This window comes from Cryptomeria japonica, chromosome 7 (genome assembly GCF_030272615.1).
Source record: "Cryptomeria japonica chromosome 7, Sugi_1.0, whole genome shotgun sequence".
NCBI classification, from domain to species: Eukaryota; Viridiplantae; Streptophyta; class Pinopsida; order Cupressales; family Cupressaceae; genus Cryptomeria; species Cryptomeria japonica.
In genome coordinates this window covers 117,784,831-118,073,188 of record NC_081411.1, presented here as the reverse complement: position 1 = coordinate 118,073,188, position 288,358 = coordinate 117,784,831, and the positions used below count along the sequence as shown (strand labels likewise).

Genomic DNA, 288,358 nt, shown 5'->3' with positions numbered 1-288,358 from the left:
AGAGATGTATAAATTTGGATAAAAGAGAGGGAGGAGGAAACAAATAGGTGGAGTGATAGGTTCACATCTTAGGAGAGAGAGGTATAGAAGGGTTAAAGAGAAATAACATGGTTTGCCAAAATTTATTAAACTCGATAAGATTCCTAAATTTTATATTATTAATTAATTATTTAGTGTTTCAAGTATTGTGAGATGATTGTTACAAAAAAATCATGAAATAGGGAGTTCATATGAAAACGTCGTGAGCTTTTGATGTTTTAAAAATGAAGGATAATTTAAATTAATTATTATTATTTAAAAAAAAATAGAAAAACTACCTAATCCATATTGTAGAGCTATGAATCACCTTTCCAACACCTATTAAAAATCAAAATTTCAATATGAAATACAAAAGTTATGCCAAATTTACTAAAATATATATATTTTTAATTTTTTTTCATAACTAATATCCGATTTAAATGGATATTAGATTTGAACGGATATCAGATTTAAAAAAAAAAAAAAAAATTCCCTTCATTTTTCATTTAGGATTGCTTTGTGGTTTGGCTAGGACATGCCAAGCTTGGAAAGTCAACACAAAAAATGTGTTTTTGAGTTTTTCTTGTTTTCCCAGACTTTGCCTTAGTCACTGAGGACTTTTTTTAAGCTGAAATTGATAAAATGAAAAGGTTTTCTAAGGGCATTCTCATCTTTCCAACAATATAAATCTTTCCTTATTTTGACTTTAATAAATAATTATTATTTATTTTCTAGTTGAATTTTGACTAAAGTCCTGATTGATAGGCTCATTGAAAAACATTTATATAACTTTCAAATGGTATCACATTTATTGAATCCGAAAGATGTGTCACATTCTAGTCTTTGCATACTATAGGATTTAAAAATAAATAAAATCATAAAGTTTTGACCAAGTTAACATGGTTAGACACATGGATTTTTTATATTTCCAAAAAGTTGTATTAAAAAAATCATAATTAATTATTTACTTTAAAAAAAAGTACCAAAAAATTTGTATCACATCTGCACATTAGTTTAATACATATATTTAAAATCTTATAAAAAAATATTATGATTTGATTATGGTTAGGTTGGTCAGACATACACCTACTTCTTATCTTTTTCCTGAAATTTTAGTACTACTACATTGAAATTTTAAATTTTCATCAAATATATATATTTTTTTTCAAAAAACAACTAGTAGCTTAGAAACTGCATTCGGGTTTCTACAAATTATGTTCTTACATGTTTTTCAAAAAATGTTCATAAGATATTCAAATTTTCACTTCAAGTTGTATAACTGTATTTTTCTGAAATTTCATTGCCACTTAAGGGCCTATTTTGGCCCACCATGATCCTACACATACCCTCTTGTTTATCATTTTTTTAGCATCTACCATTGGTATAGAACCTATTTTGAGGGGGACTCCATGGTCTCTCTTCTTCTCTCTTGTAGATTGATTCTTTTTCTTACATGGGTTTTTTTCGGTCTCATCTTCTAGAGAAAATAATTCTTGTCCTTTCTCTCTTTTAGGGAGAAGTTTTGTTCATTGGGTCTTTTTATTTACCTACCTTGTGATATATTCTATTTGCGCATGAGTTCCTAAAATGGTCTAGATGTCAGCAACCATCTTAGCATCTTTTCATTTATTCATCATTCTCCCTAAGTTGCATTTAAGGGGTTGTTGGTGTGGACAAAGGTATTTCTTATCTAGTTCCCCCTTTCTAGTGTGAACAAGGTACATTACCTAACTAGTTTCTAGTTAGGACCTATTCACACATGTTCACAAGCTAAGCCTAATTAACAAGTTATGAATCTTTCTAGAAGTCTCTTGTAGAAATGTGATCTTATCCCATGTTATCACATGACATGGGATTAAGATACTAGTCATCATCCTAGTTGGTCCTATATTCATCCTTGTATGTATAAGTAAGGTCTCATATGTATATTTTGGTATTGCATAGGCTAATTCACTGGTCATATTGATCTAATATATTTGCATCCATCACTAAAAATATAAACTTTCTTTTATCTTTTGTAGAAGGTTATTTTGGTTTTGTAGGCAATCTTGGGAGCTTGATTCCTTGAATGACTAGCATCCTCATATAGCGATTCTATTGGGTTTTATTTAACATTTATTAGGGATAATTCATTGTATATTATAATTATTTATTTGTAAATTTAATAAAATAATTAGTATTTGATAGCATATTATTTTCTTTTTTTCTCTTATGTGATGCAATGTTTTGGTTGTACATGATACTTGGGAGTTGAGGGATTCAATCATCAACTACAACTTGATATTGTTGTTAATTGACAATCATTGGATTCATATCTTGTCATTGATGGAAACAAGATTATATTGAAGGCATATACCAACATTTGGAGGAATACACCGGTGGATATCGGCTTTGGAGTATTCAGGGTCATCACTGGCACTAGCATTAACATCCAACACTTCAATGAAGCCGACATCAGTTTGGGATCCGAAAGGTTTTATTTGTAAAAACATTTTGTAATTATTGTACAGGGCCAACATTGAATATACTTTTGTATTGTAAGCCGACATAAGGCATATTGTTTGTAAAGGGTATATAAGTCAAGACTGTTAGTTCATTTTGTAACATGACAAAGTAGTAGAACAAGGTGATGCGAAGGATATGTATGTAGGTCATTTTTATTGAAATGTAATATCATGCTATGATCAGTAGATGGTTTGTAAGGCATTCTTGGAGGAAAGGTGATACCGATAGAAGGGTTCAAGGTTTATGAACCGATATAGAATAGAGTTTTAACCAAAACTCTTTTTGGCATTGCAGATGCATTTTGTGAGTTCAACAGTTTTGTTTTATCTGAGTAGAAGATTTTAGTCAGTGAGACTCTTTTGTGTTGAGAAGTGTGCTCTAGGAAGTGTGCCTTCCTACATGTGTAGGCCCCCATGCTATGCAATATCTTTCATATGCCCAGTGAATTGATATTGTGGGTCACAAATCCCACCATGGTTTTTCCTCTTTGAGGTTTTTCACATATAAATTTAGTGTGTTATGATGTTCATTCATGTGGCTGGTTTATTTACTTCATATTATATGTTTCTTCATTTATCGGTTTATATGTGTATGTTATAAAAGGTTAAAATCTTGATTTACTAGAAAAACACCGATTCACCCCCCCCCCCCCCCCGCCCCTCTCTATGTTCTTGGATTCATTGTATTCTGGCAATTGGTATTAGAGCCTGGTACCTCAAAGGAAGTTTAATAGCTTGAGGAAGATCCTGAAACCAGAATCATTGAATATGGCTGTGGAGAAGAAACTTTAGATGGCACTTGAGGATTATGATACTGAAAGGATGAAGAATCTAAAACTGCAAGATGAATTGAATTTTGCTAAAGAATTCAATCTTGTTCTGCAAGAAAGGTTATCATCTGCTCAAGCTAAGAGAAAGGAACTTTTGCAAAACCAGGATGATGAAGAGAAAAATGCACTTAAGGAACAATGTCAGAAATTGAGTCAAGCTAACATGCTTATGAAGAATGAAATGCAAGACCTGACTATGAGGTTATCAAAAGATATTGAGGACAAAAAGAAGAAGGAAGAAAATCTTGCTATATCTCTGAAGAAGAAATTTGAAAAATGTGGTAGATTGACTCATGAGAATAATTTGTTGAGAACTAATTTGGTACGATCCTAGAATAATGAACAAGAGCTTGAAAGACAAATAATGACTCTAAGAGATGATCTAACTATTGCAAGTGAGTATAAAGAAAAATTCAGGATTAGTGCTGCACAGTTGGATGATTGATTGAAAAGACTAAGGCAGAGTGAAGATTTTAGAGGACTTGGATTTGTACAAGGCAAAAGCTCTAGTACTGCAAATGAAGATCATACAATCGATATGCAGAACTCATCAAACCAGAGGAAACTAGTAAGGTAATCTAATGCTTACAAATTTAATGGTAGATGCTTTATCTATAATAAATTTGGGCACATGGGTAGACAATGTAGAAATAGAGAAAATCAAAACTACAATTCAGTTCCCAGTCAATATACAAATTGCAAGAAATATGGTCATAAGTCAGAAGATTGTAGAATGAATGTTAAATGTCATGCATGTGGAAATTTTGGACATTTGGCTAATCAATGTAGGTCAAGGAATGACACCAGATATGTCAAAGCAATTCAAAAGAACAATGTTACATGTTATGCATGCAACAAAATAGGTCATATTACTAAGTACTACAAAGCAAGACTACATCGGTTAGCAATGATAAAGAAAATGAGAAAGGAAATAAGAAGGTAGATGAAATACAACAAGATCACACCAAGAGACTGGTTATAAAATTTGAAGAACCAAGTGGAGATGCAACTACACTGGTAACTGCACCTATAACTCCACCAGTAGAATAAAGCATTCCTACACCGGCTAGAAATTCAACTGGCAACTGAGGCATGTGCCTTAAGGGTTGGCAAGTTCATTGAAAATATTGCATATTCCCCATAAGAGATCTAGAAAGAGATTTGGAGAGTGGTATTGTTCATTGATGGAGTTTTATTTGGCATAAAACTGTGAAACCGACATTCGGTAGGGTACATCACTAAGCATTTATGGCAATGATGAATCAAGGTTTAGTCACTGATAAAAAGGGAAAATGGACTCATTTTCACTCACCCGGCACTTGAGAAAACCAGAGAAAAGAGAAGGCGAATCATAGGCTATCAAGAGCGAGAAAAGGCATTCCAAAGAATTTCCAATAGTTATCTAAGAAGTAATCAAAATCTTTCAACCAACGACTGTTATCCAAGTATTTCTTTGAAATAGCATCTATATCATCATCTACTCATACTTTCATCATGAATCCCATTGTTGTTGAGGTTAAGGATAGGCTTAGACCTATTTTCAAGGAAGTTCCCCAAATTGCTACGAAGGAAGACTCTACTGGCGCATTTCTAAAGGTTCCCAATGGCGTGGTTTATGTGGAAGATGTTAGGGCCTATATATTTACTGCATCTTGGAGGATTTAGGCACTGAGGAAATCAAGGGAATGCATCAATCTATGATACTAGGTAGCTCCGGTACAATCAAGCCATAATATCAAATTATTGAGGATCTAGGGTTAATTAGAATCCTCTATATACTGGAATTCAAGGATGAAGTGATCAGATATGTTCTAAGCAAGGTCCATAATGAATTTATTTGGTTGGGCCAGCCTCACATGATCACCAAAGAAGCTATTCAGGCGGTTATCGACTTACCTAAAGTTGGACAGGAACCAGGTAAGAAGATCTCCAACACTGTGGTTGAGAAGCTCACCAACACAACCCATGATGGAAGATCAATGAGGGCCAACACCATCAAAGACAGATGTAAAATTTGCCAGCATGATCATTGGCTACAAGGCAACTCAATCAAGTCGATTGAACTCTGTTGCCAGTTTCTATATCCATGTTGCACATTGAATGTGTAGACACATAAAAATAATTATTTTAATTATTTTTAATTCCTCGCATAATTAATTAATTAATTATGTTAATTCAAATTCCTCTCAATATTAATTAAATATAATTAATATTGTCACTATAGCATATGATTGTTTTATTTAATAAATCAATCCCTTTCTTTATTCTTCTAAAAAAAATCAAATCTTGACAAATCTTCCTCTTAGCTAATTAATTTCAATTAATTAGTTAACCTACATGATTCCTACAAATCATCTTCTTAATTCATTCTTCTAGAAACTCCCTAAACTCACTTAACATAATTTTTTATTCCCTCCACTCATTCTCTCTCCTAGTCAAATTCTCCTACAAATATTAATCCCACCTAACATTTCCTCTAATCGCCCTCCTAATGAGTCGTTAATGGTTAATCATCATGATTAGCCACAAAGTCAAGTCTTTGTCCTTTTCATCCAACCACTAGCTTTAAATGCTCTTTTCCTAGGTGAATGTAAGATTTTCGAAATCACACATTCCTCTAGGCATCCCCTCTCCCAAGGATTTTTTAATTCTTTTTTATTCCTCCAATCCCCATGATATCCTTTTTTGGAGAATTTTTAATTCCTCCAATGCATCTTGTGGAGTGTGGAGATACGAAATGCCTTTAAGGCATATTTCTTGGTCTCCACACCCTCTCTTAGACCTTGCGTGAGCTCACAAGTAAATCTTAGCCCTTCATCTCAAATTCATCTTAGCCATCCATTTTCCTCTCCCCTTCCTATAAAATAGGGCTCCATCCCTTCATTCAAAACATCTTGAAATTCAGTAAGTTTATGCTGCCCTTTTGAGCCCAGGAAATCATCTTGACAACTTGATCATCTCATCCTTATCATTTTTCAAATCCATTCCATTTGTGCACAACATTGGAGAGCCATCCACATCCAACAATCAAAGGAGCACATCAAGTGGAGCATTATCAAGGGGCACCTTCACTTCATCAAGCTCAATCCGAAGGAGAAGGTAAAATAGCAAGGTGAAATGGTCTTTTAGCATTCTGCATGTTTATTTCATTATGTTTTGATCATTTGACCTTCAAATCTATTTTCCCCTCTTCATTTTGGCACGCCCAGTGGGACCCACATCCCTAAGAACTAATGTTTTTTTTTTTAGGTTTTTGTGAGTTGTGAGACATAGGTTCCAGAATAGCACGACTACAGAAAAAAAACAAACTTTTTTGCAGGTTCCAGAATAGCAGCTTTGTAATTCTGCACAATAGCTTCTTTTCTGTTTCTGTTTCATTTTTGTTTCTGCTCTTTTTTGTTTTTGTTTTTGTTTTTGTTTCTGTTTCTCTTTCCACACGATAGCTCTGCGATTAGCGCGAGTGTTTTTGTGGGAATTTGAATTCCTGTTATCCAATATGTTATTTGCTCTATTATTTGCTTTGTTTAATTATAATCTGTGTGAAGGTAGGAGAGTATGCTCTTGTCTATATAGACAATCAGAAATCCAGACCTTTCACTTTTCTATTTTGTTTAGCATGATTGTATGCTCTGACCGCAGGAAAGTGTGAAAATAGGAGAGTATGCTCTTGTCTATCTAGACAATCAAAAATCCGGACTTTTGACACTTTTCTGTCTGTTTAGTGCTACTGTTTGCTCTGTTAATCTATTTGAAATTTTTAGGTGCTAACTGTAGTCTGCATTTCTTTTTTTCATTTCCTATTATCTGCTCTATTTAAATATAATCTGTCTGACCATAGGAAAGTGTGAAAGTAAGAGATTATGCTCTTGTCTATCTAGACAATCAAAAATTCGGACCTTTGACATTTTTTTTTTATTCTGTTAAATTTAGGGTTTCTGCTCTGTTAAATCTAGGGTGTCTGCTCTGCAAAAAAATTTCTGTTTTTTCACCATATCTTATTTATCTCGACTCCATTTTTCTCCAAACTTCACCAGATTCTCTGCATTTCTAGTTTTTGCATTTCCTTCCTTGGGGGCCTTATCTCAAAAATCCACTTTTTGAAGCCCAAAATCTCACATTTCTCTATTTTTAGGGTTTGTCATAACTCCTTCCCCTTTTATCCAATCACCTCCAAATTTTTCTCATATTATCCATCTCCAACTTTTGCTTCTTTGTCCCTCTTGGACAAATCTTCCCATTCCTTCATCTCTCCTCCAAAATCCTCATTTTTCGCTTGCCTATCCCTTGGAAAGTGGCAAAAACCTAGTCAAACCCCATTTACCCATCAAAGCTTTCTTCAAATCCACATTTGTCATTAGTAAAAAAGTTTTTATTCATATTTTTCTATTTATTCCCAAAATATAAAAAAAAATTAATATTTTTGTCATTTTGTTGTTTTTTGCAGTACGCTTGTTGAAGACTATTTTTCCAAACTACTAATCAAGTTGTTTTGCAGGATGCTTTTTGAAGACTCCATTTTTCAAACTACTAATCAAGTGGTTTTGCAGGTTGCCTAGCTCATTCGACCAAATATTGTGCATTTATTTAAATTAGGCACCTAGATATTAATTAAAATGGAATGAACCATTGTCTTATGTGTCTTTAAGAAAAGCGTAAAGTAGGAAAGTATGCTTTCGTCTTACTAGATGATCAGAAATCTAGACCCTCCAACCTTTTCTTGTTTGATTATGTGTTTACCTCTAGCGGGCCTACCCTCCCAACTTGCTCTTTGAGAAGGTAAGAGGGGAACAACCCAAGTGAGTACACCCGGACCTGGGGTTCCCAACTCACTATAATAAATAGGCCATTGACTACGAAAGGGTTAATGGTTGGGGCTATATGAGAGTTCACTCTCACATTGGGTGCTTAGTAGGATCCTAGAGATCTCAATCATGCTTGCAGGACTACTAAGTTCTTGGTGCTTCGTTGGGCTATAGGCCTCAATTGCGCTTGCGCAACTTCGAAGGGTAGCTCCTAACGGGAAGACTTACTAAACACCTTGTTCATAGTGGCCAAAAATCTTTTAGTCATTGGTGCAGAAGGTCAGACCTCTGAAGTGGCCCATATTCTTATGGCCCTTAGTAGAGACACAAAGTTTTCCATGAGGAGTTTTCATGGGAATTGATGCTTGGCTGCCCCAAGAAGTGAGTGCCATGGAGGGGAGCCAGTGGGGTCAAGCATCTAAGTGTTCACTCTGGGTAAGCGTAGATGGGAAACCAATTGGGATTCAATGACTATTGTCCTTGCCAGCCTTAAGAATGTTGTATATGAGCATGAGTGTCTTTGATATACTATGCATTTGATCACTGTGTTTGCTTTGTTTGATACATACTTGCCAAGAGTGGACTAAAAACACATCACTATCCCCAAACACTTTGCAAAAATATTTGTCAAGACACAAACAATTGTCCAAGTCATTACCTACACAAAGTCCAAAATTGCATCAAAACTCTGTCCATCCCATTTTTCATAAGCCTAAGAGAGAAGCTAAGAGTCCATCATCTCCATCAACATTCAAGTTTGTCCTTTGAAACATCAACTATCATCCAAATCAGGGTGGTCATATCCCTTCATACAACTTGCCATCCAAATCAATACTCCGTTAAGTCGCATTCATGTCAAAGACAACCTAGTTATCAAGTTTCTTCTAAACCATCACTACCATACCTTCTTCATCAATCATCCTCAACTTTCTTAAATCCTTTCATCCTCAAATTTCTTAAATCCTTTCATCACAAATTTCTCAAATCCTCTCATCCTCAATTTTCTTAAATCCTTTCATCAGAAACTTCTTAAATCCTTTCATCCTCAATTTTCTTAAATCCTTTCATCACAAATTTCTCAAATCCTTTCATCCTTAATTTTCTTAAATCCTTTCATCACAAATTTCTCAAGTTTTTTCATCCTAAAATTTCTCAAATCCTTTCATCACAAATTTCTCAAGTCTTTTCATCCTCAAAATTCTTAAATCCTTTCATCACAAGTTTCTTAAGTCCTTTCATCCTCAAATTTCTTAAATCCTTTCATCACAAATTTCTCAAGTCTTTTCATCCTCAAATTTCTTAAATCCTTTCATCACAAATTTCTTAAGTCCTTTCATCCTCAAATTTCTTAAATCCTTTCATCACAAATTTCTTAAATCCTTTCATCACAAATTTCTTAAGTTCTTTCATCACATTTTTCCTAAGTCTTTTAATCACAAATATCGTGTATGGTCACAACTCAATCCCAAAAGAAAAAGATGGCTGAACAACAATATGGCATGCCGGACATTGATGTCCTATATGAAAATCCCATGAAAAATCATACACAAAGTGGGCAACCTAGTGATCAAGATCAAAGTCAAAATCTTGACATGGTTAACCAAGATGAACTTTGTCTAGAAGTGCAAACTTTCCTAGTGGATTCTTATAACCAAGAGATGATGGAAAAGTTTATTAAACACAATCCTACTGCACTACTGAAAACTCTCCTTAAACATGGAGCTCAACTTCCACCTAAATTTAATAGATCCACTCTCACCCAACAACCACAAGGAGACCTCACTCCCACACAAAATGCTGCACCTACTATTCAAACTCAATCAAATGCAGCCCCATCAATCATCCAAGCTCAATCAATGCCACCCACGGTACCTCCCACCTTCTTCCTCCTTACCATCTATACCACTATCAAATCCAATCTCATCCATTCTCCAACAAACTTCTATACCACCTCCTTCTATTCAACCACAAATTTCTATTCCACAAACTTCCCTTCCTCCCAACAATGTCGCAAATTTTATCTAGGCTGTATTCAATCCTGTCACAACCATTTACAGACCACAACCAACTATCACTCAAACCCTAGTGACATCAGTCATCACATCCCATGTTCCCACCTCCTCATCATATCAATATATTGGTGGTGGTGCACCTTCTTTGGTTCATCCAATTCTTGGGGCAAATACAATTCATCAATATCAAAGTCCACAACAAGACCTCATCAAGGAAATTCAAGACATGAAGAATATCATCAAGGACATGAAACAAAGGACTAATAAAAGGAAAACTTACTCGTTCGAAGAGTTTTCCCTTGTCCTTATGATCCATGTATATCAGTTGCACCATATCCCCCGAGATTTGAGATTCCTAAATTCACCAAGTATGAAGGCAAAGGAGACCCCCACGATCATGTTTGAGAATTCCACATCTTATTTCAGGAAGTCTCCTATAGTGACCTTTATCTTTGCAGACTCTTTCCCAAGAGTCTCATGGGAGATGTCTTGGCATGGTTCTCATCTTTACCATGAGGTTCCATTATCTCTTTTCCAGACTTGGCAGAAAAATTTCTGGCCCACTATGCATACAACATGGGTAATGATGTTTCTATGATGGACCTATGTAATACAAAAAAAAGGCCCAAAGAAACCTTCACCAATTTCCTACAAAGATGGTGACATCTTATCAAAAAATTTCAGTGGGACATGCCAGAATAACATCAAATTGAATTATTCCAAAAGAACTTGGTGCCTGAACTTTCATGACCTTTAATATCTCAATGTATCAAATCCTTCCAAAAATTGATAGATAAGTGTCTCGCCCTCGAATGTGTCTTGTTGGAGGAAGGAATCTTGAAACATTACCAGAAATCAACACAAAGTTCTTCCTCTTATTATAACGACAAGCCAAAATTCTGGTCCAAAAACAAAAATGTGGTCAATGATGGTATAACTGATGCAAAGCAGGTCCAAACTGTGGCCGCTCCCCCAAAATCCACCACCAATAATCATCAATTCAATAATCGAGACAATCCAAATCAATCCAAAAAACCTCACAACAATGTCTCAATCCAGGGACGACCACCCCAATCAAATAATAGGACTCCAAGAGATTTCACTCCTCTGGCTGAGCCTATTGAAGTGGTGTTTCAAAAACTTTTCCAAGCAGGTGTAGTGGTTTTTCCAATCACTCGCCCATTTGACCCCAATCAACCTAAACCGAGATGGTATAATGAAAATGAGTATTGTGAATACCATCGTATCAAGGGACATGATACACAAAAGTGTATGAAACTAAAGATCTACATACAAGATCTCATTGATAGAGGTGAGATTGAAGTAGCAAATGCAAAACCTAGTAATAACAATGACAAACTCAAAATATACTAGGAACCCTTCCCGAATCATGATAAAAGAAAAGGCTCATCATGTAACACAATGGGTTATGACTATGCTAATCACATAACCAGTTTAGATTTTTTAGTAGGTTGCATTGAACCTGCAGACAATCATGTCAATGTCATAACCATCCAAGGAGTCAATTCTCCTTCTTCCCAAAGCAGACCAAATCTTGCTAGGATAGTCATTCAAGGTGCCACGCCTTCCACCTCCCATTTCCAAAATGACTACAATGCAACTACACGTCGAGGAAGGGTCACCATCCAAGGAGTCCCTCCCCCACCAAACCCCCCACCCATGTCTTCCACCTGTCGATATGACCTCCTTGATCAACTTGGGAAGACACCCACGTAGATCTCCATTTTGGAACTTCTCAAGACTTCCCCAGTCCATAAAGATATTTTGGAGCAAGCCCTTCTCCAATCACACGTTCCAAATAACATCAACGCCACCCAATTCCAAGCCCTCATTGGAAACCTTGCTGCCCAACAGTACATTGTATTTAACTCCAAAGATGCTCCCGTAGATGAAGACCATAACAAACCTTTGCACATCAAAGCTCTCATCCACAAGGTCAAACATATCTTGATAGACAGTGGATCCGGGCTTAATCTGTGTACATAGAAATTAATAAAACAATTGGGACTTTCTGAGGATTTGATAGACACATCAAGAAGGATCACAATAAAGGCATATGATGATGCAAAAAGAATTTCAAAGGGCATAGTCACCTTACCTCTTCAAGTGGGCCCCATTACAATTGAAACCCCTTGCCAAGTACTAGATTTTGATCTCCCCTACAACATTCCTTGGGAGGCCATGGATTCATTCCTTGTAGGCCATACCCTCCACCTATCACCAATGTATCAAATTCCCCTATAATGGAAGAGTGATCACTATCAAAGGTGATCCCCAACCATTTCAATATTGCAAACTATTAGAGGGGAAGCATCTGTATCATTGCCCACTAAATAGACCCTTGCCAACGCCTCCATCTGACACATCAAATATTGCCTCGACATCATCCCAACCAGATAATCAAATCAAGATCTTGGACAATGGCTGTGGATAATACAAATTGGAGGATGTCTTATTAATAAGCAACCTCCCTCTCTCTCCTAAGTCATTTGGCAAACCAAAAGAGATTAAAAAAGGACCCAAAACCAGTCATGTAATGCCAAAACACCACCTTCCAGCAATGGGGCCCACTTGATAATGAGAGCCTCGAAGTAGATATCTCTTCATGGTTGTACTAGGAAGAAGATGAAGATCCAACAAGAATATCCAAAGAAATGTACCCAAAAGCATCTGCCATAGTTGAAAAAATGGGTTACAAAGGACATAGCCTAGGACCAAAGGAGAAAGGAAGAAAAACACCCATAAATCCTATCTCCTATAGATACAACAGAGGCTTGGGATACACCTTGGTGCCTAAGATTACTATTGTTGGTGCCCCTTCTAGTCCTTCTTCGGATATCAAAAGCACAGACGAAGAGGAATTCCACAAAATGCCTTATGAATATGAGAAAGATATCTTCTTAGATGCTTACATCAATAACATCACCCTCATAACCCCTCCCACTTCACATGAGCTACATCTTTTCCATCCTGAACTCATTGACTGGGGCCAATGAGACAAATCCACTTTAGATATCTGCACCGACAATAATGCTCTCATTGCTCTCCTAACAAAGAAAAATATGGAAGATTGTAGAAGAATCGAGGGTATTCAACTACACGAAAAGGGATACTTTGGTAGTCAAGTTAATGCCCTTAGCCACAAAAAAGATAATAAAATAAAAAGATATGATTCCCTAGGTGAAAACCTCCCTGATGCGCCTTTGGATGAACAAGAAATAAAAACAAATGGCATATCTGAAAGTGAAAACCTGGAAAAGGCACTTGACGATGAGGGATTTGACCTCCCTACCATTGGTTACCTTCCACAGGACAAATCAAATTTGTTGATAGAAGAAATAGACAGCATCAACATGGGCACCGAGGTCATTCCAAAAAATATGCTTATTACCAAATCCCTCACAGAAATTGAGAAACAAGACTTTATCAACTTCCTTACAGAGGTAAAAATCAATTTTGCATGGTCCTATTCCGATATGCCAGGGTTGGACCCTGCCTTGGTGGTTCACAATCTCGCCATCCACCCAGATGCAAAACTTGTAAAACAAAAATTGCACAAAATGCACCCACATATTGCACTCCTGGTCAAGACGGAACTCCAAAAGTTGTTAGACGCAGAATTTATCAAAGCAATAGATTATGCTGAATGGGTCTCCAACATTGTACCTGTCGGCAAACCTACTAGGGGCATCCGCATCTGCATAGATTTCTGAGATCTAAATATAGCTTGTCCTAAAGATGATTTTCCACTCCCCAATATAGACATGATTGTGGACCTTACAGTAGGACACGAAATTTTATCGCTAATGGATGGGTTTTCTGGATACAACCAAATTAGGATAGCAGATGAGGATCAACATAACACTACATTCACAACACCATGGGGTACCTTCTGTTACTGGGTCAAGCCTTTTGGCCTTAAAAATGCTGGAGCTACATATCAACGGGCAATGACAACAATTTTTCATGACCTCTTGCACAAAATTATGGAGGACTACTTGGATGATCTGCTAGGAAAATCCAAGACAAGACAAGAATGCATCCCCATTCTAAAATAGATCTTCGAAAGATTAGAAAAATACAAGCTGGGCCTAAATCCCAAAAAGTGTGTGTTTGGCATCACATCGGGAAAACTACTAGGATTCATTGTTTCCCGTAGAGACATCGAGGTTGATCTTACAAAGGTAAAAGCTATTATGGAAATGCCTCCACCAAAAACTCTTAGACAACTGTGCAGTCTCCAAGGAAAACTCTAGTCTGTCAGGTGTTTCATTTCATAGCTAGTAGACAAGTGCCATCCATTTGCACACCTGTTGTGTAAAGACACAAAATTTAAATGGGATTGCCTATGTCAAAAGGCCTTTGAGAAATTAAAAGAATATCTAGCATCACCTCCCATATTAATGCCTCGTACTCCTGGAAAACCCCTTATTTTGTATATATGTGCTACTGCAGTGGCATTGGGGGCATTATTGGCACAAATAGATGATCAAGGGAAGGAACACGCCATTTACTACATCAGTCGAATGTTGGTAGGGTATGAACTCAATTACACCCCCATTGAAAGAGCATGTTTGGCATTAGTGTTTAGCACACAGAAACTACGACACTATATGCTAAATAATAAGACAAAATTAATTGCTAAAATTGATCCACTTAAATATCTCTTGTCCAAAGCTGCTCTCACTGGAAGAACCACCAAATGGGTCATGCTCTTAAGTGAGTTTGACATTGAATATGTGGATAGAAAGGCAATCAAGGGACAAGTCATTACAGATCAGTTGGCTCAAGCTCCACTTCCAGATGAGTTCATTATGACTGTTACCACATCCTCCACATGGAAATTGTATTTTGATGGCTCCTACACTCAAAATGGATCGGGGGTAGGAATATTATTGGTCACACCTCAAGGAGATGGCATCCCCAAACCATACAAGATAGGCTTTGCATGTACCAATAACATAGCAGAATACGAGGCCCTCATCACAGGTTTAAGCTTGGCTATCCACTGGAAAATAAAGGAATTACAAGTCTATGGAGATTCCCAACTCATCATAAAACAAGTCAATGATGAATACCAAACAAAAGATGATAAACTCCTTCCCTACTATACCATGGTTGAAGATCTTAAGCAACATTTCATGACAATCAAGTTTGACCAAATCCCATGAACAAACAATAGGGCTACAGATGCAATGGCCACCATTGGCTCCCTCCTTCAAATGCCAACACACAGTCAAAAGTGCAATTTCTTGGTCAAGCAATTGTTTATACAGACATATGACCTACCAGAGTCTGAAATGGTGTGTGTTCTCACTGGTCTCGAGTCCCCTTGGTACCAAGAAACCTTCACTTTCCTCAAAGACAACACCATTCCCCCACACCTCACCAAAACCCAACAGCAAACCTTCATCTACCGATGTGCCCGTTACACCATGCTGGTAGACACCTTGTTCAGAAGGCATTTTGATGGTTCCCTCCTAAGGTGTTTAGATAAACAAGAAGCAGAATGGGCATTACGTGAAGTACATGAGGATATTTGTGGGGCACACTCAAGTGGACTCACGTTGGCTAAATTTTTTTTGAGAACAGGATACTATTGGCCTAAAATGGAAGAAGATGCATACAATTATGTGAAGAAATGCATCCCTTGCTAGCAGCATGGCGACAAGATTCATGCATCGTCACAAGAATTGCAGCCATTCATTACACCATGGCCCTTCTCGCAGTGGGGGCTCGATCTCATTGGGAAAATCCACCCTTCATCTTCCAACGGACATAAATTCATTATCACCACCACCGAATACTTCACCAAGTGGGTAGAGGCTATCCCTCTTACTTTCACCACTGGCAAGCAAATATCCAAATTCATCCTGAACTACCTAATCTACCGATATGGCATCCCAAAAGTTATCATCACAGATAATGGTAAAAAATTTAAGAACCAAGATGTCAAAGAACTCTACTAAAAATTCAACATCCAACACCACCTCTCCACTCCATATTACCCCCAAGGCAATGGCCAAGTTGAGGCTTCTAATAAAACCCTAATAAAAATCCTCAAAAAGATAGTCAATGAAGCGAGCCGTGATTGGCACCTCCAAATCCATCCTGCATTGTGGGCCTATCGCACCTCCATCTTCACCCCCATAGGTGCCACTCCTTATTCCCTAGTATTTGGTTCTGAAGCCATCCTTCCCCTTGAGATCAAGATCCCCTCTCTAAGGGTATCACTGCAAAACATCCTACCAGAGGAAGAATATAGAATTGCCCACTTACAAGAGCTAGAATTGTTAGATGAAATGTACCTCAAGGCCTTGAATCATCTCTGGGTATATCAAAATCGTCTACGCATGAGTTATCATAAAAAAGTCAGAACCTGAGAATTCCAAGTTGGTGATCTTGTCCTCATGGAAAATCAAAAAAATCTACAAGAAAGAGAAAAGAAAGGCAAGTTCGAGCCTAATTGGCTTGGACCATATGTAATCACAATGAAATATGGAATAGGAGCTTATCAGTTGTCTACTCTTGAAGGCAATCCTTTGGATGATCCAATTAATATCATGCACCTCAAAATATTTTATGCTTAGTCCTCAAAAAGTCTTAAATTGTCAAAAAAAAAAATCAGAAAAAGAAAGAAAAACAATTCATCCATTAGTGAAAACCACTTGGTGGCACTATGGACAAGTACCTTGGTGAAAACCTCTGTGCAGATGCCAAGGTAAATAATCAGATCCACTATCTATCATGTCGATACTACAAATCATCTGCCATCCAACACACCCATGCATAACATTCCTTCTTTTCCACCTCCCAATAAAACATGTGTATGATGATGTGGCTTCACCTGAGTCATGAACAAGGAATGTCCCATTGAAACTGAGATTTTATGAAGAAGTCTTAAGAAACAATCCCAAGTCCATCCTAGTTCTACTCTTGACAAGAGGTATCATGTGGTCGCAAGGAAGAGACTTGTTAGATTTTGTTAGATCTTTTCATATAGGCTTGCATCTTTTGCCCTATGACTACCACTATTTACGACTGCCTGGGTTCTTCCATATCCAGGTACATTATGATAGGTGCATACTGGGGCATATTTCATAGTATGGCATGTTTTGGATCCTTCTTGTATAAACTGGTGACCTGGTACTAGTGTTTATCAACACTTACCTTCTCATGTACAAGAGGTATCAGTGTGTTTGAGGGTTTCCTTGCACGAACCCACAATTTTGCATTAGTGTTTCTTAACACTTGCATTGTTGTGTGCAAGAAATTCTTGTTTGTCTACAAAGTTAGTCCACGCCCTGGGTTTCTCATGGCATCCTAATTTCTATAATTAGTGGTGCAAGTCACTCAGGGCAACATCAAACTAGGTTGGCTCTCCACATTTGTTGTGCACAAAATCTCACCATCATTCCATCAAATCCTAAACTCAATAATCCCATGGATTTCTCAATTGCCCCCATTTTCCTCTGCGGTCTTGCATCTCTTATTCTTCTTTCCAAATACCTCACAACTACTTCATGTATCTTCCTCATTTATCCCTTCCACCCAAATTTTTCTTCCTCTATTTTTTTTTCCTCACATAATCAATTTTGATTTTGATTTATGTCTTATATAGGATGTATCCTTCCTGAAACCAGACACTCTGATCATGTCTTATACAGGATGAATTCTTCCTGAAACTAGACGTTGTGATCTGATCATGTCTTATACAAGATGAATCCTTCCTGAAACCAGACGTTGTGATCAGTCATGTCTTATAAAAGATGTATCCTTCCTGAAACCAGACACTCTGATCATGTCTTATATAGTATGAATCCTTCCTGAAACTGGACGTTGTGATCAATCATGTCTTATACAAGATGAATCCTTCCTAAAACCAGACATTGTGATCTGATCATGTCTTATACAGGATGAATCCTTCCTGAAACCAGACGTTGTGATCGATCATGTCTTATACAGGATGAATCCTTCCTGAAACCAGACGTTGTGATCTAATAATGTCTTATATAGGATGAATCCTTCCTAAAACCAAACATTGTGATCAGTCATGTCTTATACAGGATGTATCCTTCCTGAAACCAGACACTCCGATCATGTCTTATACAGGATGAATCCTTCCTAAAACTAGATATTGTGATCAATCATGTCTTATACAGGATGAATCCTTCCTAAAACCAGACACTTTGATCATCTTTGTCTTATACAGGATGAATTCTTCTTGAAATCAAGCTAAATCTAGATCTTATCAATCGAATCAAATCAAATCTATCGGGATATCAATTTCGCAAAAATCCAAAGATCAAATACCTCAATTGATCTCTCGAGGGGGCATCACCATACCATAATCTATAAATCAAGAGCTAGGGCATCCCATCAAACCAATATCAGCATCAAAACAAGATTATTCTTTGAATCAATGTGTCATCACACCTCGCTTCAAAGAGGGGCAAAATGTAGACACTTAAAAATAATTATTTTAATTATTTTTAATTCCTCACATAATTAATTAATTAATTATGTTAATTCAAATTCCTCTCAATATTAATTAAATATAATTAATATTGTCACTATACCATATGAATGATTTATTTAATAAATCATTCCCTTTCTTTATTCTTCTAAAAAAAATCAAATCCTCACAAATCTTCCTCTTAGCTAATTAATTTCAATTAATTAGTTAACCTACATGATTCCTACAAATCATCTTCTTAATTCATTCTTCTAGAAACTCCCTAAACTCACTTAACATTATTCTTCTAATTTTTTATTCCCTCCACTCATTCTCTCTCCTAGTCAAATTCTCCTACAAATATTAATCCCACCTAACATTTCCTCTAATCCCCCTCCTAATGAGTTGTTAATGGTTAATCATCATGATTAGCCACAAAGTCAACTCTTTGTCCTTTTCATCCAGCCACTAGCTTTAAATGCTCTTTTCCTAGGTGAATGTAAGATTTTTGAAATCACACATTCCTTTAGGCATCCCGTCTCCCAAGGAATTTTTAATTCTTTTTTATTCCTCCAATCCCCATGATATCCTTTTTTGGAGAATTTTTAATTCCTCCAATGCATCTTGTGGAGTGTGGAGATGCAAAATGCCTTTAAGGGATATTTCTTGGTCTCCACACCCTCTCTTGGACCTTGTGTGAGCTCACAAGTAAATCTTAGCTATCCGTTTTCCTCTCCTCTTCCTATAAAATAGGGCTCCATCCCTTCATTCAAAACATCTTGAAATCCAGTAAGTTTATGCCACCCTTTTGAGCCCAGGAAATCATCTTGGCCACTTGATCATCTCATCCTTATCATTTTTCAAATCCATTCCATTTGTGCACAACATTGAAGAGCCATCCACATCCAGCAATCAAAGGAGCACATCAAGTGGAGCATTATCAAGGGGCACCTTCACTTCATCAAGCTCAATCTGAAGGAGAAGGTAAAATAGCAAGGTGAAATGGTCTTTTAGCATTTTGCATGTTTATTTCATTATGTTTTGATCATTTGACCTTCAAATCTATTTTCCCCTCTTCAAAATGATAAAGAATAATGAAAAGTATGACTTGTGTGAATGGTTAAGGAGTGAATTAATGATTAATCTTGGCAAGATCAAAGGTGTTAAGAAAGGAACTTTTCTATTTGGCAATCTTATTGTCTGTTTGATGTTATACTTCATGAATGAGCTACCAGGTTTGGGAAAGAAATGCTAGGCTCATGGCATACCGGTAGGTATGCAGATCAAAGATGCAATCACTGATCTTTGTAGTAATAGGGATGAGAAGCTTTGGGGCCACTTCAAAACTTTTCAAGAGAACATGAGACTGAGGGAGAGAATCTCCAAACACATTGTGGAGAAATACTCCACTAATATTTTCTTCATGGTAAAAACAGATGAGACACTGATGGAAGCAGTGGAACCTAGAACTATATGGGTCACTGAATTGGGATATAAAGTAGATTAAAATATCTTGGAGCTATATGCTAAAATTTTGATTGATGCTCCTTTGCATGATAAGGCTGAACACTTTGGAATTGCAGAGGAGAAGGCTCTTGAGGTCAAAATTGGCTTCAACAAGAAAAGAAGGGAAAATAAGATAGACAAAATGTCTACATTTGTTTAGAGTAAAATTCATAGGATAGATACAAAACTAGGTTCTGGATCTAAACCAATAGATCAACCAGCAGCAGCTAGTACTCTTGAGGTGAAGAGGCCTGGAACTTTCATTTATTCTATCACTTCTAACTCTGATCTAGAGGATAATCCACCTCTTGCATTTAGAAGGGTACAGAGAAAGAAAGTTGACAAGCCTCCGGTAGAGGAGAAGAAGGCAGAACCAAGGAGGAAGCTAATTAGAAAGGTAACAACTACATCCACACCTTTGGCAAGGAAACCTACTCAGAAGAGGCAGCTTACTCCATCCGCTCCTGCAACCCCCAGAAAGAAGAAAAAGAGTGTGATTGATGAAGCAATTGAATCTAGTAATGTTACCATCATACCCCCAATGACTTGTGCAGAATTGATAGATGAGGTAACTAAAGATGGAATCTTGAAGAATGTATCAAATTTCTATGAAGATTTAGATGATAATGAGCAAAATGAAATAGAAGAAGTAATCTTGCTATATTTATACATGTATAAGAAGGCTTTGGTAGAGATTTTGAAGTAATTTCCTTTATGATTATATAATAAGTTAGATGCAAGGATATTAGATGCAATAAGGAGGGACAAAGAAATTAAAGAAGATGAGCTTTTGAGTATGTGTGGGTCTATAAATAATGAGGAAATGAAAAGGTGTATAGATGTTGCAAATAGAACAATCTTTAGAAACAAAATCCGACAAATAGGACTAATGATGGGTAGAGTCAATGAGACAATAAATGAGACCAGAGATGGTTGGGCCAAATTCTTCCAAAAGAATCCTAATTTTCTCACTTCTCAAGAAGAATTTGCTAAAGCAGCTGCTCCCACCATTTTGGGCAAATCTAAAGGAAAAGGAATTTTGGGAAGTTCAGATCAAATTTTGAATAAACTGGCAGATAGTCCTAAAACTGATGAGAGGGTACAAACTAAACCAATAGAGACTACATTTGTACAGTCTGAGCAAGGTAATATAGATATTATACAGGTTACAGATAATATTGTGGATAATTCTCCACTAGCAGTAACAGATATTGCACCAAGTGGTGAAGCCACCGGTGCAAAAGAGGATGTGAAAAGGGATACACCGGGAGAGGATAAGGAAGATAAGGAAAAGGTGACCGAACCAGTAGTTGATTCCCTAGCAAAAATTTTGGCAATTGACACTTCTCAAGTTGAGAAGAAATCAATCACGGAGATGAGTTCCACATGTTGGGACCTATAAAATTCTGAGGGTTTTGGGTTTTTTCTTTTTCATGAAGGCATTTAGAAAATTAAGCCTCTATAGCACATTATTGTAATTCGCTTTGAACTTGAACCCTTGAACCATTTGGTTCAAGGTTCAACTTTTCCTCTTGCATGAGTCATGGCTTTGTAATGTTTTTTACTAAGAAAGTGACAATGCGTTGTGTCTGTTTTGAACCATTTGCAAATTGGTTCATGGTTCATGTTTCAAAAATGTCCCTTTCTTTTTGTATAAGGTCTTTTCTCATTGCCCTTTTTCCACTTAAGCGGAAGGGTCTATGTTTCGTCAAGAGGGCCCGCCTTTTTATGTCTAGGCCTGGGCGGGTTCTGATATTTTTTATTTCTACCTAAGTTTTATGTCTTCCTATGTCTCTATCAGGCTTCCTAAAAGATTGAGCAGGTTCATGTTGATCTCGTAGTTGTCGCTATACCACAACCCAAAAGTTCTCAATGGTTAACATCCATGACATGGCGACTAAGTGGTGAGACCCGCTGGAAAAGGCTAAGGTGAACCTTTTATCCCACATTGGCCGTAGGGAGGAGCATTTCAGTATTTATGTGCTATTAGGCCCAATATGGAAAGGTAATGTACTGAGAGGGGAGGGGTGAATCAGTACTCCAAAACTTTTCTTCAATAATAACCTTACTGTTATGCATAAATAGAATAGTGCAGTAACATAAAATAAAGTTAAAACAAACAGATAACAATCATACATGATTCACTCCATAACACATATATTTTGGTCATGCAGAAACTCTTGGTTAGAGAGAAAAACTACGGTGGGGATGGCACCCACAACTTCACTACTGCAATAATAAAGATTGCTCAGTTAGAGCTACATTTAGCTATTTCTGATAGCTTACCCTATTAGGAGTATCAAGATCAGATAGATCTACCTTACTAAAGGATTTTACAACATTATATAAATGTTGCACCTAGTTAAAGGATTTACAATTTATAGACTTGGTTAGAATCTTTTACCTTGTTAAAGGTTTCTCTTACAACTTCAAAATTTTATAATAAAATCATTACAAATATCTGCAACTTTACATCTGAAATGCTATAGCAGATTCTATGTGCTCAGAATAAGATTACCTAGCTTGTAGCATACCTCGGTAACCCATAATGTAACTCGATAAACCCTCTTGTTTACTCTGTTCTTCAACTGTTCACTGATAACCTTCTCGATGACCTCTCTGTGTCTTTGTAACAATCTTCCTTCATGCATACACACACATATCTCACATCTCTTGTTTCTAACCCTAAAATCATGCTGTATAAATAGATCTCTTACAGCAGTGATCTAATTCATTGCTTTGATCTTACAAAAAGATTCTTCGAATGAATAACTAAACAAAATATTTCATTGGTTAGATTGACCTTGAAATCATACACAATCTCCTAGTGCAATTTTAAATGTAAAAATGGTTAGATGTGCCTCGATCTTGTAACACATTTTTATGTGCATGTCTAGGTTCAATGTATCTGGTAAAATGTTTCACTCGGTGAATAACAACTCGGTGAGTTAACTTTACTACTTGGTAGTCATGAAACATTACTCGGTAAACAGCTCGGTGAATACTGCATTCTATGATTGCTTTCTTCTATAACTGACTAGAATATTCATACCGACTTCTCTGTGTGTACTGACTACATGATTCGGTAATACTAACCGACTAGAATATATAGTATGAATTTGGATATAAAACTAATGGCAATTTGATAAGTAGTAAAATGTGCAAGGCCGCATATATCCTAAGCATCAAAGCTTACAGGCTTTTGGCAAGTGGCAGATCAAGGAAGTGGTGGCCCCCCCACATGCACGTGCATCTCAGAGCGGCCTAATTTTGCATAAAAAGGGGAAATTAAATAGTGAGCAGGTTTTAGAAGATTGGCAATGGTCTCTATACAACAAGATGAAAGTGCTTGACTGTTAAAAGCTGTCAGTTGGTGATTGATGAGCTAGCAGGCCAGGTGGCGCCAAGGTAAGTTTTGAGTAAGTCATGAGATGCCAAGTGGTGGAAGGTTCAGTGATGGCATGATAGAACAGATGGCAGATGAATGTTGAGCTGACCTTGGTTTCAATGGATATCAGGGTGGACTCACCCAAGCCATCAATTTCATCGACATGAAAGGTGTCGATGAAACTAAGATTTCAATAAGATGAGAAAATAGTTCACCAAGTGCTCGGATCCATCGACAAAGGGTACATCGAGGAGATTTCAATTGGTTTCATAAAAAAGGTGAAGGCATCGATGAAAATGGGGTTTCGATGAGATAAAAAAATGGTTAGCCGAAGAGGAAGTTTCATCAAAGGGTTGAGGCCGAACAAGCCAAAGGAGACAATGGGTCCACTAGAGATGACTTGGTAGTCCAAATGTATCAAGTGGTGAATCAAAGGTTGACATGTGGCAGGCCCAACTAGATAGGTGGAGTCCAGGTAAATCAAAGAGCGAATGAGGAGATGCCATGTGTTGATACCGTGGCACAGGCGAGATCCATTCAAAGAAGATAAAGGCCAAGTAGGTGAAGGAAGATCTACACCTGGGTGAGATGATCCAATGGTTTTCGTCATGTCATGTTGTTAAGGTGCTCACCAAATATTCCATGTGACTTGGGGAAAAAGAACTATGCTAAAAGGAAAGTGGCCTAGGCGTTAAGGATTGAGTAGCTTGAGGGAAGATCTACGACCATCGCTATACCACCATGTGATAGTGCCTGATGGTTATCACATGCGACATAGCAACTGACTAGGTGGTAGGTACAGTGGTGTCTAGATGGATGCAAGGGAAAGTCAAGTTGTGACACATGTCAGGCCCACCAGAAGAGAAAGTAATAGAGGGGCAGTCTGAAGGAAATAAAGAAAGAAGAGCCAAGGAAGAAATAAAGGGTTTCATTCTGGCGGTGGACCCAGGCGGTGCTGAGGTGCCAGGATAGGGACCCCGGTAATGAATCAGATGGGGCCATGTGGTAGAGAATGCATGATAGATGCCTGCATGGAAAAATCCAAAGATTTAAATATGAATTTAGAATGTGGTAGCAGATAGAAAATTAAAACGACCGACCTATAGAGGGATTAATGACTAAAGGACTAGTTTTTGCCTGATATATAAGTGTTATATATCATTGGAAAGCTCTTGATCCAAGGAATCTGATTCTATAGTCAAGTGTAACCCACAAAAAATATATCTAGGGAAGTTACCTCAGGATCTCAGATTGTATTTTCAGTTAGAGAGATTGGATGTTCTGCAGGCCATGTTGTGTGAAGCAGTTATTCCTAAAGGATAGGATGGTTGTTGTTGTCAGAGGATGAGATCTAATTTTTTCCTCCCCTGCCTTCTTATTTGAGAGTTTTCTCATTTTGTAAGTGTACATTAGGAAATAGGGAATCATCACAAACATAGAAAAAATTTCATTATTAGCTCAATCACAAATGCATAATTGCAATGAATCTATCCTAATTAACACTCAATAGAGACATGAAATGAAAGCATTCAAAAATGAAAGATTATGCAAACCATAGATATGATTTGAATGTTTCTTCATGCGGCTCCATTGTTCTTCTCTCCTCTTCAAATGGTTGGATTGTGGATCTCACCTACAAGTGCACACACATAATTGAAAGCAAGATTGACATTGATTATTGATCAAGAGTACTAGAAGCGTAAATTCGATAGTCTGATTAGGGATTACCAATTAGCCTTGATTGATGAAGATCATCCAATTTATAGAAGAATTGGAGAGATGACAAGATTAGCATGATGCAATTCAAATGGAAATTGCAAATCAATATGACAAATTATGACAAATTATGCACTTTCTATGCACAATTTGTTGATTGATAATTTATGATAAATTATGACACATTCTATGTCAAAATTGATTGATTGTCAATTATGACAAATTTATGACAAATTGACATGTCATTTCCATGAATTTAGGAGAGAAATAGGAGGAAATTAAAATTAGGAATTAAGAAATTAGAAAATTGAGGAAATTAGGAATTTAGGAATTTAGAAATTAGAAATTAGTGATTTAATCAATAATTTTTCATTTATTAATTAATTCACAAAGAGGAATAATTAGCCAATTAAATGAATATTTAATTGTAATGAGAAAACTTAGGATAAATAAGTAATTTATTAATCCTAAAGGAAGAAAATGATAAGCAAGGTTAAATGACTAAATCATGAAACCCTAGAAGGTGAATTAGCAATGCGAGGATGACAATTAGGTTCTGATTGAAGATAATTAATGTCGATCATGATTTTGATTTAACAAAGGACCAATATGATAAATGATTTGATTGATAGATGCACCAATTGATGAGGAACAATGACAAATTGATCCAAATTGACATGATTGAAAAGGACAAGGATCGATGACAAATCGATCGCAATATGACAAGATTGACAAGGACAAAGATAGACCAAAATCATGATTGAAGATTGTTGTCGACAAGATCAAATTCGAAAGCGAGATGAATTAAGAATGTAGAAGAATGACTCAATGCTCGCAAATGATAAAAACCAAGTGCGTGACATAGGAGAAATGTTAATGTGACGCAAAAACCTAAAATGAGGCAATGCGCAAATGTTAAAGTATGACTCCGCAAGCGCTGACCATTTTTAGGTGTCTACATTTTGCCCCTCTTTGAGACAATGCGATTTTAAGCGTTGTTTCAAAGAACAGTAATGAAAATGCCCCAGACAATGATAATGACATGTGCATGCCCCCTCGAGGAATTGGCCGGAAACATGCGGAAAAGAGGCCAATTGATCAATAAAAATGATAGGATTGAATGGACTGATAATCGGAGATCGGATGCAAGAAGGAAAAGCAATTTAAGGTGCACAAGACCGTGAACAACATAAGATGGAGAGGACGCACGTCCATCTATGCAATGACAAAGAGCTATAAATGAAACCAAGAGGTTGAAAATGGCTCATTTGTACTAGCCAAAGAGGAGAATTTGTTGCTCTGGACAAAGACACTTGCAGACAGATGGTGAACATTCCAAGGATAGATCACCTCAGAGAATGTGTACACACATTCAGATGACCAGACGACGCAGGAGCAGCGGTATGGATCTCAAAAACCCATGTTTGCAATTTCATGAATTTTGATTGCTTGCGGGACATTGCGGGGCCCACAGGGGATGCAAAAGAGGACTTCTGCGCTTGTGTAGTCTAATTCTATGCTTGTGTAGGGTGTTCTACACTTGTGTAGGAAGACATAAGCATAGGTCACCTGACACAGGTGCAGGTTACAAGACACAGGCGCAGGTGTGTACTAAAAACCCTAATTTTGGTCAAAATGACATGCAAATGATCCGAAAAGGGGGGATATGGGTAGGATAGGTCAGATTAGATGAAAAACACTCTGATTGGACATGAAAATGAGGAAATGCAACTCATAGGAGCAAACCCTAAAATTGACAAAATGTGCCCCAATTGTGATGCAGAGTCGACAGTATCCATTGATCACGTGGGAGAACTGACCAGACTGTTTCATGCTACGACATAGACTCAGGAGTACGGACAGAGATACATTAGCAGGACTTGGGATATACTACATCACATTCATGCCCGAGATTAGGGCAAACACAGGACTGTTGACCGCATTGGCAGAGCGATGGCATTCGGAGACCTCCTCATTCCATTTGGTGACCGGTGAGGCGACAGTGACATTAGAGGATGTATGGTGCATCCTCCATATTCTGATACATGGGGAGATGATAGAGTATGACCCAGTGATAGGGAGAGATGCATTATGCAGGCTATTCAAGTGTGACGCAGATGATCTGGACATTGTCGAGAGGGAGATTGGTTGGGAGAGCATGGCTGCCGAGTATGACCGACGATATGTGGTGATAGCAGTTGTGATAGCATGTCTTCTAGCAGGTGATAGACGAGGACATGGATTCCCTATTGGATGGGGAAGAGCGCTAGAGTGGATGGTGACAGAGGGGACAGTGTATACATGGGGACCATGTGTCCTTGCCATGCTATATTTTCAGTTGCATCAGATAGCGTATCAGGGAGTGCAGACTCTGAGCTATGGAGTCACATTGCTTTAGGTATGGGCATTTGAGCACATAGCCATATGTCGACCGATTACAGAGAGATAGGTTATACCACACCAACCATATGTGTATAGCTATGGGGGAGCACTGAGGCAGGGTCTGTTTGGATACATATTGTACTGGCGACATGAGCTAGACAGACTGAGAGAGTTCACATGGAGGCCATATCGAGATTGCCACCGATGGTCAGATGATCATGAGGAGCTACCATATTGCAGATAGGAGAGGTACTTGATTGGGTGACCAGTGAATTGCCAGAGAGTGATTGAGATGTACTTGCCAGAGAGGGTCAGACGACAGTTTGGAGAGACACGAGATGTACCTAGGAGGACTGCATGCTTTGCCCGATCTCACAGAGAGACGAGTCATTGGGGGAGTATGATTCAGCCACACATAGCATATGCCGACTTTGCAAAGCTACAACAGAGATAGTGGGATTGGAGGTCAGATGTGGTAGATGCTGGGACGATAGAGGAGTATGAGATATGGTTTGCATGATGACGACCAGTGCCTTTGACTGATCCTAATATTCCAGTACCGAGGAGACAGGAGGACTTCCCACTCACAAGAGAGGAGGGAGATGATGAGGACAAGGAGGAGGACGAGGGTGATGATGAGGATGAGGGGGATGATGAGGACAAAGATGATGGAGAGGATGGTGGGGAGGATGATGATGAGCCAGAATCAGCTGATCAGGAGGCTTTGCAGGATATTCCCATAGAGCCAGAGATAGCTAGGACAGAGGAGATGGATATGTGCAGGGCTACCATAGCAAGTCAGTAGGATTATATTGCGACATTGGAGAGACAAAATGCCATCTTGAGGACAAAATGAGATACAACAATAGCTCAGGCACAGCGAGAGGGATAGAGAGTCACTGAGTTCATTGGGTCGATTAGGGATGCCAGTGTATGGGAGCTAGGACAGATGCTGATAGAGACCGGAGAGGAGATATGTCATTGGAGGACACTATATGAGAGTGCAGTTCCACCAGAGCAGAGAGCACGATCGAGGACAGAGAGCATGGCACGCTCTCAGAGGTCATTGAGCAGCATGGGGGTGAGTGGACCGATGAGACCACCACAGCCTGGACCAGGAGGGACATCATCCGTGAGACATGGTAGGGATGAGGAGGACAGAGGGAGCACCCAGTGACAGAGGCACGTACTCCTTATGATAGATAGAGGACATATGTAGCGTGATATTATGTAGTCAGCCTGCGGGCCATACTTAGGACAGACAGTCCGATTTTGGACTCCGACATGATTGTGATATGTGATATGATATGCATCGATATGATTGGATGCTATATGTTATGACTTATGTTATTTTCTATGGATGGATGATTGATGCACTATTTATGAACATGTATGGATGTATTTTTATGTATTTTTGATGCATTTATAATATGAAATGGATAAAATGTGTGATGTAATATGTGATGGAATGCAAATGTACTAACCAATGAATGCAGGATGCAACATATGGAGATCGGATATTAGAGCACTAGACCAAACTGACTATCCAGACTGACGAAAGAAATGTTAGTAAGAAATGAGATAGAGGACAGTTAGAGATGACGAAAAACTTGCTTTCAGTAATGCACTTTGTAGGTGAGAACCTTTATTTTTATGTAGCAAAATGGATGTGTAGCATCATGGCATTGAAGGCCAGAGCTGAAATGCAACCCTTTTTGCAAAAGATAGACACATCATAGACAAACGACAATCACAATCAAAAAAGAAAGGGACCATGAGCCATCCCGGTCACTCTCAATCACTCAATGACATCATTGAGCAACATAGGAACATGATCAAAGCCAAAGATAAATCAATAAAAAGATACGATGCACAAATTCAAGCAAATCAGACAAACATCTTGATCTTCATTGTCAAAAGTTGAAAGTGCTGATAGGACAATCATGCTGTCTGGTTTCAGGACATGTGGTACCCCGTCTAAGACAAGACATAGTCTGGTTTCGAGTATACCACACCCTGTATAAGACCCATGATAGTAGGAACAAGGACAAATGATTTTGAGGTTGATTGATATGACAATTTTTGATCAGTTTGAATGTTTGATTTTGATTGAAAAATCTCACCTATTAATGCGTGATTTCATTAAAGAGCAGTGTTGATTTGATTGTGTGTCGTTGGATGAATGCTCGGTGATCTGTCGATGCATAAAGGGAATACTTTATTGCAAAATATTTGTTTTTGTGAGTTTTATAATTTTTTTGTTCATTTTTTCAGGACTTTATTTGACTTTTTAGGGATTTTTTCAGGACATTATTTGATTTTTTAGGGATTATTTCAAGACATTTTAATGTTTTTGGATTTTTTTAGGACATTATTTGATTTCTATGACTTTTTTCAGGACATTATTCAATTTTTTTTGGATTATTTCAGGACATTTTTCAATTTTTATGATTTTTACTTCAGGACATTTTTCAATTTTTATGATTTTTAATTCAAGACATTTTTCAATTTTTATGATTTTTACTTCACGACATTTTTCAATTTTTATGATTTTTACTTCACGACATTTTTCAATTTCTTTTTTTTTTGGTTTTTTTTTGCCCCCAGTGTCTAGCAAGGCAAGGAATATGACAGGTGAATAAATAGGCTTGCTGAAATGATGGTGGATAGAGGGAAAACAAAGGCCTTTTATCATGGAGACAATATGGATGCAATTTTCAAGAGCTATTGCGTGATGGGACAAGAGACTAGATATGACAATGTAAAACAGGAACATGGCATGAGGGACATGTCAAGAGGTTTTTGAATCCATGTTTTGCATTTTGTGTCCTTATGTCAGATCAAGATCAAGGAATGAAAATGAGTGTATGGATAGTGATAAGATATGGATAGGATAAGCAAGACCAAGAATGGGTAAGGGACATGGACTGAAGGTCGGAATAGGCTAAGGGATAGTGGCAGAAAGTTGCAATAAACTAGGGAATATGGATGAAAGGGTATAATAAGCAAATGGATAAATGACCAAAAGCTATGATGGACTAAAAGCTACAAACAAGATGCATGATGCTCATGATGATCCTCATCCTTGTCAAGATCAATGATGGAAAGGGAAAATGGACATGAGGGATGATAGGACAAGGAAGAGTAATAGGACATGATAGGATAATGAAGTGTAATAGGATATGAAGGAGGAAACCTGCCCCCAAGTGTGGTGTACAAGAAGTTCATAAATTACGCATGACACCTGTTTGCCAAGTTTTCATCATGGTACTTGCCCAAAGCGCCTGTTTGCCAGGTTTTCACTAGTGGACGAATTATTTTTCTTTATTTTTTGTCTTTTTTCTTTTTTTTGTATTTTGACTTTTTCAATAGAAGATGGACACATGATAGGGGATGGAAGAAGGACTCAAGCATCTTTTTGTTTGGATAGTAGCCTTGAAAAAAAATGGACCATGACCTTTAAAAGTATGCTCAAAGACGTTGGTAGGATAAGGACATGGAAAATGAGATGAAACTAAGGCAAGGATTTATGTAAAGGATGGGATCAAAGGGATCGAAGGATGGAAAATATGCATTGGATAATGGATAGGGTATTGGAAGAATTGGGCTTCAATGGATGGAAATGAAGGCAAGATCGACATTGGCACACACCTTGAGGGGTGATGGATTGATGGAGGAAAGACGTGTTTTGGATATTAAGATTTTGACAGAGGAAAGGTTTGGGATTTTGGGACATAAGGGCCCAAAATAGATGAAGAAGGTGATGGAGGAATAGACTTGGAAAGTTTGGATGGAGGAATAGGTTGGGATTTTGAGACATAAGGGCCCAAAATGGATGAAGAAGGTGACGGAGGAACAAATTTGAGAGGGTTGGATGGAGGAATAGCAATTTTGGATGCCAAGTTGGATGTTTCTTTTTGTGCTTCAAGGAGCTTCTTAGGGATCCACATGGTTTTTGATTTTTCATGCTTTTGTGGTTCCTTGGAGTGCATTGCTTGCACAAGGGATTTAGGAACCCATATATATTTTGACTTTGCTTTATTTTGCTCAGTGGGCCTTTGTGGCCTTTTGGATATTTCTTTTTCTTTATAGATCATATTGTTCTTTGTTTTGACATGTCGATTGTATTGGACATGTTGATCCTTGAATACATGTGGATTACTAGACTTATGATGCTTATACTTGGCATCCAAATTGCTTGGAAGAGGGAATGAATGTTGGTGTGGATGGGAATGATATGGAGGCATGTGGGATGGATGGAAGGTTCTCCAAGATGTGTGCCTTTGCTGATGTTGCATAGGAGATGGAGGGATATAAGGACCTAGAATGGATGGAAGCGATGATGGGGAAGGTGGACATTTGGATTTTGACTTTGAAGGGATACCAATGCCTTGAGTGTGAGCTCTTTAGCCATGACCATTAGTATACTCTTTGATATGAAGGGGTTCTTGCTTATGAAGGTCTACCCCTTTGCCTTTATCAATATTTTGACTAATAGGATACTCTTTGCTTTGGCAGGAAGATGTGAGCCCATTTTGAGGTGGATATGATATGAGAGAAATAATGAGATCTTGAAGTGGATCGGATTGCACTAAAGTGGAAGAACCCATTATGCATGTTGAGGGTTGATGAAAATCTTGCACTCACATGTTAGAATCATGAGGGGGATTAGGATCATGAGGGGGACTAGGATTGTGTAGTGGACATGGTTCAATGACAGGCTCTTCAAGAGATGGAATGGGAGAAATAATGGGATCATCAAAAGAAATGAGACCTTGGAGTGTATATGGAGCATTAAGACAAGGAGATGGAGGAACAAAAGGATCTTGTGGAGTATCTGAAGGATTGATTTGATCTTGACAAGGAGGAAGATCATTGGAATCCTCTTTAAAGGTGCTTTGCTCTTGACTTTTAATGGGATCATTAGGAATGATAGAGGGGATATCTTGATCTTGCTCAAGGAGTGAGATGTCAACGAGACTTGAAAAGGTGTTGTTCTCTTGGATAGAATGGATAGTGATAGGAGGATCATTATGAATGTGTGAGAAGATGGGGTCTTGGTCAACAATTGGATGGGATGATAAGGTTTCAGGATCTTGATCTTGATCTATTTTAACACGCGTTTCTTCATGCTCTAAATTATCCTCTTGACATGAGGTTGGACTTTGGATATGCATAGAGGATTCTGACAAGGGATCAATGTTTTGGCATGAAGGAAATGCACTTTGAACATTCGTGATAGATTCTGGCAAGGATTCAATGCTTGAACATGAGGAAGAGGGACTTGGAATGGGGTCCTCTAAAATAGGTAATGGCAATAAAGTGCATGGTGGCATTGGGTCTTGTATTTCTAAAACATGACAAGGATGTAAGTCACGAATTGGATTTTCTTGGCAATCAATTATGGATAGCTCTTGGATAATTTCATCCTTGGGTGTATTGTTTAATGAGGACAATATGGAAGGTTCTTGTGAAACTTCTAGAGGTGTAGGGATAGATGCCACTGGAGAGTCAATTTGTTTGCGAGGGGATGAGGCATTGCTAGACATAAGTGTATTATCTTGATCTTATTCAAAGGACTCACTTGGTAATTTCCTTAAGAGCATTGCAATAAAGCCACCTTTCTTTTGAGGTTTTGACATAATTGTATCTGGAATTTGAACTTGTTTGGAAAGGATTTGGTTCAATTGTTCTGACATGTTTGAAACTTGGGTTGGTGTGTGCTGCAACCTTTGTTTTTGAATGTTTGATTGTAGTTGTTGACATTGATATGTTGATTGAACTTGTTGATATTCCACCATTGGTTGAACTATTCGTTGACATTGTATAGTTGGTTGAACATATTGTTGAAATTGGACCATTGGTTGTGATGGTTGAAAATCTGATTGATAGTAAAAACCTTGTTCTTGTTGTGGAGGCACATAATGTTGAAATTGATGTTGTCTCCTTTCTTGTAATTGTTTCATCATCTCTATTTGGGAGAGAAGAGCTGGTATGTTTGATCGTTCAAGAAGAGATCTTACATCAATTGGCTCAATATTTGGATTTCGACCTTGAAATTTTTGAAACATTTTGGACGTTTGTGATCTATTCTTCTGAATGTTTTTCACTCTTTGTTCCAATATCTCCTTTTCTTGAGCTAGTTTCTCCTCTAGTTTTTGTATTTGGAGACTTGTTTCATCATAAAGAGTTTGATCGATATTGCCTTGTTGTTGGGTTGGATATAATTGTGATTGTCTTGGATTAAAATTCAATTGCATTGTCGGTTGATACATCAAACTTTGTTGCATCATTGGTGCTTGGAACCTTGTTTCAATAGACATGTCACTATGCAATGCAATATTTTTGGAATTTTTCAAGGATAATGTATGATATGCAACTAAATGCAAACTAAATAGATGAAAATGCAATCTATGTTTTTGCTTGTTTTTGAAGATTTTGACAAAACTTTTGAATACAAATCTAAAAGAGACCTTTAGGAAATTGAAATGATGTCTAGACCTCAAAGGACAAAAGGACCAAGTGACAAAAGGACAAAATGACAATGTCTCCCCTATATGCTTGGATACTAAGCTAGGTTTGACGAAATGATATTGATGACAAAAGGACAAAAGGTTTGATAAGGTCTAGACTTCCTAACAATGACTTAGGGTTTATCAAAGGTTTGGATTACTCAAGTATGACAAGACCTAGCTTTGAAACTATATGCAAAGAGACAATTGCTATGATATGATAATGACTTAATCTTAATGAAGAGACTTAGGGTATACAAATGCCAATGTATGACAATGATATTACTCTAATGCAAGAGGACATATGCAAATGGATGACCCTTATTGATATGCAAAGGGGTATGACTTAGATGAAACTTAACCTTGATAATGATCTTACAAAATGCAAACCTAGGATGAACCTAAATCTAAGTGACATGAATGTTGAGACAAGATTTTGACAGCCATGTTTGAAAATGTTTTTGAACTTTGTTGGATGAATGTCTCTTTTGTTAAACCTTGTTTTGAATCAATTTGTCTTGTTATGAAATGAGATGCAATTCAACTTTTGACAAGCAAAGAAGACAAGATATTTCAACTTAGACTCAATACAATCATGCTCATGCACAAATTTCTTATGGTAGGCAAGGACATTAGGTACTTGAGAGGTAGACTCATTATGGGATTCAAGGAGAATACATAGATGCTTGACCCCACGGGCTCCCCTCCATGGCACTCACTTCTCAGGGTAGCCAAGCATCAGTCCCCATGGAAATCTCCCCATGGCGAACTTAGTATCTCTTCCAAGTATCTGAATTTGTCCTTCTCAAGCAACTAGAAGGGTTTTTGGCCTCTAAAAACAAGGTGTTTAGTAAGGATTTCTGTTAAGCATTACTCCTTGATGTCATGCAAGCGTGATTGAGACATTAAGCCCATCAAGATACCAAACAAATGTAGTCACGCAAGCATGATTTAGACCAAGAGGCCCTACTTAGATGTTGATATGAGAAAGAGTCCAAGGGTCATCACTTCCCAAGTAACTGCAATTCCCACGTAACACTTCCTTCAAAGCTTTCGCTCATCGGGTATTTTTTTATAGTGAGTTAGAATGCCAAGGAATTCTAGCCGTACTCACTTTGGGTCATTCCCTTCTCATGATTATCACTTGCTTGCAAAAGCAAAGTGGTCGGGAAGGCAGGCCCTCTAAAGGAGACACACAATCAACAATACAAGCATGGTATCGAAGATCTGGATTTCTGATCACCCTAAGAAGGATGAGAGCATACTCTCCTACTCCAATGTCACACTTAACAATCAAAGAAAACAAATGTTTATTCCAGCCTATTTAGAAATCACTAAGTGCCTAATTAAAATCACAAACACAAAAGTTTGGTTGTTTCTCCAAGGCAACCTACAAAACCCGAGTTAGAAGTTTGATTTGTTGTCTTAGACTATCGATTCTGCATAACACATGTTAGTAGTTTGATTCATTGTCTTTTCCATGCATATACCAAGATCTGCACAAATAATTAGTACCAAAATCCAAAGCATAGAAAATAGAATGCAAAAACTAAACAAATTTCAAGTAAACACTGCATTTTTTACCTCTGTTCTGGACTTTACACAAGCGCAGAATGCATGACACAGGCACAAAATGTCTGACACAAGCACAAAATGTCCTCTACACAAGCGCAAAATGCTCAACACAGGCACAGGATGTAGGACACAGGTGCAGAAGTGTCCAGAATACCCTGCACGGCCTATTTTTTTGCCTGCAAATCAACTTGAAAGCACTCAAAAACATAGTAAAAGGGATTAGAAGGTTAGCGTTCACATCGGGTTCACCAATTAATGTATGTTAGGAAATAGGGAATTATCACAAACATAGAAAAAAATTCATTATTAGCTCAATCACAAATGCATAATTGCAATGAATCTATCCTAATTAACACTCAATAGAGACATGAAATGAAAGCATTCAAAAATGAAAGATTATGCAAACCATAGATATGATTTGAATGTTTCTTCATGCAGCTCCATTGTTCTTCTTTCCTCTTCAAATGGTTGGATTGTGGATCTCACCTACAAGTGCACACACACAATTGAAAGCAAGATTGACATTGATTATTGATCAAGAGTACTAGAAGCGTAAATTCGATAGTCTGATTAGGGATTACCAATTAGCCTTGATTGATGAAGATCATCCAATTTATAGAAGAATTGGAGAGATGACAAGATTAGCATGATGCAATTCAAATGGAAATTGCAAATCAATATGACAAATTATGACAAATTATGACAAATTATGCACTTTCTATGCACAATTTGTTGATTGATAATTTATGACAAATTATGACACATTCTATGTCAAAATTGATTGATTGTCAATTATGACAAATTGACATGTCATTTCCATGAATTTAGGAGAGAAATAGGAGGAAATTAAAATTAGGAATTAAGAAATTAGAAAATTGAGGAAATTAGGAATTTAGGAATTTAGAAATTAGAAATTAGTGATTTAATCAATAATTATTTATTTATTAATTAATTCACAAAGAGGAATAATTAGCCAATTAAATGAATATTTAATTGTAATGAGAAAACTTAGGATAAATAAGTAATTTATTAATCCTAAAGGAAGAAAATGATAAGCAAGGTTAAATGACTTAATCATGAAACCCTAGAAGGTGAATTAGCAATGCGAGGATGACAATTAGGTCCTGATTGAAGATAATTAATGTCGATCATGATTTTGATTTAACAAAGGACCAATATGATAAATGATTTGATTGATAGATGTACCAATTGACGAGGAACAATGACAAATTGATCCAAATTGACATGATTGAAAAGGACAAGGATCGATGACAAATCGATCGCAATATGACAAGATTGACAAGGACAAAGATCGACCAAAATCATGATTGAAGATTGTTGTCGACAAGATCAAATTCGAAAGCGAGATGAATTAAGAATGTAGAAGAATGACTCAATGCTCGCAAATGATAAAAACCAAGTGCGTGACATAGGAGAATTGTTAATGTGACGCAAAAACCTAAAATGAGGCAACGCGCAAATGTTAAAGTATGACTCCGCAAGCGCTGACCATTTTTAGGTGTCTATAGTAAGGGTTCCATATTTTTGTGAGCAAGGCTCCTAAATCTCAATTTCCATTTTTTGAGTTTTTTGCCAAATTTGTAATACAATGTCCCTTTTCAAGAAATAGAGTATCTTCTTGTTGTAGATGTTTTTTGTTGCAGGTCACATATAAGTAAGGCATATATACAGTTTATTGGATTGTCTCTCTGCCTTATCTTATTTTCAATAAATCCAGTCTTCAAGGGAGTTTGGGTTTGTCCTCTCAAAGTGGGAGTGTAATGGGTGTTCTTAGGTACTCTTCAAGGAAGGGTTTAAAACCTATGAGCAATCATTTTGAATTCAGGATAATATTTGGATATGTATGATCCTCTGCTTGAGCTTAAAATGTATTAATGTCAGGCATTAATATGGGGATATCTCTCTTAATAAATTGGATTTGTAATAGAAGTCTTCATTTGCAAATTGATGTATGACTCCATGCCCTTGGATAAGTCACTGGTCTTGCAGATTCTGGGGATTCTCAGAGATTTAAAATATCAAATATCCATTTCCTTTTATGTTTGTAGGTTTAGTTTGTTCTACCTATCTCATGCTCCAATCTTATTGAGATATCAATGTAGATCTAGCCCATTTGTAGTAACCTCCTTGTTGTTGAGCCCTATGAGATTAATCTACTTTTATTGATGCCATATATTTGTAATTCATTGTACTTTGTGCATCAAAGGGTGTCCCCCCTAGGTCTTGCAGAACCTAAAGTGTAGGAGGATCATTAGGATCCTATGTTATGTTGTCCAAGTTCTGAAGCATTTCATTGATTGAGATTGGCTTTCGCATAGATAGTTTGCAAGTGAACTTGGGTTTCTCATTTTTGAGAACAACAGAAATGGCGACTCTACTGGGGAGAGAGAAGTAAAATTTTATCAAGTCAAATCTATGAGTCTAGACAAAGTCATTTGGGGAAGAGTCTTAGAAGTTTACAAGTCTGAAAGTTGTTTTGAGATTTGAAGGTATATATCATGGAAGGTTTTGTTGCCGAGAAATTAAAAATATATATATTGTGACTATGTTGTGTGAGACCCAGAAATCTGAAGTTGTTTCAGAGTGAAGATCAGTGGTTGAAATTTTATTCCTCTTCAGGGGGGTGGCGACTCTGTATGAACGAACCTAAGGTTTGGAGGTTTTCTTCAAACTTTCAGCCAGAAGTGAAGTGGATAGCAGCAGCAACTATACCTAGGTATTCCTCAAAAATTCATGAGATAACTTTTGTTCCTTATGAGGTGAAATAGTCATCATAGAAAGGAAAAGAAATATGCACTTCACATACTTCTTGTTTTCAAATTTTCGGTTAGAAATATGGTGAGAAGTATGTCTGGTTGTGAAAATTATGATCGCATGTGTTTTGAAAAGAGAGTAAAATAGTAAGATGCATTGTCACGGTAATGATTCAATAGGTGTTTCAAATTTCATGGATCTAGATGTGGTTCCTAGATCTGAAACTTCTTTGTCAAATTTGAAAGATAGTGATAGGGAGATTGAAATACATCTTCAAAAGATCCAAGATAGGTGCATCTTGTTTTTAAGAAGGAAAGTAGGAAAGAGAAAGGTTGAATCATTATATGTTTTTTATGAAAGATTTATTGCTGCATTAAATGAGCTTCCGGTTGATGTTAAACCCTATGGGTCTGTTTAGATCGAGTTATTCTTAGAGCTTGATGAGCCTACCTTAGTTAGTTGGTCTTTAACCTTGAGGGGAGAAAGTATTGCTAGTATTAAAGAATGGATTGATGAGATTGAAATGACCAAATCTGAAAATTTACATAGTATTGAGTATAATGATGGAGATGAATCCATGAGTGGATATATCTCTTATGATGCTGAAGATGACTCTTACTCTCAACATGATAGTGCAAATGTGTATTCAGAGCAAGAAGAAGATTGTGAAAGTACAAGTTATTGTTCAATTAGTCTTAAGCCTTTTGAGGTTTCAGATTTGAATAATATAGATCACCTTGCTATTAATATCAATCCACAAAGTGTTTGCAACCAAGGTTATGAAACTATGTTGCAACATATGGCAACATTTTATGATTAGCCTGATAAAGGTCATGATGCAGGTGCAAGTTGTTGTAATGACAAAACAAATGTGCATAAAGACATGAGCACTATAGATTAAAAGCATGCATCAGTTTGGGACAATGTTCACAACATAGAAGATGAAGCCAAGGAAAATGAAAATGAAGGAGAAGGTTCACTAAGTAGTGAACAAATCTCAGAACTCTTAGTTGCTGATCTTAAGAGGTATACATCCAGAAATGTCCCTAATCTCTCATACCCAATCAATATATGTTTTGATAGTGATGATATTGTTGAAGGTGTGAGGTATGATACATATAATATTTCTTTCCCTATATTTGATTTGAATAATGGACATGATGAAAATGCATATAAGGTTGATAAATGTGATAATGTGGATTCATATGTTGATATGAACTCAGAATTTGATATGCATTGTGTGGATCTTGATGCTAAAGAGAAAGACAAATCTGAGGTAATCTTTCCATATTTGCAATTGGTAAATGAACCATTGACAGATGATAATTTATTTCTATGTTTGCAAAAGGCTGACATAAAGTGTGATCAACATGCTAGGTTGCTATCATTTTATGAGGAAATGTTCCTCTCTAGTTTGTAAGCCTGTTTATGGATGAGTGTTTTCTATTTTTACAAACTAGAAATCAACATGTACCTGACATTTCCAGATATCAGATTGAGCAGGGTTACTTTTCTTTTCAGTCGGGAAATAATTGTAAACAATATGATAGTTATGTGTCATTTGATGAACAAGATTCAAAGGCTGGTTTTGTTTTTCAAAGATTGATTAATTACCAATGTGGTGATTATCTTTTGTGTGATGAGTTGATGAGAAGTTGTAGAGTTTGTGATCAGTAAAATGTAAATGAAACTTCCAGCTTACCCTTGATTCATGGAAATGAGAATCACGTGTTTGATAGGGTAAGCATCAATTCTAATTTTCATGGCCTGGGGCCATATGTAAATAAGTTCTATTGTACAATCGCTTTGTTTTCAGTTGTGTGGTTTTCAATAAGGAACCCCTATTTTGGAGAGTGAAGCTCATTGAAGAATTTAAAAGAAAAAGAAGTGCCTTATTTTTTGAGTGGTCTACTCTGGCAAATATTTTGAATTCTTGTGTTGGTCTTGCATCCAACCACCCCCAGTCAAAGCCACTGTTGGGACCTATAAAATTCTGAGGCTTTTGGGTTTTTGCTTTTTTATGGAGGCATTTAGAAAATTAATCCTCTATAGTGCATTATTTTAATTCGCTTTGAACTTGAACCCTTGAACCGTTTTGGTTCAAGGTTCAAGGTTCAACCATTCGTCTTGCATGAGTCATGGCTTTGTAATGTTCTTTACTAAGCAAGTGAGAATGCGTTGTGTCTGGTTTGAACCATTTGCAAATCGATTCATGGTTCATGGTTCAAAAATGTCCTTCTTTTTGTCCAAGGTCTTTGTTCGTCACCCTTTTTCCACTTAAGCAGAAGGGTTTGTGTGTCATCAAGAGGGGCCCCCTTTTTATGTCTAGGCCTAGGCAGGTTCTGATATTTTTTATTTCTCCCTTAGTCTTATGTCCTTTCCTATGTCTCTATCGCGCTTCCTAAAAGATCGAGATGGATGATCTTGTAGCTATCGCTATACCACAACCCAAAAGTGCTCGATGGTTAATAGCCACAACAAGACAACTAAGTGGTGGGACCCACTAGAAAAGGCTAAGGAGAACCCTTTATCCCACATTGGCCGCAGGGAGGAGAATTTCAATATTTATGTGCAAGGCCACATATATCCTAAGTGTTAAAGCTTTCAGGCTTTTGGCAAGTGGTAGATCAAGGAAGTGGTGGGCCCCCATGTGCATGTACATCTTAGAGTAGCCTAATTTTGTAGCGAAAGGGGAAATTAAAGAGCCAGTAGGTTGCACAAGATTAGATGACAGTCACTATATTGCAAGATGAAAGTGCTTGACTGTTAAGAGCCACGACTTGGTGACTGATGAGCTGGCAGGCAAGGTGGCACCGAGGTAAGTTCTAAGTAAGTCATGAGATGCCACCTAGTGGAAGGTTCAGTGATGACACGGAAGGACAAATGGTAGATGAATGTCGAGCAGACCTTGGTTTCGATGGATATCAGGGTGGACTCACAGAAGGCATCACTTTCATCGACATGAAAGGTGTTGATGAAACTAAGATTTCAATAAGATGAGAAAATAGTTCACCGAGTGCTCGGATCCATCGACAAAGGGCACATCGAGGAGATTTCAACTAGTTTCATCAAAAAGGTGAAGGCATCGATGAAAATGGGGTTTCAATGAGACACAAAAATGGTTAGCCAAAGAGGAAGTTTCACCGAAGGGATAAGGTTGAATAAGCCAAAGGAGATGGCTCTGGTAGAGATGACTTGGTGGTCCAAATGGATCAAGTGGTGAACCAGATGTTGACATGTGGTAGGCCCGACTAGATAGGTGGAGTCTAGGAAGATCAGAGAGTGAATGAGGAGATGTCATGCGTTGATACCATGGCATGGACGAGAGCCATTCAGAGAAGATAAAGGCCGAGCGGGTGAAGGAAGATCTATGACTGGGCAAGATGATCCAATGGTTGTCACCATGTCACGATGTGAAGGTGCTCACCAAATATCCCATGTGACTTGGTGACAAAGCACTACTCAAAAGGAAAGCAATCTAGGTGTTAAGGATTGAGCAGCTTGAGGGAAGATCTACGACCATCACTATACCGCCATGTGAAAGTGTCTGATGGTTATCACATGCGACATAATGACTGACCAAGTGGCAGGTGTAGTGGTGTCTAGATGGATCTAGGGGCAAGTCAGGTTGTGACACGTGTTGGGCCCACTAGAAGAGAAATTAATAGAAGGGTAGTCTGGAGGAAATAAAGAAAAGAAGAGCCAAGGAATAAATAAAGGGTTTCATTCTGGTGGTGGACCTAGTTGGTGCTAAGGTGGTAGGATAGGGACCCCAGTAATGAATTAGATGGTGCCACATGGTGGATAATGCATGACAGATGTGTGTGTGGCAAAATTCAAAGATTTAAATATGAATTCAAACTGTGGTTGCAAGTAGAAAATTAAAATGACCGACTTGCAGAGGGATTGATGACTAAAGGACTATTTTTTGCCCAATATATAAGTGTTTTATATCATTGGAAAACTCTCGATCCGAGGAATCTAATTTTGCAGTCAAGTGTAACCCACAAAAAATATATTTGGGGCAGTTACTTTGGGATCTCTGATTGGATTTTCAGTCAGAGAGATTGGATGTTCTACAGGCCATATTGTGCGAAGCAGTTATTGCTGAAGGATAGGGTGGTTGCTATTGTTAGAGGACAAGATTTGATTTTTTCCTCCCCTGCCTTCTTATTCGAGAGTCTTGTCATTTTGTAAGGGTTCCATATTTTTATGAGCAAGGCTTCTAAATCTTGGTTTCCATTTTTTGATTTTTTTGCCAAATTTGTAATACAATGTCCCTTTTCAAGAAATAGAGTATCTTCTTGCTATAGATGTTTTCTATTATAGGTCACATATATGTAAGGCATATATACAGTTTATTGGATTGTCACTAGGCCTTCTCTTATTTTCAATAAATCTAGTCTTCAAGGGAGTTTGGGTTTGTCCTCTCAAAGTGGGAGTGTAATGGGTGTTCTTAGGTACTCTTCAAGGAAGGGTTTAAATTCTATGAGCGATCATTTTGAATTCAGGATAATGTCTAGATATGTATGATCCTCTACTTGAGCTTAGAATGTATTAATGTCAGGCATTAATATAGGGATATCTCTCTTAATAAATTGGATTTGTAATAGAAGTCTTCATTTGCAGACTGATGTATGACTCCATTCCCTTGGATAAGGCACTCGTCTTGCAGATTCTGGGGGTTCTCGGAGATTTAAAATATCAAATATCCATTTCCTTTTATGTTTGTAGGTTTAGTTTGTTCCACCTATCTCATGCTCCAATCTTGTTGAGATATCAATGAAGATCTAGCCCATCTACAGTAACCTCCTTGTTGTTGAGCCCTGTGAGATTAATCTGCTTTTAGTGATGCCATATGTTTGTAACTAGTTGTACTTTGTGCATCAAAAGGTGTCCCCCCTAGGTCTTGCAGAACGTAAAGTATAGGAGGATCATTAGGATCTTATGTTATGTTGTCCAAGCCCTGAAGCATTTCATTGATTGAGATTGGCTTTCTCATAGATAGTTTGTAGGTGAACTTGGGTTTCTCATTTTTGAGAACAACACCATAGAGCTAATGATGATGGCTACTCAAAAGCTAATGAAGTAAGGATCTACAGAAAAAGGAATAATAGATCAATCAATAACAGTTTTGCTTGGATTAATTCCTGGTTGTATGATTGAAAATCAAGCAAGCCCTTTCGGAAAGCTTAAGGCATTGACAGAGCACATATCTAAAAAAATTCAATCATTGCAGTAGATTTTCGACAAGAAAGCACTTGAAAGATTTACTCTAGCCAAGAAATCTGCTTTTGACCAGATTATTGAGACAGAGAAGAGGAAGGTTGAAGAGAGACTTGTACTCATTGAAAATTCTTTAAAACAATGTACTAACATTTATAGATTTTGTTGTAATATAGAGATTCTTAGAGAAAATGTAGATAAGAGGTTAAAAGAATTACATGAAAAGATTACTAATATTGCTAATTCTTTTGATGGACTAACTTCACTTACAACTTCCATTGATGGACAAATTTTGACTTTAGAGAATCATTTTTTTTCTTTTGAAAAGGAAAGAGACAAGATCATTCGGAGAGCAAGGAGTCTCAGAGGTTAGGTGAGTCCAAGATTGGATTCACTTGGTGTACATAAGAGGGAACGTATGAATATACTTGTGAAGTGCACACCGACATAAGTCACTGAGAAAGAAATATTAGCATATTTACTGAGTGGACTTGTATCCATATTTGAAACATTCAAAACCGGCTAGGATACCTATGTACAGTTGCTAGATAAAGCTTAGCTGAAATTTTGAGATTGGTCAAGCTTCAGTAAAGTAATCTGTAATTATTCTTTCAATTCTTTCACTAGTCTTTGGCATTGACACTAAGGGGGAGTGTATATTATGTGAAAAATATTTATATAATCCTAGGGGGAGGATATCGACAGAGTATATTGTAGACAGAGTCAATCAGCTTAGGGGGAGCATGTTTCATGTTTCATGTTTCAGTTAAACTGACAGGGAATCAATTTTTCACATGAGTGTTCCCATCAATGCCAAAGGGGGACATTGTTGGAATTTGACAATCATTGGATTCGTATGTTGTCATTTATGGCAACAAGATTCTATTGAAGGCATATACTAACATTTGGAGGCATATGCCAATGGATACTAGCTTTGGAGTATTCAGGGTCATCACCATCACTAGCACCGACATCCAACACTTCAGTGAAATTGACATTAGTTTGGGATCCGAAAGGTTTTATTTGTAAAAAGATTTTGTAATTATTGTATAGGGCCGACATTGAATATCCTTTTGTATTGTAAGATGACATAAGGCATATTGTTTGTAAAGGGTATATAAGTTAGTACTGTTAGTTTATTTTGTAACATGACAAGGTAGTAGAATAAGGTGATGTGAAGGATATGTATGTAGGTCATTTGTATGCAAATGTAATATCATGCTATGATCAGTAGATGGTTTTTAAGGTATTCTTGGAGGAAAGGAGATACCGATAGAAGGGTTCAGGGTTTATGAACTGGTATAGAACAGAGCTTTAACTAGAACTCTTTTTGGCATTGCAAATGTATTTTGTGAGTTCACCAGTACTATTTTATCTCAGCAGAAGCTTGTAGTCAGTGAGACTCTTTTGTGTTGAGTAGTGTGCCTTCCTGCATGTGCAGGCCCCCATGCTATGTAATATCTTTCATATGGCTAGTGAATTGATATTGTGGGTCACAAATCCCACCATGGTTTTTCCTCTTTGAGGTTTTCCACATATAAATTCAATGTGTTATGGTCTTCATTCATGTGGCTAGTTTATTTACTTCATGTTATATGTTTCTTCATTTACTGATTTATATGTGTATGTTATAAAAGGTTAAAATCTTGTATTACCGGCTATAGCTAGGAATTCAGAAATTATCACAAGCAAATCAATACTAATCTAGCTCAATCACAAAAGCTCAAATGCAATGATCAATCCTAAACACACTCAATAAAGACATGAAAAAAAAACATTCAAGATTGAAAACTAAGCAAACCAAATGCAGATCTGAATGTCTCCTTCATGTGGCTCCATTGCCCTTCTTTCTTCTTCAAATAGCCTTTGTTTGTGGATCTCACCTTCAAGTGAATAAACCTAATGTGAAAGCAAGATTGACAAGTAGCGCAAGAATACTCAAAGCGTGATTGATTCGACTAGGTAGTAAGGGGTCTTGATTGAAGGAATTCATCCAATTTATAGACAAATTCGAGAGATGACAAGATTAGCATGAGGAGATTCGAATGGAAATTGCAAATCAAGAATGTCAATTATGACAAATTATGACAATTTTGCACTTTCTATGCAAGATTGATTGATTGATAATTATGACACATTTCTATGTCAAAATTGATTGATTGTCAATTATGACAAATTATAACAAATTGAAATGTCATTCCCATGAAATTAGGAGAAAAATAGGAGAGAATTGAAAATTAGATGAATTAGAAATTGATGAAAATTAGGAAATTAGGTAAATTAATTAATAATTTGTCATTTATTAATTAATTCACAAAAAGAGGAATGATTAGTTAGCCAATTAAATAAACATTTAATTGTGACAAGAAGACTTAGGATAAATAAATAATTTATTAATCCTAGAGGGAGAAATGACAAACAAGGTTAAATGATTAAATCATGAAACCCTAGAAGATGAATTAGCAATGCGAGGATGACAATTAGGTCATGATGAAAGATAATTGATGTTGATTCAATTTGACCATGATTCTGACTTGATAAAGGACCAATGCTGATGAATGATTGAGATTGGTTGACAAACTGACCAAGATTGATAAAGAGACCAAATTGATAGGCACCAATTGACGAGGAACAATGACTAATTGATCCAAATTGACATGATTGAGAAAGACGATGATCGATGACAAATTGATCACAAAATGACAAAATTGACAAGAGGACAAGGATCGATGACAAAATAGATTGCAATATGACAAGATTGAAAATGACCATGATCGATGACCAATCGATCGCAAGATGACAAGATTGAAAATGAGAATGCATGATGACAAGATTGAAAATGACAACAATCGATGACAAATCGATCGCACGATGATAAGATTGAAAATGACAATGATCGATGACAAATTGATTGCATGATGATAAGATTGAAAAGAGGACAAAACCCTAATTAGAATTGACAATGTCCAAAATGATGAAAAATGAGCACGCACATTGATGCGACAGGATAAGATTGACCAAAATCATGACTGAAGATTGTTGTCAACAAGACCGAATTCGAAAGCGAGACAAATGAAGAATGTAAAAGAATGACTTGATGCTCGCAAATGATAAAGACCAAGTGTAAATCATAGAAGAAATGTTAATTCGACGCAAAAACCTAAAATGAGGCAATGCACAAATGTTAAAGTATGACTCCACAAGCATTGACCATTTTTAGGTGTCTACATTTTGCCCCTCTTTGAGACAATGTGATTTTAAGTGTTGTTTCAAAGAACAATAATGAAAAATGCCCCAGACAACTGACAATGACATATGCATGCCTCCTCGAGGAATTGGCCAGAAACATGCAGAAAAGAGGCCAATTGATCGATAAAAATGATAGGATCGAATAGACTGACAATCAGAGATCGGATGCACGAAGGACAAGCAATTGATGGTGCAAAAGACCACAACCAACATGAGATGGAGAGAGTGCACGTCCCTCTATGCACTGACAAAGATCTATAAATGAGACAAAGAGAATGAAAAGAGCTAATTTGCACTAGCCAAAGGGGAGAATTTGTTGCTCTGGAAAAGGACACTTGTAGAGAGATGGCGAACATTCCAATGGTAGATCACCTCAAAGAATGTGTATGCACTTATAGATGACCTAATGGTGTAGGAGCAACGGTATGTGTCTCAAAAACCCATATTGTCAATTTTATGTATTGGACTTACTTGCAGGACATTGTGGGGCCCACAGAAAATGCAGAAACTGACTTCTGCACTTGTGTAGGGTGAATCTTGTGCTTGTGTAGTGTCTTCTACACTTGTGTAGGGTACACAGGTGCAGTTTGTTGCTACACAGGTGCAAGACTTAGCACGCAGGCGTAGTTGTGCTCCGGCAACCCTAATTTGGTCAAAAATGGCATGCGAATGATCCGAAAAGGGGGGATAAGAACAGGATAGGTCAAAATAGAGTAGAAACACTCTGATTTGGACATGAAACAAGGAAATGAATCTCATAGGAGCAAACCCTAAAATTGACAAAATTTGCCCGAATTGTGATGCAGAGTCGACAGTATCCATTGATCATGCAGGAGAACCGACTAGACTGCTTCATGTTACGACATAGACTCAAGAGCACAAACAAAGATACATTAACAAGACTAGGGATATACTATATCACATTCATTCCTAAGATTAGGGCAAACATAGGATTGCTTACTGCATTGGTAGAGCAATGGCATTCAGAGACCTCCTCATTCCATCTGGCGACTGGAGAACACTAGAGGATGTATGGCGTATCCTCCGCATTTTGATTCATGGGGAGATGATAAAGTATGACCCGATGTCAGGGAGAGATGCTTTGTGTAGATTATTTGAGTGCAACACAGATGATTTAGACATTGTCGAGAGGGAGATTGGCTGGGAGACCATGGCATTAGAGTATGATCAGCGATATGTGGTGATAGCAGTGGTGATAGCATACTTACTAGCAGGAGACAGACAAGGACATGGATTCCCTATTGGATGGGGAAGAGTGCTAGAGCGGATGGTGATAGAGGGGATGGTGTATGCATGGGGACCATGTGTACTGGCTATGCTATATTTTCAGTTGCATCAGATAGCATATCAGGGAGTTCAGACTTTGAGCTGTGGAGTCACATTGCTACAAGTATGGGCATTTGAGCACATAGCCATATGTTGACCGATTGCAGAGAGACAGGTATTACCAAACTGACCATATGTGTACTGCTATGGGGGAGCACTGAGATAGGGTCCATTTGGATACATATTGTATTGGCAACACTTGCTAGACAGATTGAGGGAGTTCACATGGAGGCCATATCTTGATTGCCCTGGATGGTCAGATGATAGTGATGAGCTATCGTATTGCAGATAGGAGAGATACCTAATTGGGTGACCAGTGAATTTCCAGAGAGTGATTGAGATGTACTTGCTAGAGAGAGTCAGATGACAGTTTGGAGAGATGCAGGATGTACCTAGAGGGACTGCACACTTTGCCCGATCGCATAGAGAGATGAGTTAGTGGGGGAGAATGATTCAGCCACACATAGCATATGTTAATTTCTCATAGCTACAGTGGAGATAGTGGGATTGGAGATCAGATGTGGTGGACATCAGGATGACAGAGGAGTATGAGTGATGGTTTGCACGACGATGGCCAGTGCCATTGACAGATCCTGATATTCCAGTACCGAGGAGACAGGAGGACTTCCCACTTGTAGGAGAGGAGGGAGATGATGAGGATGGAGATGAGGATGAGGAGGATGAGGGGGGTGATGAGGATGAGGGGGATGATGAGGACGGAGATGATGAGGGGGATGACGATTATGAGCCAGATTCAGGCGATCAGGAGTCATTGCAGGATATACCCATAGAGCCGAAAACAGCTAGGATAGAGGAGATGGAGATGTGCAGGGCTACCATAGCTAGCCAGCATGATCATATTGCGACATTAGAGAGACAGAATGCCATCTTGAGGATAGAGAAAGATCAGTTCAGAGCAGAGATAGCCAGACTTATAGCAGCTCGAGATACAGCAATAGCTCAGGCACAACGAGAAGAACAGAGAGTCACTGAGTACATTGAGTCGATTAGGGATGCCAGTGCATGTGAGATGGTACAGATGTTGGTAGAGACCAGAGAGGAGATATGAAATTGGAGGACACTATATGAGAGTGTAGTTCCACCAAAGCAGAGAGCAGCTTCATATCACGCATGATCGAGGACAAAGAGCAGGGCATGCTCTCGGAGGTCATTGAGCAGCATGGGGGTGAGTGGACCTATGAGACCACCATAGCCAGGACCAGGAGGGACATCATCCTTGAGACATGGCAGGGATGAGGAGGACAGAGGGAGCACCCAGTGATAGAGGCATGTGCTCCTTAGGACAGACAGATGTAGTTTGACATTATGTAGTCAGCCTGCGGGCCATACTTAGGATAGATAGTCCAATTTTGTACTCCAATATTATTGTGATATGATATGCATTGATATGATGGGATGCAATGTGTTATGACTTATAGTTGTTTTCCATGTATGGATGACTTATATGTATGGATATATTTTTTTGATGTGTTTTTGATGCATTTATAATATGAAATGGATAAAATGCTTGATGTGATGCGTGATGTGATGTTTGATATAATGCAAATGTACTAACCAATGAATGCAGGATGCAACATATGTGTTTGGAGATTGGAGCACTAGACCGAACTGACTATCAAAACTGATAGAAGAAATGTTAGTAAGAAGAAATGAGATAGAGGATAGTTAGAGACGAAGAAAAACTTGCTTTCAGTAATGCACTTTGTAGGTGAGAACCTTTATTTTAATGTAGCAAAATGGATGCGTAGCATCATGGCATTGAAGGCCAAAGCTGAAATGCAACCCTTTTTGCAAAAGATAGACACATCACAGACAAACAACAATCACAACAAAAAAAGAAAGGGACCATGAACCATCCCGGTCACTCTAAATCACTCAATGACATCATCGAGCAACATAGGAACATGATCGAAGATAAATCGATAAATGATAAGACTCACTAATTTCAACAAGTCAAACAAACATCTTGATCTTCATTGTCAAAAGTTGAAAGTGTTGATAGGACGATCATGCTATCTGATTTTAGGACATGTGGCACCCCGTCTAAGATAGGACACAATCTGGTTTCGAGTATACCACACCCTGTATAAGACCCATGATAGTAGTGACAAGGACAAACGATATTGATGCTGACGTTTGATTGATATGACAATTGTGATCAGTTTGAATGTCTGGTTTGATTGAAAAAGTTCATCTATTAATGCGTGATTTCATTAAAGCACAATGTGTGATTGCATGTCGTTGGAGGGATGCTCAGTGATCTATCTATGCACAAAGGGGATATTTATTGCAAAATGCTTGTTTTTGCGAGTTTTATAATTTTTTTTGTGTTCATTTTTTCAAGACTTTATTTGACTTTTTAGGGATTATCTCAGGATCATTTTTTCAAAAAAATTTTTGAATTATTTCAAGACATTTTTCAATTTTTTTTGAATTATTTCAGGACATTTTTCAATTTTTTTGAATTATTTCAGGACATTTTAAATTCAAAAGTTCCAGTGATTGATCATGACAAGGGGAACACACCCAATGCATATCAAAGAGACATATATAGAGACTAGGACCAAAACATATGTACAAGAAACCGGAGTATGCAAGACAATGATGTTGACCAATCACGGGCCTAAAACAGAACATTAGGTCATGACAAAGATAGACTGGATAGCATAGCTAGAAGTCATGACAGATGACGGAGCAATGATCTCATTACTCATGGCACCTGATTGCCAGGTTTTTACCATGGTACTTGCCCAAAGCGCCTGCTTGCTAGGTTTTCACTAGAGGGCGAATCATTTTTCTTTACCTTTTTTGCTCTTTTTCTCTTTTGTTTTTGTATATTTTTTTGCTTTTTTTATTTTTTTGTATTTTTGTATTTTTTTGATTTTTTTGTATTTTTTGCTTTTTTTATATTTTTGTATTTTTTGCTTTTTTGATATTTTTGTATTTTTTGCTTTTTTCATTTTTTTGTATTTTTTCAGGATCATACTTGAAGAAATGCTGATAGAAAATTATGCCCAGTACTTGCGAAGATGCATGCTATTAACAGGATCAGACAAAGGTTCTCCTTCTGGAGTGGCAAGCTGATATGCCCCCAAGCCATAGGCTGCAGTCACTATAAAAGGCCCAACCCAATTAGGTTCAAACTTGCCTTTGATGACATCAGTAGATTGTGCATTCTTGGGGTTTCCCTTTAAAACCAGATCTCCCACTTCGAAGTGTTGCCCTTTGACCTTCTTATTATAAGAGCGACAGAGATGGTTTTGATATGCTTGCAAATGTGTCAGGGTTGTTTGACGTTTCTCATCTAACATCTCAAGCTGATGCAACTGAGAGACTCTGTGCATCTCATCATCAATCAGATGTTGCAAGGAAACACGCAAGGAAGGAATCTCCACTTCTAAGGGTAAAATGGCTTCCGCACCGTACACCAAGGAATAAGGTGTTGCGCCAGTAGGTGTGCGGATAGAAGTGCGATAAGCCCATAGTGTTGGATTCAACTGTACATGCCAATCTCAACCAGCGTCATTGACAACCTTTTTCAGAATCTTGATAATGGTTTTATTTGATGCTTCAGCTTGACCATTACCCTATGGATAGTATGGACTGGAGAAACGGTGTTGGATATGAAACTTTTCATAGAGTTCCTTGACATCTTTATTCTTGAAGGGACAACCATTATCTGTGACTATGGCAAGGGGAACCCCATATCTGCATATGATATAATTCAATAAGAATTTTGAAATTTGCACACCAGTGATATAGGTCATGGGGATAGCCTCGATCCATTTTGTAAAATACTCTGTGGCTGTAATGATGAACTTGTGTCCATTTGTAGATGTCGGGTGAATCTTGCCAATAAGATCCAATCCCCATTGATAAAAGGGCCACGGAGATATGATAGAATGAAGCTCTTGGGCTAGTGCATGAATGTAATTTCCATGGATTTGGCATTTGTAGCACTTCTTAAGAAAATCGTGAACATCCTTCTCCAGAGTGGGCCAATAATACCCAGCATGAATCAACTTTTTGGCTAAGCTCAGACCATTGAAATGGCCCCCACATATACCATCGTGAACCTCATGTAAAGCCGTTTGTGCTTCGTCAGAATCCCAACACCTGAGGAGGGTATGGTCAAAGGAACGATGGTAAAGGGTATCGGCAGTGATGACATATTTGGTTGTCTATCGGATGAAGGCTCGGCATTGGTTACCGAAAAGGTTAGGTGGTAAGGTTTGGGATTTCAAATATTGATATACATCATTGTACCACGAGGAGTTAGGACCAACAAGAACGCACATCACATCGGCTTTCAGAATGTCAAAAGAAGGGACAAGCAACTGTTCAACCAAAAATTCACACTTGTCCATATTGTGGGGCATATTTAACATGGAAGCAATCATAGCCATCGCATCTGCCGACTTGTTTTGCATTCTTGGAACTTGACTGAAATGGATAGCCGTGAATTTTGTCTTGAAGAAATCTACCATATGCTTATAGGGAATAAGCTTTTCATCTTTTTTTTTGTAGTCATCATTCACTTGACGGATGACTAACTGAGAATCTCCATAGACTTGTAAATGTGTGATGTTCTAGTGGACCGCTACTCAGAGTCCTGTGACCAGTGCTTCATACTCTGCAATGTTATTGGTACAATGGAAAGTTATTTTGTAGGACTTGGGAATAGCATCACCTTGAGGGGTGACAAACAATATGCCTACTCTGGACCCAAACTTGGTATGGGACCCATCAAAGTATAACTTCCATTCATTAGAAGATGTGAGAGCAAAGACTGATTCATTTGGAAAATCAGTCAACATGGGATGATCATCATAAATAGGAGCCTTTGCAAGTTGATCCGCTATGACTTGTCCTTTTATTGCCTTTCGCTCGATATACTCAATATCAAATTCACTAAGGATCATAACCCACTTTGCTAGGCGACCCGTCAAAGCTGCTCTGCTAACCAAATATTTCAAGGGATCAATTTTTGCAACCAGCAATGTTTGGTGATTTAACATATAGTGTTGGAGTTTTTGTGTTGCAAAGACCACTACTAAGCATGCCTGTTCAATAGTTGAATAATTCAGCTCATAGCCGACTAGTGTCCAGTTGATATAATAAATAGCTTTCTCTTTGTCGTTATCATCCTGTTGGGCCAAGAGAACTCCTAGTGTCGTTTTAGTTGCAGAAATATATAATATAAATGGCTTTCCTTCTATACGAGGCATTAGGATAGGTGGCGACAACAAATAGTCCTTAAGAGCTTGAAAGGATGATTGACATTGCTCAGTCCATTTAAAAGTGACTCCTTTATGCAATAGATGCTGGAATGGATGACATTTGTCTACCAACTAAGCTATAAAGTGGTGGATTGACTGGAGCTTTCCTTGCAGACTTCGTAGTTGACAGAGATTAGAAGGAGGAGGCATGTCCATTATTGCTTTAACCTTGGCCAGGTTGACTTCAATACCTCGGTGAGAAATAATGTACCCTAGTAATTTGCTGGCTGTGACACCAAAGACACACTTCTTTGGATTGAGTCTAAGCTTGTAAGTTTCCAGTTGGTCAAAGATTGGGCCTAGGATGGCTAGATGACTATCTCTTGTGACAGATTTGCATAATAAGTCATCTACATAATCCCCCATCAAGGTATGCGTGAAATCATGGAAAATTGTCGTCATCGCTCGTTGATATGTTGCGCCAGCATTTTTAAGACCAAAGGGCATCACATTCCAATAGTAGGTACCCCAAGCATAGGTGAATGTTGTCTTATGTTGATCTTCAGGAGCAATGCGAATTTGGTTATAGCTGAAAAAACCATCCATCAATGAGAGCATCTCATATCCAGCAGTCATGTCAACTATGATGTCTATATTTGGTAGTGGAAAATCATCTTTAGGGCATGCTTTATTGAGATCCCTAAAATTTGTATAGATTTTGATGCCCCCAGTCACTTTGCTAACTGGTACCAAATTTGAAATCCAGTCTGCATAATCAATGGGTCTAATAAAGCCCACATCTAGTAATTTTTTCAGTTCCACCTTGACCAAAAGAGCCACCTGGGGATGCATCTTTCTAAGTTTCTATTTGATAGGCTTGGCATCTACTTTTAATGGCAAGTGATGAAGGACTAATTCTAGATTGAGGCCAGGCATATCTGCATAGGACCATGCAAAGCTGATCTTCTCAAGAAAGAAATTGACAAAATCTATCTTTTCCTATTTTGATAGAGAAGCAGCAAAATGAATGACCTTAGGGTTGTCAGGTGTACCCAAATTGATTTCCTCGGTCATTTCCACAAGCAATGTTGATTTATCCTGACTTGATAGGGGTATGTCCACTCTTCCACCTTTGGGTGCCTTAGAGAGGTTTTCACCCGTAGGTACGTCTTTTATTTTTACTTTTGTATAATCAGAGAGTGCCTTACTATTTTCACTCGAAGACCTATTCTTTGGATTTTTTTCTTTTTCTTTTCTTTTTTCATTTTGATGACGGGAAGATGGAGTTGACTCCCCAAAATATGCTTTGGAATCTAGATCAATAGCAAATCCTGCCTTATGATCACCTTGTGGTATGCCTTCCCGTAGTCCAAGGAATTCTGCAATTGCTTCGTCATTTTGAAAACAAGCCAATGTGAGTGGTTCTTGTTGGTCATGTTGGATAAGCTGGGGATAGACAAGGGGCATGTCATCATTGGTTTTTAGGAGAGAGAGGACTAAGATGGTAAAGATGTAAACATCTGTGGTATCACTGTCTAAACTGCTCATGTCGGATTTGAAGCTTGGGTCCTAGAATGACTTTATCCAAGCATTAGGACATGTTTTGGGGAGGGGAGTTATTTCATGTTTGTCTTCCATAGGCAAATCATTAGAGTCAAGGAAAACATTGTCAAGGGCATAGGAGCTAGAAGAAAAGGAACTCCACTCCCATTCATTAGAATTAGTTTCAGGTCGGGTATCCTCAAGTGTTATTTCATCATCAGAGTTATGCCCTTTTCCACATGTGGTCACTTTGGTAGATGAGGATCCAATTCGCAATGGTACAAAACCTAACCCTAAAGTTGGAGGTCGCATCTTGGGTATAACAGGTTCTAGCCTTCCCTTCTTGTCCAGGCCTAAGCCACTACAACCATCATATCCTTTCTTCTGCAACATAGTAAATCCTTTGCTGTATCGCTCGACTGGCAACTTGACAGGTGGTGTCTTGGTAGGGTCCTTATAAAGCTAGTCTATGACATTATCATCCAAAGTTTCTTTATCAAGTTCACCCCATCTTGTAAATGTGGTGGGAGGCTGATATTGAATAACTACCTTAGGTTCCTTTTGCAACAAATGTGGTTTGCCATATGATTTTGGAGATATTGGTAAGTTCCTAATGAGGAATGTTTGATCCATTGAATATTCTCCACATCCTTGGTCCTGTATCTTCAATTTTCCTTTGACAGCCTTTAATAATGCATTAGGATCCACATAGCTATGTGAGTGGGCCTCTCTATTGACTGGGACTTGCTGCTGAGGGGAATCCTTTAGACTAGCACAAAATTGAAATGGATTAGGATCTCCTGGAATTGTTATCTCAGTTCCATTGTAAGGATATTTTAAACATTGATGATAGGTGGATGGAACTGCTTTTATTGCGTGGATCCATGGATGACCAAGAATCATATTGTAAGGGAGATCGAGGTCTAAGATCTGCAAGAAAGTGTTTTTTGTCACTAGACCGACTCTGATAGGTAATGTAATTATCCCTTTAGATGGGCGCTCAACATCATCATATGCTTTGATTGTTATTCTTTTGGAAGCATCAATGTCATTTTCTATATAACCAAGGCCAATAACCACTCTCAAGGTACAAATATTAAGACCCGCTCTGCCATCTATCAAGACTCGTCAGATTTTGCAATTATGGACAAAGACTTCAAGGTGTAAAGGATCATTATGAGGGAGCTTATCAGGTGATATATCATTATCAAAAAATGCGACATTTTGGGAAACAACTAGATGTCCAATTCGGGCTTGAAACTGGTCAACATCAATGTCTGTCAGGACAATGGACTCAATTAAAGCTTTATCTAGGACTACACGATGCATGGGGAACATTTTCAACAACTCAAGGATTGATATTTGTGCAGGTGTCTTTCCTAGATGATCAAAGAGATTATACTAACTTGTAGGAGTTGGTTTGGGAGGAGCTGCAGGAGCTCCTTTCAGGACTATTTTGGATCGACGAGTGGTGACTGCGCAAGAAGGATCTTGTCCCTTTATTCTTAGGGTGGCAACATACTCATTTGATGCTCGAAAACAATTGATGACATTATTATAACCAGTGTTTGCATAATTTGCTGTTTGGGTAGAGTTTGAAGAAGATGCTTTACCCTTGTTATGATCAAGCAAAGGAGTTTTGAAAATGGTATGATCAGTGTTAGAGGTCGCGTTGGGTGGATCTACCTCAATTACTCCTTGTTCTAACAAGTCTTGAATTATATGTTTCAATTGAAAACATGACGTGGTTATATGTCCTTTTGACCGATGGTACTCACAATATGCATTATCATTCCACCAATGCGGTTTTACCACTGGTTCTGCCTTGATATCTGGTAACTTGATAAATTTTGTTTGTATTAATTGTTTCATTACTGATTCAATAGGCTCTCCCAATGGCGTAAACTGTTGAGGAGGTCCATCTCTTGATCGGAAAGGTTTGCATTGCGAGTTTTGTTGCTGACCTTGTTGTTGATTATATTGTTGAGTGTATTGTTGAGTATGTTGTTGGTATTGCAGCTGCTGAGTAACATTTCTCATTGATGTTTGATTTTGTTCCATAGTTGACATATTAGGAACACTCAATTTCTTGATTGTGAATGGGGGTTGATTTGCATTCACCACTCTTGCATCAACAACACCATCATTAGTGACATTCTTGTTTTTATACCAAAATCTATTTCTGTCCCCTGAATTGTTTGTGTTGTCACCATCTTTGTTAAGCTTAATGATTCCCTTGGCTACAAGAGTAGTTTCAATGTTCATCCCTTTCTTAATGAGTTTCTCAATAGTACTGGGACTTTTCAATTTTAGTTCATACATCATTTCTGGGACCAAATTTTGGATAAACAGATTCACTTGTTGTTCTTCAGGTATATCTAGGGAAGAACGACTATACAAGCTTCGCCATCATTGCAAGAAAGTCACTAATGGTTCACCTTGCTTTTTCTTGGTGTTGCATAAATCTGACATGGTCACGTCACTGTCGATGTTGAATGCGAAGTGAGATATAAACTTTTGAGGAAGTTCTGACCAAGTCTTTATATTTCCTGGCAGATGCGAATACCAATCCATGGCTTGTCCCATGAGACTTCGTGCAAATAAGCACATTAAATATGTTTCCTCATAACTCACTTTAGTACATGCCACGAAAAATGCTCGAATGTGATCTTTTGGATTGCCATTCCCTTTATATTTCTCAAAATTAGGTGCCTCAAAATGCTTAGGGAATGGAGGCATGTATAAGCTCTTGTCAAATGGATTAGGACATAAATCTTGATCTATATACAGCTTCTTTGTTCCTTTGGTTTCCAATGCATCAACTTGTCATTGCAACTTCTCAAGTTGTTGCTCAATTGTTTTAAATTTTGAAGGTCCATCATTAATCCCGGTGGGTACTCTTTGTCGATACATCGTGTTTCCGATCGGTTGTTGATACTCTGAAATTGCCATCTTTGGTGTCTTCGGCATATAATGTTCTTGGTACACCTCTTGTTGTTGTGGTTGTGCCATGCCTTGATATTAACCTTGTTGTTGTGCTTCTTGTGGTGGCATCATCATATGCAGCCTGGGTTGATATTGCAATTGAGGGTGTTGTTGATATTACATAGGTGTCAATTTTGGTTGTGAAGTATGATAGCTTGTTTGTCTTGGCACATATTGAGGCACATGTTGTTGTTGATGCTGACAAATCAGAATTTGCTGACTTTGTGCCAATTGTTGTCATCGCAGTGTAAATCCCATCATTTGCAAAAAACTTTGTTTGGGTGGTTTTTGTTGTTTCTCCTTAAGATGGGGTATCGTACTTGCATTAACTTGCTATGTTGTTTGTCCAATCCATTGTGGTGGTTGCAAGTTTGCATTAACTTGTAATGGAGTAGAAGGTGCTGCAACTTGTTGTTGTTGTACATTGTTTGTTTGCACATTCGATTGTACCTTTTGTGTGTTACTCAATTGTTGCAACATTTGTTGTTGGTGCAAACCACTATCTGTAGCTCTTTGTGTCGCCATTATTGAAGGATCTATCACAATAGTGTTTGGCAAATATATTGAGCTTAACGGGACATAAGAACTTTGTTGCATTGTGGAATCATTTTGGACATTGGTGATATCAGGCATTCGAGTCATGAAGCTTTCTTGCATCTTAGATTTTGATCCAATTTTATGCATGTAAGGAACCACTTCTTGCTGAGGGATAGTTGTCAATATTTGTGTGGTCTTCATTTGATCTTGTGTTATAGGTGTTGTGTTGAATAATGGATTATTTATTGTCTCAAATGGTGACTTTTGAGGAATAGTCACTGCCAATGCCTTTGAAGCATGTTTACTCATCAAGGTAGGTTGAATTTCTTGTTGCACATTTTCTTCATTTGGATGTGGAGAGAAACTTAATAGCTCACCGCCTTGTTGCTTTTGCACATTAATTTTCTCATTTGAGGAAGCCACATTACTCATCATGTCAAGGTATTTTTGTGGGAACATCTTAAAGACCTTGTTCAGGAATTTATCCATCTTTTTTGTCAACTTTGGATCTTGAAGGAACATATCAACATCATCAGAAGCATTGGAATCTGATGAAGAATCTAGCTGGACATTTGGATTCGTTTCTTGTTGAATGCCTTGATCTAAACCAAATCCTTGTGAAAGGGTTTGTTCCTCATGTAATGTTTGAATTTCATGTTGCAGGTTTTGTTGATTCCAATCGAAAGGTGCATTTCCTCTTGGTGTTGGTGGAACACTCCCATGTCCTGGTTTCATGGGTACAAATACTGGTTCATATAATGGAGGTGGTCCAAGTTGAACCATTCCATATGGTGGTAATGATGTGTTTGATGAACCTTCAATTTGTACTATTTGACTAGTTTGAAACTGCGAATTTGATATGTTGTCAATGGGTTGATACGTTGGTTCGCCCATCTTCTTAGATTTTGACCTTGTTTCAATAGGCATGTCACTATGCAAATGCAATATTTTTGGAATTTTCCAAGGATAATGTGTGATATGAAACTAAATGCAAACTAAATAGATAAAAATGCAATCTATGTTTTTGTTTGTTTTTGAAGATTTTGACAAACTTTTGGAATGCAAATCTAAAAGAGACCCTTAGGAAATTGAAATGATGTCTAGACCTCAAAGGACAAAAGGACCAAGTGACAAAAGGACAAAATGAAAATGTCTCCCCTATATTCTTGGATACTAAGCTACGTTTGACAAAATAATAATAATGACAAAAAGAGAAAAGGTTTGATAAGGTCTAGACTTCCTAACAATGACTTAGGGTTTATCAAAGATTTGGATTACTCAAGTATGACAAAACCTAGTTTGACACTATATGAAAAGGTACAATTACTATGCAAATGACTCTAATATGATACGATAATGACCTAAGCTTAATGAAGAGACCTAGGGTATGCAAATATGAATGTATGACAAAGGTATTACTCTAATGCAAGAGGACACATGCAAATGGATGACCCTTACTGATATGCAAAGGAGTATGACCTAGATGAAACCTAACCTTGGTAGTTGACAATGAACTTTGCAAAATGCAAACCTAGGATAAACCTAAATCTAAGTGACATGAATGTTGAGACAAGATTTTGAAAAATGTTTGACAACCATGTTTGAAGATGTTTTGAACTTTGTTGAATGAAATGTTCTTGTGTTTAACCTTGTTTTGAATCAATTTGTCTTGGTTTTGAAATGAGACACAACTCAACTTTTGACAAGTAAAGAAGACAAGATATTTTAACTTAGACTCAAGACAATCATGCTCATTCACACATTTCTTATGGTAGGCAAGGACATTAGGTACTTGAGAGGTAGACTCGTTATGGGATTCAAGGAGAATACATAGATGCTTGACCCCACGGGCTCCCCTCCATGACACTCACTTCTCAGGGCAGCCAAGCATCAGTCCCCATGGAAATCTCCCCATGGCGAACTTAGTATCTCTTCCAAGTATCTGAACTTGTCCTTCTCAAGCAACTAGAAGGGTTTTTGGCCTCCAAATACAAGGTGTTTAGTATGGATTTCTGTTAAGTGTTACTCCTTGGTGTCACACAAGCGTGATTGAGACATTAAGACCACCAAGATACCAAACAAATGTAGTCACACAAGCATGATTTAGACCATGAGGTCCTACTTAGATGTTGATATGAGAAAGAGTTCAAGGGTCATCACTTCCCAAGTAACTACAATTCCCACGTAACCCTTCCTTCAAAGCTTTCGCTCATCAGGTATTTATTTATAGTGAGTTAGAATGGCAAGGTATTCTAGCTGTACTCACTTTGGGTCATTCCCTTCTCACGATTGTCACTTGCTTGCAAAAGCAAATGGTCGGGAAGGCAAGCCCTCTAAAGGCGACACACAATAAAAAACATGAGCATGGTATCGAAGATCTGGATTTCTGATCACCCTAAGAAGGATGAGAGCATACTCTCCTACTCCGATGTCAAACTCAACAATAAAGCCAAACATACATTCATTCCATCCTATTTAGAAATCATACTAGGTGCCTAAATATTAATTGCAAACATAAAGTTTAGTTGTAGTCCAAGACAACCTGCAAAACCCAAGTCAGAAGTTTGATATGCTTAGTCTTTGACTATCGAACCTGCATAAAATGTGTTAGTAGTTTCATTTGTTTCATTTGTTGTCTTTGTCATGCATAATGCCAAGGTGTTGCATAAAGAATCAGTACCATAAAACCAAAAAGCAGAAACAAAATGTAAAACAAACCAATTTGCAAGTAAAAACACTGCCTTTTTACGTCTGTTTCTGGACTTACACAGGCGCAGAATGCTTGACACAGGCGCAAAATGATGCAACACAGGTGCAGATCTCTTTGAAATAGGCACAAAAGTCTTCAACACAGCCGCATAATGCTTGACACAGGCGCAGATTGCTCCTACACAGGTGCAAAAGTGCCCAAAAAGGCCTGCATTACCCTGTTTCTTGGGTTTTTGACCTGCAAATCATCTGAAAAGCACTCAAAAGCATGGTTAGGGGGTTAGTTCACGCCGATTTCACCAATTAATGTAGCTAGGAGTTCAAAAATCATCACAAGAAAATCAAGACTAATCTAGCTCAATCACAAAAGCTCAAATGCATGATCAATCCTAAACACACTCAATAAAGACATGAAAACAAAACATTCAAGATTTAAAACTAAGCAAACCAAATGTAGATCTAAATGTCTCCTTCATGCGGCTCCATTGTCCTTCTTTCTTCTTCAAATAGCCTTTGTTTGTGGATCTCACCTTCAAGTGCATAAACCTAATGTGAAAGCAAGATTGACAAGTACCGCAAGAATAGCCTTTGTTTGTGGATCTCACCTTCAAGTGCATAAACCTAATGTGAAAGCAAGATTGAAAAGTAGTGCAAGAATAGCCTTTGTTTGTGGATCTCACCTTCAAGTGCATAAACCTAATGTGAAAGCAAGATTGACAAGTAGCACAAGAATACTCAAAGCGTGATTGATTCGACCAAGTAGTAGGGGGTCTTGATTGAAGGAATTCATCCAATTTATAGACAAATTGGAGAGATGACAAGATTAGCATGAGGAGATTCGAATGGAAATTGCAAATCAAGAATGTCAATTATGACAAATTATGAAAATTTTGCACTTTCTATGCAAGATTGATTGATTGATAATTATGACAAAATTATGACACATTTCTATCTCAAAATTGATTGATTGTCAATTATGACAAATTATAACAAATTGAAATGTCATTCCCATGAAATTAGGAGAAAAATAGGAGAGAATTGAAAATTAGATGAATTAGAAATTAGGAAATTAGGAATTAGAAATTGATGAAAATTAGGAAATTAGGTAAATTAATTAATAATTTGTCATTTATTAATTAATTCATAGAAAGAGGAATGATTAGTTAGCCAATTAAATAAACATTTAATTGTGACAAGAAGACTTAGGATAAATAAATAATTTATTAATCCTAGAGGGAGAAATGACAAACAAGGTTAAATGATTAAATCATGAAACCCTAGAAGATGAATTAGCAATGCGAGGATGACAATTAGGTCGTGATGAAAGATAATTGATGTCAATTTGATTTGACCATGATTCTGACTTGATAAAGGACCAATGCCAATGAATGATTGACATTGTTGACAAACTAACCAAGATTGATAAAGAGACCAAATTGATAGGCGCCAATTAACGAGGAACAATGACTAATTGATCCAAATTGACATGATTGAGAAAGACGATGATCGATGACAAATCAATCGCAAAATGACAAAATTGACAAGAGGACAAGGATCGATGACAAAATAGATTGCAATATGACAAGATTGAAAATGACCACGATCGATGACCAATCGATCGCAAGACGACAAGATTGAAAACGAGAATGCATGATGACAAGATTGAAAACGATAACAATCGATGACAAATCGATCGCACGATGATAAGATTGAAAATGAAAAGGATCGATGACAAATCAATCGCCTGATGATAAGATTGAAAAGAGGACAAAACCCTAATTAGGATTGACGATGTCCAAAATGATGACAAATGAGCATGCACATTAATGCGATAGGATAAGATTGACCAAAATCATGACTGAATATTGTTGTCGACAAGACCAAATTTGAAAGCGAGACAAATGAAGGATGTAGAAGAATGACTCGATGCTCGCAAATGAGAAAGACCAAGTGCGAATCATAGAAGAAATGTTAATTCGATGCAAAAACCTAAAATGAGGCAATGCACAAATGTTAAAGTATGACTCCGCAAGCATTGACCATTTTTAGGTGTCTACACCGGCAGAACACTGATTCACCTCCCTCCCTCTCAGTGTTCTTGGATTCATTTTATTCCAACAGATATATCAAAAAAAAATTAGATATTTGACCATCAACATTAAAACAATGCATCTTAGAGTAAGACATACACCATTGCACTCAAAATGCCCAAAACCCTACTTGATTAACCGTCAAAATCAAAGTTTAAATTTTCTGAGGCATTTTTTGTAAGGGCTTCAAATTCAAGAAATAAAAACAAAACTATACTGATGCATATACCTTACAACATCATTTTTTTCACTATTTGTTTATCATATGTATGATGGTCAAATTCTAATATGCTTTGTTTTATGCAATATTTAAAAAAATAGTGCTTGATTTAAAGTTTTTTTGTATAACAAATTATATATAGCATACTATTCATACACCAAATTTTGACAATTGTGTTGTAGACACCTAAAATTGTCCTCTTTAATTAAATACATATTTTAATTTATTTCATTATTTTCCCTGAAGTTTTCTATTAATTAAATAAATCTGTATTTATTTAATTAATTCATTTTAGCCTCTTCTAGCCTTTTTGTAATTTAAATAAATACTTTTATTTATTTAAATAATCTTTCTCCTCAATTAAATAAATATTTTATTTATTTAATCATCCCCTTTCTTCTATTAATTAAATAAATCTTTATTTATTAAATTATTTCATTAGCCTTTTCTACCCATGACACATGTCATTCATCTCTTAATTCCTAAACCTACCCTTTCATTATTTCCTTATTTCCTTTACCTACCCTTTAATCCTTGCCGACCATTTATCTTTACACCTCTTAATCTTATCCTTTCATTTCCTACAATGTTCTATATATAAGAGGATGCCCTCTTCCTTTTCAATCCTAATCAATGCATCTAATCAATCTTATGTAAACAAGCCTTCTTCTAATCTACCTATCAACCACAACCCATTCTTTATTGAGCTCTTGTGTACACATAAAATCTAAGAGGAAATATATCAAACATGATCAAGGGAGATAGGAGACAATGGATAATGAAACCCTACTTGACATGTGAATGGTAATATTGTTTTATTTTATAAATTTGCACGATCTTAGGCATCTCTATTGGTGTACGCTGGATGTTTCATTATAGGACTCAGATTGTTTGTGGTTGGATCTTTATGGTTTTACAATAGGTTTTCATAATCACTTTTCATTGTACACATTTTGGCACACCTCATGGGACTCTTGTCCCTTTTATTTCTAACATTTTATTTGTTGATCTAGCTTTTTTGTGAAGTTGCAAGTCAGATCTACGACGATTATGATTTATTCCATGTTTGTGAGAGGTTTTTTTGTGTCTGCATTCCATTTCCATGTTTGTGCTTTCTATTTTGGTGTTTTGGTGTTTGCAAGTTCTAGATCCTGAAATAGTGTGTGTGAATCATATTTTCCACATTCGCAACCTTAAACCGCGTTTGTGCATAATCTTTTTGCATTTCTATATTTTCTATTGTTGCAGGTGTAGGTTTCAAGAAATCGTGTCTGTGACTTATATTGCCACATTTTTTAAACCAATAATCATGTCTTTGTCGCCTGTTTTTGTGTCTATGTTTTATGTCTATTTTGTCGATTTCATATTTCTGATTTTGCATCTACATTTGAAATTTCCGCATTTCTATTTAGAAATCGCATCTGAGTTCAATAAAATAAGGTCTTTGTTTTTGTTTTTGGCATCTTTTGAATCATTTTTAGGGTTTTTCAATTTGGTTTTGGCCTAAACCCTTGCATTAGACTAATGAAGTGGTATAGTTGTTAAAAAGAGAAAATATTGTTCTGTCAAAGGCCTTCTCACATTTGAATTTGGATTTTTAAAATTTACCTAACTAGTGTGCTTGTAGGTGGGGTTAATCTATCAAAGCTACTAATCATTTGTTGCAGGGGTAATCTAGGTGTGTGTCTTTAGAATTTAGTCTAATTAGGGTCACATCTCTTTTTCATTTGGGTTAAAGAACTTGTTTGAAGTATCATCTCCCTTGCCTTACATTAGATCTTGGGTGTAAGATAAATTGTTATCATCTTCTATTTAGGTAGGAGAGTCTTCCTCCTCAGTAGCCCATAAGGCCAAGTGAGAGAGAACAACCCAAGTGGTAACAAGATAAAGCCAATTTCTTTCGAACCATTATAAATAAAAGTGTTTGTGATGAAATTTGCAAGCAACGAGTGTTACATGCTTCCATAACGGTGTTATGAATCCCTTAGTATCTACGTGACACATAAAACCTTGTGGACCATAACCTCTACAAGACTAGGAGGCCTTCCTTAATGTTGCGCAACACGCTATTGATTATGGCCACTCGAACAGATGCCCTTACTAAAAATCCCTTGTTTTAGAAGCCAAAAACCTTCTAGTTGTTGGTATAGGAGGTCAGACCTCTGATGTCGTCTCACATTCTTACAGTTCTTAGTAGAGATACAAATAGCACCATGGGGATTTTTCATGGGGACTAGTACTTGGCTGCCTTGAAGAGTTGAGTGTCATGGAGTGGAGCCAGTGGGGTCAAGCATCTAACTACCTTCTTTGAGTAAGCATAGTTGGTAAACCAAGTGAGATCCAACAACTATTGTCTTAGCCAACCTTAGGATTTGTGCTTACATGTTTTTATTTCAAATCAGACAAACACCTTCAGACATTGTGTCTTCATTGTTTGTTGTGTTTTTTTGTCACTAAAAAGACAAAACATTGAGATTTGGTCACATTCAACAACTTTACAATTGGACAAAATTGCAAAACATTTTCAAAATTGCATTTGTGTCAGCTTAAAATGCGTCTGTGTCACAAATATGCATGTGTGCAAGGAAAAATCACATCTAGATATCAAAGAATTATACTATCACATTTTATTAGAAAACTATCAAAATTTTGAGAGACTGCGTCTGGGTTATCATAAATCATGTCTTTGTGGGGAAAGCGTGTTTGCGTAGGGTAGAATTGCATTTGTGATTTTCAAACTCAAAATTGTTACTGTTATTAGAAACTGCATCTGTGTTCTTTGTGATTGCATCTTTGATAAAAAATCGAGTCTAGGTTTACTTAAACTACATTTGTGTTTCAGAACAATATTTGCAAAAATTGAAAAGGAGAAAAAAATGGCCTTAAGTTTTCAGATTCAAAAGAGCTTCTAAGGCATTTCCTATAGGGCTTTATCATTTTCAGTCAACCAATCTTGGTCACACATTTGTCTATCATTTTCCATCATTTGCAAACCCTCATACATATTTTCCAAACTAGAGTCAAAAGGTTGCTTTGTTGTCTTCATCATATCTTACAAATTTTCTACAACATATCACTAAGTGGTTCCCGTATCAAATATATCATCTTAGGGTACCATTTGGTCATATTTAGTCAAGGGTTAAGTGCACAAAGATGGTGGTCAGAAAAGTGGACACACTCAAAAATAACATGAAAAACAACAAAATGCGCACAGGGGTATTTCAAATTTAAAGAACCCCATACGCGTTTAGGCTCATTTTATTGAGCCTAACCGAAGCTAAACCATGTGCATGGTTTAAATTATACTAATCGTGTACACGGTTTAAAAACTAAAACCCTATACGTGGTTTAGAGACCTAAAACCCTATACGTGGTTTTAGTTTGTAAACCACGTACACATTTGTTTTCCAATAAAATGCAATTCATTTAGCATTCCATTAGGTTTTTATGGTAGGATATATCTTTCTTATACTTTAAGTTATATTTTATGTATATATTATCAAGATGTTTGAGAGTGGTTCCAGATGTCTAAGAGTTATAATGCAGATTCTACTTTTTTGAGTATTCTTATAAATTTCAGACTTAGTCAAATTTCAATAATCAGCGTGCTCATATCACCATTATCTCTCTTGTCTCTTCCCTACATTCCCTCTCTCTCTTCCTAACCCCTACCTTTTTGTCTCTTAGGCATCTCCCTCTCTACTTTCTTCCCTCTCTCAAGTATCTCTCCCTCTCTACTTTCTTCCCTATCTCGGGTATCTCTCCCTCTCTTTCTAATCTCCTTGACCCTCTTTCTCTCCCTCTCTCAAATATCTCTATCTCTCACTCTCTCCCCCTCTCTTCACTATCTCTCTCTCATTCTCTCCCTCTCCCTCTCCCTCCCTTTCTCTTCCTTTGTCAAGTATTTCTTTCCCTATAACTCTCTTTCTCTATCCCCCTCTCACTCCATTTCTCTTTCTCTCATGTCTCTCTCCTTCTCTCTATCAAGTCTCTAGCTCTCTCTATCTCTCTCTCTCTCTCTCTGAAGTCTCTCCCTCTCATCCTCTTTCTCTCTTTTTCACTCTCTCCTTCTCTCAAGTGTATCTCTCTCTCATTCTCTCCCTCTCTCCTCCCCCTCCCTCTCTCCTTTTCTCATTACCTCTCTTTCTCACTCTCTCCCTCTCTTTGCACCTCTCTCTCTCTAGTCTCTTGTTCTCTCCTTCCATCCCTTCCTCCCTCTCACTCATACTCTCTGTATCTCTCACCCTCTCTTTTTCTCTCTCTCACCTTCCCTCCCTCTACCTCTTCGGTCTCTCTTTTTGTCCCAATCCATCTATCCACCTCTTAGATCTCTCTCTCTCTCTCTCTTGTTGGAAAATGCACACTCCAATGAGAAATTGTAGGTGATTGAAGGTATTGTCATTGATGGAAACCTTACAATCATATGACACTGATAGGCACCGGCATCGACAGACTCTACACCGGCATACAGTTCACCGACACTAAAAAGATTGATTACCAGCACCCTGTCCGACGGGATTTTATTGATTACATAATGCATTTTATTGTAATAAGGCTCATATATAAGTATGAGATCTTATAGAACATTTTTAATAAGGATACATAGATGGATATTATGTGTGAACATTGAGGCAATTTTGTAGTAAGGTTTATGATTATTGTAAGAGATTAAACCGGTACTAGATCTAGCATAGCAGATGCTTTTTGTAGCAGTACATCTTATTGGATTTCTATAATCCATTTTCGTAAGTCAATGAGACTTCTTTTGTAACTGAGTAGTGAGCTCTAGGCACTTGGCCTTCCTGCATGTGCAGGCGCCCATTTTGTAAGTAATATTCACTTATTGGCCAGTGAGCAAATATTGTGGGTCACAAATCCCACCAAGATTTTTCCCACACCAGGTTTCCTCGCCAAAAATATTGTTTTATGGTGTGCTTTCTATGTTGTGTTTACTACTCTTATTTACTGCATTAATTCTGGTTTACCGATATACTATTTTGGAATGCATTTTGTTTAATAAGTTTAGAAAATCCATTTACCTGTTAGATACTGATTCACCCCCCCCCCCTCTTAGTATCTTTGGGAATCCTAACAATTGGTATCAGAGCCTGGTCCTCTATTTTCAAAAGCCTAACAACGTGAGGAAGATTCTGACATCGGTAGAGATGGAAAACCTGAGAAAGCAATTGGAAACAACTCTTTCAGACTATGATGCAGAAAAGTTGAAGAATATCAAACTTGAAGATGATCTAAAGGTTGAACAAGAAATCATTCAAGGACTTCAAGAAAATCTCACTATTGCAAGGAACAAAAGAAGAGAACTTTTTGAGAAGATGCAAAGTGATGATGGCGAGAAAGAAACTCTTAGTGACCTTGTGAACAAACTAAGACAAGAAAACAATACAATGAAGAATGAGATACAAGATATGACTATAAGGATTTGTAAAGACATTGAAGATAGAAAGAAGAATGAAGATGACTTGGTTAGACGACTAAATGATGTTGGAAATGAGAACACAAGACTCAGTCATGAAAATGATATGTTGAAGATAGATTTGATGCATACACAAAATGGCAGAACTGAACTCATGAGACAGAAAGGAATCTTGGAAAATGAATTGGTTGCTACAAATCAACACAAAGAGAAATTCAAGAAAAGATAAGAGGAACTTGATAACATGCTAAAGAATCAGAAACCAGATGGAGATACAAATGGCCTTGGCTTTGAAGTTGGTGAAAGCTCTGGTACTGCAAATAATCATGATCATAGTAAACTGGTAAGACAACCTAATGCTTACAAATTTAATGGGAAATGATTTAACTGTAACAAGTATGGTCATAAAGAAAATTAGTGTAGATCTAGAAACTATCAGAACAAAAATGCACCCACCGATCAATGTTCTAAATGCAACAAAATTGGTCATAACTCAAAAAATTGTACAATGAATGTAAGATGTTATGTTTATGGAAGATTTGGACATCTATCTAATCAATGCAGAACACATATCGACATAGGATATGGAAAAGAAATTTAGAAAAATAATGTAACTTGATATGCTTCTAACAAAATTGGACATATTGCAAAATTTTGTAGAAGTAAGGCATCATCGGCAAATAACAAAGGACCCAGTTTGAAAGGTAAAGAAAAGGTTGAAGAGGTAAAAGAAGAATTCTCAAAACAATGGATTAGAAAGTCATATCAGAATGTTAGTGAAGCTATTCCTTCACCGGTAAAATGGAGTATCACTCCATCGGCAGGAGGTTCTTCATCTAACTAAAGAGAAATCCTTTGGGGGTATGGCAACAAATTGAAAAACATGCTAATTTACCCTTGGTTGATGGTGAGAAGTTGAACTACTTCTTTATCGATAGATGTGTTAAGTTTCACTTAACTGACAAGCATTAAATGTGGTAGTTGAAGTAAATAACACTATAAAGCAAGTGTTTTGGCTCTTTTTTCCATTCATAGAGCATTCAAATTTCCTAAGAGCACAAAAATCCCGAGCGAAGGCATCCATAGAGAGAAGTGAAACAAATCATCCAAGCACTTATACCTGAAGGCATATTAAGGTATTTATAACAATGGCTTCCTCCTCTACACCTGAATTCATTGCAAACCCTACTATGATTGAAGCTATTAAGTGCCCTAGACCTATGTTTAAGATTACTCCCAAAATTGCAAAGAAAGATGATACCCTAGGAGCATTCTCAAAAATTCCTAAAGGAGTAGTATATGCTGAGGATCCTAGAATCTACATACATTGTCATATAGAAGAACTAGGAGATGATGAAATTAAGAACATGTATAGGACCGTTATATATAATGAAAATGGAAATGTTAAACCAGAACATAAGATAGTTGAAACCCTAGGTTTTGTGGACATTCTTAATATTCCTGATTTATCCAAGGATGTTATAAGGATTGTGCTAAGCAAAGTACATGGAGAGTTCTTTTGGTTGGATTAAATTCACAAGATAACCAAAGAGGCAGTTAGGGCAGTGACAAGCTTACCCTCCACCGATAGTAGGCCTGATAAAACTAAAAAGGTTTCAAATGACACTGTGATGACCCTAACCGGTGCAACTTTTGACAAGAGATCCTTGAGAGTCAACAATGTTAAGGATATAAATGTGAAGTTCATTAGTATGATTCTTGGATACAAGGCTACACATGCCAATAGATTAAACTCGATTTCTAGCTTGTGTATTAAAAGTGCATATGACATGGTGAATAACAATGCAAGGATTGATGTATGTGAGTGGCTAAAAGATGAACTGATATACAACTTAAGGAAAATTAAGGGTGATAAGAAAGGGACTTTTAGATTTGGCAACCTGCTTGTGTGTTTAATGTTGTACATTACTAAGAAAGTTCCCAGTATTGGTAGGAACGACTTTGGTTTTGACATACTGGTAGAAAAACAACTACTGGACATTCTAAACAACATGGGAGATGATAGGGAAAATAATATAAATGAACATTTTCAGGCATTGAAGGCTAGAATGAAAATAAGGATAAGGCTATCTCAAGCTATTGTTGATAAATATCAAAAGGAGATATGCTTTGTGATAAAGAAGGATGAAATTTGGATGGAGGTAGTAATCCCAAGGACTGTTTGGGTCACTGAGATGGGATATGAGGCAGATGAGAATATAATTGAGACTTATGAAAAAGCCCTCTTAGTAGCCCCTAAAGAATAGACAGAAAAAGTATTTGGCTATGCAGAAACAATTGAAAGTGGTATTCAATCTCAAAAAAGGATTAAGAAAACTAAATAGATAATTAGGAAAGGAACAAGGTAAGCTAAAGCAATTAAAGAAGATGTGTTAAATAAAACTGGTATTAAGGAAAGTGACTTAGAAGGAGTACAACCAGAAGCACATATTTCACCAGTTGCCACCTCCTCTGATAGTGAAATAACAAAGGAGTTCAAAAGGGTAGAAAGAAAAAGAAAACCCTCACCAACACCCTTACCTACACCCAGAAGGACAAGACAAAAACAATAGGCAGTTAGGCCTCCGGCTAAGAAGTTAACACCAAAGAAGAGAAAAGAAAAATAAGTTATTCCTCCTCTGGACAAAACTTTTGAATGAAATAAATGAAGATGGCACATTGAAAAATATCAGCAAGTTGTATAACACGCTTTCAAATGATGAAAAAGAAAGTATAGAAAATAGTGTTATTTTACATCTTGATATCTATAAGAAATTTTTGATGGAAATTGCTGATGATATACCAAATGACTTGTATAGAAGGATAGAAGCTAGAAGGGTAGCTATTGTTGAATTGGACAAAAAGATAAAGATGGAAAAACTACTTGTAGTTCACCGAGTGAACTCAACTCAAGAGATAGATGACTTAATCAGTGAGGCTAACCAGACAATATTCTCAACCGGTCACCGGCATGTAGCACTGATGGCAGGAAGAGTAAATTAAATATTAGAAGAAACTACAGATAAGTGGGACATATTCTTTGTTGAAAAAGAAAAGCAAGAAGAGCTCAAATGACCAAAAACTATTAGAGTCTATCAAAAGGACAAGGATAAGGGGAAAGGCAAAGTAGGTAGTCATCCAAGCACAAAGATAACTGATAACTTACCCCCACCTCCTTCTGATACTCCACCAACACAAACTACTGACACACCACCGGTAACAAAGAGTATGGAAACACCTCATGAGGACACAAATCCTAACTCTGAAGTGTTATATACAATGAATATTGACACACAGGAAGTCAATATTGTTGTGGATAAGGAATCAACTGAGAAGAGAGATGTGGCAACTAATCCACCAACATAAAATATTTTAGTTGGAAATATTAAAATTGGGGCAAAGCAACAAACTGAAAAATCTAATGATCCCCTAGATATAGGAAAGGAAGACACCATAGGTGTACACACTAATGTATCTACTAAGCAACCAACAACTAATGAGACTGAAAAACCTACCGAGTCACCGATAGTAGACAGTACAGAGGTAAACAAAGAGAAACCAGTAGAAATCCCAGAATCACAATCAGAAAAACTGGCAGTGAAATCATCAGAGGCTCCATCAGAGAAACCATCAGTAGAGAGCATAGAGAAATTGACAGAGAAACAGGTAGAGCAATAGGCTCCTTCACAGGTACATACAGAGACAGTGCCACTGGCTACAACTGAAAAACCTAAATCTTTGGAAGCTGAAATGCAAACTCAAATAGACCCTCCAGAGAAAGAGGAAAGCAAAGCTATTACTACCACCGATGGATTACAAATTATAAAGGTAGTTGGACAATCATCTAGAACCTCCATGACTAAATTTAGGCCAACTAATGTAACAGAGGTACTATTAGACTCAATCAAGAAAATAACAGAATGTAATGCACTAGCTTACAAGGCTATAGATGACACTTTACCAATTTTGAAATTGATAGCTCCTAAGTGTAACATAGAAAATAAAGACTCTTTGAGCCAATTAGACACATTGTCTAAGTACATAACTGACAACCTGTTAAAAATTGATCAAATCAATGAGGAGACCTTTAGAGAGAAAATGAACAAAGAGAAGGAAAAATTCTTTGAGGAGACAATCAAGAAGAATAAGGAACACATAGATACATTATTACCGGTACTGGGCAGGACAATTTTGGACTTCAAGAAATTGTATAGAGATACATGTAAGACTAACATTTTGACAGAGGATATTGATAATGAGATCAGCAAAGCACAGAAGGAAATTAATCATATTGCTGACAATATAATAGGTTCATCAGATTCAATATTGGTAGTAGAGCAAGAAATTGCAGTTTTTGAAGAGAAAATAGAAAAACTTGAAAAAGTTAAGGAAAGGTTAAAGTTTAAGGCAAAGGAACTAAAGTGTGGACTAGGTCCTAAACTAGATATCCTCATCTCTTTGAGAAAAGAGATTTTTTTTTAGGCTCTTGTTCCAGGACTTAAGACACCAAAAGAGCAAATGCACATACTCACTAGTACAATTCAAAGGACTGAAGCAACACTAAAGGATAGTGAAAGATTCTACAATAGTTTGAATGTTGCCTTAGCAGATCTTTACCAGATAGTAACCCATTGGTTACAAGGAACCAGACATGAACTATACTCAATTGACATTGAATGACAACCTTTGTCATTGATGCCATAGGGGGATTAGTAGAGAGGATGAGAAAAAGGATACAACAACAGAGATCATTAGCTCAGGGTGAGCACACATTTTTGAGCAGACAATTTTGGTAACATAGTTTTGATAGTTTTGGTAAGATAGTTTTTGGACAACACTTTTTGGATATACTTTTTGGGTTTTTCTCATGAGTGTTGCCATCAATGCCAAAGGGGGAGATTATTGGAAAATTCACACTCCAATGAGAAATTGTAGGTGATTGAAGTTATTGTCATTTATGGCAACCTTACAATCATATGACACCGGCAGACATCAACACTGATAGACTCTATACCAGCATACAATTCATTGGCACCAAAAAGATTGATTACCGGCACACTGACCAACATGATTTTGTTGATTACATAATGTATTTTATTGTAATATCTTTTTGTAAGCCGACATGGAATATTGTAATAAGGCTCATATATAAGTATGAGATCTTGTAGAACATTTGTAATAAGCATACATAGATGGATATTATGTGTGAACATTAAGGTATATTTGTAGTAAGGTTTATGATTATTGCAAGAGCTTAAATCGGTACTAGATCTGGCATAGCAGATGCTTATTGTAGCAGTACATCTTATTGGATTTCCATAATCCATTTTTGTAAGTCAGTGAGACTTCTTTTGTAACTGAGCAGTGAGCACTAGGCACTTGGCCTTCCTGCATGTGTAGGCCCCCATTTTGTAAGTAATATTCACTTATTGGCCAGTGAGCGAATATTGTGGGTCACAAATCCCACTGAGGTTTTTCCCACACCAGGTTTCCTCACCAAAAATATTGTGTTATGGTGTGCTTTCTATGTTGTGTTTATTTCTCTTATTTACTGCATTAATTTTGGTTTACCGGTATACTATTTTGAAATGCATTTTGTTTAATAAGTTCAAAATATCCATTTAACGGTTAGATACTAATTCACCCCCCCTCTCAGTATCTTTGGGAATCTCTCCATCTCTCTCTCTCTCTCTCTCTCTCTCTCTCTCTCTCTCTCTCTCTCTCTCTCTCTCTCTCTCTCTTGTTTGAGTCCCCTTCGTTGTGTCACTCGCTATCTCTATCTCTCCCTCTATTTCCCTCTATTTCCCTCTCTCCATCTTCTCATCTCTCTCTCTCTCTCCCTCTCTCTCTCTCTCATTCATCTTGTTAGTTAAATGAGAGGGGGGGGGGTGAATAAGATAAACTCACAATTCAATATTTTAATCAAATTCAACCTTGGTAGAACTTACTTGATATGTAACTATGACTGTAAATCATTCAAAATCATAAACAAATAAACTTGAAACATCAAAACACATTAGATACCATATTTAATGTCGAAACCCAAATAGGGAAAAACCACTGTGGGATTTTGGACCCACAAAAAAATATATTGTTCTACAATATGCTCGGTTAAAAGCCAATCCTGTTAAAGATTACATAAACACATTGCTACCCGGTCAAGGGATTTCCCTCAGATCTATTAGAATCTTGCACTTTGTTAGAAGTGACCTTGTCAAAGGATTTCAAAACTTAATTAGAATGTTACCTTGCTAGAGGATTTACAAATAAGACTGTTAGGTCCACTCGGTTAAGAGATTTCCTGTCACTTACAAAAATAAATAACAATAATAAAATATATCTACAACTTCACATCTAAAATGTTATAGCAGACTCTATGTGCTCAAAATAATCTTGTCATAAGACTTATCTTTCTCCTTGTTGGTCTTCTCACTCTGTTCTTCAATCAGATCTTCAATCTTTTGTATTCTGTAATCACTTTTGCAGCATCACTATGCTTCTATTTGCTTGTGCCCTTTGTTCATCAACTTTTCTTTATTTATAAGCAATTCCTAACTTCTTAATCTCCTTAATCACATTTCCCGTGATTAATCTTAGCCATCAGATCTTCAAACTTGACTAGGTTCATTGAATTGTTCCAAATGAAAAACATTTTATCTTGCCTTGAAACTTGTATTCCTTCCTTGGTACTTGTGCTTGGTTATGACCATTCAATCTATGCTGTAGATATAAATCTTGAATTTTCATTGCCATTGATCCTTAACAAACTTCTTGCATGACATTCCAATCTTCTATCAATCTCCAACTCATTGGCATCCTTCATTTAATAATGTATTTACTCATTCAATGCATTTTGTTACTGCTCAGTTGATACTCGGTTAATTCTGAACTTTACTCAGTAGACATTCTCATCTTGGTTGCTTAGCTTGCTGACGATGCTCGGTGACTTCTTCCTTCATTAACCGACATTGATAACCTTGGAGTTTACTAATTGGCTCCTTGCTCGGTAAAATAGAATAGTATCAAACCTTTACTCATTCTGTTGCATGAAATTGTTTCTCCTTCTTATTCAGTCTTCGAATACACAAATATAGGATATCAAAACAATCAAAATATCATAATCTCATCACTGTCTAACTCGGTAATAGTTGGCCATTGAATAACTTATTACTCCCCTTCATTTTCACATTCTTGCAGTATCACTTATCGACATCTTTATACTCATCAAAACATACTCTTTAAGATATGGCAACATCATACTAAATCAGAAAATCAATTGCTTGACATCAATGACAAAATAATATTATTAAGACAATAATCATCCTTTATCAATTATATCTTTAATCTCCAACAACCTTCTCAATATCATCAACCAACAAACTTATTGTAATGCCAACAATATCCCCCTTTAGCATTGATGGCAATACCAACTTGATTTATTCCAATTGATTTGAATGTTGTTAATCTTCTCCTATTATCCTTGAGCTGTAAACTTCTCTTGTAATCTTCTCCTCCTATCATTAGTCTTCTCCCCCTTTGAAAACAATGCCAAAAGTAAAACTAATCCATGATTACTTCCCCTGTGAAGTAATTTCCTTGCTGTTAAAACATATACAAATGTATCTCGGTCAAAGCATCTTGTCTTCATTCACTATTTCCTACACAACTTTAGACAACCTTCTAAAGTGTGTAAATCAACATCAACTCACAATCAGTATTCTGTGGAGTCATAGAATTGATGCTTTCACTGAACTTTGTCAGTGAGTACTAGATAGGGGTAGGACCCCTAACTTACTTTAGAGATAATCAAAAGTGTCCCTTGGTAGTGGCTTTGTGAAGATGTTTGCTATTTGTTCCTTTGTGCTAACATATTCTAGCACAACTTTCTTTTCTTGAACTTCTTCTCTTAGATAATGATACTTTATAGAAATATGCTTTCTCTTAGAGTGCATTACCGGATTCTTTGAAATGTTAATATCACTTGTATTATCACAAAATATAGTTACTAGCTTGGTAACTATCTCATTCATACCTTCCAATAGTTGTTTGATCCATGCTATATTGGTACAATTCAATGCTGCAGTGACATATTCAGCTTCAGCTGTTGACTGTGAAATACATCCTTGTTTCTTGCTAAGCCAACTCACTAGTCTTTCTCCCAAAAAGAAAGCTCCACCGCTTGTGCTTTCCATGTCATTAGTATTTCCTGCCCAATCAGCATCAGTATAGACTTTTAAGCCAAAATCATTCCTCCTTATATATAGTAAACCATAATCTTCAGTGCCTCTCAAGTATCTGAAAATTCTCTTGACTGCTATCATATGGGTTTCTTTGGGATCTGCAGAAAATCTTGCAACTATTCCTACTACATGTGCTATATCAGGCCTATTGTGAACTGCATATAGCCACTTTCCAATCATAGATCGGTAAAGTGTCTCATCAATAGATGCAGATTCATCATTCTTTGATAGTTTACAATTAGTAGTCATAGGAGTACTTACAGGTTTAGAATCCTCCTTTCCAAATTTCTTCAAGATTTCCTTTATATACTTAGATTGAGTAATGAAAATCCCATTTTTCATTTGCAGTATTTGTAAACCTATAAAATACTTTATATCATTGATTAATGACACCTCAAATTCTTTGCACATTTCATTTCCAAAGTTCTTACATAAAGAATCCTTTCCACAAAAAATAATATCATCAACAAATATGGCTAAAATCAGTATTCCATTAGCCTCATCATTCTTCATATACATGTTGTTTTCACTAGTCCTCATAAATCCAATCTTTATTAAGTAAGAGTGCAACCTTTCATACCATGCTCTAGGTGCTTGCTTTAGGCCATATAAAGCTTTGTTCAACTTACATACTTGATCTTTATTCTTCTCTTCAATAAATCCTTCAGGCTATTCAATATAGACTTCTTCTTCTAGTATACCATTCAAAAATGCAGATTTAACATCCATTTGGTATACCTTGAAATTTTTGTAAGCAGCATATGCCAACAATGTTCTCACTCCCTCAAGTCTTGCCACAGGTGCAAAAGTTTCACCATAGTCTATTCCTTCTTCTTGAGCATAACCTTTGCAAACTAGCCTTGCTTTATTCCAAATGACCTCACCTTTTTCATTTAGCTTATTTCTGAAAATCCACTTTGTACCGATTACATTTTTCTCTTTTGGTCTTGGGACCAGTGTCCATGTTTCATTTTTCTTGATTTGTTCAATCTCTTCTATCATAGCATTCACCCAATCTTCATTGCTTAATGCCTCTTTTACTATCCTTGGTTCAAATTTGGATATCAGACATGTGTTGTGTCTCAGTTTGTTCCTTGTCATCACTGGAGCATCCTTACCTCCTATAATCTGACTTGATGCATGATTTCTTCTGACATATTTTGCTAATATAGGCTCGATAGGCTCAGTATGATCTTCTTCATCACTCAATAACTGAGTATTTTCTTCATTGGCTTTCTCGATTAGACTTCTCGATTGTACATATACAAACTCTTCATAACCTTCTGGTTCTTTGGAATTTCCTTCATCACTCCTTTTTGCAAATTCATCAATTTTCACATTTGCACTTTCCACAATTTTGTTAGATGATTTGATTAGACATTTAAATGCTTTACTCCTAGAGGAATAACGAAGAAATGTTCCTTCCTTGCTTTTCTGATCAAATTTTCCATTTCTGTCATCTTTGTGAACATAACATCTACTTCCAAATATTTTAAAATAACTTACATTTGGTTTCTTGTCATACCAGATTTCATATGGTGTCTTCATTGTTCTTTTCTTCAGTTGTACTTGGTTCAAGGTGTAAACTACAGTGCTTATTGCTTCTCTCCAAAATATTTGAGGTACTCTCTTTTCTATCATAAAAGTTCTGGCACAATCTACAATTGATCTATTCCTCCTTTTAGCTATCCCATTTTGTTGTGGTGTCGTCAATGCAGACACTTGTCTCTTTATACCATGATCATTGCAAAATAAGTTAAATTCATCAGAAATGAACTCTCCTCCTCTATTAGATCTTAGACATTTCAACTATCTTTCTATTTCTTTTTCAACTCTTGCCTTATACCATTTGAACATTTGAAAAGATTTTGATTTCTCTTTTAGAAACATAACTGACATCATCCTTGAGTAATCATCCATAAATAATATAAAGTATTTATCACCATAATAACTTTTAACTTTCATAGGACCACAAAGATTAGTGTGCACAAGATCTAAAATTCATTTATAAGTGTAAGACTTACTTGTAAAGCTTGATTTTGTTATCTTACCCATCTAGCATCCTCGACATATTTTGCTTTCTCAAGTTTTTCCAAGCTCGGTAGACCTCTTACATGGTGCTTCTTACTTATTTTGATCATGTTATCAAAATTTACATGACAAAACCTTTTATGCCATAACCAGGTATCTTCTATTTTTGCATACAGACAATTGTTCCGAGTTGATTCAAGGTGAAATGTATTACCTCTTGTTTGAGTCCCAGTAGTAGCCAACTTTCCATGTTTGACATGAACTTTGACAATTCCTTTCTGAAATTCTATTCGGTATCCTGTATTGTTTAGCTTTGCTACAATCAACAAATTGTATTTCAGACCTTCAACCCAATATACATCATCACATTTAGCATTTTCAAGAAGTGTAATAGAACCTTTACCTTTCATAGGACATGGTGCATCATTACCAAATCTTACATAACCTCCATGATAATCTTCTAATTTAACAAACTTGTGTTTATCACCTGTCATGTGATGTGAGCATCCACTATCTATGATCCAAGAATCATTATTATTTATGTGTGATATTAAGGCTTTTTCTTCATACCTTTCTTCATCTGATCCATCTTTGATAGCCACATATACAACTTCCTCTATCTCAATACAATCAGATTTATCATCATTGGAATCCTCATCAGCTACTAGGCATATCTTTCTATCTCTCCTTCTAAAGTCTCAGTGCCCTCTATATTGGTTGTCTTTCTGTCTGTCATCTTGGTATTCTCTCTTTTCATCATCTTTGTCAGGATAGTTAGAAGCCATATGTCCAATTTTATCACAATTAAAACATTTTAAAGGTAACTTCCCTTTATACTTACCTTTGCCTCTCGGTAACCTTCTGGCCAATAATGCTTCAAACTCTTCTTGCTTTCTGATTTCTTCATATAGTTTGTGTACTTCTTCCATGTTTTTGTGAAATCTCTCACTTGCTCCACTGTGATTTCCTTCAACATACTTATACATTCTATCATTGTAATCTTCAGACTCACCAAGATGAAAAGATCTGAAAGCAGATTCAACTTTGTTTACCAAAGACCCACTGTTATCAAAATTACTTAACTCAAAAGCATGTAGCTTACCGATAGTAGCATCCAAAGAGATTGGCATGTTTGGTACAGACCTTAATTCATTAATTGCAGGGACTTGAATGGCATAAGAAGGTAGAAGTATTCTCAACAACTTACTTGTTACATCCTTTTCTTCAATAGCTACTCCTGCTCCTTTGATTTGATTGACAGTTTCCTTTAACCTTGTATTGTATTGGATTATGTTCTCACCTTCATTCATTCTCATGGATTCAAGTTGTCCTCTTAGACTATCTGCTTTTTCTCTTTGAACATGTTCATCACCACCATACATAGATGTGAGTTTATTCCACATAGCTTTGGCATCATTACAACCTTCTAGATCATTAAACTCTGAGTTGGTCAAAGCTGATGTTATCTCAATCATTGCTTGAATATGTTCTTGCTTTGCCTTTATTTATTTTATTGTCATAGGGTAGGTGCTAGGTGCAGTGTAATCATTCTCTAGATAATATGTTGCATATTCTCCAATTCCTGATAAGTGCAACTTCATCCTTTTCTACTACGTGGTGAAACTTGACTTGTTCAACTTTGGTGCATCCCTTTTATACATTTTCGAATCTTGGCTCAAGTTCCTTTAAAATTTTCTTTTGGAGTCCCAACTCTAATACCAATTGTTAGTTAAATGAGAGGTGGGGGGGGGGGGGGTGAATCAGATAAACTAACAATTCAAATTCATAAACAGATAACCTTGAAACATCAAAACACATTAGACACTAGATTTAATGTGGAAACCCAAATAGGGAAAAACCACTGTGGGATTTCGGACCCACAAAAATATATACTCTTCTAAAGTATGCTCAGTTAAAAGCCAATCCTGTTAAAGGTTACATAAACACATTGCTAGATGTGACCCGGTCAAGGTATTTCCCTCAGATCTATCAGAATCTTGCACTTTGTTAGAAGTGACCTTGTCAAAGGATTTCAAACACTCAATTAGAATGTTACCTTGCTAGAGGATTTACAAATAAGACTGTTAGGTCCACTCGGTTAAGAGATTTCCTCTCACTTACAAACTAAATAACAGCAATAAAATATATCTACAACTTCACATTTGAAATGTTATAGCAGACTCTATGTGTTCAAAATAATCTTGTCATAAGACTTATCTTTCTCCTTGTTGGGCTTCTCACTCTGTTCTTCAATCAGATCTTCAATATTTTGTATTTTGTAATCACTTCTGCAGCATCACTGTGCTTCTATTTGCCTGCATCCTTTGTTCATCAACTTCTCTTTATTTATAAGCAATTCCTAACCACTTAATCTCCTTAATCACATTTCCCATGATTAATATTAGCCATTAGATCTTCAAACTTGACTAGGTTCATTGAATCCTTCAAACTGAAAAATGTTTTATCTTGCCTTGAAACTTGTATTCCTTCCATGGTACTTGTGCTTGGTTATGACCATTCAATCTGTGTTGTAGATCTAACTCTTGAATTTTCTTTTCTGTTGATCCTTAACAAACTTCTTGCATGGCATTCCAATCTTCTATCAATCTCTAGTTCATTGGCATCCTTCATTTAATAATGTATTTACTCATTCAATGTGTTCTATTACTGCTCGGTTGATACTCGGTTAATTCTGAACTTTACTCGGTAGACATTCTCGTCTCAGTTGCTTAGCTTGTTGTCGATGCTCGGTGACTTCTTCCTTCATTAATTGACATCGATAACCTTGGAGTTTACCGACTGGCTCCTTGCTTGGTAAAATAGAATAGTATCAAACCTTTACTCATTCTATTGCATGAAATATTTTCTCCTTCTTATTCAGTCTTCAAATACACATATATAGGATTTCAAAACAATCAAAATATCATAATCCCATCATTGTCTAACTTGATAATAGTTACCCATTGAATAACTTATTACTCCCCTTCATTTTCACATTCTTTTAGTGTCACTTACTGACATCTTTATACTCATCAAAACATACTCTTTAAGATATGGTAACATCATACTGAATTAGAAAATCAATTGCTTGACATTAATGACAAAATAATATTATTAAGACAGTAATCATCCTTTATCAATTATATCTTTAATCTCCAACAAACTTATTGTAATGCCAACACATCTCTTGTCTCTCCCTCTCAGTCTCTATCTCTCTATCTTACTCTCCTCCTCTCTTAGGTGTATCTCTCTCCCATTCCCTCCCTCTCCTCCCCCTCTCTACCTCTCTAGGGTCATATGGTACCCTAGGGATCCATGCATATGTCCTAAGGGGTCATAAGACACCATATGACCCATAATGATACATAAGAGGTCATATGGAGTCCTAAGTGGTCATAGGACACTATATGACCCCTTAGCACACCATACAACCCATAATGACACCAAATGGTGTCATAAGGGGTTATAGAACACTATATAACCTCTTAGGACACCATACGACACCATATGGAGTCCTAAGGGGCTGTAGGAGAACCTAAACTTCGAGGACACCATTTTGTGTTTTTGCATGTCATATAGTATTCTTAGGGGTCATATGGTATCCTTTCTATGTTTTTTCATGTCATATGGTATCCTAGGGATCCATGCATGTGTCCTTAGGGGTCATAGGACACCATATGACTCCTTAGGACACCATATGACCCATAACAACACATAAGAGGTCATATGGAGTCCTAAGGGTTCAGAAGACACCATATGAACCCTTAGCACACTATATGACCCATAATAACACCAAATGGTGTCCTAAGGGGTCATAGAACACTATATGACATCTTAGGACATCATACAATACATAAGGATACCATATTGAGTCCTAAGAGATCAAATGGTATCCTAAAGGGTTGTAGGACACCATATGATCCCTTAGAACACCATATGACCCCTAATGACACCATATGGTGTCCTAAGGGGTCATAAGGTGTGCTAGGGATTATGGGACACCATAATAACACATAAAGACACCATATGGTGTCCTAAGTGGTCATAGGACACCATATGACCCTTATAACACAATATGACCCCTAACAACATCTAAGGGAGCATAGGGTGTCTAAGGGGTCATAAGACACTATATGATCCCTTAGCACACCATAGGACCTATAATGACACCAAATAGTGTCCTAAGGGGTCATAGAACACCATATGACCCTTTAGGACACCATACAGCCTATAACGACACCATATGGAGTCCTAAGGGGTCATATGGTGTCCTAAGGGATCATAGAACACCATATGACCCCTTAGGATTGTTAGATGCAATGACAGTCCCAAAGACACTAAGAGGTGAGGTGAATTAGTGTCTTACCAGTTAATGGAATATTTGAACTTATTTATAACTTTCCAACTTGAATTAATGTACCAGTAACAAGTAATAATGCAACAATATAAATAACAGAGACAACATAAATGCACACCATAACACAAGATATTTTGGTGAGGAAACCCGGTAAGGGAAAAACTTCGGTGGGATTTCTGATGCACAATATTTACTCACTGGCCAATATGAATAAATATTACTTACAACAAGGTCCTGCACATGCCGGAAGGCCAACAGCCTAGAGCTCACTACTCAATAGAAGAGTCTCATTGACTACAAAATGGATAATTAAATCCAAGATAATGTATTGCTCAAATTAGCATATGCAATGCTTGATTTAGTATAGGTTTAAGCTCTGTTAGAAACCTTAACCAAAAACCTTGCTGGTGAATGATATTCACTTACACAACCTATCTACCTTATTACAAAATCCTTTCACTATCTTCTACATAATATTCTTCTATTTCATGCTATTACAAAAATGACTTATTAGATCTCATACATATATGTCTTTACAATACATCATGTCAGCTTAAACAATTAATTACATTACAATATAATTCACATAAACAAAACTTTGTCTCATGTCAGCCAGAGTGTCAATATACTTCATTGCCGGTGTAATCTAGATGTTGGTGAATGTGCCTGCTAGTGCTTGTAGATGATGTCTATGTTGTCGGTAAATCTGCAGAAACCTGTTACCGGTTGGTTTCCATGAATGACAACATCAACTATTCTCATTGAGTGTAGAATGCCAACAATATCCCCCTTTGGCATTGATGACAACACTCATGATAAAAATCCAAAACTATTATCCAAATCCAAAAATGAAATCCAAAAGAAGTGTGCTCCCCCTGAGCAAGTGATCTCCTCTATGCATTTCTTTTTCTCCATACTACTCCCCCTTTCACATTAATGGCAAAGGATGTCAAAAAGAGTCAAAGAATACAAAAATTCTACATCATGGCCTGTAACCGGTTGCTTACAATTTGAAAGATGTCTGCCAAAATTAGATTCAAGCTCTGCATGAATTTGTTACTATCAGAAAGAATGGTTTATGTCTGCTGGATCATGCCGATCAGATAGTGCATCTGTTTCTCCGGTGACCGTTCTCCTTGAATTATTGCCTTTGATAGCTCAACCCACTGAGTAATAAGACTGTCCAATCTTGGACCAAGTTTTCTTTTCAGTCTCTGGGCCTTTAACCTTATCCTTGCTTTCTCTTTCTCAAGTTTCTCTAAATTTTCCTCATAAACTGCCATCAATATCTCTCTCCTTTTGTGTCTTCTTAATTCCCCCATCAATATCTTCAGTCAGGTGGTGAGGCTTGCTAACTTCTCTATACAACTCCTTATATTCCAAAATTATTGAGTTAAGTACCAGTAATAATGAATCCATGTGCTCAATATAGTCTTTGATAGTTTTCTCAAATAATTCACTTTTTTCTTTATCTACTCTTTCCTTCATAGTTTCCTCATTTACCTTCTCTATGGTTAGAACATTTTCAGCAATAAATTTGGACAATGTTTCCAATTTACCTAAAGAATCATCAATGTGATCTATCTTATAGGTTGGTGTTGTAGACATCTAAAAATGGTCAATGCTTGCGGAGTCGTACTTTAACATTGACGCATTGACTTATTTTAGGGTTTTTGCGTCACATTAACATTTCTCCTATGTTGCGTACTTGGTCTTTATCATTTGCGAACATTGAGTCCTTCTTTTGCATTCTTCATTTATCTCACTTTTGAATTTGGTCTTGTTGACAACAATCTTTAGTCATGATTGTGGTCAATCTTATCCTATCGCATCAATATGTGTGCTCATTTGTCATCATTTTGGACATCATCAATCCTAATTAGGGTTTTGTCCTCTTTTCAATCTTGTCATTTTGTGATCTATTTTGTCATCAATCATTGTCGTTTCCAATCTTGTCATCTTGCGATTGATTTGTCATTGATCATGGTCATTTCCAATCTTGTCATTTTGCAATCTATTTTGTCATCGATCATTGTCATTTTTGTCATTTTGCGATCGATTTGACATTGATCGTCGTCCTTCTCAATCATGTCAATTTGGATCAATTAGTCATTGTTCCTCGTCAATTGGTGCATTTATCAATCAAATCACTTATCAGCATTGGTCTTTTATCAATTCAAAATCATGATCGAATCAACATCAAATCAATTTTACAACAAGACCTAATTGTCGTCCTTGCATTTCTAATTCATCTCCTAGGGTTTCATGATTTATTCATTTAATCTTGTTTGTCATTTTCCCTCTAGGTTAAATAATTTATTTATTTATCCTAAGTCTTCTTGTCACAATTAAATATTTATTTAATTGGCTAATTAACTCCCTCTCTTTGTGTGAATTAATTGATGAATGAAAAATTGTTAATTAATTCACTTAATTCCTAATTTCTTCATTTTCTAATTTTCCTAATTCCTAATTTCCTCATTTTCTAATTTTCCTAATTCCTAATTTCCTCATTTTCTAATTTCCTAATTTCAATTTCCACCTAATCAATTCCTCTCTAGTCTCTCCCTATTTTTGTGCTTCGGTGGAAGCATGAATTTCTCATGTGTCATACTTTTGGCGTAGCAAGATGCCATAAGCTTCTAGTCCTCTAACTTTTCCATTGGCAATACGTCATAATTCATTACATAGAAAGTGTCATAACCTTCTTCTTTCCACTCAATTGTGCCATTTTTGAAATCAATTGCTTCTAATATCAATTTCATGCTAATCTGATCTTTTCTCCAATTTGTCTATAAATTGGATGAATTTCTTCAATCAAAGCCCTGGCCGAATCAATCACGCTTCTAGTATTCTTGTGCTAACATCTTGTCTACTTGCTTTCACACCATGCTTATGCACTAGTAGGTGAGATCCACAAACAAAGCCATTTGAAGGAGAAAGAAGGACAATGGAGCCACATGAAGGAGACATTCAAGTTTGCAATGGTTTGTGTTTGAATTGATGTCTTATTTTCATGTCTTTATTGAGTGTTTTTAGGATTGTTATCACTGCATTTGAGTTTTCGTGATTGAGCTAGACTAATATTCTTATTTGCTTTGATGATTTCCGAATTCCTATCTACAGGTGCAATCATCTTCAAAATAGGTAATGTGTCATCAATAGCCTTAAATGCTAAGGCATTGGAATCTATTATCCTCTTAATTGAATCCAAAAGAATATCTGTTACATTAGTGGGTTTGAATTCTCTAGTGGATGTTCTTGGTTCTACAATAGATTTTCTTTCAATAGATACTTGTCCAATTGCCTTAACTATTTCTTCCTTATTTCCAACAATTGTTTCCCCTTTATTTACATTTTTTGTCGGTTTCTCACTCTGTGTTATTACTTCTGCTTCTACTGGTTTTTCAGTCTGTGTAAGTACCTCTCAATCTATCAATTTCTCAGTCTCCAGTTTCTTAGCTTCTGTCAGTATCTCAGTGTTCTGAGAGTCAACAGTATGTGTTGGTGACTCAGAGATTTCACTGTTCTTAGCATCGGTTGTCTTAACTTCTTAGGTATCCTTATCCACAAAAATATTAAAATCTTATGTATCAACATTCATAGTGAAAAGAATTTCAGACTCTGGGTTAGCGTCATCATGTGTTAATTCTTCAGTTACCTTATCTAGTTGATTGCCTGTATGTATCGGTGTATCTTAAGTTATTAGCAGAGTATCTTGTGCTAGTGGAGGAATGTTATCTGTGACCTTTATAATAGGTATACTACCAATTTTGCTTATACCTTTGTCCTTTTGGTGTACCTTTGCAAAAGATTTATCCATTTTCTATCTCTCCCTTTTTTCTTTCTTTTCTTTTTCAACAAAAAATATGTCCCATTTGTCTACAGTTTCATGAACAATTTCTTTTACTCTCCCAGCCATTAGGCTAACCTACTAGTGTCCACTCACAAAAACTAACTGATTTGCTTCAGAAATCAGTTCATCAATTTTCTCTTTAGAATTTATAGGGTGCACTGCCAATAATGCTTCAACTTTTAACTTTTTATCTAATTCCATCACTGACATTATTTTAGCCTCTAATATTATATACAAGTCATTAGGTAGATCATCTACAACCTCAATCAAAAATTTCTTATAAATGTCTAGATGCAAAATAATACTAGCCTATATTGTCTCCTTGTTAGAATCTTTGTAAGAATGATACAATTTGCTCACAATAATAAGATTAGCATCTTGTGCTATCTCATTTATTAGTTCCTTCGATGTAAGGGTATCTGGTGCCTTAGGTTGTTTCTTCTTTGGAGTTAGTTTCTTCTTAGGCTCCCTTACAACCTGCTGCTTCTTCCTTAAAGTTCTAGTCCTTTTGGGAGAAGGAGAGGGTACTGGTGGGGTTTTCCTCTTCTTCCTTTCAACTCTCTTGAACTCAGATGCTTTTCCACTATCTGTATTTGAAGAAGTGACAACCGGTGAAACATGAGCTACCAGATCCAATCCTTCCAGTTCACTAGCAGATATACCACTCAAGTTCATTACATTTTCCTTAACCTCCTTAGCCATCTTGGATGCATCTCTGATTAATTTTTCTCTCCTTTTTCTCTGCTTCTACATCAAAACAACACTCTCAATGGTCTCAACACTACCAAAAATGTATTTAGATGGTTCCTTAGGTGCATCAAGAAGTGTCTTAGCATATGCTTCAAGAATATTTAGATCAACCTCATATCCCATTTCTGCTATCCAAATAGTTCTAGGAGTAAAAATATTCATCCATGTTTCATCACGTTTGATTATAAAACATATTTTCTTGTCATATATATCTACAATGATCTGTGGTAACCTTTCTCTAGCCTTCATCTTAGTTTGGAAGTTTCTGAAGTAGTCTGCTATAATATTATCGTTGTTAGAGCCCATACTGATAATAGCTTCCATTATTTGTTTTCCTACCGAGATTTCATATCCAAAGTCCTTATGACCAATGTTGGGTATCTCTTTGGTGAAGTAAAGCATCAAACACATAAGTAGGTTGCCAAAACGGAATGTCCCCTTCTTGTCACCCTTAATCTTTGTCAAGTTATCTATTAGTTCATCCTTAAGCCATTCATAGATATCAATCCTAGCATTGTTCTTAACCATCTCATATGCACTATGAATACATAAGCTAGAAACTAAATTTAATCTGTTTGCATGAGTTACTCTATAGCCAAGTACTATGCTCACATATCTCACATTTGCATCAGTAATGTCATTAACCCTAAGAGATCTATTGTTGGATGTGGCTCTGGTTAGGTCCATAACACCCTTGTTAGGTATCTTCTTTATTTTTTTGGGCCTACTACCAATTGAGGGTAAACCAGTAACAGCCTTGATTTCTTCCTTTGAGATTTTAAAAACAGAGTCTAGCCACATAAACTCCCCATGAACTCTGCTCAGTACAAAATGAACTACCTCCTTCAAAAATTCAGGTATGTTCAGAATTTCAACAAATCCTAGGTCTCCTACAATATTATGCTCCAGTTTAACCAAACCTTGTTCATCAGTAATAACATCATTGTACATGTTCTTTAAGTCATCAGTCCCTAAATTTTCTATGTTGCAGTGAATGTAAATCCTCGGGTCTTCGACAAAAGCAACTCCCTTCCAAATTTTAGAGAAGGTTCCAATGGAATCATCTTGCTTGGCAATTTCAAGGATGATTTTAAATACGGGTCTAGGGTACTTAATGTTCTCTACCACAATAGGGTTTGCAATAAACTCAGGTAAAAAAGATGAAGATGCCATTTTGAAAGATAAATACCTCTTACTTGAAATCTTTGAATGCTTAAAAATACCTTGCTGCTTTGCCTTAGGATGCCTTTTCTCTCTCTTTGCGCTCTTCAAATTCTTGGATGCTTGGTGGTTTGAAATGAGGATTTTTCAGTGCTTTATAACCAAAAAGTTCTTCAAAAAGCGCATTAAATGTTTGCCGATTAAGTGAAATCTTAACACATCTGCCGGTAAAGAAGAAATGTGTCTTCTTACCATCAACCAAGGGTAGAATGCATTATTTTCAACTTGTTGCCATACCCCCTAAGGATTATTCCTTAGTTAGATGAAGAATCTCCTACCGGTGGAGGATTACTTTGTTCAACAGGTGCAGAGACAGATTCATTAACTCTCTGATCTCCCTTCTTAATCCATTGTTTTGAAAATTCTTACTTTATTTCATTTACCTTTTCTTTTCCCTTCTCATTAGATCCTTTATTGTTTGCTAGTATAGTCTTGCTTCTATAAAATTTTGCAATATTCCCAATCTTGTTACATGCATAATAAGTTACGTTATTCCTCTAAATAGCTTTTCCATATCCTTGACTGGCTTGTGTTCTGCATTGATTAGATAAATGTCCAAATCTACCACAAACATAGCATTTCACATTCATTCTATAATTTTTTGAATTGTGACCAACTTTATTGCATTTGGAACATTGATCGGTGGGTAACTTTGTATTCTGATTATTTCTAAATCTACACTGATTTGCTCTATGACCAAATTTGTTGCAATTAAAACATTTCCCATTAAATTTATAAGCATTAGGTTTTCTTACCAGTTTTCTATGATCTTGATTATTTGCAGTCCTGGAACTTTCTCCATGTTCAAGTCCAAGTCCAATTGTATCTCCATCAGGTTTTTGTCTTTTCAGCATGTCATCAAGCTTTTCTAAACTTTTCTTGAATTTTTCTTTGTGTTCATTTGCAGTGATCAACTCATTTTCTAGAATTCCAATTTGTCTCCTAAGCTCCTCTTTATCATGCTGCATGTGAATCAGATATGTCTTTAGCATATCATTCTCATGACAAAGTCTCAGATTTTCATTTACTCCATCATTAAGTCTCCTAGTCAAGTCTTCTTCATTCTTGTTTTTGTCTTCAATATCCTTACATAGCCTCATGGTTAAATCTTGCATTTCATTCCTCATGTTAGTGTTCTCTTGCCTTAACTTCTCTGCAATATCACTAAGAGTTTCCTTTTCATCATCATGTTTCTGCATTTGCTCATGAAGTTCCTTCCTCTTATTTTGTGTTATAATTAGGTTCTTCTGAAGTCCTTTAATGAATTCCTTAGTAGTCCTCAGATCATCTTCAAGTTTGATATTCTTCAATTTTTCTACATCAAAATCTTCAAGAGCTCCTTCCAACTGTTTTCTCAAACTCTCCATTGGTACCAGTTTTAGAATCTTCCTCAAGTTGTTAGGCTTTTGCAAATAGAGGACCAAGCTCTGAGACCAGCTGTTAGATGCAATGATAGTCCCAAAGACACTAAGAGGGGGGGTGAATCAGTGTCTTACCGGTTAATGGAATATTTGAACTTATTTATAACTTTGCAACTCAAATTAATGTACCAATAAACAAGTAATAATGCAGTAAATAAAAATAACAGAGATAACATAAATGCACACCATAACACAAGATATTTTGGCGAGGAAACTCGGTAAGGGAAAAACCTTGGTGGGATTTGTGACCCACAATATTTACTCACTGGCCAATATGAATAAATATTACTTACAACAAGGGCCTGCACATGCAGGAAGGCCAACAGCCTAGAGCTCACTGCTCAATAGAAGAGTCTCATTGACTACAAAATGGATAATTAAATCCAAGATAATGTACTACTCAAATTAGCATTTGCAATGCTTGATTCAGTACCGGTTCAAGCTTGGTTAGAAACCTTAACCAAAAACCTTGCTGGTGAATGATATTCACTTACATAACCTATCTGCCTTATTACAAAATCTTTTCGTTATCTTCTACATAATATTCTTCTATTCCATGCTATTACAAAAATGACTTATTAGATCTCATACATATATGAGTGTGTACAATACATCATGTCGGCTTAAACAATTAATTACATTACAATATAATTCAAATAAAAAAAACTTTGTCTCATGTCGGCCTGAGTGTTGGTTTACTTCATTGCCGGTGTAATCTAGATGCCGGTGAATGTGCCAGCCAGTGCCCATAGATGATGTCTGTGTTGTCAGTGAATATGTAGAAACCTGTTACAGGTTGGTTGCCATCAATGACAACATCAACCATTCTCATTGAGTGTAGAATGCCAACAAGGACACCATATGACCCATAATGACACCTAAGGGGTCATATGGAGTCCTAAGGGTTATAAGACACCATATGACACTTTATATCCTATCTTCTTTAAAAAAACAAAAACCGACCACCTTGTCAATCTTCTTATCACCGCATCTATATGCAAAGAAAAAGAAGATATATTGGAGGAAGAGGAAGGGAGGTAGAGAGAGAGAGAGAGAGAGAGGCTATGGAGGTAGGGAGAAGGGGAGAGAGGGAAACAATACACATACATACACACATATGTGTATATATATACTTAATATATTATATACATATATATAAATATTATATATTATTATATACATCTATATATAAATATTATATATTATATATTAGATGTATATACACATATTATATATACAATATCATATTATGCACACTCCCAAAATTTAAACAAACTTAGCGTGTACGTACTATTTATAGTAAAAATAGCGCGTATGCGCTTTTTATGGTTAAGATAGAGCATATGCACTTATTACACCATAAGTACCTCATACACGCTTTTAATACCATAGGTACCCCATACGCGCTTTTGACTGTTTAGATTTGGAAATAGGTCTGGATGACAAAGCTATGGTTTGGAAGTTTGATTTCCTTCCATTTCCCTCCTTTTTGACATGTTTTATTTTATCAACTTGGTTTCTCAACTTTTTCATCATCAGGTTTACAGTTCATCAAGTGTGTATTTATAAAATCCCCACCATATTTTCACCCATCTTCTGAGATTTCTAACCATATAAGTTTTTTTAAATTTGAACAACAATAACATATTATTATTGAATTTCTTTTACTAGTGTCTCCATAGTTCTCACAGACATACGTGCACCATTTTTTTAATAACATTTGATATACTTATTTAAATTTTAAAAAAATAATATATTATTGTAGTGCACTTGATTCTTTACAATTTAAAAATAAATAAATGTATTTTTGATTTTTTTAGTACAACTTATTCTTCGCGCACGAACAGGTACCTAATTTTCAGGATGTGCTTGATTGGAAAAATCATTAAAAACAAAATACTCAACAAAAAATTACAAAAAAATACACATCTTCTAGTTCTCACTCTTAACTATCTTTCTGCAAAAGGATTTGTCAAAATACTAAATCTAACTATGACTTTTTTGATGCGCATGTTAGACACTATGTTATGTTTTTCTAAGACAATCAGGGTCTATTTTTCGTGTGCGAATGATTTGACCCCCTTAATCTTATCCAATTTTGAAAAAGTTTAGTAGTTTGGAAACTAGATTCAAAGTACTACAATATTATTTCTTTGATTATCTTCATATCTTGAGTGGATGTCTTTCAAATTTTTCCTCCAAGTTCAGCTTCACCTGATTTCAGAAAAAAAAGTGTCCACTTATACCACCCTTTTTTACAACCATCTTTGTCCACTTACCCCAAGGTCAAATTACCTCATCAAGAGATCTATAGTCTAATATAGTCTCTACATTTTCTTTCATTTTAGCCAAGGTCAAGTTCATGGTTAAAAACCATTCCCAAAGGTCTAGAAGAGAAGCCAAAGAAGCTCTAAGTTATCTCAACATGAGTACCTATGAGTTTGATGGAGATGAATTTTACAACCCATTTGACAATCGCAGTAATATACCCAACAATGACAATGAGAACAATAATTCTAATGAAAATGCATCTATCACTTCCGTAGATATTGAATAAAATATCATAGACCCAAGGTTCAATATATTGGTTGAAGAAATCATGAGAAGAGATAGACAATACTTCTTTCAAGTCATGGTACAAAGTGGAATGAAGCTACCTCATGATTTTAATCTGTTACAAATTATAGAAGAGGACCCCAATCAAGGAATTCAAACAAATGCAAATCCTAAAGGACATAATGGTGGTAATAGGAGAGAGCATTTCATTCTTGAGTCAACTTTATCCTTATTTCAAAAACCAGAAGTTCCCAATACCTATGCTCCTACCAGTTTTACTAGGAACTCTCATGAACAACCCCATAGTCATCCTTTCCCATGGAGAAGAAATGCTAATACACATGACCATGATAATACCTAAGAACATACCAATGCATACAATTACACCCAACAAAACATTCAAAATTATGACATGAGGAGACCCTATGTCAGATTTGGGGTCAATACTCAAGATCACTCTTATGATACCTCCTATCCTCATGGTCATGACATGTATTGACCTAGACCTAGTGATCCTCATTACAACACTGTACCAAGTGGTTTGTATCCAAGATATAACTATGTCCCTCCACCATATGAATACATTTATGATCAATAAAATCCATACATGCATCATATCCCTCCTCCTCCACCAGATGGCTCAGGCATGGGACTAGCTCAAAGAGAAAAGACACCACCCAAGAATGACTTCCAACAACAAATGAAGGATTTGAAAAAGAAAATGGCAGACATGAATACACCAAAGCGGCAATATACAATGAAAGACATATGTCCTTACCCATTTGATAGAATCATTCCAATGCCTCCATTCCCTCCACATTTTGTTACACCAAAATTTGATAAATATATAGGCAAAGGGGATCCTAAGGAACACATAAGATAATTTTTCACAGCTTGCATTGAGGTATCAAGAGAAGAAACATACTTGATGAGATTGTTCCCACAAAGGTTAGGGGGCCAAGCTATGGAATGATTCTCCCAACTTCCACTTGGAATCAAATCATGGAGTGATCTAGTATAGGCTTTCATACAACACTTCTCATATAACATTGAAATAGATGTGTCAGTGACCACCTTATGCAACACTAAGTAGAAAAATGGAGAATCTTTTGCTTCATTCTTACAACGATGGAGAGGTCTTGCTAATCGATGCTCTTGTGATATCCCACAAAAAATAAATGGTAGAAATGTTCACTCAAAATGTCAACAAGGATATTGGATATGAACTAAGAAAATCTTGTTTATCTACTTTTAAAGAAGTCATTGAGAAAGGATTCATGATACAAAAAGTCCTTATTGAACAAGGTGTCATAAATCTTTTCAAAGAAAACAAAGAGGAATCAAATGGGAAAGACAAACTCCACTTTTGGAACAAGAATAAGAACATGGTCAATGATGGGGTAGAAGACATGAATGTTGTAAAACCAAAAATGACTTTCCCCAGTGCAAGTTCATCCAATGTGAACAATCAAGTGAACGCTCGAAGGCCATCAAATCCTCAAAGGAAATACACTCCATTGGGAGATCCAATTGAGATAGAATTCAAGAAATTGGTTTCTGTGTGCTGGAAATGTGGGATCAACCTGCAAGAGGAGAAAACAATTCAAACACACATATGAAACATTGTATTGGAGTTGGAAATCAATCAAAACAAGTTAAATGAATCTAAACTCTTTAAAATTATTCCATGTTCCTCTATCTCCAAGGATCTTCAAGATTCAAGGTGGCTCTCAGCTTGGAAGAGCACTTGATTCTTTAAGATGGCAACCTAAAGAATGAGATTTAAATAATTCTAAGATCTAAATGGAATGCAACCAAGATCTTAGTGAATGATAAGATGAGATGATGAAGATAAAATGCAAAACCAGATGATCAAGATTTAGATGAGTTCCGAATTGAAAGCTAAGATGATGCTATATGAGTTAATTAAGCTAAGAAAAGGATATGCATTTAAGCTAAATGAAACTAAAATACTATGATATGAATGCTTGATTCTTTGAACATGACAAATAGAGCTCCTTAACCTACAAAATGATTATGAGTTTGATGGACAAAAGACTTGATTTTTTGAAGAAGGAATGGACTATATTTATAGGAAAAATAGGGCAATGGATGGTTAAGATTGAATAATCTTAACAATGGCTAGGTTTGAAAGTTATCAATCCATGTGAGGGATTTAATCCAATCCCAAGTTGAAAAATGTCACCTTGAGAGGGCTTGAGAGGAGATGTAAGAGGCATTAAATGTTTGAGAAGACATGAAAGTTACCCTAGGAGGTAAGGGTTAAGGTTAGATTAGGGTTATTCATTGGATAAAGCTTTTACCCAAGGGGTAAACTCTTGTGCAAGGGTTAAAGGGATAACCAAGGTTAAAGCCATAAATGCTTGATGAGACCCTTGGGTTAGATGAGGGTTGAGTTAGAGATAAAGTCAAAAAGCATGCAAGAAGGTTGAGTTAACCATTAATGGTTAGGAAGACTTTAAGGGTTAACTTGTTGAGGACATAAAGCCTTTAATGCATTTCAAAGACTTTGGAGGCTTTGAGAAGTGACTTCTCTTTGCTTAGGAATGTGACAATAATTAGGAGATGAATTAGGCTAAACTAGAAGTGATTAGAAGAATCTAGAAGGGGTTTAGGAGGCAAGTGAGAGAAGTAGGAAAATGCAAGTGGGTGAGGGAAAATGGGCTATTTTTGGTAAATAAATGATTTATTTTGGCCAAATAGGGGATGCAACTTGTATCTGTAGGATTTTTCAAGTGGGGGGATTTTTAAATAGATTTAAATTTATTTAAATGCAAAGGAGATTTTAATTAAATGTAGATTTAATTAAAATGGGAATGGGGATAAATTGATATTTTTAATTAAATGTGGATTTAATTAAAATGGCTAGAGGGGGTATTTAATTAAATGGATTAGATAGAAGAAGGGTATATTAATTAAATCTTAATTTAATTAATAGGCGATTAGAAGAATATGGATATTAATTAAATCTTAATTTAATAAATTGAAAGAATTAAGAATAATTAAATGAATAAAATTCACTTAATTCATTGTGCAACTTTTAGGTGTCTACTGTTTCAAATAAACTCATAACACTACCTGATAATCTACCGTATGAACCAAAAGTGGAACCTTGCTAGTGGAATGATGATAAATATTGTGAATATCACAAGAGAAAATGACACAAAACTAGCAATTGTCACATATTAAAGGATTCTATATATGATCTTAATGACAAGGGTGACATAGAAGTTGATTGTCATACCTCCAATGAGAAACATGCGATGTTTAAAGAGCCATTCCCTAAACATGATAAAGGAAAAACCAAAATAGATAATCAAGCCAATTATACTAAGATGTACTATGATTATGACTCGACCATTAACCACATTTCAATGGACAATTATGTTTCTACCATTATCATAAAGGACAAAACTTCCCAAGGTTCTACGGAAAGGAGTAAAGTTGTTTTAAAAGGCACTGGACCATCCTCTTCATCCTCTAAAGATGAAACCTCTGAATGTAATGTCACAACTCAGTTGAGGTAAATTCACCTTGCAAGGTGTTCCATCCAAAACCACAACTTCGTCATCCACCAAGAATGAGTATGATCTAGTAGACCAATTAGTAAAGACACCTACCCTCATTTCCATCCTTGACCTTTTGCATATATCCCCTTCACATTAGGACATTCTTGACAAAGCATTGAGAGAGACCTTCGTACCCATTGATCTGAACATGGACCAATTTCAAGCCATGGTGGGATATCTTTCCACTCCACATTGCCTTACATTCATAGAAGCCAATGATGCATCCATATGCCAACCACACAATGCACCTCTCCACATTGAAGCCTTTCTCCATAGAAACCACATCAAACGAGTCTTGATAGATGAAGGAGCAATTTTGAACATTTGTACATTGAACACTATTAAACAATTGGGATACTCTGAACATGTTGTGGATTTGAGAAATAAAATCACCATCAAAGCATATGACAATGAAGAATGATCATCTAAAGGAACAGTCACCCTACCTTTAAGCATTGGGCTAGTAACCAAGGATGTGGTTTGTCAATTTCTTGATTTAGATCTCACATGCAACATACTTTTGGGATGTTTGTGGATTCATGAAATGGGAGAAGTACAATCAACATATCATCAAAGCATAAAATTTCCACACAATGGAGTTGAAGTGATAGCCAAAGGAGATCTGAATCCATTCATATATTATAATAACCCATGAACAAGGTTAGAGATGATAATTCCAATAAATAGAGAAGCAACTCCATCATCAACATATGTGGATCCAGAATCATTAAATCCTTCAACATCAAAACAAGGTGAGCTTAAAGGAAAACATAAGGACAAAGGTATGGGAGAATATACTTTAAACCAAACCATGTATTTAAGACAAATCATGGATTCTCCTAAAGATTATGGCTGACCACATCCCTCTAAAAAAGAATCCACTATTACTATTAAATGGGATCCCATTACAGTCTTCAGATGGGGTGAGATGGAAGAAGAAGATCTCCACAAAATGCTCTATCAGGAACCTAAAGAGGAATTTACACAAGATCACATCAAGATACCATATGAAAAGTATGAAAAAGGATTCAAGTTCTTACAAAAATTTGGATATGATGGAAAGAGCCCTCTTAGATTACAAAAGAAAGGAATTGTTGAACCATTATAACTAGAGCTAACATTCAAAAAGTAGTACTCCAAAGGACTTGGTTTCATATCCTTCAGATTAGGCACTCACAAATCTAAAAGAGCATTGCAAATCATAGACTCTAATGACCAACAAGAAAAGAAATGTTACTCCACACTCTCTAATGAATGGGAATGAGGTTCAGATAAGTCATCTAGTGATTATGAGTTCACTGAAACATTCAGAGAACTAGGTTAACCTACAAAAGAAGAAGAGTTTAATAGAAAATTTAGAATTGGTCAATCAGCTTTATCATAGTCTACATCACAAGAAAACGGTGATAGTGGAGATCCATCGAGAAAAGCATTTTGGAATCCTGAACCCTCAACATCTCAAGGGTCTAGGTCAAAACCATGAAGAATGAAGACCCCCATTATTGAGTGTCCTTCTAGTGATGTCAATTTGGATTTGTATGTGATTGAGGCTAATGAGGAGAGTTCTAGCGATGATCCCGACGATTGCATTGAGATACCTGAAGACTCTTGTGTCTTTACCCTTACCCCCATTGACTTTGAAAACATTGATGGACTTCCTCTCATTCATCCACAACTCATTGATTGGGACCAACAAGAGCCTCCACAATTAGACACCTTTCAAAATGATGAGGCCTTTATTGACTATCTTGTCATAAGAGATGATCTACCTATCAGGGACCACAAAGAAGGATTTATTATAGAACTTGATAGTGTGGCATATCTTGGAGAGAATGCCAAACCTTCTAGTTGCAAAAATATAAAAATAAAAACAAATCATGGATCTTATGGTGAAAAACACATTATGGCATTGTCTGACTCTAAAAAAGTAAAAATATAGGATGAATCTGAGCGTGAAAACCTCTTTGAGGCTCCCAAGGATGGAAGTTTTGACACTCTCCCTATGACATCATATGAAGAGAAATTATCAATGCTAGTGGAAGAGACTATCAAGACAAACATTGCCACGGAAGAGATCCCACTATGCATCATATTCTTAGCACAATCTCTGACAAAAAAAGGAAGACCGAAGTTTATATGTTTCTTAACAGAATGACAAATCAATTTTGCATGGTCATATGCGGATATGCCTAGATTGGACCCTGATCTAGTAATGCATCATTTGATAGTTACTCCAAGAGCTAAGCCTATAAAACAAAAAATGAGAAAGATGCATCCGCAAGTGGCACTATTAGTAAAGGTAGAGCTAGAGAAATTATTGGATGTGGGATTCATTAGACCAATTGACTATCCCAAATGGATCTCTAACTTAGTACCTATCAGTAAAATAGATCGCAACATCAAAATATGTACAGATTTCAAAGACATCAATAAAGCTTGTCCTAAAAAAATTTTCTTGTTGTCAAACATTGATTTGATAGTGGATCTTATAGTTGGTCATGCAATGTTATCATTGATGGATGGATTCTCTAAGTATAACCTGTTTATGGTGAAAGTGGATAATGGAACAACAATACTGAAAGACTAAATGAATTCAACCAAGAAACCCTAGCCTAACAACAACAAAGATCCACCATAACATATGAAGATTACCTAAGACAATGTAAATCAACAAAATCACAAAGATGATACCATCACATGTCCAATAGGGTTTGAATCTCCGTTGATCTTGCTTGATATAATTTTCTCTCAGATTTTATGTGTGCACAAGAGCTCAACAAAGAACAGAAATGTGGTTGCAAGTAGGCTTGATCGCATATGAAAGTTTGAATGCTAGTCGAGGAGTGCCAGTAGCTGAATATAATGCTTAGGAGGGGATTGATAATGAAGGAAGTATCTCCTTATATAGAAGACACTTTAGGAAATGGAGGGATAAGATTGAGAGGTGTAAAAGATAAATGGTCGGCTAGGATTAGAGGGTAGGTAGAAGAAATAAATAAAAGTATTTATTTAAATGAGAAATAAGGCTAGAAGAGGATAAATGAATTAATTAAATAAATAAAGATTTATTTAATTAATAGAAGAATTAGGCTAAAGTAATTAAATAAATAAATATTTATTTAATTAGACAGGACAATTTTAGGTGTCTACATAACCAAATCAAAATAGTGTAATGCCCCTACCCTAGTAAGACTTGTAAAACCCATTTGACCTTGGTTGACTTCCTATGTGGCATTCTTGAATGGTAGGTTAACCCTGATGCAATGTGTAGTTTAGATAATATAAATAATTGTGCATACTTATTATTGTGCTCTTGCATCGATTCTTGTGTAAATGTAATTGTTTCCTAACTCTTGTGATAAATCTTGAGCTAACGCCGTCATTGAATATGTATATGTATATGTATGCTTGCATGAATTCATGGGTGCAGGAGATTGCAGGTACAACACCGCCTAGGGTGAGGTTCATCTCCTTTGGGATTTGTAGGGTTGAGTATACCTCCTTCATCCTTAGAATTCGGATTTGGTGGTCATAAAACTCTCGTCTTGCCTTAGCCATGGTCAGGTGAGCGTCATGCGTGGTTCGTGGGGCTTGATTTTTATTGGGTTGCATGTCATGAGATTTGGTGAACTTCCTCGGTTTGTGTGCCTTGCGCGAGGTAAGTGAAGTTTGTTATCCTAAGTATTTAGTTCAATTTAATGTGTGGATGTATGCATTTGTAATTTAGAAATTTAAAATAGGTGGTTTTCTTTTATACGATTAATCGTTAATTTAAAGAGATCGCTTTAATTATTATTGTAGCAAGCTTAAAGTATTTAACTTGGATTAATGTGCTCATTTACGCATTTGTAGTTGAGAAAATTAGAATAAATAGATCTCCTTCATGAGAATAGTCATTTATTAAAAAGGTCGCTTTATTATGTTATGGCGAGTCAATTTAATAGTTAATTTTAATAATAACGAATTTAATGAGTTATGCGTTTTAGGAAGGAAAGATTTAAAGTCATTTGGGAAATAGAAATAAATTAATCATATTTGCATTTTGGAAGAGAAAAGGGTAAATTTTATTATTTAAAGAAAATTATTCTTTTTACTTGTAAAGTTGTTTTAGTATAAAAGATTGATTTTTAGAAAATTAAATTAATCAAAACGCCTTACCCTGGTCAATAGTTTCAAAATATAAAGTAGGCCTAAATTAATATTGAGAAATTAAAATTTAAAACTCAATAAGAAATAGAAGCATTTTAATTTTTAATAAGAAAAGCAAATAAGATGTAATGAATAACGGAAAGGAATGACTTCCATTTTCATTTTCATTTATTTTATTTTAAAAATAAATGCTTAAATTCGAAATTGAAAATTAGGTCAAGAATGGGGTTTCTCATTTTAACCTAGTTTTGAAATGTTTTTGGGGGGGTTCTCTTGTTGGGATCTTTTTGGAAATGGAGGTGGAAAAATGTTGGAGAAAATGGAGTTCTCTTGCTTGGAGTTGCAGGTGGAGCTCTTCATCAAAACTCTTCCCGAAATGCGTTTGGAGGTAGGATTCGAATGCACCATTTTTGGTTCCTTTTAAAATTGTGGGTATATCTCTGAAATTTGTCTTGAAGATTTCTTGCTCCAAAACCTCCATGATTATCGTTTAAACGTAGGCTTCAGTTTTGAAAGCATGGGTAGTTCTTGGATCAAATTATTGTTTCTTAATAGATTTTGTGGTTTTAAACTTGATGAGGAAATATTTTTCCCATAATGAAGATTTTGGTAAAATCTGGAAAATGAATGGGTCTGTGAAAAAAATAAAAATAAAAATAAAATGATGGGAGATTTCATTATTTTTTATATATATATATCTTTTTTTTTGAAGATTTTTAATGATTAAATCCGGACTGTAAATCAAATCATATAATTAACTGGAAAAAAAAAATGATTTTGGGGTTTTGGGGGGGGAGCCGAAGCTCAACCCGCCCCTCCCCGCACGCCGCCGCAGTTTCTATTTGGTGCCACACACAGTGGGGAGCCGAACGGCCTGCGACCCCCACGACGGGCGCAGAACCCCCAACTCCACTGTAAGTGGAGGCCGAGGGGCCTGCGTCCTCCGTGGAGGCCGCAGCCTCTTCAGCTAGGGCATAGCCGCCCTAGGGTTTGGCCGCCTAGGGTTTGGCCGCCCTCTATTTTTTTTAAAATGTTTTTTTTATTTTTACTTAGTATTTTAAGTATGGTTAAAACTCGATTTTTGGGGTTTTCATTGTATAAAAAAAAAAGGAGATGCTTATTGATGTAAATTTATTTTAAGTAATATTTGTATTTTAAAAATGAGTTGAGATTTTATTTTAGTAAATAATGTTTAAGAAAAAAAAAGGGATAAATGTATATGTTTAAAATATATGCTAATATAGGTAACATCTATTTAGCATATATTATTAATTATATATATAGATTTTTGGGCTTTGATATAGCAATGACTTTCATTGTATTTTTAAATCGAATGATAATTAATTATATGATAATGAGTAAATCGAATGGAGGTAATGGTCTTTAATTTTTAAATGTATGCAATAGAAGCTTGATTTAGCTCAGTAATGATTTCTCCATTTCTTCATTTACTCTTAATGTAATTTGTTCTTTATAGTAAAAGGGTAATTTTTGTGTCGTTAGAGGAGGGGCTAGACTATTGTTGTAAACCAACTTGTCATTAGTGTTTATCTAAGGATTAATTAATCTATTTAGACGCTTAAGTCAACTTGAGAAAATGTTGTAATTACCCGTCAATGCTAGAGCATGGCCTATTATTTTGGTAATCGATGCATCTGTTATAATAGCACATCTTGATAGGTATGTTGGGACTCTATCGTCTGATTGCTTTTGTCTAACCAACGTTGATCAAGTCTCCATTTAGGGTACCGACATTTAAGAAATCCCTCGTTCTTGCTTTGATGTATTTGGTGGGATCCGCTTCAAAAAGGGGTCATTATGTAACTTTCGACTGAGGTGGCTATTGTATATTGGTTGTGTTCACCTAAGTGGCAAAGATGTAAAAGACTTATAAATTATGTATTCCTAACGATATAATACCAAAGGGGTCTTGCAGTTGAGCAGACCCGGAGATGTAGCCCTTTAGGGGTGAACTCCGAGATCATATCTGTGTTATGCAATGTTTTAGCTTCCTTTATTTCATACCTTAAGTTATCATGTATGATTGTATCTTGTATAAGTGTATGGTGGAAATTTAATGAATTTAAATCTAAGTGCATAAAATTATTCATCTTGATAAATGTAGTAATTAGGTTCATAAAACATTGTAATTATGATTATGGAAAAGTATTTGGTTTATGTTAAATAAAGAAGTAATAGGGAAATGAATCTCATTAGGATGCCTTCATTGTTTTAGCTGATATAAGTTGGTAATTTGAACGAATGTGAAAGGGAAACAAAGTTAGAATTAATGTTATAATTCCTAAATTGAAATCTAAAGGATGAACATCATATAAATATCTACCTTTTTATCTTAGTAAATGAGTAACGCCATGTTAATTATGTTTCACTATATTGGATGAATTCGTTTGGTTAATTCATGTTTTAAATCTCAACAAATAATCCTTACCAAATTAAATTGATGATTGGGTGAACTCAACTATTTATCCATAACCATAACCATAATAAAAGAATCTCTTATGATTGCTAAAATTGAACTAAAAAGGGAAGTATTTGTATATTTGTTTATATCTCAATCTTAGTAAATGTATATTTTCATATTAACCTCATTTAACTAAAAGGAGTGACATGCAATAAGATAGTCATATTCTAATCCTAATGGAAGAACGTCACTATGAACTTATATTTTAATCCTGTAATAATGAATATCATCTTGCTATCTATAATTTAATTTAAAGGATGAACTCATGTGTTCCTAATACATTTTCACCTTAATGGATTCTAGTCCCTCTATTAGCATTATTAAAACTTCAATGAATGAACCGTATGGCTAATTACATTTTATCCCCCATAAAAGAATTACAACTCATTAAATTGTTATGCATGAATTTAAATGAAGGAACCTCACTCTATTAATGGAAGTTTAATCCTTAATGAATGAATCTCATCTTATTAGTCATACTTTTAATATTAAAGGATGGAATCAATTGTGGGTGGTTACCTTAAACCCAAATGAATGAACTTCATTATATTAAATGCTTTGAACCTTAAGGGAGGCCTCTTAAATTAATTAGGTGTTAATGTGCATTGAGTAAATAGCCTCTTGACAGCCTCCTTACCACCCAAAGTAATGAACGCTTCCTAACTATTCTAAGACATCAAATCATTGAACATATATGTAATCATGTCTTATGCATTATCTTGTAATTAAGTCATCTAGTTTATTGGATCAATTGACGCAAGTTGAGTTAGGTGTTAGGTTATGTAATCGCGTTGGGAAACTCCTTAGGTTCGTTTAGCCTTCCGCTGTGCTATCTAAGTTTTCAGATAACTCCAAATTATCTTAACGTTGTGTCTAATTATTAACACTCTTAATATTACTTTAAAAAAAAAAAAATTTACACCCTATTTGAGTGTTTTTAACTAAACCCTTTGGGGTTTCCTGGTGGGGCATTACAAATAGCACCTGAAGACAAACATAAAACAACATTTACTTGTCCTTGGGGTACTTTCTGCTGGAATGTTATGCCATTTAGATTAAAAAATGCAGGTGATACATATCAAAGAGCAATGACGATAATATTTCATGATCTCATGCATGTCACTGTAGAAGATTATGTTGATGATCTCTTAGGAAAGTCAATAACAAGAGAAAAACATCTAGATATCCTATTAGTGGTTTTTGAACGATTAGAAAAATACAAAGTTAGGATAAATCCTAAGAAATGTGTCTTCGGGATAACCTCCCAGAAACTCCTTGGATACATTGTCTCACAAAGAGGAATTGAAAAAGATCCAACCAAAGTCAGAGCTATATTAGAGATTCCACCACCAAATAATATCATTCAATTTCGATCTCTATAGGGAAGACTTCAATCGATATGCAAATTCATCACACAATTAGAAGATAAGTGTCATCCTTTCTAGCATCTCCTTCATAAGAATATGAAATTTAGATGGGATGATAAATGTCAACAGGCCTTTCAAATTCTCAAAGGCTATCTTTTGAATCCACCAGTTTTGATGCCACCTATTCCAAGAAAACCCCTACTACTTTACATATCAGTTGCACAAATAGCACTAGGGGCACTCTTCGAACAATAGGACAATGAAGGCAAAGAAAGAGCAGTATATTATATCAGTCATACATTGGTTGGCTATGAGATTAACTACACATCGATTGAGAATGCATGTCTTGTTGTAGTTTTTACCTCATAGTAATTACAATATTACATGCTAACTTATTAAACAAAGCTCATTGCAAGGATAGATCCACTAAAATATCTTCTTAATAAGACAACACTCACTAGCAGATTAGCAAAATGGGCTATGATTATGAGCAAGTTTGATATTGAATATATAGATAGAAAAGCAATTAAAGGACAAGCTATTATAGATCAACTGGTAGATGCACCCATGATTGATGACACTCATATTGTCTCTGAATTCCCAGTACAATGACAAAGATGAAGCCTTGGCAATTATATTTTAATGGTTCATACACACATCATGGTGTAGGAGCTGGTGTCCTCTTTATCACATGTCAAGGGGACTCCATTCATAAGTCATATCGATTTCCATTCCCTTGTACCAATAACATAGTAGAATATGAAGCATTAATAACAACTCTATGAATCATGGTTCGATGGAAGATCCAAAAAATTCATGTTTTGGGGGACTCTCAACTTGTAATTCATCAAGAAAATGATGATTATCAGACTAAAGATGAAAAGTTAATGCATTAAAAGAAAATAGTGGATGAGTTTAAGAGATCTTTCCAGTAGATAATCTTTGAGCAGATTCCAAGGGATAACAATTGAGTTGTTGATGCCATGGCTGCCATTGCTTCATTGATTGATATGCCTCAAAATGAGACCCGTTATGAGGTCTTGGTGGATAATATTTTGATTCCCTCATATGAAATCACTCTCACCAAGATGATATGTGTTGTTGGTCTTGATTCCCCTTGGTATGGTGCCATTTTCACTTACCTTTGTGACAATATCCTTCCACCTAACCTTTCCAACAATCAATGTCATACCTTCATTCTTCAATCCTCCTGATACGCCATCTTAGTCGATACCCTTTATCGTCAAGGTCTAGATGGTACTCTTCTTAGATGTTTAGAGAGTGACAAAACTAAAATTATGTTGCATGAGGTTCACAAGGTATATGTGGTGCTCATTCTAGTGGTCCAACCTTAGCCAAGAAATTTTTTAGAACTGGATACTAATGGCCTAATATGGAAACAAACTATATCAGTTTGTTAGAAAGTGTAAGAAATGTCAAATTCATGGAGACCTTATTCACACACCAACACAGGAACTTCAACCAATTGCTACTCCATGGCCCTTTTGTCAGTGGGGATTTGACCTCATAGGAGAGATTCACCCTCCTTCTTCCAATTGCCATAAATTCATTATCACAACCACATAATATTTTATAAAATATATTGAAGTTGTTCCTCTCACCCAAGTCACCGGAAAGAAGATTTCATCTTTTATCCTTAATTATATCATTTTCCACTATGGTCTTCCCCTTTCCATTGTCATAGATAATGGGCATCCTTTCAAGAATCAAGATGTTTGTGACCTTTGTGATTGTTTCCATATCCATCATTTATTTTCTACTCCATACTACCCCCAAGGTAATGGTCAAGATGAGGCATCTAATAAAACCATTCTCAAAATCCTTAAAAAGACAACTGATGACGCTAGTCGTAACTAACATATCCCACTTTGGGCCTACCACACAAGCATTCACACACCTACTGGAGCTATAACTTATTCACTTGTCTATGGTGTTGAATCTATCTTTCCTATTGAAGTCAAGTTACCATCTCTAAGAGTTTCTTTGTGCAATCTAATCAATGAGGAAGATTACAGGGTCTCCTGCTTACAAGATCTAGAGTTATTGGATGAGAGTAGACAAACTGCTTTTAATCATCTCAAAGAATATCAACAAAGAATGATTTACAACTACAATCATAGGGTAAAGCCTCACACATTTGAGGTGGGTGACTTAGTTCTCAGAGAAAATCTTAAAAATCAGCAAGACAGAGAAAATAAGGGCAAGTTTGAACCAAATTGGCTTGCTCCTTATGTCATCACAACATTCTATGGATCAGGTGCATATCAAATTTCAACATTAGATGGAGAAACTTTGGAGGGTCTGGCTAATAGCATGCACCTTCACAGGTTTTACACATAGTTTTTCAGAGTATCCCAATATAAAAAATACAAAAATTAAAAAAATTAAAAAATCGTTACTTGGTGAAAACCTAGCAAAAAGGTGCCTTGTGACAGAAAAAATTTAAAAAAATGAAAAAGTAAAGAGAAATAATTCATCGAATGGTGAAAACCATTTCGGTGGTGCCCTAGGCAAGTACCATGGTGAAAAATGGGTTACTGACACCATGTGTAGAGACATTGCTCCTCTCTCCTTTAGGATTCAATCTCATCGTTTCACTTTGCACACACTCACTATTAATGTATAGATAGCTTCGGTAAGATAAATGATTGAATGAGAGATAAATGAAGTCTCTCATTCAATCATTTATCATATCGATTATTAAAATGAATAAAATCAAGCATTCAATTGATAAACATTCTTTTTATATTAATTATTCATTATCATAGTATCCCGATTTGATAATCTATTTGTATTCACCGATTGACAAATCGAGTTAACCTTTGCAAATATGACTTAATGATTATCGATTGATATTGATATTAGTCTATGTTTGCACCAATTAAATATCAGGTGATATATTAAACTCACACCGATTATATCGAGGTGTTAAGGATAGTGTTAGAAGTATTAATATAACCATGCACCGTTTGGCATACACCGATAATTATTGGGTGTTTGAATATGCACCAGTTGGTAAAATAAAACACCATACACCATTATAGTGAGGGGACATGATCAAGTGATGTCTTGATCAGCCATGTCCAAAAGACATGGTCAGTCAAGGCATCGCTTGATCGTACCCAGCCCACTATATATGTCAAATGAAATGTGTGAGACTAGACATTGAAATTTATAAATGCTCCTCCTCTCCTGCCACATAAAAGAAGATAATCAGATTTATATAATAATTTAGTAATAGATAAAACAAGATATTAAAGTAGAATATAACTTGCATATTGAATGTAAATTGAACATCATTTACATGGTATCAAAGCCAGGTTAAATCGAACCTGAGGCTCACTAATACATTTGGACTAGATTTTCGACTGAGGTTTCCAACAGAGAAGGTATATTGTGGCCAAATTTGATTTTTTTTGAAAAAATGCCCGCATTCATCGTAATTTCGATGGAAATTACCCATTTGGTTTCAACGAAGGCATCAGCAAAGAGAATTTTCTTTTTTTTCAAAAAAGTGCTTGAGTTCGTCGTAATTCCAACGACAGCGGCCATTACAAAATAAAAAAAGAGGCAAGGAATTCATTTATGAATTGCAATCCCATGTAGGCATTTGTGGCGACTTCAACCCCCAAGAATATCAAACCCACATCGAAGGCAATCCCATGCGGGAGGTAGATTCAAGTTTCCCTAGTTTTTAATTTCATGTTGCAAAAAATATACATGTGGTGGTTAATTATCCTAGTTTAATCTCGTTAAACCATAGAATTGTGATTGAGGAGTGAGCATTCAATTTTGTATCAGTAATCCCTTCCTCTCGTATATGCACATGTTGATTGTTCACATGAGATCACATCTCTTTGTGGCATCGTATCAAACAATTCACAAGCCTTGTCCATGTTTCCACATTTTGTATTCATGTCAAGTAGGGCATTTGCAAGTACAACACCTAACAAAATTCCTCTATCCGTTATGCTTTGATGGATGTCCATACCCTGTTCCAAATCTCCCATTTTTGCACAGGTAGGGAGGATGCCAGCAAAGGTTGAGGAATTTGGCTTTATGCCTTCCAATTTCATTTGCTTGAAAGTGTCTAAAGCCTTTTCGACAAATACATTTTGTGCATATCCAGCAATCATTGTAGTCCACGAGACAACATTTCTTTCAAGCATTCTATCAAACAGTTCATGTGCCTTGTCTATGCTTCCACATTTTGTATACATGTCTACCAGGGCAGTTACAACTACAACATCTAACAAAATTTCTCTATCCTTTATGCTTCGATGAATGTCCATACCTTGTTCCAAATCTCCCATTTTGTCATAGGCAGGGAGGATAGTAGAAATGGTCATGGAATTTGGCTTTACAATTGCCAATTGCATTTGCTTGAAAGTTTCTAAAGCCTTCTCAACAAATCCATTTTGTGCAGTTACAACTACATCTGACAAAATTCCTCTATCTTTTATGCTTTGATGGATGTCCATACCTTGTTCCAAAGCTCCCATTTTGGCACAAGATGGGAGTAGGCTGGCAAACGTAACTAAAGAAATGCAATGATCAGCTCCAAAGACATCAAACCACTACTAACAAAACTGAGAGTCTAAAATATGATAGGGAATAGTGTGAGCTGTCCTGAAATAAAATATTTTATTTTCAATTTCAACTAAAACATAATTACTCAGCCATTTAATGTTATTAATAAGTGTTTAATTTATGAAAGAGATAAATGGTTGGCCACAAGTACATGAGTTACTAAATGCACACAAATAAGTGAATTTGATATTCAAAACTATCTACAATGAATTCAATTCTTGTCCATTAGTCATTTATGTTTGCAATAAGCATCTTTCTTTTTTTTTCTTAATCTTTATTCATAGTTATGTGCATATTTCACATTCTATAATTAGAATATCAATTGCTATGGGAGAACACTAGCATGATGTTTGTGTTGTGGTATAGATGCATGGAAACATAATTATGGGATTGTTATATTATAGAGATCATAAATCTAGATATCGCATATTAGTTCTAGCTCTTCTTGGATTGAGTCTAAAGTTGGCATACAGTCATAAAGCCATCATTAGCAGATCTATCCATTTCTAGTAAAGACAATTGAGAAAGTCATTTTGATATTGAGAGTTTCTTATCTATTTACCTATTGATCATTATTAAGCCATAATATTTAGGTCTATTTATCTCTCTTGCAAAACCTCTGTAAGTGTCCTAGATTGTCCCTACTACTCACTCTTCAATTCGGAAAAATGGAGTTCTAAAGATTTGTTGCACAAGATGGTGTTGAACGTATCAACAAGGCTAGCATGGAAGGCATGTTCATGCTTCCACTTGTACAACTTACAACAAATGATTTGTTGATAGAAGAAATTCTTGAAATAGGGATAGAATCGAAAGACAAGTAAGTACATACAAACCTCCTCAGTTGAAAGTAAAAGTTGTGTATAAAAAGAGTACATTGAATCCCAATCCATAAACACAATAGAGATACCAATGGAGACTTAATTGGATGTAGCATGTCGCACCAAAGTTGTTAAAGTATGCTAAGCTAGTACATAATGTTTCGTAAAGCCACATTAATATTTTACCCAGATCATTATCTACCAAAACTAACTATAGTAATCCTTTTGAGGATTCATTTCATGGTGCTAGATCTTCATTTTGTTCCACTTCTTTTTGGAGAAAAGAATAGTTATTTCTTGAGGTAGATGAATATCCCATCAACAAAGGACAAGACCCTTTCTAGAATATAACAAATTCTACTCCAACAAAAGATCATGGGGGTTTCACTAGAGATATTGAATAAGAGATAGACTTCTACTGCTACATTAAAAGCATTGGCATGTTCTTCATTTATTGATGTAAACTCTATGTGATGCCACCACAACCAACAAAGGTGTAAAAAGTTGTTTGCAATGCATGGATTTTTAGGATTGTCCTTTGAGAAAACAAAATTAAAGTATGGAAGTAGGATCTACCAGCTCCTGAGGGAAAGACCATGTCAGACAATAATTTCTATTTTCTTGCCTATGAAGAAAGACCATGTTAGACAATATCAACGAACAACAAAATAAGGAGACAATTGCTAGATTGTGGTCTAACTTGAAAAGAAAAGATGATGGAAAATGTTATTGTCTATACAAAATTTGTAAGGGGTTAAAGACTAGAAGACTTCTAATCAAAACAACAAAGAAACATTGTAGGCTGCATGGTCACATTGAAGGTGGACATGATTATCATCCATTGGTAAGTTTTTCATTATATCATTTTGACAATTTATATACATAATAAATCACGTGATGATGAGATCATGATCACAGTTTATTTATGTATATCAATTTTTATAGGTCGAGCACCTCGAAGCACATGGTATGGATCAACACAACCCTAAGAATATGGTTTTTAAATTGGATGAACATGGAGGTGTGAATATAGAAGCTCAAGATAATGATCCCATGGAAGATGATGATTATGAGCCAGAAAACACAATTGAAGATAATGGTACAAATACATTGATCCATGACTCATTTAGTACTCGCGCAGCTGATCATGATGATGAAGATGACCTTGATGTTGTTCATGATGTCCCTCTACTTGAAAAGGCATCTGAGGCCCTTTATGAAGGCTCGCAGGCAACTCTTCTCTCCGTTGTATTGTTGTTGGTGAACTTCAAGGTTATGAATGGTTTATCCAACATAACAATGTCATGTATGTTAAGGCATGTCATATATGTCATAATAAACTGTGAATCATTTTGTACCATTAATATTCTTTATTATAACAAATTATATTTTGTTGCTGTAGATGGATAGGTGAGTTTTTGTTACCACCATCAAATATTCTACCTCGCTCATACCGAGAATTATCTGCCATTATGAAAGATATTAGAATGGAGTATCAAGCAATAGATGCTTGTCCCAATGATCATATTATATATCACAAACAACATGAATTTTGAACTGAATGTGCCCTGAATGTCATATCAGTAGATATCAAACAGATCAAATAACAAAAAGGGTTCCTTGCAAGGTTCTTCTCTATATTCCCATTATTCCATGTATGCAATGATTATTCAAGTGCACTAGCTTGGTACAATTTATGGATTACCATGCACGCAATAGAAGTCGAGATGAAATTATTCAAATGCCTGCAGATGGTTCAACATTTATGGACATAGAGGAAAAGTGGCCACACTTTAAAGAAGAACCTCGTAATCTCAGGCTTTCATTGGCAACAGACGATGTCAATCCATTTGGAGAGATGAGATCTGTTTACTTAGTGTGGCCTATTTTTGTTATCAATAATAACATTCCTCCATGGATGTCAATAAAGAGGGAGCACATAATGTTGGCAATGATTGTTCCAGGTATTTTATCATTTAAATATAGTTGTCTAAATTTAATTATAAATATTGCAGTAAAATGGTCATAATAATTATGTAATGTTTTTGTTCATTTGATTAGGTAAGTACCAAGTTAAAGATATGAATGTATATATTGAGCCTCTTATCGATGAGTTGCTGGAGTTATGGAATGGTGTCACTATGTATGACGTCTCTATACCAATAGGACAAAGACAATTTCAATTCCATGTGATGCTTCTATGGACAATACATGATGCCTCGGGGCTAACACATTTTTGTGGTATGTTATAGTGTTTAAGTTGTGCATGAACATTATAATTCAAAATATTATCATATTTAATCCAATTATACATTATCTTGTAGGTCTTCAAACAAAGGGAAAATTTGCATGTCCTGTTTGTGGTCCAAAGATGAAATCTCATCATTCAAAAAGTTTAGGAAAGCAGGCGTTTGATGAGTATAGGCACTTTCTCCACAAAAATCATAAGTATCAAAATACTGAAAAACATCTTGTCAATGGGAAAGAAGAGAATACATCAAAGCCATGAAGAATGACACCTCACCTGTGGAAGTTGGAATATAATAGAATTAATCATCAAGGTAATGCCATTCAATCTATTGGTTTGTCATAAAACATCTTTTCTATTTTTTTTGTTTACTGATGATGTGATTGATGATCATGAAGGTCGTGAAGGCATAAATGACCACCTTCCTAAGGGAATAAAAAGTTGTCCCCGACAATTTAGTAGGTTTCCCTACTACGAGCGGTTACAAATTGTTCATTTGTTTGATAGTATGCATATTGGAAAGAATATAACAAAGACATTATGGAAAATATTGGATGGAAGGCGTGACAAAGGAAAAATTGTCAAAATATGTAGTGACATTAAGGATTCCAATCATGTAATGATAAATGTCATTCAATCAAATAGCCATGGAGACCAAATTAATATAAGTGAGATTCCTTGGTTATTAACGGACCAACAAAGAAATGCTATAAAAGAAGTCATACGAAAAATTTGATTTCCCACAGGGTTTGCTGCGAACATAAACAATCTCATATCAAAGAAAAGTGAATTTGGGCCAGGGATGAAAATGCATGATTGGCATACCTTCATTAAGGTAATTCATGTTCTTGTGTTTTTAGTATGTATTTAAGTACTGTGCGTACGTGTACTTTTCACTATGTTACAAAAAAATGAAAAGATAATTTTATAATTGTTGCAGTACGTTCTACCTCTATCTCTCCTAGATGACTTCGACAATAATGTCAAGCAAGTCATATATGATCTTGGAAAATACATGAGGTAAGTAGTGATATTTGTTTAGTTCATTGTATAGATATTATATTTGTGATTTGTTTTACTTCTTATCTAATATATTTTTTTGCATCTTGAATACCTTGTAGGTGGTTGTCATGTAAAGAAATCCATAAAGATGATATAAAATATTGGAAGAGAAAAATTCCTCATTTAATGTGTGAAATACAAAAGTGTCTACCTCCAGCTTTTTTCAATGCACAAGAACACTACCTCATACACCAAGTTGAGGAGATTGAATTGTGTGGACCTATACACACTAGGTCAATGTGGATGGTTGAGAGGCACTTGAAATTTTTGAAGGCTTTGGTTCGACAAAGAGCACATCCTGAGGGTTCTATGGTGGAGGGATATATGGTATACCAAACTATGGTGTACATTTCTGAATATCTTCCTAAGTTTGCAGCAAAGATCCACGTGGATCACATTTGGGATCCCAACACCATTAACAAATTTTAAGGGGAGTACTTGATGGGGAAAGGTAGATTGAGGAAAGTGAGAGGTAATTATAAGATGTTATTGTAGTCAATTAATTCTTAATCTTCAAAATAAATCGATTGTTAGACGTCTATTTATTTTTTGTACAGTTGGTCGAGAGTGGGATGCACTACATTTGTATATTGCAAACAATCTTGATTGGATGATGGTATGGATTGAATGTTGTCAACATTCTGGATGCATGTTAACATGGGAAGGTGTGGCTTCATTGGTTAAAGAAGCACATCGTAATGGAGATTCCAATGTTACGCAAAGGGAAATTGATTTAGCATATGGTTTAAGAGATAAACAAGTACGTATAAATTTATTAATCACCCATATGTTTATCAACTCACAATGCAATAAATTTTACATGTTTGACATATTGTAGGTCAAACACCACAACGCTATGTGCTGCAATGGTCATAAATTTCGCATAAAAAAGTTGGATGACATGAAGAAAACTTGTGATTCTGGCATCACTGTAGTCTTTGAGGTGACAAATATTTCATTGAGAAATGACATTCATCCTCAATAGTCTCAAAATCGATACTATGGCATTCTGGATGATATACTTGAGTGTGACTTTAATTCCTTCAAATTAGTTTTGTTTGTCGTCAAATGGTACAGGCTACGATTGAATAAAAATGATCCTGATAGAACTATTATTGAACATGATAATGGTTTTATAATGCTAAATACAAGGTCATTTGAACCAGTTGGGGATGAGCCCTATGTTCTTCCAACCAATGTGAGCAAGTATTTTACTCAGAGGTTCCACATAAACTAGGTTGGTCATTTGTTGTTAGACATGATCTAAGAGGAAGGCCGATAAAGTATAATGTGATGGAAGAAGAAGATACCGAAGAAGAAGATACTAAAGAAGTAGAAGATGAAGTGGATGATGATCACGATTGACAATTTCACAATGACAATGAAGAAGAAGAAGAAGAAGAAGAAGAAGAAGAAGAAGAAGAAGAAGAAGATGATGATGATGATGAAGAAGAAGAAGAAGATGATGATGATGATGATGATGATGATGATGATTATGATGATGATGACGGTGATGATGATGATGGTGATGATGATGGCGAAGACGTTGATGATGATGATGATGATGATGATGATGATGATGATGATGATGATGATGATGATGATGATGATGATGATGATGACGATGTTGGTGATGATGACCTTGATGTTCATGATGATGAAGAATGAAATGTATGATGTATGCGATTAGTATATTATCTATTTAATATTGACTTCTTGATAGAATTTTTTTAGCATAATTAATTCATTTTGTTTTGAATTCTAATGCCATTACATAATTAATTCATGATGCACCTTTTAATATGGAGATGGAGATAGGGAGTGTGACTATTTACGTGGCAATTTTTAAACTATGTTTATTTATGGAAATTGGATTGTTTATTAGCTATGTGACTATTTATGTGACCATTTAGTTGAGGATCCTGCATAGTCTACATAAAGTAAAGGTAAGGAATTAAAAAAATACAATGATTTTGATGACAACATCTTTTTATTATTTAATACTCTTTTTGTCTACAAAATTCATGTTGTTCATGTTGTGTACAATATAATTTCAATAACGTTTTTTATATTTTTTCTTTGTCATAGGCCAACATGGATCCATCACATATTGCAGACAGAGATGTACCTTGCAACACTTCTACCGAGTAGGTAAACCTCATTGTAATTGTACAAATTAGGTAGAAGCAAACTATTACATTATTATGTTCTTTTTTTTAGCAATTTATACTAATTTTGTAATTGTTAATGATATTCTTGACATAGACGGATGTTTGGGGAAAGGGAAAGGGAGTTGTAGTACTTGAGCACCTTTCTAGGGATGTGGAATCATTAGGGTTAAGGAATGATGACCCTGAAGATCCCACAGACCTTGTGAAATTCTTTAAAATGCCTCTTATAAAAATTAGAAAAGAGATTGTTGCTTTGAAATCCATGCATCCTACCACTAATGAGATACAACAAAGGGTGGAATTATTGTTTCAGACAGCAGAAAACTTGCAAGTAAGCAGTAATGAAAGCTTTAATTATAACAAAAGTTCAATGATGGTTTATATTTTATTCTCTTTTATGTCATTAACTAAAATATGTACGTATTGTTTTTACAGAAATTTATCCGCCCTCATGAAAGTAGTTCCCATAATCAGGGTGTTGCAGGATCTTCAGGTGATGACGATTTTCTTGTATTATCACTTTCTTGGCTTATCACTCTGAGTACCCAAAACACATCATACTTGATACTATCAATTTTCAAAATAAAGGTTCATCCTTTTTTACAGTTCTTGCACTTTTCATATATTTAATGTTTGATATATTTAATGTATTATTCTTTAGGTGCTATCAATGTTACTGTACAAATGTCGATGCTGCCTCATCAGAGGTTACCCTCATTTGTATTGCCAACTGCAATGTTGGCAACACATAGCATCCAAACATCCTCTACTGCACATCATATTGGCCTACCCACCGTTGGTAGATCCCTCGTTTGCTCTATCTTATGTCATGTGTTTATTTCCCTTCAAGCATTCTGTCTTGAATTCTTATGCCATTTCATAGTGGATTCATTTTTTGTAGGACAAGATGCACATGAGGATGTGCCAGAGGTGACTACTGCTGATAACATACCATCATTTCCTAGTGTAAAGCGGAAAATCGCGGTCGAACCCTAGTTGGTCTCCCCTCTTCTAACTCCGAGGAGAGAGAAGGGAGGTTCGCTAGGATTCGATGGGTTTTCACTTAGGGGGAAGACTTTACATTCAAAAGAGGGGTTGAAACTCATAAGATTCAATCCCACACGATGTAAGATTGGATGCTAAATGAATTTCAAGGGTTAGGAAAGCAAGGCTACCCTCTTTTGTACAGAATGTTGATTAAGGAAATTAAGCTAAGGATGCATAGAAAGTCATAAAGATTCTCTTATAAACTGAGTTCGGGTTATAGGATGAAGCTGCGGACCTGGAATTAGCAGTAAAATGTCAATACGGCGCTGTCCTGCAAATCTGGGCAAAAGTTGTCGGGACGATGGTGCCCGACGCCACGGTACTCCGAAAAATCCGCGAAACGAAGGGGGATCTGTTCGTCTCTGCACAAGGATTCCAGATCTTCAATTTCAGATGCGTACCTGCAACCTACACACAGAAAAGCGAAGACGATTGGGGGGTTAGGGATTAGGGGTTTGCCTTTAGGTCAAACCCCGGTTTTGGAATTAACCAAGAAATGAGCAAGAGCTGTAAATGTAAATGACTGTAAAACGAGTACTAATACCTTGTTCTAAGGATGTTTGTATCCTTATGTGCAAAGGTTTAGATGTTGTATGTTGTATGTTGTAGCATGTAGTATGTGATCTCCTCTTCAATGGTTGAATCCTTGTCTTGAATGTAACACATAGCCTTGAATGGAGACTTGAAATGATCAATTGCTTGAAGGAATGCTTGAATGCTTGAATGCTTGAGTATAGTTTCCACGCCTTTTCCATCATATCGAATGAAAGAGGAAAATGCCATTTATATACTTGTCATTTAGGGCTGATAGACTGATTTTCTCGACCTTAGGCCGACCAGGGAAGTATATTTCCAAATTGCAATCAAAAAGACCCGATATCACTTAGGAAACCGGGCCCAAAATAGGACCCAGGGACCAGGGTGCTGGGCGCCCTGGTCTTGAGGGACCAGGGCGCTGGGCGCTCTGGTCCCACCTCCCGGGACATCAGGGTGCAAGGAGGTTCAGGCCAGGGTGCTTGAAAAATGCAGTTTTCAGTGTCGTGAGCGAGTTTTGGGGTCTCCATTCAGGTTGTGTGTTGCGTCGCCATCGTGAAGACCGAAATGCAGTCGAAATTGCAAGTGTCGCAATTTTAGGACGCTACATTTAGCCCCCACTTTAGCGGGAGTATGTATGCTCATACTTCCGGTAAAGTACAAGGAAACAATGTTGAAAGACTTTCACCACGTCAAGGAGGCAAGATACACCAAGCCCCCAGTGGACTAAGGATCTTACAACTTCGATTGACAAAGTAAAAGGGAAGATCACGAGGAAGAACCATGACTGTCAGTAGTAAGGTTCCCTCACTATGAGTCATGCAAAAGAAATACCAAAATCTTCAAGACAAAGCTAAGTTTGCCAAGAAATTTTCAAGTATCTTTGAAAGGATAGACAGGGTGTATGCCCCCCTACGTTAAAGCGATCGCACACGCCTCAACGGGGGTGATTGTTTTAATGTAGTGATACACATAAGAAATGAGAAAGGAAAGGAGCACGTTATCACAAGGATTTAGCCCACAAGTGTGAGATAAACCCAAGGATAATAGACACAAAACACAAAGCACGAGGTGACTTTGCTTTCCTCGGGGTTAGTATGCTATATGATAAGTCATGTATATATCATATGGATGTATGCATAATTGTTCTTCATTCCCCAATCAAGGAAGGTCACCTAGAAGAAGGGAACACATGTGTCTTTTGAGTCAACATGAGAGAGATCAAGAGATCTCAATGCTTTGCATCGTCCTCAAGTAGACAACACTAAGGACAACAAATAGAAGAATGAAAATAACATATAGAAGAAGTAACAAAAGAGAGGGGAAGAGAGTCTGCTATGCTAATGTAACTAGTCTAGCATGTCATCTACCCCCCGATCTTGCTGATCAATGTTTCGGGAAGGCAGGGAACACGCTAGAGGAGGAACATCCAACACAGCAGATGGAGCTATCACAAGATCCAAACAAGGGCTATGTTCATGTTCCAAGCCACATTGTTCTTGTCTAGGAGCTAGGATAAGTGCTTTAGAAAATTCATTAGATAAATGGTTATCAACATCAACAAGTTCATATTCACTATCAGAAGCAAGAGGAGTAATATTTTCATCTATATCATCATCAAGATTTATAAAAATAGGATCTTTAACTCGCACAGGATCAAGACCATCATGCATCTTATGTTTAGGAGATTTAGGCTCAATATCCGGCTGAGGAGAAAATGGAATAATGCTTGTTGAAGGTGTTTTTGGAGATTGTAAAGTTTGAGAAGCAGCTGCCTGAGCTCTAAGACGACGCTTTTGTCGACGTTCCCGTGCAAAACGATTACGTCTAGTCTTAGTAGGAAGTGTAGAAGGTAGAGGAGGAGGAATGTTCTCATCCCTATCACTTGGGTGTTTAGGTTGTGGTCTCTTAGGCTGGATAATAGGAGAAGAAGAAGGTCTCTTCTCTCTATAGAAGGCAGGAGGAGGAACTGCTCCATATAAAGGAGGAGTTTTTGGTTTAGGAAGAAGACCAAGTCCATCATGACGAGGAGGTATAGGTCTACTTTTAGAAGATTTATTAGGCATAGACATAGTCGCATCCATAGGGACGGGTTGGGAATCTTCTTGGGGAAAGACATTAGTTTTGTCTTTCAAAGGAAGAATTTCCTTCTCAAGAATGATAGGAATGTCAAGTTTAGGTGCTCTAGGTTCACTTAGAGATAGGATCATATCTATTTTCCACTTTTGATAAGATTTGAAAAGATGATCACCTCGCGGAGGAAGAGATTGGAATTGTTTGGGCTAGAAGTAATCAATAGGAACACTAGAGGTTCTTTCAGCTGGTTTAAAGAGACTATGATTGACAGTAACAACTTCACCATTATGGGGAAATTTCAAACACTTATGAATAGGAGAAGCAATAGCTTTCATGGAAGATAGCCAAGGATAGCCAAGCTTCACACGAAATTGTTCGGAAGATGGAATAATAGCAAAGTTCACATCAAGGGATTTGTTATGGACCTCAATAGGCAATGTAATAGAACTAATTGCAGGAGAAGAAAATGCATCAAATAATTTCACAATCACATCTGTTTTGTCATAGATCACTTGATTCAATTGCAAAGTAAAAAGAAATTCTTCAGTAATAACATTAACCATGCACGAAGGATCAATAAGCACTCCACGGCAAGGCATATTCTTGACTTTTGCAACTATGTATAAAGGACCATCAGGTGCCCTAATGGTTTCACTAGAATCAAATGTGATGGAAGATTCTTTAGGGTTTTCTTGCTGCTCTACAAAGTTAATCACATTCGGAGTCATAGACACAAGACCATCAGATGAGAAAGAGGAATCATTAGCCTCAATCGCATTAGAGGTATGAGAAGTATGAGAAGGTAATGGATCAGTAAAAATCTGAAGATTTTGGTTAGGAGGAGCTACAGATGTGTTGCCTTTATCATTCACTCCAGAAACAGAAATAGTATTATTATCAATCAAATCCTGAATTTTACCCTTTAAAGAAAAGCATTTTTCAGTATCATGACCAGGCTGACGATGAAAGTGACAAAAAGCTTTGTGATCAAAATAAGGTGAAGTAATCTTTGCAGGATCAATTTGTCTTATAGGAGGAAGGGTAAGCACATTTTGTCCCAATAACTTATTCATAATATCATGCAATGATTCATTCAAAGGAGTATACTTTCTTTCTTTCCTGAAAAATTTAGAAATAGGAGGCACACCTGATGCTGCATTCACATTGTTGTTGATGATGTTTTCATTGAATTTGATGGAATCTCTGTTCGGTTTAAACTTCCCAAATGGTTGTTGACTGCTATCATCCTTATCACTCGGAGCCATAGGATGTGATTGTTCCATTTGACTCACAGTCAGTTGATAATTGTGAAGAGTGGCACACAACTGTTGGAAAGAAGTAAACTCAGAAAACAGAAGTTTGTCTCGAATATCTTTTTGCAAATTAGAAATAAAGATTCTTTGAATATCATTATCAGGCACTGGAAAAGAAATTTGAGCATACAAATGCTTATATCTACCAATGAAATCAGTCACTTTTTCTTTAACACCTTGTTTACAATGCATCAAATCAATCAAAGTAACTTTAGGACTTATATTGTTTTGAAATTGTTGAATGAAAGCATTTGCAAGTTGTTCGAAAGAAGTAATAGAATAAGAAGGCAACGAGCAATACCATTGTAGGGCTTTGTCTCTTAATGTTCTAGTAAATAGTTTTGCAAGCAACCTTTGGTCATAAGCAAAATCAGTACATATTGTTTGAAAAGTCTTAACATGTGTTAGAGGATCTCCTTTACCATTATAAAGTTCCAAATGCGGGATTTCAACATGCTTAGGAGGAATAGCTCGAACAATGTCAAGAGAAAGTGGGCTCGCAACATCAAATGTGGGCACACTAAACTTAGATTGATTCATAGAGGCAATTTGTTGCTGTAAGGAAGAGACAGTTTGTGCAAGATTATTAATGGTAGCTTCAGTCGAAGAGTTCATATTAGGTGTGTTAGATTGAGATGGAGGTGTGATGTTATTGAAAGATGGTAAAGAGTAAGGTGGTGGGACCCTATGATAGTCAACCATAGGGGATGATTGGATAGGAGGAACACTACAAGGAGGAATGGAATGATTAAATGAATTGCCCCCTTGTGTCATGTTCATTTGTGAAGATGTAATAGGAACACTTATTGAAGGAATGAACGAAGAAGTCGGATTGAATGAAGGAATAGGGTTAATTGAAGAAGGAGGATTGTCCCCATGACTGGTAATCACAGGAGGAATGTCTTGTATAGAGGTAGCCATGATGTTTGATGTAAAGGTAGGTAAACTAGCAATAGAAGTGGTCAAAGGAATAGAATGATTGACTTGTGTAGGAGGTTGTGTATAACCTAAAGATTCAGCACAACTCTTCATAGGCATCACGTTCGAATTCACAATGTGTGAAATACCACGCAAAATATCAATTCCATTCTTATCACTTTGAAGCATGTGTTTTAGACCCTCAATTAAAGAAAGAGCTTGACTATCGGGATACTCATGAGACATCCATTGGTGAAAATCGTCAAATTGGTTATCCAATTTGGAAAGTTGTTCAACGGAAACTTCATGGAGAGCTTCTTCATCATTCGGAGGATTAGAGGAATTACCCATGTCCTCGTTAAAAAGACTACTCAAATTAGGTTCCATCTCCTCAGTAGTTAAACCTTGGAAAGACTTAATTCTACGGCTTCGTCTAACGGGAATAGTGTAAGTAGGGCTTATTGTTGTAAAACTCATGCACTAGAGAGAGAGAGAAGATTTTGATTTTAGAGGTAGCAATTTTTAGTAAAACCAGCCAATCTTCCAGATTTAAGCTGTTAAATGTAATCACAATAGTCTCCCGAAATTTCAGAAAAAATGTTCGGGACCGTGGCGCTCGGAGTGCAACACGGTCCTTGCAACTTTTTTCGAAATTTGCAGGGATGAAAGGTATGATGATTTTAGAGCTAATCTGAAAAAATTGAGGGATTTTACGATCTGTAGATAGGCCAAATTAAAGTTGCAAATTCAAAATTGAACCCTATCAAGATTGTCAAAAAATGCAAAATTTGAATTTTGAAAAAGAGAGGGAGACTGAAATTTTGAATTTTATGATTTTAGAGGGAATGTCAAGAGCAATGCAAATTTTGAAATTTAAAAATTGATTCAATTTCACGCAAAATTCAATTTTGAAAGCGAAAATCAAAGTTGTTGTAATTAGGCACTTAATTTCAAAAGTCACAAAATGCAAATATTTGAATAAAGCACTGAAATTTCGAATGAATGCAAATACAATTTTCAGATCTAAGACAGTAAGAACACAATTTTGACACAAAATTTCAGTTTCGATAATTTTTGAATGATTAGGAGCCTTAGACCAAGCAATCACAAGACCAACTTTGACTGTAATTTTGAAAGTGTTATAATTGACAAAATCAGCGAAAATTATGGATTTTAGTAGGAAAATACAGCAAGATCTCGCTCCCGAAATTTTGGAAAAAATGTCGGGGACGATGGCGCTGGGAGTGCAACACGGTCCTCGCAACTTTTTTCCAAATTTTTAGGGATGAAAGATATTGTGATTTTATTGTGGAATCCAAAGTTACAGCTGATTTGGAGATGTTTTGATCGGTCAAATTGTCGGACAAAGGTTGAATCAAGAGGGTTTCAAAAATTAGGGTTTTGACACTTAACCACTTAATCTTCAGAATTAAAGCACAAATATGAATTGATAATTTGTAATAGAAGGACAGATCTGAAACAAGCATTAACATTTAGACATTTCGCAAGTTTAATTATTAAAAAGAAATTTTAGGGTTTTAATGCAATCACCTCTAAAACTTTGCAAAAGATCAAACATGGAAATGTAATCAATTTTTTCAGATCTAAGCATGAAAAATCAGAAAGGATGTTCACGTCGGGTTCACCAAAATGTAAAGCGGAAAATCGCGGTCGAACCCTAGTTGGTCTCCCCTCTTCTAACTCCGAGGAGAGAGAAGGGAGGTTCGCTAGGATTCGATGGGTTTTCACTTAGGGGGAAGACTTTACATTCAAAAGAGGGGTTGAAACTCATAAGATTCAATCCCACACGATGTAAGATTGGATGCTAAATGAATTTCAAGGGTTAGGAAAGCAAGGCTACCCTCTTTTGTACAGAATGTTGATTAAGGAAATTAAGCTAAGGATGCATAGAAAGTCATAAAGATTCGCTTATAAACTGAGTTCGGGTTATAGGATAAAGCTACGGACCTGGAATTAGCAGTAAAATGTCGATACGGTGCTGTCCTGCAAATCTGGGCAAAAGTTGTCGGGACGATGGCGCCCGGCGCCACGGTCCTCCGAAAAATCCGCGAAACGAAGGGGGATCTGTTCGTCTCTGCACAAGGATTCCAGATCTTCAATTTCAGACGCGTACCTGCAACCTACACACAGAAAAGCGAAGACGATTGGGGGGTTAGGGATTAGGGGTTTGCCTTTAGGTCAAACCCCGGTTTTGGAATTAACCAAGAAATGAGCAAGAGCTGTAAATGTAAATGACTGTAAAACAAGTACTAATACCTTGTTCTAAGGATGTTTGTATCCTTATGTGCAAAGGTTTAGATGTTGTATGTTGTATGTTGTAGCATGTAGTATGTGATCTCCTCTTCAATGGTTGAATCCTTGTCTTGAATGCAACACATAGCCTTGAATGGAGACTTGAAATGATCAATTGCTTGAAGGAATGCTTGAATGCTTGAATGCTTGAGTATAGTTTCCACGCCTTTTCCATCATATCGAATGAAAGAGGAAAATGTCATTTATATACTTGTCATTTAGGGCTGATAGACTGATTTTCCCGACCTTAGGCCGACCAGGGAAGTATATTTCCAAATTGCAATAAAAAAGACCCGATATCACTTAGGAAACCGGGCCCAAAATAGGACCCAGGGACCAGGGCGCTGGGCGCCCTGGTCCTGAGGGACCAGGGCGCTGGGCGCTCTGGTCCCACCTCCCGGGACATCAGGGTGCAAGGAGGTTCAGGCCAGGGTGCTTGAAAAATGCAGTTTTCAGTGTCGTGAGCGAGTTTTGGGGTCTCCATTTAGGTTGCGTGTTGCGTCGCCATCGTGAAGACCGAAATGCAGTCGAAATTGCAAGTGTCGCAATTTTAGGACGCTACACCTAGATCTTCTCGTATTGCTAGTATGGGAAAGTTGCAGGCCACATTGGTGGTGAGTGACGAAGAAATGCTTCCCTTAAAGATACAAACGGTTCTAGGTACTTTAAAATTATTATTATATATACTCTAATTGTAATTTACTTTATGATCACTCATTTTGGACTAATGATCCCATTAATTTTTTGCAAGCAATGATATTTCTATAAACATCTTAGTGACACTGCATTGCATATATTTGGGCCCACCATACGTAAAAGGTGGTACATCATATGTGAACTAACCCTAATCCACTTTTGATTTCATATCATTGCCAGAATACTATTCCTTTGATCCATTTCTTGAAGTGTAATAAATGTAGCTTAAGTTCATTTTTGAATCTAACAGGTTTGTTTTTGGTTTAAAAGGTGGAATGACCAAGAAAAATGGTTAAAAGATGAATTGACAAACCAAATGGTTTAGTGGTTTGGAAATGACACCTTTGACAAAACCAAGCTCCTTGAAAAAGCTGGCACATATCTAAAGTATGTGAGGGACCAATACAAGACCCATTTGGAGAGGAACCTAAAGTACGAGCGTCCCCCCATGATTCCAGAGAGGGAGTGGAAGGACCTGATTTTGGATGCCAAGGAGAGAATTGAAAGGAAAAAAGGAAATACACCAGTAGACACCAGAAGAAGGTATGAGATACTATTAAGAATGTAATTATGTACTAATTAATTACTCTTTATATTTATATAATCTAACATATTTCAAACTTTTTATAGACTGAGTGACACGTCAAAGGCAAGGCAAGAAAAGCACGGGCAACACAATCTCAGTTCTGGTGGTTACATGAAACTTGTTGCACGAATTGTAAGTATCTCATGTAAATGAAATATTGCATCAAAATATTAATAAATTGCAAACATTTTTTTTTTATCAAATAATGCAAGCAAAATTCATTGTACCAAGCAAAAATGCAGGGCTCTAAATTCAATAGAGCGCCCATAGAAGATGACAAGAGAATTGCCTACCAGCAAGGCTATTCAACCGTGGCTGATTGGCTACGAGAATTGAATGGGCATACACAACATTCGAGTACATCCGTCACACAGGTAAATATGCTAAATGGAAGTTGTTTCAAAGTGAATACTTTACCAATAATCTAATTGATGTTGAGTTCCAACATAAAGTGACTATATTTGTTTTAAATAAGCAAGCAATGATAACAATGTGGATGTCATTGGAATGCAGCCTACTAATTGTGAAACACCACCTGCACATGAAGGTTCGGATGTGCATCCCAGTAGTGGAGGTATTCATTTGCTATTCAAATTTATTTATTTATCTATTAATACAATTAAACATCTTAATTTGTAATTAGAGTAGTAATTAATGTAACTTTTTTTGTTAATATTTTAGAGCATGTAGTTAGTGGTGAGCAAGTGGAGCATGATCTAGGTACACAACATCAAGAACATGATGTTCCCCACTCAGGTAAAGAGGACCACTGTTATTTCTTTAAACAAATATAATTTCTATTGGTGTTCAACATTAATGTAACATTTACTATTTCAACTCTAGATGATCTAGAGGGTGTTCAGCATGTTGAGGTTGAGGCTACACAAAATGATGTGGCCCCATCAGGTAAAGAGCACAACAATTATGTTCTCTAAATTAATGAAATACTTGTAACAATAATTTTTTTTTTTTTTAATTTAACCCTTTTCGTTGTTATTGCAGAGGACCCCCCTTCTCTCCAACGTCTTCATCCTCAGTATAGGACTAGGCATACATTAAGATCACGAGCAGTTGGTGGAACATCTACAAAGGGGGGAAATGATGAAGAAACTGATGTTCCACTTAGTCTTTTCATAGATTCAAAGAAAAAAAAAAGAAAGAAATGATTGTAATCTAACTTATTTGATAATGACTGATTTTTATGTGTTAGTAAATGTAATTATGTGCTAATGAATGGTTATGGATGATATATGTTAATTAATATTGATGAATGTTGCGTGTTAATTAATGTTAATCAATGTTATGTGTTAATGAACATTATGTGATATTAATGAATGAATGATATATTTTATTAATGGTAGAAAGAATGAATGAATGAATGTTATAAGATGTTAACAGGGAATTTAGAGTGATGTTAGGGGGGGAAGGGGCCAAATGAGCTTCCGCCTTCACGTGGTTGGCCCTGTTAAGTAGAGAATATTAAACTATTCTCGAAACCAAGCGAAGCTCAACAAGGTAACACACTTTTCAATATTTCATTATGTTGCACAGTTAATTCTATTGAATAATGTATATTGAATCTTAATTGTAGGATCCAACAGAGCCAACACGAACAACAACACCACAAGTTGTTGGGTATAATGAACTCCCATATTGTCTTGTCTGTACATGAACAATATGAGTTGCTTCTAGTGTTGATATCCAAGGTGGGACTGCAAAAGTTATGAATATGCCTCATCCTTGTAAGTTTTTTTATTACTTGTTTGTATTGAATATGCCTCATCCTTGTAATTTTTTTTATTACTTGTAAGTCATGAATATTGCTCTTTACTTGATTAAAATTAAATGAAAATATTTTATGAATACACAAAACTATATACACATGTAGGAGCACCATGGTTAAGATGGTCCAACTCCCTAGTCTCACTCTATGACTAAGCTCATGCCATATCTAAATCAAAGACATCTCAAATACATGGTCAGTGGAAAGCTGCAAAATGTCATTTTCATACATAAGCAAGACATACACAATTGGGCACAATCACCAAGAGAATGGTAAAAAGTGTGTTTGAGATTGTATCATGGATACTTTTAAGGATTGTATCATGGATGCAAAAAATCTCTTCATTAATCCTTGACTCATGATTGCTATAATACTTCTTTAGACTTCTCATGTCATTTGTTGCACTTCTTCACTATTTTGGACTAAGTTTCAACTATGTATTTGCCTTGACTTATGACTGTACCTAGCTTTGTCCTATCTTTGTAAGCTTCCTCTTTGAATTGTGGTTGTAGCTTTGATAATACCTTTTTAATGTTGCACTATTTGTAAGGAGGACAACTCCTAATGCATGTTGCAAATTGTGTTCTAGTGACTGAGACTAAACTTTTTGTACTTGATGTTTTTGACTAGTTGTCATTACCTCTAACTTTGATGCTTGTGCCTTAACAGAACTAGATGTTTCTTCTATGCATACTTGGTCAAGGACTGCATTATGATGCTATAGGGCTACATACTAAGATTATTTATTGTATTGAGTTGCACATTTGACATGAGTTGCCCTATGACTGCTATGCCTCTTGAGGTAATAAGGTGTTGTTCTTGTCAAGTTTTGACAATGTTGCAACAATAACATGTTATTTGTTGTTAAGGTTTGAAAAGACCTTTTAGAAACTTATACCCTGCTCTTTTTCACTCAGTAGACTTGATTACTATCATTTTATTTGGTACTAGGTATGACTACCTACTGGCTTTACTATAGACTACAATCTCTCTAGACTATATTTTCTAACTGTTGTTGTTCTATACTTGACCATCTATTAGGAAAACATAGCTTGAAATGTCCAAAACAATTAATGAATGTGTTGGGTCTCAAATCAACAAATTGGATAGGTTCTAAGGAAATTCCAACTCCTATGATCAAACCCTCCAATTGACTTGGCCAACTTATAGAGTGAACCTACTTGGTTACTAACTCTCTCACTTTAGGCTTTGCAGGACCTAGGCGGGTATACCTACTCACTAGTTGTTTCAGTGACTAATGCTTTTTATAGCAGATTAAGTATCTTGATCTGATTTCTTTTGTAGTCATTTTTGATGTAGTTTTCTTTTGTTTAATTGATATCACTTTTTCAATGAGAATGCTTCTTTTGGTGAATCTTCCTTACCTTGCATTGATGATATTGTTTCTTCGAAAGCCTTTTCTCATCAATGGGGGCCACCTCTGCTTTCTTTGATACCTTTTGTTGGTGGGACCATCCCTTTCGATGAGTCTTTTTGCACCATAGTGTTATATCCTCGAAGACCTTTTCTTGTTGATGAGAACCATCTCCACTTTCCTCGATATCTTTTATCGATGGAGTTATTGTCTTCGATGAGTCCTTTCTGAAGTTCATTGGCGTTTGCTTTCTTCGATGCCCTTTTTATATCGATGAGACATCGCTAGGTCTCATCGATACTGTTTGAATCTTACATACTTCGATAGAATGCTTTTAGACTTGTTCGATAACTTATGGGTTATTACGATATCAATGAAAATGATGATTTCTTCCATAGAGAGATGGCTTCTATTGATGAAACCATGTGTATCAGAGACATGCCTTTTAGTCTCCTCGAAACTCATTCTCATTGAAATATTTTTGCTATCCGCTGAGTTTCATGTTGAAGAGACTTTGGACTTCGGTGACTTCTTTTGTCCTCCCATCGAAACTCATATCCTTATCGATATCATTCATCGATGTAGTTTTCTTCTATTTTATCGATATCACTTTTTCAATGAGAATGCTTCTTTTGGTGAATCTTCTTTATCTTGCATCGATGATATTGTTTCTTCGAAAGCCTTTTCTCATCGATGGGGGTCACCTCTTCTTTCTTCGATACCTTTTGTTGGTGGGACCATCCCTTTCGGTGAGTCTTTTTGCACCAATAGTGTTATATCCTTGAAGACCTTTTCTTGTCAATGAGAACCATCTCCACTTTCCTCGATATCTTTTATCAATGGAGTTACTATCTTCGATGAGTCCTTTCTAAAGTTCATTAGCATTTGCTTTCTTCGATGCCCCTTTTATATCGATGAGACATCACTGGGTCTCATCGATACTGTTTGAATCTTAGATACTTCGATACAATGCTTTTAGACTTGTTCGATAACTTATGGGTTATTACGGTATCAATAAAAATGATGATTTCTTCCAAAGAGAGATGGCTTCTATGATTTAATTTCTCAAATCAAGATATTTTACTTAATTCAGATTTGATGCTCAACAGAATGACTGCACTATCACCAATCTATCTTGAAGATTTGACTACTAGCTCTTTAGATTATGATTATGACTATCATGATATTTCATGAGACTGCTTTATCCCCATATGAAACCCTTTGTTCCCACAAATCAATGCTTTGAACTTGACTACAACTTTATAGTGATCACTCTCTTTGTACAGTAAGCTTACTACTTTGTCAACTTTTGATATATTGGAGGCTCCTAGGATGGTTTCTATCTTATAGTCACAATACCTTGCTATATTTTGCAGCTATTCTATGTTTATTTGTTTTCCACTCTTAACTCATAGTTCAACCAAATATGGTTCATCTTGGAATCAATGCACATCGGTTACAATCAGATTATATCAGTCTCCATGGTTGCAAGACTTGAAGAAGGATTCTTATCATCAATTAGATGCATACTTTTGGGAATATAGAACGACAAAAAAATATATTAGAACCGTATTTTTTGTTGAGTCATAATATGATGTGTTAATTTAGCTAAATAAGGGAACCAATGTTGTATTAGGTTTAATTCCATGATGACAGTTGAAGCTTGTTAGAGATAGGGGATTTATAGCAGTTGGCTTGTTAGGTTGTGTCACAATCCCATGAAGGTCCTTGTAAACTGTTAATGTCAGTAGACATGAGACTGTTATGTAACGAATTGGATCAACTAAACCTAGAAGTTTTGTTACCAATGAATCAACTGACTCAAGAGTATGTTAATTATCTTATGATGGTCATTTATGACCGTTATTCTTAGTAGACATTAAGCAGTTCGCTAGATAGTTGGTTAATAAACCAGTGAGTTAGTTGGCTCAAGTGTATGCTATTTATCATATGATGGTCGTTAATAACCATTATTGTTAGTACACATTAAGCAGATGGCTTGTTTAGATGGTTGGTAACTAGTGAGTTTGTTGAGCTTAAGAATTGGATGTACAAGTTGAACAAGGGAGGTGAACACTAACAATGCATTGGTGCTTGCAATGTTAAAATTACTCAAAATTGAAACCAATAAACTATTGAAAGTAAACCAGAAGACAACACAAAATCTAGGCTCGAAAGTTCATAGTCTGTATATTGATATTAATTTTGAAAAGTATTACAAAACTCAGAGTATTCTCCATAAGACTAGAAAATCCCAGATATATTTCTGCAAAGTTTTCTTAGAAATTCTTGTGATCCCCCTTTTCATTAGTCCTAGTATCCATTTATATAATCATGGATGCATACAAGCTTTAGACCCCTTTTCAAAAAGAGTTTGTTACAAACTGAAAATACTCCCCAAGAAATGGCTACAAGTCCTTTTCAGCATCTTTGGCCTCTTGCACTTTTTGCTCGGTTGCAACCTCTTGTAACTACTCCGGAGCATCTTCTTCATGCACCATATATTTTTTGGACCACTCTTGAAAAACATCATCGGTAGGCCATGAGTAGCCAATAATCTTTTTCTTCAACTTTAATAGCTTTTTCCAAGAGTTCCTTATTTTCCTCACTTCTGACTCCAAGAAACCATAATGTGATTTGATCTTTTCTATTTCCTCAATTGTTTTCACAAACAGTGAGGTGTCATCTTTATTGATTATTTCATTTACCCTTAGAGATAGATTAGCTCCTAACTCATCCAGCCATACCTGTTTGTCCTTTATCTGATTTTGGTTGACAAAACCTCCAGGAAATAGTTCAAATTTGTGCTCAGTATACTCTTTTCTATATAAATTAGCCTTCCTTTCCACATTGGCTTTCCCTTCTGCCAGCTTTGTCAAACCTTTGGTCAATTCACATGTGGATTTGATAGTGGCATCGGATCCAGCTTCATCATAAGATACACACATGAATTCTAAATCTACTTCCCTCGGGATCCACTTATTTAGAATAGGCTCTAGAATGGCCTTGTCCTCATTTGACTCACAAACAGTGTCAAAAATCCTCTTCATATTGATATGTACCATGGGAGCATCAACGGTATCAGCAAAACTCAAAATTTTAGCCTTTATCTTCTCCTCATACTTATTTGCAAATAAGGCCTGAGCCTGTTTCAACTTTTCCAATTCATGTTGATAAGTCTCAACTGGTTGAAAACTAGAAGGCATAGGAGAAGGAGGGAATTGTATGATGGGACTAGTAGGTGGGGGCCTTGCTAGAGAAGAAGAAATTGCCAAGGTAGAGGACTCACCTCCTTGGTATTATCCCATCAGCTAACTTTGAAGTTTGGCAATGATAGTGTCCTTGCTGGCTACCTCCTTTTTGGCTTCATTATAAGCCTTTAAAATTGTTTCCAACCTAATTTAGAGATCAGCCTTTTCTTTTGCTTCCTTCTCTACTACTACTACATTTAACTTAGTAGTCTCTAAAACAGTACTAGCTGCTTCCACTACCCCTATATCCTAAACTCTTCTAACTATCATAGCTCCTAGAAGGTTAGACTATGAGGTATATTTCCTTCTTCTACTTTCATCTCTTTTAAGGGACCACATGACCAGAGAAGCATCATCTTTGCTGAATACCACTCCCTTCATTGGCTTAGTTTCCTTTCTGACCGCTTCAAGAACCAATGCATCAACTATATCCCATTCAGGGAGGATTAGCACACCAGCCTTATCCACCATCTCTCTTCGAGCCTCAAGAGTGATAGCTTTGAAATCAGCCATCATTTCTTGTTTAACCTCTTCCTCCACTTGGGCTGCATCCTTGAGAGGCTATTCATTTACCCTTTGCTCACATCTAATCTTGAATTGATCAATATTTTGCTTCCATAGAAACTACATAAAAGCTCCTAACGTGACAAAATTGCTATCAGCTAGGAATTCTTCACTAGCTTTTTTGACAGTAATGTCCAATTCTTTTCCCTGTAGCTCACCATCAGTTACATCCATTTTAGCACAAGGTGGCTCTTTTGGCATTCCTTCTTGAGTCTCATTGTAGGTGTAGGCAATTTCACCCAGACTCCCCAATTGTATCAATAGCTCAGCCACCGCTTGCTCATCTCCTATATGAATAGGGGACTGACATGGAGAGTAATGAGGGTCATCAGTTTCAATTTCTTTACCTATCCTTTGCCTCTTAGGTGAATCCTGAATCTCAATAGTGTCTTCAATGGCCCTTTTCACTCTAGAAGTAGAAGGTTCACCTATTACTGACATCATTACAGTATACTTAGATCTCTTGTGCATTATATAATCACTTGGTGGAATAGCCTTAGCAAAGACAAGCTTGGCTAGGACCAATTTATCCCTATCAGGATCATTCAGCATTATGGCTTCTCTTTTTTCCTTCAGGGTTTGCATTAAATCTTCAAAATAAAGAATTAAGAATTTAACCTTTTCTTCAAAAGGGGTAAAACTAGAGAGAGGATCATAACTAGAATCAAATTGATGGATAAAGTCAAGGGCTCTTCTGTATGCAATCCACTTCTCCTTCCTCAACTCCTACTTATCTAGACTAAATTCATTCTTGATCAAATCTTCAGGGAATTGGAATTGGTGAGGCCTGATTTTACAAACTGCTCTCTTCCTGAACATGTTGTTGAAGAAATCTTCAAGGTTGCCACACCTTGACACTGCAATTGATAACATGTATGGTTTAAAGAATTCTTCAAAATACTTCCATCCACCTTTGGTAATTACAAAATGATGAGCCATGGTTATGGTTGGGAAAATTGTCCCTTTACCCCTGTTAGTTAACTCATCCTCCTGCACTCCTCCAATCTATCTTAATACTTCTGCAATCCCTATCTTTAATGGAGCCTAATAGGGTAGTAGATAAGGGGTACCCCTAAATCCAAACACTCTAAAAACAGTAGAAACAGGATATAGATACATATCTCCCTAGTTATGAACAATCTTGATATCCTCTACAAATTCTTTGGGCCTAAGGAATTCCAAAAGAGCCTTGGGAATCCTAGGGTTTTCTGCACACAAGAGGACTCTAATTTTAGATGCAAAGCATCTATCAAACTTCAAATAACTTGCATCCTCTCTATCCCAAGATAGAACAGTACTCCACAATTGCACTGGCATCTCCTCTTTATCCTTGACCTTAACCAGGTCCATCTCTTTTGCAAAATAATCAGCCCCTTTGAATAGAAACATATGCATCAACAAGGAATACCATCCAAATGGCTTGTCTACCTTACCATTCTTAATTCCTACTAAGCCTGCATGGATACCATCAGAGAGGAAAGGAGCGAAGTCAAATGTTATAGCCAGGGAAGGGTTCAAAATTTGGGCAATCATTAACATATAATGGACGGGCATGTTTTCTCAGCATCTTCTCCAAAAATTTGACATAGTGTCCAATACATACCCTTAGCCCTCAAGGTAAAAAGATTCAGGGAAAATGGCTCCATTGTGCTAGGGCCTACAACTGTTAATCCCCCTATTTTGACAAAAAAATCTCTCAATGGGCCACTCCTAAGATGATCTCTTTGGGCATTGTAAACTTGGGTTAATGCCTCAAAATCAATAGGCTCAAGGTAGCTGGAAGCTTCACTAAGCTTGAAGACATTCCTAAATTCATCATCTTTGATTTCGACAAGGGTTGATCCCTTTATGTTTCTAATGCATCTAGCAGCAGGGTCATAATTATGTGCAATTAGGGTCAACAGATCTACATCCATGAAAACACATGGGACCACAAGCTTCCCTACATCTAAATTCCAGAAACTATTCATAGGGGAAGGGGCATGTCTCTGACCAAAACCCACTTTAAACAAACTGAGACCGGATATTCCTATTTAAGGGTCCCTCAACCAATTTCCTTTATCATATAAACCATCCTCAATTTTCAAACGGGGGTTTTTTGGCACTAACTCCTTGGCCCTAGCCCTGACATTGGTTGACATGGTTAACTGATCAAGAAAGTCATCACAAATATTTCATTCCTCGTAATTTACCTTCCCTATTAATTCTCTTCTGGGTCCCATTTTAGGAGTATGTAACTAAGTCAATTATCAATCAAAGCAATTTTATAACAGGACAAGACCACAATTCAACAATCTTTATGCAATGGGTAAACAAAGAGGAAGAGAACCTGATTTCAGTTTGCAAACTTTTGCTCTGCACCAGCTCTCTCTGCAACTTCTTCTGTGAAATGATACCCTCGTTCAATTGATGTGGGGATATATACGGCAATTTGGTTCCTTAACTACGACATTAACACCGCACGCTTTGATCATCCCTTCAGAATTGAATTCATGAAAGAATTCAAAAATTTGGCTCCAACGGATCAAAACTGCTCTGAGTATTTTTCATTTTTCTCTTTCGTTGTTTCATAGAGCATAAAGCTCTTGCATGTTCATCTAGCGAAAAGATGCCAACTGTTGGATCAGATAGAACTTGCACCACTTTTACCCTTTTGACTCTTCCTTGCTTGGCAACAGGATGAAAATCCTTTCGCTATTTCACGATGGGTAACCATCTTGCATCTTGACCTCATGAAGCTACGCTAGCTATCCAATCAACTAAAACTTGATCGATCTTTACATTGTCCTAACCTAGTGGTTTATATCACTAACTGCATTCAAAATGGTTAACGCTAATCGTTTTCACTATTTCATGAATGGTAACCATTATGCATTTAAAGGTTGCGAAATAATGCTCGTCGTTAGATCCTTCTTGAGATGCCCTTCCTTTAACAACCTGTTAGAACTGGCAGACGTGGGCCCTCTGAATCAATGCCATTCACTTTGGCATTTGATCCCTCTTGAACTGACGTGTCAACTTCCTACTTGCTGAAAGACTTCAGCGGGATCCACTTCTGAAATGCCACCTGTGCCTGATAGGTCACCTCTTTGTCTTCAGTTTATATCATTTTTTTTGTTGGGCCCACCACTTGGTCACCAAGTTTGTTCTTTGTGTTTACGTGATCTGGAGGACACGTGTAACCTTTTGATTTGCGATCCCTACCTCCTAGACTACTCACTTGGAATGCCATGTCATTTTGCCACTTCACGAAAACTAACTCTTGAGCATCTTTGGGTTGCAAATCAATGCAGGCCATTGATTATTCTCTGAACCACTCACTCTTTACTCGTTAGAAAACCCACTGGCTTCTGGGACCTGCCACAACCTTTCGCTATTTCGCAATAGTTAAAACACGTGCGCTTTGATCTCACAAAATAATGAGGGCTATCTGATCAGATAGAACATGATCGGTCTTTAATCTTCAGACAAAGCTTGGACGTTGGGCCCACCAAACCCTTTCTCTATTTCGTAGAAGGGTAAAACCTAGTTATCTTTATCTCACGAAACAACGCGGGGTGTTAGATCTCAGGGACTTGCACTGCTGTTACTCTTTCTACTAACCACTTCACCCGGGCCCACCATATTTTTGCTATTTCATAACTTGTAAACCATGAGCATCTTCAGGTTGCAAATCAACGTGAGTCATTGATCTCTTTCCAAACCGATTGCCCTTTAGCCAAGGAAGAAGACATCATCGCTGGGTCCTGCCAAACCTTTTCGCTACTTCGCGATAGGTAACTTTCGAGCATGTTGAGTTCGCGAATCCACACGGGCCATCTGATTGACTGAGAGTTGCATGAAAATTACAAGGCCCGACGGTCATTAGAAAAGGCAATTTAAAGGCGAATAAAAATTAAAACATTTAAAAGGACTGCCTAGGTAAAAAACAATGGGGGGAACACTTTGCATGACAAAAGGACCCATTACTTAAGTGAATAAAGTAACACGGAAATAGAATTATAAGGGTTTTTTCTCAGACATTTTGAAAGTGATTAAACCTAAACGCTAAACCCTCTTTAGGACCCAAAGCAATAGAAGTCACAAGGCCATACCAGACCCAAGAATTTCATAGACTTAGCCAATTATGGAAAAGAATACCCATTTTTTAAATAGTGATAATAGTAACCTCTGAACCTTTATCTCTTCCCTCAAAAATGAAACTTGCCATTTGAATTCCTTTCTCATATTGATTAGCTTAATAATATTTGTTCAATGTTTTTTATCGTTAAAAGATTACCTTCCTTTTAGATAAATTAGTTAGATTCTTATTATGTTGAAGAACTTTTAGTTAGTTTTCTCCTTCAACTAAAGTAGTTATGTTTTATTTTGAAATGCTCAATTTTTTATCTTAATATAGATCACAATTTATTTTCTTTAAGTATAGAATTAATGGAATATTACATATGGTATCAGAACAACCAAGTTCAACATTGAACCTTAGGCTTTCCACCTATAAACAAAACTATATACATATGCAGGCGCACCATGGTTGAGATAATATGCATGTGCACTATATACAAAACTATATTCGCAAGTAAATCTTTTATTCAAATCCACAATATGAAACACAGAGTTTTACTGGAAGAACACAAGTAACCTTATCTCCTTTAGATAATATCACAAGCAACTTCCTACAGAAAGATGCAGTAATCCATAGCATATACACAAAGGAAAGATGACTGATTATATTATGTATGTTTGCAAAATGGTACAATAGTAAGCTTGAGGCTATATTCTACTTCTTCTCTAATGATCCTTATTGTTACAAAAATACCCTCATTTATATGAGGGTATACATTGTCACCAAGCATCGTGGCTTTTCAGCACATATCTATTAATTAGCACTTTGGTAACAAACTGGAAGATAAACAAGTTCAGCATTCCTATGTGTTCAATGTACTTATCATCTTTATACATTAGAACATCATTGTTTAGTGTCCTCATGTCGCTTTCTATCTGGAAATGATTGGATAGAATATTGTTAACACAAAGTGACAAATCTTTGTCCCGATCCAACTCTACTACTGCTCAATTCTTCTCATCACTGAACTCTTGTTTCCACTATTCCAACGATACTAACTCACCATTATTGTAAAAAGAGGGCACCCTAGGGGTATTCCCATCGTCCAGCCTCTGATGCTCTTTCCTTAATTGATTTGCCAATTCACCATGGGACTTCAAGTGAGCCTTGGCTTCAATTTTCTCACCTGGATTCATCAGACTGTTGTCATTCATCAAGCCTTCCAACCAAGACCTAAGCCTTTCATGCTCCTTCACAGCTTTGACTGTTCCAGTGTATGTCTTCCAATAGATTTCTGCAACCTGCATCATACTTTTGAATCTATGGTCAACAACCTCGAGAACTAACTTATCCATCTTTTGTTGTTCCTTTTTTAGTTGCCGAGATGTCTTTTTGGCCCTGTTCCTCCAATACATAGCGTCTATCAAGGCATCCATGGCATCTCTGTCAACACCATATGTCATCCCTGTTTGATTGGTACCTGTATCAATTTGAAGCAATCTTGCTTGCAGCCTCTGTTTTTCTTCATCGGTTTTCTCATATAGGCTTTTGTATGTACAATTTTCTCAGACCAAAAACTCTATCTGATCTTGGTTCAGTTTAGCGACATCCAAATTTAGTTTGGCAGTTGTTCCAGGGTTAGTCTTTCCAACTTGCTACACCATCAAATGTCCAAAAGCTTCTTCTATATCAACCAATATAGGTCTTTTATCTTTGGGATAGATAGCCCACTATAGAAGAGCCATCTAATCTGGATCATATCCTGATCCTCTAAAGAGTTTATCAATCTCTTTTGGCATCATTTGCCTACTTGGGTCCTATTTCTTGAGCAATCCATCAAACAACAAGGCAGAGTTCATGTCCCATCCAGAGTATAATAGCACACCAGCTTCCTTAAGCAACTATCTTCCCTTCTAAGGTGTCATTTCTCTCATCACAAGATCCATCTCCTCTTGTAAATTTTGAAGCTACTACTCTTCTTTACTATTTCTCATGTTATTCCTAATTTGAGATCCTTTATGTTGATAGAGGAATGCGGTGAAGTCCTTGGAAGCAATGAAGTCACTATCAGCAATGAAATCCTCATGCTTCAGGAATCTGATGTCAGCCACTTCTCGGACATTCAGTTGTCCTGTTGCCAAGTCTATCAGTGTATCCTCTACATAACCAGGGGGGTAATCCTCTTGAGGAGTGAATGGAACGATGCCAGATGTGAAAGCAGGAGACATATGAGCCAAAGTCTCTATATTCTTAATAGTATCAATGTAATCCCTAAAAACATGAGGTGGGACTCCCTCAAGTATTTCCAATTCATTCTCCACAAGTTTGTTGGCCAAATCCAAGGGGTCTTCAATCTTTTGTAGCACGTTCTCATCCATTTTCCTTCTATAAAGCTTCCATTTATAAGCCTGCATTGCTTTCTCAAACTTTATTCGCTTCACTCTGGCCTCTTCTCTGCCAATGTTCTTAATGAGGTCATCTGGTAGGTAAGATTTATGCTTTCTAGCCTTCATCTTTTGTGATGACTGAGCTATCCTTATGTATCCTTTAGGATCAAAATTGGGTCTTGGATCCCCCATAGCCATGCCATAATAATCCAATTTTGTCTATAGCAGGCCATAACTCTTTGATTGATTTTTTTCCATGGCTTGTCAAATGTTCTGTACTCACTATTGACAGTTGCCTCACAATTTCCAGACAAGCCACTCTGTTAGGGACTGTAAGTGGTAGTAAGTATGGTCTCCCTTCGAACCCATATACCCTGACTTGTGTCCAGTCTGAAAAACAATACCAATCTCCCCAATTGTGTTTAATTGAGGGATCTTCAACGAAATCTTTTGGTCTTAGGAATCTTTGAACCTCTGGTGCAAGGGCATGATCACATGGGAATCCCAATAGTCTATATAATGGCTTGAAAAAGAACTCCTCAAAATGCCAATATTGATTATTCACATACCTTTGGTCCCATGAAGAAACCCACAGTTGCACTAGTTTTCTCATTCCAACATTGTCATATGTCCTGACACATAACTCTTCTAGCCATAACGCTTCATCTTGGCCCACATACAATAGCATATGCATAAGTAAGGAATAAATCTTGATTTGAACATTGATGACATCCCTCTTTAACTTTTGTAACCCATGATTCAAAACCTCAACCAAATAAGCATAAAAATCAAAGAAGCGGGGGTCCTTAGACTGCAAATCAACACAAATGACCATGGCTGCAATATCCATCAAAGGATGGGCTTTTATCCCTATAACTTGGGCAACACAGTAATAGGTATACTTGAAATATGGATGGAAAGAGTTGACATAATAGGGAGCTTTGTCATCTTGACCTAGTGGCACTAAGGACCCTGCATTCCTAGGTCTATGTATAGGGAGTCTCCACATTTTGTAAATGTGCTCTAGGTTAAAATATTCACTTGTTAACTTCTTGAGGTCAGTCAATTCTTCAAATCCCCAATCCAACTCGAACACGATGTCAATAACCTCCTTTGTGATTGCAAGAATTGGCTCACCCATGAAGTTATATATGGTCCTGGTTTTAGGGTCATAATTGTTTGCTAATGCCTTCATGAGCTCCACATTCACGAATACATTAGCCATAACTAACCTTCCTAAGTTCAATCACCATAAATTATTGATAGGTTGAGGGGCAACTCTTCTGTTGTACCCATATATGAATAATTCATACCCTCTCAACTCTATCCATATGTCTCCAAGATCCTCAAACTGGTTCTCCATGCCTTCCTCATCAGCTCTAATCTTCTTGGACCTCAAACTAGATGATGGGCACTAGTCAATCTGGTCCTGGGCCAAAGAACGCCCTTCTCTTTTCTATCTTTTAGGTTTTTCTTCTGCAATGATAGGTTCTTTTCCCTTTCTGGTCTTATTAGTTTTAGATGATGATTCCATTTGAATTTTGAAAAAGAGGTCTATGTGCAAACAACTTACTTGGAATTACTGAGCTTTATCTATGAATTCGCCCAATTCTTGCTTTCAGTTCATCGCCTATGAATTCCTTAATGTTGTTTCCTTTGATGGTTGATCCACTACTTATGGCATATTTAATCAATTAGTAATGGCACTTTGGACAACGGTCACTCGGGCACATGTTTGAATTTAATGGTGATGTGACCTTCCCTGGCATTTGTTTATGATTTTGGCGGCAATCAATAATCATTTTGATGAGGATATGTCTTTCGATCATTTGTTTCTTTAGTCCATCGATCTCTTTGTTTCTATCGACAATAATTTTGTTTCGAATATTACTTCGATCAAGTATTTTTTCCCATCATCGAAATACTATATTCAATTAGTATGGTTGTCTCCTCATCGAAACATATCTAATATCCATTGGGTCTTATGTCGAAGAAACCTTGGGCTTCGGTGTCCTCCTTTATTTTTCCATTGAAATACTTCTTTCATCGATATCACTATGCCCCGTTGATGAATGAGTCTATTATCTCATTGAAGCTTTTCTTTATTTTCCCTTATCGTTCTTCATCGATAAAGTTACATTGGCAAAACCATGCATATCGATAACATGCCTTTTAACCTCCTCGAAACCTATATCCTCATCGATATCTTTTATCAATGTAGCTTCCTTTTGTCTGATCGATATTATTCTTTCGATGAAAATGCTCCTTTCGGTGGGTCCTTTTTATGTTGCACCAATAGTATTATTTCCTCGAGAACTTTTCCCGTCGATGAAGACCATCTCTGCTTTCATCGATATCTTTTGTTGATGAAGTTTAACCTCCTAGAAACCTATATCCTCATTGATATCTTTTATCAATGTAGCTTCTTTTTGTCTGATCGATATTATTCTTTCGATGAAAACGCTCCTTTCGGTGGGTCCTTTTTATGTTGCACTGATAGTATTATTTCCTTGAGAACTTTTCCCGTCGATGAAGACCCTCTCTGCTTTCTTCGATATCTTTTGTTGATGAAGTTATTATCTTCAGTGAGTCCTTTCGGCATTTCCTTCCTTCGATGGCTCTTTTATATCGATGATAATTATTTTATTTTTTGATAAAAATGATCATCATCAGAATTATGATGAATACCAAGCTTTCGACCGACGACTTCTTTGACCATCGGCAGAGTCCATTGGATTGTTGAATTTTTTATGGGCATGGCATCATCAACCAATCTGACGCTGAGTTTTCAAGGGTGGATTTTGTCGACACTCTGACGAAAATTTGTCAAAAATCCGACAAACGGCCTTCAGAAATCAGCTTTGAATGTACTAGTGGTTGTTCAATTTTATGTAAAATTCAAATAAAGTATATATTCAACATCACAATCCTATCAATGGCTAGCGCTATCAAACTTGAAGACAGAATTCCAGGGGGTGACGACTTCTCCACATGGAAATTCAGAATTCAAATGATTTTAAAAGAAAATAGAATTGAATCATTTGTAAAGACTAAAACTAAAGAACCTGAGACTGAACCTGACAAAGTGATTTGGAGAGAAGGAAATGATAAGGCTATCAAAATCATAGTTGATGGGGTAAGGAACAACATTATGCCCATTATAAGGAAACATGAAACAACTTTCAACATGTTCAAAGCACTTGAAGACGCCTTTGAGATATCCAATGCTAGTAGAACCTTGGCTCTAAAAAGAGAGATAAATCACATAGCCATGATAAAAGGAGAATAAGTCAATTCCTACTTCATGCAGATATCTACCTAAAGGGATGAAATGACAACCCTTGGATATGAGATCCAAAGCAAAGAATTAACCCTCATTGCTCTAGATGGGTTGCCTAGCATCTGGGAAACATTCATCCAAGGCATTAGTGCAAGGGACAACTTCCCTAAATTCGATAGGCTAAAGGCTGACTGTTGTAAGGAAGTTAAGTAGCGGAAACAACTCCCTACACTAACCTTGAGAGGAGGGTAATGCAAAACTTTTTCAGATCATTACAACAGTTACAGAAAATAGAAATAGATATAATAGCATTCATACCACAACACAATGATTTACGTGGGGAAAACCCTTTCGGGAGAAAAACCCCACCCTCCAAAAGCAGCTCAATATTTTATTCAGCAATCAAAACAGATTACAAAATACTTGCAGAGCAAGCTCTTCGCAGGAGTACCATTAATCAGAGATTCAGAGGCAACTCAATAGCCATAGGACTCTTACACACAACCTCTATCTCACACACCTCATAAATAGGAGATACAATACAAGAAACCGTCAAACGGTATTACAAAACCATGGGCTAAAACCACCCAATAAGGTGTAGCCGACCTTATCTCCCTTCTATGACATGTTAAAGCACACATCAACACGTGTCGCTCCCTTTTACAGCTCATTTATGTATCCGATACAAATTATTTTTCCTATTTCAGGAGTACAAACTTTCGGAGGCCATAACTTGAGAACCGGGTGTCCGATTGACGAACCGTTTGAAGCGCCGGAAAGCTCGCGAAGTGCTCTATCACCTCGTAACCCGCTTCGCCAGTTACGGCAACTTTTCAGGGCGTTTCAGAGCCTCTAAAGCCCCCAAAATTAAGTTTAAACATTTTATTGCACCCCTCCAAGATGAAAACATTAATATCTTCAAAACTAGCTATGACCTTGCGACGCAACTTTACCGGAATGCTTATCTAGCCAACCAGAAGCTTCAGGGAGAGTTTCACACCATTTCGTGCTCAAATAAAAACTTACTATAAATAGTAACCTCACATAAATGCAAGGTTGAGACACCATTTTTCCCAACAACTGTGTCCAAGAGGAATCAAGGCAAAATAAGAAAGGGATCAAATAGAAGAATATAGATGAAGATCTACAAGTTCTAAATACAAACTCAAAGAAGAAAGGCAAGCATAAGCAATTTAGGAAGAGAAAAGGTTGTCATAGCAAGAACTCTTTCAGGAAGGATCTCTCTCAAATTCAGTGTTATAGATGTGACAAATTTGGGCACTGTGTTGCCAAATGTCCAAAAAGAGCTAAACAAGCAACATTTGCCAAAATAGGAAAATCCAAAAGGGAAGAGGACTCCGAGAAGTATGTTCTCTATTCAACACTCACAAATCAAGCATCAAACAAAGTGAACTCCTGGGTAATCAATAGTGGCTCATCCAGACACATCACAGGATTCAGAGAAGTACTAGACTCCATGAAAGAGGAGAATGATGAGGAGGTAACCATCAGAGATGACTCTACACACCCTATCAAATGAGTTGGAAACTGCACCATCAAACTAAAGTCAGGTGTATCATTACAACTTAGAGGAGTGATATATGTTCCAGGCATTAAGAGGAATCTAGTCTCAATATCAGCACTGGAGGACAATGGATACAGAGTGACCTTCATGGAAAACAAAGTATTGGCTTGGTCGAAGAACTCATCCATCAAGAAAGCTAAAATAATTGGTCAAAGACAAGGCTACTTATATGAGCTATGCACAAAGCCCAACTTAGCCCTAATTCATGAAACTACAAATGCCAATGAAATTTGGCATAGAAGACTAGGCCACCTAAATTTTAGAGCTTTATCATCAATGGGAGACCTTGTCATAGGTCTACCTAAGCTAAAGCAATATCATTCAAAGGCATGCACAGGATGTACCCTAGGTAAAAATACTAAAGGTGCTTTTTAGAGTAGTACTAGGAAAACAAGTAAAATTTTAGAATTAGTTCTCTGATGTATGTGGACCAATGTTGGTAAATTAATTGGGGGGATTTTTGTATTATGTAATATTTGTTGATGACTACTCTAGGAAAACCTGGATCTACTTTCTGAAATGTAAATAATCAGAAGAGATCCTTAATAGGTTTAAAGAATTCAAATCACTAACAGAGAACTACTTAGGAAACAAAATTAAAACCCTAAGAACTAATAATGGGGGGAATACACATCAGAATTATTTAAAGAGTTTTGTAAAAAGTCAAAGATTAAGAGGGATTTAACAATACCTTACAACCCTCAACAAAATGGGATATAAGAAAGAAAAAATAGGACAATCATTGAAGCTGCCAAAGCTATGATTCTTGATCAGAATCTAAATATCAATCTTTGGGCAGAAGCAACTAGTATTGTTGTATTTATTTAAAACAAATGCCCTCACACTCATCTTCAAGATAAGACCCCTGAGGAAGTCTTTACTAAATCAAAAATGGATATAATCCACCTTAGGATTTTTGGATGCCCTGTCTATATTCATGTACCTAAGGAAAAAAGATTAAAATTAGAGCCTTATGGAAAAAGGGGAATCTTTGTAGGATATAGTGAAACTTCCAAAGCCTACAAGATATATATACCTGGTCAAAAGAATATTGAACTAAGTAGGGATGTGATCTTTGAAGAAAACTTAGCCATCAAAAGAGCCCAAAGCTCTCTAGATCCTGAAGTCTATATCCGCACCCCTAGCTTAAATAGAGATCCTACTCCTAAGCTTCAGAGGGAGAATCTTGAGGAAACTATGAGTGAAACTCAAAGTCCACCTAGAGAAAACCTCAAGAAAAGACCACTATGGGCCACCAAAACTATAGAAGAAGCTCATAAATTTGTTGCTCCTTTAGTAAACTTCAGAGAAAGCAAAAGGCCTAATAAATTCACTAGCTATGTTGCCCTTATGAATGATCTCTCTAAAGCCGAACCAAACAATGTATTAGATGCACTTGAACATCAAGTATGGAAGGATGCCATGTCTGAAGAGTATTAGTCCATTATGAAAAATGATGTTTGGGAGATTGTTCGTAGACCAACTAAGAAATATGTGGTTTCATCTAAATGGCTTTTTAAGATCAAACATGTTGCAGACAACAGTATTGAAAAACACAAGGCCAAATTTGTAGCTAGAGGGTTCTCACAAAGGGAAGGAATAGATGATGAAGAAACTTTTGCACCTATTGCCAGATATACATCAGTAAGAGTTGTATTAGCCATTGCAGTAGCAAAGGGGTGGCAAGTACACCAAATGGATGTTAAGACAACTTTTCTAAATGGTATAGAGCAACCTGAAGGTTTTGAAATTTATGATGCAAAGTCTCATGTGTGTAGACTCAAGCAAGCTCTCTATGGGCTCAAACAAGCTCCCAGAGCCTGGTATGGAAGAATTGACACCTATCTCTCAAGGCTAGGCTTCTCCAAAAATGATGCAGATCCTAATCTCTACTACAAAAGAAATAAAGGTGATATGCTAATATTGATTTTATATGTTGATGATTTATTAATCACAAGAAATGACCACCTTATAGATCAATGCAAGAATGATCTATCTAAAGAATTTGATATGAAGGACTTAGGACTCCTTCATTACTTCCTAGGATTGGAAGTATGGCAGAATTCTGACAACATTATACTAAACCAAGGAAAGTACACCTTGGATATTTTGAAGAGATTCAGAATGCTAAACTGTAGACCCATGACCTCTCCTATGGAAACCAATTTACATAAACTTAAAGAAGCAGCAACAGAGTCACCACCCACTGATCCTACTCAATACAGGTAGATGATTGGGTCCCTGATGTACCTGGTAAATACAAGATCAAATATTTGTTATGCAGTTAATGCTCTAAGTCATTTTATGTGTGAACCAAAGGAGATACACCTGGTTGCAATCAAACACATTATGAGATACCTACAAGATACCCTAAACCTTGGTCTCAAATATGAGAAAGTTGATATAGACCTACATGGATTCACAGATTCAGATTGGGCTGGAAGTGTGACAAATAGGAAAAGCACTTCAGGATGTTGCTTTAGTCTAGGTTCAGCTATGATATCTTGGATCAACAAGAAGTAGTCTTTAGTAGCTCAAAGCTCCACTGAGGCAGAATACATCACAACTTCTATGGCTATCTGAGAGGTAGTATGGCTTAGGAAATTGCTAGTGGGGTTGTTTGGAGAACCTATGAAACCCACTACTATACAATGTGCATAAAACTCTCAGTAAATCCAGTATTTCATGATAGATCCAAGCATATTAAGATTCCATACCACTATGTGTGAGATATGGTAGACAAGAATGCAATCCAACTAGAATATGTTTGTACAAGAGATCAAACTGCAGATATTCTGACCAAACCTATTTCCAAAGTGAAGGTTGATCACTTCAGAAAAGGTTTAGGTATAATAGAAAGGTAATTTGCTTTGTAATCTGTATTTGCATATCTATAAGATGTTTAATGTGTAAACCTCTTTGTCATGATAGGACATCTCTGGATTTTATCCCCTGGGCTCATATCTAAGAGATGACGATCTCTCAAGATAATGAACATTTGTATGGAGACATTATAAGGTGACGATCTTATAATGTCCAAACCACTTATCATGTTGGATCTCTGGTGGATCATGGATGAAGCCATGATTGTGTTATGGTAAAAAATTCATGTGAAGTGTTAGTGCACTTACCATAACTTGGATAAAGGTGAGAATTGAATATTTTTTCATATGATTATCCTTAAGTATTGTGTTCTTAGGTAATAATGGTATCATGTGCTGAGGTGATATCCTGTCTTCACAAGACTAATGTGATAGACATTTTGTATCACATGGTTAGGTGATACTTCATATCTTGTGAGTAGATGATATGATCTCCTAGAAAATTAAAATATGTAAAAGAATGCTAACTATCAGTTGAATTGTGATGCTTGATACACTACTCTTATTTATCATACCTAGCTAAGAGAGAATGTTAATGTATAGATAGCTTCGGTAAGATAAGTGATTGAATGAGAGATAAAAGAAGTCTCATTCAATTATTTATCATATCGATTACTAAAATGAATAAACTCAAGCATTCAATTGATAAACATTCTTTTTATATTAACTGTTCATTATCATAGTATCCTGATTTGATAATCTATTCGTATTCACCGATTGACAAATCGAGTTAACCTTTGCAAATATGACTTAATGATTATCGGTTAGACTATCGATTGATATCGATATTAGTCTATGTTTGCACCGATTAAATATCGTGTGATATATTAAACTCACACCGATTAAATATCGGGTGATATATTAAACTCACACCGATTATATTGGGTGTTAAGGATAGTGTTAGAAGTATTAATATAACCATGCACCATTTGGCATACACTGATAATTATCGGGTGTTTGAATATGCACCGGTTAGTAAAATAAAATGCCATACATCGTTATAGTGAGGGGGCACGATCAAGTGATGTCTTGATCAACCATGTCCAAAAGACATGGTTGGTCAAGGCATCACTTGACCGTACCCAGCCCACTATATATGTCAAATGAAATGTGTGAGAATGGACATTGAAATTTATAAACGCTCCTCCTCTCCTGCCACATAAAAGAAGATAATCAGATTTATATAATAATTCAGTAATAGATAAAACAAGATATTAAAGTAGAATATAACTTGCATATTGAATGTAAATTGAACATCATTTACACTCACAACCTATCCATCCATAATAAATCTACCCATTCCCATCATGGCTTGTTATTGATCTACCTAATATTGGTTCGCCATTTATAATAAACCCTCCCCTTTTCACCCTTTCCTTCCATAATAAATCAGATATAATCTACAACTGGGGCACAATCCTAAATCTAGTGATGGAAGTGATACTTTGTAATGCCCGGAAGGGATAAAGCTAAAACACACAAATGGAGTGCACATAATTTTAAAAAATAAAAATAAATTAAACATAACATAATGATACAATGAGTTATCAAAAGCTCAAATAACACAGTGGAAGACTAAACAATAGCTAAGGAGTTTCCCAACATGATTACTTAATTTAACATCTAACTCAACTCATGACATTTGAGCCAATTAAGCAGGTTAACTTAATTTCATGTTATTACTTTAAACAAGGATATTTAATTTGTTCAGTAAATTAAAATTATAGATAATGGGATGCATTCATGCATTATGGTTGAAGATGTAGCTAACATGAGGAAATTCACCCATTAAAGTTAAAACATAGATAACATGTGGACGTTCATTCATTAAAGTTAAAAGATAGATAACTTAATGAGTCTATCCATTAATGTTAAAGCTATGGTTAACATGAATAAGTTCATCCAATAAAGTTTAACCATTCATTACGTTCAATCTTACATTAAATATATGCCATGCATCTAATTTCATGTCGTACTTTAACTTCATCATAAACTAATAAATAATTTCTATGCATACTTAATGGTGCTATCGATACTGAATATATTCCATTAATCAAATCTACATTCTTTTCTGATCCCTATTACTACATTTAATAAAATGACTACATACATGCATTTATGATTAATTTCATCTAATCCCCATTATACATTTTAACATAAAGCATCCATACATGACAAATTAAAAGGTAACATAAGAATGGAAAAACACCACATAACACCGAAATGATCTCGGAGTTCACCCCTAGTGGGCTACATCTCCAAGTTTGCTCAACTGCAAGACCCCTCTAATACTTAATCAATAGTGAAGAATACATAAGGTTTACATCATTTACAATATTGTCATCAAGGTGAACATAACCAATAAACATACGACCACATTTATCCAATAAATACATAAATGATCCCTAAATAGGAAAGGATCCAACTGAACATAATAAAAAAAACAATTATAACAGATCAACTGGAGCATCCACAAAATTAAATCTTCACAACCCATCATAAGCATCCCATGGTCTAACATGGAAATCAGGTTCTCATGAGGGAAATAAACATCAGGACCACTCCACCATTGAGCTCCGATCAAACGCAACACAACAACATACTGGCGAGCATATTCAAACAAACTCCTAAAACCCAGGAATACATAAGGTCAAGCAAACGAAGTTCAATAGGGTAGGAATACCTACTTGGTCAAACAAGACTTCATATGAGGTGTACTGGCTAATGATACTCTAACTAGAGACCTAACCAGCTATGGTCAACCACAAACCAACATTCAACACCCGCATAAGGGACATGACTAGTTACAACACCACCACAAGACAACAGTCAAAACTCAAGATCGAGGATAGAAACAGGTACCCAATTCAAACTTATGAGAGGATCCAACAAACAAAACCAAAGACTTGCCATTTTTTAAGCAAATGCGAATACAGAAAATTAAACATGCATAGGCATAGATTGGAAAAGACAATCTTCTTTCCTATTGTTTTCACACAACAATCAATCCAGTTTTCTAAAGGATCAAGTTTTCAAAAAACAATAATAGAAAATCAGCATACAAGATAGGTTCAATACCGCAATTGGAATAGCACATGAAGACAATCTAAGTAAACATACGTTCAAATAAACCATCATTTAAAGACAATGATAAATTCATTTCAATTAATACCAATTTGGTTATCGCAAACATTATTTAAGTTTGAATTTCAAGTTAATGAAAATAATATTTAAAATACATTTGAAAACTAAATTTGATACTTAAATCAAAATAATCTTTTTAAAATAAAAGTCATATCAACTAAATGTAAATATAATCTCCATGTTCACAAAAAAATTCACGATTGTAACCAGTCAAATTTAATCATTTAATTTCTATGATTAAACCCTATTTACATTTTACATGAATACATACCCATATATATATATATATATATATATATATTACAACGAAAAGGAAATATAATTTCATTTCCAACTATATCTAATTGTTTTTCCATTTTTCCATTTTGAAATTCCCCAATTAACATTATATATTATATAATTTTCAAGTTCCCAAATAATATATTATGTAATCCACTAATTTAAATAAATATAAATACATATCCACTAATGAAAGAATATATAAATATATATAATATTATATTCACTAAACAATATTAATAACAACATTTATTAATTAATATTCATTAAACTAAATATTAATTAAAACCACATTGATGAATTAATATTCATTAAATTAAATATTAGTTAAAACCACATTAAAAAAATATATATAAAAAAAAAAAAACTTTATTTACATGTTTTTTTTTTTGTTTTTTTATAATATTTTTATATTATTTCTTTTTGAGCATTAAATACATTTTTTTTTTGTAAAAAAAACAAATGCATTTCCAGGGACATGAGAATACTAAAAATTTTCGAGTGTTCACAACACTCAAAATTTTTGAGTTAATAAACTTTTATCAATTAACACTTAATTTTTTTTAAAACTTTATTAAAAATAATAAATACAATACCCAATCTCTGGGTATTCATAGACCCAGCAAAACATATCTTTTTTTTTTTTTTTTAATCAGAGATTCTAAAAATCTCTTTTCCTAGAGATTATAAAAAAATCTCTTTTCCCAGCACTCTAAGAAAATAGAGTTTAATAAAATCACAGACAAATTTATAAATAAAAATGTTTAATAAACTATAGCCATCCATAAAATTATTTTCTGAAAAAAAAATTATACCAGGAACCAAAAAAAATGTCTGTGACAGGACAGAGATTTGAGAAAAACATAAAGTTTCCTAAATCTTTCTTTCACAAAGCCTTAAGGGAAATTTATTAAACCAAAAATCTCTAATTTTCTCCATACATAGGAAGAACACAAAAATACACAGAAAGAAGAAATTCCCCAAAAAATTTACCAACGTGACTTTTCCTTTCAGCGCCAATTTGCAAATTCATACAACAAGAAAACAAAACCCTTTCCCAAACCAGGAAACCCTTTCTGAAATTTAACCAACTTTAAAAAACAAACAGAGATCTTTCAAAAAAATCAACATAAGAGAAGTATTTTTTTAAAACTAAATTTCAAATTTTCAAAACAAAAAGAAGAGTGACAAACACCCAACCTATGATAGCAATCCTGGATGAATACTTTGCAAACGATTTGAATCAACCCTCCAAGCTCCAGTTCTGGTTTCCAATCTGGCCTCCAAAATTTCTCCAAAAATATTCATTCCCCTTTCCCCATGAACTCACAGGCATAATCTTGAAAAATATTCAACCTAAACTTTTAGGTTGAAAAATGTTTTCTAATAAATCATAATATTTAATAATGAAAGAAATTATTTTTTTAATTTCCAAAAAGTAAATGGGAAAGTTATTTGTCAAAATCATTTCTTTTATTTCTCTTTTCTCATGACATTTAATTAACTTTTCTAAAAGTAATTAAGGCAAGAGTTTTAACTCTATTTTATTTTACTTTATTTTATTTTTTTAGAAGGGCAAAGGAATTAAATTAATTCATATTTTTTGAATTTAAAATGCTTTCTTTTAAATAAAATTAAAAAATTGTTCTTTTCAACAAATCAATATATTAAACTTATTTTTTTCTAACTAAATTGATTTTCTTAAACAATTAAAATCAACCTTCCTATTTTTAAAAGGCAAAGAGATTAAATTAATTCTATTTCAAATTAATTTAAATATTTCCTTTCCTAAAGCATAACTAAGTAAATTAATCCATTAAAATTAACCATTTAATTTAAACTAGCTACCAATATGAATTGAGCAATTCTAAATAACAATTAATCGCATAAAGAGAACCTATTTAATTTAGTCCCTTAATTACTAATGTGTAAACACACATTAAATCAATTTAAACATTTAAGGATTAATTACTCAATTTAACCATATGCAAAACATGCAACCCAAGAAAGTCAAACAGATAGACGACCTGCATACCCCACCAAAGGGGATACTGACGGACGACTGATGATGCTCACTTGAGCACGACTATGGTCAAACGAGGGTCTCACGACCACCTAATCCAATTTCTAAGGGTCAATGAGGAGCACTCAAACCTGCGAATCCAGGTGGAGACGAACCTCACATCCATGCGGTACTGTACCTACAATCTCCTGCAACCATGAATCACACATGCATACATATATTTATTTAATAAGTGTTAGCCCGAGATTATAACACGAATCAGGAGAACTAATAATCTTACATACAAATTGATGCGAAAACCACATTAACTGATATGCACAATAATCAAAACATCTGACTATAACATTATAACATGATAAATTAACCAAGGTCAAACCAAAATTAGAATCTAATTAGGCCAGGGGTACTACATACTCTGAGCATCGCATGTTTTGAGGAGAACCATCTTTTCGTTTCTCCTTTTTTTAGTGCACAATCAGCAACAAAAGATCATCTTGCATCGCCAATCCGCAATAAAGTCATTCTTCTTCACAATAAAGTATCAGTTTCATGAATTCAATCAATTTCAAATGAGACGCAATCAGCAGTGAGCTTTCAACAAATCAAATCTTTCAGCACACTTTGGCAACAACATGGTTTTCAATATAATCTATCCTTTATCAAGATAACAACATTGTGACCAAATCAAACCATGTTAACGTATGCGGAAAGAAACACAAATAACTTGAGGATTTCAATGTGCGTTGGTATCAAGTCTTGGTTCTCTTTTTATTTTATCTTTTGGTGACATGTCTTTTAGCTTTTCCAGGATGTCTTTGACTAGAGATTTCATCTCCAAGATGCCTTTGACTATAAAGGTGAGGATGGGATATGTTAACCTATTTTGTTGTCTGTAGATCATCTCTTAGTAATGTTATGGCTTGTCCAAGGATATGAGGACATTGTGAGTCTAGTATGAACTGGGCCATTCCTTGTTTGTGACTAACTGATCTCCATGTAAATGGGTACAATGACTTTTTGGGTCAAACCTATACGAATGAAGAAGTCGATGAGAAAAAGAATTCGATTGATGAGCGGTTATTAAGAAATAGGGGTTGGCTCACTAGTTGTGAAGGCGCTCCCCACCTGCGAGATGGAGAAGCAAGTAAACCTGACTCCCATAGATAGTAGGGGATTGGCAAGTAAAGGAATTTTTTTACATTGTCTCCCAACTTTAGCCCCCCACCCTATAGTTCCCCCCCACCCGGGGGGGAGGGTATTATAGTTGGGTGGGAGGAACAGTTCATTTTCAGGTGGGTGGAAAGTTGTGAGGTTGGGTGGGTGGTTAAGGTTGATGAGGGATAGTGGCAAGAGTCAAGCACTCCCAAGGGGAAGCCAGTATCATGAATTGATTTTGTACCTCTCCCTCATCGGGTATTCCTTCTACTGGAAAAATCCTATAATTGGGGAGCTAACCGTAATGAATAGATTCTATACCTGGATCTTAAACCTTTTATCCCTCATTGGGCTGGAGATATACCTAGATTGTCATAACCTATTTTCCATAATAAAGTTTAATGATGATAAAGAACAAGAAATTTTTTCACTTCTATATCTTCTACCTTCCACCCCCCTTTCTTGATTGACCTCCATCGTCCTTCTTGAGTCTATGTAGCTTGTTATCACATGACTGAGTATAATGACATGCCAAGAATATCCACATCTCATGTAGTTTGCACCTGCATCATCACATGTTAGCATATCTCATTTCATGCATACATATAGATATCACAATAGCATCACATCGTGCATGTATCACTGATCAGCATTTACAGTCTCATATAAAACATAAAAAGACAAATATAACATATCATGTATTTTCATCATGTAAATAAGTCATAACTATACATCCATTTGTATTTTACATTTGTATCACGGATAACATACATATAAAATCCAAAAAAGAAAAAATATATGGCATTTCATCATGTACATATTTGAAACATTACAACATCATAACAAATATATAACATGCATAATCATATATAATCACATCATCAGAAAGCACATACAACATCACATAGGAACACATGCATATAGTTGTTGCAAGGAATGAGTCATCTCATATATATATCAAAATAATATCAGTATCATGATAGAATGATGTCAAAATATCTTATATGGCTACAAAATCACCCGTAGGTGTCTATATCATCATAAAAAAACTAATACAAAATGAATCCCAGAGAGCTATGATGAAGACCCTCCCTTAGAGTCGGCAGGTCTCGAAGGAATCTGAGCTCCCAAAAATCCAACCCCTAGATCACCTCATCCATCCCTTCCTCCCCCTGGTGGTGTGGGTGGACCCATGACCCAGCCACTAGATGCTCCCCTCCTGTCTCTCCCTATAGTAGTAGAGCGAGAAGCTCTCCTATAGCTCCCTATCCTCAGCTCTGGTGGTATTGCTACATAGTAGAGGTTCCTCTAGTAGGCTATCTCATCACCTGCCTGAAGGCAAAAAGATAAACCTGATGTGGTACTGACTGCAGCTGTCACCCTCGCAACCTGTAGGGTCTCATCCATAATTGTATATCTCTGTATAGCCTGGTCCCTCTCCCTCTACATCTCGACCAGCTGATGCCTCAATTGAGTGATGTCTCTCTCTCGATCCTCGATCTCATCGACCTGTCTTCCTGCAATCTCTCACAATGATAGCCCTAGGCACCCTCCTCCTCACCTTGCTCAGGTGCATCATGTGACTGTATCTGTCCCTGTACTTGTATTGGTCTCCGTGGTACATGTACCTATCTCTATCCCTTCCTCTGTGATGGCACCTATCCTCCAACCTGCAAGAGTTATCCTCCTCTCCCCCTAGGTGGCCTCGATGGCTTGTCCCCCTACCCTACCTATGCTGCCTCTACTCCCATGGCCCTCTCTTCTCCATCTCTAGGCCCATGCCTCACTCTCACCATCCTACTCTACCATGATCATCCTCATTGTCATCATCATCCTCGCCCTCTGCCATGATTGGCTCAGCTGGATTTGTCAATGTAGAAAAAGGATGTGCTACAAAGTATGCTATGTACTCCTCATCCATGCCTACATCTATCACATCTGGAAATAAGTCTGGAGGCATTGGTACCATCTGCTCAAACTGTGTCACTGCAACATCATACGACAAAATCATCCCCCACTAAGACTGCTCTCACATTGTTCGTACGAACTCTCTTGATCCCTGAGGCATCCTCTGCTGCATCCCAAACTATCTTCACACCCCATATCTATCCAAAATATAAGGAGTCCGCTCAATCAGATATCTGCTCCTAAAGCAAAATGAGAGCTCTTTTGCATCCTCCTCTTAGGCCTCACAATCCAAATAAGGTCTTCATATCACACTATCTGTATCATCAATCACTTGTCTCTAGTAGTCTACCTTCCCAATCTGTGGCTGGGAAGTGATCATACTATACAGGTGCACATAAGGTTGTCTATGCCCTCTACCTCTAAAGTGGACCGACCTAGTCACTATGATATGCTCGTATGCCCACACCTACAACAATGTCACCTTGCAACCCAACCCACAACCACTGACGTAAATAAACTGATGCAGATGATGATATAGATGTGCTAGAACGCACAGACTCCATGTGAACCTCTTGTGCTCTGTCACTAGGATCTTTGATCTCCTCCCTCATCTAATGGATAACCCTCATGTCTCTCTATCTGGGCATAAGTAACCACTAATGACTGCTCCAACCATTGCTCGTAATTTGCATCCACTGCTAGCCATCATCTCCCAGCTCACATGCCCTAGTCTCCTCTCTAGATCTGGGTCTGCAAGAACCCATCTCAACGCATCCCTGTCTCCCTCTCTGTCATAGACTATGAGATCACCATGGATCGAAATACGTAGTATCTTGTATGCATCCTCCAATATGACTAAAATCTCACTAGTCAACAAATGAAACGAAGAGGTCTCAGAGTACCACCTCTCCACTAAAGCAGTCAAGAACCCGGTGTTCATCCAGATCTCTAGTATGTACATGATATATCACAAGACCATATCCTCAATAGCTGCACGCTCCTCAAAGGTCAACTCTATGCATAATCTTTGTGTCATAGGGAATCTCTCCCGCAACTCAAGCTGGGGTAAGTACTCCTGCATCCAATCAAATCAATCATGTCAATCCTAGTGGTACTCATGTTCATCACATAGTGCTACTTCTATCCTAGTGCTTATGTTTATCACATGGTGTTGCATCTTATCTTAGTGTATATTTTTATCACATTGCACTTGCTCCTTGCTTGCTAGAGCACTCACCAGATTTTATCAATTTGATGACTTATCCTATACTCAGCTTTGCAAACCTACTTGTTTTAGGGCACCTATTGAGTGAATTCTCTCAACAGTTTATCTAATTGGCAAAGTAAGTTTATCACAAAATTATCAATTTTAGCCTATTCTTCAGTTTGTCTCCCTAGGGCACCTATTTGAGTGAATTGTCTCGACAATTTATCTAATCTATAGCGTATGTTCATCATAGAACTGTCAATTCTAGCTTGAGTAGACATCGATACTTTTTTGCTATGCAAACGCGGTTTTAGCATTCATAACTATTCTTTCCTTCCCTAGATGCACTTGTTCATCATAGACGCAGAGCTGCTTTACCTAGACATAGTTGTTTATCCTAGATGCGGTTATTTGTCACAAATGCGCCTAACAGACCTAGACATGCCTGTTGCACATAGATGGGCTCATTTCACTACCTAGACATGACTTTTTGCATAAATGTGACCATGCTATTCATAGACATGCTTATCCTACATAAATGCATCGAAACCTAACCTAGATGCGTTTAAGCAACTGTTTATCGATTTTGCTTTTTTGCATTTGTACTCTAAAGTGCCAAAAATAAAACAGTAAATGCATAAACATACAAAGTAGGTTTGAGGTACTCACTAACTCACCCATGTCGTTTGGCCTCTAGAATCGTTACCCGATCGAACCTGTGTAGCCTATTTGCCATCTCTCTTGCGCTGTTGACTTCTCTCTTAGATCTCTATGCACTCTGATCTCTTAAGCTTGTGAATGCAAATGAGGATGTTTTCCTTGTGGCCTGTACATATAGGCTTCTTAGCCCTAGTCTCCCATGTCGATCTTTTCTCCCCGCATCAGTCTCTGTCTAGTTAGTCCTTCCTAATCTTTCTCTTTTATTGAGAAATTGTTTGCAACCCCTTTTTGTCTTTCCATCCAATCTCTTGAGGGGGCATATCATCCCACCTTGGGGCAACTTTGTATCAGTTTTTCTTCTTTGAGCCAACACAACAAGCTACATTGTCTCAAAGAGGGGGAAATGGTAGACACCTAAAATTATCCTTTTTAATTAAATAAATATTTTAATTTATTTCATTATTTTAGCTTAAGTCTTCTATTAATTAAATTAATCTTTATTTATTTAATTAATTCATTTTAGCCTCTTCTAGCCTTTTTCTAAGTTAAATAAATACTTTTATTTATTTAAATAATCTCTCTTAAATTAAATAAATATTTTATTTTAATTATCCCCTTTCTTCTATTAATTAAATAAATCTTTATTTACTTATTTAATTCATTAGCCTTTTTCTACCCATTACACATGTCATTCATCTCTTAATTCCCACACCACCTACCCTTTCATTATTTCTGATGTCATGGAAATGGGGACAAGGCAATAACAAAGTTCAATGTTAATAAGTTAGTTTCAACCATAAAAACAAAACAAAGAACTAAAAACCATTCCAAACATATCAAGAGAGATTTCAAAAAGCATGAAAGAAGTTTAACAAAATAAAAGAAAGGAGAAGAGCCTCCCTAAGATGCTTCCATGATGCCTTTTGATGCTTCTCCCTTGTTTCTCTCCTCTCCAAGTCCCAAATGAGTGTAGCTCTCAGCTTTTAGCACTAGCCATGGATGCCATATGGAGATTCAAGATGGTTGAATATGATAAGAAAATACTATGCAAGAGTAGATAGTGATGCTATGAAAAAGCTCTATGCTAATGCCAGTATAACAACAATACTCTAAAATGCTTCCCCTTTTGCTTGAGGAGAAGGGTTCTATTTATAGAAGAAATAGGGAAATGAAGGGTTAAGATTGAGCAATCTTAACAAGGGTTAGGATTGAAAGTTGGGGATCCATGTGCACAATTGGCACCAATAAAATGGTGACAAGTTTCAACATGGGATTGGGTTGAGAGAAGAGGTTGGAGGCATTAAAGGCCTGAGAAGACCTCATGGTTATCTAGAAGGTAAGGGTCAAGTCTAAATTAAGATTACCCATTGGATTAAGAGTTAATCCAAGGATAAACCTTTGTGCAAATGTTTAAGAGATAATCATGGTCAAAGCATTAAAGGCTTGATGAGACCTTTGGGTTGGGTAGAGGTTGAGTCAAAACAAATGTTTTAACCATGTGGGAGGGTTTGAGGTAACCATTAATGGTTATTGGAGACTTTGGGGATTAAGTGGTTGAAGGTTGAAAGCCTTCAATGGTTATCAAAGACTTTGAGCCATTTAGTGGTTGAAGGTTGGAAGCTTTCAAAGGTTATCCAAGACTTTGAGGGTTAATTTGTTGAACACACAAAGCATTAATTGCTTTTCAAAGACTTTGGAGTCTTTGAGAAGTGACTCCAATTTGCTTAGGAATGTGACAATATTTAGGGGATGGATTAGGCTAATTAGGAAGGGTTTAGAAGAATTTAGAAGGGGTTTAGGCATACAAGTGGATTTTGTAGGAAAATGCAAGTGGGAGAAATTTTGGTATTTTCAATTAAAATAAAATCATTTATTTCAATTAAATGGTGTAATTTGCATTTGGATAAATATTCAAATAAATATTAATTTATTTAAATGAGAAAAATGAAGATAAAGCATTAAAATGCTTGAAGACTTTGAGGGAAACCATTAAAGGCTTGAAGACTTTAAGGAAAACCATTAAAGTCTTAAGAAGACTATAGAAGGAAGCCATCAAGTTTGAAGACTTTAAAGCCATCAAGTTTGACTACTTTAAGGGAAACCATTAAAGGTTTCAAGTGGGTGAGGATAAATAGGATTTTAAATAAATAATTTATTTAAAATAGTTGTGCAACTTGCTTTTGTAGGAAAATACAAGTGGGTGGAGGATAAAGGTGATTTAAATAAATTATTTATTTAAAATAATTGTGCAACTTGCTTTTGTAGGAAAATACAAGTGGGTGGAGGATAAAGGTGATTTAAATAAATGATTTATTTATTTAAATGTGAGAGGTGGGATTTTGGGGGATTCAAATAAATATTAATTTATTTAAATGTGAGAGGTGGGATTTTGGGGGATTTAAATAAATATTAATTTATTTAAATGTGAGAGAAGATTTAATTAAACAAATATGATTTATTTATTTAATTAATGGTATGAATTTGGTTAAGTGAATTAAATCAAATAAATTGAATAATTTATTTAATTAATAGGAGAAGAGGGTTAAGATGAATTAATTAAATATTAATTTAATTAATTATTAATTGATGGTTAAATAATCAAATAAATACTAAATATTCATTTAATTAAATGGACAGATTTATGTGACTACATTTGCCCCTCTTTGAGACGGTGCAGTTTATCGCGTCGTTTCAAAGAAAGAAAAATAGGTGTGAAGAAATGCCCCATAAAATGTAAATTTAATGGGTGGTATGCCCCCTCGAGAGATGGGCCAAATTTTGTTTTGAAAAATCGGGCGATCTCTCGAAAAAGAATGCAAAGTGGAGGGGAGGTAGAATAGAAGAAATTAGAACTAATGATGAAAGAATGGGAGAAAATGGAGTGAATATGAAGAAACAACAAGCCAGCGAGTACCCTGAGGTCATGCAAGAGATACATAGCAGATGTAGTGTGGGGTTTTGATTTATGCTATACAATTGATCAAAATTGTTTGGACAATCTGGTGCAATCGGTTTAATTGCCCCGGTCAAGTCAAAGCGTGACAGTTGATGTCAGTTGGTCACTTGGACATGATAAAGTCTGAGTAAGTGAATCAAAGTGACCTGATGGTGACTTAGACAATTGATGTAATTGTCCGATGAAGTCAAGGTATATGAAGCAAAATACTCGTTGAGACGTAGACAATTGATGTAATTGTCCATTGGATTGTGTTTGATTGGTTGATCAATTGATAGTGTGTGCGTGTGATGGATGATTGTGGTGAATCATAGCAGCCCCGTTGAGACTAGGTCATTATGATAAATGCCTGATGTAGTCTAGGATTACCATGATCGATTACCTGTTGAGACCCGAAGATACGTGATCAGAGTATCTGTTGATAGTCTAGGTGTGTGTGAGTTGATGTATCTGTGTAGACAGAGTAACTGGCTTGACTTATTGGATGACTTAGGATAGGAAACACAATCCCTCCTATTTAGAGATGGATGGTGATGAACGTGGCTTGATTAGGTTGATTGGGACACGATGTAGGGTATGTGATGCTAATTGTTGAGATGGGGAGGTTTAGGGGGTTCGATGTTAGAAGAAATGGAGGACCTATGACTCATTCCTATGGAAGAAGAGGAAAATAGAGTATGCATTATTATGACTATGTATGCATGATATGCAGCTATTATGAATGTATGGATGGGTGGAATGCAACGAAATGCAATATATACAGATGAGATGAAATGACGATCCATAGTGCTTTATTTTTCATCATTGAGCTTTAAAATGTTGTAAGAAAATACAAGCAACTTGACATAAAGATTCAAGATGACTAGAGTATTTCTTACATGGATTTTGATATAGCAAGTTAATACAAGCAACTTGATATAATGGATCAAGTTGACCTGAGTATTGCTTGCGGAACAGATAAGGATTATCTCCTTTCATGCATGACTTGGAACGTCCTCCTTGATCTTAGGCTGATCATATCCTGAGACAAGTGCATACCGTAATAAGAGATAAAACCTTTATCCAAATTGGATGAGGAGGAACCAAAGAATGAGCATTGTACCTGTAAACAAACAATATATACATAAAGAATAAAGAATATGGATCCTTGGTAATGGTTCATGCTCATATGGTCGAGATATACGCTGTAGTCAGCAAGCCGTAGTGATCTATGACTGCATTTGGCATAAGATCACGTAGCTTGGTGAACTTCCCACGTAGACACCATTAGTACATGCCCCAGAACTTCATCGGAAATAATGCGCAAACGATACAAAACCATGCTGAAAGATCCTGATACAGATAAACGAATGATTTGTACTCACAAATCAACCAAGTATTTGATAGCTTAACATAATTTTCTTGTCAAATAAAACGTCATCTTGTCTTTGTTTTTGATAAGGAAGGATGCATCCTTGTTTTTAAAGATAGTTTCTGATTTGTTGATGTGGATTGTGTGGTCGTTTGGTAAGTGGTCATTGTGTGAGTAGTTTGTCGCAATGTTTGTTTTGGTATCTGCATGGATGAATATGTACAAGGTGTTGCCATGTTTTTGTGTGATTTTTCAATGGTTTTGTCGATGTTTTTGGATTTTGAATTGTTTTGAATGTTTTTGGTATTTTTGCGAGATATTTTTGAATGTTTTTGGATTTTTGATGATTGTTTGAATGAAGAACTTAATGAATCATAAGACAATGTAGAATCCACTTCCATCAATAGGTTAAAGGCATTGCCCCCAAGTTGGACATGATTTATGAAAAGGTGGGAGGCTAGACGCATGGAGTACTTTCTTAATGATAGATGAATAACAAGCCATGGCTTTGGATGGATGGATGTATGTATGAAGTAAATGTGATCGCAACAAGTCTGAAAAGATAATGGAGCCATAGCCCTTACGAGTGGCGTCTGTTTGCCAGGTTTTCACCATCGCACTTACCCAAGGTGCAACCGGAGTGGTTGTTCACCGTTTGGATGCATGATTTTTCTTTACTTTTTTTTTTGTTTTGAATGGTTTTGTATTTTCTTTAGGACATTTTCTGAATGTTTTTGATATTTTCTGATATGTAGGGGAGCCTGATGCTCTGTATACCTTAAGTATAAAACCGTTTGAGGTGCATGCTATTGATTGGATCTGCGAGCGGTTCTCCGTCTGATGTAGCCAACTGATATGCCCCAGACCCGAATACAGCAGTGACAACATATGGGCCCAACCAGTTTGATTCAAACTTTCCTTGATGTTCTCTGTTTGGTTGGTTGCGAGGATTCTCTCGAAGAACAAGATCACCTACCTCAAATGTACGAGGTCTAACTCGGTGATTGTAGCTTCTACTCATGCGCTGCTGATAGGCTTTGAGGTGATTGTATGCAGCTTGTCGCTTCTCATCAAGTAACTCTAAGTCCTGAAGGCGTGAGACTCTGTATGCTTCATCATCGATGAGATTATGCAAGGAAACTCGTAATGATGGTATCTCAACCTCAATAGGCAAGATAGCTTCTGCACCATAGACCAATGAATAAGGAGTTGCACCTGTAGGGGTCCGAATGCTAGTTCGATATGCCCATAGCGCTGGATTCAATTGAACATGCCAATCACGACCGGCATCATTGACTGTCTTCTTTAGGATTCTTAATATGTTTTTATTGGATGCTTCGGCCTGACCATTTCCTTGTGGGTAATAGGGAGTGGAAAAGCGGTGTTGGATATGAAATTTCTCACAAAGTTCACGGACATCTTGATTTTTGAAAGGAAGACCGTTATCTGTGACGATGGACATGGGTACACCATACCGGCAGATGATGTAGTTGAGGATGAATGAGGCGATCTGCTTGCCGGTGACTTGGGTAAGTGGAACAGCTTCGATCCACTTGGTGAAATATTCGGTGGCGGTAATAATGAATTTATGGCCATTGGATGAAGATGGATGGATTTTACCCACAAGATCAAGACCCCATTGACAAAAAGGCCATGGTGTTGTGATTGGTTGTAGTTCCTGTGCTGGTGCATGTATCAGGTCGCCATGAACTTGACATTTCTTGCATTTCCTGACAAAGTAGTAGGAATCCTTTTCCATAGATGGCCAATAGTATCCAGCTCGCATGAGTTTCTTGGCTAGTGACGGACCACTTGAGTGAGTCCCGCAAATTCCTTCATGTACCTCTTCCAAAGCCTTTGTTATCTCATCTTGTTCCAGACATCGAAGGAGAGTACCATCAAGACTACGTCGGTATAGGGTTTCAGCAATAATGGTATATCGAGCAGTTTGGCGAATGAAGGTTTTACGTTGATTATTTGATTGGTTGGGAGGAAGGGTGTGATCACGGAGATAAGTGTAGAACTCACCATACCATGGGGATTCAGAACCGACAAGGCGACATATCATTTCGGATTCGGGGATATCATAAGCGGGAATCCAAAGCTGTTCTACCAAGAACTCGTAGCGTGTTGAATTCTGTGGAAGATCTAGTAGAGATGCGATGGTAGCCATAGCGTCAGCAGCTCGATTCTGATCTCTTGGTATCTGCTCAAAAGTGATAGTAGTAAATGATGTCTTTAGATTGTCCACCATTTGCTTGTATGGCATGAGTTTATCATCCTTGGTCTGATATTCATCGGTTGCTTGTCGAATGACTAGTTGGGAATCGCCATATACTTGCAATTCTTTTAATTTCCATTGTACGGCTAACCTGAGTCTTGTGATCAAGGCCTCATACTCTGCTATGTTGTTTGTGCATGGAAATGTGAGCCTGTAAGACTTCGGGATGCTATCACCTTGAGGTGTGATAAACAAAATGCCTGCCCCCGAGCCGTGCCTAGTGTATGAACCATCAAAATATAGCTTCCATGGTTGTACTTTTGTGAGCATGAATATCTCTTCATCTGGAAAATTGGAAATGAGGGGATGATCGCCTATGAGTGGTGCATCGGCCAACTGATCTGCAATAACTTGACCTTTGATAGCTTTACGGTCCACATACTCAATGTCAAATTCACTTAGAATCATCACCCATTTGGCCAAGCGGCCTGTCAATGCTGCTTTGCTGAGTAAATACTTGAGTGGATCAATCTTTGCAATGAGTTGCACCTTGTGTGTTAACAGATAGTGCCTCAGTTTAGTGGCTGCCAAGATTACTGCTAGGCAAGCTCGCTCAATAGGTGTGTAATTGAGTTCATAGCCCACCAGTGTGCGAGAGATGTAGTAAATAGCACACTCTTTTCCTTCTGCATTATGTTGTGCCAGTAATACACCTAATGCTGTACTTGTCGCTGAGATATAAAGTAACAACGGTCTACTTGGATTTGGTGGCATCAGCAATGGTGGATTTATGAGATAGTCTTTAAGCGCCTGAAATGCTTGCTGGCATCTGTCATCCCACTGAAAGCGGATGTTCTTGTGTAGCAGGTGTGTGAATGGGTGACACTTATCAGCCAATTGTGCAATGAATCTGCGGATAGATTGAAGCCGTCCTTGTAGTGTTCTTAGCTGACTGATATTCTTTGGAGGTGGCATGTCCATGATTGCTTTAACCTTTGCTGGATCGACCTCAATGCCTTTGCTTGAGACAATGTATCCTAGAAGCTTCCCGGAGGTCACTCCAAAGACACATTTCTTTGGGTTGAGTCGAACATGATATTGTTCCAGTCTATCAAAGATTTTATCTAAGATGTGAAGATGTCCTTCTCTAGTAAGTGATTTTGCTAGTAAGTCATCCACATAGTCTTCCATCATGGTATGCATCATGTCATGGAAGATGGTGGTCATTGCTCTTTGATAGGTTGCTCCTGCATTCTTTAGACCAAAAGGCATTACATTCCAGCAGTATGTGCCCCATGGACATGTGAAGGCTGTCTTATGTTGGTCCTCTGGTGCGATCTTTATTTGATTGTATCCCGAAAAGCCATCCATGAGTGAAAGCATGGCATGTCCTGCTGTCAAATCTACTATGATGTCGATATTTGGTAGAGGGAAGTCATCCTTAGGACATGCCTTATTCAGATCTCTGAAGTCTGTACAAATGCAGATGCCCCCTTTTGGTTTGCCAACTGGTACAATGTTGGAGATCCATTCTGCATAATCAATTGGTCTAATGAAACCAACATCCAGGAGTTTCTTGAGTTCTGTTTTGACTAGCACGGCAATCTGAGGATGCATCTTACGAAGCTTCTGCTTGACAGGTTTGGCTCCTTTTGCTACTGTGAGATGATGCATGACTAAATCAGGATCAAGCCTAGGCATGTCTGCATATGACCATGCAAAGTTGATCTGACGCTGTTGGAAGAACTCTATAAATTGAGGTTGTTCCTCTGGAGTGAGAAGAGATGCCAGATGTATGATATGAGGGTTTTCAGGAGTCCCCACATTGTATTCTTTGGTCTCCTCAATGAGGATCGCTGATCGTTCCTGTTGTGTATTAGCAGGGAGAATGTCAAACCCTTCATCCTCAGGCGCCTCAGAGAGGTTTTCACCGTTGGATACGCTCTTTCTTTTTACTTTTGTTGGATCAAACAGTGCCACAGTGTGGTTTTCACTGGAAGATCCATGTTTTAATGTTATATTTTTGCAGCTGAAGGGTTTGGCATCCGCCCCGAAGTATGCTGCGCTATTAAGTTCAATGGCGAATCCAGCTTTGTGATCCCCGCTTGGTAGATTATCCCTTAATTCCAAAAAGTCAATGATAGCCTCATCGTTTTGGAAGAGGTCAAGACATGGGGGATTTGGTTGGTTCCATTCGATGAGTTCAGGGTGGATAATGGGCATTACTTCATCGATTAAGTTAAGTGCGGGAGATGTATCAGTGAGGGTTAAGACAGTGTGGTGAAGGTCGTTGATGGTACTCTCCCTGTCAGAATCAGGCGTAGGATGAGACGTAGGGTCTGTGGAAGATGTTTCCAGCTCAGGTACCCAAGTGGTCTTTATCTGTGCTTCTCCGTAAACAGGAATGTCTTTGCGTGGCGGAGGTGGTGACGTGTCTTCCTCATCTGAAGTGTTAAGCTGTACAGAATCAAATTCCCACTCATGTGAGTCGGTCTCTGAATCACTCTCCAGCATCCGATTGCTATACCATACTGGGATGTCTTTGGAGTTAAACACGGCAGGTGTGATTGGTTTATGTACCTTTGAGGTGATCGGTGCTGCAGGAACTGTGATGGGGTTTAAAGGTTTTGTCACTGGAAGTATCGACAGGGTTGATTTAGTGGCTTCTATTGGAACGGCTGGTGCCATAGATGCTGCTACGGGTTTCAATATAGTTGCTGCTATGAATGGTTTTATTGATGTGATGACTGTTGTGGATGGGATTACTAGTTCGATTGGTGGGATTTTTGGCACTGATGACGGTTGCGGTGGGTTTGTGAGCCTCGATGGGGCAGTGACAATATTGCTTGATGGTGCTTTGATTATGAAAGGTGTCCTCTTTACAGTAGGTGGGCAAAATGGTTTGCTAGGTTTTCCTTTAAATCTGAGTTTAGGAAGGATCTCTTTTTCAAAGCCTAGGCCTGTATTACCTTTGGGCTTGAACTCTGGCAGCAGCGGTTCATGTCGTCCTTGTTTGCAGTATCCCAAAGCACTCTGACCATCATATCCCATTCTTTGCATAATGAGGAGGCCTTTACCATATTGTTCCGTAGGAAGTGTAACTTGCAGTTTGTCAGTGGTGATGGGATCTTTATAGATCCAGTCCGCTAGGTCCTCATCTTGCATCTCTTCCTCTTGACTCTTTCCAAGGATGAAAGGCGTTAAGGCACATGCAGGCATGTTTAGTGGTTGCTGGAGTAACTGCTGTGGTTTACCATGTGTTCTAGGAGAAGTAGGCATTTGTCCCACACAAAAGAGCTGACTCAAGTTGTATTCTCCAGGACCTTCCTCTGCGACTTTCATCTTAAGCTTTTCTTGCTTGGGTATAGGAGTGTTTGAACTGGCAAGAGAGGCGGGATTTACATATGATGTGGAGGAAATGGCTTCCCTATTATTAGGAACAGTAATCTCTGGTTGATGGCTGATATTATGGCAAAATGCAAAGGGATTTGCGTCGCCCAGGATTGTGATCTCTGCACCGTTATGTGGGAACTTGATACATTGATGGTAGGTAGATGGAACGGCTTGCATGGCATGTATCCAAGGTCTCCCTAATAATAGATTATATGGCAGAGGAAGGTCCAGAACCTGACAAATTATGTGTTTTACCACAGGGCCCACTCGGATTGGTAGCACCACCGCTCCTTTGGATGAACGCTCTGCATCATCATAGGCCTTGATGGTGATCTTCTTGCGAGGATCCACTGATTCTATTGCATATCCCAATGCTGTGACCAACTGTAGTGTACAAATGTTTAGGCCTGCTCCATTATCTATCAAGACTCGCTTGATCCTGTGTTGGTTGACAAAGCCTTCAATGTGTAGCGAAGCATTATGAGGTTGTTGGAAAGAAGAGTTGTCACTTTCGGAAAAAGTGAGACAAGGTGATGACTTTAGATTTCCAACCATGGCTTGAAACTGGTCCGTATTCAAGTTTGCAGGGACTGACGCCTCTTGGAGTGCTTGATCCAAGATAGTTTTATGAGATGGTGATAGGCGCAGTAGTTCTAAAATGGATATGAGCGCAGGGGTTTTGTCTAATTGTTCCACAAGATTGTACTGCTTTGGGATGGAGGTGGTGCCTTGTGGAGCTGCCTTGATGGTAACTTTGCCGCGACGCGTAACAACATTGCAATTTGAGGTGGGATTTTTGAAGGTGATAGTTGCAATTTGTTCACTGGCATCATACAGGTGATTGACAGTGTAATTATATGCAGCTTGCGTATAATCAGTGGTATCAGGACCTCGTCTGGACGTGGAAGGACCCCTTTGATCTTGCGATGGAAGTGGATTTTTGAACATCAGGTGATCATTATTTGTCGTTTTTGGATCATGTCCTTCAATCTCAATTTCTCCTCGATCAATAAGATCTTGAATGAGATCTTTCAATCGGTGACAATTACTTGTCTTGTGTCCTCTTCCTTGATGGAACTCACAGTGTTCAGTATCTTTCCACCATGCTGGTTTGACTTGAGGCTCATAGTTTGATAGCTTAGGTAGAGTGACCAAATTTTGAGAGAGGAGTTGTCGCAACACTGTTTCAATGGGTTCCCCTAAGGGAGTGTAAGTGCGTTTTTGTTTTTGTGGACGAGGTCTTGGTTCATCTTGAGATGTGATGCGACCTTGATTAGGAGGACCATGTGTATTATTTTGAGGTGGAGGATTTTGTCCTGCAAACCGAACCATAGGTTGTGCATTTTGGACAGTCCTGGCATCCACAACTCCATCATTGACGATATTCTTATTCTTGTTCCGGAAGTTCGGTTTATCGCTATTGAAGCGCGGGCGAGGAGCATCTTTTGGTTCATTAAAGATTTTGATGAGTCCTTTTTTGATGAGTGCCCTTTCACATTTTATACCCTTGGTGATCATATCGTTAAAAGAGTCTGTGTCTTTGACATCCAGGTGAAATTCCATTTCTTCGTTTAAGTTGGAAATGAAAATTTCCACTAGTTCTTGTTCAGGTAACTGAAGAGAACGTCTGCTAGACATTTGGCGCCATCGTTGCAGGAATACTGAGAATAATTCACCTGGTTTTTGTTTGGTGTTGCATAGATCAGCCATGGTGATGTCGCGTTCAATATTATAAGAGTAATGAGATAGGAACTTCTGGATGAGTTCCTCAAATGTTCTTATGCCACCTGGTAGTCGGGAAAACCATGATGTGGTTGTTCCTCCCAAGCTTTGGGGAAAAAGGCGCATTAGGTATGTGTCCTCATAAGCGACTTCGAGACAAGCGGAATGAAATTCTCGGACATGATCACGGGGATCTCCCTTTCCTCTATATTTTTCGAATTTTGGTGTTTCGAACCCGCGTGGAAAGGGTGGCATATAAAGATTCCTATCAAACGGATAGGGACAGATGTCGTTAAGTGAGAATTGATTGGTCCTAACACCACTATGAAGTTGTTGGGCGAGATTCTCGACTTGTTGCCGCAACATCTCCATTTCATTTGGAGGAGGAGGTGGTGGGTTACCTCGAGGGATGTTATATCTGATGTGATTTCTACCTCTTTCCTCCTCATGGCGACTTTGTCTTTCTGATGCTTGTCTTAATTGGGCAAGATCAAAGTCTGAGGGGAGTTTGGCTCCTTCTTGAGTAAGTCTTAAGAAGTGAGCATCTGCGTTGCTCCTTAGTATTTCATCAAATAATCTGTTAAAATGAGGGTTATGCTGAACCCTTTCGATTGTTGAAGGAGTGGGTGTACCTGGGTTTTCATCATTCCCAGTTCCTCCAAGTGCTTCTTGAAATTCATTGAGGTTGTCCTCTTCTTCCTCAATTTCTATTTCTCGCTGCCTTGATCGTGATCGGGTTTGAGCCATTTTGTTTGCAAGTTTGTTTTGAAGTTGATTGAAGATGATGATGAGTTGGTGATGAAAGATTGATGATTGGTGATTTGTGTTGTATGGGGATCTCTAGCACTTTTAAGGTAGATGTAACCGAAATTCCTTCTTTGAATTGCTTGTTTGTTTGATAAGTTTGGATGTGATAAGGTGTAGAGAAATCTGAGATGTGTTACAGATTTTGACTACCTAGCAATGAGAGGATTCACTCATGAACTAGTTTTAACCTGCGTAGATGTGTCTCTTAGGATGAGCTTATCCTAGATGTAGAAACAATCTAAAAGTGATGTGATGTGTTTGATTTCAAGCAATATCTAAAAAGGAATCGTGGGACAAGAACCTCTTAATGTTTTGAGAGTTGGGATGGATTGATGATGAAGTGATGATGTATGAGTGGGATGATGGATGAAAATGTTTTCAACTTTCAATAAAAACTTTGTGTCACAAATGGGACAAACTCTTCTTCTTCCCTTTCAGACGTTGGTGGCACTTCTCGAGCTGTGTTGTAGGTGATACAGATGTTTGGGAAGAAATTGGGATTAATCTTTCCTCCTTGATTTTTGTGATAACTCAGAGCTCTATATTGCATAAAAGCTCTGCGGTTCAATGATTCTGAATCAAACTCGTTTGTTTTACCTTGAAGGTATAGACGCATGCGATGTAGAAAGACTCTATGGGAGACAAAGATTTGTCGATTGATATAGAAGAATTTCCTCCTTTTGATTAAAGCCTTTGAGCTTAGTGGTCTCCTTTTCAAGGTGATACTCTGATGACACTTCTTCTTTCGCAAGATGTGAAGAATGGTCATAAATTTTTGACTCTTTGTTTGTTTGCACTTTGTTTTTGGTATTTTTGGTTGTGTTGACAGATGTTGGATGAATACTTTGTTTTTGGGATTGATTTCTGATTTTTCTTTTGACAAGAAAACAAAGCAAGCACACAAACACAAGAATGTTGCCTAAAAAGGCACAAATGAGTATGGGTCTAGATCAACCCAATCCTTGGACTTGTTTTTGACCCTTCCTTTTGATTTATTTTAAGGTATAATTCCAAAGCCTGAAGTCGGCTCAATTTGCTCTAGGTCTATAAAACGAACACACTTCAAACACTCTTTATCCCTATGGTCAAATGGCCAGTTGTGATAAATTTAGCCCACATCTTGATATTTCTTCGACTTTGGTACTACATAACTTATGAATCCCGCCGTGGCAGGTAAGGATGTGATATACTAAGTCTTGCACGAGCATAACAAATAGATGATCCCTATGATGGGGGAGTCACCACTTTTATCAAGTCACAAGTGACTTTTCAAAAAGCTATGTTTCTACTCAAGGAAATATGTATGGTGAGTATCTTGGGAGCAAAACCTTCTATGCTCTTGCACTAAATTGTATCTCAAATATCCTCAATCAATAGAACGGGTGAGCTACTACTTAAAGGTGTTTAGTCATGTTCGATGGCTTTGGACATAAGTTCATTCTGCAGTGACTCACTTAAAAGCCTTGTAACTGGTGGTGGGGCCCATTTGTCCTTTCGGCCAGTTACACTGTAGGAACAGCTATACCCAAGGCTACAGCTTTCGCTCTCACCTGATTTCTATAGCGGCTCGAAGGATTTACCGCTCGAGGTCGTTCCCAAGAGTATCGATCCCTTGGCAGGCCTCTCTTAAAAAAATAAAATTTTGAGTGTTACTAACACTTTTCTCTTGCACCTAGGACCACGAGAGCCAAGGGAGAGGATAGTGTGTGTTAGAAGTAGGTCCACTCGACTGACTTTTGTGCACAAGCGTGCCAAACATGAAATTCACTTGTTCTTTTTAATCCATCATGGCAATATGATCTAACTATTTGGAGATGTTGCTCCAACAGTCATGGTGTTCTTTTTAACTTCAAAGGCAATGTGTTTTGTAATCTAGAATTTTGAAAATCCTGGTCAACTTAATGAAAAACACGTTTTGCTTTGAAGGAAAATTGCTTTGAAAATGAGACAAGTTGATTGTGAATTTTATTTGCACCAAAAATGGAAGTGTGGATTGTGAGTTTTATCTTGATGCAAGAAATAAAATTTGCCTTGTTGATTTTAAGCACCAAAACGAAGTTTGTTTCCTAACTTGCAAAAAAAAATAAAGTTGTTTTTGTATAAGTTTGTGGTTCTTTTTACCTTTGAACAATGAAATTCTTTTTAATAGCCCCAAACAAATGTGTGATTCTTTTTCAAAAGCCCAAATTTGAAATGTGAAGTTAATTTTAAACCAAAATAAAAAGTGAATTCATTTTTAAAACCAACTTCAAAAACAAGTTAGTAAAAAATATAAATCTACTCTTTAATCTAATTTAAATCTGCACAAAAGAGAAAAATAGTTAGTAAAATCCGCCTATTTGGTGGGCTTCTACAAGCCTAATTTTTTTTTTTTTTTTTGGTTTTTTTTTTTTTTTTGTTACAAAGTGATTTGTACAACGTTTTGTTACAATAGCGCTAGTCTGCGTTTGAACAGAGGCACTATTTAACACAAACGTATTAAAAGAAAGGGAAAGACAGAGAAGGGAAAAGCACTGAAACAGGGGGAATAGCGCCAAAATAATGCCAAACGCACCAAAACAGTGTCAAAATTGCAACCTGTGTGACATTTTCAACATTCAAACATGTTATTGGTTAAAAAAAAAAAAGTTGATCTTTTTGGTGTTGGATTCACGTCGGGTTCACCAAATGATGTCATGGAAATGGGGACAAGGCAATAACAAAGTTCAATGTTAATAAGTTAGTTTCAACCATAAAAACAAAACAAAGAACTAAAAACCATTCCAAACATATCAAGAGAGATTTCAAAAAGCATGAAAGAAGTTTAACAAAATAAAAGAAAGGAGAAGAGCCTCCCTAAGATGCTTCCATGATGCCTTTTGATGCTTCTCCCTTGTTTCTCTCCTCTCCAAGTCCCAAATGAGTGTAGCTCTCAGCTTTTAGCACTAGCCATGGATGCCATATGGAGATTCAAGATGGTTGAATATGATAAGAAAATACTATGCAAGAGTAGATAGTGATGCTATGAAAAAGCTCTATGCTAATGCCAGTATAACAACAATACTCTAAAATGCTTCCCCTTTTGCTTGAGGAGAAGGGTTCTATTTATAGAAGAAATAGGGAAATGAAGGGTTAAGATTGAGCAATCTTAACAAGGGTTAGGATTGAAAGTTGGGGATCCATGTGCACAATTGGCACCAATAAAATGGTGACAAGTTTCAACATGGGATTGGGTTGAGAGAAGAGGTTGGAGGCATTAAAGGCCTGAGAAGACCTCATGGTTATCTAGAAGGTAAGGGTCAAGTCTAAATTAAGATTACCCATTGGATTAAGAGTTAATCCAAGGATAAACCTTTGTGCAAATGTTTAAGAGATAATCATGGTCAAAGCATTAAAGGCTTGATGAGACCTTTGGGTTGGGTAGAGGTTGAGTCAAAACAAATGTTTTAACCATGTGGGAGGGTTTGAGGTAACCATTAATGGTTATTGGAGACTTTGGGGATTAAGTGGTTGAAGGTTGAAAGCCTTCAATGGTTATCAAAGACTTTGAGCCATTTAGTGGTTGAAGGTTGGAAGCTTTCAAAGGTTATCCAAGACTTTGAGGGTTAATTTGTTGAACACACAAAGCATTAATTGCTTTTCAAAGACTTTGGAGTCTTTGAGAAGTGACTCCAATTTGCTTAGGAATGTGACAATATTTAGGGGATGGATTAGGCTAATTAGGAAGGGTTTAGAAGAATTTAGAAGGGGTTTAGGCATACAAGTGGATTTTGTAGGAAAATGCAAGTGGGAGAAATTTTGGTATTTTCAATTAAAATAAAATCATTTATTTCAATTAAATGGTGTAATTTGCATTTGGATAAATATTCAAATAAATATTAATTTATTTAAATGAGAAAAATGAAGATAAAGCATTAAAATGCTTGAAGACTTTGAGGGAAACCATTAAAGGCTTGAAGACTTTAAGGAAAACCATTAAAGTCTTAAGAAGACTATAGAAGGAAGCCATCAAGTTTGAAGACTTTAAAGCCATCAAGTTTGACTACTTTAAGGGAAACCATTAAAGGTTTCAAGTGGGTGAGGATAAATAGGATTTTAAATAAATAATTTATTTAAAATAGTTGTGCAACTTGCTTTTGTAGGAAAATACAAGTGGGTGGAGGATAAAGGTGATTTAAATAAATTATTTATTTAAAATAATTGTGCAACTTGCTTTTGTAGGAAAATACAAGTGGGTGGAGGATAAAGGTGATTTAAATAAATGATTTATTTATTTAAATGTGAGAGGTGGGATTTTGGGGGATTCAAATAAATATTAATTTATTTAAATGTGAGAGGTGGGATTTTGGGGGATTTAAATAAATATTAATTTATTTAAATGTGAGAGAAGATTTAATTAAACAAATATGATTTATTTATTTAATTAATGGTATGAATTTGGTTAAGTGAATTAAATCAAATAAATTGAATAATTTATTTAATTAATAGGAGAAGAGGGTTAAGATGAATTAATTAAATATTAATTTAATTAATTATTAATTGATGGTTAAATAATCAAATAAATACTAAATATTCATTTAATTAAATGGACAGATTTATGTGACTACAATTTCCTTATTTCCTTTACCTACCCTTTAATCCTAGCCAACCATTTATCTTTACACCTCTTATCTTATCCTTCCATTTCCTACAGTTTTCTCTATATAAGAGGATGCCCTCTTCCTTTTCAACCCTAATCAATTCGTCTAATCAACCATAATCCATTCTTTATTGAGCTCTTGTGCACACATAAAATATGAGAAGAAATATATCAAACATGATCAATGGAGATAAGAGACAATGGGGAATGAAACCCTACTTGACATGTGAATGGTAATATTGTTTTATTTTATAAATTTGCATGATCTTAGGTATCTCTATTGGTGTATGGTGGATGTTTTATCGTAGGACTTAGATTGTTTTGGATTAAGTCAAAAAAAAGTTTTGAAGGGGCCCTAAAACCCTTTACATAGAAGATTCTAAAAGGCTTACAATCAAAGCATTAGAAGACCCAAAACAAAATAGATTGCAAAAGATAGGACAATATATAGAGTAGCCAAGAAACTAGCAAACACCCAAACGGCCAGACAAAAAAACCAGCAAAGAACCAAAACACAAAACACAAAAACACAAAAAAGACAATACAATTACATGAGGCTCTTAAGGGTCTCAACAACCTCAGTCTCCAGTAGGCTCATATTGTTAGCAGCTATCCTCATCTCTTTGTAATCCACACTCTAAGTCACAACTTTTTTCTTTATGTTGTCCCTAGTCTACTTCCAAGGGCCATGATCAGCCACAATCTTCTCATTATCATCACCAATATTGATCAAAACCTTCTCCTATTGCACTTTGTCAAGATTATTCACCATGGCTTTCATGGCATCCATCGTCTATTTGACAATCTTGTGACTGTTGGTCATAATTGTATTGAGAGTGGCTTGAATTCTCTTATAGTTGTCTTCCACATGGGTGAGCATATCCTCAAATATTTTTTGCATCTAATCAATTCCCTCAACTGCTATGTTGATGCAGTCCACCACTGATTTCTTTTCATCTTCTGTCCATTGCCTGTTACCTTTCTGATTTTTCTGAACAGTGACAATAGGAATAGCTTCCATCTTGCTACCCAGGGCCCTTTGGTTGAGTCTGACCTCTTTAAGCTCATGAAAGAGCCATTCAAACATTTTGAAAGTATTAATGGCATGGTCCCTGGCCATTCCTAGAACATTGTCATAGTGATCCCACTTATCACTAAACTCTGCACTCTTCACATGAAGGTCCTTGTTGGTATTTTGTGGAGGCAGCGAAGGGGGCTTCTCAAGGTTCTTTATGGTTTTACAATAGGCTTTCATCATCACTTTTCACCATATACAAATGTCATGCCTTATAGGGGATATTTTTTAGGGTTATTAAACCATTGAACCTATTAATGACTAGGGGCTAGCTTGTTTGTAAGGAATTTAATGGGGAAATGAGTCTTTTAGGCATTGGCTATGGTGCTAGGGAATCTATTTTTTTGTAATTTTCCTAAGGGGGTGTATTGCAATTGTTAGCACCTAAAGCACCAACACCTAAATTTTTCATTGCCTATAATGCCTACCTACTCCTTTCCAAGAGATATTTATATTTAGCATCATATTTCATGTATTTTGAGATATCAAATGATTATATTTCCATCTTTATGTGATCATTGTAATATTGTAACTCATTGGGCGTGTAGCATTGCTTTCCATTGCTTTACCCATTATATATAGAATAGGTATGTTTGGTGTTTATTTTGAGGATGTAGGTATAGTATATTTCTTCACCTAAATTGGTAGGTTTGAGTTATTCCCCCAATGGTAGTTATATCAGAGTTATTACATTGGGCCTTGTCTATATTTTATCCTTTATTATACTTGAATTGAGTATGAGGAATGTACTATGTGACCCTGTGTAAATTTGGATCTGAATCAAGGTAATTCTAAAATCCATTTGAAAAGTGGACTACCTCTATTTGCATGTTTTAATTTAATGGTTTATTTTTCTTATTTTTTCATAAACACGTATTATTGAAATTAGTTAGTGTATTTTGATTGATAGTTCTAGAAAAGAGAAATATCATTGAGTTAATTGTTTGAGAAAATTATTAATTAATCGAACGAAATTCATATTTAAATTGAAATTATTTCATTAGACTATGAAAGTATTTGAATTGATTTAATTAGTTTATTTTAAAATAACAAAAAAAAAAAATTGAGCATTTTATTTTTCATGAAATATATTTTTGAGAAAAATGAAATTAAATTAGAAATAAATTGAAAATTGGAAAATGCCCAGAAGGGAAAGGAACATAGTTTTATTTTTATTTTTGCGTGTTGGAAAAATTGGGCTCTCAACTCTCTTTTTGAAATATTTGAAAATTGGTGGATTGAGATTGTTATGGATTTGATGAGCTTGGAGATTGCATTCGATTGTGAAGATCAAGAGGTATGTGCATTGTGTTTGAGATTCCACTTGTTTTTAGATAAAATTGAAGAAATCATGTTTTTGGAAAAAATGAAATGAGGGGTAAATCTTGTCCCTCTCTTGAGTTTTTACATTTTTTTGATGTGAATACTATGCTCATATAAGATCTTAAGATTTTATTTATCATTTAGATTAAAAGTGATAAACGTTTATCCTATTTTATTGACTAATTTCTTCTTAGAAACACATATATATTAATAATAAAAAGGAAGTTTAAAAAGAAGCCTTTGAAAACGAAAATCTTAAAAGAAGCAACTTTCATATTTCAATTTAAAAGAAATAATTTAAGTTTGAATACAAATTAAAAAATTAACTAAATTAATTTTTTATATTAAATTAAACAATATTTTAAGAAACAATAAAATTACCATGGACTACCATTTTGAGATTCCACTTGTTTTTGGATAAAATTGAAGAAATCATGTGAAACTGTTCTGTATTTTTTTTGAACCCGAAGAAACCTGGTTAAGTTTTATTAGACAAAGTGGCCGACATATTTTCTCTGTAGACCTTAACTCTGATCTCGTACATCACGAACACAATTGCACGGCAGACGCGTCCACTCAAATTTCATGTTAATGATAACAATTGAGAGCAAACAGAGAAAAATATGGAATTCCCTGGAGAGCTTTTAGCGCGCCAATATATTTTAGTCTTGCACGGTGGAGAAAATAGAAGAAAAATACAAAGGTGGAAAATCGCAGGAGAAAGAAAATAGAAGAAAGATACAAAGGTGGAAAATCGGAGGAAAGAGAAATGTGGCCTCTAAATTCTGAAGTCACACACTTGCACGGCAGAAACGTCCACTCAATCCTAATGTCGGTCTAACATATTTAAGTCTTGCACGGTGGAGAACATTCTAAGTCCTCTGGCGCTTGGAATTTTGACATGGACAACCGTGAATTTGGGGTTATTTCTACAGCTTTTGCTTTGCGTGATTAACGCTATTTGACGATACACCACTTTTGTATTCACATTAGGTACAAAAAAGGGCACACCATTCCATCATCAACCCAAAAAAATTGAAGGACAAATTAAGGGTGGAGAAAATCCATGCCTCACAAATATTGATTGATGCGATGGGGATAACTCATCCCTCTTAAGGTATTGGTGATCAAATATTGAGAATATTAAGGAACTGGTATCAAATGGGACGTATCTATTTTGGTTTCAAAACGGCAGTACGGATTGACTAACACTTAGTCGCGCATTTTACACTGTCAATTTTGCAATAAACCGCTGTGATTGACTAACATGTTGCTATCACATTGTACGAAAGGTCTGTTTTGGAGCCAAAATAGCTTCAGCCATATCAAATGGGAGGGAAGTTTGAAAACTTGAAAAAAAATGCACTAGGTAGAAGTTGGCAAAAGCGTGGGGATGAAATGAAGTAATCAAGTTTGAAAATTGGACTTAAGAAACATTTGAAGGGTAGGGAATTAGGATGTCATGGATGGAAATAAATAAGTATTCATATAAAAGGATGGTTGCAACTCTAATTTTAATTGACTTATTAAAAAAATATTGAAGGAGAGTTGGGATTGAGGAATGATATGTCAAGAGCACTTAGTGAAGGGGAAATTTAATAGATCAATGTTAGAATGAGCAAAAGGCATGGAAGGATGAGGACGTTAATAAAAAAAAAAAAAAATGGGAGTAAAAGACATGTTCAACTAGGACTTTTAGGTATTGAGGTTTGAGGATGCCATGAAAATAGTACTAATGGAGGGGCAACTTTGGCACCTTGTCGATGAAAATTTATTTAAGGAACATATATAAATTTTGGAGTTGGTATGAGTGGCATAATAACCTTTGTAGGTATGATAGGTTGATAAATTCTATATAGGCAAATTTTACAAAGTTTAAGACTAGATTGTTGGGATCGGGTGGAAAGGTATATTGAAAGCATGAGGTTTGATAGCTTGATAGAGAAAAGGAAATGGAGATGATTGGGATGACATATTAGGTTGGACAACCATGAAATTATAAAAGTTTAGAAACTTACAAAAATTAAGGAATTAACAAACAAAACTCCAACACTTATGATCTTTTCTATAGTAATTTAGCTCATATCCTACTAATGTGAGATTGATATAATAGATGGCTCTTTCTTTTCCTTCATAATCTTATTATGCTAAAAGTGCCCCTATTGTTGTTGTTTATGATATGTAAAGAAGTAAAGGCTTTCTTTCAATTGGTGGCATGAGAACAAGAGGATTCATGAGATGGTCTTTGAGCATCGGAAAAGCTTGTTAGCACTATTCATCCCATCTGAATGTAATGTTCTTGTGTAGCAAATGTGTAAATGAGTGACACTTGTCTACAAGTTGAACAATGAATCTTCTAATTGATTGTAGCTTCCCTTGTAATGATCTAATTTGTCTAATATTCTTTGGTGGAGGAATCTCTAAGATAGCTTTGACCTTTGCTAGATCAACTTCAATACCTCATTGTGACACAATGTATCCTAGGATATTCTCAAAGGTTATCTCAAAGAAATATTTCTTGGGATTCAAATGAACTTTGTATTTTTCTAGTCAAGTGAAGATTTTGTCTAGAACGTCCAAATGGCTTTCTCTTGTGAGCGATTTTCCCAAGAGGTCATCTACATAATCTTCCATTAAAGTGTGCATCATGGCATGAAATATTGTGGTCATAGCCCTTTGATAGGTAGCACCAACATTCTTTAGGCCAAAAGGAATGTCATTCCAACAAAAGGTTCCCCAAGAACATTTGAAAGTAGTCTTATGTTGGTGCTCAGGGGCAATCTTAATTTAATTACAGTAAGAGAATCCATCCCTGAGTGATAACATTGCATGTCTAGTTGTAAGATCAACAGTCAAGTCTATGTTGAGTTATAGAAAATCATCCTTAGGACAAGATTTGTTGATATCTATACATATCTTGATGCAACCATCTAGTTTTGATACAGGCTCAAGGTTTGAAATCCATTCTATGTACTCTATAGGTCTAATTAAACCAACATCCATTAATTTCTCAAGCACAACTTTGACTAAAGTGCCACTTGTGGATGCATTTTTCTTAACTTTTATTTTACTAGTTATGCGCTTGGTGCTACTATTAGATGATGCATGCATGACAAGATCAAGATCTAAACCAATCATAGCGACATGTGACCATGCAAAGTTGATCTAATGTTGAACCTTGAAAAATTTGACAACACTGGGATGCTCTTTTTCTATCAATGATGCTGCAAGATAGATATTATGTATATCCTCTTCAATCCTAATATTAGTTTGCATTTTCTCTTCTATAAACACAAGTGATCTCTTGTGGTATGATGCTAAGGAAAGAGTGTCAATCCTTCCATCCTCTGGCCCCTCAGAGAGGTTTTCACCATCAGATGCATCCCATTTTTTACTTTTTCATGGTTTAAGGGCACCACAATGTGGTTTCACTACAAGACCTTTTATTATTTATTTTTATATTTTTGTGACTAAAAGGCTTGACACCCTCTCCAAAGTAAGTCATATTGTTGAGTTCAAAAGAATCCTTATCTATGGTCCCCAATAGGAAGGTCATCTCGAAGTCCAAGGTAATCAATGATAGCATCGTCATTTTGGAGTGTATTGAGTTGTGGAGTTTCTTGTTGGTACTATTCTATAAGTTGAGGGAGAAAAAGAAGAAGGCTAACAGTTTGATCAAAGTCAAAAGTGGTAAGGGTAAAGATGCACGAGTCTTCATATATGTCAATGGTGTCATCAAGGTCATCTATGGTACTCTCCTCATTAGTTTCAATTGTGGAGATAGTTTAACCAACAACACTAGAAGGATGTAGTATTGGGAGTTATCACCTTTCATAGTTTAGACCTTGAGCCTCGAGACCTAGAGGGTTTGAGATCCTTTAAAAAATTATACATGACTTGCCACCAGCATACTTATCTTGGGGTGCTCTTAGGGTGCTGAATAATTTTGATTTGTTCTTGGCATGACTGATGCTTGTCCAACTTGAAAAATTTCTTCAAAAGTAGGCTCTCTCGACTATTTGAAAGTTTCCTCAAGATCATAGTCACTAGATGACATATCTGAGCCCCATTCCCATTCATTGGAATTTGTTGATGGACAATATGTTTCAACTATAGTATCAAATTAATGTCCAACAAGAGGGAGAACACAATCTCAACTTAGGTTATATCCTAGTCCTTTGTCACTTTGTTTCTTGGGTACTTATTAAGGTTGGATAGTTTCCACAATTCCTTTTTTTTGCAAGCCAAGAAGACCTTTACCATCATATCCCTTTTTTTGTAGGAATTTCAAGTCATTTCCATAATTTTCAAGAGGTATCTTAATATTCTCTTGATTTGTTTGTTCCTTTGGGTTCTTAAATAGAATTTTAAAAAGTTTTCATCTTCCATTTCTCCATGTATGGTAAAAATTGTGGGGTCCCATTTAAAAGTAATCATTGTCATAGATTTTGATGATTGTTGTCTTCCATAATTCTTAGGGGAGTCCATAATTTGTCTAAGATACATGGATTGTTGTAAGCTATATTCTCCCATTCCTTTGTATGTTCCACCTTAGCCTTGATATCAGGTTGCCTAGAAGTAGAAGCTTTTAATGATGTAGGATTGATATAAGATGAAGATGAAGTGGCTTCTTGATTTATAGGCATTGTAACTTTGGGCTTAGGATAATGTTTTTGCAATAGGGATATGGATTTGCATCAGCAAGAATGATAACTTCTATGTCGTTGTGCGGGAATTTGATACATTGATGGTACGTGGAAGGAATTACTCACATAGCTCATGGATCCAAGGATATCCCAAGAGTATGCTATAGATGCTCGATCAAGGTCTAAAACTTGGAAAACCACATCTTTTACCATTGTCGGCCTAGCTATGATTGGTAAGGTAACTATTCCTTTGGATGATCTTTCACTCTTCATCATCACAAGATTTGCTTATCTTTTTCTTTGAATCTATACCCTCTTTAGAGAATCATAATGCTAGATTTACTTTCAAGGTACAAATTTTTAGACCTACTCCTCCATCTATAAGGACTCGCTTACGGAAAAAAGTTTCAATATAGAGGGGTGAATTGTGAAGTTGTTGGAGATATGAATCATCTTGTTCGGTAAAGGTATGGTGATGGGGTGAAGATAAGTGTCCCACCATGGTTTGAAACCGATCCACATTTAGGTCAGTAGGTACAAAAGTTTCTTGTATTGTTTTATCTAGGATAGCCTTATTTGAAGGGGATATACATAAAAGATAAAGAATGGATATATGGTTGGTGTCTTTCCAAGTTTCTCAATAAAGTTATATTGATTAGAGGATGAAGCAGGTTTTGACACGGTACCTCATAGAGTGACCTTATCCTGAAAGGTTGTTACATTACATTCAAGGTTTTCATCTTTGATAGTTATAGTAGAAACATTATGGTCCATCTCATAAATGTGGTTATCTGTATACGCATAAGAGACATTGGATTAATTGGTGTTGGAATTATAAATAGTCTTGGGAAATTTTCCTTTATCATGTTTAGGGAAGCGATCCTTAAACATCACTTGTGATGACCCTAGACTTCGATCACACCACTTTCAATTCAAGGTATTGAAGGAGATTCTTAAGATTATGATGATTTCTAGTATTGTGCACTTTGTTTCAATGGTACGCACAAAATTCATTGTCATTCCACCATGATGGATTAACCCTTGGCTCAAACGGTCAATTTTCTGGTAAAGTGATGAGCTTATTAGCAACCAAAATTTGCAATGTTGACTCAATTGGTTCTCCCAAAGGTGTGTATTTCCTTTGTGTCATACGCCTTGTTTACCTTTGGGTATTTACTTAATTGCTTGGTGAACTAGTTCTGATAAAAATCAACAAAGGTTTTTCCATTCTTGCATCCACAAACCCATCATTAACGATATTCTTATTCCTGTTCCAAAAGTGAGGCTTTTCCTTTGCTTTAGAATCATTTTTGTTGTCTTTAAAAAATTGATGAGAACTTGTTCAAAAAGGACCTTTACAACGGACAAACCTTTCTCAACAACTTCTTGAAATGTGGTCAAGCATAATTTACAAATTTTATACCCGATTTCCTAATTGAGTTTCTATGTGAACATCTCAATCAATTGCTTTTGTGGAACATGACATCAACATCGACTAGCCAAACTTCTCCATCTTTGTAAAAGATGAAAAAGAATCCCCATTACGTTGTTTGGTGGTATATAAAGTTGAAATTGAGACCTCATACTTAGTTTTGTAGGAGTGTTGAATGAAATTCTTAGCCAAGTCACCCCAAGAACTAATCCCAAGAGGTAATCATGAAAATCACTCCATAGCTTGTCCCCCTAGACTATGAGGGAAGAGGTGAATTAGGTAGTAATCTTCACGAGAAACCTATATACAAGCACTGAATAATTCTCTAATATGTTTCTTAGGATCACCCTTTCCCTTGTACTTGTCAAATTTAGGCACATCAAAATTAGAGGGAAAGGGTGGTATGGGTATATTCCTATCAAATGGATAAGGAAAAATATCCCAAAGCATGTAGTTCTTAATAAGAGTATTCATACTATCCATTTGTTGTTGTAATTCCTTCACTTGTTGTTTCAAATATCATTAGGAGGTGTTGTGTTCCTTCGATTTATCCCTATGTTTGAGCCACTAGGTGGAGGAGGAGGTGGAATGAAGGTGTTGTAATGACTACCGAGAGGAGGTACATAACTAGGAATTGGGCATTGGGTGGAGGAATGTAACTATATGGGTCTTTTGGAGGTGGTGGAGGAGGAATGCAATGGTCATATTAACCACCTAGAATATGACCTTGGTATTGATTAAAGAACCTTGAAGGAGTGTGAGGATCATGAATGTGATTATGATGGGTATTAGAAACATGACCTTGGTTTTGATAATCAAATAAAACATGATGTTGTCTAGTGGGACCATGACCACGACCTTATTTGGTATCTTGACATTAACCTTGGATATGACCATGTTGATGCTCCTTTAATGAAACATGAGGTTGGTTAGTGAAAGTACGAACATGAGCATGACCTTGGTTTTTATCATGATGTTGATCTTAGTGTTGGTCATTAATATGTGTATTGTAGTTCTTCAACTATGAAGGTCACTGGTATGATATTGCTCATGGGTTTATCAAGTACACATTTGGATATGGATGTCTAGTTTTTGCAAAAGGCATGAAGGTGACTCAAACACTTGGGTATCTCTATGTCTATTTCTACTAGCATCTACACCATCTTGGTTGACCTCCAAAAGTTGAGAAACATCAAAATCGGGAGGTAACTTGACACCATCTTGAGAAATCATTAAGCAATAAAATTGTGGATCCTTGCATAAGATTTTCTTGAGAAACTTGTTGAATTTTGAGTTGGACAATAATTTTGAATCTCTATTGAGGTTAAGGACTCATAATCCGAATCTTTCTCACTACTATAGATTTTGAAATTCCTAGTGTTGTAAAACTCTTATTCATCATAAGTGCAAGTATCCATGTCTTGAGATCTCTAAGCTTCCTAGGCTTCTCTTTTGAGTCTTTGGGCACTAGTTTCAATCATATAAGAGCCAATTTTGACTTGGGGGAATGGAAATATGATCAAGAGGTAATGATGGGGCAAATATATGACAATGACCAAAAGTTAGGAGTTTTCCTTGTAAAGGTCCTAAAATGAAGTTCCAAATGATGATAGAATTAGGATTATGATAGATATCCATGAATCGATAACTCAAGCAAGATATGACTTCTTGTGACATGACAAATTCCAAGGTAAGGTATTCTAACTCAAGAGACTATAATGGTGTCCTACTTGAAGATGATAGATCTAAGCAAGAGATCACTTAGTGATATCAAAGTTTGATGCAAGATAGTGAGGACAAGAATATAACTTTTAACTTTTGGCAAGGTTGGTGTTTTGGATGAATGAGGGTTTGAAAGCACTAAAAATAGAAAGGTAGCAATGGTGACCTGATGGTTGACTGGCTAGGAATCCTAAGGAATTAGTTGGGAAACTTTGTCAATCTCTTTAAACAAATACGTAGAAAGATACTAGGGATACGATGATATATGCCGCAAATGTGTTTTTAAATCTAAACACACAATAATAATGTCCAAATATGTATTTTTGCATAAAAATAGACATGACAATAGATACTTGAAACACAACAAGATGTGCCACAGACACGACAAGATGTCTCAAAGATGAGATGGAAAGTGCCACAAGTGTAGCAAGATGTCTTAGAGACACATTTCTGGGGAATTTTTTTTGCCTAATGCCTGTCCAAGTATAAATTTATTTTTCGGTATCGAATGTGACCAAATCTAATTCTTTGATGATCATTGTGGCAAGAAAACATTGCAAAAAAGAAGACATAATGGTTGTTGTGTGATTAATGATAACAAGGTTATGGCCTACAATCCTCAAAGCCCTAATTTCCATTGATCTTATCACAAAAGAAGACACACCAAAAATGGGCTATTCATAAGGTCAATGTCCAATGGTAGAAAACTCAGTCCCACACTTGGAGTCTCCTTAAACTTAAAAGCGCAACAAATTAAGGGGTGCTTCGCAACCTTGTCTTTGTGAGAGACAACGGGAAGGGGCCTCGAAGAAATTATAAAAATAAAATAAAATAAATAATAAATATTTGTTTAATTAAAGGAGTATTATAGGTGTCTACAATTTACATTTTGCATGGTGTTGTCATTAATGTCACACTTGTGTGTATTAATAACATAGGTAAAGAGGAAGTTGTAGTTGCTCAATTGTGTTCTTAGTACAATTGTGGTCATTAATGTTAATATAATTATTAATTGGTATGTATGATCTGAAAATAAGAGTTCAGATATTGTTATGATGTCTAGTTGTAATATTGAGTGAGTATGCGGTGTTTCTAAAAGGTGGCAGTAAAGGAAGTTGAAATACGCAAGAAAGAGTATTTAAAGTCCTTATGGGAGAATGCTCTACATTCCTTTGCTTTTGAAGATGATGACTTGCAATTTTTTATTTAATGCCTATTTTTTGTGGATGTCGCTATATTATATTTTTAGGTCCTTAGTCGTTTGAATGTTGAAGTTGGTTGTTGTAGTTTGTTAATAGTGAGGTTGTTTATTAAGACTAGTCCAAAGAATTCTCTACATCACTCTGCAGTGTTAGCTCAAGTTTTCTGGCTTGGAGGGCATGTTCTTATTGCTCATGCAATGTTATAGTTCAAAATTAAAGTGTTGGTTTTCTCTGCAACTAAAGTTATGATATTTTATTGTTTGGCGCTATCTGTTGTATTGGTCTCTAGCCGAATTAGTTGGTTTATGTTATTCGGATCATACTCTTTTGGTCTGGATATTGATTGAAGGTTGAGTTGAAGTGTTGTTATGGGTTTTATTGGGGTATGTGAAGATACATATTAAGTTATTTGCATTAGAAATTTATTTTGGGCTGATTGGCTAGGGTGCTTTATTGTTTATCTACATGTTACGTTTGATATTGACTTTGAAGGATGTGTTGGTGTGAGTAGTTTGTTGGAATCAACTTAGGAAGACATGTTGTGATGTATTGCGGTCCCCTTTATCTCCTAGAGTGGACCACATTTAGTGAAATACTTCATGGTGGCTGACTTTGTATAATTTATGTTTGTCTATGGCCGATGCATCTGAGTGCGTCAGTGAATAAGTTGATCTATATAGATGTGCAAGTGTGTGAATTGAGGTGTGGATTGGTTGAGGGTGATGTAGAAGTACATGTGTTGAAGGAAAAAGTGTGAATAGAAACTTGTGATGTATTTATGATAAGGAGATCCAACTTAGATTTAATTCATCTCTTCTCAATGTTTGTCAAAAAGTATCGAGTCCTTTTGGTAGCTTGGCAAATCTATATCTTGCTCTAGGATCATGCATCTCAATAATGTATGTCCACTGTATCTTTCCCTAAGGTTGTGTGCCTTATCCTACAAGTTCAAATCAGGAGTAGTGAGCTTCCTTGGTGTTGTGCCTAAAACATTATATTCAATCACTTATATTGTGAGTGTGATTATCACTATGGTTTTTCCCACATTGGGTTTCCCATTTAAAATTTTGGTGTTCATGTACTTAGTGTTTGGTGTTTATTGTTTCATATTTCATTGATGTTTAGTTAGTTTAATGATAATTGATAAGTGTTAATGACTAAATAAATTTAAAAGGATTTGGATAAGAATATTTCAGCCCCCCTCTCAGTCTTGTGGTGTGTTAAACAATTGGTATTAGAGAAAGGTTCCTTTAAGTAAATCTTAACCACTTGAGAAGCACTGGGATGGTGTAGGAGGATAGTTACAAAGTACCAGAGTTTAATGGCACAAATTATTCCTTTTGGAAGGCACATATGGAATATCATTTGAATTCTCCATCACTCAAAATGGGAGATATTATTAACAATAGTTATACTACTCTGACTAGTGGTCCCTCTACTTTGGATGAGATCAATGAGCATGAGAATAATACCAAGGAAAGAAATGCAATTGTCAGTAGTTTGAGTGACTCAGAGTTATTGAAGGTCATGGGTTGCAAATCCGTAGAGGAAATTTGGGATAAGTTAAGAAATATTTATGAAGGAGATCTAAAGATCAAGCAAGTCTAGATGCATAATCTAAAGTATAAATTTGAGACAATGAGGATGTCTAAAGATGAGATCATTGAAGGTAACTTGCACTGACTAAATGAGATAGTAAGTGCAATTGGAGGTGTTGGTGGAGCACTAGGAGAAACTAAATTTGTGAGAAAAGTAATGAGGACACTACCTAGATCCTATAATCCTAACCCTAAGTGAGAAAATTTCCTATCTTTGCAATAAAAGAGTTAAATTTGGTGATCAAACTTAACAGAGGATGAAGATTCAAATTTTTGTCAAGGTGAGGATCCATGAAGGATAGGTTGTTGATTGATAGACCTTGATTTTGAATGCATGACTCATGGATTAGGAAGAGACACAAAGCTCATCGCAAAAAAACCAATAACATGCTCTTCTTTAGTTACAAATTTTAAATTATCATTTTGTAAAACTAACTCATGTCACTTATTGTAATTAAAATTTATAATTTTGATCCGATTTATAGAAAAGCAAGGTAAATCCTAACTTGTTCCCAACAAGTAGTTATAAAAACCGATTACTTAGATAGTTATGAGTAGTAATTACTAAGGTAGTTGCGAGAAATAATTACTTAGGTAGCTATGAAAAGTGATTACTTAGGTAGTTACAAAAAGTAGTTACAAGTTAGTTATCAAAGAGATAGCATATAAATACAATGCTAATTAAAATGTAAAGGGGACTTTTATAGAGGGGAAATTTTGGAGAAATTCTTAGAGAGATACATTGACGACTTTTGTGTTTACACTTTGTATAGAAGGGTTCTTGAGATTGCATAATTCCATGGAAACAATAAAGAATGTATTTAGCTCAAATGTTCTAGATAAATTTTCAAGTTATTATTACTAATTTTTTGTATGTCAACTTGGTGATATCTTTTGTCTACGTGAAAATCACATCTATTAAATTTCTTATAATCCATGTAGTTGATCTTATGAAGTACATTTAGGATTTGGTATCCTAATTTGAATGTGTTGGAGTTACTCATCTCTTCATATGTTGAGATGTTTCATGCTTCTTTCATTGTCATTGCATAGAAAAACATACTTTATCATGAAAATACCTTTGCAATTATTATCAGTTGTGAAATCCTATTTAATATTTGTAGGTTTTCCTGTAGGGTTTTTGTTATTCATCTTCCTTTAGTTTTGTCTTGTCTCCTTTAACACGTTCAAGTTAAACGTACACAAAACCCATAAAAACCCGATCATACGAGAGAGTTGTGCCTCTCAAAAATAGAGGAATCTTGCTATTTCACAATAATCTCTCCAACTATTGGAATGATTGTCACTTCTCTTTGGGAAAACAATGTCAGTTTTGGAGAATCAATCACACTAAAAAATCTGTTTACCAATAGGATCAATTTACATTCAAATGCAAACTTACTATAAACAGTAACCTTACATAATTGTAAGGTTGAAACACCATTTTTAAAATATTTATGGAGGATATTATGAAAAAGAAGAAGAAATATATAAAGTTTAGTTCTACATTTCACCCACAAACTAATGGACAAATGAAGGTAGTATATTAATGTTTGAGCAACTTGTTAAGATGTCTAGTAGGAGACAAGATAGAAAATTAGGACATGATCCTAACCTAAGAAAATTTTGCATACACTAACTCAATAAATATGAGTACAAGGAGAAGACCATTTGAGATTTTGATTAGGGTGCACCCCACAAGAGTTGCGAAACTTAGATTTACCAATATAGAAGGAAAAAGGAGTGTAGAAGTAGATGAATCTAGAAACTAAATAAAATGCTACAATTCATATTGAAGTTGGGAAACACTTATAGATAATGAATAAAAAATACAAAGGTTAAGTACATGAGAGAAGTAGACACAAAGTGTAATGTCCCCTTCTCAGGCGTAATGTTTCAGTTGACCGATGGCCTATTTCGGAGACCCGTAGGCTACTCAATGGGTGAAATTAGGGTTTCCAATTTTGGAGTTTGTTGTTGCTCATGAATTAGAGTTTGGATTGTGAAATCTTTTTGGGTTTTCAAAGGGCTTCGCAGTGATATGTCCGGCTTTGCGTTCCGAGCAATTTTTGGAATTTACTATTTTTAGTAAATTCTATTTCTAGCAGTGGTCCTGATTATTTCGACACAGTTGGTTCTCTTCTTCAGTTGGTTTAGTTGGCTTTGTCACTTTTGGCCTTGGGATGTTTTTGGAGAGATAAGTTCATTTCATTTAAATAATGTTATGTTTTAACGTTATATTTTAAAGTTGACCCCTTGGCCTAGCTTCATCACTTCAAGTTGTTTTAAAAGGTGGTCTTCAAGGGTGGACTCATCATGGAAGGGATTTAATATTTCCTAAGGTCTAAAATCTTTCTTATGAAAAGGGGTGCCAACTTTATGAAGAGAAGTGAATTAAAATAAAGGTTAATTAAGCTTTTAAAAGTGACACCATCTCTTGGAGGAAAATTCAAATGTGAAATTAGGGCGTACTTTCTAGAAGCCTCTAGAGATCCCTTGTTAAGCTTATAAATGGAGGCCTCTTCCCTTCATTTGGCATCTTATGTCTATTGTAATGTTACTCTGTCGGAATGGTATTGGGGTTGCTTCGAGGAATGAATGCCTCCTAGCCTTGGCATTGCTTCTTGCTTGAAAGATAGCAACTAATGGTGATTTGGTGTAGTTGTGAGAGTTTGTAGTGGGGATTGCATTGTAGCTTGAGTTGTGCTTGAAGTTCAGTTATTTGCATTTCATTTCATTTTTGGGAGTCACAATTAACAAGGCAGATTTGTAGTTTCACTCATATATTTCAAAATAAAAACATATTCATTTTGGGTATTGCATATTTCCTCTTGTTTTGGTTGGGCGCTCCTTTGTGCAAATTTGCAAATTCTAATATGAAGTGTTTTATTTTATAGAGAAGAATTGCCATTCTTGCCTGACGTCACTGCTGGGAATTGCCTTGGGGTTCGTGATAAATAATCTGTTGGGCTAATGTCTGATTTCTTGGTATTGGCTGGGTCACCTCCTTCATAGGAAGCCATTGCTTTTGGTTTTGGGTCATTTGGACTAGTATTGAGAGAGTAATGAGTATTTTAGTGATTCCATGTGTTGTTGATTAAGCATTTCACTTGCAGATCTGTCATAAATCAGAATATTAAGATTGATCCTTGAGTAGAATTTCTTGGACTTATCATTTTTGTTAATCCTAGGAAAGCCTTCTATATTGTTACAACATTGTATAGTCTTAATCCTATGATATTGGCAAGCATTTACTATCATATTGTAAGCCAAATAGTAGTACTGGCAGCATTTCTTCTCATTTTCATTTCACGCTTTTTATTTACATTTAATTCCATTTCTAAGTTCTTAGCATCTCTGCCATATGGTAGCTCCATTCCCACCTTGGGTTTGAAAGCACATGCTTGGTGTCGAGTTTTCCTTTCAATAGTTGTAATTGTAAAGATCCTCTGACCATATGTTAGTCCATCTTGGGCACATTCTTGGTTAGAGTTATTTTTAGAATGCTTTAAGACCCTCTGACCATATGCTCACGCCTTGCCCAACCCGGGATCCTGGTGTACATTCTTGGTTAGAGTTGTTTTCCGCATCATTTTGGTTTAAGTTCTAACCCTAATGGATGTGTGTTGCATTACTCTTTGTAATTGAAAAATTGAAAAAAATTGGTCTGGGATATTTCACAAAGAGTTCCTAGTTGGTGATGAATTTAAGGTATATCTTAAGAAGGAGAGATTCCTACTAGGCATATACAAAAAACTCAAGATAACTAAGTTTCTTCCATGAAGAATTCTCAAAATTTTTGACTCAAGTAACACCCTTGAAGTTAAGTTACCAAATGTAATTGACATATCACCCATATTCAACATTGTAGATCTTCATTAGTATGATGAGAGACATTTAAGAAGAGACAATATAGAAGTTTCTTTTAAGGAGCAACTACCACAATACCAACAAGAGTAGATAGAATAGATGTTGGGCAACAAAGTTGAGTATAATACCAAAAATTGATGGTACATGGAATACCTAGTGAAGGAGAGAGGAATACTAGTAGAAGAAACATCATGGGTTTCACAAGTAGAGATGTAATGCATTGGATTTTATCCACAATTAGTAAAGTGCATGACTCACTTATCAAATAACCTTGGGTGTCTAATGCAAGGGCATCCCAAAAACTTTAATGTGATCTATTGTATTACAATCATTTGGCTTGGAACAAAAAACCAAACATATATGACACCATTTGAACAACATATTCAAGTATCAAGACATTTGGGCCAATTTTTAAAAAGATGTCACTAAAAAAATATCGTAGTACGAATAAAATATCATATAGTTTATCAAGTGACACATGCAAAACCATTTTTTACCTTCCAACATCAAATCTAACATATCACACAATAGATAGTGACCAATGAAACCTCCAAATGGGACCCTAGCCTAATTTATTAGTTCTTTAAGCTTCACCATCAAGATTAAGTCAACCTACACATATTATGAAGAGTTGAGTGTTGGGTCACCTTTTAATTGACACAAATAATTGCTAGGGCTTAGAATGAATATCTAAATATCTATTCCATTTAAGAGAAAGTAGTTAGGAAGCTAGAGAGATAGTAGTCACTAAGCAAGTTAGGAGTCAACAAGTTAGTGAGTTAGTAACAAGAGTCTTATCCTAAATTCCATATTTGCATGTAAGCTTGCAATTAGCTTGTGGTGGCCTATGGTTAGTCTGTAATCTATACTTAGAAATTAAATAAAAATTCTATAATCATTCTACTATATGAATCGATGATATTTCATGGTGTTAAGATATTTTTGTTGTGTGTAAATCTAGGGTACATGGTTTGATAGTCCTATCTCTAAAACCTCCCTATGTGTCTGCATTAATTACTCAAAGCTTTTATGCATTTTTTAACGAAATATGAAAGGTAAAATAATGAAGCCCAAACAAACATCAAAGAGTAGTATGGAACAAATAACTCTATGGCTGAATTAAAATAACAATTAGCAAAGGAGTTGAGATAAGGAAATGAAGGCTAAAAAGTAATGAATTAAACTTGAGTAAAGTTGCATCAAGATAGTTCAAAACCAAAATAGTCCAAGGAGAATTACATAACCTCACTCTTCTTATCCTTGAACAAATCCTTCTTAGTTGATCCCCTTTTTCAAATGTTATTCTTGATTTTGAAAGACTCGTAGAACTGCATGACTTCCTCTCTCTCTCTTGACACCCTATCCCCTTTATCATATAAGAATGAGCTATTAGCAAAATTACCTTTACCATTTGCTACAATTTATATCAAGTTTGATATATCTCAAAATATTGGCTTAATGTACTAAGTAAAACATGAAATGAATCTATTAAGAGTTTTTTCTTAGTGGTGCAACAACTAGATTGCTTAGATATCAACACCCCTGCATTTATATATTGGAATATGCGTATAAAGAAAAAGTTGTCATTTGCCTAAGCTACCACAAGTAGGGGATAAAGATCTCTTAGGATCAAACTTGGTTCAATCTCACTTTTGAGGGATTTGAATCTTGGTGGATGGTATGATCAAAGAACACAATATTATTCTTACTAATCAAACTACAACTCTTTCATTACTATAAGTTATTTGAAGTGAGTAAGGTCTTTGAAATGAGCATATGCCATACATTGTCTACTCATTGAGTCCCTATAATGAACACCATGATAGAGGGTTGATAATTGACATATGGACACCTAAAACATTGATATGTATTACATGAGATAAGATGAAATTGGTTATGGTTTGACACTTTTGGTTTGACTAGTCTTTGGATGGTGTTTCTTTGAAACAACTCAATTTAATCTTTTTACAATCGTGTATAATATTACATTCTATTAGACCTATTTTTTTTAATGATCAAAAAATCCATTATAATTTAGAGGTCATCTAGACCCAAAAGTAAATATCTATTTTTCATATTTCTATGAAGTAAAATTAACATTTGATATTAAACTATTTGTTTTTAGTAAGCTAGGAACTTGCCCATTTGTGTCTACAAGGTGGACGAGACCATAGAACAATTTAGAGAGATGTAATTAAAATATGTGCTTTATTCCCTTCCTAATTTGCTTAAGCAGAATTTCACCTTGATTTCATCCCTCTAAGATGAAAAGTCGTCTGAAAGAGATAGTAAGGTTACTTTTAGGAGTCTATTAAATTCAAAGCAAGGACAATCACACCAACCATGTTGTCTCTCTTGACATACACTCTCTCCATGCTAAAGGCGTGATATCTGAGAGCCTGTGCCAACTTCGTTTTCTCACATCACTCACTATATTTCGCGTAATGCCACTCATCCCTATTTCAAAAATCTCTCTTACATCAGGTACTGTCTTTCCTCCCTGTTTGAGAAATCTCTCTTATATTCGCTATTTAGATTTATCTTTCAATAGCTTAAGTGGGATGATTCCCCCTTTCATTTGTTCTCTCACCCGTCTTACATATCTTGATCTCTCATTTAATATCTTCATGAATGGAAACATACCCTCCTGCCTTGGCAATCTTTCTTCTTTAACTGAACTTTACCTTTCTGACAACCAACTTAGTGGAATCATATCTAGTTTTCTTGGAAGCCTTTCTTCTTTAACTAAACTTGACCTTTCTTACAACCAATTTAATGGAAGCATACCTACTTCTCTTGGAAGCCTTTCTTCTTTAACTGAACTTGACCTTGCTTCCAACCAATTTAATGGAAGCATACCCACTTCTCTTGGAAGCCTTTCTTCTTTAACTAAACTTGACCTTTCTCACAACCAATTTAATGGAATCATACCCGCTTCTCTTGGAAGCCTTTCTTCTTTAACTGAACTTGACCTTTTTGACAACCAACTTAGTGGAAGCATACTCGCTTTTCTTGGAAGCCTTTCTTCTTTAACTAAACTTGACCTTTCTGACAACCAATTTAATGGAAGCATACCCGCTTCTCTTGGAAGCCTTTCTTCTTTAACTGAACTTGACCTTGCTTCCAGCCAATTTAACAGAAGCATACCTGCTTCTCTTGGAAGCCTTTCTTCTTTAACTAAACTTAACCTTGCTTTCAACCAACTTAGTGGAAGCATACCCGCATCTCTTGGAAGCCTTTCTTCTTTAACTGAACTTGACCTTTCTTACAACCAGCTTAGTGGAAGCATACCTGCTTCTCTTGGAAGTCTCTCTTTATTGAGAAACTTATATCTTTCTAACAATGAACTGAGGGGGAACATTCCAGATTCTTTAGGAAATATTTCTTTACTCCAGGTGTTGGATGGTGTTAGCAATCGTTTCAATGAAACCATCTCTTCTTCCTCACTTCCACCTTCTTTAGTTGTATTAGGCCTATCACTAAATCACCACTAGTAGATTTCAGAAAATTTCTTTCACAAGCTTACAAGATTAAGTTATTTGTATTTATCTGATTGTGTGCTAAATATTAGCACAATCTGGATTCCATCCTTTCAATTATATGAGTTGTCTTTCATGTCATGTATAATTGATGGTGAATTTCCACCTGGATCTCAACACAATTCTCACTTGGAAGGTTGGAATTAACAAATGCTAGTCTTGTGGGTGTAATTCCCTCTTGGCTATGGGAAACTAGTCCTCGGTTGCAATATTTAAATCTCTCAGGAAATCATCTAGAAGGAAGCCTATCGTCAAATCTTTCAATATGTACACAACTTTCAGAGTTAGATGTGTCAAGAAATAGACTGAGTGGATGCATCCCATCAATATGGCCTTCCAGTATTTACATATTGTTGCTTAATGACAATTTATATAGTGGTAAGATTCCTTCAAGCTTGGGCAAACTTTCTCAACTCCAAATATTAAATCTTGCAAACAATTTCTTTAGTGGCAATATTCCTTATAGCTTGGGAAAATTATTTCAACTCCATCTTTTAAATCTTGCAAACAACAAAATAAGTGGAGTGATCCCTGCAAGCTTGTCCAATTGCTCTTTTCTCACTATCTTAAATTTGGGAAATAATAGTTTGGAGGGAAGCTTACCATGTGAATTTAGTAGACTAGGGAAATTAAGCTCATTAGTTGTTCATGGTAATATCCTGAATGGATCTTTCCCATCTTCAATATCAAATTGTTCATTTTTACAGGTTCTTGATATTGGGAACAACTTTTTTGGAGGTTAAATGTCAGCAACAATTGGGAATTTTTACATTCTAATAGTATTGGTGATGAAGGAAAACAATTTTATAGGGAATATTCCTTCAGCCATAGGCCAATTAATACACCTTCAGATCTTGCTCCTTTCTTCCAATCATTTCTCAGGTTTAATTCAACACACAATTGTATCATTGATCATCATTCTGTACCAATTGTAGGTCCATTTGTCATAATTTCTATTTCTGGTTCAGAGTCTATATACCTTGAAGTTCCTCTGAATTGTTCATCAATCTTTACATTTGTACTCTCAACAATTTTCTGTAATCTTTTATTAAAACAACTACATGCCTTGCTCTTAGATGAATAACCAAGAAATATTCCTTCATCACTTCTAGGATCAAACTTGCCAATATACTCATCTCTTCTAATATAACATTTACTTCCAAAAATTCTGAAGTACTTAAGAGTAGGAATATTACCAAACCATAGTTCATGAGGGGTCTTACCGGTTTCACCTTTGATGTGAACTTTGTAGATAGCAGTGCTTATTGCCTCTCTCTAGTACACATGTGGTAGATTAGCTTCTGATAACATACTTCTTGATGCATCCAAAATAGTTTTGTTTTTTCTTTCAACAACTCCATTTTGTTGTGGTGTCCAAGGTGCTGATAACTATCTTTTGATTCCATTTACTTCACAAAATGTATTAAAATCTTTAGATGTGAATTCTCCCCCTTGATCTGATCTTAAACATTTAATTTTCTTACCGGTTTCATTTTCAACCTTTGCTTTGAATAGTTTGAACTTCCCAAGTGCTTCTGATTTTTCTCTGAGAAAAGTAACCCAACACATTCTAGAATAATCATCAATAATTAGCATGAAATATCTATCACCTTGTAAGCTTTTAGTTCTAGCTAGACCACATAAATCAGTGTGAATTAAATCAAGGGCATTATTGGATTTTTCTGGAATACTTTTGAAACTAGCTCTAACTTGACATTCCTTGCAAATTGTATTCTGAGGTTTCACAATTTTAGGTAGATCTCTAACTGCCTTAGAAGTACTGATTTTTACCATGCAATCAAAATTTACATGACATAGTCCTTTATGCCATAGCCAACTTTCATCTATATGTGCAATTAAGCATGCCTTTTCACTATTATTCAAATGAAAGATATTGCCTCTAGTCTGCTTACCGGTTGCAATTTCCAAACCAGTTCTATTCATGATTTTGCATTTTCCATTTTTAAATTGTAACTGAAAACCTTTCTCAACTAATTGACCAACACTTAAAAGATTATGTTTTAATCCTTCAACATAGTAGACATTGTCAATGTTGTGTTTACCATCAAGAGATATTGAACCCTTACCTTTGATTGAATAGGCTTTGTCATCTCTGAATCTTACTAGACCTCCATTGTATTCTTGAAAGTTCAAGAATTTACCTTTGTCTCTAGTCATGTGATGTGAGCATCCTGAGTCAATAATCCATTCATCCTTTGATTCAACTTTAGCTGCTAGGGCTTGTTCTACCGGTTGAGCAATAGGTGCCGATTGATCTTCTATTATAGCAACAAAGACCCATCCATTGTCTGTTGGATCCTCATCAGAATCATTAGTCACACCCTCATCAACAATGTAACAAGATTTATCTTTGTTTTTCTTAAATCTGTATCTCTGATATTCAGGATTAGGTTTGTATGTTCTTCTAGCTTCTTCTCTTAGTCTAGCATGTCTATCAGGGCATCTTGAAGCCATATGACCAATCTTATTGCATTTAAAACATTTAAAGGGTGCTTTACCTTCATACTTACTTCCAATTGGGCCTTTTGGCATTTTTCTTGCAAATGGTGCTTCAAGTTCTTCAAGCTCTTCATTCTCCTTCCTGGTTTCTTCAAGTTCTCTTGCATAAAAGGCTCTCCAGTCTAATTTGTCAAAGGATGGAGCAGATGATGTTGATGCTTTGAAGGCCAAATCAGTTTTTATAGTAGTAACAGGACCAAATTCCTCAATTTCAAAAGCTAAAAGTTTTCTGATCAATGTATCCCTAGTTACTGATGTATTAGGCATTGTTCTCAACTCATTTATAGTAGTAACCTTCATTTTATATGCCGGTGGCAAACCTCTTAAGATTTTTGAAACAATCTCATCTTCACTCAAGGTTCCTCCACAACATTTGATACCCAAAACAATTTCATTTACTCTTTCCATAAAAGCATAAATCTTTTCATCTTCTTCCATTTTCAGATGTTCATACCTGACTCAGAAGCTTTCAAGTTTTGCAATTTTGACTGTGGAATGCCCTTCATTTAGTGTTTCCAAATGATCCCAAATAGCTTTAGCAGTAGACCTATCTGATAATCCCATGATTTGTTGATCTGATAATGCGCTCAAGAGTGCTTCTCTTGCTTTGCAATCATTTTCTTCATCTTTAACTAAAGTAGTGGGAGCAGTCTGACCAGCTACAATAGCAGTATAACCATTCTTAGTAACTTCCCAGATGTCTTTACCAATACAATTCAGATGTGTCTCCATTTTGATTTTCCATATCCCATAGTTGGTTCCATCAAGTTTAGGACTATCCTTTCTGAAATAATTAGTAGACATTGGATCTCCTCAAGTTGTTAAACTTCTACAAGAAGAGGACTAAACTCTGATACCAATTATAGGTCCCGGAGACAACTGAGAGGGGGGGGGGGGGGGGTGAATTAGTTGTCTAATAAATTTAAACCAAAAACTTATTAACCAACTTAATGCTTAATACTGGTAAATTAGTTAAGTATGCCGGTAGACAGTGTTAACAGTAAATTGCTATACCGGTAAGAATTAATGCATGAAACATAAGCACAAAGTCATCCACAACACATGACACCAATATTTGTATGTGGAAACCCTGTAAGGGAAAAACCATGGTGGGAAACCTTACCCACAATCAGATGATACTACTACAGATAGTAAGTGTACAAAGAGGGGTCTTCACATGCAGAAAGGCCAACAACTTAGAGCTCACTGCTCAATCACAAATGGGAGTCACACTAACTACAGTTGGATGGTTAAATCCAATAAGAATGTACTATGCAAAATCGCATCTTCATATGTTGAATTCAGTACCGATGTAATGCTGATACGATTCTACAAAAACCTAACTTACCTTCAGATGATGTCTTTGTGTATACCTCTGCTTGATCTCGCATATATCTTTACTCAAACCTTTTCCGCATTCCACACTTGATCTTACAAATAAGATCTTACATTTATACCATACCCTAAGACCAATTTCAGTGGGTCGGCTCTACAATAAAAACATTTTATAAATAATATAATATCCAATGCAATAACCGATTAAACATGTCAGCTTAATGCATTTACAACAATAATAAATCATCTCCATAGCATGCCATGCTGATCTGGAAAAGATAAACTTGCTGGTGTAACCCTAGATAACCTGGACCTGTTTGCCGGTAAAAGAAAATATGCAAATAAGAATATATCAATGATTATTACTTCAAAATAAAGTGTCCACATGATATCTTCGACATTACCAAGTGTCTTCCATGTCATTTCAAGTACCGGTGAACAATATATCCTACCGGTGAACCATATACCAGTAACTGTTGCATAGTTTACTGTTTGCCAGTGAATGTTGTTGGATCTTCAAAGTAGGTGTATTTAGTAGGTGTTGACATCAATGACAAAACCATACCAAAATACCAACAAGAAGACCAAAATGGTATTGTATTGTCCACTTTTTATGATGAGCAAATATATTGGGATGGATTGGATATGACTTCAAAGGGTATAGATGAGCACTACACATATATTCTTTCCACTCTCACAGTCATAGATCTATCAAACAATGAATTGGATGGAGGAATTCCTATTGATTTTGGGAATTTAAAGGGGTTAAGGTTTGTGAACCTTTCAATGAACAATTTGAATGGGACCATTCCAAGTAGTTTGGGAGAAATGGGCCAGCTAGAGTCATTAGACCTTTCAAGAAATAAGTTTTCTGGAAAAATCCCTATAGAGTTCAATTCTCTAAGCTCTTTAGGTTTCCTAAATTTATCAAACAACCACCTTTCAAGAAGTATACCACTAGGACCACATATGACTACATTTGGAGAATCCTCTTATTTAGGAAATCCTAATTTATGGGGGTGTCCCCTACCCAAAAATTGTTCTTGGCCACAATATATTCCTCATCCTCCTGAAGTTTCAATTAACAAAGAAAATAAAGGCACTAAATATCCTTTGTATGGAATAGCATTAGGATTGTCATATGGAGTAGCATTTGGAGAAGGAAATATTTCAATAAAGTTGATGCAATCCTAAAAATTGTGTTTCCATGGATGAAGGATTTGAAACTATAAAGAGCTACATCTATAAAAGGTAAGTTATTATTTTTTCTTTGAAGTAATTGTCCTTATTTAATATTACAAAGTGTAGACACCTAAAAATGGTCAATGCTTACGGAGTCATACTTTAACATTTGTGCATTTCCTCATTTTAGGTTTTTGCGTCGCATTAACATTTCTCCTATGATTTTCACTTGGTCTTTATCATTTGTGAGCATCGAGTCATTCTTCTACATTCTTCAATCATCTCGTTTTTGGTCTTGTCGACAACAATCTTTAGTCATGATTTTGGTCAATCTTATCCTGTCGCATCAATGTGCGTGCTTATTTGTCATCATTTTGGACATCGTCAATCCTAATTAGGGTTTTGTCCTCTTTTCAATCTTATCATCATACGATCGATTTGTCATCGATCGTTGTTCTCTTATCAATTTTGGTCATCTGGTGATCGATTTGTCATCAATTGTTGTCATTTTCAATCTTGTCATCTTGCGATCGATTTGTCATCGATCGTGGTCATTTTTAATCTTGTCATCTATTGATCATTTATCAATCTTGTCATTTTGCAATCGATTTGTCATCGATCGTCATCCTCTTGTCAGTTTTGTCATTTTTGCAATCGATTTGTCATCGATCGTCGTCGTCCTTCTCAATCATGTCAATTTGGATCAATTAGTCATTGTTCCTCGTCAATTGGCGCATATCAATTTGGTCTCTTTATCAATCTTGGTTAGTTTGTCAATTAATCAAATCATTTATCACATTGGTCATTTATCAATTCAAAATCATGATCGACATTAATTATCTTCAATCAAGACCTAATTGTCATTCTCGCATTGCTAATTCATCTTCTAGGGTTTCATGATTTAATCATTTAACCTTGTGTCTCATTTCTTCCTCTAGGATTAATAAATTATTTATTTATTCTAAATATTCTCATCACAATTAAATGTTCATTTAATTGGCTAATTATTCCTCTTTTTGTGAATTAATTAATAAATGACAAATTATTAATTAATTTACCTAATTTCTTAATTCCTAATTTTCCTCTTTTTCTAATTTTCTAATTTTCTTAATTTCTAATTTCTATTCCCTCCTATTTCAGCTCCTAATTCCATGGGAATGACATTTCAATTTGTCATAATTTGTCATAATTGACAATCAATCAATTTTGACATAAAAATTTGTCATAAATTGTCATGAATTATCAATCAATCAAATTTTGCATAGAAGGTGCATAATTTGTCATAATTGACATGTTTGATTTGCAATTTCCATTCGAATTGAATCATGCTAATTTGGTCTTTTTCTCAAATTTCTCTATAAATTGGATGAATTTCTTCAATCCCGGCTAATAATCACAGAATGAGAATGAGAATAATCAGGTTATCGAATTTCTAATCAATCACGCTTCGAGTAATCTTGTGCCAATATCTATCTTGCTTTCACATTAGGTGTATGCACTTGAAGGTGAGATCCACAAACAAAGGCTATTTGGAGAAGAAAAAAGGACAATGGAACCGCATGAAGGAGCATTCAAATCTACATTTGGTTTGCAAAATCTTTAATATTGAATGTTTTGATTTCATGTCTCTATTGAGTGTGTTTAGGATAGATCATTGCATTTTAGTTTTTGTGATTGAGCTAGATTAGTTTTGGTATATGCTTTGATGATTTCCAATTTCCTAACATACATTAATTGGTGAACACGATGTGAACTAACCCCCTAATCATGCTTTTGAGTGCTTTTGAGTTGATGTGCAAGTCAAAAACCCAAGAAACAGGGTAATGCAGGGCGTTCTGGGGACTTCTACGCCTGTGTCAGACATTATACACCTGTGTCATGCATTTTGCGCTTGTGTAGAGGAAAACTTGCGCCTGTGTCATGACTTCTGCACCTGTGTCATGAGTTCTGCGCCTGTGTAAAGTCCAGAACAGAGGTAACAAGAGAGTGTTTTGCTTAAAAATTTGTTTTGTTTTTGCATTCTGCTTTCTATTTTTTTGGTTTTTGGTACTAATTATCTATGCAGCATCTTGGCATATGCATTGCAAAGACAACAAATGAAACTCCTAACATGTTTTATGCAGAATCGATAGTCAAAGAATAAACACCTCAAACTTCTAACTTGGGTTTTGCAGGTTGCCTTGGAGAAACAACTAAACTTTGTGTTTGCCATTAATGTTATAGGCACCTAGTATGATTTCTAAATAGGTTGGAATGAACATGTTTTTGCTTTGATTGTTGAGTGTGACATTGGAGTAGGAGAGTATGCTCTCATCCTTCTTAGAGTGATCAGAAATCAATATCTTCGATACCATGCTCAGGTTTGTGATTGTGTGTCACCTTTAGAGGGCTTGCCTTCCCGACCATTTTCTTTTGCAAGCAAGTGATAATCATGAGAAGGGAACGACCCAAAGTGAGTATGGCTAGAATACCTTGCCATTCTAACTCACTATAAACAAATACCTGATGAGTGAAAGCTTTGAAGGAAGAGTTACGTGGGAATTGTAGTTACTTGGGAAGTGATGACCCTTGAACTCTTTCTCATATCAACATCTAAGTAGGGCCTCAAGGTCTAAATCATGCTTGCGCAACTACATTTGTTTGGTATCTTGGTGGGCTTAATGTCTCAATCACGCTTGTGTGACATCAAGGAGTAACACTTAATAGAAATCCTTACTAAACACCTTGTTTTAGAGGCCAAAAACCCTTCTAGTTGCTTGAGAAGGACAAGTTTGGATACTTGGAAGAGATACTAAGTTCACCATGGGGAGATTTCCATGGGGACTGATGCTTGGCTACCCTGAGAAGTGAGTGTCGTGGAGGGGAGCCTGTGGGGTCAAGCATCTATGTATTCTCCTTGAATCCCATAATGAGTCTACCTCTCAAGTACCTAATGTCCATGCCTATCCTAAGAAATGTGTGAATGAGCATGATTGTCTTGAGTCTAAGTTGAAATATCTTGTCCTCTTTGCTTGTCAAAAAGCTGAATTGCATCTCATTTCAAAACAAGACAAATTGATTCAAAACCAAGATTAACACAAGAACATTTCATCCAACGAAGTTCAAAACACCTTCAAACATGGTTGTCAAACACTTTTCAAAATCTTTTCTCAACATTCATGTCACTTAGATTTAGGTTCATCCTAGGTTTGCATTTTGTAAGATCACTATCAAGGTTAAGTTTCATCTTAAGTCATACTCCTTTTCATATCAATAAGAGTCATCCATTTGCATATGTCCTCTTGCATTAGAGTAATACCATTTTCATTCATTCATATTTGCATACCCTAGGTCCCTTTATTAAGTTTAAGTCATTATCATATCATATTAAGGTCATTTGCGTAGTAATTGTCCCTTTGCATATAGTGTCAAAACTAGGTTTTGTCATACTTGAGTAATCCAAATCTTTTATAAACCCTAAGTCATTGTTAGGAAGTCTTGACCTTATCAAACCTTTGTCTTTTTGTCACCTATGTCATTTCGTCAAACCTAGCTTAGTATCCAAGCATATAGGGGAGACATTGTCATTTTGTCCTTTTGTCACTTGGTCCTTTTGTCCTTTGAGGTCTAGACATCATTTCAATTTCCTAAGGGTCTCTCTTTTAGATTTACATTCAAAAAGTTTGTCAAAATCTTCAAAAACAACCAAAAACATAGATTACATTCTTGCCATAGATTGCATTTTCATCTATTTAGTTTGCATTTAGTTGCAGATCATACATTATCCTTGAAAAATTCCAAAAATATTGCTTTGCATAGTGACATGTCTACTGAAACAAGGTTTCAAGCACCAATGATGCAACAAAGTTTGACATATCAACCGACAATGCAATTGAATTTTAATCCAAGGCAATCACAATTATATCCATCCCAACAACAAGGCAATATCGATCAAACTCTTTATGATGAAACAAGTCTCCAAATACAAAAACTAGAGGAGAAACTAGCTCAAGAAGAGGAGATATTGGAACAAAGAGTGAAAAACATTGAGAAGAATAGATCACAAATGTCCAAAATGTTTCAAAAATTTCCAGGTTGAAATCCAAAGATTGAGCCAATTGATGTAAGATCTCTTCTTGAATGATCAAACATACCAGCTCTCCTCTCACAAATAGAGATGATGAAACAATTTCAAGAAAAGAGACAACAACAATTTCAACATTATGTGCCTCCACAACAAGAACAAGAAGGTGTTTACTATCAATCAGATTTTCAACCATCACAACCAATGGTTCAACCAATTGTTCAACATATTCAACCAATACAACCAATGGTCCAATTTCAACAATATGTCCAACCAACTATACAATGTCCACAAATGGTTCAACCAATGGTGGAATATCAATGTCAACAACCACAACCAAACATTCAAAAACAAAGGTTGCAGAACACACCAACCCAAGTTTCAAACATGTCAGAACAATTAAACCAAGTCCAATATCAAAACATGACATCAGATTAGAACCAACGCCTTGCCAAACAAGTTCAAATTCTAGATACAACCATGTCAAAACCTCGAAAGAAAGGTGGCTTTATTGCAATGCTCTTAAGGAAACTACCAAGTGAGTTCTTTGAGGAAGATCAAGATAATACACTTATGTCTAGCAATGCCTCATCCCCCCATAAACAAATTGACTCTCCAGTGGCATCTATCCCTACACCTTTAGAAGTTTCACAAGAACCTTCCATATTGTCCTCATCAAACAATACATCCAAGGATGCAATTATCCAAGGGCTATCCATAATTGATTGCCAAGATAATCCAATTCATGATGCAAATCCTTGTCATGTTTCAGAAATACAAGACCCAATGCCACCATGCACTTTATTGCCATTACCTATTTTAGAGGACCCCATTCGAAGTCCCTCTTCCTCATGTTCAAGCATTGATTCCTTGCCAGAATCCATCACAAATGTTCAAAGGGTATTTCCTTCATGCCAAAACATTGATCCCTTGTCAGAATCCCCCATGCATATCCAAAGTCCAACCCCATGTCAAGAGGATAATTTAGAGCACGAAGAAATGAGTCCTAAAGAAAATCAAGATCAAAATCTTGAAACCTTATCATCCCATCCAATTGTTGACCAAGACCCCATGTTCCCAGACACTCATGACGATTCCCCTATTCTTGTCCATCCTATCCAAAGTCCTATTGACACTCCATTCCCTCAGCAAGATCAAGATATCCCAGTCCATCCAGTCCCAAATCATCCCCTTCCATTTCATGAACATGATGTCCTTTCAAATCCCATTGACATTCCACTTCCTCAGAAAGATCAAGATATCCCTTCCATTCTTTCCGATGATCCCATTAAAAGTAAAGAGCAAAGCACCTTTGAAGAGGATTCCAATGATCTTCCTCCTTGTCAAGATCAAATTATTCCTTAAAATCCTCCACAAGATCCTTTTGTTCCTCCATCTCCTTGTCTTAATGCTCCATATACACTCCAAGATCGCGTTTCTTTTGATGATCCTATTATGTCTTACATTCCATCTCTTGAAGAGCCTGTCATTAAACCATGTCCACTACACAATCCTAGTCTCCCTCATGATCCTAATACCCCTCATGATTCTAACGTGTCAGTGCAAGATGTTCATGAACCATCGACATGCATAATGGGTTCTTCCACTTTGGTGCAATCTGATCCACTTCAAGATCTCATTATTTCTCTCATATCATATCCACCTCATAATGGACTCGCGTCTTCTTCCCAAAGAAAAGAGTATCCTATAAGTCAAGATATTCATAAAGGTAAAGGAGTAGATCTCCATAAGCAAGAACCCCTTCATGTTAAAGAAAATATTAAGGGTCATGGCCTCAGTGAAATTCCTCAAGACGTGGGTACCCCTACTAAATCCAACATCCCTTCAAAATCCAAACATATCCCTTCACCATCATCCCTTCCATCCATCTTAGGTCCTTATATCCCTTCGTCCTCTATGCAAGGTCAGCAAAGGCACGCATCTTTGAGAACCTTCCAATCATCAAAAAGAACTCCATTTCATTCCTATCCATCCATGCATTCCTTTCCTCCTCCAAGCAATTTGGATGTCAAGTATAAAAGTCATAATTCTAGCAATCCACATGTATTCAAGGATCAACATGTCCAGTATAATCGACATGTCAAAAAAAAGAACAATATGATGTATAAAGAAAAAGAAATATCCAAAAGGCCACAAAGGCCCACTGAGCAAAATAAAGCAAACTCAAAATCTATATGGGTTCCTAAATCCCTTGTGCAAGCAATGCACTCCAAGGAACCACAAAAGCATGAAAAATCAAAAACCATGTGGATCCCTCAGCGGCTCCTTGAAGCACAAAAGCCTAAAGAAACATCCAACTTGGCATCCAAAATTGCTATTCCTCCATCCAAAATTTCCAAGTCTATTCCTCCATCACCTTATTCATCCATTTTGGGCCCTTATGTCCCAAAATCCCAAGCTATTCCTCCATCCAAATCTCAATATCCAAAATACATTTTTCCTCCATCAGTCCATCACCCGTCAAGGTGTGTGCCAATGTCGATCTTGCCAACATTTCCATCCAGTGAAGTCCAATTATTCCAATACCCTACCTATTATCCAATGCATATTTTCCATCCTTCGATCCCTTTGATCCCATCCTTTGCATAAATCCTTGCCTTAGTTTCATCTCTTTTTCCATGTCCTTATCCTACCAACGTCTTTGAGCATACTTTTAAAGGTCATGGTCCATTTTTTTTTTTTCAAGGCTACTATCCAAAAACAAAAAGACGCTTGAGTCCTTCTTCCATTCCCTATCATGTATCCATCTTCTCTTGAAAAAGTCAAAATTTGAAAAAAAAAAAAAAAGGTGAAAAAAAGAAAAAGAAAAGTGAAAAAAAAAAAGTAAAGCAAAAATAATTCGTCCACTGGTGAAAACCTGGCAAACAAGTGCCTTGGGCAAGTACCGTGATGAAAACCTGGCAAACAGGCGTCATGCATAATCTATGAACTTCTTTCACACCGTACTTGGGGGCAGGTTTCCTCCTTCATATCTTATTGCCCTTCACTATCCTATCAAACCCCTGTCATTACCCTTCATATCCTATCATCCCTCATGTCCATTTTCCCTTTCCACCTTTGATCTTGACAAGCTGAGGATCTTCATGAGCATCATGTATCTTGTTTGCAGCTTTCAATCTATCATATCTTTTGGTCATTTATCCATTTGCTTATTATAACCTTTCATCCATATTCCCTAGCTTATTGCAACTTTCTGCCACTATCCCGTATCCTATCCTAACCTTCAGTCCATGTCCCTTATCCATTCTTGGTCTTACTTATCCTATCCATATCTTATCACTATCCATACACTCTTTCTGTCCCTTGATCTTGATCTGACATAAGGACGCAAAATTTAAACATGGTTTCAAAAAACCTCTGGACATGTCCCTCATGCCATGTTCCTGCTTTACATTGTCATATCTAGTCTCTTGTCCCATCACACAATAGCCCTTGAAAATTGCATCTGCATTGTCTCCATAATAAAAGGCCTTTGTCTTCCCTCTATCCACCAACATTTCAAAAAGCCTATTTATTCACCTGTCGTATTCCTTGCCTTACTAGACACTGGGGGCAAAATTAATAATCCAAAAAAAATTGAAAAAAGATCCTAAAATAATCATAAAAAAATTGAAAAATGTCCTGAAATAAAATTCAAAAAAATCAAATAATGTCCTGAAAAAATCCCTAAAAAGTCAAATTAAGTCCTGAAAAAATGAACACAAAAAAATTTGTAAAACTCGAAAAGCAAAACAAAAACAAAAACAAGCATTTTGCAATAAATGATCCCTTTGTGCATAGACAAATTGCTGAGCATACATCCAATGACAATCAATTCAACACTGCGCTTTAATGAAATCATGCATTAACAGATGAACTTTTTCAATCCAACCAGACATTCAAACTAATCACAATTGTCATATCAATCGAATATCAACATCAAAATCATTTGTCCTTGTTACTACTATCATGGGTCTTATACAGGGTGTGGTATACTCGAAACCAGACTGTGTCCTGTCTTAGACAGGGTACCGCATTTCCTGAAACCAGACAACATGATCATCCTATCAGCACTTTCAACTTTTGACAATGAAGATCAAGATGTTTGTTTGATTTGCTTGAATTTGTGCATCTTATCTTTTTATTGATTTATCTTTGGCTTCGATCATGTTCCTATGTTGCTCGATGATGTCACTAAGTGATTTAGAGTGACCGGGATGGTTCATGGTCCCTTTCTTTTTTTGATTGTGATTGTTGTTTGTTTGCGATGTGTCTATCTTTTGCAAAAAGGGTTGCATTTCAGCTCTAGCCTTCAATGCCATGATGCTACACATCCATTTTGCTACATAAAAATAAAGGTTCTCACCTACAAAGTGCATTACTGAAAGCAAGTTTTTCTTCATCTCTAAATGTCCTCTATCTCATTTCTTCTTACTAACATTTCTTTCGTCAGTTCGGATAGTCAGTTCGGTCTAGTGCTCCGATCTCCACACATATGCTGCATCCTGCATTCATTGGTTAGTACATTTGCATTACATCGAGTATCATATCAAGTATTTTACCCATTTCATATCATAAATGCATAAAAAATACATAAAAATATATCCATACATGTTCATAAACAGTGCATAAGTCATCCATACATGGAAAATAACTATAAAATCATAACACATTGCATCCCATCATATCGATGCATATCACATATCACAATAATATTGGAGTACAAAATTGGACTGTCTGTCCTAAGTATGGCCCGTAGGCTGACTACATAATATCAAACTGCATATGTCATCTATCTGTCCTAAGGAGCACGTGCCTTTGTCACTGGGTGCTCCCTCTGTCCTCCTCATCCTTGCCATAGTCTCCCAGCGGATCTCCCTCTCGACAATGTCCAGATCATCTGCGTCACACTCAAATAGCCTACATAATGCATCTCTCCTTGTCACTGGGTCATACTCTATAATCTCCCCATGTATCAGAATGCAAAGGATGCGCCATACATCCTCTAGAGTCACAGTCGCCTCGCCAGTCGCCAAATGGAATGAGGAAGTCTCCGAATGTCATCGCTCTGCCAATGCGGTAAGAAAGCCTGTGTTTGCCCTAATCTCGGGCATGAATGTGATGTAATATATCCCCAGTCCCGCTAAGATATCTTTGTTCGTGCTCCTGAGTCTATGTCGTAGCATGAAACAGTCTAGTCGGTTCTCCCGTGTGATCAATGGATACTGTCGACTCTACATCACAATTGGGGCACAATTTTGTCAGTATTAGAGCTTTCTCCTACGGGCTACATTTCCTTGTTTCATGACCAAATTAGGGTGTTCTTTATCTATTTTGACCTATCCTACCCGTATCCCCCCTTTCCGGATCATTGGCATGCTATTTTTGACCTAAATTGAGTATCCAGGGCACAACTGCGCCTGTGTTGAGTATCCTGCGCCTGTGTCACCTATCTTGCACCTGTGTACCCCTACACAAGCACAGAAGACATGACACAAGTGCAAGATTCGCCCTACATAGGCGTAGAACTCAGTTTTTGCAGTTTCTGTGGGCCCCACAATGTCTCGCACGCCAGTCAAATTCATGAAATTGAAAACATGGGTTTTTGAGATCCATACCGCTGCTCCTGCTTCATCTGGTCATCTGTATGTACATACACATTCTCCGAGGTGATCCGCCATTGGAATGTTTTCCATCTCTCTACAAGTGTCCTTGTCCAGAGCAACAAATTCTCCTCTTTGGCTAGTGCAAATGAGCTCTTTTCACCCTCTTGGTCTCATTTATAGATCTTTGTCAGTGCATAGATGGACGTGCATCCTCTCCATCTTATGTTGGTCATGGTCTTTTGCACCTTAAATTGCTTGTCCTTCATGCATCCGATCTTCGCTTGTCAGTCCGTTCGATCCTATCATTTTTATCGATCAATTGGCCTCTTTTCTGCATGTTTTCGACCAATTCCTCGAGGGGGCATGCATATGTCATTTTTATTTTCTAGGGCATTTTCATTATCGTTCTTTGAAACAACACTTAAAATTGCATTGTCTCAAAGAGGGGCAAAATGTAGACACCTAAAAATGGTCAATGCTTGCGGAGTCATACTTTAACATTTGCGCATTACCTCATTTTAGGTTTTTGCGTCGCATTAACATTTCTCCTATGATTTGCACTTGGTCTTTATCATTTGCAAGCATCAAGTCATTCTTCTACATTCTTCATTCATCTCATTTTTGGTCTTGTCGACAACAATTTTCAGTCATGATTTTGGTCAATCTTATCCTGTCGCATCAATGTGCATGCTTATTTGTCATCATTTTGGACATCATCAATCCTAATTAGGGTTTTGTCCTCTTTTCAATCTTATCATCATACGATCGATTTGTCATCGATCATTGTCCTCTTATCAATTTTGGTCATCTAGCGATCGATTTGTCATCAATTGTTGTCATTTTCAATCTTGTCATCTTGCGATCGATTTGTCATCGATCGTGGTCATTTTTAATCTTGTCATCTATTGATCATTTATCAATCTTGTCATTTTGCAATCGATTTGTTGTCGATCATCGTCCTCTTGTCAGTTTTGTCATTTTTACAATCGATTTGTCATCGATCATCGTCGTCCTTCTCAATCATGTCAATTTGGATCAATTAGTCATTGTTCCTCGTCAATTGGCGCATATCAATTTGGTCTCTTTATCAATCTCGGTTAGTTTGTCAATTAATCAAATCATTTATCACATTGGTCATTTATCAATTCAAAATCATGATTGACATTAATTATCTTCAATCAAGACCTAATTGTCATTCTCGCATTGCTAATTCATCTTCTAGGGTTTCATGATTTAATCATTTAACCTTGTGTCTCATTTCTTCCTCTAGGATATTAATAAATTATTTATTTATCCTAAATCTTCTCATCACAATTAAATGTTCATTTAATTGGCTAATTATTCCTCTTTTTGTGAATTAATTAATAAATGACAAATTATTAATTAATTTACCTAATTTCTTAATTCCTAATTTTCCTCTTTTTCTAATTTTCTAATTTTCTTAATTTCTAATTTCTATTCCCTCCTATTTCATCTCCTAATTCCATGGAAATGACATTTCAATTTGTCATAATTTGTCATAATTGACAATCAATCAATTTTGACATAAAAATTTGTCATAAATTGTCATGAATTATCAATCAATCAAATTTTTCATAGAAGGTGCATAATTTGTCATAATTTGTCATAATTGACATGTTTGATTTGCAATTTCCATTCGAATTGAATCATGCTAATTTGGTCTTTTTCTCCAATTTCTCTATAAATTGGATGAATTTCTTCAATCCCGGCTAATAATCACAGAATGAGAATGAGAATAATTAGGTTATCGAATTTCTAATCAATCACGCTTCGAGTAATCTTGTGCCAATATCCATCTTACTTTCACATTAGGTGTATGCACTTGAAGGTGAGATCCACAAACAAAGGCTATTTGAAGAAGAAAGAAGGACAATGGAGCCGCATGAAGGAGCATTCAAATCTACATTTGGTTTGCAAAATCTTTAATATTGAATGTTTTGATTTCATGTCTCTATTGAGTGTGTTTAGGATAGATCATTGCATTTTAGTTTTTGTGATTGAGCTAGATTAGTTTTGATATATGCTTTGATGATTTCCAATTTCCTAACGTACACAAAGTTTGAATTTAAATAGAAATTAGTACATAGCTTTTTAGACAAATTCTCATTGGTTATTTTGTCTATTACTTGTGGATTATTTGTACCACTTTTAAATTTAATAATGAAATCCTTTTATTGTTATAGATATGTGTACAGGAATTTACTTTTGCTAAGGATGGGTTTTTGGTGTGTTCTCCTTATTGAAGGCAAAAACACATTATTGGTGGCTTCACCCAGCAAATTATTGTATATAGTTTAATTGTTATGCTAAATCAAGATAAAAATTGTGCTTTCATAGACGAAGGACTTGGTACTATAAAAGGATACATCTATAAAAGGCGAGTTATATTTTTTTCTATGAAGTAATTATCCTTATTTAAAATATTATAATGTTAAAATTTAAATAGAAATTAGTTCTTAGCTTTTTAGAAAAATTCTCTTTGGTTATTTTGTCTATTACTTGTGGATTATTTGTACTTCTTCTAAATTTAATAATGAAATCCTTTGATTGTTATAAATATGTGTATAGGACATTATTTTTGCCAAGGAAGGCTTTTAGGTGTATTCTCCTTATTGAAGACAAAAACACATTATTGGTGGCTTCACCCAACATATTATTGTATATAGTTTAATTGGTATGCTAAATCAGGATAAAAAATTATGTTTCCATGGATGAAAGACCTGACACTATAAAAGGTGAGTTATAATTTTTTTCTATGGAGTAATTATCCTTATTTAAAATATTACAATTTTAAAATTTAAATAGAAATTAGTAGTTAGCTTTTTAGAAAAATTCACATTGGTTATTTTGTTTGTTACTTGTGGATTATTTGTACTACTTTTAAATTTAATAATGAAATCTTTTCATTGTTATAAATATGTGTGCATGAATTTATTTTTGCTAAGCAAGGCTTTTTGGTGCATTCTTCTTATTGAAGACAAAAACACATTATTGGTGGTTTCACCCAGCATATTGTTGTATATAGTTTAATTGTTATGTTGAATCAAGATAAAAATTGTGTTTCCATAGATGAAGGACCAGACAGTATAAAGGGATACATCTATAAAAGGTGAGTTATTTTTTTTTTTTCTATGAAGTAATTATCCTTATTTAAAAGAGGCCATAAACCCAAATCTTTTAAAACTAAGCTAGAAATTGATGCGGGAATTCAATCAACTCTTCTTTCTTCTTTGGAAACTTCTAGAAAGAAAAGATCAAAAAAACCCTTTAGTCCGCCAGTCACAAGAGCCTTGGCGACTAAGCGAAGTCTTCACAAGATTTTTTTGGCAAGCAAGGTTTCTCTGGTTTCTTTGGAAGTTTCGAGGGAGCAGATGCTTCCCCTTAGGACCAATGAGGATTATATCCTAGAATGTTAGGGGCTTAAATGCCCCTAACAAATGACGCTTGATTAAGTCACAAATGGACTTAATGAAGTGTGATGTGGTAATGGTACAAGAAACTAAGTTAAATCTGTCTTCTGCTGATAGGTTATTCTCTTCTTGGAAAGTATGGAATTTTTGTGCATCTCCCTCTTTAGGTGCTTCTGGGGGTCTTGCGATCCTTTGGAAAGACTCTAGTGCTCATTTCTCATTAATTGCTTCCTCATCCAGCTGGATGCTTGGTTTGGTCAAAAGTAGGATATCTAATTTAAAATTTTGGCTCTTTAATGTTTATGGACTGTCTAGGGTTTTAGAAAAAAGAAACCTTTGGGAATTTCTGGTTTCCCTTGCTGCTCCGCTGTGCAATGTTTTTCTGATTTTTGGGGGGGATTTTAATGCAATTGCTAGTTTGGATGAAAAGGCTGGGGGAATCATCCCTAACAAACACTCTATGTCAGGCTTTTGCCACTTCATTCATTCTTTAAATTTGGTCGATTGTAAACCTCTTAATGAGACATTTACATGGACTAACATGCGAAGAGAATTTTGCCAAATTTCTGAAAGGTTGGATTGCTTTTTGGTTTCAGAAAATTGGTTCAATTCGGGTCACGACTTTGTTTCCTCAGTTCTCCCCTTTACTAGATCTAATCATTTTCCTATTCAGTTTACTATTTTTGAGGATAGGGCACCTTAGAAGTTACCTTTTAAGTTTGAGCCAATGTGGTTTCGAGATCAATCTTTTCTACCTTCATTAAAGCAATGGTGGTGCTATGCCCCATTTTTTCTTGGGTCTCGGATGTTTCAACTTGTTAAGAAGCTGGGCTTCTTAAAGTAGAGGATTAAGGTTTGGAATGTGTTGCATTTTAAGAACATTTTTGGAGAAAAGGCCAGGATTCAAGAAGAAATTGAATAGCTTAATAAGAGAATTATGGCTTTAGGAATGTCCTCTCTTTTGTATGATAGATTAAAGTTGTTGCATCTTCAACTGACTGAGACTTTGGCTAGGGAAGAATCTTATTGGAGGTAGAAGTCTAGGGACCTATGGCTCTCCAAAGCGGATAGAAATACTAAGTTCTTTCATTCCTCATCTAAGCTCAAGAGGCTTCGTAGTTGAATTTCCTATATTATTGACTCTAATGGTAACAGTCTGGTTGATGAGGAGGAGATTGCTTCTGAAGCCGTTAGGTTCTTTAAGTCACTTCTTACAATGGATCCAGTTGTGTTAGACAATGAAATTGTGCATTCAATCCCCTCACTAGTATCTCAAGAAGATAATAAGATGCTTATGGCTCCCTTTAATTTGGTTGAGCTGAAAGAGATAGTCTTTTCCATGCATCCAGAGAAGGCCCCAGGCCCGAATGGTTTTACGGCTCTATTCTTTTAGAAGTGTTGGGAGTTTATAGGTAATGATGTATTGTTAGCCTTGGAGGAATCCAGAAGAAATAGGTCAAGTTTGAGAGAGCTTAATACTACTTTTATTGCTATCATTCTGAAAGTGGATAATCCTACCTCATTTTCGGATTTTCGTCTGATTGCCTTGTGTACTACTATATATAAAATCTTTACTAAGGCAATTTTGGTTAGGCTTTCTAAGCTTCTTCCTCAGATAGTTTCCTTCGAATAGGGGTGCTTTGTGCCTGGTCAGGAGACATCTGAAGGTGCGATTGTAGCTCATAAAATTCTGCACTCCATATCTCAATAGAAGGTTCTGGCCATGATACTTAAGCTAGACATGCTTAAGGTTTATGATCATGTTAATTGGCAGTCCCTTGTGACTGTTCTACATTGTTTGGGTTTTTTGCACTATTGGGTTAAGTGGGTATATCATCTGCTTGCTTCTCAATTTTGGTTAATGGTTCCCCTTTAGGGTTTTTTGCTTCCTCCCGAGGGCTTAGGCAAGGGGATCCCTTGACTCCTTTCCTATTTATTCTTTTGGCAGAAGCGTTAAGTAGGGCCATATCTAATGCTACATCATCTAGTTTATGGTCATGCATTAGAGTGGATGGCCTCCTTTCTCCACAATCCCATTGCTTGTTTCCTGATGATATGCTTCTGTTTGGGGTAGCCTCTCTAAGGGAGGCTCGAGTTATAAAGAAAATTATCTTTGGTTATGCAGCTCTTTCTGGGCAAAGTGTTAATAATCACAAGTCCAAAGTCTTTTTTGTGAATGTCTCCCCTCTAGTTAGGGATAGACTCGTCCGCTTTTGGAATTTCCAAGTAGGGACCCTCTCATGTGTGTATTTGGGCATTCCTTTTTTTCTAGGGTTGGAAAAGGCCTCCTTTTGGAATAAAGTTGTTCATACAATATCCTCCCGAATTTCATCCTGGAATCATAAGTGGCTTATGATGGCTGGTAAGATCCTTTTAATCAAGTCATTCTTGAATGCCATCCCTACATATTTGATGTCTATTTTGCAAGCTCCCTCTCAAGTTATTAAGAACATTAAAGTTTCCCTCAGGTCTTTCCTTTGGATTGATAACTTGGGAGATAGGAAGAGGATCCCTCTCCTTGCTTGGGACAAGATTTGCTTTCCCAAAGAGCTAGGGGGTGCGGGTATTCATGATTTATTTTCTCAGAATAAGGCATTGGGGGCAAAATTGGTATGGAAGTTATATGCAGACCCTCATAGAAAATGGGCTGCCATCATGCTTGCTAAGTATTTAAGGGTTGCTTCCAGAGAAAGGATTTTTATTGCTACATCTCTTCCAAAAGGTTCTGCATTCTAGAATTTTTTGGTATCTTGTAGGAAGGTTATTTTACCACATTTATCCTAGGTTGTCCATAATGGGAAAAAAGCCTAGTTTTAGGATGAAGTCTAGAATGGGCATTCCGCCATTTCAGCTATCCAAGACTGGTCCCCTTTGTCTGGTATTCTATCAAAGCTTTGGGGGCCTTTTGTTGCAGATTATTTTGTCACGGTTTCTACTGGTCCTTTTGTAATGGATAAATGGAAGATTATTTCTCCCTTGTCTATTGATAGCAATCTTATACTTGCTTTTGTGGAAGAACTTCACAAAAGACATCTTGTTTTTCACAATAAAGAGGATTCCTTGGTCTGGATTAAGAATGTTGCAGGTTCATATTCAATTAAAGATGGTTATAATTCTTTGGTTCAGACTTCTTCACCCCCTTGTTGGCCTACTAAGCTTTTTTGGCATCCGTCTTGTCTTCCTAAAGTAGGGTCGTTTGCTTGGTTGGTAGTCGAAGATAAAGTTCTCACTGGGATGCATTTGGAAAGACTTTAGATTACAGCAGTATTCCCTTGTGTTTTTTGTGGTTATTGTATGGAATCCATGGACCATCTTTTCCTATTTTGTCCATTTGCTTTTGAGTGTTGGTATTGGCTGTTTGGCATGCTTGGTTGGTCTTCTGTGATGTGTGCTAATCTACTTTCGCAATTCATGGCATGGCCCTTGTTGTTTTCCTCTTCATTTTATTCATCCCTCTGGGTTGTGGCCCCATCACTGGTGATTTGGAATCTTTGGCTTGAAAGAAATTCTAGAATTTTCAAACATAAATCTGCCACTTTGACTGATGTAATTTGTAAAATTCAAACCTCCATTAGTGAGGTGGTACTTTCTTTCATCCATAAAAATTTAGATCACCTCAGGTCTTTTTCTCATTGGGATAATTGGGTCACTTGGAAATGGTCTGCACTTCATTTGATGCCTTCCCATGGGGCTATATCAGGTGGTCTATCTTCTCTTGTTAAACATAAAAAGGGTAAATGGACTCCTCCTCCCTTCCCTTCATTCAAACTTTAGTTTGATGGGGCTTCCAAGGGGAACCCGGGAAGGTCTGGTGTTGGATTAGTTATTTTTGATCATTCATCAAAGATCATCAAAGTCATGGGAAAATAGATTAGGCATGGTACCAATAATGTGGCTGAGTTCCAGGCTTTATCCTTTGGGCTTGATCTTACTCTTTCATTAAACATTAAAGATATTGTTATTGGAGGTGATTCAATGATGGTGTTTCAGGCGGTTGTAGCTAAGAAATGTCTCTCTTGGCATTTACAGTATTTTTTAGATCACATTCTTCAGCAGTTAAAATGCTTTCCCACTTTCTCTATCTCCCATTGTTTTAGGGAGATCAATGTCATTGCAGATTTCTTAGCGAATAAGGCTGTTGTTGAGGGGGCTGATTTCCTAGAGGTTTCTCCTTCGAACATTCCTGTATCTTGCATGAAGCTTCTTTTTTAGTAGGCCCTCCTTTTGGAAATCTACTTCAGTGTCTATGCTTCATGTGGTTTTCTTTCATTAGTGTCTGTAGTGAAGGTGTTGGTCTTCAGAACAATATCTTTGTTATTGATATCTCATGTTAGATTTTCCTCATGGAGTAGGGAGATTACTATGGTTTCTTCTATCGAATTGAGATGCCTATTGTGTTAGTGACTTCTCTTGTCTCTTTTCTTTATGTGCTTTTTTAACTTCCCTATATGGCTATAGGGGGGATGTTGTCCTGCCTTATGACAACATTTCTATTGTAGTTATATTTGGTAGTACCTCCGTATAAACTATGGGGGTTGGATGGGTATCTTTTTGATTGGATGTGGTGTTGGTTCTGAATGGGTCTTTGTTCTATCTGTTTATTCTACTTGGCTACATGCTTGGCTATTGGTTATTTTGGTTGGTGGGCATTTTGAATTCCTTTCATAAATTTGGAGTATTGGGATATCGACAATCATTACATGTTAATAAGTATCTATATGGCAGGGGTATGTTAGTAATAACTGTTAGATCCTCTATTTTTTGGTAATCATTTTTCTTTGTGGCTAGATGTTTGTTGCCTTTCCATGGGGTTTCATATCTTCACATTTGGTCCTCTCTTTGTTTCATATGGCACCATGGTTGATTTGCGATTTAGGGAGTTGTATTTTAATGATTGGGGTTATTGTGAGGCATCCACTGGCTTCATCATTGCTTGAACAACTTCATGTTAGTAGTTTTCTCTTATGATGGGAAGATAATTATGATATGGTGATCTCGTTCTCTGTTATAATCTTGATGGTGGGCAGTTATGGCATTCATTTGATCTTTGGTTTGCTTTCTTTTCTAACAAAATGTTCTATTTTCTATGGAGAATTCTTTATTAAAATCGATGGAAGATGGCTTTTTCTGAGGAATTGGAAAGAGCAGTTAATGTGGTGTTGCAGAGGGTTTCTTATTCTGTTGTCACTTCTTTGGCTTTTTCTTTGGATTATTCTTTGGAGCGGTCTCATCCTACTTCCTGAGGATCTTCAGTATCCTTCTCTGCTTCTTATCTGGATTAGTTTATGTTTGCTCACCATATTTGTGTTGGCAGGATCACTTATTCTTGGTTCTCTTTTGGCTTTGAGTTTTGTTTTCTTTAGAGCTTTGGACTCTTGTGGTGTATAGACAGGTTGGTTTTTGGGGTGATGGCACTCAATTTTGTTGGACATCTTAGGCTCCATCTTGAGATGCTCTCTTCTAGACTGATTCTCACAGCTTCCTTTATATCTAATGTGGGTGGCAATGTATTGCAATGTATCTGGGGGGTTTATTTGGAATGCCTATGGGCTTTTTGTAATGGGTAGATAGGCTTATGTTCTTTTGAGCAATACTGAAGGGTTTTCTTGCTGGTTCTTTCCTTTCAGTGCTCTTTGAACGAGACACATGTAAATTTTTTTTTAAAAATGAATATTATTTTAGTGGTCTCATCCACTTTTATAAAAAAAATAAAAAAATTATCCTTATTTAAAATATTACAATGTTAAAATTTAAATAGAAATTAGTAGTTATCTTTTTAGACAAATTCTCATTGGTTATTTTTTCTACTAGTGAATTGTTTGTACTACTTTTAAATTTAATAAGGAAGTCCTTTGATTGTTATAAATTTGTGTACAGGAAGGCTTTTGGTGTGTTCTCTTCGTTGAAGACAAAAACACATTAATTACTTGTGGCTTCACCTAACATATTATTATATATAATTTAATTGTTATGCTAAATCAAGATAAAAATTGTGTTTCCATAGATGAAAGACCTCACACTATAAAGGGATACATCTATAAAAGGTGAGTTATATTTTTTTACTATAAAGTAATTATCCTTATTTAAAATATTACAATGTTAAAATTTAAATAAAAATTAGTAGTTATCTTTTTAGACAAATTTTCATTGGTTATTTTGTTTATTACTTGTGGATTATTTGTTCTACTTTAAAATTTAATAATGAAATCTTTTGATTGTACTTTTTTTTTTTGCTAAGGCTGGCTTTTTGGTGTATTCTTCTTATTGAAGACAAAAGCATATTATTGGTGACTTCACCTAGCATATTATTGTACATAGTTTAGTTGTTATGATAAATCAAGATTATATAATTTAATGTTTGCAAATATTTAATCTATTGCACATGATTTTGAAATGGCCTACATATAATAGAAAGCTCGTATATTTACATGAAGAAAGGAATTTAAAAAAAAAAAAAAAATCACTTTGTTCATAAATATGAAAAAAAAATTGTTTGTGAAAAGCTTGATGTACAATGAATAATCTAGTTCTAAACATTCATATGTAAGTAATATGATGTAGCGTCCTAAAATTGCGACACTTGCAATTTCGACCGCATTTGGGTCTTCACGATGGCGACGCAACACTGAACTTGAATGGAGACCCCGAAACTTGTCCATGACATCAAAAACTGCATTTTTCAGCACCTTGGCCTGATCCTCCTTGCACCCTGCTGTCCCTGGAGGTGGGACCATGGCGCCCAGCGCCCTAGTCCCTGGCCCTATTTTTGGGCCCGGTCTCTTTTGGGTCTCGAGTCTTTATGTTTGCAAATTGGAAATTAATGTTTCCTGGTCAGCCTAAGGTTAGAAAAATCAGTCTTTTAACCCTAATTGGCAAGTATATAAACTGCATTTCCTCTCCCATTTTAAAAAGATGGAAAAAGCGCGGAAATGATATTCAAACATTCAAACATTCAAGCATTCAAGCATTCAAGCATTCCTTCAAGCAATTGATCATTCTAAGTCTCCATTCAAGGCTAAGTGTTGCATTCAAGACAAGGATTCAACCATTGAAGAGGAGATCACATACAACATACAACATACAACAACATTACACCTTCGCATGTAAGAATACAAACATTCTTACAACAAGGTATCAGTACTTGTTTACATTACAAACATTTACATTTACAGCATTCTCATTTCTTGGTTAATTCCAAAACTGGGGTTTGACCTAAGGGCAAACCCCTAATCCCTAACCCCCCAATCGTCCTCTCTTTTCTGTGTGTAGATTGCAGGTACGCGGCTATAATTGAAGATCTGGAATCCTTGTGCAGAGACGAACAGATCCCCCTTCGTTTCGCGGATTTTTCGGAGGACCGTGTGCATGTCGGGCACCATCGTCCCATCAACTTTCGCTCAAATTTGCAGGACATCACCGTCTTGACATTTTACTACTAATTCCAGGTCTGCAGCTTCATCCTATATTCCTATCTCTATTTATAAGCGAATCTTTCTCACTTTACATGCATTCCTAGCTTAATCCTTCTATCTACATTCTTTACAAAAGAGGGTAGCCTTGCTGTCTTAACCCTTGAAACTCATTTAGAATCCAATCTCGCATTGTGTGGGATTGGATCTTGTGGGTTTCAACCCCTCTTTTGAATGTAAAGTCTCCCCTAAGTGAAAACCGTCAACCCTAGTGACCTCCTTTCTCTCCTTGGAGTGGTGGGGGGGAACACTTAGGGTTCGCTTGCGATTTTCCACTTTACATTTTGGTGAACCCGACGTGAACATCCTTTCTGATTATTCATGGTTAGATCTGAAAATTGGATGCCTTGATTACATTTCCATGTTTGATCTTTTGCAAATTTTAGAGGTTAATTACATGAAAACCCTAAATTTTCTTTTTAGTAATTGAGCTTGTGAAATGTTTAATTGTTAATGCTTGTTTCAGATCTACCCTTCTATTGCAAATTATCAATTCATATTTGTGCTTTAATTCTGAAAATTAAGTGGTTAAGTGTCAAAACCCTAATTTTTGAAACCTTCTTGATTCAACCTTTGACTGATAATTTCACTGATCAAAACATCTCCAAATCACTTGTAACTTTGGATTCCGCAACAAAATCATAATATCTTTCATCCCTAAAAATTTGGAAAAAAGTTGCGAGGACCGTGTGCACCCCGAGCACCATCGTCCCCGACATTTTTTTCAAAATTTCGGGAGCTAGATCTTACTGTATTTTTTTGCTAAAATCTAGAATTTTGGCTGATTTTATCAATTCTAACACTTTCAAAATTAAAGTCAAAGTTGGTCTTGTGATTCCTTGGATTAAGGCTCCTAATCATTCAAAAATTGTTGAAATTGAAATTTTGTGTCAAAATTATGTTTCTTACTGTCCTAAATCTGAAAAGTGTGTTGGTATTCATTCGAAATTTCAGTGCTTTATTCAAATTCTTGCAATTTATGACTTTTGAAATTAAGTGTTTAATTACACCAACTTTGATTTCCGCTTTCAAAATTGAATTTTGCATGAAATTGAGTCAATTTTTAAATTTCAAAACCTGCATTGCTTTTGGTATTCCCTCTAAAATCATAAAATTCAAAATTTCAGTTTACATCTCTTTTTCAAAATTCAAATTTTGCATTTTTCAACAATCTTGGTAGGGTTCAATTTTGAGATTGCAACTTTAATTTGGCCTATCTACAGATCGTAAAATCACTCAATTTTTTCAGATTAGCTCTAAAATCATCATAACTTTCATCCCTGAAAATTTTGAAAAAAGTTGCGAGGACCGTGTGCACCCCGAGCGCCACGGTCCCTGACATTTTTTCTGAAATTTCGGGAGATTGTCGTGATTGCATTTAACAGCTTAAATCTAGAAGATTGGCTGATTTTATTGAAATTTGCTACCTCTAAATTCAAAATCTTCTCTCTCTCTCTAGTGCATGAGCTTTACAACAATAAGCCCTACTTACACTATTCCCGTTAGATGAAGCCGTAGAATTAAGTCTTTCCGAGGTTTAATTACCGAGGAGATGGAACCTAATTTGAATAGCCTTTTTAACGAGGACACGGGTAATTCCTCTAATCCTCCTAATGATGAAGAAGCTCTCCATGAGGTTTCTGTAGAACAACTTTCAAAATTGGATAACCAATTTGATGATTTTCACCAATGGATGTCTCATGAGTATCCCCATAGTCAAGCTCTTTCATTAATTGAGGGTCTAAAGCGTATGGTTCAAAGTTATAAGAATGGAATTGATATCTTGCGTGGTATTGCACACATTGTGGATTCGAATGTGATGCCTATGAAGAGTTGTGCCAAAACTTTAGGTTATACACAACCTCCTACTCAAGTCAATCATTCTATTCCTTTAACAACTTCTATTGCTAGCATACCTACCTTTACATCAAACATAATGACTACTTCTATACAAGACATTCTGCCTATGATCACCAGTCATGGGGGCAATCCTTCCTCAATTAACCCTCTTCCTTCATTCAATCCAACTTCTTCATTCATTCCTTCAATGAATGTCCCTATTACATCTCCACAAATGAACATGACGCAAGGGGGCAATTCATTCAACCATTCCATTCCTCCTTGTAGTGCTCCTCTTTTCCAATCATCTCCTATGACTAACTATCATAGTGTTCCACTACCTTACTCTCAATCAATACCTTCTCTCAATAACATAATACCTCCATCACAATCTAACACATCTAATATGAACTCCTTGACTGAAGCGACCCTTAACAATCTTGCACAAACTATCTCTTCTTTACAACAACAAATTGCCTCTATGAATCAATCTAAGTTTAGTGTGCCCACATTTGATGTTGCGAGCCCACTTTCTCTTGACATTGTTCGAGCTATTCCCCCTAAACATGTTGAAGTCCCACATTTGGAGCTTTATAATGGTAAAGGTGATCCTCTAACACATGTTAAGACTTTTCAAACAATATGTACCGATTTTGCTTATGACCAAAGGTTGCTTGCAAAACTGTTTACTAGAACATTAAGAGATAAAACCCTACAATGGTATTGCTCGTTGCCTTCTTATTCTATTACTTCTTTCGAACAACTTGCAAATGCTTTTATTCAACAATTTCAAAACAATATAAGTCCTAAAGTTACTTTGATTGATTTAATGCATTGTAAACAAGGTGTTAAAGAAAAAGTGACTGATTTCATTGGTAGATATAAGCATTTGTATGCTCAAATTTCTTTTCCAGTACCTGACAATGATGTTCAAAGAATCTTTATTTCTAATTTACAAAAAGATATTAGAGAAAAACTTTTGTTTTCTGAGTTTACTTCTTTCCAATAGTTGTGTGCAACTCTTCACAATTATCAACTGACTGTGAGTCAAATGGAACAAGCAAATCCTATGGCTTCGAGTGATAAGGGTGATAGTAGTCAACAACCACTTGGGAAGTTTAAACCGAACAGAGAGTCCATTAAATTCAATGAAAACATCATCAACAACAATGTGAATGCAGCATCAAGTGTGCCTCCTATTTCTAAGTTTTTCAAGAAAGAAAGAAAGTTTACTCCTTTGAATGAATCATTGCATAGTATTATGAACAAATTATTGGAACAAAATGTGCTTACTCTCCCTCCTATAAGGAAAATATATCCTGCAAAGATTAATTTGCCCTATTTTGATAACAAATCTTTTTGTCAATTTCATCATCAACATGGGCATGATACTGAAAAATGTTTTGCTTTAAAGGGTAAAATTCAAGATTTGATTGATAATAATACTATCTCTGTTTTGGGAGTGAATGATAAAGGCAACACATCTGTAGCTCCTCCTAACCAAAATCTTAATATTTTTACTGATCCATTACCTTCTCATACCTCTAATGTGATTGAGACTAATGATTCCTCTTTCTCATCTAATGGTCTTGTGTCTATGACTCCGAATGTGATTAACTTTGTAGAGAAGCAGAAAATCCCTAAAGAACCTTCCATCACATTTGATTCTAGTGAAACTATCAGGGCACCTGATGGTCCTTTATATATAGTTGCAAAAGTCAAGAATACACCTTGCCGTGGAGTGCTTATTGATCCTTCTTGCATGGTTAATGTTATTTCTGAAGAATTTCTTTTTACTTTGCAATTGAATCAAGTGATCTATGACAAAACAAATGTGGTTGTGAAATTATTTGATGCATTTTCTTCTCCTGCAATTGGTTCTATTACATTACCTATTGAAGTTCATAATAAATCCCTTGATGTGAATTTTGCTATTATTCCATCATCCGAACAATTTCGTGTGAAGCTTGGCTATCCTTGGCTATCTTCCATGAAAGCTATTGCTTCTCCTATTCATAAGTGTTTGAAATTTCCCCACAATGGTGAAGTTGTTACTGTCAATCATAGTCTCTTTAAACCAACTAAAAGAACTTCTAGCGTTCCTATTGATTATTTTTGGCCTAAACAATTCCAATCTCTTCCACTGCGAAGTGATCATCTTTTCAAATCTTATCAAAAGTGGAAAACAGATATGATCTTATCTCTAAGTGAACCTAGAACACCCAAACTTGATATTCCTATCGTTCTTGAGAAGGAAGTTCTTCCTTTGAAAGATAAAACTAATGTCTTTCCTCAAGAAGATTCCCAACCCATTCCTATGGATGTGACTATGTCTATGTCTGATAAAATTTTTAAAAGTAGGCCTATACCTCCTTGTCATGATGGACTAGGTCTTCTTCCTAAACCAAATATTCCTCCTTTATATGGAGTAGTTCCTCCTCCTTCCTTTTATAGAGAGAAGAGACCTTCCTCTTCTCCTATTATCCAACCTAAGAGACCACAACCTAAACACCCAAGTGATAAGGATGAGAACATTCCTCCTCCTCAATCTTCTCCACTTCCTACTAAGACTAGACGAAATCGTTCTGCACGTGAATGTCGACGAAAGTGTCATCTTAGAGCTTGTGCAGCTGCTTCTCAAACTTTGCAATCTCCAAAAACACCTTCAGCTAGTATTATTCCATTTTCTCCTCAGCTGAAAATTGAGCCAAAATCTCCTAAACATAAGATGCATGATGGTCTTGATCCTGTGCGAGCTAAAGATCCTATTTTTATAAATCTTGATGATGATATAGATGACAATGTTATTCATGATGAAAATGTTACTTCTCTTGCTTCTGATAGTGAACATGAATTTGTTGATATTGATAACCATTTATCTAAGGAATTTTCTAAAGAACTTATCCTAGCTCCTAGACAAGAACAATGTGGTTTGGAACACGAACATAGCCCTTGTTTGGATCTTGTGATAGCTCCATCTACTGTGTTGGATGTTCCTCCTTTAGCGTGTTCCCTACCTTCCCGAAACAGTGATCAGCAAGATCGGGGGGTAGATGATGTGCTAGACTAGTTTCATTAGCATAGTAGATTCTCTCCTCCTCTCTTTTGTTACTTCTTCTATGTGTTATTCTCATTCTTCTATTTGTTGTCCTTAGTGTTGTCTACTTGAGGACGATGCAAAGCATTGAGATCTCTTTTGGTCTCTCTCATGTTGACTCAAAAGACACATGTGTTCCCTTCTTCTAGGTGACCTTCCTTGATTGGGGAATGAAGAACAATTATGCATACATACATATGATATACATGAATTATCATATAGCATACTGACCCCAAGGAAAGAGAAGTCACCTTGTGCTTTGTGTTTTGTGTCTATTATCCTTGGGTTTATCTCACACTTGGGGGCTAAATCTTTGTGATAACGTGCTCCTTTCCCTTCTCATTTCTTATGTGTATCACTACCTTAAAGCAATCACCCCCATTGAGGCATGTGCGATCGCTTTAACATAGGGGGCATACACCCTGTCTATCCCTTCAGGATACTTTAAAATTTCTTGGTGAACTTAGCTTTGCCTTGAAAATTTTTGGTATTTCTCTTGCATGACTCATAGTGAGGGAACCTTACTACTGACAGTCCTGGTTCTCCCTCGTGATCTTCCCTTTTACTTTGTCAATTGAAGTCGTAAGATCCTTAGTCCACTGGGGGCTTGGTGTGTCTTGCCTTCTTGACGTGGTGAAAGTCTTTCAATGTTGTTTCCTTGTACTTTACCAGAAGTATGAGCGTACGCTTATACTCCCGCTAAAGTGGGGGCTAAATGTAGCATCCTAAAATTGTGACACTTGCAATTTCGACCGCATTTGGGTCTTCACGATGGCGATGCAACACTGAACCTGAATGGAGACCCTGAAACTTGTCCATGACATCAAAAACTACATTTTTCAGCACCCTGGCCTGATCCTCCTTGCACCCTGCTGTCCCTGGAGGTGGGACCAGGGCGCCCAGTGCCCTGGTCCCTGGCCCTATTTTTGGGCCCGGTCTCTTTTGGGTCTTGGGTCTTTATGTTTGCAAATTGGAAATTAATGTTTCCTGGTCGGCCTAAGGTCAGAAAAATCAGTCTTTTAACCCTAATTGGCAAGTATATAAACTGCATTTCCTCTCCCATTTTAAAAAGATGGAAAAAGGGCGGAAATGATATTCAAACATTCAAACATTCAAGCATTCAAGCATTCAAGCATTCCTTCAAGCAATTGATCATTCTAAGTCTCCATTCAAGGCTAAGTGTTGCATTCAAGACAAGGATTCAACCATTGAAGAGGAGATCACATACAACATACAACAACATTACACCTTTGCATGTAAGAATACAAACATTCTTACAACAAGGTATCAGTACTTGTTTACATTACAAACATTTACATTTACAACATTCTCATTTCTTGGTTAATTCCAAAACCGGGGTTTGACCTAAGGGAAAACCCCTAATCCCTAACCCCCCAATCATCCTCTCTTTTCTGTGTGTAGGTTGCAGGTACGTGGCTGTAATTGAAGATCTAGAATCCTTGTGCAGAATAGATCCCCCTTCGTTTTGCGGATTTTTCGGAGGACCGTGTGCACGCCGGGCGCCATCGTCCCATCAACTTTTGCTCAAATTTGCAGGACAGCACCGTCTCGACATTTTACTACTAATTCCAGGTCCCCAGCTTCATCCTATATTCCTATCTCTGTTTATAAGCTAATCTTTCTCACTTTACATGCATTCCTAGCTTAATCCTTCTATCTACATTCTTTACAAAAGAGGGTAGCCTTGTTGTCTTAACCCTTGAAACTCATTTAGAATCCAATCTCGCATTGTGTGGGATTGGCTCTTGTGGGTTTCAACCCCTCTTTTGAATGTAAAGTCTCCCCTAAGTGAAAACTGTCAACCCTAGTGACCTCCTTTCTCTCCTTGGAGTGGTGGGGGGGAACACTTAGGGTTCGCTCGCGATTTTCCGCTTTACATATGAAAATTGGTAAAAAAAAATTAGTTTATGTAAAATTGAAATACTTTTCTTCCTTATTCCATAAGATGGGATATATAGTTTTTTTTTTTAACTTGTTCAAATTGTATATTCCTAGGTTCACATTTCTCATTAGGTTCTATTCAATTCATTTGTCTACAAAAGTTTGGAATATTTTTGTAGTAACACTTAAATCATTGAATGGATTTCTACTGAATACACTATTTGTTTGAAGTAATTGTTGATATATTTAAAGATCAGTATGGATCTATATCACACTTGCATCATAATATTAAGATGACTTTCAATTTGATCTTTCTCATATTTCCAAAAGTACTAGAGCAAATATATTTGAACGAAAAGTTGCTAGAATCATATATAATATTTTTAAATGTTTGAAGAAAAGTATAAGCTCTATAATGTAAGTATGCAAGTACCATCTACTAATGAATCAATTCATTACAAGGTGCTTGCTATTTATACTATATTTTGATTATAGCAACCATTAAATAAATAATAATAATTTAAGTGCACCATAACTATTAAAAATAAATATTTATGCATTACAATATTAAACAAAGCATTAAAAAAATAAAGTAAAATGAATAAATAAAAATATAGCATGGTAAATAAATAAAATTATCAAGTGGTTGAGCTCAAATGATTTTCATGTTGAAATATTAAATTTGGAATCCCTAAAAAATATCAACATTTCAACATCAATAAGATGAGGTTGTCCCTTAGCTCCCTTGTTTTATGTGCTCATTGCTAATGCCCTTAGATACCTTCTACATCATACTAAACAACAAAAAATTATCCATGGTATTTCTCTCTCAGGTGATGAAATGGCTTTGAATTCTCATTTTGTTGATGATATCTTATTATTTTCAAAATTCTCAAGATGAGCTCAACTAACTCTTGAAATCTTGGACTTATACTATACTACTTCTAGCTCTCTAATTTCTCCTAATAAAACTAAATTTTGGATGACTTTAGTTGATCAATCACCCTCTTGGATTCCCTCCCAATGGAAATTCAATTATCATGGTGTGATCTCAAGAAACCTTGGCATCCCATTTATGATAAGAGTCTCCTTGTTTGAAATGTTGAAATGATTCAAGCTCAAATTAAAAAGGAAGATTGAACATTGGTTAAACAAATTTCTCTCAAAGGTTAGTTGTATTCAAATTGCTAATTAAATTATCGTAGCCAACCATGTCTACATTTCATCTTGTTGGCTCCCTTTGAAAAGTAGATATATTTTGACAAACACAATTAATTAGAGGGTTTTTGTGGGGAAGATGGAATAATAAAAGAGGATATCCTATTGCTTCATGGTCACATTGTATTCAACCAAAAAGAAAAGTAGGTTAGGAGTGATTAACCTCTTTACACAAGGAGTTTTCCTAATTACCAAATGGATTATAAGAAGTCTTCATGGAGCAGCACCGTGGAGGTCACTTATTAGACACTGAATTAGTACCGCTAGATCCAACAATGCTTGGAAAGAATTCGGGTGGAAAGATAAAATCATTATGGCAAGATACTTTAAACCTCAATCTTCTAGATAATTTTTAAGCATATGGAAAGTGTAGCAGCTCATGTTTCCTCTTCTTGAATGAAATAGACAAGACCTTAGCCATGAAATGATCTTATCATATTCATCTATTTGGTGGAATCAATTGATATGCTTTCACGATCAACTTTATCTTTGTTCCCAATTACAAAGTAAGAGCTTATTCAAAAAAAGTGTCTTAGAATTTAGGGACATTTGGGCCTTCACCTCATCTACTTAGAAAAGAGACTTGAAACGTAAACAAGAGTTCAAACTGTCTAATGCTTTTATCAATGCTATTCACAAAGTTCAAGAAATTATTCTTGTAGATCTTCAATTGAAAATTTATACTCCTATTGATTGCACAGTTTTTAAAGATTGGAGGTGGTTACCAGGCTATAACATAAAAAAAAATCTCAAGTAAGCTAATCTACCATAAACTCCTTCTTCCAATTCACTTACAACCAAGATTAAATCTGAAATGGTGAGTGAAATGGTTTGAGTCTAAGTGGTTCGGCTTGAGCCTTGCTATTTGGAAATCCAAAGTTGAAGCTAAAGCACAATTTCTTGTGTGGAAAATTATCCATTATAAAGTTTTCATGGGAGAATGTCTATCCTTTATCCCTACCCACTCCACCAAATGTTTATCTTGCCATAAGTTGGAGACAATTAAACATTCCTTTTAGTTTTGTAAACATGCTCAATAAATTTGGAAAAAAATCCAAATTTGTTTACCTACTATATTTAATAGGAAACTAAATTGGAGATTAGCTTTGTTAGGACTGCGCTACTCTTAGAATTTGTTATCAAATATTTTTGCAATGTATTCTGCTATATATTTGGCTTCTAAGATGCAAAGCTATTTTTTCTAATGCTATGCCTCTTGTAGAAGTTATTATGCATGGTTTATTTACTTGTATTTTTGTACAAAAATCCTCTTTTGCTAAATCCTTGTAAAAGAAAATCAGCTAGAACCTTGAGCTCAAGACATAGTTTTATCAAGTTCGGTCCTAGTTAAAAGTTGTGCTAAGGATCACTGTGGTTCTCTTCTCACAATTACAAATCCAATTGCTAAGGAGCATGTACTTGATACCCTTGGAGAGAAATGATTTCATTATTATTGTAATATGAAATCTACATGTATATGGTTTTACTTAATGATTTCTTGTTGTTATGCTCCTTGTTGTAAAGCTCATGTTTAGTTGTAGTCAATTTTGTTGTTCTTTCAGGATATTTTGAAAGACATGTCCTTTGTATTTTATTTTTTATGAATATAAATTCATATTTCCAATAAAAAAATATCATCTCAAATTTATCTCAAATAAATGAAATAATATTTATTTTTTATTTATCTTTCATACATTTCAATAGTTTAACATTTCCAATTCTTAACTCTCTAAAACCTTAATTAATTAGTCTAGATTAACTATTCTTATGTGCTTAAATTTTATTAGAGTGACTTCAAATAAACCAAAATATTTTTTATTTTATTGTTTTCATTGGAAGAAGAAACTTAAATTTAAGTCAATCAATCTACTATTTCAAGCACATAAGAATAGTTAACCTATACTAATCAATTAAGGCTTTAGAGTGTTAATAATTGAAAATATTAAATCAATGACATGTATGAAAATGAAAATAGAAAAAAAAATTATTTATCTAGATATAATTTAGTATTAAAAGAGATAGGATTTTGTACTTTGTGTTATCATGAAACTCTAAAAATTGTCTTTCTATCAATGCAACCACTTAAAATTATACACTATATCTATGTTTAATCCAAAGAAAAATTCACTTTCCTAGTACTAATTCATGGCCACAAACTTGTTCTTCAAATTTTTCTTGATAATTTGTACAACTTTGTGTTACAACTTTAATTAATACTCCATATTGTATGCCACCTTTTCTAAAATTTTGGGAATTGATACTATTAATTAGTACCGTTCTTGGGTTATCATATAATGTAGTTGCTAGGGCATTATGATTTGATAAACCTATTAAAGTTCAAAAATATATTAAAAAAACTAGTCTTCACTCATGTAAATGCCTCTAGGAAGGCTAGATACAATTCTAAGTTCCTTCTCTAGCAATAATTGAAGTCTGTAGATGTGAATTATTTATCCTTATAGTTCAACGAATTGAATTAATCCATTGAATTCCTTTAAATGTAAGGCCACCATATCCATTCCATGTTAGGGATGGATTGAACAATTATTTAGCTCAATTAGGTTTAGTCAAACCTATTGAAAAATAATAATTTACATGAAAAGATATTATAGGTTTGTTCTTTCACCTTATGTGAAAATAGGAAAAGGGGTAAGTGTTGGGTGTATACAAATGTGTGCTATATGATAGACTAATAGCATGGGTTGAGGGATCTATCTTTATGAAAAATTGTCATTTATCAATGTTTATCTATTAAAAGACTTTCTTAAAATAGGCACAAAACCAAATGGGCGATCTAGCACACATATACACATTTTATCATTACATTTTTGTCCCAACTTTAAGGGTTATTCAGATCTTAGAGTGACCATGTATGTCCATGCATGTGTAAATTAAAAGCATGCATGTAAAGTAAATTATAATACCCTCTAGTGATATTCTATGATGTTAATAAAAGTAGTACAACATATGTATGCAACTTATATGCATTTCCATAAGAATGAATCTCAATAAGAATATGCAATCATTTGCATATCTAGATAAAATTATCATTAGTGACATGGTATATACATCCCCTACAAATTAATTGTATAAAAAGGATAAAATAATTATTAGAAGAGGAAAATAGTACATGAAAGGAAATAAATTATAAGAATCTCAGCATGTAGTCATGTGAATATAGAAAATAACTCTGAAGGATACATCATGTAAACATGCATGGTCTAGTGATGCACTTAGTAATTAAGAATGTTTCCATAGCATGAGAAAAAAAATGGTAGTGTGTCCATTAGTGGCTTATTGTAGACTACTATGATAAGCATATGCACCCCTATGTGGAATCTAAAATATCGAGCATAAAAAAGATAATAAGACATTTAATCCTTACTGAAAAATTAAAATACTAGGCATATTCCCAACATAAAAATCGTAGAACCATGAAACCATGATGAGTAAGGGCTTATAGGAAGGAAGGAGAGAACTTAGCATAAATACTTTTGATTATAATTAAGATGGCTCATATAAGTATAGTAATATAATATTTAATTGTCTTAGTTCAAATAAGATCTCCCATATAAATGAGAATATGTAATAAATTGCAACAATGCATAAAAAGAGATCACACCAATGTAAACACACATGTAGAGAACAACATAAATGGAAAGAGTGACATTACATATGATGATATTTTTTTCCTCATCAATTATATAGATAATGTACCTCTAATTCCAACTTCATCTTATTAATTAATTTTTTTGAGAAATTGTTAATTAATTATTTAAAGTGAAACAATTTGCATAATTTGATTTAACAATGGTTGCTTAGTAGAATTTAAACATTGAAAATCTATTGTAAAATAAATATGCTTTTTAAGGAAATTTTTGTGATGGATTATTTGATTATCTTCATAGTTTTAGGATCTAGAAGAGATATTACTATTCAATTCCTTCTAACTCAAGAGTGAAATGCACACTAAGTAATTTTAGTTGTTGACATAGAATCTTTACATCTTCCATTAGGGATTAAAAACTTAATTTCCTCTTTATTTTACTAGTTTCATAAATAGTTTCTTTAGTGAAGGACTCCTACTATGAGTTTTAATCAAAGACACTCTCTTTATTTTATGTTTAAGATTTAATATTGCATTTTTTGTTAGTCTCAACTGGTACTGAGAGGGGAGGGGTGAATCAGTACATTACCGGTTTTAGCTAATTGAACCTTTTACTTTAAGTTCAAACTAATTAACCATTCACCGATGTAAACATTTACTGCAGAAGATTGGGCATACATGAAAAGATATACAAAGACACACAGATTTATCTCACGGAAACCCAATAGGGAGAAAACCACGGTGTGAGTAGGAATTCACAAAATTTGTACTCTTCTGGAGTACGCCCAATTAAGAGCCATCCATGTTAGGAGATTACAAAGATACTGTTAGGTGCCACCCAATTAAGGGATTTCAAACAAGGTCAGTTAGTGACTTTACCTTGTTAAAGGTAGCCTAGTTAAAGGACTTAGAACATCAATCAAGATGTCACCCGGTCAAGGGATTTTTTTTTTTCAATGGGACTTGTTAAAGTCCACCCAATTAAGGAATTTATGTTGCAGTTGTTAGAAAGTAATAGATGGATGATCTGCTAAAATTGCTACTCATTAGCCTGGTTAGATCACACTAAAGAATCACACTAGATCTGCATCAGTTGTGTCTGTTCTACACAACTCTGATCTACTGAATGCACTATCAATTCTACCTTCTGGCGATTTGTTGATCCTTGAATATCACACTACCGATCCTCTGTCACTTGAATCACCACTCTGTAAAACTCCACTCTATCGGTCCTTTGTCATTCAGCTCTGCAGTCTCTTAAACTCCCCCTATGTCCAATTTCACATAATCTTCAATCACCTTAACAACAACCATCTCAAGAATGAGATATGTGTATTTATAGACCCTTTTAGTTTATCACCAACTTTCCCTCCAAAACATGCCTTTCGAAATTTCATTGTCAGGCCTTAAATTACACCTTTGAAATCATGTAGGAATCTCTATCAACATAGTCAAGCATGCCGATAAGTCCACTGGTTGACTGAGAGAAGACTCTTGATTTAGATAGTTGTAACTAAACGTTACCATTTTGTTTGTTACCAACTCTTCTGGTGTACCGATCAAAACCTGTCTAGCTGATTTCCTCTTGTATACCGGTCTATTCTTTGCTTAGCCGGTGAACCTCTTCTGTGCCAATCTACTCACCAATAACTACTCTTCTTACTATATGTCATTCTACTCACTGCTTGCCAGTCTACTCACTTCCGATGGACTGTGCCAATCTACTCACCGCTTGCCGGTTTACTCACTGCTTGTTAGTCTACTCACTGTTGATGGACTGTGCTAACTAAGGAGATGATGTTACCAACAATGACAACCATACTATTTACCGATCATACAAAACAGTATCAGAATGCCAACATTTTTTCTACAACAAACTCATATTCATTTTTTATTAAGACTCTAATTAAACTTAAATAGTGCATTAATGCTTTATTATACCATTATATTATAGGATTGTTATTATCGATTAGGTTTTTTATTGGTTAATTTTCTTTTTATATATCAATAATATCATGTAAAATAATGTTAATATTTATTATATATTTTGAGTTCAAGAAATATGGTTTCTTTAGTTGTTATAATATTTGCATTCTACATGTTATTGGCATTTGGCATTAAGTTGTCATTTATGTCAACTGGTAAGTGAGAAAAGGTGTTCGATATGATAGAAATACATGAGAGTGAGCTAACAGAATGAAGGTTACTGATACAAATGCCTTAGGTTATGTACCGGTAAAGAAGGCTTACCAGTAAGGCATAAACTGAGATGAAGGTTGTTTGTGTATTATAAAGGCACAACAATTGGTGAACAAAATAGAGAAGAGGTTGATGGTCAAATCGGTATCATAAACCAAACCTGTAATCAACCTGGGTCAACAAAGTATATCAAATCAACATAGGAATTCAAGAAAAGGTGGATGTCGACAAGCATGACAGCTGGATGTTAGGTGGAGGTACCACACAGGTGATCAGTGGAGTGTCCATCGAGGTAACAAATATGCAGGTAGGTCGATCTTTATGAGGAACCTGCAAGTCAGAGAGGATGCTAGAAGATTGCGGCTTGAGGAAGGTAAGCTGGAAAAACAATTGCATTGATCTTGCAAGAAGATTTGATCTTCGTACCTGCTAGATGAAGGAAACAACAAATCCATTAATGGCGAATGACAGAGGAAAGAAGAAAAGCGTGGTGCAGAACTCCAAATTTAGAAAATGCACATTGGAGTGCAAAGTTCAATTGGTGATTGAACATTGTCATAAAGATCATATCTCTAAAAAGAAAATCATATCAGAGGGGATTCGGGTTGAGTTTGAAAAGGAAAACCTAACACGACAGTGTTTGAATGCATTCTTGGTAGGAAACCATGGAGATAAATACATGAGCTCAAAATAGAGCAAGGTGATGCTTGTAGTAGAGGTAGAAGAGGAAAAAGGGAAAAAAGAGAGCTTAAGAGAAGGGAAGGATCATCTTGCCTTAGGAGTTATTCAAAGAAAGTTGCAGAGTGAGTAAGCAAGCAAATCGGTGAGGTGTGAAAGAGAAAGACAACATCCAAGTGTGACACAATAAGTTGTTAGGTTGTGTGTGTGTGTGTGTGTGTGAGAGAGAGAGAGAGAGAGAGAGAGAAAGAGAGAGAGAGAGAGAGAGAGAGAGAGAGAGAGAGAGAGAGAGAGAGAGAGAGAGAGAGAGAGAGAGGTCAAGAATCAGAGAACGATCTTACAACTAGTAGTTTGAGATCCAGTGGAGAAGAAAAGACTGTCAACCAACAGTAAGCTTTTTGATCAATAGTTGTAAAATTCATTAGCAACAAGAATCCACTATTGCATCTAAATTGTATTTAAATATATATATATCACCAAGTTGGAGCTTGGTCCAGGGGTTGGTACTCCTTGGGTTGGTGTCCTAAATCAGTAGGGGTTGGTGCTCCTTGGGTTGGTGCCCTAAATCTTTGTAATCCAGTGTTTTACTTGTGAGGCTAGATTGGAGCAGCAACCTCCAGTAGCATTTCTCACTGAGGTTTTTCCCATAGTGGGTTTTCCTCGTATATCTAGTGTTGTGGGTTGAATTTATGTGATTCTTCTCTTTAGTTTCCTCTTTTTTCTTAACCAATTTGATAGTTTAGTTCTTGAGATAATAACCAGTATTTAGAAGTTGCTTTAAGAGTCAAAATATTTAGAAACCATTGATTCACACCCCCCCCCCTCAGTGGTATTATGTGTTCAACAATTGGTATCAGAGCCTAGGTTCCCAGTTATTTATAAACCTTGGGTAGATTATGGATTTAGAACACAATGGCTAGAAATGAGTCTGCTTCCTCAAAAGCCCCCATGTTTGATGGATCCAACTATGCCTTCTAGAGAAGAAGAATGGAGACCTATATTTCCTCCCTTGGTTTTGATGTATGGATGTCTATCAAGAATGGGTATGTTGTTCCTAGTGATCCTCCCACTGATCCGGATGCCAAGAAGGAGTATGAGAATAATGAAAAAGAAAAACATGCTATCTTAAGCGAGTTGTCTGATAATGAGTTTGTCAAAGTCATGCATTGTGCATCAGCCAAGGAAACTTGGGATAAATTATAGAGGTTATTCAAAGGAGATGCAAAAGTCAAAGAGGCCAAGCTGCAAGCACAAAGGGGCCAACTTGAAGGAATCAAGATGAAGGATGAAGAAAAGATTGCAAACTACCTTCACAGATTTCATGAAACTGTGAACACCATCATAGGACTTGGAGAAGAAATTGTAGATGATATTCTTGTCAAGAAGGTACTTAGATCTCTCACACCCAAGTATGATACTAAGGTGTATACCATATAAGAAGCCAAGGATCTGAAGACCTTCACAATGGATGAGCTATTTGGCTCACTGACAACCTATGAAATGAGAACAACCAGTGATACTTCCTTAAGGAAAGAAGTAGCATTCAACACCACCAAAAAGGGCAAAGAAGTAGCTACTCATAAAGAATCCAGTGAAGACTTTGATGCAGAGGTAGAAAAATTTGTCAGAAAGCTCAAAAGAGGACCCGAAAAGTATAAAGCAAAGATACCACTCAAATGTTTCAACTATGGTAAGGTCAGACACTTTGCTGCAAAATATCCCTACAAAGAAACGGGTGGAGATGAGTCAAGAGAGTTCAACAAATCTGCTGGCAAAGATAGAGAAATAAATGTTTATCGGCAAGGAAGGAGAGGCTAATGGAACTAGAAGAACCTATATACTATTGAGGATGATACAACAAATGAAGAAAATGCATCAACAGATAACTACCATGAGAATGACAAAAGAGTTAATCTCTTTATGGCACTTGATGAACCGATTGGTGAAGATGAGGAAGAAGAGGATATTGAAGCTGAAGTGGATTTAGAAGGTGAGATAATAAGTGCTCTTGAGGAATTGAGTAAAACAAGAAGAGAACTCAAGAAGGTCAAACTTGTTGCAGTAGATGAACAGGGACTCTTGAAGCAATCCTTGGATGAGTCCAGTCAAGTTATATCTGACTTGAAACTGTAGCTGGAAGAAACCAAGAGGTATATGTTGTTGGCAAATGCACACTCCAATGAGACATTGTAGGTGATTGAAGGTTTTGTCATTGATGGAAACCTTACAATCCTATGACATTGGCAAGACAATCCACCGGCACCAGCAAAGTTAGACTCTACACTGGCACATAGACCACTAGCATTGACAGTGAAAGGAAGCATACCAACACAGAAGCCGACATGAATTTTGTTGTAATATATTTTGTTTATTATTGTAAAAATCATTGTAAGCTGACTTGGAAAGTTGTAAAATGACTCTTAGATAAGAGAGATCATTCTAGAACATTTTGGTAAGGAAGAGGAATGTAATTAGGTAAAATAAGGTGGACCTATTATGCGAATTATAGGTTAAGGGTTTATGTAAGAAGAAGAGCAGAAACCAGTACTGGATCTGGCATTATAGATGCTATTTTGAAGTAGTACAAGACACTGGATTTATATAATCCATTTTGTAAGTCAGTGAGAGTTCCCATTTTGTAATTGAGTAGTGAGCTCTAGGCACTTGGCCTTCCTACATGTGCAGGCCCCTCTTGTAGCAGTAATATTCTCTTATTGGCCAGTAAGTGAATATTGTGGGTCACAAATCCTACTGAGGTTTTTCCCACATCGGGTTTCCTCATTAAAATATTGTGTTATGGTGTGTTTTTCATGTGGTTGCTTTTTTCTCTATTTATTGCATTACTTTCTATTTACCGGTACATAGTATTAATATGCTCTACATGTTTTAAATTAAGAAAATCTTATTACCGGTTAGATACTAATTCACCCCCCCCTCTCAGTATCTGTGGGAATCCTAACAATTGGTATCAGAGCTTGGTCCTCTATTTTCAGAAGCCTAATAGCTTGAGGAAGATCTTGACACCGGTAGAGATGGAAAACTTGATGAAGCAACTAGAAGGAGCTCTCTCAGACTATGATGAAGAAAAATTGAAAAATATCAAACTTGAAGATGACCTAAAAGCATCTCAGGATATTATTCAAGCACTTCAAGAAAATCTTACTATTGCAAGAAACAAGAGAAGAGAACTTTGTGAAAAGATGCAATTTGAGAATGATGAAAAGGAAACTCTTAATGATATGATAAACAAGCTGAAACAAGAGAACATGACAACAAAGAATGAGATGTAGGATATGACTATGAGATTTTGTAAAGAAATTGAAGAAAGAAAGAAGAATAAAGAAGACTTGACTAGAAGACTGAATGATGCTGCAAATGAAAACACAAGACTCGGTTATGAAAATGATATGTTGAAGATAGATCTAATGCATGCACAAAATGACTCAAATGAGCTCATGAGACAAAAAGGTATCTTGAAAGGAGAACTAGCTGCTGCAAATCAACATAAAGAGAAATTCAAGAAAAGCTCAGAAGAACTTGGTGACTTATTGAAGAATCAGAAACCTAATGGTGACACTAATGGTCTTGGCTTTGAAACTGGTGAAAGCTCTGGTACTGCAAACACACAAGATCATAGCAAACCGGTAAGACAACCTACTGCTTATAAATTTAATGGAAAATTCTTTAACTGTAAAAAGTATGGTCATAGAGAAAATCAATGTAGATCTACAAATTATCAGAATACCAATGCACCCACCGGTCAATGTTCTAAATGCAACAAAGTTGGTCATAATTCTGAGAATTGCAGAATGAACGTAAGATGTTATGTTTGTGGAAGATTTGGACACTTATCCAATCAATGCAAAACACAAACCGACATAGGTTATGGAAAGGCTATTCAGAGAAATAATGTGACTTGTTATGCATGTAACAAAATTGGGCATATTGCTAAATTTTGTAGAAGCAAGTCCTCACCGCTAAACAACAAAGGTCCTAGTTTGAAAGGAAAAGAAAAGGTTGAAGAAGTTAAGCAAGAATTCTCAAAACAATGGATCAGAAAATCAGACCTAAATGGTGTTGGAAATACTCCTCCATCGGTAGAACCAAGCAACACTCCACCGACAGAACAAAGTAGCACTCCACCGGCAGGATTCTCTTCATCTAATTGAAGAAAATTTCTTTGAGGGTTTGGCAATCAAATGAGAAATATGCTATTATTCCCTCAGTTGATGGTAAAATTACTTCTATATCGACAGATATGTTAAGTGATTACTTAACCGACAAGCATTAAATGTGTTAGTTGGTAGTTCGACATTATAAATTAATGTTTTTGGCTCCATTTCACTTCACCAAGAATTCAAACATTCAAAGAGTGCAAAATTTCTAGAGCTAAGGCATTTCGAGCAAAGAGGAAAAGCACTTCAGCAATCAATCTTTCCAAAGGTAGAAAAAGGTATTTATAATCATGGCATCCTCTTCTGTACTTGAATTCATAGAAAACCCTACTATAGTTGAGGTAATCAAATGCCCTAGGCCCATATTTCAGCTAGTTCCCGAGATAGCTAAAAAGGATGATAATGTTGGTGCATTTTCCCAAATTCCCAAAGGAGTTGTTTTTGCAGAAGACCCTAGAATGTACATCCATTGCCACATAGAAGACTTAGGTGATGAAGAAATCAAGGACATGTACAAAACTATCATATGTGATGATTCTGGTAATGTGAAGCTTGAGCACAAAATTATTGAAACCCTAGGATTCACTGAAATCCTCAGCATTCTGGAATTCCCTAAGGAAGCTATTAGGATAGTATTGAGCAGGTACATGGTGCATTCTTTTGGCTAGATTCAATTCACAAAATCACTAAGGAAGCTATGAAAGTTGTAACAGGGTTACCTTCCATCGGTAACAGACCAGACAAGACAAAGAAGGTCTCAAATGACCTGGTAATGAACCTAACAGGTGCAACATCTGACAAAAGGTCTTTAAGGGTGAATGATGTAACTAACATAAATGTGAGATTCATTAGCATGATTATAGGTTACAAAACAACACACGCAAAAAAACTTAACTCATTTTCCAACTTATGCATAAAAAGTGCCCATGATATGGTTAAAGATAATTTGAAAATTGATGTATGTGAATGGTTAAAGGATGAACTTATTGACAATCTGGGAAAGATCAAGAAGGATAAGAAAGGGACATTCAAATTTGGTAACTTACTTGTTTTCTTAATGGTACATATAACCAAATAGGTGCTCGGTATAGGTAATAAGAACTTGGATTTAACATACCGGTAGGCAAACAGTTATCTAACTTATTAAGCAACATGGGTGAAAATAGAGAAAAGAATATTAATGAATACTTTCAAGCATTAAAGGCTAGGATGAATGCTAGAGTTAGACTATCACAAGGAATTGTAAATAAATATAAGGATGATATATGCTTTGTGATTAAGAAGGATGAGATCTTGATGGAAGTAGTTATCCCAAGAACAATTTGGGTTACTAAAATGGGTTATGAGATAGATGATCACATCATTGAAACATATGCTAAAGCCCTTCTGGAAGCACCCAATGAACCTAAGGAAGAGGTATTTGGCAGTGCTGAAACCATTGAAAAACAAATTCAATCTAAAAAGAGAGTGAAGAAAGTAGAAGCAATAGTGAGGAGAGGTTCAAGGCAGGCTAAGGATATCAAAGAAGATGTACTGAAACAAACCGTTATCACTGAAGATGAGTTATAGGCACAACAACCAAAAACTCACCTTTCACCGGTAGCAACTTCTTCAGAGAGTGACATGCCAGCTGAATTTAAAAGAGTTGTAAGGAAAAGACAACCTTCACTGGTAACCACACCTTCACCTAGAAGAACCGGGCAAAAACAACATGCAGTGAGGCCCCCGGTCAAGAAGTCTACTCCTAAGAAGAAAAAGTTGACACCAAAGAAAAGGACTGAACAAAATATTTCTTCGATTGGCAGACTGTTGGATGAAATCACAGAAGAAGGAAAACTTAAAAACATCAACAAACTATATGACTCACTATCAGTTGATGATAAAGAAAAGGTTGAAAACAATGTTATTTTACACTTAGATATCTACAAAAAGTTCTTGACGCAAGTTGTAGATGAACTATTCAAGAGACTGGAAGCAAGAAGACAATCTGTTGTAGAACTTGACAAGAAAATAAAAATTGAAAAATTACTTGTTGTCTACCTAGTTAACTCTCCAAAGGAAATAGATGATCAAATTGTAGAGGTTAACTGGTCAATATTCTCTACTGCACACCGACATATTGCACTAATGGTTGGAAGAGTAAATGAGGTTGTTGAAGAAACTAAAAATGCATGGGATATATTCTTTGTTGAGAAGGAAAAATAGGAAGAGTATAGAAACCCTAAACCAATCAAGGTATATCAGAAAGACAAGGATAAGGGTAAAGGAAAGGTTGGTGGTCCTCTAAGAATCAAAATAAGAGATAACTTATCTCCACCACCTCTAGTTACTCCATCGATAACAACAACTAAAGATCAATCGGCTGATGAGAGTATGGATGTATCACAAGAGGATATAAATCCTAATTTTGAGGTACTATACACAGTAGATGTTGATACTTAGAAGGTCAACATTGTGGTAGATAAGGACACAACCGGTAAGACAGATAAGGCTAGTGAGCCACTAGAAACTAATAACACTGAAGGTAAACCGATAGATGGGAAAATAGAACAACAATCAAAACAACAAACAAAGCAACAAGCAGAGCAACAGGCTCCAAAATAGGAACAGGTTCATGTGGAAATAGTGCCACCAGCAATAGGAGAATAACAAAAACATTTTCTTAAGGAAATGGAAACCCAGATTGACCTACTAGAGGTCACTGCAAGCAATGATATTGCTCCCACCGGTGGAATTCAGAATGTTAGCTCTTCAACTACAGGATTTAAATCAACAAATGTAACTGAAGTTCTTTTGGACTCTCTAAAGAAAATAACAGATTGTAGTTCATAGGCATATAAAGCTATAGATGACACAATTCCAATTTTGAAGATGATAGCTCCAAAATGCTATATTGATAATAAGGATTCTTTGAGTCAACTCAACACTTTGTCTAAGTATATTATTGACAACATAGTGATAGGTGAGAAAATAAATGAAGAAGCATTCAAAGAGAGGTTAGAAAAAGAAAAATAGAAATTCTTTGAGGAACAAATAAAGAAGTGTAAAAGGTAGTTTGACACACTTCTACCGGAATTGTACAACACACTTAAGGAGTTCAAAACTTTGTATAGAGACACTTGTAAGACAAAATTTTTGACAGTTGACATAGACAAGAAAATGAGCAATATACAGGAGGAAATTAATAAACTAGTTGACAATTTTATTAATTCATCTGATTCATTATCAATTTTTGAGCAAAAGATAACAGGTTTTGAGGAAGAGTTACTAAAGCTAGAAAGAGAAAAGGAGAGAATAAAAAGTAAGGCTAAAGATCTAAAATTAAGACTAAGTCCACAATTGGACTACCTAGCATCTTTAACGAAAGAAATATCTGATGCACTGGTACAAGGACAAAAAACACCAGTAGAGAAAATGCAACACCTCACTTGTACAGTTCAAAGAATAGAGGCAGCAATAAAAGATAGTAAAAAGTTCATTGAGAACTTGAATTTGCATCTGGCAGAACTTTTTTAGATTGTAACCAACCGATTACAAGGTTGAGACAGGAAACCATACTCTATTGACACTTTGACAACCTTTGTCATTGATGCCAAAGGGGGAGTAGTGGTATGAGAAAATAATCAGCTAAAGACTCATCTGCTCAGGGGGAGTTCACACATTTTTTATTCAAACATTTTTGGTAACATATTTTTTTACTACACTTTTTAAATTTTCTCATGAGTGTTGCCATCAATGCCAAAGGGGGAGATTGTTGGCAAATGCACACTCCAATGAGACATTGTAGGTGATTGAAGGTTTTGTCATTGATGGCAACCTTACAATCCTATGACACCAGCAAGGCAATCCACCAACACCAGCAAAGTTAGATTCTACACCAGCACACAAACCACCGACACTGGCAATGAAAGGAAGCATACCGACACAGAAGCCGACAAGAATTTTGTTGTAATGTATTTTATTTATTATTGTAAAAATCATTGTAAGCTGACTTGGCAAGTTGTAAAATGACTCTTATATAAGAGAGATCATTATAGAACATTTTGGTAAGGAAGAGGAATGTAATTAGGTGGAATAAGGTAGACCTATTATGCGAATTATAGGTTAAGGGTTTATGTAAGAAGCGGAGTAGAAACCAGTACTGGATCTGGCATTATAGATGCTATTTTAAAGTAGTACAAGACACTGGATTCATATAATCCATTTTGTAAGTCAAGTGAGATTTCCCATTTTGTAATTGAGCAGTGAGCTCTAGGCACTTGGCCTTCCTACATGTGTAGGCCCCTCTTGTAGCAGTAATATTCTCTTATTGGCCAGTAAGTGAATATTGTGGGTCACAAATCCCACTGAGGTTTTTTCGACACTGGGTTTCCTTATTAAAATATTGTGTTATGGTGTATTTTTCATGTGGTTGCTTTTGTCTCTGTTTATTGCATTACTTTCTATTTACCAATACACAGTATTAATATGCTCTACATGTTTTAAATTAAGAAAATCTTATTACCGGTTAGATATTGATTCACCCTCCCCCCCCTCCCCTCTTAGTATCTGTGGGAATCCTAACATATGTGAAGTTACATCCTTTGATATGATGAAGAAGCAAAAGGAGCATCAAGATATGGAAGTAGAGATAGTGAAGCTTAGAAAGGAGCTTGACGAAAGTAAGGAGCAAATATGAAGGCACCACCGAAGCCTTAAATAAGATGTTGAGAAAACAGAAGCAATCAAAAGATATCGGTGGTTTAGGCTTTGAAGAAGGTCAAAGTTCAAACAACAAAGACACATCCGATAAAGAAATAAAGTTCAACTCTTCAAATGAAGGTGAAGAAAAGAAGACATTCACTGTAGGCAAGGATACCGGTAAAAATACATGCAAATGTTGTTGGAAATTGCCACACAAACCAGTATACACAAGAAATGAACCAGAGGCCACACTCATTGTACCAACATGCAGATCCAAGGAGAAATGCAAGAGTTAACCATGAAGGATACACCAGAATCAACAACATGAAGGGAAGACCCTCGATGAGGCAGTCTCTTGAAGGACCAAGGTAAACCTAACCAGTACGTTTCAAATTTTCATGGTTACTATTACTAGTGTAACAAATTTGGGCATAGAATAGATGATTGTAGATTAATCAATAAGCCCTCCATGAGTTATGAAAGTAGAAATCCATTTAATGCACTTTGAGATATCAATGTTGTCCGTTATCAGTGCAATGGATATGGTCATAAGAGTTTTGAATGTAGGAAGAATAAACTGGTGCCCTACAATAATTTTAAGGATTTACCTTTAAGTGAAAATGTGAAACGCTATAACTATAAAGAGTTTGGAAACATAGAAAGGTTGTGTAAAAACATGAGGATCAAGCAAAAGAAGACAAATTCTGATCAAGAACTGCTAGCTGGACCTGAGCACAATATAGCAATTGCCAAGAAGAAGGAAACCAAACCGTTATGGGTTGAGAAAGAAAAAGAAAAGGCAGAATCAAGTCTAATAGTGTAGACTGCCTTACATGTTGAAAGGAAAAATCTATGGGTTGTAGATAGTGGTTGTTGCAATCACATGACCAGTGATAATTTTTTTTTTATCAAACTTGAAGACTGGAATAGTGGTTCAGTAAGATTTGGAGACAACTCATCCATCAAAATAAAGGAAAAAGGTACTCTAAGAGTCGATGGAAAATTGAAGGCACATGATGTATATTATGTGGAGGGCCTAAAGTACAATTTGCTGAGTGTGAGTCAGATGTGTGACAAAGGTTATAAATTCACCTTTGACTCAATGGGTTTCCAGATAAAGAAAGATAGTACCGGTCAAGTTGTGACAAAAGGAAAGAGAATGGATGACAATGTTTATAATCTAAAGGAATGCTATGAGTCCCAATGTATGATGGGATAGGTTGATGAAATCTGGTTGTGGCACCAAAGATTAGACAACATAAACTTTGATAACTTAGTTGTAGTAAGTAGAAAGGGGCATGTGAGGAATATTCCACCCATCATCAAACTAGTAAGCACATTTTGTGATGAATGTGTGAAAGGAAAGCAAACTAAGGTGAGCTTCAGGATAAAAGAGCACAACACCTCAAGACCACTTGAAATTGTGCATATAGATCTATGTGGTCCAACTAGGACAAGAGCTCTTGCTGGTGAAAGATATTTTATGCTCTTTATTGATGATTACTCAAGAATGACTTGGGTCACCTTCCTACAAGATAAGTCACAAGCATTTGACAGATTCAAGATCTTTAGGAAAATGGTGGAAAAAGAAAGTGGGTGCAAGTTAAAATGTCTAGGATCAAACCAGGGTGGAGAGTTCACATCAAATGAGTTTGAAGATTAGTGTGAAAAATATGGAATTAGAAGGCAATATTCAACACCTAGGACACCACAGCAAAATGGTGTGGTAGAAAGAAAGAACAAGGAAGCTAAGGAGATGGCCATAACCATGTTAAATGAGACCAGTTTTCCAGATGCATATTGGAAGGAAGTTGTTCATATGGCTACATATACTTGAACCAGGTTTAATTAAGAACAAATAACAGAATGATACCTTATGAGTTGTGGTATGACAAGAAGCCATCTGTCAAATACTTCAAAGTATTTGGAAGTAAGTGTTTTATCAAAAGAGATATGGATGGCCTAGGTAGCTTTGACTCCAGGAGCGATGAAGGAATCTTCCTTGGTTACTCATCCAATAGAAAGGCCTATAAATACTACAACAAAAGACTAAGAAGAGTCATTGAGAGTGTGCATGTAAAGGTTGATGAGGATAGGTACTGGGGAAGTCAACCACAGGATAATCGGTATGATTATTTTGGTGAGGAAGGTGAGGAAGCTCAGTCAGACAATGAACCAAAAACAACATCCTAGAAGGCTCCCAACTGGTATGTGCAGTTGAATCATCCGGAAGAACAAACTCTAGGAAACAAGAGTGATGGTGTATAGACTAGAAGAAGACTTTCCATAAATGATGAACAAGTCAACTTCTGCCTCATGACTAAAGTGGAACCTAAAACATTCAATGAAACTAGAAAAAGACAAGAATGGATGGATTCCATGGAAGAATAACATCAATAGATTGAGAAGAACAAGACTTGGGAATTAGTCCCTAGACCAGAAGATAAGAACATCATTGACACTAAATGGGTCTACCAGAACAAGATGAATGAAGAAGGTAAAATTGTTAGGCATAAAGCTAGGTTAGTGTACAAAGGATACTCTTAGGTAGGGGGAATTGACTTTGAAGAAACATTTGCACCAGTAGCTAGATTAGAAGCAATTAGAATGTTTCTAGCCTTCTTTACCTACAAGGGTTATAGAGTATATCAAACGGATGTAAAATCTGACTTCCTAAATGGAAATTTGGAAGAAGTATACATGGAGCAACTAGAAGGCTTTCTACTGCATGATAATGAAATATTTGTGTGCTGGTTGAAGAAGGCCCTATATGGTCTAAAGCAAGCTCCTAGAGCATGGTATTCAAGATTAGATCAGTACCAAAAGGAGCAGGGATTCAAAAAGGGAAGTGCTGACAAAGATTTGTACATAAAGAAAGATGGAAATCATATGATCATTGTGGTTGTATATGTAGATGACATTATCTTTGGAGGAAATAAGGACACCCTCTACAAAGAATTTGCTGATCAGATGCAGTCAGAATTTGAGATGTCAATGCTTGGTGAATTGACATACTTCCTTGGTTTGCAGATATTACAACAAGATAAGGGAATCTTTATCTCACAAACCAAGTATGCAAAGGATATGTTGAAGAAATTTCAATTGGAGAATTTCAAACTGGTAAGTACTCACATGGTGACTGGAAACAAATTAAGCAAGAATGATGAATCACCAGTGGTGGATTAGACATTATATAGATACATTATAGGCAGTTTATTGTATCTAACTGCCTCTAGACAGGATATAGTGCAGGCAGTATGTATGGTGGCTAGATTTCAAGTTGCACCTACAAGGAACACTTAGTTATGGATTGTGGTACACTAAATAAGGAGATTTCATCTTGGAAGCATACACTGATGTTGATTGAGAAGGATGCATTGATGATCAAAAGAGAACAAGTGGTGGTGCATTCTTTCTAGGTGATCGGTTGGTCTCATGGCATAACAAGAAGCATGACTCAGTCTCTCTATCAACTGCTAAAGCAGAATACATTATTGTTGCTACATGTTTCTCTCAAGTGCTTTGGATGAAGTAGACCCTCAAAGACATATAGGTGGACATCACTAACCCTATTCTCATCCAGTGTGATAATTCAAGTGCAATCAACATAGAAAAGAATCCAGTGATGTATTCTAGAACAAAGCACATTGCTATCAAGTATCATTTTCTCAAAGAGAAGGTTGAAGGAAAGGAGGTAAGGATGAATTATGTCCCTATCAGAGAACAAGTAGTAGATATCTTCACCAAACCATTACCAGTAAGCACCTTTGAGTACCTCTGACACAAGTTCAGAGTTGTGTCATCTGCTTTATGCACTTAAGCATAGATGGACTTGTATGGATCTAAGGAGGAGCTTGGTATAGATCAAAGGGGGAGTGTACAGAACCCTTTGTCATTGTGTCAAAGGGGGACAAATGTACCAATGGTATGTTTTTGTGGTAAGTTGACATCAATGCCAAAGGGGGAGACTGTTAGCATTTGGCATTAAGTTGTCATTGCTATCAACTGGTAAGTGAGGAGTGGTGATCGATATGATAGAAATACACATGAGAGTGATCCGATAGAATGAAGGTCACCTACACACATGCCTTAGGTCATGTACCGGTAAAGAAGGCTTACTGATAAGGCATAGATCAAGATGAATGTTGTTTGTGTATTATGAAGGCACAACAACCAGTGAATAGAATGGAGAAGAGGTTGATGGTCAAACTAGTATCAAAACCAAATTGGTAATCAACTTGGGTCGACAAAGTATGTCAAACCGACATAGGAATTCAAGTAAAGGTGGATGTCGACAACAATGACAACTAGATGCTAGGTGGAGGTACTGCATAGGTCGGTGGAGTGTGCATCAAGGTAATAAATTTATAGGTAGGTCGGTCTTGATGAGGAACCCGCAAGTCATGGAGGATGCCAGAAGATTGCAGCTCGAGGAAGGAAAGCTAGAAAAGAAATTGCACTGATCTTGCAAGAAGATTTGATCTTTGTACCTACTAGATGAAGGAAACAACAAATCCATTAATGGTGAGTGACAGAGGAAAGAAGAAAAGCATGGTGCAGAACTCCAAATTTAGAAAATGCACATTAGAATGTGAAGTTTAGTTGGTGATTGAATGTTGTCATAAAGATCATATCTCTGAAAATTAGATCATATTAGAGGGGATCCAGATTGAGTTTGAAAAGGAAAACCTAACATGATAGTGTTTGAAAGCATTCTTGGCTGGACACCATGGAGATAGATACATGAGCTCAAAAAAGAGCAAAGTGATGCTTGTAGTAAAGGCAAAAGAGGAAAAAGGGAAAAAGGAGAGCTTAAGTGAAGAGAAGGATCATCTTTCCTTAGGAGTTATTCGAATAAAGTTGTAGAGTGAGTAAGCAAGCAAACTAGTGAGGTGTGATAGAGTAAGAAAACATCCAAGTGTGACACAATAAGTTGTGAGACTGAGAGAGAGAGAGAGAATCAGAGAGAGCTCTTACAACTAGTAGTGTGAGATCTAGTGGAGAAGAAAAGACTGTCAACCGACAGTAAGCTTTTTGATCAAGAGTTGCAGAATTAATTTGCAACAAGAAGCCATAACTGCATCTAAATTGTATTTCAATATATACATCACCAAGTTGGAGCTTGGTGCAGGGGTTGGTACTCCTTGGGTTGGTGCCCTAAATAAGTAGGGGTTGGTGCTCCTTGGGTTGGTGCCCTAAATCTTTGTAATTCAGTGTTTTACTTGTGAGGTTGGATTGGAGTAGTAGCCTCCAACATCGTTTCTCATCAAGGATTTTCCCATATTGGGTTTTATTGTATATCTGGTGTTATAGGTTGCATTTGTGTGATTTTTCTCTTTAGTTTCCTCTTTTTCTTAACCAGTTTGATAGTTTAGTGCTTGAGATAATAACCGGTATTTAGAAGTTGCTTTAAGAGCCAAAATATTTAGGAACCATTGATTCAGCCCCCTCTCAGTGGTATCCTATGTTCAACACATGTATGGATACTTAAGATTATAGATGAAACTATTATGTATTCATCTTTTAAATAATGCTAAGTTGAATTTAAGGTAAGTAGGGGCTCAAAGGGGTTCAAAGCCTTTTAAGGTCAAACCTAGTCCAATCACACTTTTGAGAGATTCAAATCTTCATGGATGGTATAATCAAGGGGCATACTATTATCCTTAATGATTGAACTTGAAGTGTAACCCTTTTATTATTAAAGGTTAAATGACATGAGTAAGCTCTTTTAAATGAATATATGTTGTGCATCATTTAGTTATTTGAGCCCCTATAGCACTAAGAACAACACAATTTAGGGTCAACAATGAAAAATGTGGATGCCCATAATATTGCAATATGTTGCTAGTGCATGTGTGTGTGAAAAAGTGGATCTGTATTAGTATCTAAATACACAACACTTCAATAAGTCATTAGATGCATGGTTAGTAAATCAATCATTAATGAATAGTAAACCATCACAAAGTGACCTATTGCCTTCTAGCAAATGCGAGTTTTAGCCTTTCTCTCAGATTTCTATATGAAATACCAGTGACTAGACGATACCTAAATGAAGGATTTAACCTATATGAGCATTAAATTAAACTAAATGGATGCAAGATTAAGCTAAAAGATGTAAGATTAAGCTAAAAGATGCAAGCAATTTATCAATCTATAAGATTCAACTAATATGACTAAACTAAATGCAAAAGCTAAGATGCAATAATCTCGATGATCCTAGATAAAAAACAACATAATAACAATAAAATCTCCAGGGTCCTTGATTAGGAGATGAGAGCCTGAATTTATAGAAAATTTGGAGAGAAACCAACAGTCGAGATCGAATGATGATGAGCGGTCAAGATTCTCCAACAAGAAGCACAATCTAGGTGAATTGATGTGATTGGTTGCTTTTCTCGGTTTTAAAAGAAATTGAGCTAAAATTAAGATAAAATCAGAAAAACTGATTTATTCTCTATTTTATTTAATTTTGAGATTTAAATGCTTTTATGATATTTTTCAATTTAATTAGATTTTCAATATTATCTCAATTTGATTTCTTTTCTCAAATTTTAATTATTTTTTCCAATTAATTTTTTTTTTTTGTGATGATTTAATGAAAATTTGATTTATTTAATTAAATATACTAGGATATTGAATTAAATAAATAGGATAATTTATTAAAATGATTTTCTTGGAATGATTATTTAATTAATTCAAGATGATTTATTTGCCATATGACCTTGATGATTTAAGAAATTAATTATGTGCTCAAGATTAATTTTAATTGCCTTTTGCTAAGACCTTGCTGATGAAATCGAGACTAAGAGGGCCCATGGTTTTAGATGACCATTTTTAGGCTACTACATTTGCCCCTCTTTTAATTCATGTGCGAGCAGCGCATTAATTCAAAGAAAATTTGATGTCAAACAGATTATCAGTTATGAACTTGATGGATCACAAATAGATGAAGAGTGAGATGTTCAACTTGAAGTGATAAAACTAAACAAATTGATTAAAGTGATACTGATTCCGAACATGATTGAACTAGGACCGACAAAAAGTGAGATACGGATCTTGAACTTGATGGATGAAGAAATGAGTATCAATCTAGAACTTGATTAAACTAGATTAAGCTAAGAGATGAAACCAATTTTGAACTTGACTGAAGAAGAATCAATTGCACAAAGAGAATGTCCATCTTGATTTAATACTGTTGAAACTTACTAGCTTCGGTAAGAAAAATGGTTGAATGAGAGACTTCATTTATCTCTCATTTAGTCATCTACCTTATCAATATAACTACAATCTAAATGTAGACCTCATGATTAAATAAATAAACTTGTTATAATCATCTTATATGCATAATCGATCATACTATAATCATATTACTCATGCTATGATTTTAATAAGATCATACCAAACTTATGATAACTATCATAGCTATCCTATGATAGCATCGATTGATGATATCATATGATAACTATAATAGTTATAATCTTAATCTCACATTATATTGATCAGTTATCTGATGATTATATTATTTGGCATAACCTTATTGTTTATCGGGTGATTATATCACTTGAGGTGACCCGATTGTTAATCGGTTAATTATACTATTTGACATGACCTGATTGGTAATTGGTTTAATATGTTAAATGATGTGACCGATAGTTATTGGTATAACACTTAAGTGAAGCAATGCCCATGCATCGATCAAGACATGTCTTGATCGGGCATATCAAAAGACATGACCGGTCAAGGCATGCCTTGATCGGTGGGCATTGCCTATAAGTATATGTCAATGGAATGTTGTAGAGGCATAGAAAATAATTAATGTTATCTTCAGCAACCTATAACATAAGAAGCAACAAAAAATATCAGTAAAAGAATAATAATATTATACAACTTCAGACTTGAACATAAATTTGAATATCATTTATATGGTATCAGAGCCACACTGATCAAACTTGAGGCATTCCAATTTGAGAAGTTCAAACCAAAGATATAAACATCATATTTCCCATGGCTAATGTTATCATATTTGAGGAAAGACTTGAAGGAAGGGACAATTTATTAGCATGGAAGTTCAAAACTAAAATGATTCTAAAAGAAAATAAATTTGAATCATTCACAAGAGTTGAATCTAAAGAACCAGAGAATGAACCTGACAAATTGACATGGATTAAGGGAAATGAAAAGGCCATGAAGATCATAGTCGATGGAGTGAGAAATCACACCATGCCAATAATAACAAAGCATGAGATTGCCTACCATATGTTCAAAGCACTCGAAAGTACATTTGAGATAAACAATGCAAGTAGAACCCTGGCTCTAAAAGGAGAAATAAATCATATAAGTATGAAAAAAGGAGAGTCAATCAATGCATACTTTATGCGGATATCAGCCCTAAGGGATGAATCGGCAATGCTTGGATATGAGATCTAGAGCAAAGAGCTAACACTCATTTCTCTAGATGGGTTGCCTAGTACATGGGAAACATTCATCCAAGGCATTGGTGCAAGAGCTAAATATCCAAAATTTGATAGGTTTTGAGAAAAATTGTCTTCAAGAGGATGATGAATACTAAGAGGGAGGGGTGAATTAGTATGCCAAAAAATACTGTAAGAAAATTCTTAAACAATTTAGCAGATAACCGATGTAGTAAATTCACTAATAAACTGGTTAAGATAAATGCAAACCAAATAGCAAACAAAGCATTAACCCACAAGAGCACAATCACCATAACACAAGATATTTGACGTGGAAACCCAAATGGGAAAACCACAGTGAGCAGAAACTCACAAGTAACTATCTACAGAACAGTAACTAGACCGGTTAAGGTCAGACCGGTTAAGGTCAGACCGGTTAAGGTCATACAATGTTCTTCACTAGAACAGATCCTATTAGGAATCTAGATCTCTGTTAGGAGATATGTCCTGTTAAAGACTACACGTTAGAGGATTTAAGATCTACAGTTGTGAACCACCTTGTTAGAGGATTTACAAAGGCTTTGCTCAGCCTACCCGGTTAAGGGCTTTAGACTTGTCAAAGATGTGAGTAATCAACAAGTGAATGATCTATATAATAGCACAATATACTTAATTAGATCCCTGACAACTCCATGTTAATGCATTTCAGCTTTAATTTAGTCTTCTATATCTCCACACTCTATCTCTTCACACATACCTAACCTTCTCTTCAATGATCGCTCATAACCTTTTCTTTTTTTTGTATCACATGCAAAACCTAGACATGATGTCCTTATAAAGGAATCTGATTTCATGTCGGTCCAATAAGATTAGACTACAAGTTCCTATGTACAGTGCATCTAGACACATTTGGTAACACAACACAAAAACACTACCAAAGTGTCGGTGGATGATAACTCATCACACATTATAGTAATACTGGTTGGTAACTCATCACATATATATATCGGTTAATACAATATACCAATTACCAGTTGTCAAAATAAAAACTGGAAGATCATAGTGTTCTGATCAAAAATTAACTACCACTCAGGTCCTTCGTTCCGCTTGAGATCCTTGTACCGCTTGCGGTCTTCATACCGCTTGGGGTCATCATGCAATCTATGACCGGTAAACCATTTTCTGCAAAATACTGATAGTCTAAAGACTACACATTCAATGACACACAATACCGGTTGGAACAACTATTGGTTGAGCATAACTCATACATCAAGTAAGTGTGTGTCCATCAATGACAATCAAAACATCATCAAAATACCAACAATCTCCCCCTTTGGCATTGATGGAAACACTTAGGAAAATTTTGACATGTAAGTGTTTTACAAAAAAAAATAAAAATGATGCCATAATTAAAATTACTCCCCCTAAGCATATATACTCCTCCCTTTGCAAAAATATTACAACTAAGTGCATGAAATGGTAACATTCACCAAAATTTTAATGTACACTACTCCCCCTTTTCCAACAATGACAAAGTAATGCAAAGTATCCCCTTTTTTTCATACAATAAAACAGAGTAGATGTTCATGACAATAAGGAATGAAATTTCTCAAAAATAGATTTTAAATTCTGCACAAAAGTTTTCATGTCCAATGTCCATGACTCAAGTAATGAGGTAGCAATCTCACTTTTAGTCCTCATCTGGAATGCCAGTTCTTCCATTGCATCGATGGTACTCATCTCTTGAGTAACCATGATAGCTTCCAAGTTGAGAAAACATCTTTGAAGAACTTGTAGTTTTGGCAATAGGAGCAGTTGAAGCTCCTACAATTATTGAGTCTGGTTGCTGATTTCTAAGTCCATCGTGGCAGTCTGATGTTGAAAATGATGAACAGTTTGTCCATAGACAGTGAATAAATCATAGGGCATCTTGAAGTTGCAGATATATTCCTGTAACTCCGATTGGAGTTGAGCTTTTTGTTTGAGCACATCCTCACAAAATAGATGGGGTTGGTAGATTATACTCAAAAGTAATTTACCCTCACCCATAGTAACACTGATATCATTCTTCTACTTTAGTAATTGTGTCCTGAGTTCATTCATTTGCTTGACTAAGGAAATATTGAGTGCCTTTTCATGGTTCTTTCTTGCAGTTGCATGAGAAACATCCTCCAAGCATTGTACTTGGTCCTCCACTATGGTATAAAGAATTTTGAGATTCGATAGAGAGGAGTCAGTACTGGGGAGGTTAGTACTAGGAATTAGACTAGTAAGGGTGTCAACAACAATTTGTATGACATCCTACTCTTTCTTCATCCATAATTCTTCTAGTCTCTCCTGTGTAAGTTTAATGCCTCGTAGCAGCTCAGACTCATCTGTTGATTGAGTCAGACATGCAAGAGTTAGATCAATAGGATTGGTGGAATCAACCTTCTTGGTTTGATCATCGATTGCATTAGGAGTCTGCTCTCCTTCTTTGGTCTTGATCTCCACTTGTTTCCTCTTCTCTGCTTCTTTCTCCTCTTCCACTCTTTTCTTTTCTTCTTCTTTCTTCTTCTCTGACTCTTTCTTTTTCTCCTCTTCTTGTTTCTTTTCCATTTCTTTTTTCTTCTTATCCTCTTCCCACTTTTTCTTCTCTTCCTCCTTCATTTCTAGGTTCCACAACTTCCATTATGGAATGATCTATCCTTATTATGAAGCATATGTCATCTTCATACTTCTTCACTAAATCACCAGATATCCTCATTCTCTAGTTCATCTTTAGTTTTAATTTGTCAAAATACTTATTTAGAACCTTAGGATATGCAGTTCCCACTGCTTGTCGACTCTCCTTAATCTGTTTGGAAATTGGTAGGTCAGTAGACCTTTGAACATCACCAAATCCAAGGAAATAACCTTGAAAATAGAAGAATAGACTGACCAAAAGTTGGTCAAACTTGAACCTCAGTGATTTGTCCAGTTTGATGAACTTCAGATTCTCCAACAATTGCTTCTTTAAACAGGTACATAGGTCATATTTAGTATCTTCCTTAATAATCCTGTAAGCAACATTTACCACAACAATAGGGAAAGAATTCATTGTACTGGCATAAAATATCCTGTAACCAATCACCATGCAAGCATATTTCACTAGATCATCATTAATGGTGTTGACGGTCATTGCCCGTTGGTCACTCACAGAACCGGTGAGCTCTGTCATTTTAGTTTTGGTGACCTTCCATAGAGCTGGTACTTCTCCAACATTGCAGAATCCAGTGATGGCATGAATCGCTTCCGATGTGATATCATGGGTCCATTCGAGATACATCTTGTCACCATGCACTCTACTGAGGATAATGCGAATATGTTCTTCTAAGAATTCTTCCAGAAAGTATACCGCATTGTGCAGTTTCATCTTCTCAAGGATGCTATACTCTAGTTTAATCTTCTTGTCATCTCCACATAATAGACTTAGCTGGGAGTGAATTACTAGGGATCCTAGGTCTTCCAACTTATAGTCTATATACCCTAAAATATCTCCCTCGACAATAACTCCGACGGGAATTTGAGATAGGGCATTGTATCTCATTTTATTTTTAAGAAACTTAGGTGTATCTATGAGTGCACTAGAACTAGAGTGGGATGCAAAAGCCATAACCAAATGATAAGAAAGAATTTTGAAAAATACCTTCACAATTTGAAATTTAAGTTTTGCCAGTATCACGCACAATACACCACTTCAGTTGCTAGTTCACCACTTAGTGTTCTTCACTGATTGCTTGAAAATGATTGCAGGATTTCACACAAGATTTCTTCAAATGCTAAACAAATCTCTCTAGTTTCTCTGCTCTTAAAAATTCTTCTTTCAAAAATAGATAAGTAAAAATGATGATGAAAACCCCTTTTAAACAAACTCTCACCTACCATAATAAATGCATCACTGCTAGGGTACAAACCCTAATTTTTCCTTTACCACTTTAGATCTTCTGCCAATTGACAGGTAACATATACCGATAAAGGTCTTTACTGATACAAAATGGGGGTTCAAAATATTTCACCAATATGTTCCCCCTAAGCTTTTTTGAAGCTCAGTTTGCCGGTTCAGAGACTTCCACACTAGGTGCAGAAACAGGTTCATCCCGTGACTCTTCTTCTGATTTCTTTTTCCAAGTTTTATTCATTTCCACCTAAACAGTTTCAACATCAATTATCCCTTTTGAAGTGATTGGTATCTCACTTGATAGGTTCTTTCTCAGTTTGCAAGTTCTGGCAATGTGTCCCGGTTTGTTGCAATGATAGCATACCATTCCAGGTGTTCTCCATGTTCCATCATTCATACTTCCATTCTTCCTTCTGCATGTTGCAGCAATGTGACCGCTACCATGACAAATCAAACAAGTTTCTCTAAAACTAGTCACCGCTTGATAACCTACTAACCGATGGTCATAATAATTGTACCGGTTGGGATTCCAGTTCAGAGGAAATTTTGGGATAACTCCTTGAGTCCTTGGAGGATATCTCCTAGTGTTGCACAAAACTGACTTGCATTCAAATGCTCTATGCCCAAACTTGTTGCATGCATAATAGTTTCCATTGAATCTATTGGATCTAGGCACATTGTTTTGAAAATAAGGAAAATTGTTGTAGGCCTTGCTTCTACACACATTGGCAGTATGTCCCTCTTTGAGACAATTAAAGCAAATAGGTTTAAATTTTTGCTTACCTTTACCCTTGGATGTCGGTTGCTTCTTTGATGCTTCATTTTTTGTTCCAGAGGTCTCATCTTCCTCATACCTAGAGAAACCAAGTCCAGTGGTATCCTTTGCTGGTTTTGCCGATTCTAGCTTTTGCTCTAGCTTAGCAGTACTCTAATTGAATTTGGCAAGTATCTCCTTTGACTCAGTAAGTTCCTTGGAAATAGCAGCATTAGATTCTATTTATGGTGAAAATGGATAACAATAATAACAATATTGAAAGGCTAAATGAATTCAACCACCAAACCCTACCCTAACAACAACAAAGATCCACCATAACATATGAAGATTACCTAAGACAATGCAAATCAAATGAAATCACAAAATGATACCATCACATGTCCAATAGGGTTTTGATCTCCATTCTTCCTATCTCCATTGATCTTGCTTGATATATTTTCTCTCAAATTTTATGTGCACAAGAGCTCAACAAAGAACGGAATGTGGTTGCAAGTAGGATCGTAGTGTAGCCGATTGATCAAGTTGTTAGCAATTTTGCAATTAGGGTTTGACAATGAAGGAAGCATCTCCTTAAATAGAAGACACAATATGAAATGGAGGGATAAGATTGAGAGGTGTAAAAAGGAGGTCGGCTAGGATTAGAGGGTAGGTAGAGGAAATAATAAAATAATGAAAGAGGTAGGTAGTGTAGGAATTAAGAGATAAATGACATGTGTCATGGGTAGAAAAAGATAATGAATTAATTAAATAAATGAAAATTTATTTAATAAATAGAAGAAGTAGGATAATTAAATAAATAAAATATTTATTTAATTTAGGAAAAGAATAATTTAAATAAATAAATGTATTTATTTAAATGAGAAATAAGGCTAGAAGAGGATAAATGAATTAATTAAATAAATAAAGATTTATTTAATTAATAGAAGAAATAGGCTTAGATAATTAAATAAATAAAATATTTATTTAATTAGACATGACAATTTTGGGTGTCTACATTTTGCCCCTCTTTGAGACAATGCGGCTTGTCGCGTTGTTTCAAAGAAGATGAGATGAACTGATACAGAGTTGCCCCAATATGGGAATGATATGCCCCCTCGAGAGATTGGATGAAAATGTCTGAAAAGATTGCAGACAATCTCTCGATAAGAAAGACGTGATAGAATGGACTAACCGGATAAAGTGACAGAGTCACAGGATACAGAAGACTGACTCGGGAAATGAGGGCAAGGGCTAGGGTAGGCTATAAGATAGACCATGGGGGAAAATACATCCTCATTGTCATCTACACATTCACAAGAGCATAGTGCAGAGCGAAAATAGAGCAGTAGCAGTCAGCAGCGATGGCTTTCGTGCATAGATTCGACCGTGTTCGCCAATTTCAGAGGCCAGCAGAGGCAGGAGAGCCGGTGAGTACCGCCAATTTCAGAGGCCAGCAGAGGCAGGAGAGCCGGTGAGTACCACAAAACCTCCTCATACTTTGATGCATTTATTGTTGTCATTAATGCATGCTAGGTAATGTAATAAATGCGCGTTTATGTCAAGAAAATGTGTTTGTGTCCAAAAATGTGAATTTGTGTCTTCCAGGTCAAATCGGCAGTTCTGTGATGAACATATGTTGTCGATTGGATAAGCTGCTGAGAGGATACACTCAAGCAGGTCCTCTAGGGAAGACTAAGATAGATCAAGGCACTTTGTGATGAACAGTGAGTACCAAGATAGAGTACTTTGTGATGAACAGGGAGTACTAAAATATGAGCAGCACTTTGTGATGAATAGGGAGTGCAAATGTGAGTAACACTTTGTGATGAACAGTGAGTGTCACACACGTAGTACTTTGTGATGAACAGGGAGTACTACTAGGATAGATAGCAACACTTTGTGATGAACAGTGAATGCCACTAGGATAAATAGCTATGTGCATTTAGATAGCGAGTAGCATTTTGTGATAAATAGTGAATGCCACTATGACTGACATGATTTGATTTGCTTGACTGCAGGAGTACTTGCCGATGCTAGAGTCAGGGGAGAGATTCTCGTCGACACAGAGATTGCGACCTGAGTTGACACTTGAGGACCGAGCCGCAATTGAGGCTATGGGATTGAGATACATTCTGTATGTGCCTGAGTTTTGGGCGAACATGGGATTGCTGACTGCACTGGTTGAGAGATGGCACTCAGAGACTTGTAGTTTGCATTTGCCGATGGGTGAGATGACAGTCACCTTGGAGGATGTATACAGGATTTTACAGATACCAATCGATGGGGAGTTAGTACCCTATGATCGAGATGGAGATAGGGATGCACTGAGACAAGTGTTCTAGGATCCGGGACTAGAGATGAGGGTGGGACATGTGGCATGGGATACCATGACATGGACAAGATTAGCACTACCAACAGTGTTGATAGGAGTTATCAATGGGTTCCTCTGTATCAGTTTTGTACCATTTTGTATAATGATGTAGACACCTGCGGGTGATTGTAGCCATATGATTTTGACATCATTGTATCATGACACTTTATATATATATATATGAGATGATTCATCTTTGCGGCAACTATATGCATGTGTACCTATGTGATGAGATGTTCTTATGATGCATGTTTTATGTGATGCTTATGATATGGATGCAAATATGTATATGATGCAATGCAATATATTTTTTTGTTCTTTTATGTTTTATATGTGTATGCATGATGCAAATGTGAATGTATGTAATGCAGATGAATATGATGATGCAAATGTAAATTGTGCTAACAGATGTTGTATGCAGGATGTGATGCAGTTGTGATATCTATATGTATGTATGAAATGCTTATATATGGTAATGCAGGTGCAACTACATGAAATGCAAATGTTTTTGGTGTGTCATTATACTCAGTCATGTGATAGTAGGCTATGCGGACTCAAGAAGGATGATGGAAGTCAATCAAGAAAGGGGGATGAAAGATAGAAGATATGACCATGAAAGAGCTTCTTGTGCATTATCATCATTGAGCTTTATTATGGCAAGTAGGTTATGACAATCGAGGCATATGTTTGACCCAGAAAGTCATTGTACCTGTTTGCATGGAGATAAGACAGTCACAAACAAGGAATGCCCCAGTTCACACTAGACTCACAGTGTCCTCATATCCTTGGACAAGTCATAGCATTACTAAAAGACAATCCACAGACAGCAAACAAAATAAGTGACGAGACCCCATCCTCGCCTTTCTAGTCAATGACATCCTGAAGATAAAATCTCTAGTCAGAGACATCCCGGAAAAGCTAAAAGACATGTCACCAAAAAAAGATGAAATCAAAAGAAAACCAAGACTCGACACCAACATCCACTGTAGTCCTCAAGTTTAGTGTCTCTTGTCACTTGTATAAGTCTTATTTGATTGTGGTTACAATGTTTACTTTCACAAAAAGGATAGATAACACTAAACCATATGTTGTCTGAGTCTGTTGAAAGATTTGATTTGTTGAAGCCCATTGTTGCTGCTGTCTCATCTGAAACTGACTGAATCCATGAAGCTGATACTTTATTGCAGAGAAGATGAAACTTTATTACGGACTGGCGATGCAAATGTTGTTTTACTGTGGATTGTGCATGGATAGACTGAAGGAAGCTGGAAGAAACTGTACTCCTCGAAACATGTGATGTTCTCAGTTCCACACCCATTACTAGACGTAGGATTTGCCTTAGCCACAGATAGGATCTGATTTATTATGGATGGAAAGGGATGTTTATTATGAATGGCTAACCAATCTTAGGTAGATCAATAACAAGCCATGATGGGAATGGGTAAGTTTATTATGGATGAATTGGTTGTGAGTGTGTGCGAAGTGAAAGGATGAAAGTGAATCCTGAAGGAGGGAGGAGCAATGTCTCTACGCATGGCGCTGGTGACCCAGTTTTCACCATGGTACTTGCCCAGGGTGCCACCAAAGTGGTTTTCACCATTGGATGAAATTATTTCTCTTTACTTTTTTGATTTTTCAATGTTTTTGTGTCACAAGGCGCCTGTTTGCCAGGTTTTCACCAAGTAACGATTTTTTTGTTTTTATAATTTTTTTGTATTTTTGAATTAGGATATTACAAAGAGCTATGTGTAGAACCTACGAAGGTGCATGCTATTAATAGGATCCTCCAAAGGTTCACCTTCTATAGTTGAGAGCTTATATGCCCCAGATCCATATACCGTTGTGATGATGTAAGGACCAAGCCAATTTGGTTCGAACTTGCCCTTCTTCTCTCTGTCTTGCTGATTCTTGGGGTTTTCTCTGAGAACCAAGTCACCTACCTCAAATGTACGAGGCTTCACCTTGTGATTGTAGCTATGACGTTCCTTGACTAAATGATGTGTAGCTCGAGTGACTGTCTTCCTGGATGAAGGAATTGAGATAGAATTACTAGTGTGTGGACTAAATAGGCCCATATGCGTGTCACCTGAAGAAGTTTGGGCATCCCTAATAACAAAGTCCTTTGAGGAAGCTCCATTAAGGGTCCATGATGTATCACCAGAAGGGAAAGGATGTGCGGAACAAGTCGATGAGTGATGAAGGCTTATGATTGCAAAAAGAAGTGAGAGTAGGATAGCATGATGGAGACTTAGGATCAACAAGTGTTCTTTTTTACTTGAAATTGTAGAACTTTTGCCCCCAGTTATTTTGATATTAGGGGAGATCAACTCTTGTTCTTTTTGCTTCATAGGATTTTTATCCTTGACTTTAATTTTTGGAGAGTCCAATAGCTTTTGATTTTGATTTGGACTAAAGGACTTTTCTTTATTTTTGACTTTTAGATTTTTCTTTTCAAAGCTTGATTTTTGATCCCCAATGAGTAAGGGCTTTTGTAATTCTTGTTGATCCAAGTCTGGAAGTGTAGTGGAAATGGAATGAGTGGATGATATGGTAAGGCTATGTGAGTTCTCAAGAGGGTTGGTGATATGCTCAATAGATTCTTTGTTGGAACCACTCTTAGGACTATTGATATCAAGAGATGCTTGCACCACTAGACGAGATTTGCATTCAGACTTAGTAGCCACAACACTAGGTGGTTCACACCCAATTCCTTGACATTGCAAATTGTTTGTAGTTTGTTCTTGTCGACTGAATATCTTAGCAGATAGTGGGAGTTGATCAACATGAAAGATATACTCACCACATCCCATGTCTTTATACTTGAATTTTTCTTTCAGCTCTGATTGTTTGTATGTATAAGCTTTCAATGATTCTGGATCCACATATGCTGATGATGGAATTGCTTCTCGATTGACTGGGATTGTTATTTCTGATTGAGGTCGTAGATTGTTGCAATATATGAATGGATTTGGATCCGCTTTGACAGTCACTTCAACTCCATTGTGTGGAAACTTGATGCATCGATGATATGTAGATGGGACTACCCTCATTTCATGAATCCAAGGACGTCCTAGCAATATGTTGTATGTGAGATCCAGATCAAGTACTTGACAAACCACATCCTTTGTAACTGGCCCAACTCTGAGAGGTAAAGTGACTATGCCCTTGGATGAACGCTCTTCATCATCATATGCTTTGATAGTAATTTTGTTTGTAGAATTCACAGCTTTGTCAGAATATCCCAATTGTTTAATTGTGCTCAATGTACAAATGTTTAGACCAGCTCCTCCATCTATCAGGACTCGCTTTATTCGATGTTTGTGTATGAAGGCTTCAACATGTAAAGATGCATTATGTGGCTGACTTACGGAGGCGTCATCAGCTTCTGTGAATGTAAGGGAGTGTGGAATGGAAAGGTAACCCACCATGGCTTGAAACTGGTCCACGTCTAGATCAGTAGGAACGGCAGTGTCTCTCAAGATTTTGTCAAGAATAGCTTTATGAGCAGGGGAAATGCGTAAGAGCTCAAAGATGGAGATGAGCGTGGGTGTCTTCCCTAACTGTTCTACAAGGTCATACTCAGGTTTGGTTGACGAAGAAGCGGTATTTTTAGTGGAGGCACCTGGCAAAGTAATTTTACCTCGACGAGTTGTAACATGACATTCAGAGGTATGTTCAAAAGAAGATCCAACACCTCTTAGGACAATCTTGGGTCTCTGAGGAGGATTCTCAGGGTTTTTGTTCTTGATTGTAATAGTAGAGATATGATTGTCCATTGAGATATGATTGATAGTTGAATCATAGTTATAAGGTACTCTAGTATAGTTGGCTTGATCATCTGTGACTTTAGCTTTTCCCTTGTCATGCTTTGGGAATGGTTCCTTAAACATCTCATGTTCTTGATTGGATGAGTGTCCCTCAATCTCAATATCACCTCTATCAATGAGATCTTGTACGATGTTCTTCAGTCGATGACAATTTCCTATCTTGTGACCCTTGCTCTTATGAAATTCACAATACTCATCATCATTCCACCAATTTGGTTTGACCTTTGGTTCATATGGAGGAAAATCTGGAACTGTGATCACTTTGTTTGCCACAAGCTTTTTGAATACTGATTCAAGTGGTTCTCCCAATGGGGTATACTTCCTTCGTGATATAGAAGTTGTTTGAGTATTCACTTGATTGTTTGTAAAACTTGATCCCGAAAAGATGAATTTATGTCGCACTGTATTGGCATCAACAACACCATCATTGACTGTGTTCTTGTTTTTATTCCAAAATCTTGGCTTGTCTTTCCCTTTAAAGTCATCTTTGTTTTCCTTGAATATCTTAATGACTCCTTGTTCAATTAGAACCTTTTCTGTTGCTAAGCCTTTTTCAATGACATCCTTGAAGGTGGACAAAGAAGCTTTCCTTAGATCATAGCCAATGTCCTTATTAACATTTTGAGTGAACATTTCTACCATTTGTTTTTGTGGAATTTCACAAGAGCATCTACTAGCTAGATTTCTCCATCTTTGTAAAAATGACGCAAAAGATTCTCCTTCTTTTTGCTTAGTATTGCACAAAGTAGTGACTGAGACATCTGTCTCTATATTGTAAGAGAAATGCTAAATAAATGCTTCTGCTAAGTCGGCCCATGACTTAATACCAGGTGGTAATTGAGAGAACCATTCCATAGCTTGATCGCCTAAGCTTTGTGGGAACAATCTCATCAAATATGTTTCTTCTGCCGCTACCTCAATGCAGGCTGTGAAAAATTGTCTTATGTGTACCTTGGGGTCCCCTTTTCCTCTATACTTATCAAATTTTGGCGTCACAAAATGTGCAGGAAATGGAGGCATTGGAATGCTCTTATCAAATGGATAAGGACATATGTCTCTCATAGTGTATGTTGGTTTTGGTGTACTCATATCCTCCATTTTCTTTTGTAAATCTCCGATTTGTTGCTCCAAATTGCTCTTAGGTGGAGATCGACTTCTTGTAGCATACCCCATGTTTGAGACACCAATTTGAGGAGGAGCTTGTTGCATGTATGGATGATATTGATCATACACATGTTCATATGGAGGAGGTCTATATTGATGCGGTATATATGGAGCACTTGGTATAGCTTCATGTTGAGGAACCCCATATCTATTTTGTGCATGTATACCATATTCTACAGGCATGTCATGTTCTATTGTGTTGCCCCCAAATTTGACACGGGGTTTCCTTGTGTCCAAATTTTGAGCATGCCTTTGAGTATCCACTTGTTTTGGTTGATCCATAGCTTGAGCATATCTATCTGCATAAGACTTCCATAATGGTCTTCGAAGGTAAGTATCATACGTTTGAGCATGTGTATGTGGGACCTCTGGTTTTTGAAGCAAAGCTGATGGTGATTCAGGTACCATATGTGGTCCTCTATTTCCTCCACTATTAGGTCTCCTTTGATCCATGTTGGAGTGAGTTTGTTGCAAAGGTCGGTTTTCCATAAGTTGAGACATGTCAAAGTCATGAGGTATCTTGGCTCCACTTTGTGCCATCATGTGTAAGAAGTATTGTCTATCCCTCCTCATTATTTCCTCAACCAATCGATTGAAATGGGGATTCATAATGGATTCTTCCACATTTGCTGAATGTATTGAAAAGTTCTCCACATTGTCATTGTGTGTAGCATTGTTGTTTGTAGTGTCTGTGTTTTCCACATTGGGAATGTTTCTATAAACATCCATGTCAGGCAATGTAGTGTGCTCAGGATTGAAAAATAAATCATTGTCATACTCATAAGAACTCATGTTTGCGGATTCTTGAGCCTCTCTAGCTTTTCTCCTAGATTTTTTAAGACGGGTTTCAACCATGAACTAGGTATTTGACCAAGATGTGAGAGACTAGATGAAAAATGGAAAAAGTATGGAAGACCAAGAGTTGCATGGAGTGTAAATGAATCTGAGGTGTACTTGCAATGTCCAAAGTGTAAGACCAAGTATGTATGTAGTAGAGTAGGTGTGATTTCCAAAGAGAGGATAGTTTCTCTTGATGAGGTAAGTTGACCTTGACTCTAAGTAAGACCAAATGAGACCCAAAGGTAAGAAACCTTGATGAGGGACCACTTAGCAAAGTGTAGTTGTATGTAGTGTGTTGACAAAGTATGATGAGGACAAGCAAGTGACCTTTTGACTCAAGTTTAGACAATTGTGAATGTAAAATGAGATGTGAAGCAATGATGGACTATGTGAGACCCAAGGACAGGTTGAATGCTAGATGAAACCTGAAGAAACAACCTAGGAAGCTCAAGTATTCCGAAACTAATTTCTTTTGTTTGCTGGACTGTGAAATTTTTCCAATTTGTGAAGTTGTTGGTTGTGACCAAATCTGAATGTTTGACTATTTTTCGTGACAAGAGGACACAATGTTGATGAGGACTCAATGTTTGCAAGTGTTTAAACTCCAAAATGACTCCAAGAAAAGTGTGTTGTTTGATGTAAAATTGTTTTGCATACACTTGAAGACACAAAAGACATAATGTTTTGCTGTTTGGTCTTGATTGTTTGAATGTTTAACATAAGTCAAGCACAATTCTTATGGCTGGCCAAGACAATAGTTGTTGATCCCACATGGGGTTTTACCCCCGAGGCTACGCTATTCAGAGCGGATACTTAGATGTTTGACCTCACTGGCTCCACCCTCGACACTCACTTCTCGGGTCAGCCAAGCATCAGTCCCCATGAAAACTCCCCATGGTGAACTTTGCATCTCTACTAAGAACCGTATGTGTGTGGGCCGCTACTAGAGGTCCGACCTCCTGCCCCAACAACTAGAAGGATTTGGGCTTCTAAAACAAAAAGGTGCTAGTAAGGGCATCCGCTCGTGTAGCCATACATGCGGCACTTTCAGCTCTGTAAATACAGAAGGCTCCCAGCCGGTAGGGGTTACGCCCTACAAATGATCAAATAAATTTGATCAAATGGGTTTATGGGGAGACATAGTGTCGGTATGAACTAATCAGCACACGTTATTCATAGTTTTCACCATGAATACATTTGATTATAGTGGTTCGGAAGAGGTGGGTTTTCCTCACTACCACTTGGGTCGTTCTCTTCTCACTAGTAGTCCTAATGACCACACGGGAAGACAGGCCCTCTAAAGATTAAACAAAAAGAGCCTATTGCTCAAGACACAAAAGACAATGATTCAATTTTAGTGCACCAATGGAAGTGTTTGCTAGTCTATGAAAATAAGGCACACAATAAAAATCCAAAAAACCTTGCCAAGGACCTGCAACAAAGAGTTATTAGTAGTTTGGATTGTTTCAAATGATCACCCCTTCCTGCAAGCACACAAGTTAGGTAAATTTTAGATCCAAAAAACTTTGTGAAATAGGGACCTTCAACAATGTGTTTCATTAACCAATTCAAAGATCTGATTCATCATTAAAAAATTCCACTTGTAAAATTTCAAGAGATTTCCAGAAATGTAAGAAAATCCAAAAAAATTGCTAATTTGCTCCAAAAATTAATTTTTTATGAAAAATCATAAAAAAATCATATAAAATGCAAAATTGATCCAAAAAATCTGCAATTTTTACTGAAGACTCTTGATGGTCTTCCAAACTTGCAAAAAAAATTTCCTACAACAAATCCAAGCAGTTTGTGAGATATGAGTAAAATAATGCAAAACCCTAATTTTCAAAGATCTGATTTTTGAAGAATAATTTTGCATCAAATTTAAAATCACAAAGAACATATCCTATGTATAATTCTGAGAGATTTCCAAAAATGTAAGAAAATATGAAAAATTTGATAATTTTATCTCAAAATTAATTTTTTATGAAAAATAATAATAAATTTATATAAAATGCAAAATCGATCCAAATAATCTAAAATTTTTATTTAATCTTTCTAATACTTTTCTTGACTTGCATAAAAAATTTTATGTAAAAATTCAAATCCGTTTGTGAGATTTGATCAAAATAAAGAAAAACCCTAATTTTTAAAGATCTAACTTTTATGGAAATATTTTGCATCAAAATTAAAATCACAAAGAATAGATCCTGTGTATAAGTATGAAATATTTCCAAAAATGTAAGAAAATCCAAAAAATTCTCTCATTTGCTCTCAAAATTAATTTTTTATGAAAAATCATAAAAAATTCATAGAAAATGAAAATGTGCTCCAAAAATTCTAAATTTTGAATTGAGAGCTCCTGATACTTTTTTCAACCTACAAAAAAAATTTGGTACAAAATTTCTTAGCCGTTTATGAGATATGATCAAATCTCTCCAAGATCTTGATTTTGTGTCGAAAACCCTAGCTGCACAAGGTTATTCTCCAAATTGTTTTACAAAACAGCAATATAGGGTTAGAAAAATCTGCAAAAAAAAACATCGATCTAAGAAAAATCCATGTCCCACCGGGCGTGCCAAAATGTTTATGGTGAAAATGGATAACAATAATAACAATATTGAAAGGCTAAATGAATTCAACCACCAAACCCTAGCCTAACAACAACAAAGATCCACCATAACATATGAAGATTACCTAAGACAATGCAAATCAAATGAAATCACAAAATGATACCATCACATGTCCAATAGGGTTTTGATCTCCATTCTTCCTATCTCCATTGATCTTGCTTGATATATTTGCTCTCAAATTTTATGTGCACAAGAGCTCAACAAAGAACGGAATGTGGTTGCAAGTAGGATCGTAGTGTAGCCGATTGATCAAGTTGTTAGCAATTTTGCAATTAGAGTTTGACAATGAAGGAAGCATCTCCTTAAATAGAAGACACAATATGAAATGGAGGGATAAGATTGAGAGGTGTAAAAAGGAGGTCGGCTAGGATTAGAGGGTAGGTAGAGGAAATAATAAAATAATGAAAGAGGTAGGTAGTGTAGGAATTAAGAGATAAATGACATGTGTCATGGGTAGAAAAAGATAATGAATTAATTAAATAAATGAAAATTTATTTAATAAATAGAAGAAGTAGGATAATTAAATAAATAAAATATTTATTTAATTTAGGAAAAGAATAATTTAAATAAATAAATGTATTTATTTAAATGAGAAATAAGCCTAGAAGAGGATAAATGAATTAATTAAATAAATAAAGATTTATTTAATTAATAGAAGAATTAGGCTTAGATAATTAAATAAATAAAATATTTATTTAATTAGACATGACAATTTTGTGTGTCTACAGATTCCATCAAGTTTGCATTCTCAGAAATAGCCATGTTTAGTTCACCTTGCATTTCTTCTTTTTCCACTTTACTCTCATGGAGATTAACAGTAAGGGTATTGATTTCTTACTTCAGCTTGGAGATCTCATGATCTTTGTGTTTTACCAGATCTTCATCTTTCCTTCTATTCTCAAGCTCCTGACTCATTCTAATAGTCAGTCCTTCCAACTCCCTTCTTAGGTTGACTTTAGATTCATTCTGTTTTTCAACTTCTTCAACTAGGGAATCCATGTCGGCTTCATCAAAAGATCTATTTATAGTAAGTTCCATCAGTTTCTCAGCAGGTACTTGACTTTGAGTTCATCATAGGCTCTCTCAGTCTAAGTGAGATGATGAGACTTATAGAAAGGTTTGCTTTGATACCAATTGATGAATACTAAGAGGGAGGGGGGGGGGGGGTGAATTAGTATGCCAAAAAATACTGTAAGCAAACTCTTAAACAATTTAGCAGATAACTGGTGCAACAAATTCACTAACAAACCAGTTAAGATAAATGCAAACCAAATAGAAAACAAAGCATTCACCCACAAGAGCACAATCACCAAAACACAAGATATTTGATGTGGAAACCCAAATGGGAAAAACCATGGTGAGCAGAAACTCATAAGTAACTATCTGCATAACAGTAACCATACCAGTTAAGGTCATACAATGTTCTTCACCAGAATAGATCTTGTTAGGAATCTAGATCTTTGTTAGGAGATAAGTCCTGTTAAAGACTACTCGTTAGAGGATTTAAGATCCACAGTTGTGAACCACCTTGTTAGAGGATTTACAAAGCCTTTGTTGAGCCTACTCGGTTAAGGGCTTTAGACTTGTCGAAGATGTGAGTAATCAACAAGTGAATGATCTAGATAGCACAATATGCTTAATTAGATCCTTTACAACTCCTTGTTAATACATTTCAGCATTACTTCAGTCTTTTATATCTCCACACTCTATCTCTTCACACTGACCTAACCTTGTCTTCAATGATTGCTCATAACCTTTTCATTTTTTTGTATCACATGCAAAACCTAGACATGATGTCCTTATAAAGGAATCTGATTTCATGTCGGTCCAATAAGATTAGACTACAAGTTCCTAGGTACAATGCATCTAGACACATTTGGTAACATGACACAAAAACACCACCAAAGTGTCGGTGGATGATAACTCATCACACATTACAGTAATACCAGGTAGTAACTCATCACAGATATATATCGGTTAATACAATATATCGATTACCGGTTGTCAAAAATGAAGACTGGAAGATCGTAGTGTTCCAATAAAAAATTAACTTATCGCTCGGGTCCTTCATTACACTTGAGATCCTTGTACCGCTTGGGGTCTTCATACAATTTGTGATTGGTAAACCATTTTCTACAAAATACCGATAGTCTAAAGACTACACATTCAATGACACACAATACGGGTTGGAACAACTACCGGTTGAGCATAACTCATACATCAAGTAAGTGTGTGCCCATCAATGACAATCAAAACATCATCAAAATACCAACAAAGGAGTCAAGGCTAAATAAGAAGGGGATCAAACAAAAGAACATAGATGAAGATCTCCATGTTCTAAATACCAACTCCAACAACAAAAACAAGAAGAAACATTTCAAGAAGAGAAAGAACCGACATGAGAAAAGGTCATCTAAAAGAGACAACTCTCACATTCAGTGCTTTAGGTGTGATCAATATGAACACTATGCATCGAGATGTCCAAATAGAATCAAACAACAAGCTACATTTGTAAAAGTTAAAGGGGAAGAATATGACTCCGAGAAGCATGTATTCTACTCTGTCCTCTCTAGTCAAGTATCCAATAAATCTAACACCTCGATCATTGACAGTGGGTCTTCAAGACACATCACTGGGTATAGAGAATTATTGGACTCCATGTTAGAAGAAACTAATGAGGAAGTAACCATTGGTGACAAATCTGCACATCCAGTGAAAGGCGTCAGTACCTGGACCATTAAGCTAAAGATATGCATGTCTGTTCAATTCACTAGAGTTCTATTCATTCCTGGCATCAAGAGGAACTTAATCTTCATATCTGCACTTGAAGATGATGGGTACAAAATAACATTTATGAGTGGTAAAGTCCTAGTATGGCCACAAAACTCTTCCATCAAGAAGGCTACAACCCTAGGACATAGAAAAGGCTATTTATAGGAGATATGTACTGAATCTAACCTAGCCCTACTTCATGAGATTACAGATTCAAATAAAATTTTGCATAGAAGATTAGGTCATTTAAAATTTTGTGCTTTATGTTCAATGGAAAAATTAGTAATTGGTTTGCCTAGGTTAAAACAATACCATTCTGGTACATGTAAGGGGTGTGCCTTAGGCAAAAATACTAAGAGTTCCTTTCAGAATAGTTCTAGGAAAACAAGCAATGTTTTAGAACTAGTTCACTCTGACCTATGTGGGCCAATGTTCGTACCATCATTAGGGGGGTTCCTTTACTATGTAATATTCATTGATGACTTCTCTAGGAAGACCTGGATCTATTTTCTTAAACGTAAAGAATTTGAAGAGATTATCAAGAGATTTAAGGAATTCAAATTCCTCTCTGAAAACTCTTTCGGAAGGAAAATAAAAACCTTAAGGACTAATAATGGGAGGGAATACACCTTAGACATTTTTAGGGAATTTTGTAAAGATTTTGGGATTAAGAGGGAGTTCACTATCCCTTGAAACCCCCAACAAAATGGGGTTGGTGAGAGGAAAAATAGAATCATTGTAGAGGCAGCCAAAGCCATGCTTCTTGATCAAAACTTAGAAACTCATCTTTGGGCAGAAGCCTCCAACACTGTTGTATACATACAAAATAGATGCCCTCACTCCCATATTGAAGATAAAACTCCTGAAGAAGTTTTCATAGGTATAAAACCTAATACCACTCACTTTAGGATATTTGGATGTCCTATTTACTTTGACATACCTAAAGAGAAAAGAACAAAACTAGAACCCTCTAGAAGAAAAGGAATCTTTGTTGGATATAGTGAAACCTCTAAAGCCTACATAATATTTGTGCTTGGACATAGCAATATTGGACTTAGTAGAGATGTAATATTTGAAGAAGACATAGCCTTCAAAAGATCCAAATACTCTATTGAGTCAGAAATCTATGTTCCATCTACAGACATAGAAGAGGATTCCACTCCTGAGATTCAAAGGGAGTGCTCAGAAGAAAATGAAGAACAAATTCCTCCCCAAGAAATCACTAAGAAAATACCTTTGTGGGTTCACAAAACAATGGAAGATGCAAAGGATTTTGTAGCTTCTTCAGGGACTTTTAGAGAAAGTAAGAGGCCCCGAAGATTCACTAGCTATGTAGCCCTAATGAATGATCTCTCTAAATCAAAACCTTCTAGTGTACCAGAAGCTCTTAAACATCAAGTTTGGAAAGATGCCATGTTAGAAGAATATAAATCCATCCTCAACAATGATGTATGGGAAATTGTTCCTAGGCCAAAAGGGAAATCCGTTGTCTCATCCAAGTGGTTATTCAAAATCAAACATGTTGCAGATGGTAGCATAGAGAAACATAAAGCTAGATTTGTTGCCTGGGGGTTCTCACAGAAAGAAGGAATAGACTATGATGAGATATTTGCTCTAGTTGCTAGATACACCTCTGTCAAAACAATATTGGCCATTGCAGCAACCAAAGGTTGGAAAGTCCATCAAATGGATGTGAAAAATGCTTTCTTGAATGGTGAAATTGAGGAGGAAGTCTACTTAGAACAACCAGAAGGGTTTGAGATCCACAATACAGAGACACATGTGTGCAGATTAAAGAAAGCTCTATATGGTCTAAAACAGGCTCCTAGGGCCTGGTATGAAAGAAATGACAGCTATCTATTGGGATTGGGATTCTCAAAGAATGATGCAGATCCAAATCTTTACTTCAAGAAAGTCACAAGTGACATGCTGATATTGATCTTATATGTTGATGATCTTCTGATTACAGGAGAAAATCACCTTATTGGTCAATGTAAGAAAGACCTTGAAAAGGAGTTTGATATGAAGGATTTAGGCCTTCTACATTACTTCCTTGGATTAGAAGTTTGGAAAAATTCTAACAACATTATACTTAATCAAGGAAAATACACCTTAGACATATTGAAGAGATTTGGTATGATGAACTATAGACCCATGACTTCTCCTATGGAAACTAATCTTCACAAACTGAAGGAGGCAGCAACAGATTCCCCATTGGTAGATCCTACGCTCTACAAACAAATGAATGGATCATTAATGTACCTAGTCAATACTAGACTTGATATCTATTATCTAGTAAATGCCTTGAGTCAATTCATGTGTGAACCTAAGGAGATTCATCTTAGGGTAGTAAAACATATAATGAGATGCCTTCAAGGCACTCTCAACTATGGACTCAAGTATGAGAATATTGATTTGAATCTTGATGGGTTCACTGATTCAGATTGGGTTGGAAGTGTGACTGACAGGAAAGGCACCTCAGGGTGTTTCTTTAGCTTAGTTTCAGCCATGATATCTTGGATTAGCAGGAAGCATTCTTTAGTAGCTCAGAGCTCTATAGAGGCCGATGATATTGTAGCTTTCATGGCTGCACGATAAGCTATATGGCTATGGAAGCTACTTGTGGGATTATTAAGAGAACCAATGAATCCTACTATAAGTCATTGTGACAATTAGAGTTGTATAAAACTCTTCGTGAACCCTTTATTTCATGATAGATCTAAACACATTGAGATCCCTTATCACTATGTGAGAGATATGGTGGATAGGAATGTGATTCAGTTGTATTATATCAGTATACGAGACCAGACAATGGACATACTAACCAAACCTCTAGCCAGAGTGAAAGTTGAACACTTCAGAAAAGGTCTCGATATGATTGAGTTATAATCAATTTTGTAATCTATATTGATATATGAGATGTTTAATGTATAAACTTCTTTGGTCGTGTTATGACTTAATGGGCTCCACCGCCTATGTACATTTCTAAAAGGTGACGATCTTGTAATGTTGATATCATGCTGACTTGATATCACTCTGACTCATGGATGTGCCATGATATGTTATGGTAGACATTATGTGGCATAATGTCAGTGCACATACCATAACCTAGATATAAGGGAATTCAACATTCTCAAGTATTTTATATCCAAGGTATCGCGTGTTATGCGATATCGATATCACGTGTTATGTGATATCTATAACATGAGATGATGTGATATATTCCTATGTCACTCATTACGTGATGCATCATGTCATGAGAATATGTGATATGATCCTTTGTATTACGAAGTCATGTAATACATTTTATTATGAGAAATATGATGCTTATTTTTACATAGGTCTCCAGTTATCTTCCCTAGCTAAGAGGGAGTGTTGAAACTTAGTAGCTTTGGTAAGATAAATGATTGAATGAGAGACTTCATTTATCTCTCATTCAATCATCTATCTTATCGATATAACTACAATCTAACTGTAGACCTCATGATTAAATAAATGAACTTGTTATAATCATCTTATATGCATAATTGATCATACTATAATCATATTACTCATGTTGTGATTGTAATAAGATCAGACCAGACTTATGATAACTATCATAGCTATCATATGCTAGCATCGATTGATGATATCATATGATAAATATAATAGTTATCATCTTAATCTCACATTATACTGGTTAGTTATCTGATGATTATATTATTTGACATAACCTGATTGTTTATCAGTTGATTATATCACTTGATGTGACCCGATTGTTAATTGGTTAATTATACTATTTGATGTGACCCGATTGGTAATCAGATTAATATGTTAAATGACGTGACCAATAGTTATCAGTATAACATCTAAGTGAAGCGGTACCTATGCACCGATCAAGACATGTCTTGATCGGACATGTCAAAAGACGTGACCGGTCAAGGCATGCCTTGATTGGTGGGAATTGCCTATAAGTATATGTCAATGAAATGTTGTAGAGGCATAGAAAATAATTAATGTTATCATCAGCAACCTATGACATAAGAAGCAATACAAAATATCAGTAAAAGAATAACAATATTATACAACTTTAGACTTCAACATAAATTTGAATATCATTTACAGATATGATGAAACTGATATGCCCCTAGAGATTGATTCGATATTAATATTTGATTAAAAAAATTTATTTCTTGACTTTTGATGAAGATTTGAAAGTCTCAACTTTTTATGATACAATCATTGATAATGATGATGTAAAGAGTATGCCCCTCGGGAGCAAAATCGAAAGATGGTGAGGGTGCAGTAATTTTAGGCAATTCGATTGATAAAAATATTTAATAATGATTATTTGAGCATGAAGGATGACGTGAAAAATTGATTTTAGATTAGAGTTGATTTAGAAAAGAAATTTGAGCATGAAGTGACTTGCAGATTGAAAATGTCAAGTGATCAACATTGTGAGAATTTTACTAGAAAAATGATCTTAGTTTTCAATTTTGATCCCGAAAATGGACTCAAGATGGTTGATTTAGTCAAGGGTACAAACTTTATGTTTATCGGAGCAAGTTTGAAAATTAGGGTTTTTCCTATATAAGGGCTTGAGGGGTCATTTTCAATTCATTTTTGCTTCTCAAAGTTCAAAATTTCAAAAACCTTCTCTGGAGAGAAATGACAATTCCTATGAATACCCACTGATTCGAGCACCAGAGATGACATAATCAACCTCAAAAATATCCAACAGTAGTAAGTGATCGATATTAAGCCTCTTTTATTTCTCATTTTTTGAATTTTTGTTTGAATTTTTTGTTTGAAGTTTCGTTTCAATTTTTTTTTGTCGTTTCCTCGTATGGCAAACTAGGGTTTGTTGTATGACAAACTGTTAAATTTTCTTTTGTCATATTAAACCATTTGTTCTATCATTCTGTCTACACCCTTAAGTCACATGAGACATTTCATCAGGGTTTGTTTAGTCATCTCGTTTTAGACAGTTACTCGTATCATCTTGTTTAATCATATGAGTTTCTACCCCACTGTGAAAACTTGTATGAAAAACAGTGTTTGTTTTTGAAGGCATAAACTTGAATTTTTTATTTCTGTGATTGATTATTTGGATTTATGAGCATTTTTTACACCTTTCTAACTCAATTTGTATTGTGTACTGATGATTTTTTTCTTTCAATTTTCCAAGTTAATTTGCTGGATATATAGTTTCAATGTACATATCTACCCACCATGAGATTAGTTTGAGAGTTGACAGATGTTCAGAGAGCTCATATTGATGCATGTGGGTTGGGATGGTTGCTCCATATACTAGATATCCATGTGAATCACATATTACTCACTGCCTTAGTTGAGAGATTTCATCCTAAGCATAATACATTTCACTTGGCTATCGAGGAGATGACTATCACTCCCGAGGATGTGTATAGGATTTTGAGGATACCATTTGTAGGAGGTGAGGTAGATTATGATTCTTCTTCTCAATAAGGGGTTATAGTATTGCAGAGAGTGTTTCATGATGGCACTCTTATAGTTCATTCCATCACTTGGGATGACATGCATAGCACGTATGGAGCATAGTCTCTGGTTGCTTGTGTGCTTGCTGGCATTGTTAGGTATTTTATCATGCCAGATAGAGGACATCAGGGTTTCTTGTGTGGCTAGGGAAGAATGTTTGACATGTTAGTGACACAACCTAGGAGATTGGGTTGGGGTTATTTCTTATTAGCTCATATGTATCATGAGATGCATGAGATTGCCTATCATGAGGCGAAGTGCATGGGCATCGGTGTACTTATTTTACATATTTGGGCTTGGGAGCATATCCTAGTCTGCAGGCCAGTTGTTAATGATTCGAGGCAGCCACATTAGCCTATTGTCTATCGATATGCATGTTATATGACAAAGCCCCACTTGGGGAAGATAGAGTATTAGAGACATCAGTTTGATGACCTGATTGCAGTGGTATGGAGGCCATACAGGGGCTTAGAGGAGTGAGATGATTGGAGGTGAGAGAGGAAGGTAATTTTTATTAATCGTCCACTCATTGGTAGATCATAGACTATTATTGAGCATTTTGTAGTGAGCAGGGTTATGAGGCAGTATGGGCGGCCACAGGCCATATCATAGGAGTTCATTGCTTATGCAAGGTTTGGTGATGAGGAGAGGAAGGGATGGGGGTCTAACTTATCTTACACCCTCACGGTGTTGGAGTTGGTAGCGCTCTAGCCACAATGTTGGGATTATTTAGATGATGTAGCTTATGCAAGGGTAATGAAAGAGTACAAAGATTATTTTCTGAGACATCTCTTCCCACGTTTTATAGATCCTAGAGAGGGAGCACCTCAGATAGATGAGGGTTGGGGTAATGCTCTAGTACAAGCTCGTAGAGGAGAGGTACCTAGATGAGTAGGGGGTGATCTTGGTGTGAGTAGCAGTAGGATGCTAGTAGCTGGACAATAGAGGAGGAGAGGAGAGGGTGGCTCTTTGGGTGCGGTTGGAGATGAGGGAGGTGGAGCTAGGGCTGCAGAGGCTCGGGTAGATGTTGAGGGTGAGGGGAGATGGGTGAGAGAGTTGGTCCTTGGTAGGTTAGACATCGTAGAGATGAGTAGGATGAGGGAGGGGAGGAGGAGATACCTCAGGGATAGATGCCAGCAAACATGATCTGCATACTGAGAGGGAGAGTGAGGACTCTCTAGCAAGCAGTCACATTGACCTAGGTTGCAGAGCACAACCAAGAGATTCACAAATTGTGATCAAAGCGTGATTAGGAGGTACAGAGATTGCAAGGAGAGTTAGCTACCTCCCAGCATGAGGTTCTACATTATTCTTGCTGAGAAACATATTATGTAGTGGCTTATAGTGCAACAGTGATGAGAGATAGACAGGTGGTTACCTATTCTCAATATATGGCATGATTTGAGGGAGCACAAGCACCCAGATCAGTTGATTCTCAACAAGCACCTCCTCCACCACATGATGAGGAAGGGTCATAGATAGATTTTGATGCTCTCTGCCATTTTTGTTATATACCTCATTTTTTTGTAGTTTATACGATTCTTGCCCCGATTGATAGTATTCATGACATTTGATATCATTCAAGTACCCTTTGACATTGATATTTGATGAGATATATACGAGTCCGTGATTTGATCTTATTGTACATGTGTTGTTGATATGAGATGCTTTATGAGATGCCTTTGTATATGCTTTGTTCTATATGAATGTATCTTTTCAGTATGTATGTATGTAATGTAGATGAATATGGACGTTTTTGTTTCTTTTCATATGCAAATAAATGATTTGATGAATGAAAATGATGAGCCAATAATGTAAATGTTTATTTTTTTGTGTTTTTCATGCAATAGTATGAATGCAAATGAATGTGTAATGGACTTATGAATCTATCCATGTATGCGGCTAACATCTCATGCAGGATTTATGATTTCGATACACAAGAACTCGATCATGTTAATGATGATGATTTAGTTGACCAATTGACAGAGAAAGGATGACTAATTTAGACTTACCATGGAAATTTTATTGTTATTATGCTTATTTTGAAATGCAAATATAGTATGAATGCAAAATAGGGTATGTCACTGTATTTTGATTTTCTTTTTATCATCATTGAGGATTTTACAAATACAACAAGCAAAGAAAAGTTCCTTCTTTTTCATATGCAATTATTGATTCTCTTGTCCACAATGACCCTTTTATCATTCATATCCTAAGATAGATTAAGCATGCATCTAGATTGCACATTAAAGAAATTCCCTCAAACATACAAGGAAATAATTCCAACCTCCTTGTAACATACAAATAAGCGGAGTTGAGGTATGTGTGGTGATTTCACCTTGATGTGAAAGAACTTATCACAAACACCCAGCTTATGAGATGTTTCCAGATCATTTGAATCACTCCTATAAACAAAAAAAAAAGAGAAATATTATGCCCCTAATCATCGCTTCTCTTAGTCAAGATAGACTTCCTTGAGTTGCTAAGAGGGAATAATAAGCGAAAACCAATTTAAAAGATAGCACACAAAGAAAATTTTAATCATAGCTCAAACTGTTTTAGTGATTGTTTTCATTGTTCTTGCTTTGCGTGTTTGATAGGATATCAGTGTTCAAAACCCTGTAGTGGTTTGAAGATAGATGACTGACTCAGATTAGACAACCAGACCTTATTGACATGTAAAGATGACCTAGGTAGACTGCTTGGGACATTTAGTTTGATTAGTTGAGTACCCTAAGACTAGGACGTTGATCAATTTCAAGTCATGAGGGTTCCAAGAAGAACCATGGTGTCATGAAAGTGACTAAAAGATATGTATAGGCTAAAGAAAAGATGCAGGAAAGTAGTAAACAAAGTGAGAAATGCCAAATTTGATTTGATAGATGCAGCACTTCAGTTTAATAGGTGCCTATTTACTAGGTTTTTACCTTCTTGGCATAGATTCATTTTTTTACTACTAGGGCGCTTGTTTACCAGGTTTTCACCAAGGCATTTTATATATATATATATATAATTTCTACTTTAGGGATTAAAACACAACAAACACTCAAGATGAAAGGTGTTCCAAACATAACATGCTAACTCTAAGGAAGTTGGTTGAGAGAAAAACCTTTTCTCGTAGACTTAGGTACACACTTAATAGATAATTAGAATACGACCGCTGAGTCTCACGCAATGGATTCTCAATGTCATATTAGTTGACTCCAAACGCTAATAGGGGCACGATATGGCAAGTATCTTGGGAGATTTTCTATCTCTCTTGCACAAAGATTATCCCTCTCTTGGAGGTGAACAGGGTAGCTTCTATCCTAGAATTCTTAGTAAGGGTTTTCGTTCGAAATTACCCCTTGAAGTCGCGCAAGCGCGATTGAGGCCTATAGCCTGACATGGTACCGAAACAAGCTATAGTCACACAAGTGTGATTGAGACCATGAGGCCCTACAAAATGCCCAATATGAGATATCTCAAAAGAGAAAACTCAAATAATCCTGTCCTCTGAGACTTTAATCCCGAAAGGCCTATTTATTATAGTGAGTCAAAATGTTTAGGTTTAGTTGTACTCACTTGGGTTGTTCTCACAATGTGATTACTTTTTCCCACTATGATAGACCCACTAAAAGGTACACAAATCTCAAACTTAGAAAATCTTCAAGGGTTTGGATTTCTGATTGTCTGTATAGACAAGAGCATACTCTCCTACCTCTTAGACTTCTCTTCAAACATGAAAAATAGATTTTTTCATTAACCACATAGAAATTTAAGTGCCTAAAAATGAATTTAAAGAATACACAATGTTTAGTTGAATCTCCTTAGGCAACCTAAAAAACCAATGCATCAATAGTCATATTGTTTTTGATTCTTTGAAATGGCATAAGTTTGATTAACAAATTCTTTGATAGGCGTTTTGCAGAAAATCAGTCAGGCTGTGAAAATCTCAGGTAGACAGAAGTCAATTTAGGGTTAGCATCAGTAAATCCAAATCCAAATCAAGAAAACTCCAAAAATTATATTGTTTCTAAAAGGAGCAAAGCAGAAATCCATACGAAAAATCTCACCGATTAGAACGAGTATTCTCACCGAACCGAACAAGTAAACATAAAATGAAATGACACATGTAGATACTCATACGAGTATTCCCACAGAGCAGAATAAAAAATCTTAGAACTCATCCTATGTGTTGTAGAAACTTGTATGAAATTTTGCAGAGACTACGGATGAAACCTGAAAAATAGAAAAAGAAAATCTTTGCAAGGCCAAAAATTAAATTCTCGAGGCCCCATGGTGGGCGCCAAAAATGTGTGTGTGAAAAAGTGGATCTATATCTATATCTAAATACACAACACTTCAATAAGTCATTAGATGCATGGTTAGTAAATCAATCATTAATGAATAATAAACCATCACAAAGCAACCTATTTCCTTCTAGTAGATGCGAGTTTTAGTCTTTCTCTCAGATTTCTATATGCAATATCGGTGGCACCTAAATGAAGGATTTAACCTATATGAGCATTAAATTAAACTAAATGGATGCAAGATTAAGCTAAAAGATGTAAGATTAAGCTAAAAGATGCAAACAATTTATCAATCTATATGATTCAACTAATATGATTAAACTAAATGCAAAAGCTAAGATGCAATAATCTCAATGATCCTAGAGCAAAAACAACATAATAATAAAAAAATCTCCAAAGTCCTTGATTAGGAGATGAGAGCCTGAATTTATAGAAAATTCAGAGAGAAACCAATGGTTGAGATCGAATGATGATGAGTAGTCAAGATTCTCCAAGAAGAAGCACAATCCAGGTGAATTGATGTGATTGGCTGATTTTCTCAGTTTTAAAGGAAATTGAGCTAAAATTAAGCCCTCTATTTAATTTAATTTTGAGATTTAAATGCTTTTTTGAGATTTTTCAATTTTATTATATTTTCAAGATTATCTCAATTTGATTTCTTTTCTAAAATTTAATTCTTTTTTCCAATTAATTCCTTTTTTTTTACTTTTTTTTTTGATGATTTAATGGCAAATTGATTTATTTAATTAAATATACTAGGATATTCAATTAAATAAATAGGATAATTGATTAAAATGATTTTCTTGGAATGATTATTTAATTAAATAAATATTGAATTAACGATTATTTAATTAAATAAATATTTAATTACTTGAAGATGATTTATTTGCCATATGACCTTGATGATTTAAGAAATTAATTATGTGCTCAAGATTAATTTTAATTATCTTTGGTTAGGACCTTAGTGATGAAATCGAGACTAGGAGGGTCCATGGTTTTAGATGACCATTTTTAGGGTACTACAGTCCAAACAAGATGAGTATGTTTGTTGTTTACCATTTCAGGTTTGACTTGCTTTTGGGCGGTGTTTCTTTACTTAGTTTAATCTCTTTATATTCTATATATTATTTTATTCTAGTTACTTCAATGATTAAAGAACCAATAACAGTTTTATTTATCATGTAGACTAAAAATGATAAATATTTATCTTATTTTATTGATTAATATTTTTCATAAAAAATACATATATTAATAATAAAAAGAAAGTGTAAAAAGAAACCTTTCAAAATGAAAATCTTGAAAGAAGCAACTTTCAAGTTTAAATTTGCAAAAAAAAAATTTAATTTGAATACAACTCAAGAAAATGAACTAAATTGATTTTTGATATTATATATAAATAATATTTGAAAAAACCATAAAATTACTATGGACTACCATTTATGTCTTAATAGGTAAGAGGACATATGATAAAATAAATTTGGGAAGTGATGCAATGAGAATCTATTCAGTATTTTTTTGGACCCAAAAAACCTGGGTAAGTTTTATTAGATTCAGAGTATTTTGCCTACATTTCATATACAAAGTGGCCAACATATCTTCTTTGTAGACTTTTATCGTGATCTTGTAAATCACGATCCTCCTAGAAATACAAGAGAAATTCTATGGTGGAGAGGCTATTAAAATCTACCATGATACAATCACATGGTAGACGCGTCCACTCAAATTTCATGTCAGCAATCATAGCTTGCAAAATAATGATAACCATTGAGAGGAAAGGGAGAAAAATATGGAATTCCCCAGAGAGCTTTTGGCTCGCGAATATATTTGAGTCTTGCATGGTGGAGAAAATACAAGGAAAATACCTAGGAAAGAGAAATGTGACTTCCAGGAGGCCATTATTCTAAACTCACACACTTGCATGGTAGACACGTCCACTCAGATCTTAGTGTCCACTCAAATCTAACCATTTGAGAACAAAGAGAGAGAAATGTGGAATCATGGCTCTTTTAAACTCATCGCAAAAGCCAGAGAAATTTTGGCTCTTCTAAAGTCTTGCATGGTAGAGAACATTTTGAGTCCTCTGCCGCTTGAAATTTTGACTTGGACATCTATCATTTTTGAGTTATTCTATAGCTTTTGTGTTGCTTGTATGCATAATAGCAGTTTTGCATGATACTAGCATTGTCGTACCCCCCACTTCTTCCTTTCCTTTGATCATCGAGGAAGTATTACAGATGTCTGTAGTGATGATTTGGTGATACACCACTTTTGATTTCACATTAGTTAGAAAAAAGGGCACACCGTCCCACAATTCCATCATCAACCAAAAAAATGGAAGGAAAAATTAAGGGTGGAGAAAATCCATGCCTCATAACATTGATTGATGTGATGGAGATAACTCATCCCTCTTAAGGTATTGTAGTTAATAAGCTATTACAGATCAAATATTAGGAATACTAAGGAACTAGTATCAAATGGGAGGGAAGTTTGAAAAAATATAAATAAATAAATATTAGAAGTGGGCAGGGCTTGGGGATGAGATGGAGTAATAAATTTTGAAAATTGGACTTGAAGAAAAGAAAAATTATTGGATAAAGCTAATATTACAATAAGTAGTTACAACAAAATATACAATGTTGACAGAGCTGAAGTGGACAACAATCCACAACCAAGAATTACATCATAATAAAGTCACTACAAACAAAGACTCATAAGAGTATGAGGGTTAGAAAACTACAGGAGTTGTTGTTGCACAATAGTTGCAAAGGCTCATTAGAGCATGAGCAAGTAGATAATCAACAAGTGTAAACAACACATAGCATAAATGCTATAGAGAAAAGCATATTAACCAAATTCCACTTGATGATGTCTCCACTTTTTTTGTTTTTGAGAAAATAGTTTATTCTTCAAAAATATTGTATTGAATTTACAACTCACTGAAGAAGGTTTGGATATCGGGGTATTTATGAACATAAGCATGAAGGAGAGTGAAGTGGGGGGAGAGATTCTCACAAATCATCAAGCTCTCCATTTGGACAGTATAGAATGTAAGAAAGAAAGTAGTTGAACAACCAAATTTCCAAAGAATGTTTAAAATAATATGCCTGGAGGTCTAAGAAACAACATTGTGGTGAGGTGAAAGGCCAAGGAGAGAAGCTTTCCAAGTCCAAACCTTTAGGAAAAGAGCTAGAATATTGGAGAAAAGATGGTTCCAAAGGCATTGGGTATGAGGGCAAAACCAAAACGCATGTTTGATAATCTCTTTTTTGGCATAAAAGGGACAAGATAAGGAGGGGGAAATGAAGGAAAGGCATTCACCAATAAGAAGCTTGACATGTAGGATTTTCCAGGCTATGAATTGGGCATGGACATTGGCTTTAGACTTACAAATGAGAGAACCAAGTTTATTCCACATAGAACAATTAAACTTGCAATGCCATTTGAGGTTAAGGCGAGAAGACAAGGAAACTATGTGCAGGATTTGATTATAGATGGATTTAAGTGGAAACAAACAAAAATTGTGATTACTAGGCCATTTCTAGTCAATAAGGAAGTTATCGTGGAAGGGGTGGACAAAAGACAAATAAGATATGGTGGAACAAGTTGTTGTATTTCTAGAATTAGAGGTTTTCCTACTAGGGAGAGACAAAATTGTGATTTAAGGCTATTCCATGATTTCTAAATAAATCCAACCGGATCCCACAAATCAAGGAAGGTTTGAATGCCTTTTAAAAAAAAGATGTTTTCCCCTAAGGAATTTGATAGTGGCGAGAGGAGAGTTTTCAAGTTGGATAAATTGATTACACCATATGGAGGAGGATGCAAAACTTAAACCATGCCTCAAAGACTGATCATACCGAACCAACATTTTAGAAGTATTATGCCAAGCCTTCCAAATGGAGTTGAATGGAGTAGATCCATGAGTCTTGAAAAATGGAGCAAGCAAAATCTTATCCATCCATTTGACTGTATCCCATGCACGCCTAGCTGTAGAAGTTTGGATGTGATGATGAACCAAATGCTTCCAAGGAACATCACCATTCAAGGCTCTAATGATCCGTTTAGTTGTAAGGCAAATACCTTGAGTGTAAGGGTCAATTATTCCCAACCCTCCTTTGTCTTTTGGCTAGATGCAATGGGTCCACAAAGTAACAAAAGAGCCTTTTTAATTCCCCCACTTAGCCCACATGAAGCTCCTAATTAATTGGGTTAACTAATTGTAGCATGATTTAAATAGTAACCAGCAAGAAGAGATATAAACATGGCTAGCAAGGAGAATTTTGTTAGCAACTGGAATTCTTCTAGCCATGGAAATGAATTTGTTAGTCTAGTTAAAGAGTTTATTCTTGATTTTGGTCAAGAACCATTTCCACATATCTTTAAGAGAAACTCCCAATCCAAAGGGCATCCCAAGATATGTAGTAATGACACCATGTTTTACCTCTCTCTAGTCACCTGGGATCATTATAAACTTAGTTTTATGCATGGCTAATTTAGAACCTGAAATTGAGCAGTAAAGCTCCAAAACATCAAGAACATTGTTCACTTCCTCTATTGAGCTATGAACAAAAAATATGATGTCATTAGCGAAATGAGAGTTAAGAGCAATATGATTTCCTGGAAATGTGATCCCTCTAATTAACTTGTTGTCAACAACATACTAGAGAAGGTATTGCAAAGCATCAACAATGAAAACATACAACAAGGGAGCTAGAGGACATCCTTGGTGAATGGATTTTTGAAAGGGAAATTGAGGAGAAAGAGCACCATTAACAACCACTCTAGCATTAGCATCCGTAAAAATCATTTTAATTTGTTCACAGATTCTTGATCTAAAACCAAGCCATTTTAACATGTTGAGAATGAAAGGCCAACGAATGTGATTGTATGCTTTATCAAAATCTACTTTAATGATAAGAGCATCTTGAGATGATTGCTGAGGCCATTCCATAGTCTCCCAAGCAAGGACCAAGTTATCTAAGATATATCTGCCCCCTAAGAAATAGGTCTGCTCTATGCAAACAATTTCTTGAGTGATGTATTTCATTCTTCTAGCTAATTCTTTAGTAATTATTTTATATGAGGTATTGAGGAGAGTAATGGGTCTCCATTCATTAACTGTGTCCTCATCTTTTCCTTTCAAAATCAGCTTGATTAACCCTTGATTGATAGCTCTTCCTAATGACCTAGTTTTGATTCCTTCAAAATTGACATTATAGAAGTCTTCACGAATGTGGGGCCAAACAATTCTATAAAATTCAACTTATAGACCATCTATTCTAGCATGTTTTTCCAATGCCATACTAAAGAGGGCTTCATCCATTTTCTCAATAGTGAGAAGATGGTCAAGGTATCTACTGTAGTTAGGGTCAATATTTTTCAGGATACAACCAGCAACACTTTCTTCAAGGACAGGAAGGAGGATGTCATCTTTTGAATCATCAATAAACAAATGTCTGAAGTGTTCATAAAAGGTTTTCATAATGTCAGAATGATTATTTTGCATTGTACCATCAATAGATTTAATGACAGAAATATATTCACTTCTATGTTTATGTTGAAGGTATTGAAAAAATAATTTAGAGTCTTGATCCCCATCTTTAATCCATTGAAGTTTTCCCTGTACTTGAGCACCTTTGCCTTTATAAATAGCCATTTTTTGTAGCATAGTTTCAGCATTGAACACAGTTTGTTGGATGGTGCTATCATGGGGGTTGTAGGCTAAATGTGAGTACCCGTGTTCTAGTTGTCTTTTAAGAGTTTTCTCAACTCTAAGTCATTTAGCTACAACCCTCCTTCCATAGTCTCTAAGGAAAGTAGTGCATTTAGCAATCACATTCTCCCACCACCTGATCCATCTATTAACTTGAGGTTTAGGTTCAGACTTCCAAATAGCTAAAAGACCATCTATACAGTCTTGATTCTTAAGGTGGGTAACGTTAAGCTTGAAAGGAAGATCTTTATGGATGGGGATGGAGTTTGAAAGGGATAAGGTGGTAAATATGGGAAGGTGATCAGAGAGTGTGGAAGACAAATCGAGGGAAACAAGATGACCATCTAGAAAGGGAAGAATGGGGCAATTAGGAGAGATATAAAAATGGTTCTTGAGGGATCCTATATGATAATTTCTCCAAGTAAACCAATGAGGCATTTGAAGGTTTCTTTTTCCAAGAAGAGGATCATGGACACCAAGGAAGTTCCAGCTAAGGTCCATGCTTCAAGTTCCAGACTAGATAAATGAGAAACCAAATATCAACTATGATCAGAAGGGTGCTCAATCATGTTAAAATCTCTTCCCAATACCCAATTAGTAGTAGGAAGCTTATTGTACAACCAATTCCAAAGAGAGGTCCTTTCAATAAGGGAATTAGGAGCACAAACTAAGCAAAATCGTATAAGAGTATCCCTAATAAGTGTGATGAGCAAGTCAAGGAGTGAGGCCCAAGACTGCCCCACCACCACCATCAATATGGTTGGTATGAAAGAAATGGGCCTTAGGCCAAATAGTAGCAAGGGTCGCATCAAGACAGACAACACCAACTTTCACTTCTTGGAGCATAAGAACATCAGTTTGATTACTCTAAATAGATTGTTTGACATGATACTTTTGTGTAGGAATAGTTAGTCCCCACATGTTCCAAGACTGAATTTTGCACTTCTTTGGGTAGAGTCAGGGAGGTCCTCCTCATCAGACTATAACACATTGAAATGATTTTAGTTCACTGTTAGTGAACAGATTTGCCTTTATTTAAAATAATTAATTTCAAAATCTATTGCCTTCTTTAAAAGACAAAAATTTCAACTGAACAGTTGGGTAAGTGTAATATAATACTTCCCTCTGAATTTTTTCATAGTTACAACTCCCTCTATTAGTTATTCGGGGAATAATCTAATTAATTTCCAACTGGTATGCTTTTAACCTGAAAGCACGTAAGGCTGACTACTTCATTCTTTTGATGAGAGGCTAATGATTTACACATAGTTTATAGAAAAATACACTTCCTAAATGCTTCAACATGAGAAAAATAAGTGACTGAAATAATGTTCAGAATGCCAGTTTTACAGTACATAAAACAGATAAGAGAGACAAAGTCTCTTTTCAAACACAGATCCTTTAAAAACTCACAGGAAGGAATCTCAGAAGAAAAATAACATTTTGCATTGGAAAGGTGATCACTATAATTTGATTAGATCAACATATACAAAGGTATGCCACAACACAGATTCAAAACTCAAAGGTTTTCTTTCTCCCAAAATAGTCTGATCCTTTATATATATATATATATATCTTTCATGTAACAAAGACACAATCAATACATGCATAAAACCCTTTTCAATTCCAGATCTTTAAAAGTTTGATGACTTCCTTCAACAAAACAAAACTTTTCAAAACAAAAGAAAGCTAAGTAAAAACTAGCAAAATTCTAACCAAAATCTAACCCTTATTCTGTCCATCTTAGTCTAATTTATAGTTTTTAGAATAGAGGAGGTCTCCCTAAAAACTCAACCTCCTCTGAAACAATTATGAAATTAACAGCGTATAATTGGGATAGATGTCCTAAAGTCTTTTGCATAAACATGAAAAACACATAAAAATAGGGCCTTGATCAACACATTATGTTGCTTTCCCATCATCATCTTCTTCTCCACTTTCCTAGGCATTGTGGGCAGTTGTGAGTTCCTAGATTATTGATTGGTTCAGAACCTTCATCGCATTGAGTTTTGCCTTCACCACTTCCTTGTTCCACCGGTGCTTTACCATCTTTTTGGTATGTTTCAGTAACTAATCATTACCAATAAAGGTCATGGACTCGATCTGAGCAACCCGTGTTATATCCTCAGGAGTGAAATTACCCTTGGCTTTGATTTTCTCCATGTATATTTGGAAAACTTTTATTGCATCTTGCGTGTTCAGCCCGCAAATCCCCAACTGCCAATCATGGTCAAGGTTAACCACTTTGTTGTCATTAACTAAGTTGAAATGGATGTCTTGGAGTTCATACATAGAAGTCTTAGCATCAGAGATCATAGATTTGAAGGTGAGCACCCTCCACATTATGGTCTTCTTTAGCATGAAGAGTTGACATTCATCTGTTACCAGTTTGATTGAATGTTCCATCAAAAATATGGTAGCCCCATGTTCTTCTATTTTAGTGACCATAGGAAAGACATTCTCCCATTTGTGTTCCTCTTTTTCCCATGGAAAAAGATGGTTTTGAATCTCTATAATAAGACTCTGCATCTCATCACATAATTTCTGGAAGTTCGTAATATACTTTTCTTCGTCTTTGATCACTACTACAATCCATCTTTCAATAGCCTCTGCAATGCTTTTAGCTCATTGAACCTAACTCATTAGCCTT

At 36.1% G+C, this 288,358-nt stretch overlaps 1 protein-coding gene across 1 annotated transcript; it reads left to right on the top strand.

Moving 5' to 3' along the window:
- Positions 1–193,600: 193,600 nt before the first annotated feature.
- LOC131040610 (leucine-rich repeat receptor protein kinase EMS1-like) lies at positions 193,601–194,467 on the top strand. The gene has a single exon (XM_057973566.2). The coding sequence runs from the start codon at positions 193,601–193,603 to the stop codon at positions 194,465–194,467; it is 867 nt and encodes a 288-aa protein (XP_057829549.2).
- Positions 194,468–288,358: the final 93,891 nt, after the last annotated feature.

Excerpts from the sequence above, each read along its gene's own strand:
- LOC131040610 (XM_057973566.2), top strand. The coding sequence starts at position 193,601 with ATGAATGGAAACATACCCTCCTGCCTTGGCAATCTTTCTTCTTTAACT.